Raw genomic sequence first — 270,126 nt, 5'->3', positions numbered from 1 at the left:
AGTGTTTCGGTTACGTGCAGCACCTTGGACAGCGCCTGAGGGCTCAGCTCAGGTGGTGTGGAAGGAAAGCACGACTCCCCCCATCACAACTTCTTCTTCTAAAATATAGCCCGATGCCTTCTAGTTTTTCTTTAATCGCTACAATTAGACCCAATATTTTCCCCCGGACCCTGACAGACGTTGCTTGTAAGTCTCTTTTCTCTCGGAGCGCGCCGCCACTCTCATTACGCACGCTGATTAAAGCGTAGATTAGCCAGCAGTGGCCCTGTGCGCTCCTCACCAGCAGCTCGCTCAATATCAATTAGAGGCTGCGCCAAAAGCAGCATGTCCACCGGTGGCCCTCCATCTCCTGCTTCCAGCCTCCTTCACAGCGCTGGCAATCCGCTGCTGTAAAAGGAAAAAAAAGAAAAAGTAGCCTGATATTTAAAGAAAGAAAGAAAGAAAAATAAAGGTTTGGGATTGAGGGAGTTACAATCATCAACCGTGAGGGAGAAATGAGAAAGGACAGTTAAGGCAGTTTTCGTCAGACGGAGCCCCTGCCACTACAAATAACATGTAGGCGAGTTTTACATGCAGCCGCAGATGTGGGCGATGCATTTGGTGGCGCACTGCAGGCTCAGAGGCTCAAATCAAGAGGCGAAATAAGGGAAAAGTCACTTAGGCATATTAGTCAAGGCAGTGTGTAGCCTACCTCCGCGGAGTTCATTTTGGAAATAATGAATAGTATGAGGAAACGGAATGAAAAGCCTTTCAACCCAGCATCAGCAGGTCGTTCCGGCTTACAGAGAATTAATTCACATTTTCCCCCACTTCTCCTCTCTGACCTGCTCGCCTGGGTAGAAATTAGGCTAATAGCGGCTGATTTCATTTATTGACTACATTAGTGGAGATATTTCTGTCTAATCTTATTGATTCGGTATCTTAAACAGCAGTCTACCTATACGTTTATAGGAGAGAAGATGAGTTGTGTTCGGACGTAATAGGCGCACTCAGCTCAATTAGGCTGAAAGTTTCTTTATTTCTTTGGCACTGGAAACAATTATACAGTTGTCTGTAAGATAGTAAACTGCTGAATTGTATTTGTTGTTTACAGAGTTGATATAATGTCTTTGGGATTATTCACCGATGATGGTTTGAGCCAAACCATTTGCAGGAATAAATGTAAGTTAAGTATGTCTATACTTAAAGGGGCACTATGTAGTTTTGGAGAAGAAACAACACACAGACACAGAATTAAAAAATTTACAGTATCAAGGGGGTAATAATAGAAACTCAGAAATATTATTGAATTCCATAACTGGATAAAAAAGCTGTTCTCAGCGGAAAATATGGTCCCCAGAACACTGGAAAGGTGGCAGGGTCCACCAAAAATAAACAAAGCAAGGAAGTATGAAATCTTGTTGTCCTTTAATGTCAGTTTGTTGAGAGTTTGTTTATTTGGTTTGTTCAGGCATAAAAAAAAGATCTTTCCCTTTCATCAAAGTGTGTCCCCCAAAACTTCACAGTGCACCTTTAAGTCTTTGTCTTTATGTTGCAACTTCATGTTTGTTTAGGTTTAATTTTCTATTTTGTCTCTTGTCACCATGCTGTGCCTATGCTCTGCTTAGCTTTAGGCAAATAAAAAACAAAACGTGTCATTAGTAAAAACAACATTGTTTGGATTAAAATACTTGTATTCTGCGGTTTCAGACGTTAACTAACATAATGCTAACATTACGTTAGCGACACTACACATAATAGTTATTCAGTGCCTGATTCAAATCATCCAAAAAAACCCCCAAAAAAACGATGTTGTTGCATTCTGACAATGAATAGAAGTATTAATATTTCAAACCAGGCTAAAGGCTTTCATTCCTATGATTGCACACTTCTAAATAGTTGAGGGTCACTGTGTGAAACGTTCAAACAGGCTGTAATTGACTGTCATGCAACAGCAGAAGCCCTGATTGGCTTTAGAGAAAACCTCCGCCGTCCCCAACCTATTTATCCACAATAACCATGTGGTAAATACAGTGTTGCCCCCCCCCCCCCCTGCACTGCACAACCTTCGGCTGTCCACTAACAGACAGCCTGTCCAATTAAAAGTGGCCATCGATTATAGATAGCTGCCTGCTGGCATATGAGGGAGACAATGTTGGATGCTATGCCACTGCCAATACAGGCCACAGTTAGCCATGAGCTAACCAGAGCTGACACCAGCATATTAGATCTGGACTGGGTTAATTCACCTGCAGTTGGCCTCTGTGTTAGCTCTATAGCGCAGTGGTTTACCTGCCCAGTCTAAATGCTGATCATTAAGTTGCTTCCAGCAGCCATGATTGGTGCACAGGGGCTCATATCATTGATTAAAAAGGAAAGGCTGATAATGCAGTTATTTCAGCTCCTTCCTCTCCTCCCGTGCAGTGTTCAGGCTGGAGAGGGCAAATGTAAGACACGCTCAAGATCAAATCAGGTTTTAAACAATATTTCACAGTTTATATTCAGTAAAAAATAAGAATGAAGGAGTCAGACCAAGCAACTGTGTCACACTTTACAATAAGGTACACAAAACTGTGGGTAGTTTCTGAGGAGTGTGTGAGGAATGAATCAGGAACCACTTGATAATTAGTAATCCCTAAATAACTCATGTAATTCAAGCACTATATAGTCAATAAGGACGAGTTACTAGAAAACTGACTGTAACTAATAAGTGATAAGTATTTGAGGAGTCTATTAACTCAGTAACTCAGTGCTATGTATTACTACTTGAGGGGACACAAAAATAGTAACTATTATTAAGTAATTAGTAATTATTGAATGTATTTGGTAATGTAGTATTTTTCACTTTATTTGAAGGTGCACAAGAAGAGCAACTTATTAAGTAATTAGTAATTAATGAGTCATCACTAGTTTCATGCTTTTAGAGTTAATCAGGAATGGCTCATGAAGAAAGTGATGTCAAGTCATGAACGAATCATTACCTAATGATTCATTGATATACTATCTGTTCTCTAGTAACTCATCACTAACTACTATATACTATATAACTACTCACATTTCATTAATTATCGAGTCGTTTCTGATTCATTCCTTAGTAACTTGTCACATTTTTGTAAAAGCTTATGTTACTGGCATTTTGTCATTTTGGTAAAAAAAACTAAAAACAATTTCAGACGAGTAATTGTAACCTTTCTGGTAGCATCATAAATAAAAACGATGACTTTTAGTTGATGGCCTGAGGATACAATGACAGCACTAATTTGTATGTCTTCGAGCCTCATAGTTATTCCTTGTTATTGTGTGTGAAAGCCTCTGAACCTAATTCCAATTTTTCCCTCTCCTATTTTCCAGCAAGCTGCTTTTCCATTAACTTTGGGAAAACACGGTGGCAGGTCCATTTAAAAAGCCCGTGCTCCACCCTTCCCATAAGCGCCTCAGCTCGGGAAAATAAGAAATTAAGAGCAGGGCCCATTTCATCATCAGCTCCCCCCTGTCTCCCCTCTCCCTCTCCCCACAAACACAGACACGGCATCCTCCAATGGAGCTCCCGGAGGGCGGGACGGGGGAGCTTTACCTTAGCATATGTTAACTATTACAAGATGTCTTGATGGAACACAACGAAATGACTGGTAATTGACATAAAATATGACAAAGTGTTTGAGTCTTTGTGAGGAAAGCGTCGCGTATTACGGCGTATCAGCTCCGTAATGTGACTGATTAATGAAAGATCGGCCTCGCACTCACTCAGCTGATTCTGTGAAAAATGAGTTTTGTGTTGTCATTCCGACAAGCCGGCAACCGCGGCCGGAAAAGACTATTAGCCGGAATCATTATCAATAGCCATATTTTCAAACTCTATTATGGCAATCAGGCTAGAATTTATTCAATAGATTTAGTTCATTTGGTTGTAATTGATAAATAATCAAAATTTATCAATGTACTTGCACACATTTCACTAACAATCAGGGAAAACTGCCCCATTTACCAGCTGACTTGGTCCAAATTAGAGCTAAATTGATGATCAATTAATCTTGGGAGGGGTAGTGCGCCGTGTTTAGCGGGGAAGCAGCAGAAAATGTGGCGGAGTGGATGGAGAGGAGGAAGGAGAGAGAGAGGGAGAGGGAGGGAGGAGACGAGGAGAGGATGATAAAGAGAATGGATGGATGGGAAGAGAGTGGGATTCGGTGGAGTGAGAGGCGAGCTGAGCTGGTGGGTAACGCACTGAGGACCACGAGCAGAGAAACACAACAAGTGTTTGTGTGCCGTTGTTTTAAAAGGTTTTCACTGCGTCGCCCTCACACTGTACACAATCCGCTCCCTTTTCTCTCTAGAATGTGTGCTTATGTGGGACGTCTTTCTTTCCCCTTTGTGTGTGTGTGTGTGTGTGTGTGTGTGTTTCAAAGTGAGCGAGTCACACACTTGAAGTCTCAGGTAGATCAAGTTCGGCAAGTCAGAGTGAGCAAGGTCAAAGAGACTGATCCCATTTATTCTTTAATTTGCTGAGGCATTAAATTGCATGATGTGGCTTTGCTGCAGTTTGATAATTACCAGCACATGTTTCTAATTTCAAGCCACTCAGAGACACTACTGACCCAAGTCCTCCCCTTTATCTGGTGTTTTAGAGGCACAAGTGTGCGTGTGGGCGCTGTGTGTGCGAGCACATGTGTGTTTTCTACGAGAACAATCACAATCGGCTGTGCTTTACCCAACTGTCTTCGTCCTCACGAAGCATCTCTGGCATGTAAATAAAATCTCTCATATTCTATCAGATCATCTTTCAGCCTCTCGCCATGCCACCATCCGCTCATTCGGAAGGATTTGTTGTTAAAAGGAGTAAAAAGCAGACTTGTTTTCAGGCTGCAGAGCAGAGAAAGGGGGTCTCGTTCAGTGTGTCTATAGGGCTCGCTGGCACCTGTAATGTAAGGCACTCATTACCTTCAATGATGCATTACAGCTTCCTAATGATGGAGCCACAGTAATGGACCTAACTAATGACCAGACTTAAGAAAGAACATATTCTAATAGCTGGAGCAGAACTGGAAGGGAAAGTCAAGGTGTCAGGGAAGGAGAAGGGATTAGATCAGTGGGAGAAATGACTGAGGTCACAATAGATTACAGACTTCACTTAATGCTCCAACCTCAATATTTTGCTTCTGTTTTAAATTGTGATTAAGAAGGGATTAATTAAATAACTGGGAGTATTTATGCATAGAAATTAAATTAACATACACAGAAAAGAAAAAAGAAAAGAAAAGCACATTCAAGCACCGCTGCTTTTTACACTGCGTGAGGAATAATGAAAACATACAGGGCTCATGATCAGGTGGAATCAGGCTTTTATCTGAGCCTCTGTAGGTGCTCTCAGACAATAAGCTGTCAAAACAGATTTCAGAGTAGATTTGTTTTGCTGTTGGCCTTTAACCCCCCCTATCTCTGAAATGTCCAGTTTACAGCAGAGGAGGGAAACCGCTTCGATTTCAAGATATTTCTCATGGATCTTCAGCATTTCAGGTGCAGAAATGTGTCCATGTGGACATTATTTGAATTAAACTACAATTTGGAAATTGGCAGTTTGGGGTTTTCACACAATGGCAGGTCCAGCTCCTTTGAGTTTCAGTCAGTGATATATGATAGCTATAATTTAGCCTTGTGTTGTTGTTGGGACATTCAGTGACTGTGTGTGATGTTTAGGGCTGCTCACCTTTAAGTCAATAAGGTGACTGATCAGACGGAACATTTTAGCTGAACAGTCAATATTTATGGTCTCTTTGTGGCTTTATGAGTCATTATATCATCACATCACAACTATGGTAGTTAACTATGGTGCACTTTTAATAACCCATTCATGTCCAGAGTTTAGCACAGATCCATTGAAATATTTGAGGCAACGGTGCATTTTCAACACAGTTTTGAGTAACCCCCATGTAACTAATGAATATGATGCAGAACATGGCAGCACCTCAAAAAAACTAATAGGAGTTATATTACATGCTTGCTACCGGTGGATCCAGAACAACGCCAATGTTCTGCTCGATCCAGTTTGAATCTATTAAGCATTAAAAATGAGGGTTCAACCTCTTATTGTAATATTTTGTGCCTTTCATTTGCAACCACATGTCTGGACAGCTTCCACTGCAAATGTTGGGGGTTCCCGCCTCCAACTGGAAAAACGTTTTCAATAAGGTGTTACAGCTGATGGTCATGAATGAGTGAAGCTCTGAGTTTTAACAGGGACTTCTGCTTTTACCTGCAGAGGGAGAATAATGCTGAAGACACAATTTGACACGTTCATTGATTATTTACTTCTGTTTGAAATCCTGATCTTAGTCTCCAGGCTGTGTACTTATTGGAGATGTTGAACCATTACACCAGGACAGGATAAAGGTGCTGGACTTCCTGCTGATGGAGCACACGTGCCTTTGACTTTAACCCCAGGTTGTGTCTGGACCGCCCGAGCTGCGGGGTCAGCTATTAACAGCAGAAGTAATGAGACACTTTTAAAGCTGCTGAGCCTCCGAACGCCACTGTGTTAATGACACCTATTGTGACTTTCATTGCTATTTTAATAACCTCCTCCCCACCACCACCACCACTGACGAGCACACGCGCACGCACGCACGCGTCCACCACACCGCCCTCTCCGTGACACACGCCTCTTCCTCCTCATTAAGGAAATCGCTCTTCTTTGCTGATTATTTTATTTGAAGGCCGTGATTACCGCTCTGTGCACCAGATCACGCAGGAACGGAGAGCAGGCGCGGGGCAGCGGGTCTAATTGGGGCATGAGATGCGCGGGGTGGTGCTGCGAGGCTGGGTGGCCGGAGAGGGGAGCCTCTAATGGGTTTGCCCGTCTGAGGCTCTCCGCTCTCGCCTCTCTCCGGCAGCTCCCCGGCTCGGATGCAACGCACTTATTGGTTCTGCTTCTTATTCCTCCGACTGTCATCAAATCACCCGCGCAAAACTACTGTGCGATTTGTTAGCGAGCCGTTCCTGCAGATTGGAAAATCGATTTTCCCTTTAGATTTCTATAACTGCGTGAATGCAGATGCCTACGAGGCGCCGCAATAGGCCCCAGACAGCCGGCTCGCCTACCGGTCTGTGCTGCACTGTGGTGTGTGTGGTGTAAAGGATCTTATCCCCGCACCTGCCGCATGTCACTCGTATTGTTTTAACCTGCTCTGCAAAAGGGACCATATGAGCAATGGATTTAACGCAGTTTCATTGCTAGAAGAAAAAAAAGAAAGAAAGAAAAAGCGCGGAGAGGGTGGACACGGAATTCTTGATCTTTGAAATTGCCTCTACAAAATTGCATTTGTTTTTGGTGCGCTTCCATTAAAAGTGTCTCCTCGCGTGTAAACAGCCGTTCCGCACTCAGATGCGCCGCATTAACCCGGGAGGATTGTATGCGAGTGTGTTTTTACTGGGGGGAAGATTGATGCGGTCCAGTTGGGGAGGCTGAGTGAGACATAGACCCATTTCAAGTGGGTTCCTCTTATTACAGCGATGAGTTACAGCCTGAGGATCGGACAGCTGAGGGGATATCTGCTGTCCGGGGGCTGCTTTCACTGCAACACAGCAAAACATCAATAGTTATCATGTGCTTCAGACACAGAGCGACACAAATACATAGAACCTTTGGAGTTTTATTTTATTTTTTATTTTGAATCAGGCTTTGTCCTTTAAAGGCAACAATGATGACCCAATATATATTTATTACTGTTTGTTTATGTTTTTGTTGTTACTGTTATTGTTGTTTAGTTCATGGCGATATAATTACTTTTCTGTTTTCAAATAGAAAAATAAGATAAAATAAAAGAGAGAAAAAAATACTATTTAGTTACAGTTACAGCAATTATTATTTTATTATCCTACTATTACTAATAATAATAATGATAATAATAATAATAATAATAATAATGATAATAATAATAATAACAACAATATACTAATAATATATATAATAATGTACATATATAATATATAATATATATAATATATATAATAATATATAATACTATAATAATATATAATATACTAATACGTTTTTTAATTTATTTATTGTTAAAACCATAATTTCATCCAATTGGACTCACACAGTAAATCGCATACTGACCTTAAAATAACCCTGAATTAGAATAAAATCACAACAATTTATTAAAAATGATTGCCAATTTGTCTATTGTATTATTGTACATTTTGTGTACCAGCAGCTAAAATTATTACAACATTTTTTTAAAAATAGAATATGATCTCTGACCTTTAATGTGCTGAGTACATTTCAACAGTATAGTATTTATTTATTTATTTACGTCACAGCATGTCTCCATACTTACACTAGTAAATCAAACAGCTTCCAATGCACACAGCGCGTCTCCCCAGGCTCAAGCCACACACACACACACACACACACACGCACACACGCACACACAGGTCTGGCCTTCACACAACTCCCACCAAAGTCCTGTCCTGTCCTCTCTCCTGGTTTACACGTTGAATAAAGCGAGTCGAGGCTCTGCTGCTGCTGCTGCTGCTGCTGATTGCTTCTCCTGAACCTCCGGGAGCTGGTCACAGCTTTCCTCATCTCAGTAGACCATGCACCAGTCCATTTCCTAAAGTTTTCACGCTGTGCCACATATAGGCTACTTCCCTGCGCCCCCGGCAGATTGCGGCCGAGGAGCATAAAAGATGAGCTGCCTATAGCCCGCTACGTGGTGGAGAGGAGTCCTCGCTCGGACGCCTCCTTTGTGCGGCTGCGGAGAAACCTATTTAGTCCCAGGCGGTGGTCTATTCAGCAGGCTCACCCTGACATCTGCCAAAAGCCCTCTCTAACCAGCACTGTCTGGAGGAGTAGGAGTGGAGCGCAGATCAATGGCTGTCCTGTTAATTGTATAATAGACCTACTTATGGACCCCTGCTAAAGGGGAACAATCGTTTAGGGTCCAGCACGTCTGATTCTGTTTCAACCAAACAGGCCTAAATACCTTTAATTGCGCCCGCCTTGATGAAAAGTCGATGGGAGTTAAAGCGGCCGATCACTAACAGAGCTTAAATCCATCTGTACTCGTTTATTTATTTATTTCCCCGATTTGTCTCCACAAATCACCTGCCATGGGGGAATGGGGAGCGATATTCGTTTTGTTTGTGATCCAAGGACGGGGGAGGGAAGTGGGGCTGAAAGGGGAGAGACCCGGCGCTTATGAGGCTCCTCGCCTCTTATATGTTTGTGTTGTGAATTAAATCCACACAGAATCACACTCAATCTGATATCACACTCAGTTACAACAGCAACAAAAAAAGAAAGCAAGAGAAAAAAATCCCCTTCTCTAAATATCCAAAGAGTAATCAGCTTGAAAATTGTTTTAATTTAAAGACTTTTTCGTTAATTTGCGAAATGAATCCTCCCTCTCTGTTTGTAAACGGGCTAATTGACACAGTCCAGTGGTTTGAAAATTGAGATTTTGATACGGCTAATTATTTAATGGCGACGCATTTGCTGCGCGCTTTTCTATCTCCAAATAAATAAATAATAATAATAATAAAATAACAGCCTCTGCAGAAATCAGAGCTCACCTCCGATATTTAAAATATTATTTATCATCTGTTTTACATGTATACCTCCACAAACAAGAGTCCTGTCATGGGCACGGGGCTGCGCGAGATTAAACAAACACATTAAGATGTTTAACGTGGAATAATTTAAGCATGAAAAGCTAATAAATCAGAGGATGGAATGGCAGAGGATTGAATTGAATTGTAGTGTTTTGGTGCGCGTTTGGGTCTGTGCGTGTGTATGTGTGCGTAAAAAAGAAGGAAAAAAATAAAAGAAGGAGAAGGAGAAGGAGAAGAAGAAGAAGAGGGGGGGAGTCACGCCGCTGACATTTCCAAGCTCCCTCTCTGATTGGCTCTTATTTGAGGAAGCTCACGGGTTCTTTCAACTAATAAGCGCCTCCCCGTCGCTCTAAAGGACATTATAATGCAAGGGACCTCCTTTTTTAACCACAAACCGAATTTTCGTTCATTTAGACGATATATACTTTTTAAATTGCCCCAAAGTTGTCGGGTTTTTTTGGAGCGCATTTCGCCCTGGAGCGGTACGCGATGCTTTCTCACGCCGACCTGCTGGATGCTCGGCTCGGTGAGTTGTCATCACTAAACTCCGGCCCTAAACTCCAGTGTAAGATTTTAAACTTCTTGTTCAACGTTGTGAAGTGATAGATAGACTGTGTAGTTAATTGTGTTAACAGCTAAGTGCTTTATTGTTGCCCGACGTAGTTCTTTACAGTAATTTATCAGGATAAAACCTGACAGCTAACAAAAAAAATTAAAAAAAAAAAAATGACGATCCAAGCTTATACTGAGTTTATCTGTGCAGTTCTGTCAATTAATCTTTGTCTTGCTTTTTGTCATTGTGATTCTCATTTAAACATGCTGCGCTTTAAGGGTTTTGCCGTGTGTTCACTGTGTGCTGCTCGTCCTCTCAGGGATGAAGGATGCCGCAGAGCTGCTCGGACACCGAGAGGCTCTGAAGTGCCGGCTGGGCGGCGGCGTGCCAGACCAGGGGCATCCGGGAGACATGGCCCCTGGTTCGGACTCTGTGGAGGGGACCACTCTGCTGCCGGGAGAAGACATCGCCACGGTGGGATCCAACTCTGCCGTCATGCCGGTGAACGGGAAGGAGCAGGAGAAGCAGCAGCAGCAGCAGCAGCAGCAGCCGCAGCAGAGCTCCGGTCAGACCGCCAGCCAGAAACAGAAGCGGCACAGGACGCGCTTCACCCCGGCGCAGCTCAACGAGCTGGAGCGCAGCTTCGCCAAGACCCACTACCCTGACATCTTCATGAGGGAGGAGCTGGCGCTGAGGATCGGCCTCACCGAGTCCAGAGTTCAGGTAAACACTCGTGCAAGTGTGGATGGAAAACAGTGGCATGATGAAGGCGGGGTGTGGCTCCGGCCCGGGTTCTGATCCTGTGTTTGTCCGCATCGTGCAAAGTGTCCAAATATTATCCTTTAAGAATCCAGAGAGCAAAGGCTCAGGTTCACTGCAGGAGAGGGTTCAGACAGGTAGTTTTCTCGCTTCTTATCGTGTTATATCAGGTATTTGTCAACTCTCACCTCCTGAAATGCTGTGGCGAAGCTGCGAATGCTCGGAATATTAGAAGATAACAGGTGTTCTGACGCCAGTAATGTATTTATAATATTGTTATTATATCAAAATAATCACTTGAAAATGTTTTCTTTTTTTGGTTTAGATGCAGCACTATATCCTGCCTTAAAAAAAACAAAAGAGTAGATTAATCGGTTCTGATATTCCAGTAACAGTTAAAAAATAACTCAAAGCTGCTTTCATTTAATTATTCAGTTTTAAAAAATGATCCTGTAATTAAATAATGTTTAGACAGAAGGTGAGCGATATTTAATTCTAAGAAACCTTCTCCAGTCTAACGCACGCAGGGCTCTGTCCAAGGTGCTGAAACATCGTGCACCTGCCGACAGCGAGCAGGACACCGCTGCTCATGAAGTCAGCAGACATTCAGGAGGCTTTAAGGTTTTAAAAAAAATATTACAGGCCTTTGCCACCTGTGGTGACTGTCCCCGGAAATATAGAAATTGGAGGTGTGACAGTGCTGAATGTATTTATTTCACATTTGATTCTGTGCAATTTCAAAAATTTGGACATATGATTTTTATTTATTTATTTATTTTTACCAAAAAAGCCTTTGAGAATTTGAAAATAAGACTCCACATTTTAACACAATTATTGAAATAGAAAAGTTATTTTATTTTACGTTCAAAACTACGTTCACTATTTTTATTCTCCTTTGTATTATATTTAATTTAACACACGAACCATTCTCACACAATTTAAACACTGGCTGAGACTTTTTTTTTTTTTTTTTTTAACGAGCACGCGGGCTCTAATAAACCAAACACATTATCAACCAATTTCAGTCTTATTTATAACAGTGAACGGGTTATTAAGCAGCGATGTGAAATTCATGCAAATGATCCCAGTGAAAGCGATAAAAACCAGTGGAATCATTAGTCACCTTAATAATCAATCCTTTATTCTGTGTGGTGCGGGATCCTATCACCGCGCGGCGCAGGTCGGCTCGCGCTCGCTGCTGTTGGTAAACATTAGTGCGGGGTCGTGCGGGGCCGTGCAGCCTTCTGTGGGCGTGTGTGTGCGTGCGTGTCTGAGCCTCCACGAGCCTCTCTCCTTTTAAAATGCTCTATCAGCGACGTCTTAATAGGACTCAAGAATATATTGTACTTTTTTAATGGAATGAGAAATTGCATTTTCTTTCCCCCCCTCCGAGTGTAATGGGTTTGGGCGACGTTTCACGGCTGGCTGAGCGGAATGAGAGCGAGATTTCACTTTTAATACGGAGGCATCGACTCACGGCCTCTCGCGCGCGCATTAATCACCGCCCGAAGATGATGAAATCTTTATAAAGCCCCGACCAGAGCTGCGCGCCTTCCCGTGTGTGTGTGTGTGTGTGTGTGTCTTCAGGCGCGTGCGTGTGTTTTATTCTCACTGTAGAGTGTGTACAGTAATGCGCGACATTTGTATTTAAGCCCAGACAACAATGAGAGCGATATGCAGCTAATCTGCCTGTAAATAAGATGTTAGAAAAGATAAATAGTTCGGCCCACTGCTGCGGAACACCACTAATAAAACACCCCTTGTGGAAAAAAAAAAAAAAAAAAAAGAAGAAGCCTCTGTGGAGCCTTTTGTGTTTCATTTACAATGGAATTTCTAACCTTGGCTTGAAAAACAAACAACAGTGTGTTGACAGTGTAGCCGAATGATTGGTGAGTGACAGACTATACTAATGCGATTTAGAAGGGTTCGTGAGATGCACCTGCTATCTGACGGTACTCGCTCAAAGTAGAACTGATGATATTCTAATAGGAGTTCCTTTAAGTGCAAAGCAGCGGTTTCTTCACTCGGGCTGTGTCTTGTTAATTCCGTTTGCCCCAGTGGTCAGACAGTACAGGGCCAGATCCAGATCACGGCAGGCCACGTGGCTGGTAGAGAATGTGTTGGTCAGACATTGTGGATCAGTCTTCTTGCAGCAATAATTTCTTAAAACAACATTACATTTTATTTGAGTGTGGCCAGATGTTCGTGAGATTATCGTGCGTAATTGTATTTTTTCTCCCGTGATCCAAGCATCCACCTGTATGTCCCTCGTCACAAGTGCGTTATGCTTCAGACACGTCCTCTCAGTTCATCCTCCTGATGGCTCACGGTGCTGTCTCTCTGCTCGCAGGTTTGGTTCCAGAACAGACGCGCCAAGTGGAAGAAGAGGAAGAAGACCACCAATGTGTTCCGCGCCCCGGGGACGCTGCTGCCAACACCGGGCCTGCCACAGTTCTCTGCCGCGGCCGCCATGGAGAACAGCCTGTGCTCCTTCCACGCCAACGACTCTCGCTGGGCCACGGGGATGCCGGGAGTGTCCCAGCTGCAGCTCCCGCCGGCCCTTGGTCGTCAGCCAGGCATGCAGGGACTGTCACAGTGCAGTCTGGGTCCGGGCCCGCCACCAAACTCCATGGGTCTCTCCAACGGCCTGTCCTCCAACGGCTCCGGTCTGCAGTCCCACCTCTACCAGTCGCCTTTCCCCGGAATGTCGGCCTCTCTCTCCGGCCCCACGAACGTAACGGGCTCCCCTCAGCTGTGTAGCTCCCCGGACAGTGACATGTGGAGAGGGACAAGCATCGCGTCACTGCGGCGCAAAGCGCTGGAGCACACAGTGTCCATGAGTTTCACTTAGTGACTTTTCACCAACATCCCCCTCTCCTCCAAACCCCCCCTCCTCTATCAACCCCAAACTGCGGCTCTACTTTTTTCCCCTTCTGTTTTTATTCCCGCTATTTAGATCAAAACGAGAGAGCGAGCTAATCAGGCCTGAAATGTGAGGAGACTGTGTGTGACTGCATCTATACGTACAAAAAGAAAAAGGACAACTCTGATGGGACACACGGAGGAAAAAAATAACTTGGGTTTGGGGGGGTTATTTATCTTGTTAATTCAAAAAGGATTTTATCGACTATTGATGATAAATACTATTGTAATGATCTCTAGACTATAGGCCCCTAACTACCGGGAGCCAAACAATCGTCGTATTTGCGTTTTCACTGAGTGTGTCTTTACGCACACGTGTTATTGTGTTCAGGTGAAGTTGTGTTATGTCAAACGGTTATTTATGAGATTGGGTATACATTTTTGGTGACAGCCTACCGCACACGCACCACACTTGTAGGTGGGCCTATTGAACCGGGTCTCGGGGCATGCACTGTGCATGTGGATATAAACGCTTTGGATAATTTAAGGAGTAAAACGGTGCCCACTCAGATCCAAAGAGGTACTTCTGTTCGGCGGCCACAGTCTCGTCTGCATGAGACTGAAGAGGAGGAGGAGGAGGAAGAAGAAGAAAAAGAAGAAGAAAAAAATACAATGATCTTTCAGTAGGCCTACTCTGTTTTAGGATGTTTTGTGTAGATGAAACATTCTCGCTATGTACCCGCTGGTCTTTTTTGTGACATGTTTTAACTTATTGTATGTGCTATTACTTGACACATTTCTTAAATGTTTGATCTTACATCGGAAAAATGCACCACATTGACGGGTTTGTACCAATTTAAAAATGAAGAAACAAATAAAAGTAATTTTCAAGAATGTGAAAACAAGCGAGTGAGTCATGTCTCCGTCTGAACCCGGCGAGGTGTCGTCGGGTCGGTCCTGTGCGCATTCTCACAGTCAGCGGCTGCGTGGAGGAAGTCATCTGGGTTGAGTTCAGCAAAAAAAAAAAAAAAAATACTATGATGCTCCTCAGCGCATACGCACACGCACACACACACACACACACACACAATATCGTTTTTTTTTTTTTTTTTTTTTTTTTTTACAGTGCCTGAGGTGAGGGGGTCAGAAGGTTTATGAAGGGTGATTGGTCTCATGGTTGCACGGCGGCAGACAGCAGCGGTAAAGATGTCAGCGCTGTGATGTGACGGTCATTGCTTTTAACCATGACGGTCATCCCACTGAGCGGACTGGATGGACTGTAACTAAACAGGAGGAATCACGTATGTGTGCGCGTGTGCGTGTGTGTGTTGCATACAGCAGCCTCTAGTTTCTACAGTGTGGATTTTAAGGTTAGAGTTTTCTGCCATCAGGAAACAGGAATGACATAATCGATTAGTCGCAGTTAAAGTGAAGTTGCTGTGAGATCCAGCTGTGGTTGCTTTAGAAAAACCGGAAGTGACTTCAATATACAAAATTACTATTGAAACTGGAATTCCACCCATCAGCACCACTATTAACGACCTATCAACCCACATGTGTGCAGCGGTGTCTGCTGGTCTCTCATGCGTACATCGCACCAGGAGAAACATCAACTACTGTAGATGCCAAATGACTGTTTGTACATAAAGCTAGCTGCCATTAAAGTGGTTTAATCATAGAGCTGTCTCCATTTTAAACAGATGGACCAACCTCGAGTCACTGAATAGTCTTCACTTTATTAATCACATCCCATTTGTGTCGCTTTTTGACGTTTCTCTGCTTACATACTCCTGTAGTGAACTCACACAGACGGACTTGTTCATTTTTACTCAATTCAAAAAATGACTTCACCACAGCATTTAACTTGATTGTTAGAATTGATGCACCACTGTCTTAACAGGTTAACTGACCCACTTCAGCCCTCTTACGTAGCGTCGATAGCTGTTTTTAAGGAGGGAGGAGCAAGAAATAAGCAGTATTTAAAGCCGATAAATAAATAATAAAACGTGTTTCTTTGGGCGTTTTAAAGGGTTATTATATGAGGCAAAGCTGGAAAAATAGTAGTAGTTTTTGCATGTTTGCATATGTTATTTCATCATATTCATACTTTAAATATAATACGAATATAGTTAATATGTTTTTTAAAGCACCGGACAAACACACTCCTTAGAGACATTTATAAATGTAAACTGACATGTTCTCATACATTCTGTCTTCTGGTTTTCAAACACACAACACGTATGACAAAAAACAATACAGATGCTCAGTGTTAAACAGTTTAGCCTTTGCGCCTTCTGATCGCCTGACATTTACCTAAAGTTCTCCATCACTCCTGTAATAAGACAAACTCTCACCTTGTTTGCGTCGCTGTATTTTTCAAATTATCCCGATGTGAGGTGTGATGTCTGTGAACGTTCCTTTCGAAAGAAGTAAATAACATTTTTCCATTAAGAAAGTGAGCGGACCTCACTGTCTGTGTCAAAGATTATAAGTGTCAACTTGAGCCTGAAATCACAGCAGCTCAAATTAATCAGCGTGTTAACCTCATCTCGTTGTCAGCGCTGAGGCCAATTTACGGTCACGGGATGGTAATTGATGAGATATGGCATTACCATAAGCAGTCCCACTGCCTGTAAACTTATAATTGGAGTTTCTGTAACAATGCAGGGGGGTTAAACAGAGGATTAATCATAATTAACAAAAGTATATTACTTTTCCCATATTAAACAGTTGGTTCCCACCTTTTCTATTAACATAAATTTGTTTGCAGTAATTTACTGAATTATTGAAAATACCAACCCAAGTCAAGACCCTGAAAATATCATTTATTCCTGTGTGTTTGTGTGTTTGTGTGTGTGTGTGTGTGTGTGTGTGTGTGTGTGTGTGTGTGTGTGTGTGTGTGTGTGAAACCCTGTGTTGCTGTAATACATAATTAGCGTGAGTGAAACAGCCTGAAGTTTTCCAACATACCATGAAAAACAATTTTTGGCTTTATTTTCTGAACTGTTTACAAGTGTGAGCCTCAGCAGCAGCAGGCTCACACAGACTCACACTGAGACGACTGTTACAGGTTCATACAATGAGTCGGACACTTTGTATTATTTAACAGACCGGAAGAAATTAACATAACAATATTCTTGATTAATTCCATTACAAAATGTCACAAAAGAATCGACTATTTTCACATGTGAACTGAAATTTTAACATGTAAAATGAAAACTTTGGCACATTTAATGTGGACATTTTCACAAGCAACACATTTTTTATCTGACATTTTTTGTCATTTGAATGAAAATTTATACGTCTGAAATATACATTTTTTTCCTACATATCTTTGATTAGAATTTACACATGTGGAGACAAAACATGGCCGATGGTATCATGTAAAACATGCTTCTCCACATGTGAATTCAACATTATCACACATTTTCACATCTGATTGGCTATTTGCACAACATTTTAATATGAGAATAAAATTATAGACACATGTGGACATGTTCACAAGCGACATTATTTTCATATATAAAGACAATTTTCCACATGTAAAATGTGCATGTGTCACATGTGAAGTAAAAAAATGTAGGTGGGAAAATAAAAGCCTCGACAACGTGAGGAAGAAAAACCTTCTAATTGGTCTCTTGATTAAATCCCCTTTGCAAAAATGTTACATGCGAACTATATTTTAACATGTGAATTGAAAATAAAGGCACATGTGGACATTTACCCATGTCATTGGCCACTTCACATGTTATCAACATGTTATATTACATGCAATTAAAAAAATTACAAATCTAAATTAGAATTTCCATGTTGACATGTGAATTCCACATTTTCACATGTGAACTAAAAATGTAACATGAAAGAAAAACACGTGCAAAGCAGGGAAGAAACACCTTTGAATTAGTTTCTTGGTTAAATTTGCTTAACATGTAAATAAAGATGTGATCACATGTGATCGCCTATTTACACACGTGAACTAAAATGTGTAGCATTAAATGTGAATGGCATGCATTCAAATGTGATTGGTTCTCTGTCACATGTGGATCAGAATTCCCTGAGGTGGAAACAGTGAAGTCACAGTGGAACAGGAAAGAGAATCATTATGTTGTGTCTGTGTGAACCAGAGTAGATATGTAATGTAAATGGATGTTTCACCCATTTATTTGGTGAAAAAAGTTCAACAAGCCGTCTCAGTCTGACGTTTAAATTAAAAATAAATGGACATCCTCAGAAAACAAAAAGAAAAAAAAACAATTAATGCCATTTTTTCGGACTTTAATGATGGTCACTAACTCAAACTCATCGCTTGATCGTCTTACACTGCATCTACACTCCCCATCCCAGTTCCAGCCTTGCAGTAATCTTCTTTTTTTGAATGCAGGTGGCACACCTACCATGCAGAGGCATGACAGCAGTTGATCAAACATTATAACCACAGCCAAGCTGACTGCTGCTCCACCCATCCAGGCTGGGAGCTGCAGCGGTGTTGTTCTGGTACATCTAGCTCTAGGTGTGGCTCAGCCCACCAGATCCAGCCCTGTGCTGACTACTGTGTCCTGGGCTGCAGTAACAGATGTGAAATCACATTACCCAAACGCTGCAATTAGTCTCACTCGCTCGCGGGTTAATGAGTTTGTGGAAATGTGCGACCCATTCCTCATTAGGTAATTTCTCATGCACTGATGAGAGAGGGAGAGAGATGTGGGTATAGCAACTCAGTGGAAATGGCACGTGGTCTGCTGCAGTGCATACTGTACAGCAGAATGCTGCTGGACAGTTTATGGGAGGACGTTCATCACCTCATCATGGATCAGGGGATGAGACTTTGCATGCATGGTTTTCTTTCTTGTCTGAGAATCCACCATCAGGTCTTCTGCGTTTGCGTCCAAAAGTTCAATAAGAGAAGCTTCCACGGCCTGCTGGGGGGTCGCATCAGTCTGTCTCATTACAGACTGGCTTTGCTTATTTCCCTGCTGTGAGGCCGGGGAGCCCGTGTGTGAATAGACAGCCCAGGGCAAACCTCTGTCAGGACACAATGGGCGACAACAAAAGAACTAATTAGCAATCAATTACCGACGTGTTTCTGTCCTGCACCTTTTATCTGGTTAGAGTGGAGAGCAGGTTACCACTCAACATGTCCCATTCACACACACACACACACACACACACACACTCACACACACGCCACCTGCTGCCTGTGTGTACATGCGTGTGTGTGTGTGTGTGGGTGGATGGGTGGGTGCTGCAAATGCGTGTGCTTTCTTGGTGAATTTGGATTATTGCATCGATGTGCGTGGTAACCCGGCGATGTGTGCACGAAAATGTGCGACACAAAGGTGACAAATGTTCAAACTAATCCAATTAATGCCTTTCCTCAGTTGCTTTCCGCCGTGTCTGCACCCTAAGAGTGTTAAAGATACTCGTTCATTAGCCTCATCAGTCTCTAAATTCTCTTTTAGTTGCGTCTCATTGCTTCCCTCCATTGTTGCCATCCGAGTTTAGGCCGAGGCCGAAATCTTGCGTTACTGAATTCTTCCAATCCACATCTTCATAAGAAAAAACCCCACATAGATGAAGTAGGTTTGATCCTAACCTAATTTGGCCATGTGGCTTGTTCATTTCAGCATCTCCCTCTCTCTCTCCACACACACACACACACACACACACACACACACACACACACACACACACACACACACACACACACAGTGACATCTGGGGGAAAGTGTGCTGTGAGGAGGCTGAGTGTGCCTCTCATGATAACAACTCTGCATCTCAACAACCTGCATCCATCATCATCAACACTAACATCTGCTCTGAGCCTCAGCCTTAAATCTCTTTCTACCCCCCCCCCCCAACCCTTTTACCTCCCTCTACTTTTCACCCTCTCTCCCCCTTTCTTACTCCCCCACCTCTCTCTTTCTGCTTCTGTTCTGTCCATCATTGTCTGACGGCTTTTGGTTCTGCTTTGACTCTCATCCGGGAATATGTGTGGACCGCGTTGTTTCGTTTCAACCATCCTTAAAATCAATATTTAATGATGATGTTATCAGTGCTTTTATGTGTAATTTAGTCGGAGTGTCAGTATGAATGAGACACTGTCAGCTTTATGGCGTCGAGCATTTATTTTCTGTTAATGGGCGCTCCTGGTGGTACACAAACCAAAACCCCAGCGGACGTCCTGATGGATTTGTCTGTTTCATCTCTGTTCACGCATCCATTCACAGCCACGCGTGCATGCATACAATAAATATCTACCTACAAATAAACACACACACAAACGCACACACACACACACACACACACACACACACACACACACACACACACACACACACACTGGTTGATTTCCATAACTGAATTACTTGAAAAAACAATAAATATTAAAACTAATATAAGAACAACAATTTCATACTGGTTTACGTTGTTTATATTTGCAGGACCCTTATAATAGTCACCTTTCTAGATTGAAATAGATTTTTTGGGGACCTCATTCCCTTTAAGCCATCCATAAGGGGAAATATATCACTATTTCTGAGTTTGGATCGTTACCTTATGAATGTGAACTTTCTGCGTTTGAATGTATTTTCCCAAACAACATAGTAGTGCCCCTTAAAGGTGACATCTCTTGCTTTGTCAGGCAGTGAAGTATTGAGTGTGACTGCACTGTCTCCCAGTGGTTTGATCCTAAGAATCGATCGATCAAAACAAACTGTTTGTTTGCATCGCTGATTTTGACATTTTCCAAAATCTTGACAATTACTTCGCCTCTCCAGCTCTGGGAGCCAACATTTCTGAGAGGCAATAATCATGATAGCTTTTTTTTTTTTTTTTTCCTCAGTCATTTTTCTCCCAATAACAAGCCATTTTTAATCCAATTAGGAGTGCTAACGTGAGAGGCATAATACCACGGCCCCTGGGACAGATGAGAGAATATGCAGGACATTTATCCCGACAGTCAATATTGGATTTCTCACGAAGCAGCTGTGCCTGCTCTCCCTGACATTCTCCACCTCTGCACAGTGATCCGTCCTGATTAACCAGGCTTTTCTACTTTATCAACATTCATTACATGACCTGGTCATGCATGGCCACAGACGCCAAGGAGTAGCAAAGTTACACGCTTCACGTTGGGGTTTTTCCTTTCTTTGAATTCGACTGTTACGCGAAAGATGATATATCACACATGGCTCTCTGTGTGGTGTCTGGTATGAGCAGGGAGGTGTGCAGCGGTATTCCCCAAAAACTTTCCTCTCCCAGACTGTTTTACACGTTGAACCTGCTTGCAGGTGGCTAAACTAGTTTTGTGTTACAATACAGTTCTGCGGTGACATTATCCAGCAGTTGTTCTACTCAATTTCCTCATTTGAATCCCATAATTATGATTTTAGAGAGAGAAAAAGTCTGAAATCTACAACACAGAGAATATGATTCAGTGTGCATCACTTCAGGATGAGAAAGCAACAAAGAGCTGTCAGTGGGTTTGATGCCAACAGCAGCTAAACATTGCCACCTTCTGGTCGCTGTGGTGAGGATCACACTGCTGTGCACATTTATTTATTTATTTTTATTCATTCATACAATTATTTATTTATTTTTCTAATAATCTGGACAGATGGTCAATAGATTTTTTGCATCTCATCTCGGTATCACTTAATGAAATATGTCTGTTAACTCCAGAGTCTTACAATTATTGTTCCATCAGAACATGGCTAATAAAACGCAAAAAAAAAAAAAAAAAGCATGAAAAAGAGGGCTGCTGTTTAGGGCTGATTGCAGTCGATACATTTATGCAGTGCACTGAATCATTGTCATTGAGTGCATTGATTATGTGGCCTAATCAATGTTTATTAGGCTGGGAAAGACTGGCCCGACCACAGTGGAGGCTGGATGATGAAGGAACACATTTACAGAGTGTCAGAGGCCCACCCACCTGCCTGAGCAGACATGTTGCAGTTGCAGAGTTCGAGGGGTCTTCAGACTGTATGTTTAAAGAGGCCCTGTGGAGATTCTGTGTTGTGCCCTCAGTGGTGGTTAGTTAATGTTAGCGGACTTCATTTCCAAACTAAGCGGTGAGAGGGGAGGAATGTGCATGAAGTCAAATCCTTTGGACTGATGCAGAAAATCTGATTCCCTAATGAAGAAATTCACAGCCCAGCAGCATTAAACAAATTTAACATATCATCCACAGGCTTTAATAGACAACTGAGAGAGACGAGAAAGGTCTAATTTTAACCTCAAGTTACAATCTGCTCACATATGGCCAATAAAAAAGTGACTGATACGTGTAAATTGCTACAACTTTCTACACAGAGCACATATAAGGGAGAACTTACACTTTTTGAATCAAATTCAGTCAGAGCTGAGTCGGAGACATTTTATGGCAGTCAAGGACATATAGCCAACATATACACAGCTCCTCAACAGAGTTAAGAGTAAAATACTACAACCAGACTTCTGCCACACTCCACATATTCTTAATAAGACAGAGAACATGTGTGATGAACAGTGAAGGGTTTAATTTAAAGGTGCATTATGTAAGAACAGACCACCTGTCCAATCTATAGTCAAAATAGACAAGGGGCAGCGTGTCACCAGGGTAACCGCTAACCGCTGCTAACTGTAGCTGCCGTTAGCTAGTTAGCACAATTAGCCAGGCATCTGCTGGTCTTGACTGAGAGCTCAGAACCCCGGGGGAGTGTTGGTGTTGGTGTAACGCAGACATTTTGGACCAGAACCAAAGCCGTCCCTCTGTGGTTACCATGCTAACTCCAGTAGATAACTCTGCAGCACAGTATATAGATAGTATATTGTCAAAAACTGTTATTTCCTCACATTCTTTTGATAATTTCAGTTGATTTGTAAATGTTTTCAACCACATTTCTTACATATTGCAGCTTTAAATGAAATCAAGCCCTGAAAAATCCATTGCTTTAGTCCTATCCTTGTCGTTTGTGGTGATTCTGACCAGAGTGGTCCAACTAATTAGACCACTGGGCTCTTGACATAGTTCCTCTTTCTTTAGACACACAGTCTTCCTTATGCTAAGAGCTCCGGTGGCCTCCTACCCAGGTCAAGTTGTTCTGGAAACACTGGCCTGGCGAACACGTGCTTCAGGAACTGACGCACACGAGTCTTGATGATGCTCTGCTGCTTTTATGCCGGTAATTGGAGATGGTCGCTGCTGAAACTAAAAGAAAGATTTCCAAGACATGAGGCGAAAGTCGACTGTCTGACAAACCGGAGCCTCCTGAGACATTGTATAAATAGCTGCGCAGCCTTCAGAATAAAACTGTGTTCATAAGGAAAGGAAGCGGTCCAAAATCATGGGATCCATTTGAAAAATCATCTCATGTGTTTTCGACTGCCAAACCGTGCGTGGAAAAAAAAAGCAACAAATGCGTCACTCTGATACGGATTGTTTGTCTAAGAGAACAAGTCGTCTTACACGAGAGGATGTTCGATAGTGTCCCTTCATAATTTCAATTAATTTCACGTTGTCGTGTGTTTCTCCTCCAGGCTAAGCTCACATCTATCAGGCTTTAGGATCATCAGGCTTGAGCGAGTTAGTAATGAGCGAGCTAACAGGACACAAGATGACAGACTGTAGTTGGATCAATTAAACAAAGAGTACAAATAAAAATATTGACTTTGCACCAACTATTTCCAATGAACTTGCTCCCCCCAGCCCTGTAGATGCATTTTGGCTCTCTGCAGTCTGATTGTGTCACTCTGTCTGAGTGTGTTTTCTTTGGGAAAAAGAAGTCCCATGCTGCTCCAGAGCAATTATTCCACAGTGCTCTCTGCAATTATACTAATATGTAGAAATATTCTCATCATCTGCGTGTACCATCGATCACTACTGCACACTTTAACGAGCCAAGGACTGTAAAAGCTTTTCAGATGATGGTCCAGTGGCCCTTTCTGGTACCTCAACATAATAAACATACATTCTGAACAATATCAATACATTCTCGAAGATTAACAGTGGTAAGGTGTTGTCCAGTTACCAAGACAATTGTCATGAAGCTTTGTTTTGTAAGCTAAACCCTGTTATTTGTTACCCTCATAGCATCGCTCTGACTGACCCATAAATTATAATTTGCCCTGACTACAAGATGCATCAGGTAAAAGACTTTAACCAGCAAACACAAAGCAAACAAACAGGCCAGCATCAGATGGGAGTCACTGGGCCTCCCCTGAAGAACTCCGCTGGAAGGTAATTAAAAGAAGAGTGTGTTATCCATCGCTCCTCATTAATGCACTCTGAATTAACCACTTTCAGAAGAGAGGAATGGGGAGGAGGGGACCGGGGAGAAAATCCATGCAGGCTTTGAAGTAATCTCTCTCTGTCAGGTCGGTCCAAACGGGGAGGGTCGGCTCATTATGGTCCCCACAGGAGATGAATGGGTCAGTCAGGCAGGGAGGAGAGCCGGGCTGGACCGCTGTGCTGACAGACAGATCCACACCCAGAAATTGTGTGTGTGTGTGTGTGTGTGCGTGCGAGTATGCGTGCGTGTGTGTGTGAACAACACCGTGAACAACAGTGCCAAATACTTAGCTATATGTGCTTTCTTTGCCAGGGAGCAGGTGCGCAGAAGGAGGTTGCATGCTGGGATGCGAGGCAGGGTTAAGACGCTGATGTCTGGACTCAGCAATCATTGTAACTTAACTTTGACCCCATGGAGGGGGGGGGAGTCATCACATCTGGCCAGCTGAGGCAACCATCACAGACACCGAAAATGTTCTGAAGTGCTTCTGAAAAATTCTGATGAGCTGACTGTGCTGCATTTTTAAGAAGACTGGAGTGAATTATTGTGTGATGTACTTGTGCATAGCCTGCATTGTAACTAGCCTCATGTAAGATGTGCCTACATTTGCCAGCAGATGGTGTTGAAGTCTCGCAGCTGGTGCATCCATTTGCATTTATTTAAATAGTGAGTGCATGAAGCTTTCTTCATTCATTTGAACAACATTTGATTTTCACATTTTTATTTTCACCAACGTCAGAGCAGGGACGTGTGCCACACAATTCCCTGATCCTTACGCCTTATTATTGTATGCATGTGTCTTTGTTTTTATGTCACGTATAAGTAGGCCACTTTCGTATGCTGCCATGTTTCCTTAATGTGATTATTTGTTTGATTTAATCTGGTCCTCATTGCTTTTCTTTTTATCGCAGTGTGCAATGTGGCGAGAAAGTGCAGAGAAAGTTCATCTGTGGGCAGCACATGATGTGGATTCATTCATTCAGGGTTTTTCAGTGAGAGGGTGGGGGTTTGATATGGAAAGAGAGTTTAAACATGATTACATAATATTAGATTAGATGATGAACGCTGTGAACACACTGGCGTAATGTGAATTGATATATCTGTTCATCATGTAGAGCAGCATAATGAGACTGGGGGGGTTACTTGTTCATTAAAATCCATCGATTCATTTAATAAATTGGATTTAAACAATTACAGTATGTGACGCGGCGCCGCATCACACACATGGCAGCGTTTGTGGTAAGAGCACTTGCTGCACTTACACACCTACGCACACACTGTCCAGCATTTTCCTAACATTTTCCCCACTTCCTCTGCCGTCAGTCGAATTAGCAAAACACACTTCAGCGGCAGACCCTGGTTAATGGGATCCGACACCTTCTTAACACAATAACTTTGTCAGACAACTCATTATTATCACTGACCACTGGCTTTGAAATGAAAGTAATACACCTTGAATAGGTCATCAGCATAGTAGGGTAACAGGCTGAGGGGCTGTTGGACCTAATGTTTTTCATTAGGTTCATTATTGTTTTGTTTTTTTTGGTCTGTGGTGCTGTGTGTGGCGTCACGGACCTTCATCACTGTGAGAAAATGTCAGCTATTATTAGCTTGAGATAATTGCGGGCCAGAGTTTCACGCACAGTCCCTGAGCACTGACAGGGTGATCATCATCTCCGACACTCAGCTGTGTGTGAGTTTGACCTTTCCCAATGGCAGCATGGACACTCACAGTTAGTCTAATCTGAGTGAATTTGCTGTGTCACTACAAACCAAATTACACCACAGCGCCCCATCTCTCTGTGCGACTCTGTCTCACTTCCTACATTCAGCGACCTATACTGCCTTTTGGCGCTTTGTGATTTGCAACGTGTCATTCTCCACAGTTTGTCAGTGTTTTGTTAAAAAGTGTTGTCAATCGTGTTGAATACAGTTGTGCATTTTATGCTTTGACTTTTTATTGGGACTCACATGGCAGAAATGCATGCAGGAGGAGCATCACTGGTCAATAGTTACCTGTGAACTGTATAAGAGGCAAGTGAATGCCTCTCCACACAAGCAATAATACAACAACACACTTACTCACCAGAACTTAAAGGTGCACTATGTAGTTTGGAAAATAAATTTAGAAACTAGGTAATAGTTACAATATTGCCAGGAATGGCAGCAATATAAATTCAGAAACATTTATTTTATATATCTCCATAGCTAAGTAGATAATTCTCAGAGGAAAAGCCACGGAACAATGTTTGAATCTTTAAAGGTGGCAGGGTCCGCCACATATAAACAAAGTAAAACAGTATGATGTCCTTTAAGGTCAGTGTTGTTTATTCAGTTTGATCAGTCATGAAATCTAAGAGAATTTGATTATTTAGTTTGTTTAGGCACAAAAAAAAATGAAGATTTTTCTCTTCTGATAAAGTGTATTCCCAAAAACGACATAATGCTTCTTCAAGACTCAAACAACATTGAAAATGTGAATATAACAATAAATACCGTCAATTAAGACAAAGCCACATGACTAAAGAGAGTTTCTCCTCTGATGTCAGGCTCAATTTAGGAAGCTCAAATGATTGATTATATCAAGCTACTGTGCTCCAGGTTGCAATTAACCACTTCCTCATTGACATTATCATTGAATTACATCCAGTGTGTTTCACTTCCACTTTTAACTAAATGTGTCAAAGATGCTTTAATTACTTTGCACCTTTTTTTCTTATTGTATCTTGTAAGGAAGTGGTTTGATGCTAATGTCAGCTGTTGTCTCTGACGAAAGCTATTGTCAAATTATTTGTTTTACCTTGGAAAATTCCCCCCACTGAGCTTGATGTCAGAGGAAAATGGCAGCTGTGGGAATATGGTGTAGCCTATTGAAGGCTTTAAAAACAAAATCTTAAAATTAATCAATTCACAGGTAAGCAGTAAAGGATTGATGGCTGCTTCTCTTTGTACGTATAATCAGCCCATGTGATTATGCACGTGATCTTGAGCTGAAGTCACAGAGTAACTGGTTACAGAATGTTTTGAATAGGCCTATAGAAAGACTGTATGAGGATGCTGACTGAAAATGTTGATTGGCTTTTGCTACCACCAAATCTCTCTGCTCAAAACTCTCAGTTCAGAAAGACGGTTCACAAAAACTTTGCCATGGTTCTACCGTAATGATTGCTGCAGAAGCTTCTTTTAAGTGCCCAATATCCTTTGATGTTTCTCCCGTCTTGCTCACGCTAATAACCAGGACAGTGAATCAGAAGTTGGAAATTTAACTGGTTTGACTTGTTTATGTAAAGGCCATGAGTCACTGACCCAAGAGCAAAGAGAAGGAAGAGAGGAGGAGGCTGGCAGCTCTGTGTGTGTCAGTACAGACAGGTGATAGTCCAGGCGGTCACTGTCTCCTGAAAATAATGTTAGAAAGAAAAATTGGGATTTAACTTGTTTGTTTTTTTTTTTTAACACAGCATCCCAACTAGCACATAACAGAGTCTGAAGACATTAAATCAGGCCGCCAATAAGTCCATGATCCCTCACTCGCTTTACACTCGCAAGCGCTGCAAGTTGTTGTTTTTTTATGCCTGATCGACAAGCGATCATGAAACAGTTTTGCTGGTCGTGTCAGCCTGTGTCTTTATGTGAGTCCCTGTTCCAGCACTTAGTCCCTTACAAAAATAAGCACATCTGAGGTTCATGGTTTATCTGTAAAGGTGAAATATGTAAGAATTGGCCACCGATTTTCACATGCCAAACAGTAAGGGGGTATCATTTCACCAGAGTGACCACTATAACTGCTGCTTACTGTAGCTGCCACTAGCTAGTTAGCTCAGCAGTTGGGACAGGGGACAGAAGTGACCAGGGCTAGCTGTTTAACATGCTAACTTTAGTAGATATCTCTACAGACCTCTTTGTCACGATGACAAAATTCTTATTTCCTGTCAATATTTGGAGAAAAAAAATGTAAACAAAAATATTTGCAGATTGAACCTTCAACTTTAAATTCCCCCCCCCCAAAATACACGTGCCTGTTTGTGACTTTATCATGTGACTATATTATGTGATTTGTGAGGGACAAAACCAGCACTGGTGTAAATGAGTCTATAAGGTTTATCTGCCCAGATGTGCAAAGGCGCTCAATAAATACAAGCTCATGTCTAAAGTTACACTATAAAATATTTGCTCACCTGCCTTGACTCGCATATGAACTTGAGTGACATCCCATTCTTATTCCATAGGGTTTAATAAAACGTCGGTCCACCCTTTGCAGCTATAAAAGTTTCAGCTCTTCTGGGAAGGCGTTCCACAGGGTTTAGGAGTGTGTTTATGGGAATTTTTGACCATTCTTCCAAAAGTGCATTTGTGAGGTCACACACTGATGTTGGATGGGAAGGCCTGGCTCTCAGTCTCTGCTCTAATTCATCCCAAAGGTGTTCTACTGGGTTGAGGTCAGGACTCTGTGCAGGCCAGTGAAGTTCATCCACACCAAACTCTCTCATCCATGTCTTTATGGACCTTGCTATGTGCACTGGTGCACAGTCATGTTGGAACAGGAAGGGGCCAATCCCCCAAATGGTTCCCACAAAGTTGGGAGCATGGAATTGTCCAACATCTCTTGGTATGCTGAAGTATTCAGAGTTCCTTTCACTGGAACTAAGGGGCAAAGCCCAGCTCCTGAAAAACAACCCCACACCATAATCTCCTATCCACCAAACTTTACACTTGCCACAATGCAGTAAGCCAAGTACCGTTCTCCTGGCAACCGCCAAACCCAGACTCATCCATCAGATTGCCAGATGGAGAAGTGCGAATCGTCACTCCAGAGAACCTCTCCACTGCTCTAGAGCCCAGTGGCGGCGTGCTTTACACCACTGCATCTGACGCTTTGCATTGCACTTGCTGATGTATGACTTGGATGCAGCTGCTCGGCCATGGAAACCCATTCCATGAAGCTCTCTACGCACAGTTCTTGAGCGAATCTGAAGGTCACATGAAGTTTGGAGGTCTGTAGCGATTGACTCTGCAGAAAGTTGGCGACCTCTGCGCACTATGCACCTCAGCATCCGCTGACCCCGCTCCGTCATTTGACGTGGCCTACCACTTAATGGCTGAGTTGCTGTACTTCCCAATCGCTTCCACTTTGTTATAATATCACTGACAGTTGACTGTTGAATATTTAGGATCGAGGAAATTTCATGACTGGACTTGTTGCACAGGTGGCATCCTATCACCGTACCATGCTGGAATTCACTGAGCTCCTGAGAGTGACCAATTCTTTCACAAATGTTTGTAGAAACAGTCTGCATGCCTAGGTGGTTGCTTTTATACACCTGTGGCCATGGAAGTGACTGGAACACCTGATTTCAATTATTTGGATGGGTAAGTGAATACCTTTGGCAATATAGTGTGTATATATTAGATGTGACAAGTTGACGTGTGCTTTTTTTTTTTTGTTCTTGATGGCATTCTCCATTTTGTCTTTATTGTTATATTAGCGCCACCATAATGTTAAAACCTCTGCACAATGAGAAATCTTATGGTGGTGTTTTAAGCAGCCAAGCACAAATAAGCGTCCTAATGCTGGTGAGAGTGACAGGTTTTCACATGTGATTAAAATGACTCTCTGCTCAGTGTTTGCCAGTGACCCTCTGATGTAGGCCTGCCTGCCTGTCTGTCTGTCTGCCTGCCTGTCAGCCTGTCTGTCTGCCTGCATGCCCGCCTGTCTGTCCGCGCTGCTATATAAGCTCCCACCTCTCAGACTGAGCCGTAGTTTCCCCCTCTGCTCCAGAAAACACTTTACGCAGACTCTCACGCGTCAGGATGTCGGTGTCTCCGCGCACACAGCTGTTTCTCTTCCTCATCTCCCTCTCGTCCAGGATGGGGCTCAGTCGCTCCATCGAGGTGAGACTTTTGGCTTTGTTGAACAATTTAATCCCACATTTGCCTCATTTTGAAGTCTGGCAAGGTTGAATAATGATGTCGGGGAAAGTTTAGTTCAGAACCTGACGAGTGTTCTTCTGTCACGTTTCCATGCAGGACAACGACGCTTCGGATGGATTATACTCTCTGCTCAGCTTGGACCAGAAAAGAGAATCAGAGGATTTTATTTTCCGCCGACCTCTCAGTGAGTCAAACAATGGCTTTATTCAGCAGCTGATTGTGCTTAACACTGTTTACAGACTTGGCTAACAACAAGCAAAGTCTTTGCATGATTTAAAAAGTAGGTGAAGTGATGGATTTATTGACTGAAACTCTCCAACAGTTTGTCAAATAATCACTTAATCAATGCATACATCTTTATGGCACATCATGCTGTACCTGCAGTTAGTGTTTGTCCTAAAATGTGCACAGCAAAACGTACTATATTAACTCAGTTTCATTGTTTTATGTGAGTCCACTTCCTTCAGAATGTATTAACACTTCTAGATATTTTTGGCACATACTCCCCCAAAACAACACCAGCTCAACTGTGTGAGTGGAAAAAAAGAAACCACCTCTAAGACTTGTTAAGTTTGACCATAAAGCTGATCACACTTTGAGTTCATGAGGAATTTGTTAGATCCCTACAAAAGCCTCCATGTTTGCCTGTTTTGTGAACACCTCCTCTGTCACTATGATTAAAGTAATGTGTGTGTTTTTGCAGGATGCTTGGACATGCTGGCCACTGAAGGCTACTTCACCTTCACGGCGTCTCAGCCACAGCTGGCCTGTGCCGCCTTCATCATCGCCGAGCCCAGTGAGGTCATCAGTCTGGAGCTGTCTGACGTCAGCATCAACTGCGGCGCCGGAGACTTCATCAAGGTTGGCTCCGCACAAACACAAAAAAACACCCACACACATCCCCAACTCCTCCGCGAGTGGAGGACAGGAAGTCCAGGGCTTTGCTGAATCCTGTTTCATCTTTGATTAAACAGGGTTAAGGCAGCATTTAAGGGCGAAGCATCCAAACACTAGATCCTCTCTGCATTGGTCACATTACCCAGAGCAAGTGGTGGGAAGGGAAGGCTTTAGTTCTGAAGCCAAGGCTGCCAGTTATGTTACGGTCTCAGTCCGTGTGGGCCAGAGTGGTAAGAGGCATGGCAGAGAGAAAACTTTGTAATAACATCCGCAGGATGGACCAAAACTGAAAGATGCTCAACGCAACTAAGCAGCGCCCCTCTTTGTTTTTGAGCACAATGATGAGATTTACAGAATATTTATAGAACAAAATTCATGTTGGATTAGGGTTTTAATTAAATATGATTTGTGACACAGCAGTGTGGATGGTGCTGCAAATTGTATTGGACTAATAGTCTCAGAAAAGACGTGTTAATTAATGTCCCCCTAACTTTATCTTAAATTAACCAACACATTTTTTTCTAATCAAAGTCTGTGAAGTGTTTAATCAGGTTTATTAGGGGGACTGGCATATTGATCAACCAGCCTAGTAACCAGAATTAAATGTTGGCATTGTAAGATTCTGTGAAAAAAGGATAGGTAAAATATTCATATTAGACCACAGTTTGCTTTCTTTATTTTAGCCAGGTATTTTTTTATTTCAGGTTTTTGTTAACAAAACCTGGTGTTTTAAGCCGAACATGATTTTTTCCGTAACCAAGTGGGTTTTGTGCCTGAACCTAACCAAACCTGAGGCACAGCATTATCACAACAATATACATACATGTACATATTAATATTGTGCAGAAACGTACAATGCCAACATTTGTTCAATGCAATTGGATTCGATGAACTCATTCATTATACAGTATACAGTAACTGATACTCAACAGGGGTGCACAATATACAATATTATTGTATCTGCCAATAATTACGTTAAAGTCAATATAGAGAGCCGGTAGTACAGTTGTTTGGTTGACTACATAAGCACAGCATTTACACCTTGTAACACAGTCCGATTTGAAGTGGTTGTACAGCCTTTAAGTTGATCAGTCAGCCAATAAACAAAGAGAAGAAGGAAAAGAATAACAACAACACCATCAAGAAGAAGAACAAGAATAACAACAATACCATCAAGAAGAAGAAAAACACCAACACCATCAAGAAGTCAAGCAAAAATAACAAGATCATCAAGAAGAAGAACAACAACAACAAGATCATCAAGAAGAATAATAACCATACAACAACACCGTCAGGTAAGAAGAAGAACAACAAGAACCACATCAAAGAGAGGACCAAGAAGAAGAAGAACAACAACAACAAAAACAACATTAGTAAGAAGACCAACAACAACATTAAGAACAAACTGCTGCACCTGGGTAGACCAGAGAGCCAAACATGCTGTTGCACCTTTTTTCTGCAGTTTTGGAAGAAGAAAACATCATTGTAATTTGCAACACATGTTCCACATATGTTCTGAGAGTTTTAACAAAACAATTCCATGAGCCATGATGGAATATTAGTACGTCAATCTTTGCTTACTGCATCTAAGGCTCTCGACCTTAATATGTCAATTAATTACAGGTTGAGAACTTTAAGATAGAACGTTTGAAACTATCAGCGTTGTGCGTCCAGAATCCTATTAATATTATTTTTTTGTTGCATTTCATGTGAATATCATCAGCCCTCCTAAACAAAGCTTAGCAATTGCTACATGATCCTCTTCTAACTTTTAACATAATGCTTTTTTCAAAGATCACTTCATATTGCACATTTGTATAGACACTCGAATATTTCACATAGATGGATAATTATTTGGCTCATGTGCTCAACACTGTCCTTCAATTGACAGAAATCCCTTAAAATCCATCAAGTGATTTTGATTTATGTTCTTTTTCAATAGAAACCTGGCATAGTTAATATGTTCTCCACACCATGTATATTCCTCCTACAGATGTTTGACGGCTGGGTTCTCAAAGGAGAGAAGTTCCCGAGCAGGCAGGACCACCCGCTCCCTCTCCACCAGCGCTACACAGACTACTGCTCCTCCACAGCACCGGGAGCCGTCAGCCGCTCGTCTCAGAACGTCGCCATGATCTTCTTCCGCATTCACAGCCCTGACAGCGGCTTCACCCTCGCTGTCAAAAAGCTACACAACCCCTTCCGTGAGTCCTGCTGCACATCCTTGAGGGATAAAAGAGTCTAAAAGCAAAGCAAATAGAGACAACATCCACGCAAATAAAAACAAATTGCCAACAATAAAAAATAACTCATGAGAAGGAAAATGTAAACAAGCACCAAGGCCCTGCATCTAAATCAAATTTGCCTTGTTTATTTCTCTCAGTGTTTTTAAAAGAAGGGCTACTTGCCTGTGTGCATGCATGTGTGTTCTTCCTGGACATCTGCGCTTGGTTGAGCATTAATCAAGGCCGAGAGCGACAGGAGCAGATTGAATGAGAGGCATGCACCTGTTTTCCAGCTGCTTGGCAAACACGGTGTTAACACTGTGTCGAGCAACATAACAATCACAGCCTGTGAAGGTTCGCACTGAAATGACGCCTTAGCCTGACGCTTTGACGCTTTCCCTTCGTCTTCATCCACGTCAGTGTAAATCCACAGGACCACTCGATTAAGTTTAACAGTTTACTTCGACAAAAGGAAATGTGTTACAGAAAAAAAAAATTATTATTATATTAAGATATTAATGACTGAAGCAAGAATCGTCTCACAGTTAGAGGTGAGAAAACTGGCTGGCTCACCTCTCCCCTTACAACCAGCAAAACTAAACTATTCTCATGAGACTATCAAAATAAAGCAGCGCAGTTACTAAGAAATGATAATCATAGTTACCTACTAATACACGTTTTTAAATGGATTTATCCACACATTTGAATATTTTTGCATACTGCCAATATTCTTAACACTTGCTTCTTAATCCCTGTAAATTTCTGTTCAGCAAATGAACTAAATTATTAAATGTAAACTACTTAAACACCAGATAGACTGCATTTAGGCTCCTACAGTCGAGAGCACTGACACGAAAAAAGGGATTCTGAGTGAATGGATTTTTTCAAGGAGAAAACAGCATCAATCTCAGAACAGCCTGTGAGGTTTTATTCATATATTGACCATTAACTGCAGCTGTACACAATAAAAAACCCTTTAACTGATCACAAGTCTTTGAGGCTTTACAAGGTCATAAATAGCATACAGATACATGCTATGATGTGGTAAACATTATAAATGACATGTTATGTCCCTTAACAAATACAGTCAAGATGTTTTGTTAAAAGAAAAAGTACAAATTTCTCTGATTTCAAGACATTCCCTTTAGAGGAGTCTTTTTTGAAAATGCTGTATTGCAGCGATGAGGGTCACTAATGTCTTTTAAAGAAAGCCTAGTGTGCTTTTTCATTTTTTCATGTCCTTCAGTGTTTCACATTGGTTCTTGTACATGTAAAAGGTCTTTAAAGTAAAATAGCTAAATTCCACAACAACAGAAGCTCCTCTCTCCCAAAGAAAACGCCGCTCCTGAAACACCTTGCCAGTAGTCCCACCCTTAATTCTGTGACTTTGTGACATCACACTACATCACTATGTCACACGTTTGCATAACTTGTGCCTAGCAGTTAGTTGGGCTGTATAAAATTAACTTAGCACAGCTGCTCTGTTGCTGTTAACAGGCGTGTGTGTACTGACTAATCAGAGCAGGGTGGGCATTTAGGGGGGGCCTTAAACAGACAGGAGCTAAAACAGAGGGATTGTATATATAATCTGTCTGTTTCTTTGTAAATGTGAGTGACAGTTGGAAAATTATACAAATATACGACAGTTGAAAGTCATTAATCGAGGATTTAAATGTTGCACTTGCAGAACAAATAATGCTCGATAATATTAATCCTAACATTCTCCCCTCAGCTTTGATTGGCACGGCTCCTTCACCATAAAATGTCTCTAAATGAACAACATGCCCGCAGGAGTAAAGTGTTCCGACTCCTGTTGGTGCCTGCCTACTCTACCATACTGTTATCAATTCAAATTTCATTATTTTCTTATCTTTGTCATCAGAACTGGAATTGGATTTCCATGCTCAGCCCTAATTGTGTCCCCGCCCTGCAGTCAGCCTTGATTATGTCAAATTTGTGACATGAGGTTTCAGTAATGAGTTTCTCTGGTGATGGGGAACTCAAAACCTCTCCTCCTCTGTGTGTGTGTGTGTGTGTGTGTGTCTGTGTGTGTGTGTGTGTGTGTGTGTGTGTGTTTGTGTGTGTGTAAAGCCTGTAACATAATGTCTCAGAGTCCAGAGGGCAGCTTCACCATGGTGATGCCACACCAGCGCAGGAACTGCAGCTTCTCAATCATCTACCCCGTGGAGATCCGACTGACAGAGCTCAGCTTGGGGCAGGCCAAGAGCAATGAGCTCAGCCCACAGGTGAGATAAACACACACACACACACACACACACACACACACACACACACACACACAAAGACACACACAACACACACCGAAAAGACAGACAAACTTCCCCCTTCCTCTGTGAAACAAGTACTCCTGCTTTACTTAATTTTTTCTTAAAATAAACAAATGTGTTGTGCACACAGACATAATGGTGCAGCAGAAACACAAGGGGAAATATTCGTTCCAGTAACCTAATTCTAGACCTCTGAGAGGCTGCCCACATCTTAGAGAGAAACACTTGATCTGGCAGAGCTTAGTAGGTGTGATTTGAAGTCTGCTGTAGCAAGTGCAGCAACATCTAATCAGAGGTCCATGGTCTGACTAGAAAAAGTGAAAACACCTGTGTGGGAGTCTATGTAGGGGTTTCAATCAGCTAGTGTCATAAGCAAAATGAATCATTAAACGTTAAAACAAATTGTTAATCCTTGATGTTGAATATCCAAAATGTCCAGTTTCTGATGTATAACAAAGTGGCGTCATTTGAAATCGCGGTAAAGAAAAACTTTCTAGTTAGCTAGTTAAAGAGCCCGATATTTCCCTCAGGAGTTAGTAGAGACCAAAACTGAAGTAAAAGAGAGAGAATATTGGACTAAGAGGGCTTGACCGAGCGCAGGGACGAGTGACACACTTGTGCATACTTACCTCTGAGTCACATCCAATCAAGATAGAGGCTAGAAAGTTAGGATTGATTCAGGATGAAGGCAATGGTTATCCTCTCCAGCTCCACCATCTCATCCAAATCAGGTCACTTGTGGTTCCAAATCAAGAAGATAGCAACTGCCATAATGCCAAATGGTAGTCCACAAACCAATGGGTGACATCAAGTCTCCAAACACTGTACAAGAATTCAAAAAGTTGCAGCAACAAGTGCAGTTTAAACCTATTTACAGTCGTGATTACTTCTACTGCTACAGTTTTTGCTACTACCACAACTACAATCACCAGTAAGTCAGTACCAGTTAAAAGCTGAACTTGAAGTGAACCATAAATGTTCACAACATGTGACACACATAAAAGAATAAGAAATCGCAAGTGCTATAATAAATACATTCTTAATGCCTCAAAGCGACAGTTCCAAAAACTTTAGTAATAAACAACACATGAAGTCCAAATCTTTTTAAGCTGGCTGCACAGAAATGGTGTAAATCATACAAAATGTCTCCTGAAGATGTTGGCAGCTTGTCTGACTCCGGCTGCCAGACTGCTGACATTACTATCCCCTGCTAACATCTGGCTTGTGCGTGATGAACTATGCAGTGCTGGGCCAAATACCACAACCTGACATTTCTAGGTTTCCAAAGTCAAGTGTTACAATTTCAAAAGATAATTTGTCAAAAACAGGCAAACACAGCTGCATGTAATCATATTTTTTAATAAAAATCTGAATCTGATGGACAGAGGACTGAAACTTGAGGTTGAGGGTGTAAAACATTTTGAATGCATTTTCTTCCATATTAAACACCTTTTTTTTATATATATTTTGGAACCTGCTTATTAACATTTCTGTTCACTTTGGCTGGCTTTGCAGTGTTACATGTCTTTGGTTCATCAAAGACTTAAGCTTAAAATCCAGGGACATCAGACATTCTCCTTCCCCAGCTGGTCATTTTCTTCTTACTTGTGTTTAATGGCTTGCATGAAACACTAAACTCTTGGACCTGGTCTTCAACATATAACCCAGGGTACCTTTAATATGGTATTTACATATACAGACTTGATAAGTACTCGCCTCAGCTGCACTCCAGTACCACGATATGTTGTTGCTTGTTTTCTACAGAGGCAGGTGTGGTCGGGATGTTCGGGGTCCGGTGACTACGTGGAGCTGCTCGGTGGAAACGGGGTGGACACCTCAAAGATGTTCCCTGTGGCTGACCTGTGTTTCTCCCTGAGTGGGCTCGGTGAGTCTGAGACCCTCCAGCTTACATCCAGAACTTGTGAACTTGTTATATTCATTTTTAGGTACCGTGCACAGTGACAACTTGGACTTCCGACTTCTTGTCCTGGAAAATAAATGTATAATGATCTACTATGCTATATTATTTTATGCTATGCTGTGCCTAAAATTATTTTACTCTACTGCTCAAAACGTTGGGGGTCACCCAAAAAATGTCATGTTCCCATGAATGCTCACACTTTAATTCATTAAAATGAGTTGCCAATTAATACAATATATAGGCAAGACATTGACCAGGTCAGAAATAATGATCTTTAGTTGCTTTTTGCTCTTGTCAAAGAATCCTCTATTTGCAGCATTTACAGCCTTGCAGAATTTTGGCATTTTAGCTGTCAATTTGTTGAGGTAAATTTCACTCCATGTTCCCTGAAGCACCTCCAACAGGTCGGATTAGCTTGAAGGGGCTCTTCTTACTTACCATACGGTCAAGTTGGTGCTACAGCAGCTCAGCAGGGATGAGCTCTGGTGACTTTGCTGGGCACTCCATCAGAAACAGAAAACCAGTTACTGCTTCTTCCCTCAGTGATTCTTAATAGTTTGGAGCTGTGCTTTGAGTCATGATGCTGTTGAAGGATGACGTTGGCTCCAATCAAACGCTGTCTTCAGGCGATGGAATGGTGTTAAAAAATGGAGTGATATCATTCTTTTTTCAAGATGCCTTTAACTGTTTGCAATTCTCATAATTTCCCAACACCAAAGCATGTCCAGGACTCCTCAAGCATCTTGATTTAATTTGTTAATTTGTTCTGCCTCTCACAAATGTTCTTCTATGTGAACATGCCAAACTTTCATCTGTCCATAACACTTTGTTTCCAGGCTTCGTCTGTCCAACGCCTGTGTTCTTTTACCCATTTTAATCCTTTTCTTTTATTGGCCAGTCTCAGATGTGGCTTTTTCTTTGCTACTCTGCCAAGAAGGCCAGCATCCTGGAGTGGCCTGCTCACTGTTGATGTTGAGACTGGTGTTTTGTGGGTACCATTTAATGAAGCTGCCAGTTGAGGATCTTTGAGATGTCCTTTTCTCAAACTAGAGACTCTGTACTCTTGCTCATTTGTACAGCGGATCCTCCCACTTCGCCTGTTCCGGGTAGAGTTAGTTTGCGCTGTTCTTTAAAGGGAGTAGTACACACTGTTCTGTGAGACGTTTCTTTTGGCACCCCAGATTTGGAGTGGTAGTATGCTATTCTATCCCTATAGCCTACAGTGCTGTCTTGTGCCATGCTTTTCTATTTTCATAGAAAATGTCTTCAGTTTTTCAGACAGTTTGACACATTTCACCATCAACGACATATTTTGATCCCAAACTTTAAAACAACAGTGTTACAGCAGCAGGGTCCTCATGAACTCGAAATACTGGCAGATTGTGCTGCTCAAAATAATACTGAGAACACCCCACATAATTAAATCACCAACACATTCCAATACGAATTGTGTTTTATGATTACCATCATTTTGATTTTCACCAGATTGTATAATTACAAAAATAAACACTAACAACTTAATAAAATCTATAAATATCTTTATTTATTCACCTGGGTTGCAATAGAAAAGAGTCCAGGCTTAAAGAACGACTGGCTCGAGAGCAAGAATGCTCTGTTTGTGCTCCAGTGTAAGCGTCTGTTTTTCTCTTTGGCCCTTCAGCCCAGATGAAGATTGGTTGTGATAACTCGGTGGTGAGGCTGGTGTCCAGTGGGAACTATATCAACCGTGTTTCCTTCCAGTACCGACTACTGGAACAACACGAGCTCCCCAAGACCCGAGAGAACAGTCTGGACAACTACTGCAGTGTGGAATGAGATCCAACACACACACACATAGACATAATCACACAATCATCCATCTCTCTGTAAATACACCGGTTTGATGAATGCCAGCAATTAATATTTTGTATTGTTTTTGCCAGATGTTTTATTTAGTGTCCTGATCATGTTAACTTTGATCTTAGTTTATTTATTTGAGGAATTCTTTGGAATTCCTCCCAGATTTATGGATTCGTTTATTAGTTGTTGTCAAGAAAATCTGTGGTAAAGTATGACCTTTTTCTTAGCAAGAGCATTCATTTCAAAACTCTCCGGTTCTTAGTTTATATCAGTTTCAGTATTCATCGGGAGGTTTAACATTGCTGCTGTCTCTTCTGTTTATATTGCCTTGACAATTTGAAAATAAATATGACTTGCATGATAAAGCACATTTTTGACGTTCTGCTTTTATGAGCCTTCTTCCATTTCATGATCGACCTGCGTATTCACTTGATGTTTGTTTTTCTTTACGTTTACCCAGAGCCACATGAATATCATGTTCTTCAGATCTCAAACATGGGGCTGTTCTTTTGTCCAGCACTGAATACAATACATCCTGGGTTTTGAATGTTCTTTCTCAGGCAGAAGATTTAATTTACTACATCACATTTTCAGACCAATGAGTCGAACAACTGTTTGTGATTAAGGCAAGTTGATTAGGGAGCACAGATTTTTGAGGTTGGTCAGGACTATAAACTCTTTGGTCCAGACTGAAATATCTCTGTATTGGGTGGATTCCCATGACATTTTGTACAGAAATTCATGGTCCCCAGATGGTCATTCATAATGACTTTGATGATCCCCTGATGTGTCGTTTAGTGCCACCATGATGTCAACATTTGTTGTTTTAAGTAAAATATCTCAATAACCACAGGACGGACTGACAAAAATGTAGTACTATTACCAACTTGTATTTCTCCAATAGTGACATTTCCATCAGCCTCAACTGCAAATGTTCGCATGCTAATATCTGCATTTAGCTCAAAGCACCACTGTGCCTAATAGAGCTGCTTGCATTTTACTGCCCGTCATCCGTAATGTGAGGTCTTGGCAAATTCTATGTGGTAAGATCACTGATTTTTGTAATGCTGTTTGGACATCAAGTGGATGACCTTGACAGTGATATGAAGAGTTTGTCTCTGCAGCAGATGCTAATATGTTAGCACAGAAATGCCAATAGTCATGCAGTGATAAAACCTAAAACAGCGGAAGAATGAGGTCTAATTTTAGATCAAATGCTTGCAGTGGATTCAGTCATTTACGTAGCCTGCAATGGTCCATGTGTGTATACAGTAAAAGTGTACATGTAATCCAGTGTATTAAAATATGTCCTTGGCAATCGTATTAAGCAATGACGCATTCGTTTCTCTTATTTTCTTTGTGGCCTAATCCAATCTGTTCCAGAGACAAACTCTGAAATAGCTTTCATTGTGGTTAAGCGTTGCTCAACATCATAATTAAAAAGGCTAAATATACGTACATGTTCTGTATTGATACACCGTGATGCTCTAAAACAGAGAGAAAACATGTTTGCCTGTGACCCCTCTCCATCCCTGACTGTTTAGCCCTAATCTTTTACATACTGTACAGTTGTGGGTTCCTCACTCTGACTGAATGTGCAGCTCTTAATGGGATTATCCCACAAGCCTCAGTGCTCTTATTCCCCTCGACATCCTTCTAACTGGCTCGCTTTTGATCTTCTCCTTACGTGGAATTAATCTCAAACCTGCTCAGCCGTGATGATTCAATTAACCAGCGGATGTCTTTTTTTTCGCTCGATGTGTTGCAATTTTCAGTCTTCATTAGAGAATGAAACGCACTTTGGATGCCATCGAACGGGAAAAAAAGTCTGATTATTTGTTTCTGGCGCTGGGCACAGCGGTCTTGAATATTCTCTAATGTATTTATAGTGGCCTTTGATGGTGGACTGGAAATGAGTTTGTCACTTGTCAGGCCAAAGTCTTAGTGGATAAGATGTGACCCTGTACAGAAAGGGACATGCTCTCTTTATTAATAACTTTGACGTAGAATAAATTGGAAATGATGTTTGTTTAAAATATTATTCACACTGGACTGGTTAGTGAATAAACACAGAGAGAGAAAAGCCTGTTACTGTTATTTCATTATGCTTTCTCTCCCCCCCTCCATTTCTCTGTCATTCTGATACTTGATTTTGGACTATCATAAGATAACTTTAGGTTTCACTTTACTAGTATTATGCATGTTTGGTAATTAATGTCATTAATAAGCTTGTCCTCAACATCTCACCACCATTCAGTGACAATGCCGTACGGAACAGGTGGGAGTTTGCACGGACATTTTCCCCGATCAAAGACGGAGAGCTAATTAAGTTCCTGTTCTTCCAGAGCTGGTCTGGACGGAGTCTAATCTCCCTGTTTTGAACACATTATATCTGACTCACTCCCATTTCAGTTGCCAGAAAAATGTGTCGGGGGCAGTTTACGTTTCTACTAACCACAGATTGATTCAATTTGTTTGTGTCATATGAACCATACTGACATTTTTTACAATATGTGAGGATATGCAACACATCCTCTAAACGACTGAATAGGTCGATCTGCGAGTCTCTTAAAACGACATACTGTATATCACTGTGCCCACAACAACGTGGCCGTCAAAGCGTTAATGCGACACACATTCCATACCTTGGTCATATGGTCGCATTTTGGTTACATTTTGACAAGTATAGTACTTGTTCAAGGTTAGGCAACATTTATACGTCGTCCTTGTCAGGTAAGAGAAATATTTAGTTTACAACAAAACACACTACATTACTTCTGTTACTTCTGTTGCAATCGTACCTACGTAACCTAGGTCCCCTACATTATGTCATGTACGTAGTGTTACTTCACTACATTAGTAAATTAAAAGAACTCGCCATTGACTTCTGGTTTCACCCTGAACGCCAGTTGCAGTTTCCTGTGTTCTATTTCCCGTCACTTTGCCCTCTACAGTCGTAACAACCACTGCTGCCATTCGAGGGAGGCCCCCGAAGAATAAAACACCTATGTGGTAATTTCCCTGACGAGGACAGACTAGTCATTTCACATTCATGTTACATGTATATGACCTCACTTTCATGTCAGGAGGTGGAGGGGATGGTGGCGGCATTGCAAACTATGCTGCCAAGCCAGTGACCACTGTTTGAGACAGGGTTTCAACATTTGTAAATCTTTGTGAAACCACTTGATATTTTTTTACGACATTGTTGGGACATCTCCTGCTGTGTTTGTGGCAACAAAACAAAAAGATATTTTTTAACCCAGACCCTAACCACGTAGGTTTTCTGCCTAAACCTAACCAAAACATAACCACAGTGTTATCACATTATAAAATTAAAAATGTAATGTTGAAACATATCCATGGTTTGCAGAAATGTGCCAACATTTTTTCTGCCAAGTGGGCTGTCCCACGAAGCAAAAACTAATGATGATCTCAAAGGTTAATACGTAAGAGCAGCCACATAAATCAAGCATCTGGGTCCTCTAACCTGACAGCTGGATTCATTTCAAAAGTTTGAGGGACCCGCAGCAGGCGTGATGGAAAGAGCATGTGTCAGCCTTACTTCACAGCAAGAGAAATAACGATTGTAAGCATTTACATCCATCAATGAACTTTACATGTCCTTTGCTCACCATATGAACAGTTTATGCAGCTCTGTTGCTCTTTATGTAACATAAAATCAATTGTTTTCACAAGATAACATCAGCAACTGACCCAAGAGCAAAACATATCACAACAAATTACATACAGTACATTGAACACACACTGCTTATTTGTGGTTTACCACAATCATCTGTTATTTACAATCTTTGAAAATGTAGTTGTACTGTAATGCATCTGACCACAGTCATTTGCAGCATAAACACTATAAACAGCAGTAGTGATTTATTTTGGTCCTTAGTAATGTTTTTTTTTTTATTATTTGCAAACATAGACTTTTAATTGCATATTACAAAACATCATTCAATCTAGTTGAAAACAAAAGGAAGGGTAAAAAAGTAACAGAACAACAACAAAACCCTTTTTACACAGCGTATTCTAATCAGCAACTATTTTCACCATTAGATTTAAGTTACTTGAACATAACTAACAAAAATTCAAAATGTTCTATACACAATAATGATCTTAGCTCAGTTATTATTTATTTTCTAATTGCAAAGTGAACAGATTTTTGATTCACTGCCACTGAGGTGGACCTATTTGCTCTAAATTGTTTACTGACGATCACTTCACTAGTAACAATAATTATGAAATATATCTCACATTTATCAATGTGATACTGCTCTGTTCATCAATAACATGACTCATAAAGTCACTCATAGGAATATTATGTGTATATTTATTATGTCTGAAATGAAATTGTACTATTATGAATTAAATAAAGGTTTGTAAAACTTTAAAATGAAATTGATAAAATACATTTCTTTGTCAATTTGTTTTCTCTGCCTGTTATTGATGCCATAAAACAGTATTATTCAGAAACATCAGAGAATGACTGTGACAAATACAGTTTACACACAGGCACAGAGGAGTAGTTGCACCCCAGTTGTTTTGTTTTGCCTTCTATTTTGTCGACCAAGTTACCTCAAGAGTGTCAAAACAAAGGAGTGTTTATATCCAGTCACAATGTGAAAATACACTTTGAATAGAGCTGAGAGCCGATTATCAGCTGGGTGTGGTCTTGATCTGCTCTTTCAGAAGTGCAAACAAGGTGAATTGATCATTTTTGACTTCACTTTAGAAAAAATAATCTAGCTACCACAGTAAATCAAACTGTGACCTGCGGCTGCCACTGGGATGTAGACTTTCACAAATTGATAGCTAGCTTTCAATCTAATCTGCTATTTTATCAATCATAGATGTTATTTTATAAAATAATACACCACCTTGTTAAAACATTGCTTACACAAACATATATACCATTCATGATAATGGAAGATTCTCAAGAGAAAAAAATCTTCAGAATAAGCACTCAGCTTTATCTTTAAATTACATATTTTGCCTGACAAATCGCCAAAAATAAGCAGTTAAAGTAAACCAGTTTTATTATAATGATTTATAATTTGGAGGAGGTTCGTGTTTTATTCATGTCTGGATCTTCTGAAGGGTCGATACATGCCTTACTGATAATCTCACTGCTTTGTAGATTTCGTGTGCCACCTTGTAATTTTTCCTGTACTGCCCTCTACTGTCTGGTCTCTTTAACTACACACTTGATGTATTTTGCCAAACAAGTTGTTGCTTATTCTTAAATATAGTTCACACAAATAAGCTAGAGATAGTTTACCTCTTTGAATGAAGTTATGAATTATTTAAAGTTTTTGTGGGATTTTAGTTTTTTCTTTAATAAGAGAAAAGACTATGAAGGAATAAAAGGTGCAGCAAAATAATTAAGATATGTGCAAAAGTCAGCAAACTTTCAAAAAATGTATATTTATTATCCATATTAAGTGCACGCTATAAATATTGAGATATTCTTATATACATCGTACTGTTAAATGTGTGAGTGAGTACAAAATAAGAGTAGCTCATACTACATACTCATAGTACATATACATACTACAGAATTACTACAGATATACAGTGTAAAAGGCAACACATTTTCAGTAGCAAATCAGGATTTTAGATTAGGCTTCTTTAGAGGGCTCCGAATACATTTCAAACATAATCAGCGCCTCTAAAAGATTACCATTATGACTCCTCCACTTCTGAACACTCGAAGCAGCACACGGTGAATGTAGAGATGAGAATGTTCAGCTTCAAATGAAGAGTGTAGTGATGGCTAAGGGTGCGAGGAGGAGAGGGACGAAGACTCCAGAGTGTTGTGCTCCGTTGCACAGGTCTCCAGAACAGCATCGGAGACCATTAGAGTAAACGTTATCGCACATGTCACTTCTCATGCATTCTTTGGTGATCAAATTTTCAGCAACTGCATCAGAAAAGAAAAGGAAAACTTCCACTTAATATGTTAAAATATGCATTTCAGACTATGTTGTTCATACAGCTGTACTAACTCTTACTGATCAAACAGCAAAGAACATGTCAAGAATACATAATATTAAAGAGAAATTAGGTAATAAAGTCAGCTTACCAATGGTGGTGGAACAGCGGTCGAAATGGGGAGCACAGCTCCACACATCGTTGCAGTGGCCAGGGTTTACACCCCAGCAGGTGAAACACCTTATCCCACACACTACAGACAAAGGAGGAAATGTTCACAAAAATAACCTCATTCTCTGTATTAAATCCGTGTTGATTGTGCTTCTTACCTGCTGGCAACAACACACAGACGAACGCCAAAGACACACACAGCCTCATTTTGACTCCAATCAATTGGAAAAGCCAAGAGAACTAAAGAACTGGTCAGAGCTCTGGTGTCAAATGAACGTCACCCACTTTCTGTGTTTTTTTTATAGCCCTCACCACATTGGCTGAGTACCAACAATAATAATGTTCGGGCAGGTCAGTTTTAGGGCGTGTCGACAAGCTTTTATAATCTGTCGCTCTGATCATGTTGATCGCTCTTCTACAGTCCCACCAATGAATCAATAATCCCGTCATCAAAAGAATGGCAGTGTGAATAAAAGTTTGCTTAACTCGAGTTGAAACTAGATATTTAACCTGTGTTTGTGCAAGACATTTACCCGAAACACTTCAGCCGTCTGTGTGGAGACTGAGACTGAGGCTGCCACACCTGGAGGTGTCAATGTGTAACTAATCAATGTTCATAGCTGTAAGAATCGCCTCTTGTGGGCTTGTTTGTTTGTCCCTGAGGAGCACGGGTCTGTGTACAGTATGATCTAGATATTTGCCATCCCCGCTCAGAAAATCCAATTTTAGCGTAAGTCAAATGATTTCCCAGCCTCCCCCTGAATGTGATAACTGCAGCATTAATTCTATTCTAACACACACACACACACACACACACACACACATTTTCTGAGCTCTTCAGTGAGGCTCTCTAATAGCATTAATTGATCTACGTCATTAATCTGCTGCCAGAAGGGGAAGGACTGACTCAGAAAGACTCTCTGAGCAGCCGGATTTCAAAGAACCATTCTCCCAAATAACCCGAGCACTAATTTCTCAATAGATGGATGCCTTTATTTATAAATGATAATCCCCATCTCTCCTCGTCCAAGCATGTAAAAATAAGATGAAACCGGCTATGATTTGGCGTTAAGCTTCCACCCCTGTTTGGCCTGTCTGCTGTCTGTCAGTAATGAGCTTGGCCGGTTACTCCTGGATTAAAGGCCTTGTGTAGGAGGCAGGTGAGGTCTGAATGCCAGGTTAACCACCAGCTGCTGAGGAGTAACACATCCTTTGAGGCACATTTTTGTTCCAGATGGTAAAAAAATCTGAGCACCAGGAGAATATGTAGCCACTTGCTGCAGTTTTAGTGGCTTACAGGCGTCTTCTGCGAATCATGGCGTAGGACAAGCAGGCGTTCAACACTTACTGAAAGAGTTCCAAAGGTCGTGGCATTATTGTCCAATATAGCTCCATCTTATTAAGTTTGGCAGTCGTCCAGAGCCTGATAACAACATCTATGCCTGAGGTCAAGTCAAGTGTGAGTGTGTCCTGTACTGGTGCGTTCGTTTCTGGTTGACCTACATGCCGCTCTGTTTTATTATCCTGATTTCCACACACTCATAAATAATAGTATGACATTATGATAGCTATAATTCTTTTTAATCTAATCTTTTGTTTCTCTCGTTTCCTTGTGCTTTTAAGGTAAGCGATGTTGACATTGATTTAGGAGCAGGGGTGGGAAAGTGTTCAGATCTTCTATAGGTACCAATACAGATGGACTGCATTAATATTGTGTGTTTCATAGCCTCCACAAAGTGCTCCACAACACACACCGCATTCAGCCAATCACGCTGATGGCACCTGATCAAGATTGGTCTGAGATGGTTAAAGTCACAGTACGCCATTTTTCTCAATCAAAACAACAAAAACAAAAGAGGTAGTGTGAATATGTTATGAAGTAGTGTGGGACCATGGGAGTTATTATTAAACAACCATTACGGCAAATAAAAATATACCTCACATGACGTCTGACGAGTTAAGTTTTGTGTTACGTTAACCAGCTTCCTTCCTCATCCTCTGATGTTTATTGTGAATAGATGACCAAATGAAAAGCGCTGTCATCATGAGAAAACTACAGATTAACCAAAGCTGGAATAATGAAAGTATATGTAATTTTTTGACATTTTTAAGCTGAAAAGGTGAAAAATGATATCTTTAATGCAGCAAGAAAGAAGCAAAAAATATAAACATTTCTATTCAGGTTTCTGACGTTTTCCTTATCTTTTCTTTTTTGTGACATATTGGACAAACAGGAGAATTTTAGAAGAGTAAATGTCACTTTGCTGTATCTGCAAACTCGCAGACATCTGAAACGTGACACTGGCCCCCGACACAGCCATTTAACTAATGTTAAATCTTGATTTTAATAGTTACTTTAGCTGATAGTAGTGGAGTAGGCACTATAATAAAATCTCAAAGTTGTACTTCACTGCTGACACCTGCCAATAATACAACCCAATTCATCAAGAGACTTTTATTGAGCTTAGAATTCATGTACAGGTCATGAATTTAAAGTGCATGTAAGTCAGTACAGCGCTATACATGCCTTGAATATCTTATAAGACCAACGTTTTAGCGACCAGCAGTTGGAGCACCTGCTCTACATCAGGATTCCCAGCAGAGGTGAGCCTCACTTCCTGAACTGAGCGACGGGGGAGGGGATCTTGATGTCCTGCCCCCTCTCCAGCCTCTTCTCACATTCAATCAGGTAGTTTATGCCGTCAATCAATAACTGCACCAGCTCCACCTGTGGATGCAAGGTAACAAGGTCAACAATCACGTGATCATTGGATGTCAGATAGATTCAGCTTACTTAACCCCAGATTTTGTACTTTTTCTGAGGTATCTTTTCACTATAAACTCTTTTACTTTGAAATTTTAATGAGTGGAGAATAAGAGTGACACATAAAGAAGTTGTGGTTCAAACACGGAGAACAGCGTGCAGGTAGTTTTTGGCTTTTTTAAGTATCGAAATTGGAACAATGTCAAACCATTCACCATTGTGCATTCAGGAGAGAAAAAAAAAGTAATTTAATTGTGTTTTACATTGCAACCAGTTGGGAACCAGTAATCTCTGTATGTTTAGAAGTTGTTTTGAGGTTTAAATTCTGACTAACTAGCATAGCTGCATTGACAAGTCAAACTACGACTTAGGGTATTTTTGCTCCCTCAGTTTAGCCTTCCAGGCAGAGCTGTCTCCACTTGGGTGTAATTGGCAGAACCACAATCATAGTCCTGACCTCTACCTTCTATGACCTTTAACACTCTTTGATTGCCTGTTGGAGGCCTTTGTTGCAGCCTATGAGGAAGTGCAGCATGAAAAGCTCATGAAACAGGTCGTCTTTTAACATCGACTGGCACATCCCTGCCTGGATTTCAGATTAAAGAACAGCAGGAGGTTGAGTGATTCGCAGCCCATGCCCATCAAGATGTCTGCTCTCCTCTGTCTTGCTGCTGCTCTCTTCTACTTTTACTTCAGCCGCTCAGTGTTTACCTCCGACTTGCCCAGACGATCGAGATTAGAGATGTCAAAGGTGTCTCCAGTCGCAGCCGTGTCCACACCTCCTGTGCCTCTCTTCTGTAGCCTCAGGTTATCCAGGATCTTTTTGAAGCGAGGGTCCTACATCATGAACATCACACACATTGAATCATTTTTAGACTTGACGACATGACAACGTTTGTGTGCTGTCCAACGTGTTTTCCCGCATTACCCTGCTGAGGATGGGCAGACGAATATGCACACCAGCTCTGAGTCCGGTGCCGAGGTTAGAGGGGCAGGTGAGGATGTAGCCCAGACGCTCATTCCACATGAACTCCCAGCCTCTCTCCTGAATTAGTTGCTCCACCTAGAAATGAAAAGAAAATTATTAGTTGTAGTTTTAATGGATACTTTTATGAAATACTATATCCAATACTTTCCAGTACTTTAAACATCATGTATAAACAATTAAATGGGGAGGAAATTAGATTTGTTTTTTAAAAACTGGCCCACAGTGCAAGAAGACAAAAACATGCACACCTGTTTGAGACCTCTGCAGAACCTCTCAAACACTCTCTTCATGTTGCCTCCCTTCTCCATGGATATGATCCTCGTGTGGTCCTCCTCGTTGATCCAGATCAGGAAGTTCTTCTCGTTGTTGTGCCTGAGACAATCAAGAGTAAATAGATGGTTTTTACGTCCAGCCTTGAGGCATCTGCAGCTGCTACAATTTGCGAATAAGTTATTTTTTTTCAGTCGCAGTTGGCAATGTAGTAAATGCCTCCAGTGTCAGGCCTGTCATGGGCCGTGAAGGCACAGGTGGGGAGGAGGAGGAGGTCTGAGCAGCACTTCTTAATCAAAAAAGGAATGATCCTTAAATCGGAGGTAAAGGAAGAAGAGAGGCGTCAGAAAAACAGTGTAATCTAATTCTCCTGTAAAATCCACTTCACTCCAGTTGTATTTGTCCATCTGTATGGTGGAGGTGGTGGTGCATAATGCTGTGTGATGACAGGCAGTATTCCCAAATCCCTATAAATAACCCTTTGTATCCAACAAACTGTTCTTGCTTTTGTGTTTTCAGTTGTTGTCTGTCTTAACGAGAGCTGAGGGCTTGATGGCCAAAGTTGGCCCAACGTGATGTTGACTTTTGTTTGCCAGATGTTTCTCTTGGGGGAAAAAAAAAACATATAGCCAGCTGTTTAATTTTTTGTGGGAAAAATGCCCTTTAAAAAAGAATCTGAACACAGCAGGTAATGACACTTGCCAGTCAGCTCAGGAAATTTGGGATCCTACCACCATTTTGCATCTTGACAATATAAGAAGCATTTGCTTTTGGCTTGTGGTCAACTATTAAACAGTAACCCTGCCAATTTTACACATTAAGATGTTTACAGCCCTGTACTCTGATAAATTGCCTCCAGCAAAGTCACTCAGTGACAAAGTTGCATTGTGGGTAATGTAGACACCAGGTTTTGAAAATGAAGAATGCATGGAATAATTAATAATAATAAGGGTTCTGTTGTATCAATTGTGATCATTTTTTAAAAACTGTCCATAATGAGCCCAGCAGTGTTATAGGAGTGCAAAGCTCGACCAGTGGACTGCTTTTCAAAACCAGTCGCCAACATTATCCATAATACAACTTAGACACTGAGTGACTGGAGGCAATTACATGCAACCTCCTCTGAAGCCACAAAATGATTTTTAGTACTTTTCTCACACATACCATAGTACTCCCTAAGACCTTAAAGTTAACACACTTTAACATGTAAATTGAGTGGAGTTACTCTTTAAGGATCAGTTTTGCTGCTTTAAACCAGAAATCCAGCTTTCAAAAGCACAAAACAATGAATGACCACAACCTATCAGCAATCCTCTGAGGCATATCGCCTCATAAACCAGGCACACACTACGCAGTGACTGAGCTACGAGAAGCTACTCTCCTTCCAACTACTTCTTCTAGACTGAGTCTTACCAGATCCCACGAGCATCAGGCCAATCTCTGGCCATCCCAGCTGACGTGAGCAGAGGTGACACAGGTTTATCAAACAGGAAGTGCTCCTGATTGGCCAGTAAAGGGAAATAGGGATCAGGGTGAGAGGCATTGGATGGCAAAGATAATCATAAAAAAGAGACCAACCGAGGTGTGTGTGTGTGTGTGTGTGTGTGTGTGTGTGTGTGTGTGTGATTGTGCACTAACATCAATAAGCTGTTGCTGCTCTCTGTCAGACATGTCTCCCAGGCTGTAGTAGCGACCAGCCAGGTCTCCCTTCAGGCCAGACAGAGCGGTCACAACCACACGCTCCACCTCACGGCGCTCAGAACGTGTGCACGCAGGAGGAAGACTCAGTCCACGGATGCTGCGACCTGTGCGCACACGACTTGACAAAACGTAGCGCTCATCAAACATTCCTGAGGTGATCTGAGGAGGAGAAAGAATCAGGTCACTGTCAATAAGAGAAGATACAGCTCGAGGACAGTGTGCTGCAGAGGACTATAGCGTGAAGACTGAAACCTTGGAAGCGTCCAGGTCAGTGGGGTGCTTCATCGTACGAGGGTCATAGCCATTGTGTCTATCCTTGATCACAGGGTCAAAGAGCTCAGCAAACACCTGAGGGGAAAAATCAAACACTCACACAGTTTTCTCCATTTAAGAGCTGAAGACACAACAACTCACTAAACAAAATGACTCTAACCTCATAGCTCTCCTCATCTCCAGCGACCATGCCCACAGTCTTGATGAAAGGGTGTCCGGGGTTGTCCACCCCGGTCTGGATGCACTGATCCACGGTCCAGTTGCTGGGGGTCGTCTGGTCCCTCAGGCGGGCATAAATCTTTGGAGTCAGGGCAGCTGCCATGCAGTTGTTGTGCTTCCTCAGGTCAGGGAAATCAGCACTGTGGAAAGTGATCAGTGTGGTATTCTAGTGCAGTCTTTAACCCTAAATACAGTCATGATATTTTTTTAATAATCAAAGGAGTGTTCAGTAGTTTGCAAATATAAGTTTAAATGTTTTCCAAATATACATACAGTATGTAAGTGCCCACATAAAGTTTTTTTTTTTTTGTCAATTAGTCAGTCATTCTTCCAGATGTTCTAATGAGAATTACTAAAATTCATGAGGGAGACTTGAAAACCTGGCAAGAAATCATGCTGTAACAGCTGCAGACCTCACTCTGGTGAGACAAACAGGTTTATCAAAATTAATCTCTTCTCATTTTTAATAAGAGAGTCGCATGTGTACCATGCAGTGTGTCTCAATACACTCACTGACAACATCAGCATGCATCATTTATTTATGAATTGCAAGTTTGGAAACCTTAGTCTGCAACAATTAAATGTACTGGAATATATTCAAGTTTTGGAAACAATAATGTCTGGCACATTGAATGTACAGGTGATCAGTACCTGGGTGGATAGAGCCTCTTCCTGTCAGCTGCAGCAGTGCTGTCACTGAGGAGGTATCCAGACGCCAGTGTGCTGGCTCCAATGCTGGCCAACACCACGGCAGTGTTACGGCCCGACATCACACGGGTGAAAGAGTTTGCCATGGTTACCACGTCTGGGTGATTACCTGGTGAAAGGTCAGATTTGTATTTGCACTGAATGTATCTGTGTTGTATTCTAGTCTTGAAGTTACAACATTTGTGAGATGGAAGCTGTGTTCTTCGTAGAGTTCTACAAACATCTCAGCTTCACATTTATATTCAAATGTACAAAGAGACGTCTTCACGGGAACATGCTCAGACGAAATGACTAATTGCATTAAGATATCAAATGCTTAAGTAACAGATACTGCAGTAGTCTGTGTGATGAGATTATGCTAGAGGCAGATAGAAGCCTTCCAATTGGTCACCCTGGATGAGCCACTAGCTCAGGTGACCAGGTGATTTGTGATTGGACACTGAGAGTGATATCGTCACATTAACACAATATGTCATCAGCCCTTTGAGCACCAGTAAGGCTGATGATACCAATCATCAAGCACCAAACAAAGAAGGACGGCTCATCTGTTTTGTTTTTTTGTTATGTGAGGTTTAAAGGTGCAAAGTGGAAAAACAGTTCAATCTGATATAAATTCATATTATCAGTATTATAATCACTCCTACAAGCCGCAAACTACCCATGATACAAGCGCAAATTCTTTATCCGCCTTAAACTATAGGTCAAAGTCACCTTCCACACACATACACACAGTATTGATAGTAGCAGTCGCGGAGGTTAAGCTGTTGTTCCAATTTTAAAGTTTGGCATCAGCCCTGAACAACACATGATCCTTTTTGACATCCCGGGATGCTCAGCTGAGATTACACAAGACAAACAGGAGGAAAATAGAGACAGAGCGTGGGCAGGCAGTGAGGAGGAGTCAAATGACTACAGGGAAAGGATGAGTGAGGTAGGAAAGGAAGTGAGGGGGGACTGAGTTTGAGAGGAGCTGTGGAAAACATTTAGGCGAGGCGGGTTTATAAGAACACATGCAAGCGTGAAACCGAGCAGCTCCCACTGAGACAAAAAACCAGGAGGAGAGGGATGGGAGTGTGTAAGAGGATGTGTTCAGGGTTACGATAAGGTCAGAGGGAGGGGTTAAAGAGTAGGAGGATGCTTTAGATAGAAAGATTCCCATCAGCTGATTAATTGAAGATGGAAAGTAATGAGGAGAGACACCTATAACCTTTGACCTTTCTTTAAATGCTGGAAAACATTAACTACTTTAACTAGGGATAAAAGATGTGTGATATGAGTCATTATGATCATTTTCACTGAAAGAAATATTTCGATAAATTATCAACCCTTCTACAAAGCGTGTTTTGTTTTTTTTGAATGTGTTTTGTTGGGATATGTTTCATCAATTGGTGACAAATGTAAGATAAGACAGTCTCAGGCATTGGAGACACTACTGGAGCTTTGATAAAAGGATCATTTAAGTTGACCAGTTGACTATTGGCTGGTCTCTTTGTTAATATCAGGCAGATTAAGAGGCGCTAATGCAGGAGGCTGCTGTGTAGGCGTGTACAGTGTGCTGGTGCAGATATTCAGCAGGTATGAAAAGAAAAAACTCGAGGTTGAGTCCCTCGATGTGTGCACACGTGATGAGAAACAAAGCTCCATTTCTACTGAAGTTGATTTGAAAAGCATTCAAAATGTATTAAATTGCTGTTAGTTCTTTATGTAAACTCTCAGGACAGTATGAATGCATTGTCTTCTTACACAATATCTCCCTTTTTTTTCAGAGGAAAGCCAATGTGAATGTGAATAAAGACAGTCCGAACTACTGCTGACAGACTTCTCCAGGGGGAAGCACGCGAGCATGAAGAGGCAGGAAAGTAAAGACCTGCAAGACAGGGAGCCAGAGTCCGTCACTCACCTGAGGTTTGTCTGAAGAGTGGAGGTGGTGAAGCTTCTGTGTTTTTCCTGCAGCTCAGTCCAGAGAGGCTCGATCTGCAGAGTGAGAGCAGACTGAAGAACAGAGATGGGATCAGAGAGGGAGAGGGAGACGGAGAGGGAGAGGGAGAGGGACACTGGCTCGGGATTAGCTTCTCGCTGGGCAACGGACAAGAAAATCCTCTTTCTACTGTCAGTCAGCATGTCTGCCTGCCTCTTCACACATGCACTCCTGCACATGCATGCTCACATACACACACACACACAGACAGACACACGCACGCACACGCACACGCACGCACACACACACACACACACACACACACACACACACACACACACTTACGTTTTTATCAGTTTATTTCATGTGCTTTTCTTCACACTATGATACCCATGAAATACCTTTAATTATTTAATTATTATTATATCACTCAGGTAAAAGTACAGAAATATGTTTTCTATATTAACATCCCATCATTAACTCATTATTTGGGTCACTATTTTCATCTTGTAATCACATAGAACACTTGATATATGTCATAAATTTTACCGTACCAAATGCTCTTTAAGTGTCAAAAGTAAAAGCACTCATAATGCATAGTGGCAGTGTTACACTATAACATTTGGATCATAACTACTGATGTGTTGATATGTAGACAGTGTTTTAATGCTTTTGTTGGTCAATTTGGAGACAATTTGATCTGCTTCATACACTTTTTGTAGTTTAATCTGTAACAATGGATCACTTTTTGCAAACTGATCATATATTTCGTCAAATTACAGAATTAATTTGAAGAAACTCATAACTAAAAAGGTATATATATATATTTAGATATATATAAATATAGATATTGCTTTCTGAAAAGTAGCCAAAAGTATGTAGATTTATAAAATGTCAGAAAAATAGTACCTCAAGATTTAACTTAAGAATAGTAATGGAGTAAATGTACTTTACCACTGGATCTGGGACATCTTAAAGCAACATTATGAAGAAATTGGTGTTTTGTGCGATTTGGCGCCCCCTACAGTTTCTTAGTGCAACCAAAACTGTTGTAAATACGAATCCCAGGGTTTCCCGCTTCATGACCTGCCTTTTCTATAAGAAGAACTTATAAAAATTCTGAAACGTGATTTTATTAAATATCTTTTCTTTATGGTTGGTGTGACTTGTTCTTCTGCTGAAATACAGCACAACTGATCCCAAATGTCCAGGAACAGAAATCTACATCTCTGTTTAACTGCTCCTTCGTCAGCTGCAAGACAATTATATACAATAAATGGCATAATTAGACTTATCAACATGTGGTTAAGGGTCATCTTATCTGCAGGAAAGTCCACCTCCTGAAAATATTACAGTAATTCAAGTGTGTTTTATTGTAGCTCCGTATCACACAGTATAAAGTCCAGCTTCATTACTGACATGGAGGTTGTGAATGTTTATGCTGCAAAGGGACTCTACATTTTCACCATGACCTGTGTGGTTTGTCTCAGATGCCATCTGTCACAGGGTGCCTGACGACCTCCGAGTATAAACACACACATAAACACCCAGTAACTTTAATTCTGTGGCTCGGGTGTTTGGTTAGTAAAGAACATGAAGCTGGGAAACCTTAATATGGTATTTTTTTTTTTCTGGTGCTCCGTTTTCTAAGTTCTACATTTTTCTTTTTCATGTGTTGAGCTGAGTGAAAAAAAAAACTTTTTTCATGTGTAGAGCCTATTGAAAAAAATATTTTTTTTACAGATTAAACTTTTTTTATGTGTCAAGCCAAGTAAAAAAAAAAAAACCTTTCTCATGGGTTAAGCCGAGTGAAAAAGTGTTTTGTTTTTCATTAGTGAAAACATGTTTCATGTTTCAAGCTGAGGGAAAAATGTCTTTTTTCATGTGTTGAGCCAAGTGAAAGAAATGTTTTCACTCTGTTTCAAACAAATGGTCCTCACCTTTTCAGAATCCTTTCATGGATAAGTTCCTGGGTGAATGTGGTATGGATGAGGGGGAGGTTGGAGAGTTTGGGAAGAAATGGGCTATATTGAGTGGTAAAAAAGTATGTTTTCTGTCTGGAAGAAATGTTCTGATGTTTTGAATTGGTAACCTCTAGATGTTTTATATCAGATGATGGATAAAGCACTGATATAAGCTAATAGTTAGTTAATTGATAGGCAAATTTCCATCCCCTGCAGTAGGAGGGAGTGTCCGCTAATATGAGCTTAAAGGGGCCACAGCCCGGTTAAGATTTACTCCTCATTTTTATTTATTTATTTTTCTTCCATTTGACAGTTTCTAATTTATTCTTTCTTCAGTTTTTCATTTTTTGTTCAGGCAGTTTAGGCCAAGCTTATCACCACTGTAAATATGTTGCACACGTCCACTGCTTAACAGGAAAATAAAAGAAACTGCTGAACACATAAAAAGCCTCATTGCTGCCTCCAACACTCGACCAATCTTACACCATCTCTTTATTTATTTTCCAATACTTCTAGTCCAGTATGATTCATCATGACTGAGCCCATGAGCTGCTGTCTTTGACTGGGTAAGGCCGAGATGTCACACCCACAGTGCTTTGGTAAACTTCAACTGACTGTCATCCATCTGTCCCTCAGAATCAAGAGTCATGACCTGCTATAGAACTCCTACTGAGAGACAAGTGCTAACATCCTACTACTGCCACCCTCATGTCAGTTTATCAGCTCTAAAATCTGACTGCAGATCCAACACTGACAGCTTGGCGCAGCCCTTGGACAACATTGGTAACACTGACTTTGTCACCTTACAAACACTTGCTCAACTTGTGTGGGACTCGCATCTTTCCCTCTCGTCGCTCTGTCTCTGCCTGGTCTGTCTCTCACTCTTTCCCTCACTCCACAAATACCACTGTCAGTCCTCTTGAACTATAGATACTGAAGTTTTTGTTTCATACTTGTACCTCACTTTGAGGATGGATTATAATATGAATCATTCCCCCTATGCATTTAATAAATTTCTCATATTTTAAACACTTTACTGGCACACTTACTTTCCAACAGCCCCTCAGCACATCAGACTATTGTCTTTTTATTTATTTTTTGAATAATCTTTGAAAAGTTATCGATGCAACAGACTGAAGCAGATTGTTTCAGGGTGTTTTTTTGTTTGTCTTTGCTGGTGCAAAAAGAGGTGATGCATTTTATGACCACAGGGTGGCAGGATGGCCACATTATTGAGGTCATGTCACAACACATGACAGTAAGTGTGGATGCCTTTGTTTCATTCAGTGCAGAGTCAAAACCTTTCAGCAGTGCTTTGTGATTCAGTGAAAGACTTGGTTTGTAAGCCTCTGTCAATGTGAAAAATGTTCATTTTCTTGGCTTTGGTAAATGGTTTTTTAATAGTCTGGTTCAAACTCTACAACATCTAATGATTGAGCAGTGCTATATTTGACATGTTGACACTGCTTAATTAAAAAGCCTGTATGGGTCCATACAGTTCGTACGGTGTAATTCAAGTCTCTACAATGTTGAGTGTTCCAACGCTGTTTTGCTGTGAAGCTCCGGAAAAGTTTTGTGGACTATAAAAATTCACCCGACTTTCCATCAGAGTAGAGTATGACTGAATTGTCATATTTAGGTGAAGTCTTTCATTAATAGCTGAACAGTCCTAGATAACGGGAAGAATATTAATTCTTAATTTAGCGGACAAGACCCCTGGATAATTAGATGGTGCTGATACAAAAGTACTTTCTCCCATGAAAACATATGAACACTGTTTTACTTGTTTGTATACTGTAGCCTGATGGTGATGGTTACTTCTGGGGTAATTGACAAAACCTATAAAGGTAATCTTTTGTCCCCCAGAGTTTGCTACGATATTTGTTGATGCACCAGAGTTTGTTGGAGCCCTACAGTATGTTGGAAACATTGGCATATGAGTTAACGTTCAGAGCAGCTGTTGCCAGAAGGAGCAGAAACAACTTTATATCATTGAACTCATCGCACTGTCCAAGGAAAATGTGCAAAAACATAAGGCATGTTGAATTTATTTCCCCTGCACCTACAAGTGAAAAATGCAAACAAATACACACAAATGATATTACAATACAAACACAGCATCCTGTATTCTCAAACCTGTGTGTGAAACAGACAGTCAGAGTTACAGAAGCAGTGCAAAGGACAAGTTATCCCGAAAAACAAAGCCTGGAAACATTCCCTCTGGATCAATCTGGAACAATTGTTTCACGAGGAAAGCTCTGTTTTCACTGAGGCCTGCATGACTTCCAACACTGCTACTTTTGCAGATGACATAGCTTAAAGATTATTTTCGTGATGTTGTGAGGTACACTAAGAGACAAACGTGCCAGATTTGATGGACAAAATATTGTTTCTACGCCTTTAAGCAGAGTCTCCCGACAGCTACAGAGACGATATTAATATAGAGAAGCAGAGGGACGACGTACAGGGAGCGTCTGGTTCAGACATGCACAACATGCAGCTGTTGTGTGTGCATGCAGGACAACTATGTTCATCATATTAGCAATACAGAAAAACAAATTCTCATTATTCAAATGCTACATTTTCTTAACCTTCAAAAGACTTCTTTACTTTTTTTTCGTTTTTTTTTTTTTTAGAATAAATTTCAATAAACAGATTTCTTGCAATACAAGAGCCATGGATGCAAAACTAGAGAGACAAAAAAAAACAAGGAAAAAACAATAGAATCTATATTCACAGCATGACAATTCAAATTCATCAATCATATGATATGTGTGGAGACACTATATACAAAAATAAGATAAATACAGTATCTGATGAAATAAATAGCATGTAAATAACGATCATACTGTCACTCAAGCGAAGCTACATCTCAGAGAGTGCAAAAAACTGTCCCAGCCTACATCCAAGAGTTACACACTGGGACCTGACTACACATGTCAGTATCTGACAATTTGTAAAAGCAGAAGAAATCAAACTGCACACAAATGCCGCAAGAAGCTTTGGGTCAGTAGAGGTTATAACAATGTTTAAACACTAGAGGGAGATATTTGCTTACGATAAGATGCTGCACTGACTTTACTGTGTTTACACTAACATGCTACGGTTCAGTCCAGACGACCTATATTCTGAAAAAAGAAAGAGTGAAACTACAGTCAGATTCAAACAGGAAACCTTAAGATGTATATGTTGGACTTCATATGTGTGGATTGGCAATCATTGGGGAGAGACCTACACTAGTGGAAGGCACTGATAAAGTTTTCAAATTTAGTATCATTCATGTGGACATTAAAAAAAGAAAGAGCTCTTCATTCTCATGGGAAGTCTTTAGGCAGAGACTGACTGAAGACAAATACAGGATCAATTGTTTTATCAATGGAAAAATAAGCCACTTTGTCAAAATATATCAAATTTTCATGTGTTTCATTTTAGAGTCTCTCTATATTATATTTGAAGGCTTCAAGGCATTTTGCCGTTCCCAGCCCACTGAGGATGCATAGTGGCTTAGAGAGTCACTCTGGGAAAGAGTGAAGCATGCTAAGCTGAAGGTCAGGGGGGAGGTTGAAGGCCATTTAGACTGTTACAACTCAAGCCGAAATCATGCAAGTTTAACGCAGTGACCATCGCGACAGAAAGCATTTTTTTGGGGCTCTTGCTCCGGGGACATGGCACAGAAATGCACAGGCAACAGAACACAGACAACAGCACAGAGACACGAGCACAGACATCTCTCTGTCACACTATCTGTATATGCTACATCTCTGTTTTGTCCTTCCACACATGCGCCAACCTTTTTCTGCACTCTCAGGCCAGTCTGAGAAAGTGTGATGTCGTGTGCACCGCACTCTCGACCGGGGAAAGGTGAGCCCACACAGAGACCTCCATGCAATGCAACCAAAACCTTTTCATCTTTTTCTCCGTGAAGACAACCAGTCCTCAGAAATCCTCTCTCATGCTCCCTCGGTCTCTTGTAAACCTTTCACGCTTCCTTCTCTCTCACTCAGTCTTTAGCGCTCTTTATGCCATTTCCATGCTGCGCTTAAAACTTCCCAATTTTTCTCTTGATTGATGAGATTACGTGGGCGTGTTTGCCCTTGGAGGGGGGTTAGGGCCCAGGTTAGGCAGGCTCCCACTGGCCGAGAGCAGCTGTAACTCAGGCAGGAAGCCTGGGCTCGATCTTCAGCGAGAGATCATAGAGTGTGTCTTCATCCATGATCAGAGTCTTATCCAGAAGATACTGGGTCACCTGGACAGAAAAAAATGTCTGTATTTACATCTGCAGGGTTCATTTTCAGATTTTAAATTAAGAAGGCAAGATGTTTGATATCTTTTAGATGATGACACAGATATTTCTGATGGATGAACAGTCCTTGTGTGCTAAAAAAAAAAAAGTAACTAAATTCGAGCTTAAAATAGTGATATTTCATCAAAATCCCAAAATAAATAATAAATCAATTTCTTTCTTACTTTTAAAAAATGATTTATGGCCTTACAACTGTGTTATAAAATACAAAAGAGTTTTTATGAGGGTTAATAGGGAATAAAATTACATTGCAAGTCAGCCAAAAATGGGCTTCATCTAAAGTACCCTCTGACAGTTCTCTGATTTTCTCACATATATCATTTGTAAAGCACTTTGTAACTACACTTTTTATTAATTAAGAAAACAATCAACACGTTGGACAGGAAAGTACCTTGGCTTGATGCTCTATTCTGTACGGAGTCTGCTGGAACTGGCGGATCTCTCTGATGATGTGCGATATCTGCAGAAAATGTGGAATTTAAGATGATGATTAAAGTACAGTGTACATGTTCAGATGATTTATGCATTTGTTCTAAGCATGTGCATGCCTACCATCCTCATTTTGGAGAAGTTAACGAGACCTTCCTCAGTGAAATTGGGCGTCCCCTCCTCAATAAAGGCCAGGTCTGTTAGATACATTCCCAGGTACGGCACACATGGAGGGTTGCAGCTGGAGGAAGATGAAGATGAAGTGTGAAGGAATAATGTGCAAAACAAAGTCTCTCAATTTCAATAAAAGCATGTTTGAATCTTACTTTTTCAGGGTCTCCCTCAGGTTTTTAAACCTTCCCTCAGAGGACACAGTCTTCTGCAGTTTGTCCATCAGGGCTTTAGTCTGGACAAGACACGTTTAAATAAAAATTCAAAAGGAATATTATGATGAACATGGTACAGACAGGACAGTTGCATTAACCCAAGATCCACTTACTCTTAAGAAAAGATCGTCATAATAAAATGACAAAATCGAATTTGCTCCAGTCCTGAGTAGGCAGCAGGGCTCGTTGGAGAGACAGACTGTCTGGTTGTTGGATCAGTATGGCTTCAATTGATTTAGTGCTCATCAGAATTAAGCTAAGTGCAGAAACTGAACATTACGGCTAAATGTCTTTCAGCCTTTTATTTCTCTGAACTCTCAAATAACATCAATTCTAAGAGGAGGACAGACACAAGACATGGACAAGAGAGCTTTCTTCTAACCCTCTTTAGGGTTAACTTTATATACAGTACGCTTGTTTTTGAAGTTTGAAACGTAAGTTTTATAAACAAAGAGGACTGACTATTATTAAAGGAGACATATCATGCTCATTTTCAGGTTTGGGCTACAACCGCAATAGGTTTACATGCTTTAATGCTCATCTGTTTTCTCATACTGTCCAGTGCTGCAGCTCTGTTTTCCCCCTCTGTCTGAAACGCTCTGTTTTAGCTGCTGTCTCTTTAAGGCTGCCCTCAAGAACACCCTGTCACCTCTGATTGGTCAGCTCACACACACCTGACCCAGCATTGCTAACATTTATGCAAATGTATGACATGGTGACGTAGTGACAAAATTAAAGGCAGGAGTACAGATGAGGCGTTTCAGGAGCAGTGTTTTCTGTGGAAGAGAGGAGCTTCTGTTGGCGTGGACTTTGACATTTTAACTTTCAAGATTGTTTACATGGCATACATAACAGTATGTATATGTATATATATATATATATATATATATATATATATACATATACATACATATACATATACATATACACATATACACATATATATATATATATATATATATATATATATATATATATATATATATATTAGGACTGTCAAAGTTAACGCCGTTCATTTTTTTAACGCTCTGTATTTTAAAAAAAAGAAACGCGTATCGTATGATTTACAGCCGTCGATGGCACCTGTAGTCTTGATCCAGAGGGTGGCAGAAGAATAAGAAAGGGAATCAGAGGAAGAAGAAGCAGGGTTGGCGGTTTGGGAAAAACACGGTGGACTGAAAAGTGAAAGCGAAAGGAAATGGAGAAAGGACTTATGAACGGCAAATTAACTTTCACTGCCAGATGGTTCGGTCGATAGGACAAAAGTTATCTGCATGTACTGTCGACATGAAATTAGTTACCATTGAAGTACGTTGAGTCTCGAATATTATTTGCAAGCCAAACACATGGCAGATGCAGAGAGCCCAAATTTATTGTTTGACAGCCTTAATTAATATATATATATATATATATATATATATATATACATATATATATATATATAGATATATATATATATATATAGACATACATATATATATGTATATATATACATATATATATTTATATATATATATATATAATGGTTAATAATTCCACCTGTTTGCTGACTTTAGCCCAGGTCTTCTTCAAACGGTAGATTGCACTGCGATTGAGTGCAGACGTGATCTCCAGCACTCCGTTGTAGTTGTTGAGACAGCGGCAGATGTCAGCCACAGCAACCCACTTCTCTATGGAGCTGGACCTCGAGCCCACATCGGTGTGGGTCATAATCTGTGACGCCACCAGGTTACTCATCTTCAAAAGGTAAAGGAAAGAGAATATTAAGGGACATGTGCTGGACATTTGTATAAGAGTCAGGGGTTGAAAAAGAAGTGCTTCCTTACATCATTGAAGTGTTGACTAGTCTTCATGATGTACGGCGTCCGTTCTGTCTTATCAACCTTCATCCAGCCCTGGCCCAGGAACTCTCTAAGCGAGGGAGGACAGAGGCATGTGATGAGTTTAAAATGAGATCACACACACTAATATATAACATAACACTCTCACAAGACATGACAAAACTGTGACTCAAGGATATCATCACATCCCTGGAACAGGTTTATAATATAAATAATTTCTTGAACTTATTAAACAACATGAGCGAAGAAAAAGGTGTCTCGTCAATGATAGTGAGACGTGAAGAAGTGAACTGGGCATCTATTACATTATTGCTAGATGAAAAATTTCTATAAAGTACAAAGATTTGAGAAACGACAAAACAACTTTGCTTTAAACTTGTATTTCCAATTGGTCTTTAATTTCAAAAACTGAAGAACTGGATAATTTTTTTCTTTCTCTTTTTAAAGGGAGCCCAACACGGTAGTAACAGATGTGATACAGTGAGGCTTTTAACCTGTTTTACTCTGTGATACTGGTATGTAAATTGCATTGTTAAAAAATATTGTAATAGAAAAGGAATAAAAACACATTTACGCCTTAAAAAAACATCATGTGCAGTTGAAGTAATCTTTAAGTGACATCCACCGTATGTAACCCACGGTAGAGAAAAAGAGGGTGCTAATGAGTAAAAAAATCAATTATCAAAGAGTTAAATTACTAAATTTGAAGAGCAAAGAAACTGATATTGGATTACAGATGTTTTAGAAATGTTATATAAAGTGAAAACTCAGAGTTGTAAAGTTGAGATGCCATCAGTTTTGCCTCGCTGTCCTTATAAAAGCAGACTTTCTGATGGAGCTGCTGAGGGAAACTGTGGTGATTAACTGCTCTCATCATAAGCAGCATCCATAACGGTGAATGAGTTGTGTTTTGCCTGATGCGGATCAGAGTGTGACAGTTGTCATGAGAGTACTGACTCGTAAGGAATACTCCTGAAGACGATGTGGTCCAGCAGAGTGATCTGCTCGGCCAGCTCCATCGCCGACAGGGACTCAAAACACTCCGCCTTCGGACAGTCCGCCTTAACACACAGGCGGAGACAAACATGATCAGAAACAAACACATTTTCAAAAATAAGTAGAAGTACATATCTAATAAAAGCTGGCTATGATGAAGATGTTTTATGACAGCTGGCAGTCCCCTGGAGTAGAGGGTGTATTTAGAAGTCTGACTGGAGGATAAATGTTCTGTTCTGACCATTGTGTTCTGGCTTATCGCTTCTTACAACATATGTCTGTCTGTGATTCCCAGTCATCATCAAACCAAAGCAATTAAATACTGAAATTTCATCTCTGGGAACTGGCAAAAGAGGCAAAATATTAGGATAGTATTTGGGGTAGGTGTGTGTTAATGTGTAAGTACTTCAGGGGCACCTTGCTCCATCCCGTCGAGAAACACGCAAATATCCAAAATCAACTTCAAAGTTTTATTGCTCATCCGGTCTGCAATAACGTATAAATCGTAGTAATAGTAATACGAGGAGTCGTTATGCAGCTTCTCTTCTCTGCAGTTTCCCAACTAGAACAAATTAACTCCATTTTGAAATCATGTTGGGAGATTTATTACAGGCATAAAAACATGGACATTATACCTAAATAACCTTTTTTTGCTTTTTGAGCTTTTTTCTTGATGCCACACACAGCGGAAACAATTGAGTGATCAGAATCTAAAGTATCATATTGTAGCTAGTTAAATGTTCAGTTGGTAAAGGAAAAAGATGGGGGTACTCGATAAATAAAAAAAAAAGTGTTTGAATTATATATGATGCATGTGTATGTTATGTTCATTATTATGTTTAACATTGTGAGATTCTGATAAATGTCTCAGGGAATAGTGCATGGATCTTGATAAAAAAATGAAGGTGGATCCAGTTAAAATCCTGATCAAGTGGATTTTAAATGTTTTATTTGATATTGGGTCAGACTTTACTGAATTAAAAGGGGACTTTTGGGCTTTGGCGGAGGTATACTCCCAACCAAGTCAATCTAAAATGATAACTATATGTTGGTTACAATGACTCATTATTGTTTTGTTATACAAGCATTTTGTGTGCTGCGGTTTCCCCACCATCTGTAAGATGTCCTCTATCCTCAGCTGGGCATCGTCCTGCTCGTCTTGAGAAAGGGCACTGGAGTCCATGATGCACAGCATACATAACATAACATACCAAACAGAGTTAAACAGAACAGAGAAGAATAGAATGACATTATTATACTAAGATTACACTCAGATGCTTCATACTGTGTGTGTGTGTGTGTGTGTGTGTGTGTGTGTGCGTGTGCGTGTGTGTGTGCTGTACCTTAGTATGTTGGCAGTAGCTTTTCTCTCCTGAGGCAGCAGGTCCGGGTCTCTGAGCACCTCCTCCAGGAGACAGATCACTGACATCTTGAGCTCCCCGTTCATCTCAAAGTCCTGCACACCAACACAAATGAACTTTGATACTTGATCTGCAAATTCTAAGAAGTTTAACTGGAAAATAAACCATTTCTATTAGGAAAAAGGCTCCTTAATAATATCGTGAGAAATATTATTATCATATTTATAGGGTTTGCTTTCAATTTACTAGGCAGTGAACTACAGGATAAGATTTTGGGGAAGACATTTTAATCAGAAGAGAAAGATCTTCCTTTACCAAGTGTTTAAGGCTAACTAAACAAACAAACTCTCTTAATTTCTGTAACTGAATGAACTGACCTTGAAGGACAACACAATTTCATACTGTTTTCCTTTGTTTATATTTGGCGGACCTGCCACCTTTCTAGCTTCAAACAGTGTTCTGGGGATCTGATCTTCCTCAACAGAACAGAAATACTTCACCTCCACCACTGAGAACAACACCAGCAAACACCACAGTATTGCATGCAGTACTAAACTACTGCTGACTCTATTTTCTCTCCCAATATTAATGACTTTCTCTGCTCACCCCTCCTGACCAATCAGCCAGCTCTCCATTCCTCTAACTGAACCCCCTCATTCCTTCCAATCATGCCTTCTTTCCCTCTTTTTTTTTCTCTGTTCACTCCTGCCTCCAATTTAACTCCTGTTCAAAGGTCAGTCTTAACAAGCTCTTTGTTCTTTGGCCCCTCAAAGAGAAAATGTGTGTGTGTGTGTGTGTGTGTGTGTGTGTGTGTGTGTGTGTGTGTGTGTGTGTGTGTGTGTGCTTGCCTCGGCGTTAATAAGCCGACTAAAGCTGGCCTGTCATCACAGCATTTTGTGTTATTAAAGAAAAATACATAAAGCAGATCGATACAGTCAGGCAATTACCGTGATATTCCGTTCATTAGAGGCAACGACTGGCTGCTTAGCAGAAGAGTGGGTAGGTGGACTGAAGCGGCCTTAGCTGGTTGTCCAATTGACACGGCAACAATATTTGGTGTGTGTGTGTGTGTGTGTATGTGTGCGCGCATATGGCTGTTTACTTGAGAGTTGCAAAGCAGGGAGAGAACGCATTAGACACCTACATTAATGAGACCGCAGACTTGATCAACCCAGAGGACCACACACTCCCACTCACACACACACAGACACAGTGGTGGGTGCAGACAGACCTGTGAGTGTTTGGAGACCCAGTGGCGCAGCACATTGAGGACTCTGTTGGTCGCAGCTCGGCGGATGATGAAATCTTTATCACAAGTTCTTTCAGAGTTTGTAAACACTGGAAGAAAGATTTAAACCAAAAGAGAAACACAGAGACAGAGAGAAGAAGTTATTTTTGTGTGATAATATAAAACTTTTCTTGATGATCTGAGACCTTTGCAGTATTTATCAGCAAAAGCGAGCTCAGTCAGAAATTGAAAAGTAAAAAAATATTATTTAAGGGGCTATGTAGTAATTCTGTGTTGCGCTGGGAGCCAGTTGTTTGTTCACGGTGGGGAACTCAATTTCTTGAATAAAAAAGGCACCGGAATAAAAGTGCATGAATTCACATAATCAGGAATGTCACAGAAAATCAGAGTCCTTCACAAATAAATCCGCTGTCGAGCAGCTATAAACAACTTTAACAAATCGTCTGAAGGCACGTATAGACAACCGAGAGAGACATGGAAGGTCTCAATTCTAATGGTGCATTAAAATCCAGTAAAAAGATTAATACAGAAATACAGAATGTAATGCCTATTATTTTCATATGGGGCAGTTCTTCTATGAAAAGCTTTCCATTCTTTAACCATACTAAGTTCAATTAATCTTTATTGTATTGGGGTAGGAGATGAAATCACACAGATCTCAAATCTGCCCAAATAAAAACATAATTATGAGCTTGGATTGATACAGTCAGGATGAATAAAATTCCCTTTTTTGCATTTTGGGCTGAGATTAAAAAAAATCCTCTGTGTGTGTGTGTGTGTGTGAGTGTGGGTGGGTGTGTGTGAGTGTAGGTGGGTGGGTGTGTGTGTGTGTGTGTGTGTGTGTGTGTGTGTGTTACCTGGTGGTGAACCATGGCCTGCCGCTGCTGTAGCGATAGCAAAGGCTGAAGCAGGAGAGACGGGGCAGCGTGAGTTCTCCCCTGATTGGACTGCAAACACACAAACACATATTTATCATTAATAACAACAATACTGTTGTAATTTTTATTGTCGAGGGGGACGGGGGGGAAACAAGGAAATCAAAATAACTTTTGATTTTATCTAATCCTAATAAAATGTGATTACAATGGTCACAAATGACTTAAGCTACTATATTGATCAAAATTGTTAATATGAATGGCAACCAGCATTCTGGTTATTTTTCTGTGTCAACTCATAACTAAGTAGTTGTTGATTTCATTGCTAACCTTTTGGTGAAATATCCATATGTTATTGTACAAATAATTAAAAGTTTGCCTTATAATACATCATTTAATTGTCCTTAAAACACAAACTCAGAATATTGAAAAAATAATCTGTGAAGTAAAGGCTTAATGTTAGTTAGCACTATATGTCAAATTAAAAAACTGATCAAATAACCAAATTATACCACAATCATTTGCAAGAAAATAATTATAATTATTTTGTTAAGTGTTTGTTTTATGAGAGTTTGGAATATACCTAAAGGTGCATTACGTGGTTTTGGGGAAGACATTTTAATCAGAAGGGAGAAGATCTTTATTGACTGATTTTTCTATGTGTGTTAGAAGCATAAACACACAGCAGAAAGCAGATAATTACTTAGAAATACAGTCCCAAATCACTGACATGTCAAATAGGACTAATATTATCAGATGGCCTTTGTGTTTGCTGAAATATGCGGTAGAAATTGACTTTACAAATTATGATACGGGAGATTCAGACAGCATTAAGTTCACAGGTGACCTCTGCAGTTATTACAGATTACTGGAGGTCCCTTGGTTCTACTTATTCCGTGTGAAATGTAATGTCCTATCATCAACATTGTCATTGTTGTTACAGGCACGATGCAGACCATAAATACACTTCTGATAGTTGGCACAATATTTCAGAACAGCCATGCAGGGATCCTCACTGTGATCATATCAGTAATGAAGATCTCACTTCATGGAAAACAATCCCAAAACTCACTGTCTGCCTCCAGGGGCCGGGATCTTTGCAGAGTTGTCAGTGGGCACAGCTCCACCTCACTGTGAGGGCCCCTGGAAATGGCACTGCTGCCCAGTTATGAGTCATAAACCACACAAATACACACACACACACACATGCAAGCACACACACACACACATTGTTACCTCCAGGCTGTCTGTAGCGGAGATGTCGAGGTGTGGAAGGGGAGCGACACGGAGACATGTCTCCTGCTTCGCTGCTCTGAGGAGACTCCGGGATGATTTTCTCCAGTGACACCGACTCCAGCACAGCTAGACAGGAGGAGAGGAGAAGGACAAGATGATGATGATGGTGATGATGATGGTGATGTTGATGATGATGATGATGATGATGGTTATTACTGTTGCTGCTCTACTGGAGAGGGGGACGTTTATCATACTTAAGTCCACAGCACCGGAGAGATCTCTCATTAACCCCAGTAGATAGCAACAAGACAAGTATTTGTTCCCTGCACATCTTCTCATGTGTGAGTAGCTGTATTCATATCGGCAAAGTCTCAGATTACCTTTGATTTCTCTGGATGGAAACATGTATTTAACCTTTGCATGTGCCACTGGAGGGATGGCACACAGTTATCCCCCATAAAATCCTTTATTTTTGTTTTAGGGGGAGCAAAATCTCCCATAGATGTATGATTCAGTTGGGATGTGGTGACTGTGAAGGCCATAGCATACAATAAAAAATCCTTCAGAGGCTTTGAAAATCACGTTGATTCATTCCAATCACTTTGTATATCACATGAAAACAGAGAGGTTTTAGCCTGATGACTCTTGAACATATGCTCAGAATGTCGCACTTCCATTTTTTTTTGTGACAGGCTGAGAAAAAAGGGTCAAGATCGTCAGACAAACAGCTATGTCTAATATGCAAAATAGCCATATGTACATAGACGCACATAAACACATAGATAGTCTGCCTGATTAAGAGCTAAAGAAGCTGAGACACAGTGTGCAGAGGAGGTGAGAATGGCTCGCTGGTACGAGCGCTAATGGCTTTTTGTCTCTTAGTGAGCTGTTAGCAGCTGTCACACACGCACGTGCTAATGCACACACTTTTGCACACACGCATACTGTATGTGTGTGCGCACATGCTAATGAGGATCTGTGGCTCGCCCTTGCTGTGCTGCTTCAGATGCCCCTACTCTCTACGCAGTCAGAGAGCGCTGTTTAACGCCACAATTAGAAGATCTGTGCTTGTGTGGTGGGAAGTCATCTTCGCTGACTCAAGCACACAAATCGAAGGAGATAATGATGTCCCACCAGGCGCCTGTTCTGCTCTCACAGGGAACACTTCAGACTGTGTCATTTGATAAGCGACCTCCAGCTCTTTATGAGCCAATAAGGCTCTATAAGTCGAAGGTGCACATGGCGATTTGTAAAGCATTGTGTGGAAGCACAGTGCAATAATTTAATCATCTGTCATTGGTTTACTGTTACAGGCCCCACATCATTTCACCCTGTTGCTGCACAATCAAAACATTTGGAAAAGAAGGATAAGTTCACCCAAAGTAGATGGGGACTGCTTTTCGTCCCACGTCATCCAAGTCTTCGAAATCACCCAAGATCCAAAACCGATTTGAAAAGATGTGATTTACACCCATGACATGCAGCTCTGCTTCGGACAGAGTACTCTTAGCAGTTACAGTGAAGACTTCTGCTTCTAAAAGTGTGTAAAATGTTTTTTCAAAGCAACTTGGGATCTTGAGGCTTCTAAAGACTTGGATTACGACAGATGAGCTGTGCAGAGCCATTTTTTGTTTTTTGTTTTTTTCCCATTTATGATTATTTGTGAAAACTAAACTTAAATTACGATCACATAATTCCCGTTTTGAATATCAAATTTTAGCTAATACTTGACTGTATTTTTAAGTTAGGGTTTTTGTATTGCTGCTTGCGTTTAAGCATTTAATAGTAAGTTATCGAAAAGTATTGTTTTGCCACCATACCAGAGCACAGGTTATATATTGCACCAGCACTAAAAAATAGTGACAGATAATTGTTTAAGTGGGCTCATACTTCTACGGATGCTCCGTCTCATTTTGCCACAAAACGGGTCGATCTTGGGCACCTCCTCCCCCTCTGTGGTCGAGCAGGGACTCTGATCCGGGGACGTGGGAGTGGCAGGAGCTTGGTCCTGCAGTGGCTTCGAGTTGTTGGGTGGGGGAGAGGTGGAAGAGGGAGGAAGAGGAGGAGAGGTGGCGGTCGGAGTAGGGGTCTGAGGCGTTGGGGTTTGAGGTGTGTGGGCAGATGTGGGGCTACTAGTGGCGGACTGGGAAGTGTTATGGTTGATGCCGGAGTTTGACAGAGGACTTGTTAGGTCCAGGCCTCCAACCCGGGCGCTGATGGGAGAGTGGAGGGAGAGCTTTCGGGTTCGGACTGGGGAGGAGGTGCGGGACGGGATGGAGAGGGGAGGTGGAGAGGAGAACTTGCGGCAGAGGCGAGGAGATTTGTCGTTCGTGTGCTCGCCACCCCTGTTGTTCTGATTGGTGGCGAAGAACAGCTCCAAGGACCTGAAAAGAGAGTTGAAGAAATGTTAGCAAAATCAGAGGATGTCTGATAAAGAAATCAGAAATAGAGCTGATCTATCTGTCTGCCTCAAGGTGTAAAAGGTTCAGTAGAAAATGTAATTTGTCAAAATAAGATGGCCTACTGTGCATTCAGAATTCATAAACAACAGAAGAAGAGCAGAAAAACTATGTCTCAGAAGGTTTTTTAGATTTTGCAGCATTCAAAGTTACATTTGAGGCATTAGCTAAAGCACTTATCCAGACCGAGTGGGCACACACAGCGCCGTCATAAAGTATTAGAACAGCGACACTATTTCTATCATGTTGTTTCTGTATTGCAGCAAATAGAAATGAAAAATAAAAACTTTCAGCTTTAAAGGTGTTTACATCCACATGAGATGAACAGCAGCAGAGTAGTTTTAGAGCTCTGTGTACAAGGTTCAGGGAATGTACAGAGCTGAAAAGCAACATCCAGACTGGAGTCAAAAAGCCCTTTTTAAGGTTGATATGCCAAATCCTCCCTCATTTCCTCCCATGTTACTCCTATTTCCAAAATAAATGTTATAAGAATTGAAATATTCCATTCCTCCTTTTGCCGGGATGCCTTACAACCCACTCAAGTACCCATGTTGGCCCCCAGAGCTCAGTTTGACAGTTTAACATTCTGCTGCGCTGATCTCAAACTGTGGCTTGATCCATAAAAAACATTCAGACTAGCCTAAAACTGTTCAGCAAATATTTATGTGAACACCCTTAAAAAAAACCCTAAAGCTGAAAGTAAATGCCTATGAATTTAGTAAATGATTTGCCTGAAACGGGAATATAATTTACAACAAAAATGTTCCGTCTAGAAAATGATCCTTTTTTTGTTGCAGATTACATTTGCAACATTTAAACGCCTTATTTACTCGGCAATAACAAGTGCAAAAGCTTTAATCAACAAGCATTTCGGTTACCATTTTTTTCAATATGTACCGAGCTACATCAGGGGAGGAGTAATCATGCATAGATGAACACAGCCATCGTTTACTCGCACAAGCCTGTTATTCAGCAGGAAATAGAAGAACAAATTGCATCCCAGATCGAAAGACGGGAGGGAGAAATTAAAGGAGGCCGGAGGAAGGGAAGATACATGAAAAGCAGCGAGTGGGGGAAACGCTGAAGAAATTCGAGGCAAGCAGCGGAAAAAGAGGAAGCAAGCAGCGGAAGATGCTTAAGAGGAGGATATAAAACAGACTGAAAGAATGAAAACAGGGATCAATATAATAATGGAGAGCCCTGAGGAAGTGATGCTCCAGTGAGAAAACATGCTACGGACCAGCTGCAGAGCGTAGAATACATATAAATTTTTCCCTGCGCCGATGTTTAAAACTGGTAAAATTTCTTCCCCGTGATTTGCCTGCTGTCGGTGAAAAAATCATGCATCAGTAGTGTCAGACCAAGACCAGAGGAGAGAAAGAACAAGGCAGGAAAAGTTGGAAAGAGTCAGAAGGAGGACAGAGAGAGAGAAGAGTTGGTTACTTGGACTGATCCATGGCTATCTTCTTGATCTTCAGACTGTAGTCGGGACAGATGGATGAGATGGACAGACGGTCAAATGAGTGGTACTGCGCCCTGTAGTCGGAGGGGGACATGAAGAGACAGGGAGGGTGGAGGAAAACACAGAGAGATGATTGGACAGGTGTGATGGTCGCAGTGAGACACGGAAATGCAAGTAGGACATGTGAGCGAACACAGAACGTGGTTTGAGGGAAGACGATGAAAGGATGATAAATGTATCTCTTGGTGAGCGACCAGTGCGTTTGAGGGGTAGGGGAGGCAGCGCGTCTGTGAGTAAGAGGAGAGCAGCACACGTTCAGTCCCGGATATTGACACATCATCACAAGGGAGAAAAATCTAGAGCAAAAGAACAGATGCAGAGAGCTGCGTGTATAGGGACTTTGGGGGGCATTTCAGTTACAGGTTCATGGATGCTAGGACCAAAACGTCCCCCCAAAGTTTCAATCCAATCACTTGCAAGAGTGGAAATTGCAGTGCTTAAGTCCAAGATGATATCTGAAAGATATAATACACAAAGCACACAGCAAAATGGCTTTGTGAGGTGTGTTAGCATGGCGATCATTAGCACTACACACTGAAGTACAGTCAAGGCTGTCGGGGAACGTCACTAGTTTTGATGATCGCATCAGATGAAAAGTTAAAGGATCAAGAAAGTCATTAGGGAAAAACAATCAAGGACCTCTGGAAGGCTAGCTGATGTCACGGCGTTAGCTGATCGGGACAGATGTTGAGATATTTAACTCGATAATTAAAGGTCCCATTTTGTAGAACGTTATTTTTTGCACTATAAGGTTGTGATGTCACAACTGTACAGTCACTATCCTCGGCCATGCCCTCTAGCATGGCTGTGGTTGCAAAAACATGCGGGGCTATGGTAGGTGGTGCCTGCTCAGGCCTGTGAGAGCTGACCAATCAAAGCAGACTGGGCTTCTCAGGATTGATTATTCAAACATGAAATATAAACATTTACTAGCAGACACCCACAATAAAAACAATTGAACGTCTGTAAAAATATTAATGGCAGCCCATCCATTAATAATCCATATCCCTGGAGCCCAACAGAACGGCTGAAAACATCACAACAGTAAACCACTGAAATACAATAAATCATGTTCTGCTTATAAAGTTCTTGTACAGGCTCTCTGGTGGAGGAAAAAAGTGCAAATGTTTCACTAGAAGGGTATTCAGACGGCTCAACTGCCCACCTGGAGCGACTTTAAGTGCAAAAAATAAGCATATACTGTTTAAGCAAAGGTTTGAGTAAGGGGACTTTCCCCCACACTATCCGTACTGCACACTATCCGGTCTCTGGATGAGTCTTCTTTGCAACAGGTCATGGTGACTTATGCTTTACATACAGACCTGCCTCTTGCCTGAGGAAAAGACACAGCTTTGCCAGTAAAAAAGCTAAGTCAAGTAAAGCCAAGGGAGGAATGAAAACACACACATTCTTATGCAGCCAGAGACCTAATAAGAGAGAGAGAGCATGAATAAATCAGAGAGAGAGAGAGAGAGAGCATGAATAAAGCAGAGAGAGAGAGAGAGAGAGCATGAATAAAGCAGAGAGAGAGAGAGAGAAAAACTCCTCATCTGACGCACAGTATATTCCCATGGTTTCGCCAAAAACCTTGTCGGAGCATCCGTTCAGCTGGCCTGCATATAAAGGTTAGTATGCAATACAGCCAGTATGCATTCAACCTTGTCTAAAGAGGTGGGAGCTTAAAAAAAGAGGCGAGGGAGGGGGAGTGTGTGTGAGCTGCATCTATGTCAGTGAGAGTTGCTGCATTGTATGACCTGATCGGTATGGAGGAGAAGGGCTTCTTGTAGATGTCGGCCAGTTTGTCCATGACCACCGTTGCCGTGGTGAAGATCCTGTACGTGTGCAGGAAGGTGTTGAGGAAGTCGATGGAGAGGAAGCGCAGGTCGGTCAGCCTCTCCAGCAGCCGCTCCACGCTGGCATAGCGGATCTGGGGGACCTTGCAGGAGTTGAGCGTCTTGCTGAAGCAAATGTCAACATCATCTTTATGGAGACGCACATCGGATCTGATGGATATACACACACACACATACACACAAAACACATAACCAAGCATGGGTGACTGCTGGGTTGCTAAGCAAGAAAAAGGTTGTGAAAGTAACTGAGTGAACAGCCAAGTAAAGGAGGGGAAATTAATCGAAAACAATTCATATCATCCAAGGAAGAAAGCTAAAGAAAGAGTGGCATGAATACATATAAGAAATCATAATACATAACATACAACTTAGCAATTTACCGTACATCAACACAAGTGTAACATTTCCAGCCGGGTAAGCTACGTCATAAACTGTTACAACACCGGCATGAAGACATTCCTCCTCACAAACACAAACGCACTTACTTGATCATATGAGGCACAGTCACTTTAGAGTTCTCCTCAAATACACTGGTCATCAGTCCATTACACCGGATATTATCTATACACTACAGAGACAGAGGCAGAGAAGGAGGATGAGTACAGTACACACCACTACAGAGGGGTCTATTTTCCGTGCTTGTCACAATTAAATCTTAGAACACACATATAGATTTGAGATATACATTTTAGATGAGAGAAAGCAGAAAAAATGCAAGGTAGAAATAATAATGAATCAATAAAAGATAATTTTAACAGAAGAGGGGCGTTTCAGGGAAATACTTTGTTTCCCATGTATCTTAAATTTCCTCAACTTTATTTGAAGCCTCAAAGAAAAAGTGATTCTTTCCCATACAAATTCCACTGTAATTGCCTTTCTAGCCACTACACTCAAATATCATTTAGTTTGAATGTTTGGTGAGACCATACTAGTTCAATTTTGTAAAAAAATAAATAAAAATTAAGCTTTACAGTAAAAGAAAGACTCTACGAGAGGTAAAAGGAACATGGGAAAAATTATTAGAATTTACTTTGAAATAATCCTTTAAATGGCCCTGCCCCTTCTCACCCATGAAAAGCTCCAGAATACTTTTAATGAGTTCACTACACTTCACTATGAAGTCCATTCTCAGTGTCTGTGCACTGGAGGCTTCAAGTTTCCAAATCACACTCATGTACGCTTAATATATTGGACCAGGATTGGCTTCCAAGCTATTGCTGATGTCATGCTCATAGGCTGACATTTTGAAATCAGACTTGTGTCGGAAAATGTTCACACAATGAATGTGAAAACATGGAGTGGGTCTTTTAAATGTGTGTTTAATAGAGAATAAAAAAAAGAAGCCATTTAAAACTTAAAGGAGTCATCCCCTGGAAATCGCAATTTCTCTCGTTAAATCATGCATATTAGTGTTGGAACTCTGTTGAAACTTGCCTGAAAAGCTGGAGTCTGAAAGTGGCTTATTTTTTTCGCTTTGGCTCTTTTTCCGAACAGGAATAGTGCACAGTAGTGCGCGTTCCTAAAGCACGAGATTTTGACTCTGCTCCTGTGTTGACGTTACCACAGGAGGCTACTTGCATATGCATCAGCTCAATGCCGTGTGTGTGCACCATGACAGGGGGCTGTTTATGTTTTGGAGTCTGTGTGTGCATGCAGGCTCGCCCCCCATTCCGGCTCTGTCCTTCCTGCGGCCAATCAACGCGCGCCTCATTACATATTAATACAATGCACATCCGGACCGGTCAAAACCTTGCGCATAATCTCGCGTGAGAAAGTCGCGGTATGAAAAAGTGTCAGAACAAGCTCTATGTTTGATTTTAAAAAAAAAAAAAAAATTCTAATAAGTTTTAAGAATTGATCCAAAGCGATCCAAGAGGGACTGGATATGTAAAAAACCAGGTGATGACTCCTTTAAATCTATAAATTTGCTGTCATATAAGAATTAATCCAGTCTGCCATGCTTGTATGGCACTACTCTGTTTGTGTAGCACTGAGGCAGTGAGCTGAACTCACCTCTGGGGAGCTGCACCCATGTCTGTGTTTACTTATCACTAAGCCTTCTCAATACCCGGTGGAGACATGCGCTCGCTATTTGGAGGTTCTTGTTATTCTGTGTTTGTCTGGGTGTGTGTTTGTGTGTCACCTGGCTAATATCACTGGTCCACGCTGCTTTCTCCTGCCGCGATGGTGCCAGCAACACCACGGTGAATGAGGGCGAGTCTGATGGCTCCACAACAAGCTTAAAGTCCAGCTGACCAAACACCTGACCACCGGCTTTAGCTGCGTGAGAGAGGAAACAGAAAGGGCTTCTTACATTTCAACAGCCCTCTTCTTGGTGATGATGGTAAAAACATACATGCATACACACACACACACACACAGGGTTAATTAAGCTGACCTGTTATCTTCATTCTACACCCCCTGAGGCTTAAGTGTAAAGGTGTGTGTTGAAGCGAAGTGTGATTGCCTCTGGGCGTGTGTTTGTGTGGCTGAACGGGCGTTTCATCTATCTCCCTATTTGCAATATTAATCTTCGGGAAAGAAAAAAAAGAAAAGAATAATGGACCTGTTATGTCAAAAGATCATAACCTGACATTTACAGGGGTGAGCGTCTGGTATTTAAAGGGAAGTAATTTCTGGACACTTATCATCTGACACCTAATTAACCTCCAGGAGTGCCGAAGGGCCTAAATGAGCAGATAAGAGCCGCCAGCCCAACAACCAGCGTGGCAGCAGCGCTTCACTGATGTGGTGAACTTACACTCCTCGTCGCTGGCATCTGGCTCCTCTATGAGGGTGCAGTCGATCAGGGACAAAACTCCACCTTGCTGCAAGAGTTGCACAGAAAAAATATCAACATCTGTTCATTGGCATTCTGGTTGAAAATTACGTTCGATTCTAAACTGAATTCCTTGTCTGAGATTTACTTATGCTACCGAGCTGGAGGAGTCCTCACCTTGAGAAGGTGCAGTTTCCCCCCGGAGCTGCGTGTGCAGACTAGGAAGTGTTTGGTGAAGAGGAAGCACTGCCTTTCCCCTTCCTTCTTTAGAGAGAGGGAGCCCAGACGGACCTTGCTGAGCTTCCCTCGCTCGACCGACGGCAGCTGGATCAGAGAGCCTGAGGAGCAGGACGGGCACAGGATTACATTACATTTCATTAAGCTCACACAGAGCCGAGGGCTGTGTTTACTAAGCGGACTCAAAAGCAACACTGCTTAACATTTCTGCACAAATGTGTTTTGTGTGTGCACCTGGCAGATATGAGGACGTTGAAAAAAGTTTAAAATGGGCAAATTCAGTGTCAAAAGCTATTTCTGCTTGAAGCAATAAAAACAGAGAGGAACCTTTGATCAAAAGAAGACTGCACTGGCAAAACTGGTGTCAGCATTTCATCTCCAGACTTGTGATTCCACTGAGGAAAACTGACTTAATTTATATCTTAGCAAAGTTGACAGTGATTAGAGCCAGTAGTCCTAGAGTTTGCCTGGACTGAGACTTTGGGTCACAGTGGAAGTAACCACAAGCACGGGGGCTCAGCTGTGTATACGATGGGACACAGAGATGGAACACTGAACACGGCCTGCGAGACCAACAGAGGTCAGTTTAAACACGGGGATATAGTAGGAAGGTGAGTTTCAGCTGCTTTGACCAGGACTCAGACTGTGGGGCTGAGAAGCTGGCATTTAACGCTAAATTCCAGCTGAAACTACAGGGGGGACAATCAGACTATCGCCTCTTTTCCAGAACAAAGAGGTATAACAAGACAAGACGGGCCAGGGCTAGCTGGTTAGATTGCTGACATCAGAAGACGTCTCACAACACAATACATACAGTAGATGTCTTTGACAAGACATCAACACCGTTCATCTCATTCTGATGATGATGTTTGTTGAATGAACAAAAACTCTAGCCATATCTTGACCCTGTTAGTAATGCTATTTGTTATCATCCCCTCATGAGTTTTCACTGAGACCACATCAAATTTATAGAACCACATTTTTGCTTGGCAAGCTGACAGAGAGCCAAACCATCCCCAGGGGGAAGTATTACAGTAGCTAATGTCATGATTCAGTGACTGAGCTCCACCAAGATACTGTACCATGTCTGTGTTCTCAGATGACAGGCGACCGGCAGGAGGGTCAGTGTGTCAGGGAAAACCTCCAGAGCTGACAGTGACTTACCCTGCCTGACAAAGGTCTGGCTGGTGTCCAGCAGGATGTCACAGCCCTCCACTATCATCCTCTCAATGGCCAGGTTCTTCCTGATGTTCTCGGTGTCACTCACCTCGTCGTGCATTACTCTGAGCACACACAAGCACAACAGTTAGTTCAGTATTCAACAACAAGACGTATCAGGAAATCATCATTTTGACAAGCATACCTGGACAGTTCCTCTAATTTGGACTTGGCGAATTCAAGACTCTTGCGCTCCACATGCTCATGTGGTGTGTGCGCCAATAACTCATGCAGGGTGATGATGTAGCGGGGAATCTTGTAGGAGAGAAGAGCAATGTGGGGGAAAAAAGGCTGTTAAAATATATGAACAATTCATAAAAGAGATACAAGTTCACAAGTGGCAATAAAAAAAATACTTGGACTGCTCCATGTTACAGTACATTTGTGAAAAGGAGAGTGTTCTGGTGATTTACCTGGAACATGGGGTATGTGAGGAAGGTCTCAAGCATCCTTCCCTCACAGGCGGCATTAGACTCGTATTGTTTCAGCAGCTTGTCAAAGTCTCTGTTCTGCTTACAGTTGGCCAAAACCTGCAGGCTGTACTGATGGTTACGCACAAACTCCTGATAGATGTTCAGCATGGGCAGCAGGATGTCAAACAGGTCGGCTAGGAACAAAAACACACATATATACATATGTATTATGTACAAATCAGGGAACTGAATGATGTAGTGATGTGCCCTCAAAAAGATTAAAGAATCAAAACCATGCAAGAAAATGCAAAAACAGATTTAAAGAGCCTTGATTTGTCATAGATGGGTTTATCTATTTATTTGAACATAGCCTATGTGAGGTTAACAAGTTAAATTCAATGGTAAATATTCAATGACAATAATAAAAAGGAAACAATTTGAACTAAATATACAACAAGATAATCTGACGTAAGGCATGTTGTCGATCAACAATCTACGTTTAGCGTCAGCCTTGGGCCGAGGGTCAGAAAACAGTGACGTCATGCCCTTTTCTTTTTGAATTTGTCACAAGTCATTGCCTTTCGTGTCTTTCAGCTGTCTGTCTCCTTGGTGATGCTTATCTGTCGAGGGTGCGTCTGTTTTAGGAGGTGAATGCGTGGGATGCCTTCTGGTCCGGCTGGTCATTGTCTTGACAGACAATGAGTGTGCCGGTTGCGGACTGAGATAGGGAAATGAGTGTGTATGTGTGTGTGTGTGTGTGTGTGTGTGTGCGCGTGAATAGGCCAGTAAGACGTCAAGTGTGACGTTTGAATTAGACAAAATGAAAACCTGACCTTGATGTATCTGAGCGGCTGCAGAGCGTATGCACACAGTGTGAATGTGTGTGTTCTGTGTGTCGTTAAGTCGCAGCTTACCCAGCACCAGGGTTGGCCAGTTGGCTATCCTCGCCTTCAAGCCTTGATGGAAAATCTCATGTAGAAACATGATGGTCTCGCTGATACATCGCGTGAAAACAGAAACACAAAAAAAAAAATATTGAAATCCTCACTATCAATCTCTTCTTATACATAATTAGCACACTCAGTGATTCAGATAAAAGCAAAAAAACAAAAGAACATGTTGCTTAATCACACACAAACACAGTCACACGAACACACACACCTGTTGAGGAAGATGCTGCTGACATCATCATGGCTGATGGGAGGCTTCTTGGAGCTGGCAGCCATCCTCAGAGGTCTGAGGAAACAGTTTACCAGGATGTAGAGCTGGTGGACGTACCTGTGGTCACACACGGACAAACAGAAAAACACTCTCACATTTCAGCTTATAAAGTCTGGGTTCGCACAAGGGGCGCAATTATCACGTGTCATTTTTTGGTGGGTATATTTTTGTAAAAAACGTCCTTTATGATTAATACATCTCCTTCTTTTATTCTGTTTTTCTTGTTTGTTTTTTTATCTGTTATCTGCTGTAACAAGTGAGGCAACAATTAAGTCTTATCATATCTTATCTACAGTATCTTATCTTAAACAGCTTTTAGACCTATGAGGAATAAAAGATTCCCAGCAATGTCATATAAATTGAGACGTATCCTCAAAACATTGGATTTCAATATTTGACAATCTAAGTCATGCTGATTCAAACAAGCTTGACAGGGTCTCGAGAGTAACAGGCGAGAGAGCCTCAAATCAGGAGGTTTGGCTTGTCTAAATCAGAGTAGGTAGTTTATCTGAAAAGTCACAGAAAGGATGATGTAAAACTCCTATAAATCCAATGTTTTATAGTGATATCTAATGATGTTTAATGATTTACACACTGTAACATAAATGGTTAAAATAAACATTCTCACAGTATTATTCATCATCCTATCGCATATAGCTCACAACATTAACACCACCTTTTCTTAAGCCCTAGATCTACATTAAGGGAGATGTATATCATGTGCTGCAAAGCTTGACAATAGTGAAACCTTTCCAACGTGTGTGTGCGCTGCAGCTCGAGGCATAAAGTATTTACATACTCTGTCTCTGCCTCCACCATGTTGAAGACGATCTGGTTCCTCTTCCTCATGCTCTCAGCGTGAGGAGAGCAGATGTAGTCCTGAACGATGATCTTCCACTTCCTCCGACAGAGCCAACCCCGCATGAAACTCTGCACCTGAGGAGATGCACGCAAGGTTCGACCCGGTCATACAAGCATACTGTGCACTGTAACATGCTCATAAAAAAAGAAAACACACATGAAGCTCTACCTGGAATGACCTTTAAGAAAAAATGTTCATTTACTTTTTTGATCTTTTTGATATCCGGGTCCTCATTTTCGTGGTAGACGTGGTAAGGCCGCATTCGCTCCTTAGTTTTGTTCAGAGCTACAATCTGTGAAGAAATTCAGTTACAGACAATGTGAGCATAATGCGGATGACTAAATGTCTGCATAAAAGCCACATTACATTGCATTAAAGTCATATTAAATGGAAACAATGGTCTTCTGTGGTGTAGCAGAACGAGATGAGATTTAATTAGCGAGGATGTTATATTCCTAAAGGCACTCGCAGTCATTTGGTATTGTGTACGAGATAGTGATGCAGTGTGTGCTCAGTGAACTGTTGCTGTGTTTGCACCAGATAGACATCAGACTTCCTCATCTCTTTGACAATCTGGTGCTTTCATTCAGAAAGAGACAAAGAAGGGGGAGGGCTGCTATCAGCTGGTGACAGTAAGCAAATCAAGCCTCACATGTGCCCGCTCACCTGTAATGGATTGTAGGACACAGCAGGTACTGAAGAAAAAAGGTATGATCCTCTATAGCTGATATGTTCTATATGTTAGCAGAAACTATTCCATGGAAACAATAAATCAAGGCCTACTAAAGACTTGATCTATTATTTATGACTGTTCTTGTATCATTTTGACTGCCACGAAAAAATCTCTTCATAAGGCAGAATAGTTCAGAAGCCCAGAAATCAAGTGATCCATTTTCTTACTCTGATATAATTAGATTTCTTCTCAGATGGAACGAAAAGGTTATTTCTTCACAAAATATGTTTTTCCAAAATCATTTTATAAATGTGTTAAATATCGTCCAATGAGGTATACATTGTAAATATGGTGACTGCGGGTTGACCTTCGAAATTCGTGTAAAATGTTGTCATTATTACCATTTGAATTGTTTAGTAATGGCCAAAAATGTGTTCTGTGAGGTCACAGTGGCTTGACCTCTGACCGCCAAATTCTAATTAGTTCATCCTCGATTTAAAGTGGACATTGGTGAAGAAATGTGAAGAAATCCTGTCGAGGCGTTCTTGAGATGTTGCATTCACAAGAGGGGGACAGATGGACGTACTGAAAACAAATTAAAAAACTGACATGAAGAAAATGTAAGATCATTCTGGCAAAACCTTCAGTTTCACCTGTTCTTCAGTCATAAACACAGGAGAGAAAACAATTTAAGATCAGACCTGGAAAATGAATCAGCCAAATTTACTTTCTCACTTGTCCTCTCAGTGCTTCTGTAGATGTGACATTTACTTGCAGCAGGTAAGAAAAGCCAGCCATCTACCACATAGTTAATGTCATCTTCCAGGTTTGAAAACACAGGACATCATAAAGGGAAAAAAATACAGACTTAAAATGTTATCGAGCTTGCTCTCGTAGCTTCATTTTCTTATCTTCACTATCATCACGCAAATGGCAGCAGAGAGGAGCCAGTCTGCCAACTGTTGACAGTTGCAGTGGCTAGTTGGTTTAATTATTCATAAACACGGAGCAACACACACACACGAAAACAAACAAACAAGAGTATGCTTTAATGAGATGGATCACCAACTGCACACTGGCTCTCAAAGTCTAATCCTTTTTTCATGAGCAGCCCACTTACGCAGGCAGATGTTTCCTAATATAAAATGTCTTTCGGTCGCATTTTTATGATGAGCAGGGCTCAGTGTGTCCTGCCAGTGAGATATAATCATAATGTGTGGCAGAGAGGGGGGTATACACACCACACTTGTTGCTCTGAGGGAGAATAACAACTAAAAGCAGCATGACGGGCTAATCCAATAACATAGTGTTATTTCACAGAGGCGGCGTATAGAAGCTCAATATTTATACATTATTGACACAGATGAGCAGAGAATTGGAAGTGACAGTGGAGCTGTGATTTATGGAGATGTTAGCAGCTGGTCTATCAAGCAAACAGCTTCCCCTGAGGCCAACCACTGCAGAGAGCAGAATTTAATTTCAATCAAGCCCCTGTACAGTAACAAAAACTCTGCAGTGCCTCCTGGTCATCTATGCCGCACAAAAGAGAACATGTACAAAGGAATCACTTCTCATCTCATACAACATTGACATGAGCAAGTCTGGAAAATTACAGCAAGTCTCAGGTCAGTGATTACATTTTTAAAAAGCAACTGTAAAGCTTTATATCTTACAGATGCATAATTCCTTAATAATGCAACGATGCTGTGTGGGTCAGTTGACACACTTTCCACAAATTAATTCCAATTATTTGGCATCATTGGCAGTCTTTTTACAGGTTTGCGAAATAAGTTCATTCTGGGCAATGATACGTAACAATACGATACAATACAATACGATACGATGCGGTAGGATAAGATACGATATGATACGATACGAACACATACGACAGATACGAAAAAATTCAATATTGATATCAATACATAATATGATAGAATACTATATGGCAAATTAATTTTAACATACAAACAATTGAGAATAACTGTATCCCACTGTTTTGTAAAAAAAAAAAAAAACATTTTCTTTTTCAGGCTTTATCTGTAATTCATAGAAATTATTTGGACTAGATTCCAGTCAAACACAATAAAACATAAAACCAGTTTAATATGGAGCCCTAATCTAAATTAACAACATTTTCTCAGCGGTTTGACAGTGATGTTGAGAGCCAAAGTCAGCTGACCTTTTTTTTTTTTTACGTCAGACAAGATTAGAGCTATTGATCTAATTACCATAAATCAATAACAACCCACTGTCATTTGTGTGTAAGAGAGAATTGCAATTAGTTCTGATTAACACCTTGTAGAGGCTAGTTGTGTTTTGCATGTGAGCGTCTGATTTATCGTGCAGTGACGGCACATCACAAACGGGCTGCGTTCGATAAGCGTGATGGTTTGGCAGCTGTTTGTGAGGACGTTGAGGGGCTGTCTTTATTGAGCGGTGGGCTTCTCCTCCTACACTCAGAAGTAAATGAGGACAGTTCACACCCACTCCTCCTCTGACAGACAACGCTGAGAGAAGGCACACACATACACACGGACACTGCATAACCATAGAGATATGGGCATATGTATCACACAGTGCAGAGACATATACATATGAGTGAGTGCATGACGCCAACTTCATGTATGCATGCTGTATTTCAATGCCTTTAAACAGGCATCAAAAATGACAATGGAGAGTTTGACCACCTGTGCAATGGATGAATGTTTTTGCTTGTGAATGATAAAATACATTTAATTTTTTCGATCAACATTTTGCCAAAATGATGCCTAAAGAAATGCAGTGAAGCAAAAAAATAAAAACAAGAAAGAAGAGGACTGCAAACGAGTAAATGTGGATGTAAACAATGCATGTACAAAGACATTTAACAAATAAGCTTTGCAATAAAAAAAGGAAATTCGTGTAACAATGAGGGTTAACATCAGCTCATCTGTTCAAGGCCCAGTGTGTAGGACTTAGCTGAATGGCTGCAGTTTGCAACTAACTAAACAGGCATGTGCAGCTCCCAACAGAGATGAGAAGGAAATGGCCTGACAGTTCCATTCAAAATTATACTTGTATCGACCTCTGGGGGAAGTAAATGCATTTTAAGTGGCTACAAATCCAGCAGAGGAAGAACAACTCATTATCTAAAGCAGAAGTACATGATTATTTAAAAGAAGGATAGCTTAAGAAGCAAGTCATTAACAACTACACTTCCTCTTCCCATGCTCTGCGCTGGCTCTTCTATATTACATGAAATTCACACATGCACTGGCTTCTGTCTCTGAACCGTGTATCGTATAAGCTTTAAATTGTTTCCTGTGGCTACGCAATTTAAATAACACTCGATGGAGGCAATTACTGAATGCAAAAACATTAAATGGCTATTGCTGAGGAAGTGCTGGCCATTAACGCAGTGAAAGCGTGGTTTGATTTGAAAGTTATCTTGAGGACTATACTGTAGCTTTTGTGTGTGTACACGTGCATGCTGTACCTCTGCTTTGAGCCTCTCGATTTCTGTGTCCTGATCCTCTAGCTGGGTGCGCAGCTGATTGGCAGCCACCTTCTCCGTCTCCACTATCTGTACAAGGTGGATGTATTTCTGCATCAGCACCTCTCGTTCAATGATGATGTCAGAGTAACTGAAAATCAAGAGAAGCCCACAGTTATATACAGAAGTATCAGTTAAATGACAGTAGGAAGATGACATTATATCATAAATATGACCTATTTTCTCAAAGAGCTTCATTCTTTGTGTAATGATGTCCTTAATGAACACAACATCTTTTGGTTAGATTTTGTCTATTCCACAAGATTTTCTGTATTTTTGTCTTCACTTTTCTCACGGCCTTAAGTTGGATGGAGTTGCAGTGAGCTGGGAAGTCATCAAACTACACGTGTCAATGGGAATAACAAGATCGGCAAGCAAAGGGGTCCAAGCCCCTCCGGGCAAGGAAAACATGAGTCTAACCTGCAGAACTACAGGTGTGACGTAACTTGCAGGCCAAGAGCAGATTTTCACAATCCTCAGTGCGAGCTATGGAACCTCAACCTACTGCTGCATCATCTACAATTTCGAACTTTGGGGGGGAAGTACACATAAAAAGAGATGTTTAAATTGCATGTTTTGGTTTAAAGTTTGGCCATTTAATAAACATGCACAGCATTCAGCAGCTAGGGATATAGGACAGTTTCTCTGTTGTCACTGTTAACAAAGACTCCTGCCTGCAGCGCAAGTTCATAGCCTTCACTCATTAGCAAGAACTAACTGCTGTTCTGACTCAAATTATATTAACTGTTTCAAGACATTTTCTCTGTCAAGTGCAAAAACAGGTTTATGGTAACAAAGTGTCACATATCATTATCTTAGATAAGTATAGATGTAGCCAGTTATAGAAATGGGATTAGTATGACCAGAAGAACTGGGGGGAGGGGGGTTTACGACCTGTCAAGCTGAGGAGACTCAGCTGCAGAATGCACAGAGAGGGAAGTCAGACATTCTTTAAAATGTCCCTGAAGAGACTCAAGGAAGAGAGGAGAAACATTTGCATAAATACAAGCACCCACGGTCTCTACATGCCCACACAGTCCAAAGATTAGGTTTAATCAGGCACAATAAGTCATAATAACACCTGTGTAGGTCTTCCACTGGTGTGCCAGGCCTTTTAAATGTACGGGTCTCAGTCTAATGTGGATTTAGAACTATTAGCAGCTGATGAAGCTGAGATTTTATGGCATACCCTATAAAATACAAGCATCAAATGCACTTCATCTTCATCAGGCTGTCTGTTTGAATTCCCACGAGGAATGCAGTTCTTTTCAGGAGACAGCTCAAACTTCAGACCTCAGACGTCTGAGCCTCTTTGTTTATACCAATGAGCAACCGGATCTTGGGGCTTGGATTATGCTGAAAAGAGCTGTATGAATTTTTTTAATTATTTTTTTAAATTTCCCCATTCCCAGTCCCCACCTACTTCAGTTGTTGTGGAGAATGCTGCAACTTTGTTTCACTGCAAAGCCCCAGAAATATTTTGCAGACTATGGAATTTTACTCGTCTTCCCATCGGGCACACTTTACACAATGCTATGTGTGTACCTTGCCTGCTGGATGGCCTCCACCCATTCGTCGCACTCACTCTCTTCCTCGGTCCGCAGCTCCAGAGGCTTCTGTCCATCGTGACCAAACACAATCAGGAAGTAGTGCTGAAAAATAAAGAGAGAAAAGCTGTTTATGTCTGTGACCCTGAGCCCCTTAACACACTTACAACACCGTGCCGAACTTGTCACATTATAGCACGGGATGTTTCGGTTGCTCCTGTGTTATGCTGGCCGCCGCTAATCGGACATATGGCCCAGACATATGGAAACATTGCTCTCAGCTGCATTTGCTTTTTTAACGCTCTTTTCTTGCCCGGATTCGTCCTGTACAACATTTCACAGACCTAACATGAAGCCAGCAGAGCGCACACAGGCAGAGAGAGTGAGATAGGACGGGGGAGGACGGCTGGCCCCCGACACACACGACAGTTATTTGCTCGCTGAAATAAAAACATGGAGTTTTGTCTGTGCCTTCCTTCTCCACCAGCCTATTATCATCACCATCAATTAGCCCGCTCCCCGTCGCTCCCTCTCTCTCTCTTTCTCTCTCATTTCCTGTCTGTCTCTCCTATTATTCTGATAAAAATTTCCTTGTGTATCTGACTTTCAAAACACTTCCCAGCTCTTACACACAGTCACATGCCAACAATTGCAAGCCCAGATACACACACCTACAGTAGAGCACACACACACACACATACACCAGGCATTACGTGAAGTGATAGAGGCTTTTATTCAAATGGTCATGTCCTGGGGCACTGGGTTAGCAGAAGAGCTGCTATTCTTAGTCAGGGAAAACAGAGAAGACTGAGCTCTTGCATGGACTTTCTCTCTTCTCTACTCTTCATGTCATCCAACCACCACTTCCCTCCTCCTCCTCCTCCTCCTCCTCTCTCTCTCTCTCTCTTTGCACTTCACCTATCATCCAACTCCGCCTCCTCTGCCCCACTCAACCAGTATCCTCACTTCTCTTGTTCTCGAGACCCACTCCTCCTCCTCCTCCTCCTCCTCCTCCTCCACCTCCTCCTCCATCCCTTCATACTTTCTACTCTTTGTATCTCCCTCAGTAAGGATTCAATGAACCAAACCGAGTCCAGAGGAGAGACGTTTACCCCGCGGGAGGGTGGACAGGCTTCTTCGTAGCCCCTGCCGTGGGGATGAGCTGGGGAAAGAGTCACCAAGGTTATTGGAACACATACACACACATACAGACCCTCCTCCATCTCCATCTCCATCATCCTTTCCTGGCTTTTTATGTATCTGTCATTCCAATTCACTGGCTGGCTGGATTTTATTACATCAACAATAATCTGCGCTCTAACAGCCTTTGACAGGGAGAAAGAGAGACAGAGAGGGCTCCAGAGAGAGAGAGCAGTTACATAATATTTCTTAACCGAGTACATATCTCTAAATTGTGTCACCACCTAACAAGATAACATTACCATGGTAACGCAGTATCTGACGTGTTTTTGCACTTCCATTTTACACTTTTCAGCACTGCCTCTATTCATTTTATGCTATTACTGATCCATCCTGCAATTTCAGACATGAGAGGGATCGCGCGTCGAGTAGAAAATGAAAATTTAGTTAATGCAGGTTTTAGAGATCTAGAAGGATAATCTGATCCTGTGCTGTCTGCATATATTAAAAGGAACATATAGTGACGGGGCTAACAGTTATGGATTCTTTCAGTGCAGATGTCAGCGCTCACATGTACTACAGCATATCTGCCTTTTATAGCCTCAATCAGGTGAACACACACAAGCATTTTCACACCATGTTGCTGTGTGATTCAGTTGCTTTGATCACACAGAGGTCACTGTCATTATGATCACAAATACTCATTATGCAGGCAGAATGTTCCTTATTATCCTTATTATCTTATTTCAGTCGCCAAAGGGGTTCTCCATCAAAGCAGAACAAAAGATGTCTGCGGGGTGTCGAGAGCCAGGCTGAACCGCGACTCCGCTGCTTAGAGTTGGCTACAGAGTCTGAGTTAGAGTCAGAATAAACACCCGGAGTCACTTTGGACTCCGCTCGGATTAGGAACTGTTTACCGCCAGGAGGAAAGCTCAGACAATACTTTTAAACATTTGGGATCAAAAAGTGTATTTATCTTCACTCCTGTTAATGAACCTGACTGCAGCAGCAATCCACTGAAAGAAGAGAGTCGCTGTGGAGTAAGCAACTGAATTCGCAGAGTTGTCCTGAACTGAACCACATACGCCCTGGGTGTGTCTCTACAGACCTACTCAGGCAGGCCAGTCAGCTATGTACTCTATGATTTTTTCTCATTGGCTCAAGCATCACCCACCACAATCAGAGCCATTACATTTCCATAAGATCAGGCCCTGAAAAAACTGGATAAAGAGCCTGTCTGGTGCCATCACTGTCTGATACTAAGAAGGTACAGTCTACTTAATTATACAAATGTATCAATCATCTAGTCCCAGAGCCTATTTCCAGATATATCTAAAGACAAAACAGTAATAGAGTCACAAGGAGCATGATGAGTGGCAACTGTAAAATATCGCATTGTAGATCTAAATTTGGAAAAATCAGCTTTCTCCATAAAAGACTGTCAACTCTGGAAGACGATACCATCTGAAATCAAAGTAATCACAATAGAGGTTAAGTTCCGGCTAAAAGAAAACCGAGCCGTGCCAAAAATAGCAATCTCTTTGCAACAGTAATAGCGATAAGCTCTCTATTCACACCCGTTATAGTCTTTGTATTGGAACTATGTCAAACTGCATCGTCCCCATTAAATGCAATTCAAAAATACAAATATAATAAAAGGTAGCTGGCTGTTCGGGGCAGATAAACACTGCACGAGTGATGCAAATGAACACGAATTATCCTGCCGTCAACCTTGCTTCACTGTTGACGTATACACCATTAAACAGCCGCAACTACATATGAAAATCTATCTGATGAGACATACTGTTACTCTGTCTACAAATGTTCACGAATGAGGTAATGTTTTAAAGTTTAGGTCACCTTAAATTAGTCTTTTTTGCTGACTTCTCTGTCCCTGTAGCAACCAAAGTGAACTTTGTAGCAACCTTGAGTAAACTGCTCTCTGATATCTCTGGGTTTGAAACATTAGAGATGATATAAGGGCACAACTCAACAAATTATATAACACAGGTCTAGTCATTATAGAGACATTTTAAGGCAGAATAAATACATATACAGTTGAATCTATAATAACACGTCATAATTTGTCAGGTCTTAATCTGTAAAACAGATGTATGTGGACTTACCCTGTGAGGGTAATGTGCAAAAGAGCATCGCAGCATGCCCACAAAGGCAGTGAAGAAGAAGGGCAAGCCAGCAAACATGGATTTAAACACTGCACAATTTAAAATATTCAACAGACATACGTAAACATAAACTCTACAAACCATCCATAAGTAAAGTGCTGAGGTAATGACCAGGAGACCCTCACCAGGATACTTTTCATAATGTACATCTTTTCACAAGTCTTACCATTAATACCTTCTACTTATTCAAAGTTGTCGGTTTAAATACCAGATATATTCTGATGCTACTTTTATGTTTATATTCCATTTTACCCCCACTGGGTACTCCCTCTATGTGATGCAACAATGACCTACTTGCACCCAGGCAATCATTAAAGTTTAATGGCACCGCATCCTTTGCAAAAGATTTTGCATCACACTGGACCACACTGCGTTGAAAACATCCACAGTGCTTTACAATAAAAAACACGCTGTCACTGTACTGTGTCCTCATTAGCTGAAAACGAAGCTTCCAGACTCTACAGTACCATTCAGGACTACCGGCTCGCTCTCCCTTTCATATCGCCTCAAATGTGCCCCTCCTTCCCTCAGGGCCTTCACTGTACTGTAAGAAATTTCATTTAAACAAATAAGGACAGAGAGGAACAGCAAAAGAAACCAAAAGGCCGGGAGTCTTTTCTACTCGCTCACTCTTTGTGTCACCAACGACCGTTTCACCACTCACCTGAAACTTTTTTTCTTTTTCGCCTGACACGAGGAACAGCTATTACAGAAAATGAGTCTGTGAAACTGACAACATGACACAAGAGTGTGTTTTACCACCACTGAGCGAGACTCAGGGACAATGAAGGGCAGCAAATTTTATTATTCAGAAGCAATTTCAGGTCAGTCATTTAAAACTGCCTGCTGTGAAAGCAGAGGTGAAGTGTGACAGGCTCTTGAAACAAAAAGAAACAATGTTTCTGCTGTTCAACAAAGACTGAAAATCAGGAAACACAAGCATTTACGTCATCGGGTTCATGGTAGCACTGATGGAATATTCTCTGCGTTATTACAGATTAAGGAGTCGAAGACTAAACTGGACTTGGGGGTAATAGATTCATTAGGCAAACGATGGCACAGGGATCCAGAAATACTCGTGTGTTATAAATATTTAAAAGCAGAGATGACTGAATCACTGTTGGGATCCACTGATGAGTAGGGCCTGGAATAGCCACTAATGATGCAACACTGCTGTCTGCTTTGGCATCTGCACTGATGAGAGGCCAAGTTGTGTTGTACCCGACTACAGATGGACCCGATTTTTCATAATTTTTTTTTTATTTTTTCCTCGATTCTCACTCGCAGCCTTTTCCCAGCGACTGGCATTTAACTGCTCTGATGATATCAGCGGGTAGAAAGACACACGGACACTGAAAGAGTTAAAGGTTTGTTCCCCACTGCAGGGCTGGTGGAATAAAAAGAAACTGCACAGTCACAACGAGCGCATTTAGTGTGTGTAGCAACGGAAGAGAACAGATTGGAGGTGCTTCTTTTCTGACGTTTACGTTCCTCCTCAAGATGTACATACATTTGCCTCACCGACCTGTGAGCTTAAAATGTTTGCCAATTTTTTCTTAAATGCACGCTATACAGTTATGGATCTTTTGATGTATGTTTCTCTCTCTCTCTCTGGGTAGTCATTTGTCTCCATTTATTTCCCACACAGCATGAAAACCAGTGGGAAATCTCTTAAAGACCCTGTAGCCTAAACCTTGCAGAGGTTTTTTCAGTTACTCTGGCTAATTAGCCCCTTAAATCAAATGGTATCTTGGAGCCCATCGATTTAGCCTCTGGGAGCAGCAGACATTGTTTGGGGGCCTTTGGGTGCGTTCAGCGGACTTCCGCATAACAGATATTTGGGCCGAGACTTCCCTTTCTCTGCGTCCGTCACTGTTCACATGGATCAGGCAACACACAGTACATAAAAACTTGCTTGAGCTGTTTAATATATGCTGTTGTTAATGTGAGGTTCCACTATTGTGTCAGTGAAACCAGCGTGTGTGTGTTTCACAAGAACATCAAGGCGATGTCATAAATGTTGGCCTCACTATGTGTGTATTTGATTTGCATACCAAATCAGCTGGATGATAATTTGAACTTCTTCTTAGCAGAAACAGTTTTGTCTCTGCGATCCCACATGTGCTGATTACAAGGTAAAAAAAACTAAAATCACTAACAAGCAGCTTTAACACAATGGGCTCCACTGGAGGCTGGTGTATAACACGGCTCCACCTTTGTGCTGCCGTGTTGAACCAGGGACTGCTCAGCGATCATGAGTCCCCGAGGGTGATGATTACCATCACAGGGAAACACAACAGAGAGCAGACCATGTTCGTGTGTGTGTGTGTGTGTGTGTATGTGTGCATGTGTGTGTGAGAATGACACTACAGTGGGAACATATATAATTTATGAAACTCCCGTAGGTGTATGTGGGAGTATATACACCAAATGTGTTTCCTTTAGAAGAACAGAAGACAACAGAAGAAAGGATACTACTAAAGAACCACATGTAGTAATCGTGAGCTCATTTCAAACCACCTGTTGTTGGCAGCTCTCAGGTGGGAACACAATGTCTGAAACATATCAGCTGGAGATTATCGCTGTGGTAATAAACAGAACCTTTTTGGCTTTCATGGGAGGCTGAAACTTCCTTGATCATATGCATACAGCTGGTTCGGAATTTCCATGTAGAGCTTTAATACATATCATAGCCCATTTTAAGGATGAAACCAGCTACTAAAACAATAAAAGTCATTTGTGAGAAGAAGCTTTAGAGGGATAAATAACAGAGAGGGGTATGGGTTCACTTTCTCCACCCACCAGTCTTCTGGATCAGACTCACAATCTGCTCCCCTCCTCTTTATATTCCACTCATTTCTCAGCTCCTGTCGTGCTCCCACAGGGGCACTAATGTCCTTTTTTCTGCCGAATGTAGCTTCATAAAATTCTCCAAGGACAAGAATAAAGAAACGAGCGTCCATTGACATGAAAGGCTTGTGCAATCAATATTTAACCCTTTAGCATAATTTACTGTGCTGTAGACTCTTACCTGCACACCTGTGCATCTACACACTGTATGATAACACCAAAAATGCTTAATACATTTTGTAAAATGTGTTTTTTCTTTGCTTTTTTGCCCACACGTATATGGGATCAATACACATGTTTGTTTTATGAGACTTTCCTGGAAGCAACTTTTATCCCCAGGGTGGTTGGAGGGGGCGGATGCTTAAGGCAGGGATTCGTGGAGTAGCCTTCCATTCCAGCCTTCAGGTGTTTATGTGCTGTAACGCCAGAGAGGAAATGTATGTCATAAATGTAATGTTACAGGGAAGAGAGGGGGGAAAGAGAGAGAGAACCGAAGTCTCTGGTGAGTGCTGAGTTTAGTGAGAGGTTGACCCGAATTTAAACACACACACACACACACACACACACATACATACACCCTTGGTGCGTGCTGTTGCCTGCTAGATTACTACTGCTGCACAGTAATCAGGCTGTTATGGGCAAATTAACACTCGCACAAGTAACGCACATAAACACCAACGATCTTGTGGTCAAACTCGCGTGAGTATCACAGGGGGAGAATTCCTTTCATTAGTGGTGAATGCCATTTAACAACCACCATTGCTGAGAGTGACTCACAAACATTCACGGACGAGGTAATGTTTGAATGTTTTATTACTGTTACATTTAGTAAAGCTGTGGATTTATCTGGGTTTGAACATGGTTAGAGGTACAATATTAGGTATAATGTAAGTATAGAATTCAACAGAATATATAAAATCTACAAATCATATCTTGAAAGGAATGGTTCAACATTTAGGTAAACAATGTTTTTGCTTTCTCATCTGTCATGTCTTTATGGTAAATATTAAGCTGGGGCCAGCTGCCAGTTAGCTCATCTTATCATAGATCTGGTTGCCTGCCAACTTCACGACGACAACAACAGCCAGGATCATTTTCTTTTCCTTTTTTTTTTATTTACTTAGCAGCTGGATTTGACAGTCATTTTTCCAGGTTCCAGTTATGCACTTGGGGCCAAACCACGATAGTTTGGACCAATCAGCATCCTGTGAGGAACTACAGGCAGGTAGAGGCGTGACTTTAGTGTTAGTGTGACAACTGCAAGATAACCGACTCTGATTACATGACCTAACATGACAAAAAGAAAGTACATGACAGGTGATGGTAAATGTGGCAGTTTTGACATGGTTCATCCTCTCACTTCAGTTTGAATTGCCCTCTTTGTATATGTCTTGTCTCCTTGAGGCCCATTCTGTAATTTCAAAAGTCAAAAAAGCGTTTCCTCACTTTCGACCACAAAAACAGATTTCTAATTTCCTGGAGACTTGTCATTGTGAAGAGACATAAAAACATTAATCCGACTGCAGCAGCAGCAGCATTTTATGTAACCACTGAATTCAACTAATGATGTACCAGCTAATGTGACAATCACTGAATCAACATCCCACATCCTGCTGTTTCTTCATTGCCCTCCATGCTGTTCACTTCCTCCCATGAAGTTCTTATTACAAAGTATTTCTCCCTCTCTCTCTCACACACACGCGAAACACTCACACATCTCACACACGTACACACTGTATTAAAGTATACTAATAACTGTTGTAGCTCCCTCAGAACGCTCTGATCTGGGATTACCTGTCGGTTTATCAGGAGATTAAACAGTCTGTTCCCCTCCTCCACTTTCACTGCTGTCCTCTGACTCAAAATAAAAATAAAACGTATACACACATATTATAGCCTATCTGGCAATTATGGCAATTATCAAGCTTTTTCTCCCATCTTGCACATTTGTTGCTCCGTCACTGCAATTGTTGGGGAACATCCTGCCGCCTTAATGCAATAGATGGTGGATTGGAGAGTTTGTTCGACGACTCCCACAGTGCGACGGCAGAGGAGTCTAAACACAACGTAAATCAGTTTTATTATGTGCTTGAGAATTGCCAGCGTGCCAGCAGCAAAAAGGCACATGAAACCACTTGACAATCCAATTACCTGACGCCACAGGTTATTTCATACACTCCTCATGGGACGTGTGTGTGTGTGTGTGTGTGTGTGTGTGTGTGTGTGTGTGTGTGTGTGTGTGTGTGTGTGTGCGTGTGTGTGTGTGTGTGTGTGTGCGTGTGCCTCACTGTACCACCACTCATCATCAGCCCCTGTAGCCCCTCGCCTCGGGGGCAACACCACAACATGTCAGCTCCACTGACATATCACTTCATAAAGTTGTTGATGTGGTTAACAAGGGAGCAAACAGTACTGTTGCCCCATCAAGCGGACATTAAAATGATTAACAAACATGCTCCAGTAGTATGTTCAACAGATAGTTTCTCACTTTGTCTGTCTGATGTTTGGTGCTGCGCAGGTAGTGTACATTGGATTCACACAACTTTTTTTTTCTTTTAAGTAGCTGAAGAGAACTTTAGAGAGCCGGTTATGATTCTCTTTGGGTCGCTACAAGCAAGCCCCTTCATCATTTGTTCTATTCTAATATGAAATAATTCATTAGTGCAGCGATAAAGCAATAGTTTAATATTAGGGGAATACTGTTATCCACTTTGTTGAGAGTTCATTTTGAAGATTGATACCATGCCAGCACATTAGGGACAGAGCTACCACTTGGAGGTAAGTAGCCTTGCATAAAGACAAGAAGTGGAGAAACATAGTCAGACTTACACAATGTAGACTGTATGTATAAGCAGCATAGCCGGCTGCTTGTTACCATTCCTCTCCACTTAAGAACTTCATGCTGAAAATGGCAAGTTACCTTTATCCTAACCTGGGGGCCATCAATAATGGAACAGTGATTGGTTGGGGTTTGGCACAAGGTATCTTTCACCATCACCAATTGGTAGTCACCACCCGCAAGGGGAGATGGGATAACAATGGCAGTGTCAACAACACGAGCAGTACATGCTGCTGCATGCGACTTGCCTGAAGACCCCCCGCTGCGTAAAGCCCCTTTTGGCGGTTGGAGATACAAACATTACTTTGAATTTGTTGAACGTAAGGAAAATAACTTGACTGTAAGGTGCACACTTGCCCGTGTTGGAAACTTCTCTCCACCGCTGCTAACACTACCTCAAACTTAACGAAGCACCTACAGAGACAGCACGCACACACAAAGCTTGTTGCTAAGGAACCGTGGAGCAACATGAATGAGACGCCAAGCAAGCAGCCAAATATATAGATATTTTATATATGTTTTATGTACTACTTGCTCTATGTTCTATAGAGCAGATAGAAAGCATGTAACGAGTAATATAACTAGTAATGTAACTAATTACTTTCTTCAAGGAGTAATCATGTAATGTAAGGCATTACTATTTTTGAGATTAATGTGTAATATATTTTTTGACTTTTTTGAGTAACCAGCCCCAACACTTGTCCTGGACAGCTGGCCTGTCTGCTCTGCCTAACAAACCCAGAGACACTGCAGCTGCTACTGCCAAAGAGTGTGTTTACAGAGGAAACTACAGATACCAACTCACTGTATCAGCTCCACTGCTGGTTCTTTTAAAATCCAAGTGCAAAGACACAGACACATTAACACCACACAACCACTGGACATACAGATAGGAAATAGCTCTAGCTAGCCAATTCTTACTTTACTTGTGGTCTGATCTGTGGCCCACTGAACTCCCTCTCTTCCTCCGGCTGTCCAGCGGACTCCAAGGCACCAGGCGGTGTTTGAACACAGGAGGAAAGCCGAGCACAGACACCTGGCCTTGGCACAGGCCCAACTGATCTCCTTCCCTGTTGTTGTCAGTGGACTGCCAGGGCCACGAAAACCGCTCCTTGTTTTTTCTCAACTTCTACCGTAGCAAACCTTAATGGATCATACAGCACGGTGTACCAGGACCATGGTTTATGAAATGACAGATATAAGCCAATCAGAGGTAGAGTTCAAAGAAATGCTGTGGGATCCATAATATTGCATTGCTCATTGTACTTTTCTTTCCTTTTGCAGGATTCAGCCATTTAATGCCACGGTTCACCTCCCCATCTGCAAGGGTTTCACCAAGACAGGTTCCCCCTAATGCTGTTTTACAGGGGCGTTTCTACATCTTAAGCTTTGCACCACAAAGACGATTGTGACTGGTTTAAAGGGAGAAGAAAAAGTAAATTCAAGGTCTAGCTATGTAAGACCTGAGGAAACTTGGCTGGTTCCCCTCAAATTACAAAACGTTTCCATCCAGTCCTAAGGTGCAATAGTTTATCCATTGGCCTAACTCTTCTTTGCAGCATCTTGCCCCCACGGTGACACGGATCTGATACTGAGAACAGTATTGGTCTTCTCTAACTGTCTAGAGTAAAGCAAGTAAGCATCTATCCCCCAATGTTGTACTTCCTCCTTTAAAGAAGCCTTTTTTCTATACCAGGAGTACAAGTAAAAATATAAAATCCACCCTGCTCGCTATCCATTCTTTGATTAGTGCTGTATTTCAAACACAGGCGACAGATTTAAAGGCAGACGCCAGTTTTGAATTCTTATCTGACACTAATGAGGTCCATTATGGTTCTAACACTTGGCAGAAAAGCTTAGAGGAAAACGAAAAGCAGTCTGCACAGAAAAGCAGCATCAGACTCTGGGAATACAAGGAGACTTGGTTCCTTGATGAAGATAATTAGCGCGAGCAACAGAAAAAAATGTCTCTGTGAGGGGCATTTAGAGCTGGAGGAGCTTTCTAATGAGAAATAGTAATAATGAGAAGTACATACACACAAACACACACAAACACACACACAAACACACACACACACACAAAAACGTAACAGGAAGTCAGCACTGACACTTCAACTCTAAAGTGTCACCCCACCTTTTTTATGCATCAACTTCAATGAGGAAGGACACTGATGAAAAGAACCACAATGTGCCTTTAGCTCAAGGAAAAAACTTTATTAAAGCCACCGCTGCCAGATCAGACAGTACGGAAAGAATCTCTCCCATGTTGAAGCTCCTAATGAAAGCTCCTGTTGCACTGTTCTACCGCCTTGTGCATTAGACACGGATGGAGGGAAGGTCACAGGTATTATCCCCAGAGAGGCCAATTTGTCCATCCCTCTTAGAAGCATCTTTAATTATGATACTTAGTATTAAACTCTACAAAGAAGAAAGCTGAACATCCATGTCTTAGAGTAAAGATATTTCTGACTTTTTAATTTACTCTCATTCTCACACTGGAGCATCTGTTAAGTTATGTATCGTGGTCCCGAGGTGCAAAAAAGGCATCTAAAAATAACTCAGCAAAAATGAAAATATATCAGGAACACCAGAACGAAAACATATTATATGTTTCCTCCTTAATAAATCATTAAGACTGGTTTTAATTACACATGAAATGCCATCATACATAAATCAGATGGTTAGCAGTGAATCAAACTTTTTCGTTGAAGTATACAAAATGATCTGGTTGCATTTAGTTTCGGACAAAAACAGTAAAAATATCAAAATGACATGCTGTTTAAATTCTTTTCTTTTTTTTTTTTACAGTACATGTTTCAGTTTGCGTGCGCAAGGTGGACAGACAAAATAATGTCGCTATTTCCCAACTTGTACGTGAGTAACATCATTGGCATCCAATGAGAATAAAAAATGAGCAAAATAGAAAAATCCATACCTTTCAGAAATATAGTGTTTCACGCACCCCAAGGCCGCTACACTGAGCCTCTTACTAAGACTGAACTTTTGTTTCAGTACCAGTTGATCATGTAGTCTTGTGTATTTTCACCGTTTTCACACTTAGATAGATGTTTTTGCAGCAGGAGCAGCCCGCTTTGAATTTATGTTGATCCAAGTAAGATATGGATTTACAATTTGCTTACTCACCCTTTTTCTCAGCAACAAACACACACACACACACACACTTACACATAGTGGCAAGCTACCATGATGTGGGGAGGTTCAGTCAGATCAACATAATCATGTGGGCAGGAGGAGCCGAGTCATTCCATATAAACTGTTCAGTTTCGGTCCCCAAGTCTAACAATATCGTTATCAACTGCTGAAGACACTCTATATTCAAGTGTTTTTATTAGCATGAAAAGGGAAAATGTCATAAATTTATTATTTTCAGCTGTTTTCTGTTAAAGTTCTCATGTCTGTTCTCACCATTCCTGGCACTCATGTGAGGTAACACTTAATAAATATTGCATAAATCAACAAACACCTGCAGATGAATGGCAAGCTGCCATTTATTCCTTATTTGCATTTGTATGTATTAATATTCTGATTGTGAAATCGACATTTAAAATCCAAAATATGAAGATGGTCTGCTTTGAAAACAAGGCATTATTATTTATTATTTTTAGGGAAAATTGAAATGATGTAACAAATTAAAGCCGATATCTAGGAATTATCAGCCTACTATGTGACTGAAAGGAAGGGATGATTAGTGTTTCTTGCTGACAGATTCTCCCTCTGTCTTAAGTTAGATCCATAATAGATAATCAATCAGGGAAATAACAGGTGTTTGACTGAACCATGAAATCAGAAACAAACTAAATGTGAAACTTGGAAGTGGTTGGGTTCACTTCAGTTTAATCTGTTCTCTGTCTTCACCCCGGCATGAAACTCAAAACAAATCTTGTGATGTATCAGATCAGTCCAATCAGCTGCAGCCTCCAATCAATAACTGAAATTCAATAATGGGGCGTGTCAGACAATTAAAATACTTCTATGTGGGCTGTTGTCAAGTACCCTCACTAATCACTCCTCAGGGCAGAAGTAAGAGCTGTGGGACTACCTGCAAGAGCGCGGACTTCCCTTTCAAGCAAGGACTGGGGAGCGAGGAAACATCAAATAAGAGACATGAGATGGACCAGAATCCAGTTGCTGTTGGGTTTTGATCTTCTTTCAGAACATATTTTGGTTCATCTTTTTTCTCTGTCAAGCATAACATATCTACTCTGTCATGCGAAAACAAGGGAAAAAAACTGTTTTTAGTTAAATTTTCAAAACGAAAGCCTACATTCTTGTTGTTTTTAATTCTGCTGCATCCAACATATTGTTTTCCTCCCCCCTGCCACTTTATTCATTTAAAACTTTAACTAGGAAATGGAGGGAAAACAGTGATGAGGCCCCCTTTCCTTACAAGAGGGTACACAGAACTGTTTCCTACAAAAAACTAAACAAACCCTGCCTTTAATGACGCCCCTTCTGATTTGAGCTGTAATATTTTCGTTGGCAAATTTAAACAAGCCTCTGTAGCTGCATTGATTTGCGGATCCGGGCTCTGGCACATGATATAATAATGTGCCCAACCTCTGGACCTACAAAGTCCTACAAAGGCGGTAATTGGCTCGTTTATTTCTACAGCCGCCTTTCAAGAAAGCAACACCGGGGCCCCTGAATCGCTCAGCAGAATTGGACATATGTGTAGTGATCTGGAAACAAGATGCACTGTATGGTATAGTCATCTCCCCTGGTTCATGGCCTCTCATGAACTGTGCCTCTCTCTGTGATCAATAACCCACCAGACGCCTGACGATGGGGGGGAGGGACGGTTTGGCAATTATATGCAGCTTAATCTACGGGCCTTTCACACACACGTCCGCATCAGCAATACAGGCCCGCAGTCGCTGTGGAAACCATTCAGACCTGTGTGAATGCTCTCCAAATTATTTGAAGGGTTTGTGTCTATCTGAGAGTACAACAGGGAAAGTGAGGAACAGTAGCTGTGTGTTAGTCGTGTAGCTGCATTGTGGCTCATTGTGGGGGTGTGATACTGCAGGTTGCTGGCAGACTCACTCGACTGCACAGAAAAAGCAGTGAAGAGCGAGATGGAAAGACGGAAGGCCTTCTCGCTCTTCATCCTACCAAACCCCTCGCTTCAAGGAATAAAACCAATGCACGATCGGACCGAGCACAGACAATTTTGATCATGTAAAATGTCTTCATCATTTGTTTTTTTTCCCCTCCTGTGTGCATGGCTATGCAGCTAAACAGTGGCATGGCAGTGCACGAGGTTTCAGCTGAGGGCAGATTGAAAATAACCCTAATTAAACATCACAGCTGTAGAGTGAGAGTGAGACAGATGGGGAGAGAGGGAGCGAGACAGTCAGTGTGAGTGTGTTGTAAAAAAAAAGAGGAGAGAATAAAACATAATTGCCAAGCTCAGGAGCAGCCGAACAGACAGGTTTTGCACATCAGCGGCAACATGACACGTTATTTTGCCCTGAAAAAGAGAGCTTTGCCCTCCTTTCCTCATCGTTAAAACGACTCCATCACAGAAATAAAGACATGAACTTCATGCTTTATATAAGACTTGATTAAAACCATGCTGTCCATCTGGAATGAATTGTCTTTACACATACTGTACAGTTAAAGAGAAAGTGGATGGGAGCCTGTGGAGACAAATATCTTCTGAGTGATGATGATTGGAGGCTATTTTTTCAATATTTCCATATTCTCATATGATAAATTGTGCAACTGTCTCCTTAATATTTGCACAAACTGTAAAAAGTCAATGCTCTCCACTGTATCCCCCCCCCCTGCATTTTGATGGGCATGATGCCTGTGCACACACATGCACACAGTCCCTGAAGCCAGCAGAAAACTGGGATCAGAAACAGAAATCATTCTGTTTTCTCTCTGATTACTTCCATGGAGAGAAGTTTCTTTGTAATATCACAAAGATTTGATTTGATTTTCCTGATACAACACTCGGATTGATGACACACTTGTGACCAATGCACGAGCAGTTTCTTCTTTTCTCAATGAAATGCATGTGCGGATGGTAATTCAAATGTTTCCTAGCAACAGGATCGACCGAACTGTTGGAGCAACAGTGCTGAGGCAACTTCAAGGATCTCAGTCACCAACATATTCAACCACAGTGTTTCCCTGCATGCCCCTGCTTCAAAGTCATGAAGCGCTCCCCTTTTTCGGCCCAGCAGGATTCAGCAGTGGGTCGATTTTTACGGATAAAAGTTGAACAAACATGCATTACTTAAACTCGCAGAGCTTCCAGTTCAAATGTCAAGGATCTTAGACACACTGCAGTGTCTGTGTGTGAGCTATAACCACGCAGCATCATTTAGATGTAAAGACAGTAGTTTTATTGAAACGATGGATCAAGAAAAGAACAACAACCTGTCGCTGCACTGCTGTAGTTGTTTCCCACATCAATCAAAATGAGTTTGACTTTGGGCTGTGAGGAAAATTCGACCTTGTTTTATTAATCCACGTGAGGTGATGTGCAGAAGGATTTGATTTATGATGAAAATGTGACACACACTCTACAGGTTGAAAATCAAGTGCACTCAGTGGCTGCATGCAGCAAATTTCACGACCTTGGAGAGAAAAAGAAAAGCTGCTCCAAAGCAAAGTAAAAGAGAGAAATAAATGCAGAAACCTGTTTTTTTTTTAAATCTTATTTTAATTGGAGAAGGGACATGCTGTGGGGAAGCTCTGTCTCTCTCCGACCAGCAGGCTCTCATTTGCACATCTGAACCTTTGGGGGATCGTCACCCGCTCAGGGGGGAGATGCACTAGGAGCTCTGTGCTGTGCAGGGCTTGGTGAAGCTGCAGAGAGCGGAGAGGCTGAGCTGTTGCAGACACTTCAGTGTGATGCTGCATGAGCCACTTGCTCTTCTTACATGGGCGTCTGTTTGAGCGTGATGAGGCCATTTGATCTCGTACCTTTTATTATCATGTATAGTAAAGAAAGTTATGTGAAAGGGTGATGAACAACATAAATCTCTGTGGAGACCAGAGTTTCTTAAAGAGACAACATATTAGCTCACAGAAATGTGTCTCTGTGGTGTCTTTTATTATGTCATAACAGTGAGTGGCTGCACCAGAATGATGTCATTTGGGGAAGTTGTATCATCAGATAAAAAAAACAATGTGGGAGCTTTGGCTCGCGGCAGACCTCAGCTCAGCTCGTGTCAGACCTCTCACCTGTTTCTCCAGCGCTTCCTTCCCAGTGGTGGACATCTTTGGCGCCGGCGCGCGCTCGCAGGTGCATCCCTCCAACAGGTAAATCCCGGCCGGCCGCGCGCTCTGCTCGTTCTCGAAGTAGAACAGGACATTCTGGTACAGGGCGAAGAACTTCTCGTGCCAACGGCTGTTCTCCGCCGTCTTCTTGCTCAGGTATCCGCGCTTAGTCCCCTCTTTACGCGCGACCAACGACAGAAACAGCGCGTGCCCTTCGTTGTAGCGGACGCTCTTCTGCATTTTTTTTTTTTTTTTTTTTTTATATCTCGTACGGTTTTGGAAGAGAGAAGAAGGGAATGGAACAGTCGGAGTTTTCACCGCGAGCCCATGGTCTTCGGGGTTGCTTGTAAACTTTCCCACCGGGAGACGCGCGGCTCAGCGGCGCCGTGGCGCACGGAAAAGTTGCCCCGCTGACGGGAGCGCTTCTGCAGAGGAACTCATAGTGAAGATGCCCGAGTCCCACAAGCACTACAATCAATCCATGCTGCTCGCCAAAGAAGCGCGCTTCTATAGATAAACAACAACTCACAAGCAGGAGAAAGCGAGAGGCGTGTCGCGCACAAGGGGGAGAACCCTCAAGTGGACAGACAATGACAGCATCACACACCCGATAAACTATAATCGGCTTTGGCAGTGGTTAACTCTCTCTCTCTCGCACACAAACACTCACGCCCACTAGGTCTCTCTATCTTTCTCCCTCTCTCTCAGTGGTGCGCGCTGATCTTGGAGTTGGCGGAATTAAAGGCGGAGCGTGAGTTGGTTGTGTGTGTGCGAGTGCGAGTGTGTGTATATGAGAGAGAGAGAGAGTGAGAGACAGAAATGTAATGCAGATTTTTCTCAGTGGAAAATGTGATTTGTTTCCCTTTCATTAATGGATGAATGGATGGATGAGGGGGAAAAAAAGGTTTAAAACAAACAAACAAACAAAAAAACAATATTCAACCTTAGAAACTGAAACAAGTCCAGCTGTCTACAATACAGCTCTTAGAATTAGCATGACCTGGACGACTGAGAACCGACTGAGAGCAACACCTGGTATAAGTCAACAATTGATGACCTTTTCATGTCAAAGTCAGCTGCCTTCATGGTTTCTGCACCACAAGCAGAAATGATGCAGCATTAATTTAAAGGCACTACTTAGAGCTCTCATTTCCTGTTGATTCTGGTGACCCCTGTGGACAAACGTGGAATCATCATTCAGTATAAATTGAGGAAGATCAATAACCAATTAAGAGTTCATTGTGGTGCATTTAATAAAGGTGAACTAAAATTTAACAAATCACTGTCTCTTTACAGACAAAATATAAGAAAAGAAGAGTTTGGAAAAAGTAGAGCTTAAGCCCAATACTGTTTTGTGGGGCCAGTGCTAATATCAACATTAGGGGGTGGAAAATTCTGATGTTGATATATCAGCCGATACAAAAAAAAGTTTGTGTATCATCCCTCAAATGTGGTCAGACTGGTGACAATTGTTGTTGTACACATGATCCGACATTAATACACAAGATATCTGTCATATGTGCTTTTAATTTTTGTCCTCAAAACGGCAAATCAAATGTTAATCATAAAAAACACGATGATAAGTAATGGAGGAAGGATATTGTTTTGACGAAAGTAACATAAGTGCACTGAAACAAATAACATCATAGAGAATTCAATAGTTTCGAATTACCCCGACCATCTGTCTCTGAATTATAATTGTCAGCAATGACTTAACATGCGAATATCAGAGAACATACGATACTGGTCGATACCGATAGTGTCAGGGCAATATTGGTCAACCAATATATCCATTTGACTCAAGTTACCAGAGGGAGTTGAGTGAAGTCTGATAAAATGCCTCAAGTAATGTCACTTTAGTCAACGTCTGTTGGGACTGAAAACTACAACTTTAAAATGAAAAACATCTGGTGTTGTGGAGTTACAGAGAAGTGAGCTGACCAGAGCTTTGTAGCCTGCTCCTCAGGCCCTCGACTGAGGCTGCGTTAGCTGCAGAACATACATGAGTTGACAATCAACCTATCAGAGGTCGAGCTGCAGGTGATGTGGAAAGAAGACAGAATCTCTCATTATGGTGCATCAGTTACGATCTTTTTATTAAACTGTCCATTGTGACTTTGACAAAGTTAAATGAGTGTAATACTAAATCTGTGGAGTTCTTTTTTTTAAGTTCAAAGAGCAGAAATGTTTTAAATTTAATCACCAAACACACTGATGGTGGGTAAAATCGCAGTCAGTTGTTATTTAATGTTGCAACAAATACAGTACATGATGACGGTGATAACAGAACCTGAGATGGTTAAAATTCTCCTCACACATATCGACAAGGAGAGCAACAACAACCATTCTGCTCTAATCATTGTGGAGTCCTTTCTGAAACAAGTTTCTTCTTTTTCTTTGAGAGTGCTCGTTCACTGTTCGCTGTTCGCTCAGTTCTCTCTTCTTCTTCTTCTTCTTCTTGTGCATGTTCTGACAGTCAAGAGTTTGCCTGCAGCCACTCCATGAGGGTCGATCTGTCCGAGATCCTCCAAAGATCTGAGAGAAGCTTCTTACTCCTCCTGGAGAGACCAAAACAAAGACAATGCAAATGTTGACGGGACGTAATATCGCATACGAAACTATTGTACTTCCTCACATAACCCCACACGTGCTGAGCCTAAATACATTGTACCCTCACACACAACTGTGTGCGCGTGAACAATAAAATCCCTGTTCTCAATCTCCGACCAGCAGCTCGACTCCTCTGTGTACCATTATTGTGTGCTCAGCGCAGCTTCGCTCCAACAAAGGACAAACATTTCATATAAGGGGGATTACATTGATAGAGAGGTATGGCTCTGTGTGTGCGTGTGTGCTGACAGATATTTCATATGGTCAGGATTACATAGGAAGAGGCTAAGCAGCACTCATCCCCCCAGCAGGATGTCTGTTATAGAACGAGGAGACGCCGTGTACAAATTTACAGAGATATAAGACTCGGATTTGGAGAAAGTTCAACATGTTGACACTTTGACAGCAAAAGACAAAGGATTCGCGAAATTTCTGCTTCCTAACTCAATTGGAAGTGGAACATCTCTGCCTCACAGTGTGCAGGTCATCCTATTAGTAAGAAATCAGCATTAAAACACATTTTCTTTTCCTTCCCTGTTAGTGTGTGCTCATGAGAAGATAAATCAGCCCAGGTAAAGTAAGCTTTGGAACCCATGGGAGGAAACATGCCATGAAAACAACAGACAAAAGCTGTTACAGCAATTTGGTTTGAATCGACAATTCCAGCACATGCAGCATATATCGATTACATATTTCAGTTTGTAATCCGATTAGGAACGTTCATTTTCAGAAATTTCATTAAAGGATTTATAAAACTGTATCCTGCACCACAACTTCTGATTTGCTAGGTTTTTTTTTTTATGTTTGATGCTGAACTGAAGTTCAAAGGTCGCGATGGCTGCATCCATTTGAGACATCACAAAGTTTCTAAATACATCTAAAATGAAGTTGAAACAAAACCTTTTTTTTTTAAGACAAACCGACTCAGCTAAAACTGGTTTTACACGTCTCAGCATCAAACATGACAAACTGTTTACAGCAGAAACCTTCCTGTCATAAACGTGCTTGCAGGTCGCTCTTTCTTCCTCTGTAAAACTCCTTGATGTCATCAAAGTCTGAGCTGCAGAGCTAACCTGTGCCCAGCTGTGCCCACCAATGAAATCACTTGATTTAGTGTCAGTGGAGCTGCTTTGAGTTTTATTTCTTCATAATATAGGACTCTTGACTTTGTTTGCACCTTAACATTGTTTAAGCAATTCTCAAATTGCAAAGAAACAACATATTTTAAGATCTGCAAGAGGGTTTAAAGGGACATTCCAGCAGTATTTAGGATGTAACTTTTGAAAAGTTGGAGGACTTGTGAAGAGAATGATAAAAAGGTAAAAATCCAAAAAGCAGAGAGCAAGATATTCTCACTTGTATTCCTTAATATGGATCAGGCTCCAATAAAAACGTGCTCCTTTATTACCCGTGATGCAACCTGATAGTGTTTATGAGTTAGGCTGTGCTCTGAAACCTAAAAATCACTTAAATGAGGCCAGACTGCGGAAAGCAACATTAACGCTGGATTTTTACTCCTAAAGATAAGATCACCGCCTTAGTGATGACTCACTTACAACAGTTGTAAAATCACGTGTCAGACTGTTACAAATGCTTGAACAGTGTTTTGGCATCTGATGAGCCTTTAAATTGACAAATCAATAATTCAAACTGAACTTCCTGGATTTCACTCCCCTACTAACACAGATTGCACAGTACCGCTGCAACGAAGACTGCCCAGCGTTGCTTTTTGATCTTAATGTGTAGAACTTGTGACATTCCCCTTCAGGAAATTGTCAGGATGTAACTGTGTGTTCGTTGTACCTCCTGGTGTTGACCAGGTTCTCCAGCTCTCTGGCTTTGCGCGCAGCTGTATGTAGTATGGAGTCTGGGATGTCAGCCAATCGGGCGACATTCAGGCCGTAGCTCCGCCCTGCAGCGCCTTCAGTTAACTGGTAGAGGAAAGTGATGAACTCTGGCTGAACATCTGCATCTGTCAACATATCACAGATGTTCAAAACTCAAGTGATTATGATCATTAACAAAACTTCCATGAGTCAAACCAACCAGAAGCACAGAAATGCACACAAACGTACCATCAGCGTCATCAGTGACATCAGGTTCATTGAGAAGGAAAGCCATGTGGTAGTTTGACACATGTTCAGGATACGCCCGCTCCAACTCACACAGAGGAGGGTAATGGGTCACAAACAGTGTGAGGGCTTTCACCTGAGGACAGGAAGGAGAGAATGAAGTGTGAACATCCAGGAAAACAGCAAACGGTCTGTGGCAGCTCTCCAGCATTTTACACCTGGCATCAAAATCCTACAGGGGGATTCTGCGATCTTTACACCTGAGCTCAATGTTCACATGTTGTGTTGTGTAAATGACCAGTAAGTACAAAAAAAAACAGTGGAGAACAAGACATTTTTCACATCTAACACCGGGAATTAAGAGATTATTTTGACCAAACCAGAGATGGTGAGTTGGTGAAGCAGTACAAAGATGGACCAAGATGGTTTCGGTATGTTTTATTTTGTTTCTATTGCGTGCGTTTACAATGACAATATCACTGTTTCTGTAAATGGAGTCTGGTGTATTTGGTGAGAGCGATGTAGCGTCTGTTTCTTGTTACACAAAAAGGATTTAACTCTAGCCATAAAGCACCATCTCTGCAGGAATCCTCTCTATAATGTTGTCAGATAGCTAGAACAGCAAAGTGTCTCAGTTGCAAAATCACACACTTTCTATGTTGGTTTGTTCACAACAACTGAGGCGATCCACTTGACCAATACCAAAGTAAGCACGAAAATATAGCTGTAGGCAGCCGGCAATAGAAGCTCATCACGTCTGTTGTTGGTGACAGTCCTGGGAGACGTTTGTCTGGTCGGTTAAAGTAAGAAAACACAGTACAGGCCGTGCAGTAATATGACTTGTGGAGACCCTCCACCTGCCATATTTGGGTCTACTGACAATATAACTACCACCTTCCCACCTACTCACCAGCTTTGCATGCTGCCTCTGACAAACGAGAGCCGATCAGTGTGCACGGAATGCAGACAAGAAACTCGAATAAAGGAAATGCAAAGACGTTGCAGTTATATCTATCATCACCTGTAAACATGTCACGATGCAAACCCCATCTGATGACCAGGTGTGTGAGAGGTCGTGTCGATAAAATAATGACCACATATGAAAATCAATGAACCAAAGTCAAACGAAACACGATGTCGAAACAAAGACATTATCATCAACAGGAAGAAGCCAAATCACAAAGTAAACACCAGCATGCTGACGCTCTCTCGATGACAGAAAATATTAACATGCGAAAAGTGAGCAAATGTAATGTTTACCAGTTTATGTTGGCGTGCTTAGTTTTGCTTGTTAGCACTGAACATAACGTACAGCTGAGACTGACAGGAACATCATTAGTTTCGGCATGACGACTGCTCCAGGTGAGAGGTTAAGGCATTAGTGGGACGTGAGGTTCTCTATTAAATTTCACAGTAATTCATAAAGTAGTTGTTTGTCGGGACATTTCACTCCAAACTCCAGATATCAACCCCTGAGTGCTGCTATAAAAGATGCAAGTCAGGGGATCACACACACACACACACACACACACACACACACACACACACACACACACACACACACACACACACACACACACACACACACACACACACACACACACACACACACGTCAGTGGAGAACCTGAACAATTGTTGCAGTCCACATATAGAGTACCGCAGGAATGAGTCCCAGAACTTGGAATTAAGTTTGCAGTTTTACACGTCTGGTTCCCTTTTCTCAAAGTTAATGGATTTTAGTTAGATGCCTGAGATAACATCTGTGGTTAACACAAGCTACAGAGATTTTCACATTTTTTTATCTGCATGCTGGTCCTGGTTAAAAGGCATTACACCGAACACCGAGACTCATCTACTAACTAGTCAGTCTTTACAGGCAGACTTCAGTTGCAAACTAATCTTACACCAACTCTACAACTTGTAGATTAATCAATAATTCTAGTGAAGTGTATACTAAAGTGTAGTAAGATGCTTAGCAATGGTGACACTGAAGTCATGACACTGCATCCTGTTTGTTTACCGCCGAGTTTTATAGCTTTTTAACCCCGAAGTGGTGTTCGTCTGTGAGGATTATCTTGCCGAATACAATGTGTAAGTATCATAAACTTGTGTTTGCCACAGATCTTATTTTTGTGCAATAATCCGTAACCAGGTGAAAAATCCCACAGGCTTCCTGTCGAGGGAACCCAGGCAACGCTAACTTCCAGGTAAATACATCATCGCCGCCGCTCTCTGTTAGATAAGTGGGTTCAAGATCCCCACAAGCGGTCGTGAGATTAATCTTAGTGGTCACCGGATAGAAGTCAGGAGATAATGAAAAACACAATTCTGCTGCACTGGATGAAGATAACATGTCTTGATGGGCATGCGGCCGGTGATGAGGGATCACAAGCAGATGTGGATTTGTAGTAAGGTTGGCAACAATTGTGGTAGATGTTGAGATATTTCAGTGAGTAAGTGGATATTTTGACCTGCTGGAGGCAGTGAAGGAAAAGTCAAAGTCACCAGGATGTCTCCTCAGGAGGCCATGAATGACTGTGCAAACTTTCAAGTATCTTCACCTCGATGACAACTACATGGTTAATATCTGATAAATATTTGGCTCCTGATTCTTTTGTACCAAATGTTTTTCTTTGTCCTTTTCCCTCTGTGAATATTAATCAAAGTTTGTTTTGGTTTTCACTATTTTTACGAAAAAGAGGAAAAAAAAGAAGAGAAAGACAAAGAGGAGAGATAAAGTAATACATATAACAAATGCTGCATTATGCAACACCATCTGTGTTACCACAACTCAGCAGAAGTTGAGGAACAAAGAGCAGAGCAGCTACTGTACTTTGTCCCAGTGTTACTTAACTGCCTCTGCACCCTGCAGTGTGCAGAGATAATCCACAGAGACACACTTTGGGAATATGACAGAACATATATACATACACATTTTATTATTTGATCCTCCCACAGTTAATTCATGGGTTTTGTTCTTCCTGTCACTCAAACATTTCTGTATCCTTTCACTCCGTCACTCCATTTTTCTGAATTCCACTGTAAACACCACACCCGGCTTTTCTGGCTCTGCGGGGAGATTGCGCAAAGTGAAGGCACTTCACCTGATCCCCGCTATTCTTTAATCTCTGTCAGGCCCGGGAGCCACCCAAAGGCCACATGATTGAACTCTGGCATTAAGTTTAAGACATGAAAATCCCAAAAAAAAAAAAAGTGTGTGGCGCATGCACTCACTCACTCAGCCTCTCTCTGAAATGCATGCACAAACATTTTACCTCTTAGTGCTGCACTCTCAGGACAGCTGCTGAGAGCTCTTCACTAAAACAAATGCATTTCCTTTTCCTGCTACTCATATGTAAATGTATGTGTGTGTGTGTGTGTGTGTGTGTGTATGTGTGAGGGGGGGACACATAAACACAAACACTGTGAAAATATCCTCCACATAGTAGAAAACAGCCTTGAAAATGTGACACACTTGTGAAACACGATAACTTCTGCTGAATTTTATCTTCCAAAAATTTATCATTAATAATCATTAAGTCACACGATGACAATCATGATACAATAATTATGTCCGAGCCCTCATGATGAAGCGGGCCCGGCTCTTACATCATCGCTGCAGACAGGCGGCTGCGGGACTCGGCCGGCTCCAGGATCAGCCCGCTTATCGCTCGGTCTAAGAAAGGTCACACGTCACTAGTAATAGTTCCCTCTGAAAGAGATGTGCAGGGTGACGCCCCCATGCTTCAAACAAAGACACACAGACCTGCACCTGCTGAAACACATGTACGACACGCTCACGCACACACACACGCACACACAGACAAGCTACCTCAGTCCCTCCTGTCCACCTACACTGAAAGGTAAAACAGAGCGTTGCAGATGGAGGCTGCAGCCTGGATAATGGTCTGATTAGGTGCTAATGGCAGCTCATTACCAGACCACCCGAGGGTGCGCTGACAGCCAGCCAAGCCAGCCTCTGGAGAGCTGGACGATCTGATGAAATCAGTGCTGAAACAATTAGTCAATTACTCGATTAGTCGATAATCAGGAAATAAAGCACAGGCTGTTTTGATCATCGCTGAAGTCATTATAAAGTAGAAATTCAAGCAATTGGCGGCACAGTTGGTTTGATTTCGCAGTTTTTAGGTTTCTTAACATTTCCTGTTCAAACATGAATCAAACATGAAATTTACTTTTTGGGCTGAAAGTTGAAAACATAGTAATGACTGATAATCGTCTATTAAAAGCTGATGTGGTGAACATGTTAGCATATTGTGGCTTATTTTTATGCTGTAGGCTTAAACTATATAATTTTTTCTTTTTTCTTTTTTTAAAAGAGAGGAGATGCGGGGAACACTCTCTCAGCCTCTCAGAGTAACATCCATAAATATCCACCCTTAACGAAAGCTTCAATCTGTGGTATGTTTACAAACAAACGGAGGAATGCTCGAAGCGGTCAGGCATTAAAGAGGCCGGCTCCAGATGGGAAAGGCTGTTCAGCTCACTCGATATGACGGTTCCAATAAAGCCGCACCAGCACGCCGCGGATAACACTTTCCCTGCCTCCTGTCACCTTGTCCACCCTCTTCTTCTCCCGTTATATTCCTCTGATAGGTGTTGAGCTCCACATTGGTGTCTGTTTCACACTACACCTGAGGAGCATCGCCGCTCTTCTCGGCTGATACGTTGTCAACATATCACAGGTGGGTGGCTGCATCCAGGTGTGCTTCCACTCACTGATCCTGTGGGAAAGGCTGGAGCTGTCTTTATGTGTTTTGACTCTCGTCTCTCCAATAAGAAACAAATCCAATTCTGACTTAACACCCTTTGTTTTCTCACCTCACAACTAACAAGACTCTGGCTGAGGTGAAGTGTGTGTGTGTGTGTGTGTGTGTGTGTGTGTGTGTGTGTGTGTGTGTGTGTGTTTGAAATAGAGAGAGACCGCCAGAGAGGATTTGGTGTAAATGCACGACGCATGTGTGTCACTGACCTCTGACTTTGGCTGCAAGTCAATCCTGTTTTCTAATTGGCTTAAAATTATTCGAGTCGGATCAGTGACAGGTGATTAGGTGATGACCTTTCCTTCAGGTCATGTTTGTCTTTTGTGTAAGAGGAGATACCTGGTATGTCAATGCCTCTGTGCTGAGATGTGCCAGTGTTTTAAGGCACCCAGCAAAGGAGCAGTAAGTGATGCAGAAACTGTTTGAATTCACATTTAATATATATCAATGATTTGTTTCATTCCCTTTGTTGCAACTATGAGCTATTATTGGTCTGTCAATATTTGCCTTTACAAGGTCTTGATCAGTGCAGTTTTGAGAAGAATGTGCAATACTTGTCATATCTGAAATTTATATGGGCACATATGGCAAATCAAGTGGGAACAGGGCGTTCTTAAACTAGTTGGCTGCTGGCATATAGATCCTGAAAAGGACAGATTTTGACCGTCTGATTCAGTGAACTCCAAACACAACATAGAATGATTAGCCAATCAACAGAAAATTAATCAAACTCAACAATTCTAATAATCAAAATAATTGTTAAAACTAGAATGGCACTCAGTAGCAGGCCCAACAGTCCCCTTTCATTCAATCAAGCCTAATGCAATATCACATAAAACTGATTTAAATCCGCTAAATCTGGATCTATATTTGGATCCCCATGAAACTGTACCGACTCATAAACACCAGCCACATAAATAGTCCCTGCGATATTAACGAAAATGTTGAAAAAAAAATGCCCTTTCCACGCAACAAAAAGTTAATGGGATATATTCTGAGCCGAGACACATCCTTCATCCAAGTTTTGTGTAGATCTGTTGAGTAGTTTTTAGTGTAATCCTGCTGACAAACCAACAACAAAGAACATAAGCTTTTTGGCTTATGTCAATTTGCTCCTTCAATTGTTTGATACGGTCATTAATGTAATATCTCTCTCTGTATATATCTGACAAAACAAGAAATTTCAAGTCATCATGTTGGAATCTGGAAAATGTATGATCCTATTTTTCACTATCCAACATTGTTTTAGAAAAAACGATTATTATTATTATTACTAGTGAATATTATAGTTGTAGCCTTTTTGGAAATCTTTCTGAAGTGGGTTTCACTGTTCCCCAAAGTCGAGCTTTATCAGTAATCCAAGTCAGTGGTATCCAATCTTCTTTTTTACCACCAAGAATTAACTGTAAATGTCAAAAGGTAAAAACACCAATATTTTTTGGGCTGTTTATACTCAAGTTCCTTCCATTAACTTGCAACCTTTCTGTTCCCCAAGACCCCTTTTTTTCTGGGCACCACACGTTAGGAACAACTACTCCAAACAATATGAGCTGAGAGGAAAAACAGACTTGCATCATGTGTCTGTGCTGTATAAGAGTGCAGTGCTGGCACAGAGCAGTGCAGGGTGCAGCGGAGCACATGTGGGTCTTCGTAGGAGCTTTGTGCATCAGCGCGAGCACATCAGGCTATTTACGCCCACGTCGAGCGATACATTCTACTGAAAATCTACCCATTAGTGTGCAGCCAAAAAGTCAGCTTTAGTGAGATCTACTTTTTTCTGTGAGTCTGTGTGTAAAGCTCGGCCTGATATTACAGCGCAGTATTAAAAATGCCAGCGCAGTCACATGCAGGTCTGAGTCACGCTACGAGTGGCCAGCGATGTGTAGCGCTGAGCATGGTGTGAAGCTAATGGCAGGACCTGCTGTCAGCGGGTGTTTCCAAGCGAGTCTGAGAGTGAGTAACGGCCACAGGACAGGATGTTATGAGGTACAGTTCACATCGCAGCTAACAGGGATTACATGTAGGGCAAACTTGTACCGACCAACAATGTGCTAATCGTGATTTCACCATAAAACCCAGCAACACTTCATTTTAGTGATCCTCTCCTCCGCTTTTCTTTCTCTCTTTCCCGCGTCAAGGCTGTCTCTCTTATTGAGTGATGTTATGAAACCCATCTACATTCTTAACTACCTCTCAGGTGAGTACCGGGGACAGGGAGAGGTGTGTTACTATAACAACTGAGTCAAAGGAGGAGTCGACTGACTTTTGATGTGAACAGTGAAGCCTGGTTAGGAGGAGGAGGAGGAGGATTGGGCAGAGGAGGAGGAGGACGAGTAGGAGGAAGAGGAGTGAACATAAAAGACTGTTGGTCTGCCTGCACTGAGGAGGCCTTTCGCTGTAAAGCATAACTTCTTTTGTGCTCTTTTGTTTGTCTTTCCTTTAATAGCAAGGCTTTTCAAACTAATCAATGCTGTTATACAACAGGTAGTTAGAGAGCTCCCTCCTCCTGCCAGCAGCAGCTCCCTGCTGCATTAGCTGCTACTTACACATTTTTACTTGACGTTTTCCAGCAGGATTACATAACCCCAAGATTCTGTCCAAAGATTAATGTGGAACCGGTAAAACATGAAAACTGGAAGGGGTTTGTCAAAGATAAATGTTTATTCATCTATATTTGAACAGTGGTAACTCGGGGCAAATTGGAGCCTTTGACTAAAGACTTGGAGAGTGGAAAATAAACAAATACCAGCTCTCATGGATTGGATAAAGTTCATAAGCTTTGATTAACCAGAAGGCAGCAGTACAGTAAGTGTGCTGTAATGGTAAAACTCCACAAGCCTCCGGTGGTATCAGTCACAGTGGACTCAAGTGGGAGCTGCACCCTGGGGCTCATCTTTGCCGTCTAAATCCAGAATCAGTGGTTTGTGTTATTCATGGACTGTCAGCCAAACAGCTGGCGGTGCGCTTATCGTCAAAACAACGTTCGTCAAGTGCGAGATTAACTACGCGCTCCCTTAGGTCACCGCGGACCATCTAAGTTGACAAATCCTTTCTTTCCAGAGAAGCTCCAGTCTGGAGGGCACTAATTCCCCCGTGAAAAACACACAACGGATAAAAACACAAGACCTGTACCACTCCAGTGTGTGTGTGTGTGTGTGTGTGTGTGTGTGTGTTGAACATCTAATTGGCCGGATGATATTCTAAAGCGTTCAACAAGCTGAATGAACCTCATCTTATCCAGGGTTGGACTGGTTCAATCCAATATCAGCATCACGTGCCATTTAGGGTTTCGGCCATCAATGCCATCGGCTATCGCCAATGACCAAAAATCATCGACTTCTGAGCCATCTACCATCGTAAGATTTAAAAAGGCGCATGTATCGGCGCGTGTATCCTTTCAGAGTTGTCGTAAGGAAAGACCTGGTGGCATTTGTGACATGTGAAAATTAAAGTTTGTTGCTGCTCAATGCACTGCAACATTCCGTTTCTGTATCCGGATTTTCTTTTTCTCTTCTCCACGGGACGCTGTTGGTCTATTTCCTTCAATTGTGCCGCTGTTGTTTAAGTTGTTATTTGTTTTTGTGATTTTATAGCTTAACTTCCCTCTTCATCACTAGATGGTTAACTTTGTTTCAAGGTAATGAGGCTGAAAACAGCTACGTTACGGAAGTGTGGTGACGAGATGAAGGCCCTTTTCAACCCGGCACAGGGTGCATGTGGGTATTGATGGCAAATCATTTTCTCAGTTTGGTGTGAGCAGTGGGTCAGAGCTACATAGGGAAACAGCATACACTACAATATAGAGTTGTAGAGTAACTGCTGCCTTATGGCAACTCTAAGGGGACACACTACCTCTAATCAGACACACTTAGTAGGGATGAGTTAAGACTCATTTTGGGTTGTGTTGTCCAATTTTAATCTCATCTTACAGCTCCGTCTTCACGAACAATATCTGGCTCTTTCACAAACGCTTTAAAGGCTTCTCTCTATTCACCAGTGAGTTGTTAACTTAAGTCTGTGTGTGGTTTAGTGTTCGGCACTGCATACTCAGGGTATCAAAGCATTTTGCTGCAAACAGATGTCTGTTGACGCTAGAAATGACGTTGATGGGAGGCCACATAAACAAAACTAGGGTCCAAATTAGACTAACAGGCGTCATAGCTGAGGCAGAACCTCAGAGTCAAATTCAGGTTCATCACTCCGAGCCATATCTTTTCCATTGTTACACAAACAATGATGAGTGGTGCTGCTTAACTACAATGCTTGATACAACAGGATTTAATTTTAAGTGTAGATTAATTGTTGTCATTTTATGTCTACTGTTAATGTAATCTTTGACAGCAAAGTTAATTATTCAACTTCACAATGCAAATGTAAATGTCACTTTTGATGAGCTTCAGGTTTCAAAAACAAGTCAGCTAAACTAATTAATCATTTTGGCTGTATCAGAAAGAATGAATAAATACATTTGAAATCACGCTATTTTTATGTATTTGATAGGGATGTCCCAATCAGGTTCTTTTTACCCCGATCCCGATCTGAGTCCTTTAATATTTAGTAAATGCTGATACTAAGTCCCAATCCAATACTTAGCCTTAGCTAATGTTTTCCTGAATAATACAGCTTCGTTAAGAAAAAAAGTGCCTGCATCCAAGCTGTTCCTTAAAAGTTTTTTTTATTTTGTTGAAACAAATATACTTTCATATGGCTCTTTCTCATTCTGCATATGCTATTACAACATTGGCCACCACCTTCCTTGCGTTAGCAGGTGAGTCTGTGACGCTGCACTGTGACAGCAGACCCTCGTGTACAGCCAGCTGAAGTGTGCGCGCGACGCAGCCCACGCTTGGTACCTACATATCATCCATTGCTTTTTTCATATTCCTTAGGTTGTCACGTAAAATGATGTGGACGCGTTGCTTGTCTATTTCACAAGCGTTCAGCATCTCCTCGATTGCCTGTTTTACATGCTCTGCTGTCTGAAACCCGCAAAACTAGTGCGCATACCGGCACGCTGTAACTCGAAAGTGGAGTCAACGTAATGTTAATGCCATTAACTTGATGGTACAGCATAACGAGGATTCAAAAACTCCAGGTGACGAAGAAAACCCTGATCCTCTACCATGGAGATGAGCTGGTTATCCAGAGCGATTCATTTATTACCTTCTCTGTAATATTGTATCGTACCAAATGAGTAGTATTAATGCAGCTCTTTTGTTACCCCCTCGTGAAACAGTAGTGGGAGTGGGAGTCTGCGTTCTGCCAAAAACTGTGCTCGTAATGGACATAATAAAAAAAAATATATATCAGACTTGGGTCCAAGTTCAAAATTGCCGATCCCCGATCAGTGGAAAAATGCCCATATCGGCCCCGATCCCGAACCTGCAGATCGGATCAGGACATCCCTAGTATTTGACATGCAATCCCACCACAGAGGTCTCATTTAACAGGCTAATTAGTAAACATCTAAAGAGAACAAGCAATTTGATATCAAATGGCGGAAAATACATTGAGTGAAAAGAGCGGAGTAAGTGAACAGCTGTTTATCCTAATTGATGCCACAACCTGCGCTGGATGATGCACACGTCAAAGTGCAACAATGAGCTTTCTGTGCACACGGTATCGATCTGATTGCTTAACACTAATTGGCACAAACGAGGTACACTTTGTACACCTCTCCGTAAGGAAACAACGGTTAACTTGCTATCGGTGACGGTATTGATAACTCGTCCTCTCAGGGCACTGCTCATCTGTCCCGTCAAAACGGAGATACGCAATATTGTGCAACACCCAAAGGGCTCCTGATAGTGCAAGTTCATGTAATCCCAGCAGAACACACACAAACACACACATACATACACACACACACACGTGGTCTGTCTCGCAGGAATAATGATTGCTTGGAGCTGAAAAACCACACATATCACCACCTTTGTCTCTTCTTCAGGGCATATGTACCAGTTCTTCTCCTCCGTCTGATTTGCTGGCTAAGATTGGACCTTCCTGCCTTCCGTACGCATTTAACGAAAGCTGACAAGAAGAAGCGGGAAACACATCGGTAATAACACATGATCCCTTGGCTGCTAAGGTGGACATTGAACAACATGTCAACAGCCTTGATATTGTGAGTGTTTAATGAGGATCAAATGAGGCCTGCCGCAGTCTAACATACATCCCTTGAACAATTAGGTATCTGGGGATCCATCTTTTTCTTTCCTTTGACTTTGCAGCCTGCTCTCTAACAGCATATCAACATCATAGATCAAGGCAGCTGCGTTCAGGAGCTGCTCTGCTGCTGCTGCGGCCTCTCCCGAGCCTCGTTTCTCTCTGCAAAACAAACCACTGCAGAGCGCAAAAGCACAAGCAGTCAAACACTTGCACGCACACACACACCTCTTTGAGAAGGCCATTAACTTGATGGTAAATGGGGCTGGCTTTGAGATCCAACAATTAAGGCGGATTTAGTGACAAGAATATGTGTGTGGTTGAATATAGCATAGATTTCAGCGACCACGCAAATCAAAAAGTCCCACCAGTGCCTTCCCTCTTATTGCTCATCTCCTTTTCTTTCCCTCTTTAAATATTTAGTCATCAGTTCAGAGTTTCCATTCACACACACACACACACTTACGTCTCTGATGAAGTACTCCAGGGTGGCATAAGCAATAGCGATCCCGTCATGGGTGCTTGTGCCCCGTCCAAGCTCATCAAGGATGACCAGCGAGCGTTCGGTGGCACAAGAGATGATCTCCGAGGCTTCAGTCAGCTCCTCCATGAACGTGCTGCGCCCTTTGTAGATGTTGTCTGAAGCCCCCATCCTGACAATGAATCAGACAGAGAAAAAAAAGGGGAGGTCAGGGGTCAAAAGTCGGGCAAGATCAGGTTTCACAATATGTTTGTGAGCTGTGTCAGATTAGGCAATCATGGTGTCATAAAGCGGTACAGCGATAAACAAAGAGGCACCGCAGACTGCAAGTCCAGCCCAACGGAATGCAAGGCAGTCCCTGTGTATCTGCTGCTTGGTCAACTGAGTCCCATTTGTCCAATGTCTTGGGCCGAAATATTAACATGTAGCCTTAAATCCAAGCTGTTGTAGCTTGGCTCTGATTCTGACTCTTTTCCTCTCCTCCCTGGGGGGTCCGGCCAGTCAGGTTGGATGGTCAAAAGTTGCCGTGGGCGTTGATGGTCTCAGTGTACACTGGTCTTCATCCAAAACCAGCTCTTCCTGTCCAATGCTAATGAATATATTTCCGTCATAGGTAATGCTTGTTTGAGCTATAACACCACAAAAAATAAGGAGTTTGACCCTTGCGCCCTTCTCAAAGTTACTACCCTCTGGACACCCTTGTGGCAAAAATGTACACGCAAAAAAAAAAAAACCTGCTTCAACTTCAAACACGCTCAAAACTACCAAACATTCAATATGTTTCAGGATTTCAGGACTTTAACCCTTTAAATGCAGGTTTAATTATTTAAATCATTAATTATTTAATCACAAAAAATGAATTATTTTCCATATAATAAGTAGTCGGTGGATGGGGCTTTGGTTGTGATTAGAGTCTTGGACCTGTCAAAGATTAGGAACAAAATTGATTTGATTGCATTAGTATTTTTTATGTAGTGTCAGATACTCCCTCTGGACACCTTCATGGACATTATTAATAATAATAATAATAATAATAATAATAATAATAATAATAATAATAACAATAATAATAATAATAATTAAAGCTGCAAGCAGCGTTGAACGGGCCCTCGCAGTCCACGCGCGTCGGAGCCTGCTGCCGTCGATGCATGCTGCCGCCGGGGCTTGCTGCCGTCGGGGCTTGCTCAAGCAACACCTTCCGCTGAGGAAGTCGTTGCTTTATAATTCGGTGGCCTGCTATTGTCGGTGTGAATAATGTACGCTGAAGTCAGAAAAATTGTGTGAACTGCTGCATAATTCCCCGGACAAAGACTGAGTCGATGGTCTGAAATTTTTTTTCCTCCGGTGAGGGAGGAGGGAGGAGCGAGACAACCGCATAAGTGATGATGATTGGCTCCCTAACATTGAGTGAGAGTTCTTAAGCCAATCAGTGGCAATGTTCGGTTTACACACAAGCCACACACGCACACAGCAGCCTCACACACTCAAACTAGCAGAGGGGAACTGCGGCTATGGCGAGTCCGGAGGGAAAGTTGATGTTTTCAAAATGGAAGTACAGACACTGTTTTAATCTCATTTGTCCACGTCCATTGTAAGCAACTCTGATCTAATGAAGCATCTCTAAAAGGCACACGCTTCTACAAAACTAACACTGGACAAAACTCTGTTGCTGACGCTGTTGATGATGATAGCAGGCCAGGTGTGGCTAACGTGTGCTTTAAAAACTGAATACATGCCCAATAGTTTGAGGTCTTCTGACTCTTTAAAAGTTAGAATGGTGTGTCTAGCTCAAAGTATGAGGGATAAGGAGAGGTTGAAGGTCGATGAGTTTTGAAGAGGACTTGAAGATTTCCCCATTTACTTTCCATTCAAAATGATTAGACTGCGACCAGAGCGCCATCTAAGGGCCGATTTGCACCAAATTTTACACAGACCATCAATAGGCGATACCACACAATTATGAACATTTATGTGATAATCGGATACTATTTTGTAAAAATATGCAAGATTGACTGTTTTCAACACAATATGCAGGAATTTGTCATTTTATATTTCAGGCATTTTAAGGCCTATCAAAATTCTTTTGATAACTTTTTGTCAGGAGGGTCCACAGATGCTTCACGCAAAGTTTGGTGCAAATCACTCAAATTACCTAGGAGGAGTTCGAAAAAGTAGGTTTTTCATTTGTCGCGATTTTGCAAATGGAAAGTTAGCGCGAAAGTGGGCGTGGCCTACACCAAACAATTCAGCTGAATGCAGGGAACTCATAGGGATGAGGTTTAATAATATGCAACATATTAAGTGGGAGTTATGAGCCAAAAACGCTTTTGCATCGAAAATAGCGCCACCTGGTGGTCATTTTCGGTGAGTGAGTCACAGGGGCCATTCTATAGCACCTTTATGAATTTCATTTCCATAAGTGTTATGGTGTGGGCACAGGGCCAATTATACAATTAAAGTGACGCCAGAGCGCCACCTAGTGGCGGATCGGTAAACCCTTTGTCAGATGTCCTCAGGAGGGCACTGACAATAAATGTACCAAGTTTCGTCTTATTCCGATGCACCGTTGTGGAGATATAAAATACATCAATTTAAAGAGCGCCACCTTGTGGTCATCGCCTAAAATTTTGCACAGGGCCTCAGGGGCTCATGGGGAAGTAGTATCCTGAGTTTCATGTCATTTGATCTGACTACTGTGGAAATATCCAACACTTCCTGTTTTGAGCCAAATCTGCAGGAATTTGTTATTTAATAACTTCAAAATTATTTATTTTAATTAGAATCCTTTAATAACTTTTTGTCAGGAGGGTCCAGAGATGCTGTGCGCCAAGTTTCGTGCAAATCGGTGAAATCGCCTGGGAGGAGTTCGAAAAAGTAGGTTTTCGACATTTTGCGACGTAGCGAAAAAAAACGGTAGGCGCAAATGGGCGTGGCCTATACCACCAGATTCAGCACAATCCAGTGAACGCGTGGATGTAAGGTTTTTGAACGTGCGATAAAGTATATGGGAGTTATTAGCCAAAACGCGCTTTCCTTAATAACAGCGCCACCTAGTGGTGGAAATTCAGGACGACAATAGATTATAAAATTTTTCGCCAGGTGTGACTTATATTCCAAGTTTGGTGAGTTTTGGGGTATGTTCAGGCAGTGAAAAATGCGATCATTTTGGACAAAGGAAAAAAAAAAGAATAAGAAAAATCAGAATAATCATTACAATTACAATAGGGACCTCGCAGGTTCCCTGCTCGGGCCCTAATAATGCATTTCATTTAAAGGCGCCTTTCAAAGCACTCAAGGCACAAAAATGCCTCATTGACTTCCATTACAGTACAAAACCATGCATTCTGTATTGTCAGCACTTCATTTTGAAGAAAAGTAGTGATATTTGACACAGAAAGAGCGCCATTTTCAAGATAAGCTATGCATTGAACCACATGTTGAGGAAAAGAAAATGATAAATATTACAATCTGTAAATAAATCCCCTAATAATTCTTGATCGTGGAATCATTTGTCAGGGGAGGATTTCTAGTCCTCAAATGACTTTGCCTAAAAGTTGAAGCCACTGAGATAGTTTACAAAGTGTTGTTGTTCTTCCAGAGAGTACAAAAACCACCCACAGACAGACACATAACGTGTTCCTCCTCTTCCTCCACGAGAACTATTTAAACACTAAGAAGAGACAAAGAGAGTGAAGTGGGAAAGGAGGGGTGTGAAGGAAGTGCGAGAGAGTTACTATAACACCCTGAAGTTCTTTTTTTAACTCAACAGAAGAAGAAAAAAATTGGGGCGGTGGGTGAAGGTGAAGTTGTGGAGGGGTTACAGTGGACCAGGTTTAATTTTAACCCCTCCGTATGTTTTGTACATATCAGTCTGAACACAAGGCCGCAACGTTACCCAGAGGCTGTGTTCAGTTCCCAACATCGTTCTGGTTTCTTTCCTCTTCTGATGCTGTCTCAGGTTAACTGACATTAATATTCAGCCATTTTCAAAATCCAACCAGGTTTTACTCTCCAATTATTCATGATTTATCCTCATTCCGCCTAAAGCATCTCAGCTTGAAAAACCAGCACATTAAAAATGTTTTACACATCTGCAGCACTCGTAGTGTTGTGCAACACAATGCACCATCAATTATTCATTAACCAAGCATCTACTTCCAAGTAATGACCATAAGTTCTCACAGACACAAAGGACATGCATCCTTCCCAATGCTGTTTGTATATGAACCTCATCAATAATAATACTTTTGAAAGCAAGACTTCGATGTGTGTCCAGCTGAGAGGCTGCTAAAACTATATGACCAAAAGTCCTGAATGTGAACAACTCCAAACAGCCAAATGTTGTTGAACATTCCGGTAACCTGCTGCTATCACAGCCTTCACTCATCTGTAAACCTGTAAATCGCTCAGACAAACAGACACGAGGTTTTCAACACAAAGAAAGAAAGAACCTAATGCATAACATATGCGGAATTTACAAGGGGGCGCAAATCATTTACAATTTGTCATAAACAGCATTTCACAAAGTTTCTAAAGTCTCTCCTAACTCATCAACCTATAAAACAGAGCTTTTCTAAAGGGATTTTGGGTAATTTCTCTCCCCCTGCATCTCCTTGCTGTTGGTGTTCAAGTTTGCCGTCTACTGCTGTGCAAACATTCTCCAATTGTTGTCCACTTTGTTTGTAACCATTAGATATGAGTTATGCTGGCCATTCAAACACATTTTCAGATTGAATTACAGCTGATCCATGTCAAAGTGGATAGATATTTACTGATTACAGACACAGTAAGACAACATGTTGAATTCTTCGCAAGCCTCAAAGCCAGTTTCAGAGCTCCTGTGATGTGCCAATCGACAACACTGACTCGTCTGATAAAACTCCAGCTGGGCCACAGATGCAACACCTCTCCGCTCGTCCGTGTTTCTCACCTCTAAATCTGTCTTTTCCTGTCCTGTCTGACCTTCAACATACTACCTATCAATGAACTGCGGACAACAGCCTCCAGCTCATGAGTTACTATGGTTACACCACACGCTATATGGTAGAGAGGTGTGTCAGACATGCTGCTGCATCACATTAGCCAATTTAATGTGTGTGTGTGTGCATGCCTTTAACTCTGGGGAAATTATACGATCCGATCTATAGTGCACGGCAGAAAGGACGGACGGAATCAGCTGAGAATGAAACATGTTGATCACACACTCCGGCTGTCCCCTGATGAGGGGATCGGCAGCAGACACACAGCAACACTCCGCCAGCTGGGTGTCCTGCTGCTCTCAATGAGTCTCTCCTTCCCGCCAAACAAACGGATTCTGAAAATAGAGTCAATCTTTTGTCACCTCGCAGTTCTCCAGAAAACACATTTCAAGCATTTCTCTGACACTCGTGGTTCCCTTGTTGCTCTCAGATTGTCCACTTGTCTTATTTTCTTTCATTTGCGTGACTATAACAAACGCAAACTCTGTCCGTTTGTCCCACTCACGATATCTCAAGAACACTTTGAGGGAATTTCTTCAAATTCGGCACAAACTTGCGTTGATTAGGTTTTTGTTTTCTTAGATTATGTTGGTCTCAATTCTAGTTTGTTCTTATTATCTTACACGGATACCAGATGACTGGAAACAACTTTGTTTAAGCTACAAGAAACTGAAGCCCAAATAGCAGCATGAAGCTACACAGGAGCCGGTCTTCTTGTCAAGGATTTGCACAGACAGAAGGTAAAGTGAGCGCTTAGTACAAAGCTTTTGTCAATCCGTAGTTTTCCCCTTAGATGTGTCCTACTGTACCATTTTGCATCATTTATTTTCCTGCAGAGTTACCTCCACACGTCGTGATGTAAACCTGCAGCTCCCATAGAACACCAAAGGCCCAACCAGCCTTGTGTGCCGCCTACAAGATGGCACAGATGCACCGCGGCACTATAAAAACTCAGAGGAACAAGTGAGTCGATTTAGGATACAATATTTTCCCAAATGCTCACATCGCTGCACAACACCCACCTACTGTAGGTGAGGATGTTACACAGGGACCAGTTGGCACACAAACAGGCAGCAACCTTTGTATGGTTTTCTGGATATAAGCCACACACACACACACACACACACACACACACACACACAAAAGTAAAAATCTCACTGCATTTTCTGATGGAAGGGGAGCTTGTGAAATACTTAAATAAAACAAGGCATAATCACTCTTTGGAGTCCATGGTCGATTAAAGGTCTCTTTCAAAACACAGATTTACATCCTGCTTCCTCTGCTGTTTCCATAACAACCATGAAGGGATGGAAGAATGTGCTCTATAACCTTCAGGACTCAATACTGATGATAAACACACACACGCACACACGCACACACGCACGCAAACACGCGCACACACACACACACACACACACACACACAGCAGCTGCATACGTGCACTTATACATCTGCCAGCTGCCTGGTAACGCGCGCGCGCGCACACACACACACACACACACACACACACGCGCGCGCACACACACACACACACACACGCACACACGCACACACACACACACACACAGGCTGCTGGCTTGCTCTGCTAAAGTCTGGGAAAGAACACACACATGCACGCACACACAAACACACACATACACACACAGAATTAGGCTCAAACCACTGTATGACATATTTGTTCAAATGCTGTAGCACAGCGATGTGAGCAGGAAAATAAAAGCAAGGTTCTGTGAGGCGACACGCTGCTTTAAACGAATCTTATTCACTCTGTCCTCATTGATAATCAATCATCGGGATCATTTCAGACAGGATATCCCATTAGACGCCTACGCACCATCTCATTACCCGCAACCCACAAAGCCTGCTTATTGCATTCTAGTAAAACTCACAGGCTCTCGCTCCATGTCTCCCTCTTGCTCATAAACAACGTTTCACACACACACGCACATGATAAATCAATTCCTACCACTGTGGCGATCAGCTTGACACAGCAGAGGGCATTGATTGAGCGTTTATTATCAAAACAAATTCTCCTCAGGATCCGACAGTCAGCGATAGAGAAAGGCCGAGCAGTCCAATTAGAAAAGGGATAGGACGACGGAGGTAACGAAGGAGGTGAGGAGAGGACAGCGGATACTGTGTGTGTGTGATTTCTCTGTGGACATCAACTAGCGCTCATTTTCTCAGAGAGAGAGAATATTAACCTCGGACCATGATCACAGACCTGATTAAACAACAGAGGGACTCACATATGCAATCACATGTGTGATTCTGTCGTGCTATACCTGCACCAGTTGCAACAGATCAGCTTAAACCGACTTTGACTCAGATTATATGTCCTCGTGCTCCTAAAAGTTGATTCCTCCTGGAGGAAGGAGATCAATTAGCTAAAAAAAAAAAAACTTTATAATGAGCGCAAATTGTTGATGACGGTTTGAAAATAATTGAGATACAGAAGACAGACATAGGAAGTTCTGATTATCTCAAAGTATCCTTTAGAATTAGCAAAACCTTTTTATTTTTACAAGACTATTTCTTTGTACCAGAGAAGCAAAAATTGTATTCTGCTTACAGGTCAGTTGAAGCATATTACAGATTCCTTCTGTCTTTACCTTTCACATTAAGAGTCCCATATATACCAGCTTAGATTGCATAAAGGTTTGTATGAGGGAGCTTAAACTTTACTAGATATGTATGTATGTATTAGTCTGTGTTTTATAACCAACATAAACTTGGATTTTCCATTAATAAATGTTGGTGTATGCTTTTATTTTTAGTTCTAGTTTTAAAAAAAAAAATCTAAATTGGCCATTTGATGCAGACCCAAATAAAAATCTGGATCGAGCAGATTTAAATATGTTTTATTTTATATTGGATTAGGTTTGATTGCATTAAACTGGACTGTAAGGCCTTGGCAGAGGTATGCAAAAAAAAGTAAAAACCTAAAGCAGACCTTTAAACACGCAGACACACACACACACACACACACACACACACACACACACACACACACACACACACACACACACACACACACACACCACACACACACACACACAGACATGGTATGCTGACAAGTCTCTGGCTCCTACTGGGTTAATACATAGGAACATGCTTAAATCCACAAAAAAAGACAATTACACACATCTGCAAGCCATTAGGTCTAATCACAGACTGCAGCAGAGGCAGGATAACAGAGACCATATACTGGCCTGTGTTCCACACTAATATGTAGTCATGACGGGAAACTAGATGCAGAGCATATTGCTACTCTCATCATAATGAGAATAATCATGAGCGAGGGGGAAAAAAAAAAAAGATCTTCTCCAACAAAGCCGTATTGTCTCTGAGTTCCTACGACGCCGTATCGTACTGAACCATGACAGAACAATACAGCCAGCCTTGTCAAACGACTCTTGTTCATCTCTTCCTCCTCCTGTGTGGTGGTGAGCAACACAATGGGATTAGAAGGGATTGGTCTGTCTGAGTGCCAGTCCTAGAAATACACTTCAGCATGTTGCAGATGAAAGAGGTGGCATAAGGTGAATGAATGAAATATTTCTGTTGGTGGGTTTAATTGCAGTAATAAGAAAGAATGTGCGGAGGTGACAGGTGATAGTTGTGCTCCGTCTGTGGTCATGGTCACTGTTCTCATCTGCCTGTTGATTGCGACGAGGCTAGAAAAAAAATCTGTCAATCAATAGAAAGAGAAAACTTTTACATAATGGACTAGGTATATCTAAAGCGATGGGCGCAGATTGAGCCCATCGATTATATCAATATGTATACATCTAAATATTTACAATCTTTATAATACAAAACTTAAATATGAATCCATTGCAATGATCATTTTTGGGCTCAGTGTGCAGGCACCTTTTATTTTCTTGAGATTGCTTTTGTGTTTTTGCACCTGAAGTGGTGTTGGGAACTGCCTACACCACACGCCTCAAGTCACTGATAAAAATGTGAAAATATGGTGATTGTTTCATTCCAGAAAGTCATCAAACCATGTCTGTTGCCATCTCTGATTGCAAGGGTGGATTCTCAATGTGCTTGTGTTCATACCTGGTGTAAATGCCATCCAGAATGCCCAGACGGGCCTCAGAGGCCGGGATGTAGGAGCCCATCTGAGCCATCACACAGATAAGGGCCACCTGGCGGATGTAAGAACTCTTACCCCCCATATTAGGACCAGTGATTATCATAGTTCTCCTGCCATCACCCTGAGGAGGAGGAAGAGGAGGGTTGGGGAGAGGAGAGGAGAGGAGAGGAGAGGAGAGGAGAGGAGTAAAATAACAGTGACAGAGACAGAAGGCGAACGAGGAGAGACAGAATAAGATATTTTCATGCTGTCCTGCACAGCTGAGGAGGTGGGTGGATTGAATGCTTGGCTTCTCTTCCTATTGGCTCGTGCTTCTGTTGCGAATATTAACCCACACCCACGCCAGCACTGAGCAAGGAAGTGTGTGTTGGTGTCATGCATGTCTGTATGTGTGTGCATCATGTGTGTATTTATGTGTGTCTTCACTGTTGCAATTTTGTTTCACAACTGTCTCAATGAGTTAGTGAGCAAGCAAACCGTATGTGTGTTTTGGCTCAGATATGTTCAAAGCACTGTGAATGAGCCTGTGTGTAGGTGCGTGTGTGTGTGTGCGCGCATGTGTGTGTGTTTATGTACCTGCAGTTCAGTGAGGTTGGGCACAAACTGGTTGTGCTCTCCCATCAGCAAGTCGATAGCAGGATGTCTGCCGTCAGTGATAAGAATCCGACGCTGGCTTTCACACACCTCTGGCCTGAACACAGAGAACACACTCAGTACATTAGGCGCACACACACACACACACACACACACACACACACACACACACACACACGCACGCACGCACACACGCACACACACACACCTAAACAAAAAAACATTCAGGTACACTCACATGTGCAGACATGGCATATCCTTAGCACTTACACCATGTCCCTTAACGTGACCGTAATCTTGTTTAACGGCGCATTTTGATGCCAATGTCAGTATTTGAAAATAGGAAAATCAACTGATTTCTTATTTTTTTATCTCAAAAAGTCTTTGTCTAAGTCAAAGTATCTACTTCATTTGAACACCTCACTGTCAGTCATGACAGTAACAGCAGATATAACACTTCTGGACATTTACCATGACTGAAATTAAAATATTTTTAAATAAATATACAAGAAATACATACAAAAAATAAAAGCTAAAAATAAATAAATATGCAGCCTATCAAAATGTATAATTTAAATTGACTGTGATTCCACTTTGCATATCTGCCAGAAAGCACACCATCCCACCCAGACACAAAACGCAGCGCTTCAGGCGCTCATTTGTGCCCACTGCCATCAGACTGCACAACAGCCGCGCCAACCACTTACCTAATAATATAATATATATGATTCTGCTGTCCGCTGTAATAATTTGCTTTGCTGCTAATAATCATATGACTGGAGACAGAACATGTACAACACTGGTTGTGTGTACTACTGTACAGTACAGTCCTGCTAAACACACAACTTTCCCTTAAGAAATAGTTTGACATCTTGTGAAATATACTGGTTCTCTCTCCTGTTGAGAGTTAGTCAAACCAACGTTCAAGAACTAGAAGCAAGGAAAGCAGACTGCTGCATTGCCTGACATCGCCTGTAGGTAGCAAAAGAGCTGCACGTCACCACACTATAAAGACTAAAGCTGCTTGCCATAATTTTGATACCACTCACACGAATATAGTCACTTCTAATCAAGTATATGTCTGATGAATGGTTGCAAGTGATACTGGTGAAGAGGCAAAACATAAGGAGAAACCGTGCTAAATGGGTGGAAACATGGATATAACAGCTTTACCTTTATTTTTCTGTTTTTCTTATAGAGCACCGATTGATTTAGCTGAACAATCAGACTGATTTTCTCTGCTGTTGATTCCTTTGCTCAGTCAGCCAAAAGTGCTTCCAACAAGGGACGGCTAGTGCAAACAGTGTAGGACACACCTCAAAAACCAGCGCCACGGATGCTAACTTACAGCTCCAACATTGGCCTGATTTGTCACGGCCCTTATGAGACCACAGCAGTAACTCCTAGCCAGGAAACAGCCTGGCACATAACAGCTATAGCCTCATGTTTACTATGCAGACATGTTTGGGATTGATCTGCACACATAAATGACTGAATTTCCCAAAAAGGTTGGGAACACTATTCCTTAAAAACACACATGCACATGTACCAAAGAGAAAACAATGAGTGCATTAAAGAGAGAAATGGCAAAAAAGAACACAATATTTAAATAGAAACCGTGTGTAGGATTCAAATCAATGTCTAAATACAGCAAAAAAGAGAAACTGCAGTAAGAAGACATGGACGGATGTGAAGCTGAAGTACAAAAACGGGCAGAAAAAGACAATATAAAGGTGTGTATGTGTGTGTGTGTATACAGTGTGTATACGGTGTGTGTAGTGTGTACGGTGTGTGTAGTGTGTGCGAGTGAGTGAATGAGTGAGTGAGTGGGAGAGATGTTGGCGTTTTGGCTGAGCACACTGCTGTACCCGGCGCACACTCCCACACACAGCCTGTCTGAGACTATAGGACACGACACAGGACACCCACACACACGCACAATATCCCACGCACAAATACACACTCACATAGAGGGGCGCACACACGTACACACACACACACCAATATTTACAGTCATCATGAGAGGACATCACCTGCAATAGTCCCCTTGTTTAGCCACCTCAGCCAATGAAAAGAGACAGTCCATGGTTGCTAGGTGACTAATAGCCCTTTTCATGGTGTGATAGTGCTCCCCAAACTGACTACGGAGAGAGAGAGAGAGGGAGAGAGAGAGAGGAAAAAGATTTTCAAGTGTAAATTAAGGTAAGTGCCGACTGTGTTCTGAGCAGACTGATGCTGTACTTGAGTAAAACAGACTAATTCCAGCAGGCTGAGAGCTCTGCAGACATGTTTATAGCAGTTCTTCATTTGACTTGATGATCAGCTGTGGATATGTGTGTGTGTGTGTGTGTGTGTGTGTGTGTGTGTGTGTGTGTGTGTGTGTGTATGTATGTGTGTGTATGTATATGTGTGTGTGTGTGTGAGTGAAAGTGTCTTTCAGTCATACTCCAGAAAATTGGTCCACTCCCTCTGGCAGTCGAGCAGCAGCTGCTCTCGGAGCTGCAGCAGCTTCTTGTAGCGCTCCACCAGGAAAGGAGAGTGATACCTGCTGACTGCCTTGGTGCTGCAGAGGAGAAACGACAGGAAGTGAGGGGGAAGAGGCAGAGAGCTGCTCCACCTCTGAAACTGCTGTTTTTTTGTAAATGTTTATAGGGGGCCAATCTAGTTAAAGAACTGGTTATGCAGTTATGCGGTTATGTTATGCTGCATGCAACCTGATAAATTGTCTCCATTGACGTCACTCAGTGGCTTTTTACACATTGCATTGTGGGTAATGTAGGCACCAGGTTTAGAGGAACAGTCCAGAGGTCTAGCAATGCACTCCTATAACACTGCACTGATTAAAGCTGATACAGCAGAACCAGAGATATCATCTTTTTATAGCCCATGCATTTCTCTTCAGTTTCAAAAGCTTTTGCCTACATTACCCACAATGCAACTTTGCCACTGGGTGACATCACTGAAGGCAATTTATCTGATTGCATACAGCTTCCTCTGGAGCCACAAAAGGCTGTTTACTACTTTCTCATATGCGTGGTGTAGGGAAACGTAGCCCCCTGCCCATTTAAAAAAGTCATAAAAGTGTCGGTGACGGAGATTGTGTGTGTGTGTTTCCCCTCTGATTTATGTGTCTGTGTGCTGCAACTGTGAGCTCACCTGCTGATTTTGACCCAGTCGGCTGGAACAGTGGAGGACAGAGAGTTCTTCACCTCAATCAGAAACTGAGGGTGGGGGAGGAAGAGGAGGAGGAAGACTTTGATGAATAAGACGAGAGCCGACGGACAGAACAAACGCGTCACTCTTGACAAAAACTAACACACGGATACAAAAACACACACACAGAGGCATCAGATCATCGATGTGACTCAGTCTTCCACACGAAACAGGCCATCAATCTCCTCCCACCTGTCTCTCACTCTGGGCCCTCAAACACACGAACACACATGCGCGCACACACACACACACACACACACACACACACACACACACACACACTACCTCCAGCCCAGAGACGGAGGTGTAGTCGAGTGCTGGGGCCTTCAGCGTCAGTCGGATTTCTTTGCGGTGGTTCATAATCTCATTCAAGACAGACTGGATCTGCTCTCTCCTTTCCTGCAGCACCGGAAAGCCAGACAGATCTGAGAACAGCTCTGTCTTGTTTCCCGACCTCCACAGAACACAAAAAAGCTGAGTTAAAATGTATCAGATGCTTGGAACATATTAGAGTTTACAGCAAAGCACTCAACTGTTGAGCTGTTGACATTATGTGGAGTAACAGCAGACACCACGGCACTGTACGTTACATTTTTGTGCCGCTTTGGAAGAAACAGCAACTGAATGTAATGAAATTCACTTTAAGAGAGATTTATACCTCAAATATGAATTATCTCGCACACCTGATTCAAGTGAACAGGTCATTATCAGGCTTCAGCAGAGCTTGATGATGAGCCGATCATTAGAATCACGTGTGTTGGAGCAGGACAACATCTAAAACATGCAGGCCAGGGTGCCCCCAGGAACAGGACTGATGAAGACAATTGAAGAACACGGATCAGACAAATTAAGGTATTTAAAAGTGCATATTCAAATTGGGGCTCCGGTAGTTCTTGGATTTATGTTTATCAAGTAAAAATATATACAAGTTAAGTCTTAACAAAATGCTGCTTCAAGTTCTCCTTTTCTTAATTTTTGAGATATTATAACAAATAGTGTCTCAGGGAAAATAATTAGCAAGAAAATACTCCCAAAAACTGTATTATATAAAAACTTAATCAACAACTATTTTGAATATCATCACTTAAAGTCACTTATCAAGCAAAGATGGTGTCAGCTCTTAACAAGAACTACTGCTCCTAAGCTACCTCACAATATGTAAGGTTCCAGTGACCTTTGAACTCCAAAATCTGCGCAGAGTTTGAAGAAGGAAACCCTCAAAGGAAGGACAACACAAAAAAACATAATGCCTCCTCGTTGCAAAGTGAAGGAAGAAAATCTTTAGATTTCGTTCTGTTGGCTGACAGGTACCTCAGGGTATGACAAAGCTGTGGTGAGCATTTTTTAATAATTTCCTGGTATTTCATAAACAAAACAATTCATCAGTTCATTTAAAATGTCAATAGTTGCAGCCCAGCACTCCATATGCAGCCAGACTGCAGTGGGTGAATACAACAAAGCAATCTAGATGAAAAATACAGACTCCATCTACCTTGCTCTTTTGTCTTCAGTGACCAACCAGACCAAATCTCACTATTACGACAAACTGTAAACGGTAAAAAATGTAAGGGTAGTAGCGCTTCCTGGACTCAAATTAACCTTCGAGGTGAAATAAAACTCACAGGAAAAGCTCCAAGGCACCCGCTTTAAACTGTTAAAATGCCTTTGTTGTCACGGCATGGTTATGTTTGTTATATTCCAGCACTAAGCTTTAGACAGGAAGTCAAACCAGGGACTTTATTTCAACACTCAAAATACCTCCTCTTTTGCTAGATACTCACTTGGCAGCCTTCTCATTGAGCACCTTGAGGAAGCTGTGGGCCGGAGCCAGCAGGTCCGGAGTGTCCAACAAGAGGCCTCGGAGCAGCGCAGAGCTGATCTGTGACTGGATAGCTGGGAGCAAGGCCTGCAGTTCCAGCCCGAGGCGAGACAGACTGCCACTGATGAGGTAAAACTCCTGCGTGGAGGACTGGAACGCACAAAGACACGTAGAATACTTAATGAATGGTTAATTCTGAAACAAAATGCAAATCATGTTCTGTGTGTTCTAAAATCTGATAAATATGGCTCAGTTTTGAGCATAGCTCTTTTGTATTTTCTGTCTATGTCAGCTCTTGTCGTGATTGCTAAAAATCCACAAGAGAACAGTCTATAATCTTGTAGTTTCTGTTTTATGTTTCCTCACGATCAATAGGTTGGCTTCAAAATTGATTAAATCAATGATTTGAAGAGAGGCTGTTTTGTTGATCATATTGACTCCATATTGCCATTAGTGATGTTACAGTATGGTACTAAGTCATGAAAGGTTAATGAGAGTCACACCGACGATGGTTTATGGTATCAATCACATGCTGCAGCCCCCGCAATGCTCTTTTATGAACAGTGACTGGAGACCATAAGCATGCCCTCCCTCCCACTATTGTCAATGGCACGGCCATAGAGACACAGGCCATTACACACAGGCCCATTTGTCTGCAGATGGGAAAAATGACAATTAAGGCACCTGTGTGTGTGGTGTGTGTGTGTGTGTGTGTGTGTGTGTGTGTGTGTGTGTGTGTGTGTGTTTTCAGTGACATTTGATCATTTTCTTTTAACAGTATATGAAGGAGTCGGGCTGTTGAACATCAAGCTCAGACCACAGCGCCTCTCTCATCTTTGCACAACACACACACACACACACACACACACACACACGGGGGATGAAGCCTTCTGACATTTCAAAAAATGGGTCCGACGGGAAATGAGATGGTGTCAGACAATCAGGAAAGTGCCACTGAGGCAACTGCTGGTAATCAAGAAGAAAGCCATAAAAAGGCACGGGGACACTGTCTTTTTTGGGGGGGTTTTTTTCATGCAAACAGCAAGACATAGAGGACAGTTTCTTTTAACCAGTTGTGTGAGATTGTTGTAGTTTGTTTCAGTCTGCCCACAGATCTCAGCTTAAGATGGTAAGTGAGGCGTTATCATAACTGACAGGGATGATTACCAGCTCTACAAAAATGATATCAACCTACTGGCAAGAGGTATGTGTCCCATTTTACTACTTTATTTTTTTTTTTTACCTTTTTGTGGTATATGCTGCAGACGCCTCTCTCCAGGTCGGGCAAATGCGACAGCAGAGATCTGACGGAATTTAAAGTGAGAGAGTGCGACTGCAGGAGCTCCTGCACGGCATCCTGCCTCTCAGAGATATACCTGCATGTTCATGGAAGAGAAGGAAAAAGGAAGACAGGCATGAAGGAGGGAAACAACTTAAAGAAATAAAAACATTAAATTCCAGTCATCAACATAAGCAACTCGTCACTCAAAGAGCTGAATTGCCTTTGATTGCAACGCAGTTTTTTTTTTTTTTTTTTAAAAGCCACTCATAGCTTCAAACAGATAACTGACAATATACAGCTGATTAGCCTCTTCTTTGATGTGCTGAGGTTTGCGTTCACCCAAATCTGAAGAGTCGGTCGTTATCTACTTACCCACATGCAGATGTATAGTCAGGTGAAACAGCGATGCAGCATTCTCGCGGCTTCAGAGTACTTGGATTATAGTAAACTAGCTGCATGGAGCCATTATAGCCGTCTATTTCAGTTTCCTTAGGAGAATGCTTCAACAGAGTTGTGCTGTAAAGCTCAAGAAAAGTTTTGTGGACAATAAAACTTCACCTGACTTTCCATCAGGATGGCATTTCATTTTTAGGCGAACTTATTTTTTAAAGTCAACCATCTATGAAGGAAGCAACTATAGTTTTATCAACAGTTTGTGATTTTCTTGTGTCATTTTCTGACTGCTGGCCTGCAACATAAATAGCACAAATCTATTCTGTGAGCGTCCTGAAAAAAAAAAAAGAGAGAAAATGGACTGAAAACAGCAGATAAGAGTGGAGCTCAGTTATGTAATGAAACGGACATGAAACTCACACTCATGCATGTGTGTTTGCATCATGTGCTGCTGCGCTGTGTGTCCTGGAATTAACGTGGCCGGTTGTAATCTGGGTTTTATTGATGCTGAAATTCTGTCGAGGAGCTATCTGTATAATCTGAGCGCAGTGCCCAATCCAGAGCTATAATCCCTGCACTGTGGGAGGGAGAGGGACACACACACACACACACACAGAAAATACTCACACAATCAATATATGGATAAAACCACACTGCAGAGAGGAGAACTAGAACAGCACCACATTATGAAGAGCGAAGGGGTTGTGTGTAACAGAAGTGCTGTGAGTCAGTTTCAGCGCTTTTATTTAAAGAGGCGCCTCCAGAACACTTTTTATGTGTTTTCACCCTGCAGTGTTTCACCGCTCTGCTGGCTGAAAAGTAAGTAAGCGTTCACATCATGGGCCCCATCTCGCATCCTCTCTAACAACACTGACCTATTTTTTTTATATTACACGGGAGAATTTCATTCAAAAGATTAATTCAAACGCACGGAGAGAGAAAAACGGGCGGCAAAGAAGACTTTAAGAACAATCATGTGACTCTATTCTTCAAAACTGCAGTAAATATAGTCTTTACAGGCCAGTTAATTATGTGTCTACTAACATAATAATGCCTGCTGCTACTTGTTTCTATATTTCATTGGCCTGACGTGGTGTTTAATCATTCAGATTAAATAATTCCATTGCAGTTGTTGTGCAGCTGTCCCACTGAGATGCTGAAGTGAATATAACAATAATGTAATAATGATAAAAGCACACGTCCATAACGAACATCGCTAATCTAAATCTTGACAAAAGCCTTTTTCAGGATGGTCTTATATCAGTCAAAGCCTGTTGTTCGTCAAACCCAAATTTAATTACTATAATATTATATTGTCAACGCACAGTATTTTTAATCTTCACATAACCATCTTGAGGTATCAGATGAACACTTTTCCCATCTCTCCCTGTCAAACTAAGGGACAAGAGCAGAGAGAAAAGCTGAATCATTGCAGTTCAGCACCGACAGTCGTGCTTCATCAACAGAGTCCTGTACTCACTGCGGGTCTGTGAGGGGCTGGCTCACCCACTTCCTCATCAGTCTCCTCCCAAACGGAGTCCGAGTGTGGTCCAACACCCACAGCAGACTGCCCTTCACACCACCATCTGTCTGTCATTGAGAGAACACACCAACACATCTCACGCACATACACCGTTTGAATGTGCCAAGAAGAAAAACGTCAGGATGTGATAAATATCAGAGGTGAGCAGGTGCTGGAAGCTACGAGCAGTCAGGTGAGGAGGCCTCGAGCTGGGCTTGATCTCCATGCGAGACGCACATGTCACAGCGGCTGAGTCGTGCCAAACTTTTGAGTCGACGCCCACGCAAGCCACACTAGTCACTGAACATTTTCTCTTGATCCGAGTAACGGCAAATTTAATTTACCCATTACATTTTTACTGGCTCGGAACAACTTAATTTAAAAAAAGCTGAATTTTGCAAATGTGTCCTCACCATTATGTTTAAACAGTGGCTAAAACTGCCAGCTTCTTGTACCTGATTGTTGAGGATCTCCAGGTTCCTGAGGGTGGCGGCACTGAGGGTCATACCCTCGGACGCACAGGAGAGACGCCGGAATGAGCTGCGTGAAGCACAAAGTCAAAATATAGCTGCGTAATCAAAAGATTGGATGTATCGATTGGAAGGAAGATTAAACAAGGGATGGGTAGAATGATGAAAATTAAAGCAATTCCATCAGAAAGCTGCTCTCAGTTCCTGGCTTGTAAATGTTGTACATGGGGAAAAGACAGGGCCAAAAAGCTGCAACACGACTGTGAACAAGTTGTTTAATATATTGTGGTATACTCTTATTTTTCTCTCCATCGACTACTCAAGCAATTGACAAATCATTTCAGCTCTACCCTGGATTAGGCTTGCGGCCTGTGTTGCGGAGCGTGTGTGTCGGGTATCCATTTGTTTGCGCGTACCTCTCACTCCTCAGAACTCTCTCCAAGTTGAACTCTTGGAGGTACTGGATGAGCGGCCCCAGACAGCAGATCACTGGGCTCTCCAAGGATACTACAGTTGACAGAGAGCGAGAGCCTGGAGGACACAGACACACAAACATGACACATTTTCTACAGATAAAAACACAGCCATGAGTCACAGGCCCGACTCCTCGGAAGCATCGAGCGCTTTACAGCTGACTGTGTGTCTTGTGCTCAGTGAGAGTAGATGAGGAATCTGCAGGGAAGTTGGAGTATAAAAGATTGATGGACGAACACACCTTTCTCCTGGGTATGGCAGTAGAACTCGGTGACTGTGTTCATCGCAGAGGTGAACTCAAACTGAGCGCTGTCCCTCTTCTCAACTCTCACTCGGTCATCAGCCTGAGCACTGTGGAGGGAACGACATGACAGCACTGATTCAAGAGGTGCAGACAGGAAGAAACACAGCATCCCATGTCTGACCATCTTTCTGTCTGTGAGGGTAAGCGAGACGCAGCAGCACTGCGTGTTCCAGACGTCCTTTTGTTCACTGTGTGATACACGCACGATTTCCCTGCAGCTCCCCGTTGCGCCATCGCGCCTCCCTATCGCTCCATTCACTCTCTCGCCGCTGCTGCTTTCAAGGACTCGGTTGCTTTGTCCGCTCTGTTGTTGCCCGGGCAACCAAGGTAAACACGTGGCTGTGGACGCAGTGCTGGAGCCTTTTTATTTTCTTACGTTTCCTGCAGAGATGTTTATACACACACAAACACACACACATCGACACGCAGGAGAATCATCATCTTTCACTTCGGTCTCTGGTCGAACGGCGAGCTGCGATTGTACAAAATTGATCAATAGACCGCACATTGTTCCAGCAGTGAAGCTATGACCATTAATCATTTAACCAGTCAATTCAACCATATTATGAGGTTTACAAGAACAGGGACAATTGCTGGTATTGATCCGGACACTGAGGGGTGCAGCTGAGCATTTCTGCAAGCATTGTGGAGCCAAGTTTAGGACGTCTTGGGAGGGACACGAAGCGGAACAATCAGGTTTATGCAAGCAAATGACCAAAGGTTTGAGTTTAGCTCATGAATGTGGTCAAAATTAAAAAGTTGGTTAACCTTTATGACATGGGGATTCTCAACTCTTGTGCGATCTAGTATGTTTTGGTTTCAACTGATTTCTACCCCGATAGAGAAAATGTGTACAGCATTCAATGGCGAGAGGCGACTACAAATTCGATCACGTTGGAATGGCGCCACGAAACGCACATACGGCATTTGTGAATTTAAAAGATAGTTCTGATAGTCAAGATTGTAAAATGTTGTTTGGTTTCGTGTGAAACTGCTCAGTGAACTACACCGTCTCGCACAATATACATCACCAAAACCAACGTAGCCGTCACCTCGGCACAGAAAATCACTATCAATAAATCGGGCCATGTCGGCCGCTGCAGTTGTGTGAAAGGAGAGTTGGTCGGTTGTGTGAACTAGCCAATATGAAGGACCGGCTCTACCAGGTTTCAGTTATGGGTTTTGGTGAGCATTAAACGATTCACTTACACAACCGTTGTGTGTGTGTGTAGTCTTTTGAATATCGTATTTTCACAGTCTATACATAATTATTTTTATGTAAAAATTAAAAACTACCTTTAAAATTGACAAAAAGGGTAGTTGTCTCTCACCATCAACTAGCATACATATTTTTTTCTGAAATAAGGTCCCACGGTGGGCGACCGGAAGGGGCGTGACTCTCCATACACTGAAGGTGACTCTATTTTTCTTTGCTAAAGGGCACCTCAGTGGCAGTAATGATGGAGGGGTAAGCACTGCCTTTTGCTTTCCCCCACCCGGATTTGAACCAGCGACCTTCCAGTCACAAGCAGTGTGCAGATGTTAAGAGGCGGGTACTTCGCATAACGTGGTGACACCCCAGTGCCTCTTTGGCAAGAGTTTTTTTTTTCCTTTTCAAAAGCTCAGAGCAGTGTGACGGTGATAATCAATCAAAAGCAGGGATGGCTGCGGGTTGAGTCAGAGATGTTGCACCCTAGAGATCAGAGGTTAATACACAACAGATTAAAGCACTCGAGTAGAAGCCATTGCTGCAGGGTGAATACAGACGCAGACACATACACTCATAAAATGCACAAATTATGTCTGTGTGTGTGTGTGTGTGTGTGTGTGTGTGTGTGTGTGTGCGCGCGCTCGTGTGAATAAATCCTGAGTGTGCTGTCCTACCATGGACTGTGGAAGTGGTATCAACTCTTGAAAGTGTCACTCATTGACTTAAAGTCTTAGGAAAAGTGTTAAAGCGAGAAACACTTGTGTTGACAGCACCAGCCAGTGAGCATGCCGCTTTCTCTAATCCCCTTCGCGGCTCTGATCCTGACTCATGACTCCAGGCTGTGGATGAGTAAAGCAACTAATACTGCACCTAGCTACTACCAACCTCCCAGGGACTCATTACCTGCTGCTCCATGGACACATAAATCTGGTTGCCAGGGGGCCCGTCGTCGTCAGCCCACCCCAGAGACGAGGAGGCTGACGAGCCAACGTCAGCGACCACAAAAAAAACCCTGTTTTAAATGCTCACCTAGGAGGGTATTAAACCATGTGGACTGGCATTACTGTAATGTCAATGTTGATAATCACAAAAACATCCTTTTCAGAGTCACTTATGAATTTCAAGAGTCTCAGTCTGATGATTGAGAAAAAAAAAAAATCACCTCGAAATATATCTTGGGAGGTCGCCAATAGATGCAAGCCCGGTATAGCAGAGTATTGTGTGTGTGATACATATTCTGTCTGAGCATAGCAGACACAATACAGGCGGCAGATTGAGAAAAAGTCTTGTGTCTGCTGAGCACAACGCTAGAGAGCAGTGCTGTTCAAACACAATAATTGGACTGGCCTTTACAGGTCCATCTCCGCAATAATCACTCAACACGGACGGCAGATAAAAAAAGAGGAAGGGGTGAGAGGAACAGAGAGACGACTGAATACAAATGAATCACATTACCAGAGTCAAATTTAAAACTGGGGGGGGGGTTGAAAAATGAGAGGAAAGAGCCAATGGTATATAAGAAAGGGTGAAAAAAAGATAAAAGAAGCAGCAAGTAGCAGAAAAGCCCTCCCTTTCATCTCCAACCATCCCCGTCTAATCAAATCCACTCCTCTCCCTCATTTCATTTCCACAGCATAATGTAATCACACGCGGCCTCCAGAGGATCCCGGCTCCACTGGTGTGAACATGCTGAGTGCAGACTGTCAGGAAAGACGAGGCGATCGGTGGCGCAATGGGAGGCAACAGGTTTCTGGAACACATCAGTTTTGACGTCACAGTTAGTCAGTCGCTGAACAAAGGACAAACTGCTTCTCTCTTCTTGATCTTGTTGTGAACGCGCTGAATGGAAGTCTGCTTTTGCATCAAGGACTCAGTGAAGTGCGTTAGTCCCACATAATAGCTGACGACTCCCCGCTGTGTGCTTTGCATGCTTCTGAGGAGCTAATCACCTGAATGATTTCACTGCTGCCAATCGTCTATCACCGACCCTGACTGTGAATACTCTGCAATGCGCTCTAAGGACAGGTTCACAATGAAGTCAAATACCCATATGCACATTAAAAAGCTATTCTTCCAGCTCTTTCTGGCCATTTAAAGATTTAAAGTTATTCACAGAACTCATTCCGTGTAAAAAACCCTCACAGTCAATATGTAGGAGTTGGCCACCTGTCGAGTTCATACTCGAAAACGAATAGTGGGCAGCACATCATTAGAGTGACCCCGAACCGCTGCTAACTGTAGCTGCCCTTAGGCTAGTTAGCTCAGGTAGTGGTGCAGCAGGTGGTCCAGACATGGAGCTTGGAGTACAGTGCAAGTGTTGATTTTTATATCATCAGCCCAGGAGCTTTGAATCAAACGGGCCGGGGCTAGCTTGTTGTCATGCTAACACCTGTAGATATCTCTGCAACATAACTCGCACTCAAAACTGTTAGTTCATCACATTCAGTTGATCATTTAGTTACATTTTCAATTGTTTTCGACAAAAATCTTATGTATTACACCTCTAAACTACACTGTCTACGACAAATTCTTAACTATTTGTTAATTCTGCAAATGTGTTACGTTAAAGTCTTTCTTTCTTTGTGCAAAAAGCATCATGTCCCTTTGTCTCAGTGACGTACGTGTTCATTTACATATCAAGCGGGGAAGTGAGATGCAATCATAAGTGGTCACTCGGGATGCTTGTAAAGAGGCATGATGCAGGTGTGAACTGCAAGCTGTCCCTTTGAAATTGGATCGCCAGAGACACTTGTTAATGCCCGGGATAAACAGCCTTATAGTTCATTATTGATTAATGGTTTTTATAAGAACTCATTTCAGGGGGTGCAGCAGCTCCCTCAGCACCCCCCAGTTCCCACGTCCGTGTTCACAAAGAAAGTAGTGACAAAAGAGGGTTTTTTTGTTTAAGAAGGCTGTAACTCGAGAAGATAAGCACTTGACTTGACTGCTGAAGCCTCGTATTAGCTTCAGAAAACCTGACTGAATACATTTTCGCGCAGAACAAGGGCTGTGGATTATGTTTTCCCATCACTTACATTGAACTCACCTTTCAAAAAAGGCAAGTATGAGCAGGAGGAATGATCGCAGCAAGTAAAACCTGTTTTGATGCCCAAACATGCACCTGGCTGTTATTCAAGACACTATATGTAACTTTTAAAGTAATTCTGAAGAAAGACAGTTGATAGTTTAGTCTCATCCAGATCAGTGAGGATACCAACGCTTTGGGTTAATTGTTCGGTTCTGACGCCAAAGACCCATATCTGACAGTCGGGGCATGAGGGTGCTTTAACCAGCCACTCGCCCAGTGTTAGCTTGGGTCGAGTGCAGCCCCTCGTTTTTCTTATTTTCTTTCTTTCACAGTCTAGACCTTTTTTTTAATGATAAGCCCTGGTTGGACCCAGTTTATCCATGTGGCAGACCCGAGGGTGCGGAGGGCCATTATCACAAAACAACTGTTGACCTGGAGGGTAAAATTCAAACACAGCCCCTCAGAAAGACCTCACAAACGCACACTTTCCATCAGCACAGTTCAACACTTCATGATGTAAATGGTCACAGACCGCCCCCTAGTGCCCTGACAGACTACCTGACATTGGTGATGCTCTGCAGGAGTCTGTGTGTTTGTTCTGAAAGGTCCGAGGGGACCAGGATCTCCACAGGGTTGATCTTCAGGACACGACCCTCCACCTCGGAGCGAGACGGACCATCAGGGAAGCAGTCCAGTAACACGTCTCCTGTGCTGGGCTGAACCGCCTACACGTACGCACACACGCACACACACACACATGCACACACACAAGATGAAGGCATCTCATCAACTACAGCATGAGAGTAGTGAGCTAACATTCAAATAAACTGATAATTAACAACCATTTACTCAAAAGTAGATACAAAATCAACACAAAATCTCAAAGAGCATCTGACTAACCTGATGATCAAGTTTCCTTAATGCATCATTAGTTTTTATTAATTAGTACTCGTCAGACTCACCACAAGTCCTACAGTGAGCTGCTTCTTCAGTTTATCCCAGTTCTCACTGATACACAGCAGGAAGCTTTCAGGAGGGTCCGACACCACGTCGCCACAGGCCCCGTCCTCCACATCCCCCATCCTGCAGACCGGGTTCACATCTTAGACAACTGTCAAGGACAACGCTTCAGAAATACGGTGACTTACACATATATTAGACACAGATATTCTGGGTTGACAAGGATACCCTCTCCCACCAGAGTGGACTTGGTGTACAGAGCGCTGAGCTGACGAGTGAACAGAGCATTCTTATTGGTTCCTGACGCCTTGATCGCAGACGTCTCTGTCTGCTTAACCACGCCAACCTAGAAATGAAAGGTAATAATGTAGGGATTTAGAAAACAGTGCGAGTCTAAACTGCTTCTAAATACAAATACGTATGATAAAATTTGCACCTTGTGTCCGTGAGATACCAAGCGTCTGACGTGAACAAACAAGCGGTGTGTGGGGATGCTGCACGTCATGAAGTTATGATCCAGATGACAGAAGATATTCAGCTCCTTCGCAGCAATCTGTTCACACACACAAAGGGGAAGTCTGCGCTGCATTGAAGGGTAACTGACACAAATCACAATATGGCGCGGTGCGATAACCAAAATGAAGAAGCTTATCTCTTTGATAAAAAATAAAACTTGTGACAAGACAGCATTTTCATAAAGTAATGTTGAAGACATGGCCTCGCCTACAGATCTAATCTCGATTATGTTCCCTTCCTGCCCCATTAGCATATGTTCTTTACACTCCTCACCTCGGCATCCTCTCCAAAGAACCTGTACTTGTAACCACACTCCACAGCCAACAACGCATCCTTATGCTGCTGTTTCAGCTGGATGACCTGCTGTTCCAGGGGAGTGTACACACTCTTTGAGCGTCTGGAGGCGGCGTTAGAGTCTGACGGAGGACTCAGCTCTGCAAACCTTGCTCCAGCTCCTCCTCCTGACTTTGCAAACTGAGACAAATGAACCCCCTGTGAAAACAATGAAAAAAAAGAGAAAAACACTCAGTAGGAATCATTTCCCTCTCAAAGCTTCCCTTTGCTATTTCCCCATTTGAGTTCAGTCACTTCATCTTTTATGTGCTGCTGTCCACAGCCCAAAAATAGTCTGGAGTTCATGGTTGATACCAATGTTGATATTACATCCTTAGCCCAGCCTGCTGCCCAAACCGAACTCTGCTGACAGTGATGTGATGGAGTCAACTTTATTACTAGGCACCTGTTTTGTAGCAGCCGGCCCTGAACCCTCCTCTTCATCTTCATCATGCTCCTCCTCCATCTGCTGAGGTCTGTTGTTATTGCTGTGTTGATCCGTGACGTCCCGAGGAGGCCGCATGCTGCTTCCTTGGTCGCAGATTTTACTGCTAGCACCGTCTGTCTTCTCGTCTTCCTTCCGAGTGTCATGGCGCCCAGCGATGGGCTCAGATGAACAAGTGAAGCCTTTCAGCCGCTCCAAGGTGGAGGAGCAGAGACCACCTGCTGCCCGGTTTGATGTTGTCTCTGAAGACAGAAGAAATATAGTCGAAGAAAGGGGAAAAGTAACTAAGTACATTTAAGCACTGTACTTAAGTTCTATTTATGCTGCTGTTTACTTCTACTTCCCACATTTCATAAGGATTCTTCATCCTTTCTGCTCTGCTACATTTATTTGACATCTTAAATTACTGGTTTGCAGTGTTGATGGTTTTAATAGTTTTAAAATGGGTTTAATAGTTGTTTTAATAGTTTAATCGATACACCGATACTGCACCTCTCACGCGCTCTTCTCTTCGACAGCGAGTAGACATACACGCTATGCTTAAGGGCCTGTTAAAGCAGTGACATTCAATGTTTATTAGTGTCTTTCTGCTGTTCTCTGCTCGTAACCAAGAAAAGAAAAGTCATATCACGTCATGTTATAGCCTTGTTATAATCTAAAATTGTACGCCCTCGATGTTAATTTTTCCCCATGGGATCAAAAATGGCACTGAATATTGAAGTACTGTATTGAAGTAAGAAATTCCAGCATTGTGACAACACAAAAAGTTTTCATATTAAGATTTTACACGAAACGCACCCTATTTTGTGAGAATGATATGTTGCTAATGAAATCTAAAACCATGTTACAACAAAATTAGTGTGTTGTTGTGTCTCCTTGGCTGTGAGCTAAAGAGACATTTCACATGTTTACCAACCCAAAAACTGAAAGCATTTGCGTGGCAAGATGTATTTTTTTCCCTCTTTCCATCCTCCTTAATCATCTCACGACCCCTCAGATTTATCTTGTGACCCTTAAAACAGGCCCGACCCTGAGGTTGGGCACCAGTGGGCTAAACTAGCTGACTGTAAACAAGGTAGCTCAAACAGTCAGTCAAAATAACAGAATAAAATAATTAATGCATCAATATCAGCAATGTTATATTAATAGTAACACAGAGGACATTATTAGTGTGTTTATTTTTGGTACACTCAAATAAATTTGAATGATAATACCTCTGTAAGACTTTGAAAACAGAACTCTAACTTGAAATTCAGACTCTTGTATTGGCTTTTGATTAAGTGAATGATTTAAACTGCTCTTCCACCTGCATTACTGGGTATATAAACCCATAAAGGTTAATCCCAAATGTAATATTCCACTTTTTCCGTACATTATCTCCACATGGATGTTGAGTCCATCCAGATACAGGTCGTGTTCTTCTCGCCCTTCTGTTTCAATGTACAGTTGCCAGACTAACATCATGAAACATCAGTCAAAGCTCCAGCAAACCAAATGCATCGTGGGCAGTTCCATCTCACACCTCTCACTTAATTCAACAGTAGGGATTAAGTAGAACAACGCATGTTGTTTGGAGAGATGTGATGCTTTAGGAAGCTGGGGTCGTGTGAGGCGAGGCTGACCTACGTGGAGGTGGAGAAGAAAATTATGTTTTTTTCTGTTTGAAGCGCACACACTCACTCTTTGTGCTCTGACGGAAAGCAGGCTCACAGTCCACATCCTCCACCTGCTGCTCTTGTGGTGACAGTTTGGCTCGTTTTGGTGGCAATCCAAGATCATTATGATCAGAGGAGAGCTTCTGCTGCAGGACGGAAGCAGGTGAGGTTCAGTTATAATCATTTTCATTGAGCTGAAAATGATCTGTGTGTGTGTGTGTGTGTGTGTGTGTGTGTGTGTGTGTGTGTGTGTGTGTGTGTGTGTGTATTCAATGAACACTCCTCACCTTGTTTCTTGAAATCTGGTGCTCAGCAGGTTTTGGTTTAATCCCACACTGAGTGTTCGAGGCACTGCTGCTGCTGCTGCTGCTCCGTCCACCAAAGTACCTGCTGATGGAGGTCTGGGTGGTGCAGGACTTCTTCACGGACTTCGGCATGTTTTAATTTTCCCTCATGTTACTTTCATTGTGCAAAAATATGTAGGAAATGTGCGCATGCGGAGCCAGACAGCTGCTGCCCCGGCTTTCCAAAACACAGCGGCGCATGTGCTGAGATCACACGGGCGCGTAAATGACGCAGCGAGCGTCAAGCCAATCAGAACATTAGAGGGTTTCCGGTTACAGTTTCCAAAATTAAACCGATGTGGGCGGAAACTTTTTTCTTGTTTTTGCACAGCTAGTCCGATTCCAGGTAATAAAATGTTGTTGTTCTCTTGCACTGGAGGAACTTTTTTTTTTGCCTGATGTGAAATGTTCCTATCGTTTAGTTTAACTACCAAATACTGGTACTCAGTTCAGCTGCAGGGCGGTGGTGGAATCACTAAGTGAATTTACTGGTGTACTTTTACTATATATTTTTACTCTGCAACATTTCCAAGAGAAATATTGTACTTTTTTAACTTCACTAGATTTATTTGACAGCTTTAGTTTGTAGTTACTTTTTGCAGATTCAGATTTAAACAAAGTGTTACTAATATTTGACAACAGTCAGCTAATAAAATATGATTTGATGTTCCCTTGCATTCTTTTATACATAAATGTATGTGTTTAGGTCACTAGAGGTCAATATAATGACAACAGAGTTGTAGATAGATTGATAAATTATGCCTTTTCTTTGGTCAGGTAATTCTTTGTCTGCTTTTATTTTGAAACGCAACCTATTGGTAGCTCTGGTAGGCCATTAGATCCTCAAGTAAACATACACTACTTATTATCATGGATTATAATGACTGACAGGAATGGCAACAGAAGAGTTGCTTTTATTGTTATTTTTTGGTTGAACAAACACTTTATGATACATTTTATTACAATTTCGCAAAACATTATATCCTGACCGACATAATGAAATAGGTATATTGTTTTAATGTCGCTAAGAAATGATTATGATACAATCATGATGTAATCAGATGGTATCTATATATCATTGACACACATGCCTGAGTGGTTTACAAACAAATCGTCTCTTTCCCATGAGAACTACGATGTTGATGGTTGGCTTGTCTGTTTAGGACAATTGTTCACAAACGTGTGTCTGGGATTATTATTGATGATTAATCAAATTAATCAAGATGCTGCTTTTGACCTGATTGAACCTCTTTTTTTTCTGTTGTTTGTTTCAGTGTGCCAGACTGATGACACAGTGTAGCAGACTCGCTTGACTAATGGTTCAAAAAATGAGGTCATTTTTTTGTCAAAGTTTTCCATTTGACTCAGACTTCTGTATTTCAGATGGCTGATGAAGGATCAGGTGCATTTCTTGCTGATTTACAGAATGTATTTGAGAACCACCCAGGGGGGAGTGAAAGTGTATTCTCTGTATTCATCAAGATACCAAGTGAAGTGAAGAGGTGAAAAAAATACAAGTCTGGGTACAAAGGCAAATTCATAACACAAAAATATTCACTCATTCATTCAATCTCACAGGGTATCTAACTGCATTAATTTCTTGTCGTCACGTCCAAAGTACATGGCTGTCTGAGGGATTACGAGGTCCCTTTAGGGCCAACATTATTCAGGTCAGTTGGAAGAAAGCTTTGTGAGGAAATGCAAATGTTCAACCCTGAAAAAAGAGTGAGGAGGAGTTGGGCAGAAAGAGGAGGCTTCTCTCCAGCTCTCCTCTCACTGAAACAATTTGTTTTCCTCCCAATTCACGATGCAGCTTTATGGAGCTCTGGTGCTGTTCATGACTCTGTCGACAGGTAAGAACAGATTTCCAGTCAGGACTTTGTTCTTTAACTGAACGTTGAGGTTTATATGTTGATATGAAACAGTGGGGTCTGAAAGTTAAAGAAATAGTTCAACATTTGGGGAACTCAGTTTTTTTTTGCTGGATGAGCAGACTGACACCCCTCTAGTCTTCATGTAAAGTGTAACTTGTTTGTTTAATTCGAGGTATAAAATTGACATTTTGTGGTTTCGATGGGGTGATGTGTCGGACAGTTTGTTGCTCTCAGTGACTTCCTGCAGTCTTCAATAGTTAAACTCATGCCGGTGAAAAGATCACAAAGCATATCTCATAAAGAGCGCTTCATGGTTAGCAGGTCAACACAGAGGTCTTTTTTCTCAAGAGCCAGTTTTCGATGCCATTGCCCAACTTTCTCCCTCAGTTCCCGTCACCTCTGCCTAGAAACGACAGCCGAAGAAAAATCAATAATGTCAAATGATTCAGGTGAACTCAGTACTGGGATAGAGCTTAGTCCTTTCTCTTTTTATTGAATAAATAACGTTTATTTTTTTAAAGTATATTTTTGGCCTTTGTGGCTTCATTGATAGAACAGCTTGAAGACAAAACAGGAAATAGGGTGATAGAGAGAGGGGGAGTGAAACACAGCAAAGGGCCCTAAGCCGGGACTCGCACTCGGGTTTGCTGCAGCGAGGACTAAGTCTCTATACACGGGACACCTGCTCTACTGAGCTAAACGGCACCCCATAAATAAATGTTTATTGAAAAGAAATAAAACTCCATTTGCAGGCACACACTCTGATGTTTACTCTCATTTGCTACTTGCTCAGATGGTTTCTGCCTCACACTGTCTGCATGTTCTCATTTCCTCTGAATCTCTTCACACTCTCTGGCTGGAAACAGGAAGTAGCAATCAGCATCTTCCCTCAAAACACCTCCAACATTGAACTAACTGATGATGTCATACATGGCCTTTCTTGAACTAACTGGTGTTCTGTGTCTCTGTATAGCATGTGCATTAAGATGCTACACATGCACAGCCACCGACCCTAAATCCTGTACAGACACCAAATCCTGTCCCGTCATCTTCAACCGTTGCTTCTCCCTCAGAATAGATGGTAAGTATTTTTCTGGCTTATATTGAGAACTGATCAGTCTCCAAATGTTGAGGTTCTGAAAGCCGGGTGGCTATAATACACACCTCTTATGTTCGCTGCAGTGCTTCCTGAAAGTTTTCCCATTGTGTTTTTCAGGTTATGACTTGGTTACCAAGGGCTGCCAAACCAGTATAGCATGTATTGGTGCCATAGCTTGCTGCGAAGGGAACCTGTGTAACCGTGCCGTACCCGCTGGTTCCAGTGCCATCCTCCTGCTGGTGTCCTCAGCCATCATCGCACTCGTTCTCTCAGGATGACGAATTCAGTTGTTTCTATGATGTACTTTATTCTGACCCAATTTGTACAACTAAAGAAGAATAAACAACATTTCATCCAGTCATTCTTTAAATCTTGAAAAAATCATTGATGGTGACAAGACAAATGAAAAACAGAAGATTTGCAAAAATTTGATAACAAACAGAAACAGCAAACATGATCACAGAGCGAATAAACTGAATGGGTACATAAAAATGATATGAGATCAGAAACAATATGACAGAATACCAATAGAACAGAAAGCGCTTGAAAATGATAAGAAACTGCAAGCAAGAGACAAAACACAAATAAAACTGAGCTGCTTAAAAGATAAATAGCAAACCATACATTAGCTTTAAATATTAAAAGTTACTTAATAGTACCTGCTGCAACTTGGACTGATGACACATATTTGTTTATAATTGGCCGTCAAACATGTATTCTTTATGCTGTTTAAAACAAATGATAGAATATTATGAAGCTCTGATTAGCAGTGTTGTAGACCACCTGAACTGAGACAAGATCGAGTCAAGACCAAAACCAAGACCAGTGCAAGTCCTACGCTCACATGACACGCTCACAACCTGCCAAATTGTAGGAATTAATCTAAAAGTTCCATATCCTTAATAAAACACCAACAGAACACAAAGGAAAATGTATCTTCATTCACCTCCATTATTGCCATGTATTTTATATTTGTGTATGTTTAAGTGTACCATGAGTACGGAAGCCCTGAGAGCAAGGAAGAATTTTTATTTTTTCCAATTTCTAACAATTTGTTTTTTTCATGTGTGAAACAATCATGTGTCGTGCCGAATAAAACAATATTTTTTTCATGAGAGGATTTTTTTTTTTTTTTTTTTACTGTAATCCAGCCGAGTGAAAAAAACGTTTTCACAAGTGAATTTTTGTTTTCTGTGTCTGTGAAGCCCAGTAAAAAAAAAAAATATTTTTCCACAAAGTCAGGCTCAAGTGTTTTTTTCTGTAATACTCATTTTGACCACAAGAGGGAGACTTGACCACTACTCATGTCCTCAATAAGATGAAAAGCATCCATGTTCGTTCAGGGGACTCTTCATTTCTCGCTGGACTCCAAACACAACATGCATAATATGTTAACAACTTATGTAACACGACTGACATGTTTCTCTGGCAAGGAATATGTCAAACATGGCGCTAAGTTGCCCTTAGTGTCACAGATGGAATACTGGGTATATCAATGGGTGTCTACAGTGAACAGTGAATCACGGCCACAGCCGAGAGGAAGATGAGGATAGTGCACAGTTCTGGCAAGACATTACAGAATAACGAGTTTTATGTGTCTAAGATGGAGGCTGGAAACATTCTTAAACAATTCTGCAATTCACATTGTACTTTAGCTGCGCGAGGACAGTGAAAATCCATGCATCCATAGGGCATTACGCACGAGTGTCAGCGCAGTATTTTTTTGTTGAACAGCGATCAAACTGACTGATTCACGTGCCCCCAATTTATGTGCGGACAGTGAGCGGTATCCCTCAGCCTGGGATAGCGTTTGCAAATGGAAGTCTGATAGTTGAACACTATCATTGAAGTGGAGTGACGCGGTGTGCGTCGTGTCCACTGCAGCGATTTCAATGGGGAAATATTGATTCAAGATTTGTGCTGGCTGATTTTTACAACCAAAAGGTGTTTATGGATTAATTATTACACTTCACTATAAGCGCAAATACGGAAGTGCAAGTACACTGCTGGTTTGAATGTTTATGAAAACGTGGATCTATATCTAACGTTTAACATGAAGTGAAATTAGATGTGAAAAGCATCATTATGTGTAAAATAATGTTTTAAATAATGTTTCTCGAGTTTAATTTCTGCATTAACTGACCACTTCCGTATCGCCAGTTTCCCCAGTCTCCACAACGCAGCCTGGTCAAAATCAGTTTTACAAAACAAACTGTTGGGAAAACAGTAAAAATGTTTTGTTTTGTTTTTATTTCCCCTGAGGGGGAAATGAGATTTCTTTTTTCCTAAATAAAAAAAAGTCTTACCTAATTCAGTTGTTATTATGAGTGGATCATGTGAAGTAGAAAAACTATAATTGGCTGGTTGGAAGTGTAAAGAAAAGGCATTTATCATTTTCAATCAATTAGAGATGCAAAACAAGGAATAGTAACAGCACTTGATGTGATTGCTCCAAATGTAGTCCTCGAATTGTGGCCTGTAAAGCAATAGATGGGCAACAGATATTTGGATGGAACAGAGCTCGACTGTCCTCAGCATACTGTGAACATATACACATATACATATATACTTTCAATGATCAATACTTTGCTGGAGAAAACAGTACAGATGTTCCAGTTTTCGAATTCCATTATTTCTTTTTTTTTTTTCATTTTATCTATTCATGCTATTGACTTTAAATACCAGCCCTTTGTCTTTCTTTAAATTTTCCTGTTTACAGTTGTGCACTAAAACACAACTTGTGAAAAACTACTTGGCAGTTAATGTGGTTCTGATTAGGATGCTTGTGTCCAAGTTACATGCCTGGTCAATATACTGTACAAACACAACTAGTATAGCTGTAGGTGGTGTTTATCAGAAAAACTGCAAGTAATGTTCCACTCTAGATACCATCTCATGTGCAATCCTTTGAGCTTGAAGACATTCTACTCACACATGAACATCTGTTCCATAACCAGAGACAGCTGATAGTGTTACAGTCCTCAAGCCGAGGGGTACCTGAGCCAGTAGATATCATGCTGCACAGTCAAATCGAGTGCCATGTTTATTCTGCCTATGGGATTGGCGTGAGTTGTCTGTGCTCTTACAGGGACACCTACTGTCACAAGAAAATAACAACATTTCCGCAAAATGTATATCAAAGAGGGACTTATTTATAAAGCAGTTGTTTATATGTAAAATACATGAAAAAAAACAAGGACAGTTTTTTCTTTCACTTTTAAGAAAGGCAACTTTTCCACCCTCTACACCAATGAGCCAAAGAGAACAGTTTTTTTTTGTCTAGGGGAAATAGTTTTTCATTTGTGCAACAGTTACAGTGTAACACTCTGTTACACAAATTAAAAAAACAAACATGTTTCACCAAATACGGTAGTTTGTGTGTGAAATCGCAGCAGTGGACACGCTGGCAGGCGCACAACGCACACTGGAGTAGGGCTGCAGCTGTCGAATATTTTTAGAAACGAGTATTCTACCGATTATCCCATCGATTAATCGAGTAATCTAATGAAAAAAATATTTTGCATTATTAAAGAACAATACCAACTAATGGATAACCAACCTAAGCAGGCCACATAACCCGGGTGATAGGAATTAAACGAAGCCTCGAGGCAGAGATTTTGCTTCGACCACTTTTTTGTAGTCAAATTATTCGAGTTACTTGAGTAATGGTTGCAGCTATACACTGGAGACAGTCCAGTCTCCACACACACACTCTACCTTCCTCTAGTCAGCTCATCTGGATCATCCTCACCACCTGCGAATATGGATATGGTTCATGAAAGCCTTTTAATAAAGTCAGTGACAGCGCTCAAATTTTCACACTCCATTTCCTCATTGTGAGTCCCAATCGTGATGCAGGCTTAGTTCACCGTAACTACACCTCAATGAATAGTATATAGTTTTCACTTATCAAAATTCCATTTTCAATAGATAGTAACCTCTTTTTTCTTGAAGTAACAACAAACTGTACAATATATCAATTTGTTTGTGATTGCTTAAGTTTCATGATATTGTTTTCATCATTCATTCTCGCAAGGGCCTAAGAACAAAGCTATCATTAGTTAATAGTGAAGTGAAATGCAGAACATTCAAAGAATGTTAGAAAAAAGCTCAATAATTGGTAGTCATTCGCTGTTGTTAGGGCTACATATAGACAATTTTAGAAACTGAATCAGAAAATAGGGTAAACAAAGAAAAAACAAAATATTCCTCCTCTGAGGTGAAAGAGGTGAATGCAGAACGTAGAGAATTAAAAAACACAAAGGTCAATCATACTGTAATTTTATTGAGCAATTCTGGATCTGTTTTCAACCACAACTGTTTTCCTGAGTTATACAGATTGACAAAGAAAAAAGTTGAATATTCTCCAGAATTTCAGAGAAAGACTGAGGTGATGGCTGAGGACACCAGAAGGAGGAGGACGCTGGAACCAGTGGGTATGGCGCCGTTACACAAGTCACCTTCACAGCATTTTATGAGGCCTATACACCCAGCACTGTCAATGCAGTCCTTAGTGACGAGACCTCCTCAATACAATGAAAAAAACATATAGTTAGTTTCAACAATATCAAAACTACAGAAATATATCAGCTTTGACTCAGAAAGACATCTATCTATTGAAATGTTAGAATACCGCTACAAATTCTTCTGGTGTGGAAGAACGACTTACCCATCACTTCAAAGGATGAACAACGGTTCTGTGTGGAACAAGTTGCAATCTTTGTGCAGGATTTAGAGTCGGCGTTCACACAGCTGTAGCATTTTAATCCACATGCTACACAGAGAAACAGAATACAGTCAAACATGGTTTAAGATGCTCACTTATTTAATACTTTAAATTTGGGATGTCATTACCTTTTTTAGATATAATAAAAACTTTCACACAATAATAATTTTCATTTGTGTTACAATGAATTGTAAGCTGTACTTACCGGCAGACAGAGTCGCCAACAGGACCAGAACTCCGTACAACTTCATCCTGAGTGAAAAGAAAAACAGACTTTAATCAACTCAGTGAGAGAAAAATCAGAGAACAGATGTGAGCTCTTCCAAAACCTGCCTTTTATACTCCAACTTCTCCATCTTCCTCATTTCCTTACAAAGCTCCTCCCAACTTTGCTGAACTTTCTTAACCAAAGTAAACATCTGTTTTACGTGCCAATAGAGGCTATTTGACATGAATAGAAGCACTATCAGTATTTTCTACACTTGCAGAAACATTGTATTTGTATATTGACATTTTATTTGTACCGCGACCCGCATGGATAAAGCGGAAGAAAACGAAAACGAAACGAAACATTTTATTTGTGTTGTGGTCATTTGTGTTTTCATTCATGTATCCATCTGACTGTTCTGTACCTTTATTTGTTCATCTTTGTTGGCTTTGTTCTTAGCTGTAATTCTATTCCTGTGTAAGTACAATAATAATTATTTGTATGTGTATTTGTACTTGGCTCAATGAAATTGATTCTTACTCAGATGAGATGGGTGACAAGAAGGCACGTGTTTTACCACAGTGTCACAGCAGATAGCTGCACTGACGCACGTACTGTGGTGGCTGCAGCTTCTAACAGCTTCTTTGTGGTTTGGCATTTCCTATGTTCCTATTTGTACTTTATACTTGTATATGAGCCTTGGTATATTGTGTAGTCATTACTTTTAGCCATATCACAGCCTTTGTTAAGTAACTGCTAAAGCAAACTGAATCTCTCTCTCTGTATGTATGTATGTATGTACGTACGTATGTATATACTGAAAACAATGTGTTGAAGTTTAGAAATCTACGGAAGCTGAGAACGGCCATAGATTTGTTCTCCTTTTTATGCACTGTTATCTCATGATAACGACTTATTATCTGGTTATCTCGATATAATAAAGGTTGTTTTCTAGTGATAACAAATTAATTTGTTTCATTATCTCCATATAACAAAGATTGTTTTCTCGTGATAACAAATTAATCAATAATGTGTTCGTCTTGATTTCAACCTACAATACATATATATGTAAGGGATAATGTCCGACGAGGTGTCCATAAACAGAAGTTAATGGACGACGCGGAGGCCTAAGAACCGTCCGACGCGCAGCAGAGGACGGTTGCCTCCGCGAAGTCCATTAACTTCTGTTTACGGACACCTCGAAGGGCATTATACCGCTTATACCATGGTCACTTGCCAAAGAAAAGAAATTCGGACTATTAATTTACATTTTCATGCGGTTTACAATCAAAATATAAAGTTTTTCACAAGCCATAACTTAGTTTCCCTGGTAACGCCTGAGGGTTTGACTAATACCTGGAACAGTCATTAATCTCCCGTAAGATTCTTATGCAACGGAAACGTTGTTCACTCCTCCAGTAAATAGGACGGATCATAGATACGACTTGGCAACGGGAGATATTCTAGTCCGCTCAGCCATGAGCCAGAAATCCAACGCTATGCTAGCAAGATTCAAAGTCAATAACATTGCATACGGTTGACAAACAGTAAATATAATTTGACAGTATGCTAGCTAACACGATTAGCTAACTAACCAGTCATGTCATAGTCCCCAAATCAATAGCAAGATTTTCACGAACAAATGACCGGCCGTGTGTAACGTTACTGTGGCCGCAGCCTGAGGCAGAGAGTTGAACAGCGAACGGGATGTGAGATTATTCACGTATCAGTAAGTTTAGAGGGGAAGTGAACTTTCTGCAGCTTGTGTGTTACAGTCGACACCCTGTGGTGTTCAGAGGGTAAGACACTGAAGGACTGACAGACTGCACTCAGTGCTGGAAATATAATATTCAGATTTGATACGCCAGCTAGCGCATTGATTTACAGCGGTGAACAGTCAATTTGACTGGAACTACTTAGTAGGTGTCCATATATCAGGGGTTAATGGACACCCTGCAGCCAATCAGAATCGAGTATTCCCCAAGACCATGGTATAAATATTGTTATATACCGAGATCCGACATACTGTATATGTATATATGTGTGTGTGTGAGAGAGAGAGAGAGAGAAAGAACTTGCAGTCAATCCAGACAGTGCTCAAATTGATCTGTCTGGTCTTGAAATTTTGGATGACTGCTCTGCGGCTCTAGCTTGCATGACGCCCTGGACGAACCTCAGCTTCTGCCCAGTCACCCACTCTCCACACGGCAACATGATATAATTGCCCCTGCTAGCCGCTATGATTCCTGACAGGAGATTCCATGTTGCACAGAGGCAGGTTGTTGGCTGTTGTAGGTAGTTGGATGTGATTTCCCTCCTTCTAGGGATCCTTCAGGATCAAGACTGTCTGGCCTTCAGTTCACCATTCTGGGTGGGTCCAATCTGTTAGCAGCTGGTTCAGTAGTATTGCCATTGGCATTTGCCATATTCTTCAGTATTGTTCAGTCTCCAGCCTAGATGGGTCTGTTCCCACTTTGGATTGTTGATCCTGGCCTCTACTTCTCTGGTGTATCTCTTCATGCGGGTAGCCCAGGCTGTGAGTTCTTGTCTGGTGGTCTCCAGTGCCTCAGGTATGGACAGCTTGTTGTACATTTTACGTAGCCTCCCTCTCTGTGCTGCTTTGATTTTTGCCTCCAGCCTCCCTTACCACGGAGGGTCCTAGTGGCTACTGTTGTCCATTTTGTAGCCAACCTCAAGACTGACTGTTGCTGTGGTGTATATCAGCCCGTTGGTTCTGATTATGGACTAATGGTGTTTAGTTGTGCATTCACAACCTCTAGCAGACTTTCAGAGGGTACTTAATAACTTAGCCATGGAAGTCTCAATCTCTTCAATTTCAGGTCAGCTGCCCTCATGTTAAGCACATCTGTGTTGGATTGGGGCCTGATACCCAATCTCAGAGTGTGAAGATGCTGATATATCCCCCCAGACCTGGCTCCCCTGTTCTGTAAGCATACCTCATCAGTGTTTAGTGGTGATAGCAGTTTCTGTTTGACAATGTTGGAATACTGAGCTAGAAGTTGTTCCTTTTTGTGAAATAGCCATCCAGTAGTTCCATATGATCTGTTCTTGTCAAAGAATGTCTTTAAGAAGATTTAGTTCCTGTTCCAGCAGCCCATTTCTTATCATGTTGCCTGGTTCCCCATCACAATTCAAAACACTATTGTCATGGATAACAAAAGATATGTATGCACTGTGGGTTAGAACCATTTGTTGTTCTTGTATTATTTATTAGTTTGAGTTTTTATTTGAGTCTTTGGTTCTCATTTACATATCTTAAATCCATGAATTTTATATGTAGAGATATAAAAAAGAAAGTGGAGATGCTTCCTTCTTAACTGTGGAATATATTAAATACAAATAGAAAGTAGAAAAAATCATATAGCATATGGGCACATCAGACATTTAGGTGTACAGCATATGTCAGCCCTGCGAATTTTAAAAACATTAGTGATGTAGGAATACTTGTACTTAAATCTATAGCCAGCAAAGTCAAGGAGAGCTACCTTATATTAAGAAATAAGCAACTCTACCCTGATTTTTATGTGATTTGGGGAAGTTTAAACTCATGCAGATTCAGCCACACTTATTGGTTAATTCGAATCCTCTAATACTAGGCAACATCTAGATAGACTATGATGGACAAATTACATTCTAGAGATTCCCATATATATCAATTGATGGGATATGATATGGGTGAAAGTAATCACCTACACAATATAATAAGGCTCATATTTTAAATACAAATAGGAACACAGGAGTTCAAAAACCACAGAGAAGTCATGTCTAGCTGCAGCCTACAACAGTCCGTGGTTTGGTGCAGCTATCTGCTGTGACACTATGGTAAAACACGTCTTCCTGTCACTCATCTCTTCAGAGTAGAAATCCGTTTCATTGGCCAAGTACAAGTACACATACAAATAATTAGAAAGATAAACAAATGAAGGTACAGAACAGATAGATGTGTACATGAATGAAAACACCAATGACCTTTACTGTAATGCAGCTTTTGAAACAAGAAAAGACAACACTTATGCCATATCACGGTACAAAGATAATCTCATATCAAGATAAAGATAAATACTGTATATATTGTCCGGCCATGTGGTTAATTTGAGATTAACCTGTAAACATGATAATGTAATCTGTTTGTCAACAAATTGTGGAGCTTTTTTGTGGTGCTATTCTTCAGGAAAAAATAGGTTGAATCAACCAGTCAGTGGATCAGTTTCAAATACTATAAGGAGAAATAGTTGAACAGCAACAGCCATAGTTAGCTGAGGGTGGCTTGTAGGCTGCACTGTTTTAACACCAGCAACTGCTTGTGGTTGGAAAAACTCACTCTGTGTAGGTTAACCAGCACTAAATGGAACAAAAACCTCATGAGGTTAAACCACAGGGGTGGTCTCATATGATCCATTTCTTTTGCTCTACCAGAGTGACTTAAAAGGTGCCTACTGAATATGGATGTTATATTTTGATGACCATATTGATTTTTAACACTATTGTCTGCTATACCTCATCCAAGATTGGCTAAGTCTGCTGACTGCTTGTACTACTGCTTGTACTAATTTCGATCAGAGTTCCGTTCCGTTTTTCAATGTTACCACTTTTTCGCCCTTTTTTGTTTTCAAGGGGGTTGCGGGGTCACTGGGGCCAGTAGTTACTTGATGGGCGAAGACCAGAGTACACCATGGAAGAGTCGCTAGCTCATTGCAGGACCCTTACTGATGGCAGAGGTCGCCACACAGGGTGCCAACTGCACATCAGGAGCAACTTTGGGGTTCAGTGTCTTGCTCAAGTATACTTCGACATTGTCAAAATAGTTGAGATCCATTTACTCCTGTCTAATATAAATACCAGTATGTACACACACACAGAGACAGTGTCAGAAAAGTTGAGAGTCATACACTCCTGTCAGACACAAATACAAGAAGGGGACATTATACTTAGTCCTGAAATGATTCTGCAATATATCAAAACTTTGCTTGCTGCATTGTGTTTGCCATAAATTCATTGGAAAGTGTTAAACCATTCCATTAAAGGTGTGTTGAAATAGGAAGTGAAGAGGAAAGGGCAACACGGGGTGTCTGTGAAAAAGAGGAAGTGTTACACTCAAGGCTCTGTCTGTCATTCTGTCTCTGATGATCATTTTTGACTTAGTATTAACTTTGCAAAGTTAGAGGAGGTGTAATGGGTAACCATGATGTATTGAAGTTTAGAGATCTAATGAAAATCAGTAAAGAAACAGTGTTGAGCTGAGGTCATGAGAAAGTGTTAAAGAACTGGTCAGGTCAATGTGAGGCCAAAAGGATGTGTCGAAATCTGATCACGCTTTGGGCACGGGCACAGACCGTGACCAAGGCGTGTTGGATCATTATGATATCGTCAGCCGTCATCAAGGGACTATTAGTCATTGAACGGAGAGATGGTGGGAAAATGTCCTAATAAGGACATAAAACCATGCCACCGTCCAAAGCAAGAGAGAAGCGTTATGAAATCTTAATCAAGGGGTTATCAACCAGTGAATGGAGAGATGCTGAAAACATGTCCTAATAAGGACACAGAACCAAGCTAGTGTCCGAAGCAAGAGTGTATATAACCTGAGGAGCACGGACTAAAGTTCATTCTTCCACTCGCTCAAGCCTTGAAGAAACACCTGAGACGGAGAATGTGAGCAGCCTAAACATCGCAGAAAGGACTTCAAGAAATCTTCAGCAGAAACAGATGAAGGAATTAAGAGCACAACGGATTAACCATTTTTGCCAACATGCTGTGGATTACAATTTGGATATTGGAGTACTTTTGTTCACGCTGCTGGCGTGAAGTTTGGACTTTGAGGAAGTTACGAGACCTTGGCCGGGGTGGTGATTTGCCTCAAGGACTTGGACTTTCAGCAGGAAGGGAAAGGCAAGCCATGGAAAGACCTGACCCTCTCCATCTCACCTAAATTTATTGTTATTTCTAACCAGGCATCAGCTCTTTTAGGTTAATTGGTTATTTAAGGTATTGTGATTTATCAATAAGTATTTTTGACAATGATTGACAGTAATTGAAATAAGTATTACGTTGTATGCTTTGCCCTTGCTAAAATCTATGCAATAAAACCTACATAATATAGTTAAGGTTAAAGTTGTGGACATTGATTTTATGTCTCTTTGATTGGAAGTAAAAGTCAGGTGTTAAGTGTGCATAATATCTTAAAGGTTTTTAAAGGTTACTCTAGCCTACCAAATTGAAACAGTCCCTTAGGGTTTACCAAAAGCCCTTAAAATCAAACCTAGCACCATACCAAGAGCCCAGATCATTTAGAGGAGAGCTGCCATTAACGGGCGTGGCTGGTGGCTGTATCTGACTCAAGGGCTATTCATGTCAGGTGCCAAACCAGAGGAAGCAGGGAAGGCGTTCGGATTCAGGCAGTTAGAAGCTAGGCGAGTCTCCTCACCACCAGCTTAAGCAATCCCTATTTAAATTGCCAGTTTTTAAACAACCTCTTGCAGGTTTAGGGATCTAACCCTTTAAACGGAGAGCTGGTCGAGTACCTCCTGGACAGGGGTAAAACTCGGGATCTAACAACATGTAGCTCAGTTCCGCCCCAGGGAGCCGGGATTCGAACCAGTGACCTTCCAATCACTGGTCCACCAGCTCTACCCAATAAAAGATGCCTAAGATCAGAGTATTTTTTTCAAAAAACTACATATTTTCAAACTCCAGATTTAGCATTGTACTTAGACATTACAACTTTGTGAAAATGTTTTAAAATCAGACTTTAAAGTGTGATTTTAATGAGAGATCTGAACATCTGGGGAATCCTCCCGACTAAAGCTGCCAAACCAAAAACAACTAACCTATTAGGAGAAAAACAAAGATACGAAAACAGGACTACCAGGAACTCAAACCCAAATTAAAACAACAAAGCCCTGGAGCTCTAACAGGCTGGGGAACTGAACCGAAAACTCGGATCAGAAATCCATCCAGGAAAAACATTCTGCTCATCGCTCCAAGTCATGTATATGTGTATTCTAGACGAGCGCTACAGAGCACAAATCGTCCAAAAGTGCATGTTGTCGGTCTCATATCTTTGTCGTGAATCTATGTACTCTCAAACAACTCATGTGTGGAACAGTAGTAAGCATGTGTTCACGACGAGCGGCTCGAGAGCGGCGTGGAGACCCCCGTTAGCTCTTATGTTAGCTGCTGGCTGCTCGCTGTAGCGCTGAGAGCGCAGCGTCCAGGTTAACTGATGACACATGTTACCATCGAGAGTGAGATACATGTCTGGGCTTTCCTATGAACCATTGTTGCTACTGGTGTTTGTATCACAGGTTGATCTGGACGTCTCACGATTTGCCACAGCTGATTGACCTCACACTGAGCTCGGGCTGGATGTCAACGCACTCTGCAGACTGTTTGACGAGCAGGCTGTATGACAGTGTAGTTTTCACACTGACTTAGCTTCAGCTTAATAACAATGTATGCGGCACGGAACAATGGCTTTAAGTAACCATTTGAACGCAGTGCGGAATGAAAAATACACGATGGTAACAGGTGTCACAAGGTAAACTGGACGCTGTGGTACAGTGAGCAGCTAACAGCTAACAGAGCTAACAGGGTTCTCCACGCCGCTCTCGAGCCGACTTGCAAACCACTGCTAGACGAGCGCTACAGAGCACACATCTTCCAAAAGTGCATGTTGTCGGTCTCATATCTTTGTCGTGAATGTCTGTACTCTCAAATAACTCATGGGTGGAACAAGCTGAGGCATTTGTTCACACCGAGCGGCGTGGAGGCCCCCGAAGTGAGGTCAGTGTGAAAACTGTACACTGTCATACAGCCTGCTCGTCAAACAGCCTGCAGAGTACGTTGACATCCAGCCCGAGCTGATCAGCTGCAGGAAATCGTGAGACATCCAGATCAACCTGTGTTACAAACACCAGTAGCGACAATGGTTCATAGGAAAGCCCAGACATGTATCTCACTCTCGATGGTAACATGTGTCAACAGTTAACCTGGACGCTACGCTCTCAGCGCTCCAGCGAGCAGCCAACAGATAAAAGCTAACAGCTAACTGCTAAGGGGTCTCCACGCCGCTCTCGAGCCGCTCGGCGTGAACAAATGCTTAATACTGTTGCACCCATGAGTTGTTTGAGAGTACAGAGATTCACGACAAAGATATGAGACTGACAACATGCACTTTTGGACGATTTGTGCTCTGTAGCGCTCGTCTAACAGTGGTTTGCAAGTCGCATCTCCGTGTGGATACAAGTGTCCAAGCCACGTCAAAACGAATACACATATACATGACTTGGAGCGATGAGCAGAATGTTTTTCCTGGTTAGCGGACATGGCTGAGGACCCCTCTCTCTCAAGACAGGATTCTCAAACCACACCACCAGCACATCTGGGACCCTCGCCAGTTAAAATGAACGCCAGCTAACCTGTCACACCAGTCGAGGCCATTAAGCTAACTAGAGCTGGTTTACAACGTTATAGAGAGCAAGGCTTGGGATCAGGAATCATTTGCTTTTGTCTGGCTCTCCGATTTGACCAATCATGCTCTTGACTGAGGTTAGGACCTCCTACCTCCTCATTTACATATGGACACAGAAATACAGAAATAAATAAATGTAGGTGAACAGAAATACAAAAATAAATAAAAGTAGGTGAACAGAAATGTAGAAATAAATAAAAAGCATTTATTCTTTTATTTATACTTTTATTTATTTATTTATTTATACATTTATTTCAGCATTTATTTATTTATTCACTTATTTATTTATGCATTTATTTATTTATACATTTATTTATGTATTTATGTATTTATTTATGCATTTATTTATTTATTTATTTATTTATTTATTAATTTATACTTATGTCAGGTTTAGTCCTCCATAACCTGCACCTGGCCTCACGAAGTCAGAGCAGGGTGGAGACAGAGGACACACACACACACACACACACACACACACAGGGCACTGACCTGGCCAAACGTAACATAACTCATACATTTTCTCGAGCAAAGACAACAAAGATGAAGAATTAAAGGTACAGAACAGTTAGATGGATACATGAATGAAAACACAGATGACCACAACACAAATAAAATGTCGATATACAAATACAATGTTTCTGCAAGTGTAGAAAATACTGATAGTGCTTCTATTCATTTCAAAGAGGCTCTATTGGCACTGAAAGCAGATATTTACTTTGGTTGAGAAAGTTCAGCAAAGTTGGGAGGAGCTTTGTAAGGAAATAAGGAAGACAGAGAAGTTGGAGTATAAAAGGCAGGTTGTGGAAGATTTCACATCTGTTCTCTGATTCTTCTCTTACAGAGTTGATTAAAGTCTGTTTTTCTTTTCACTCAGGTTGAAGTTGTATGGAGTTCTGGTCCTGTTGATGACTCTGTCTGCCGGTAAGATCAGTTTAGGATTCATGTGTTGTTTGTTTTCAAATTAATCCTTTGATACTTGGTTAGATATTTATTTACTTAGATATTATTCATTTTATATATAACAATAGTATAATGGAAGTAGTTTTAATGAAATCAAATTTCCAAAAAATCCTATCTGTAGTGTAATAGACTAACTGTAATGTGTATTACAATTATATTTGTAGTGTCTTAAACCATGTGTGACAGTATTTTATATATATGTACAGCCTATGGATTGCAATGCTACGTATGTGCAGGCGACAAATCAAATGCCTGCACACAGAAAGAAAATTGCTCTCCTGGCTTTGACCGTTGTAGCAGTATTGAGCGTGAAGGTAAGTCGTTTTCAACATCAGAGGGATTTACAGATGATATTGAACATTTTAAGTAGATAAAGGGTTCTGAGCTGATACACAGTCTGGCTGCACTGGATGCCTACAAGTTTTTGTTGTTGTTGAAACAAATGTTTTTCCATCATATCCTGCAGGTCTTGTTGCCAAGAGCTGCGCTACTGCTGCTAAATGCAGAGAACCCTTCAAGTGCTGTGACACAGACTTGTGTAATGGTGCCATACCCACTGGTTCCAGTATCCTCCTCCTGCTGGTGTCCTCAGCCATCACCTCCGTCTTTCTCTGAGGCTCTGTAGAACATCTGATGTTATTCTTACCCGATCTATACAACTCAAAATGTAAAAGTTGTGAATGATTCCAGAATTGTTCAATAAAGACCCAATAATGGACCTTTGAGTTGTTTAATTTTTCAGGTTCTGCATTTACATCACTATTTACAGCTAAAAAAAGCTTTGTTATGAATCCATAATCAGAAAGGTTACGGACATAAAATTCTACAACCATGATCAAATCTACATATTTAATAGTTAGTTGATGATTCTGAGAAAAAATGAAGTAGACCAGCCGACTCTTTGATGATCCATTTTCACGACTTCAGACATACACAGAAAACATGTGAGGTGCTTAGTATAAGAGAAGAAGCTGAATGAATTCGTCAAATGACTTACGTCTTTAAGTATTTAGACCTGCTAAAGATATTCTTTAATCTTCTGTAAGAGAAAGTGTGAGGACTCGCTTTCCTTTTAGATTTGAAAAAAGAAGAAATGAGTCAATGAGGCTTATAAAGATTTCAGGCTTCCTGCTCTGATGCCTTTGATTTCAGACACAAAGTACAAAACATGTGATTTAATGTGCTCTGCATCCAGAGGATCTTTATTCCTTTGTGCACGTGGAACAAAATCATTTGTGTCTTTTTTAAAACAGAAAAAAATGATTTCTTATATATTAGGCAGGGTTAGAATTATTTCAGTTGAATTTAAGTTTCAGCAAATATACACACACTGAATAATGCCTGATGCAGCATATTCCTGTTATCATGTGACAATCTCATGTTTCCTAATGTTGGAGATTATCCTGTCACAAATTACACAAAAGGACCAAAACTCAAGAGTAGGGATGTCCCGATCAGGTTTTTTTTACCCCGATCCCGATCCGAGTCCTTTAATATTTAGTATCTGCCGATACCGAGTCCCGATCCGATACTTAGCCTTAACTAATATTTTCCTAGATAATACAGCTGCATTAAGAAAAAAAGTACCTGCATCTAAGCTGTTCCTTAATAGGTTTTTATTATTTTGTTGAAACAAAGTATATACTTTAATATAGCTCTTTCTTATTCTGCATATGCTATTACAACATTGGCCTCCACCTTCCTTGTGTTAGCAGGTGAGTGTGTGATGCTGCACTGTGACAGCAGACCCTCGTGTACAGCAGCTGAAGTGTGTGTGAGACGCAGCTCACGCTTGGTACCTCAGTATCATCCTTTGCTTATTTCATGTACTTTACGTTGTCACATAAAATGACGTGGACACGTTGCTTGTCTATTAACGCGTTCAGCATCTCCTGGATTGCCTGCTTTACATGCTCTGCTGTATGAGACCCACGAAACTAGTGCGCATATACCGGCATGTTGTAACTCAAAAGTGGAATAAATGTAATGCAGAGATGGTAGGGCATACCGGGAATTCAAAAACTCCAGGTGACGAAGAAAACCCTTATCCTCTACCACGGAGATGACCTGGTTTTCCAGAGCGATTAATTTGATGACCCTCTCTGTAATATTTGTCGACATGTCGCTGAGGATATTTCTCATAAATGAAAGTATCCGCGACTGTTTGCTGCGTGCGTCTCCTTGCCTGTACTCTCGAGTGAACACGTTGTATTCTTTGAGTTTTTGTTTTGTATATGCTGTATCAAATGAGTAGTAAAATGCAGCTCCGCGAAACGGCCATATAGCAGATGTTACATGTCGCCGTTGGACTGCTTTCGCTTTCTAATTGACGTTATTTCCACACTGCAGACACTTTATTCACAGATTTGCCAGAGTAACGCCACGCGCGCGTCTGCGTTCTGCCACAAATTGTGCTCTGACGTTAAAAATAAATAAATAAATAAATCGGGCTTGGGTCCACGTTCAAAATTGCCTATTCCGATCAGCGGAAAAATGCCCAGATCGGCTCCGATCCCGATCCTACAGATCGGATCGGGACATCCCTACTCAAGAGGCAGCCAGGTTGAAGACTTGTTATGAGCTTAAGTGCAAGACCCCCCAAAATTAAAGTATGAGCCAGCCAAAGGTAAATACTAAAGTAATACAAGTACTGAGGACAAACTTAATAACCAAAGGGAACAAGAAACACATAAGGGCAAAGAAATGGGCAACAGCCACAGGAGACATGAGGAAATAACAAGTGACACTTCATGTTTTCTACTCATTTTAAAGTGAAACTCTCGCCAAAAAGCAACCGTGGCTTTATTTGGGATTGAATATGAGTCAAACCTTCGTGTGAAAGCATAATTACTACGAAAGAGGCACTTTTAAGATTTACCATAGTTTCGGTTTTGGGCACGTTAATTTTGAACGGGAGTGCATGGGGCAGGACATGCCAGCATCAAAATCGCTATTTTTAGAACACTAAGAAGGCTCGACACAACATTCAACTTTGCTCGAAGCATCACTAGGGTCTACTCATGAACACGTGCATTGAGAACATTGTTTGTGTACACAGAGTTTATGAAAAAGAAGGTTTTTGAACTACTCACGTTAGCTGATTCAGCTCCTGCGGGTTGCCGTCATGGCAGGCAAAAAGTGTCGATCCCCGAGTGCGACCTGACAGGCACGCTTGAGGAGCGGTTCACCATTACTCTCCTTCCTGTCAGGTCGCACTCGGGGATCGACACTTTTTGCCTGCCTGACGGCGATGCGCAGGAGTTGCAGCAGCCAACGTGAGTAGTTCAAAAACCTTCTTTTTCATAAACTCTGTGTACACAAACAATGTTATCAATGCTCTAGTTCATGAGTAGAGACCCTAGTGATGCTACGAGCAAAGTTTCATGTTGTGTCGAGCCTTCTTAGTGTTCTAAAAATAGCGATTTTGATGCTAGCATGTCCTGCCCCATGCACTCCCGTTCAAAATTAACGTGCCCAAAACCGAAACTACGGTAAATCTTAAAAGTGCCTCTTTCGTTCTAATTATGCTTTCACACGAAGGTTTGACTCATATTCAATCCCAAATAAAGCCTCGGTTGCTTTTTGGCGAGAGTTTCGCTTTAAGGAGTTTTTTTTTTTTCATTTTTTCATTTATTTGTTTGTAAGGTAACAATGAAATTCTGACCTCTGGAGCATTTGCGCTATCCCAACATTTACATGATGAAATAATTCTGAATCATTTTATACCTAAATTGTTCAAGCACACACTTTTCAACAAAAAGACAAACCTTTCTGTATGCAGAGACCTCTGTAATCACACTGATCATCATTTACTTTCACACTTACAGCATTTTAAATTAACTGACACTAAATGTTCACAAGATGGCACCAAAGTAAAGGTTTTTCCAGTGTTTTGCATCAAGACTTTGACTGCAGTGGATCAGAGATGCAGCATTTCTGTATTACAAAAAGATAATAAAAGCATTTTTAGGAACAGAAACACTGAGATGTCTCTCTGGCAGACAAACTAGATAAATGTGAGCTAAAATAGAAATATTCATCTACCCTATAAAAGAAAGTACTTGAGTGAATGTCCTTAGCTACGTCACTGATGCATCTATCACCACCTGTCTCGAGGATGTTCAGATCACTTTATCTTACCACAGAGGAGGCTCTGAAGAAATACAACTGTCAAGTTTTGAAAGAAGATTTCGAGTATAAAAGGCAATTAATGAGTTTAATGACCTTAAATAGTCTGATTTTAAGATACACCATTCGTTTGATCTGGTGGAAACATTGGGCGTCTTAAACCATGTTTGACAGTATTCTGTATTTCTGTACAGCCTTTGGATTAATATGCTACATATGTCCATACAACACATTTAGACCTTGCCATGACCAGTACTTGCCCTGCTGGCTTAGACTGTTGTGCCAAAATTGAGGTGAATGGTAAGTTGTTTTCCCTCATCAACTATTGAATGAAATGAATGAATGAATTATCTATCAAACAGGGTCTGAGCTGATGTATTGCTGCACTTGATGCCTTGTACTTTTCATTGTTGTTGAAACTGAGGCTTTACAATCATGTCTTGCAGGTTTATCACTAAAGAATGCATGAAAAGCTCTGTAACACAAACTTCTGTAGGACAATAAGTAACAGTCAGAGCCTTGTGAAATGAGAACACAAGGCTCAGGTGTGGTGGTGTAGTTTCGCTCAAATGCTCATGTTTTCACTGGGTCCACTAAGTCCACTACTATTTCTGAAAATTAGGCCTGATATTAGAGGAAGCGAATCAACCAATGAGTGTGACCGCACACGCTGGTGTTTAAACTTCCCCAAACCACATAAATCACATTATTTATTTATTTATTTATCTTATCTTATTTCTTAATATAAGGTAGCTCTCCTTGACTTTGCTGGCTATAGACTCAGTGCATATGTTCATACATCTCTAATGTGTTTTAAAATTAGCAGGGCCTGCACATGTGTGAAATGTCTGACGCAGCCATATAACTCAATGGTACGATTTTTTTTAGATTTACCATAAAATTCATCTATACCACGAAGCAGGTTTACCAGCTGAGGACAAAAGGAACAAAGATAAACAATTAAAGGTACAGAATAGACAGATGGATACATGAATGAAAACACCAATTACCACAACACAAATAAAATGTCAGTAGCCTGTACAAATACAATGTTTTTGTAAGTGTCGAAAACTAATAATGCTTAAATTCATTTCAAAGAGGCTCTATTGGCATGGAAAACAGATGTTTACTTTGTTTAAGACAGTTCAGCAAAGCTGGGAGGAGCTTTGTATGGAAATGTTGGAGTATAAAAGGCAGTTTTTGGAAGATTTCACATCTGTTCTCTGATTCTTCTCTCACAGAGTTGATTAAAGTCTGTTTTTCTTTTCACTCAGAATGAAGTTGTAAGGAGTTCTGGTCCTGTTGGTGACTCTGTCTGCAGGTGAGATCAGTTTAGGATTTGTGTGTGTGTTTGTTTTCAAATTAATCATTTCATACCTAATTAGATATTTATTTATTTTATTTATAACAATAGCAGAATGGAAGTATTTTTTAATGAAATACAATTTGTAGTGTATTAGACTAATCATTATTATTATTATTATTATATTATTATTTTCTGAATTATCTTGTTCGACAGCTTGTTCGCTTTTCATCAAAAGGTTTTGGTGATTTTTGTGAACATAACAATTATATGTGGAGTGTCTCAAACCCTGTGTGACAGTATTTTATATTTATATACAGCATATGGGTTGCAATGCTACATATGTGCAGGCGTCAAATCAAGTGCCTGCACACAGAAACAAACTTGCCCTACTGGCGTTGACCGTTGCGCCACTGTTGAGCAGGCAGGTAAGTCGTTTTTCCTCATCAGAAGGATTTACAGCTGATATTGAGCATTTCAAGTAGATAAGGGATTCTGAGCTGATAAACAGTCTGGCTGCACTGGATGCCCACTAGTTTTTGCTGTTGTTTAAACTAATGTTTTTTCATCATATCCTGCAGGTCTTGTTGTCAGGAACTGCGCTATTGCCACAACATGCACAGAACCCACCAGTCACTTCCAGTGTCCCTGATGTTGTTGCTAGCAGCACCATACCCACTATTTCCAGTGTCCTCCTCCTGCTGGTGTCCTCAGCCATCACCTCAGTCTTTCTCTGAGGTTCTTGAGAACATTTAACTTTATTCTTTCTCAAGCTCTACAGCTCTGGAAAAACGAACAAATAAGCACATTTTCAGTCTGTAAATGTTGTGGATGACTCCAGATCCAGAATTGCTCAATAAAACCATTAATATGATCGACCTTTGTGTGGCTTAGTTATTCAAGTTCTGCATTCACATCACTTTATACGGAAAAAATCGCTTTGTTGTGAAGCGATAATTAGAAAAATGAGCAACAAAGTGACAGAAAATCGAGCAGAAGATTTGTATTGTGCTCCACAGACAAGGGGACCTTTATTTCTTTGTGCACATGGACCTGACGAAAAAACAAATCTTCTGTCAGAGAGGAAATATGGCAGATATGTGGCCCACTGAGAATAAAGTGAGTCAGCTGAATTTGATAATTACTATAGTTTGACTGTATGGGTTAAAGCAATGATATACTCATATGATTTAACATATCAACCCGTTTCACTGCACACATTCTGACCTGTCAAAGCAGGAAAAAAATTAAACAAGTGTAACCAATAATGTTACAGATGGCTCCGTTCAATTACGTTTCCCAGTCAGTCATGTCAGTGAGTGGCCCTGCACAACACCAGAGCCCTGAAACCAGCTCACCTAAATAGAATGAGGCCGTCATTATTGATATCCATAAGATGGATACATGAATGAAAACACCAATGACCACAATACAAATAAAATGTCAATATACAAATACAATGTTTCTACAAGTGTAGAAAATACTAATAGTGCTTCTATTCATTTCAAAGAAAGTTCAGCAAAGTTGGGTGGAGCTTTGTAAGGAAATGAGGAAGACGGATTTGGAGTATAAAAGACAGGTTATGGAAGATTCACATAATGTTCTCTGATTCTTCTCTCACAGAGTTGATTAAAGTCTGGTTTTCTTTTCACTCAAAATGAAGTTGTATGGAGTTCTGGTCCTGTTGGCAACTCTGTCTGCAGGTAAGATCAGCTTATGATTCATGTGTTGTTTGTTTTCAAATTAATTATTTGATACTTACTTAGATATTTATTACTTAGATATCATTCAATTTATATACAACAATAGCATAATGGAAGTTGTGAAATGAATGAAATAAAATTTCCAACACATCCTATTTGTAGTTTAATTGACTAATTTATTATTTTCTGAATAATCTTGTTCGACAGCTTGTTTCGCTATTTCTCGAAAGGTTTTGGTGATTTTTGTGAAAACAACAATTATATTTGAAGTGTCTTAAACCCCTGTGTGACAGTATTTTATATTTATGTACAGCATATGGATTGCAATGCTACGTATGTGCAGGCATCAGATTAAGTGCCTGCACACAGAAACAAACTTGCCCTACTGGCTTTGAACATTGCACCACTGTTGAGCAGGCAGGTAAGTCGTCTTTCCACTTCAGAAGGATTTACAGCTGATATTGAACATTTCAAGTAGATAAGGGATTCTGAGCTGATAAACAGTCTGGCTGCACTGGATGGCCACTAGTTTTTGCTGTTGTTGAAAATAATGTTTTTCATCATATCCTGCAGGTCTTGTTGTCAGGAACTGCGCTAGGGCTGCTGCATGCAGAGAACCAGTCAAATGCTGTGACATAGACTTGTGTAACAGGGACGTTAATGATGCCATTGACAGTGTCACTACCAGTGTCCCTGATGTTGTTGCTAGCAGTACCATACCCACTACAGCTCTGGAAAAATGAACAAATAAGCAAATGTTCAGTCTGTAAACATTGTGAATGACTCCAGATCCAGAATTGCTCAATAAAACCACCAATATGAGTGACCTTTGCGTGGCTCAAGTATTTAGGTTCTACATTCCCATCATAATGTACAGAAAAAAATGCCTTGTTGTGAAGTGATAATTAGAAAGATGAGCAACAAAAAGGGCAGAAAATTGAACAGAAGAGTTGTTTTGTGCTCCACGGACAAGAGGACCTTCATTTCTTTGTGCACATGGACCTGACAAAAAAATAGAAATCTTCTTTAAGATAGGAAATATGGCAGATATGTGGCCCACTGAGAATAAAGTGAGTCAGCTGAATTTGATCATTACTATAGTTTGACTGTAGGAGTTAAAGCAATGATACACTCATGTGATTCAACATATCGACCCTTTTCACTGCACACATTCTGACTTGTCAAAGCAGGATAAAAATAAGTACTGTGAGAGAAATTAACTCACCAATGATATAAGTATATACTGTTATCATATTATAGGAACTTTAACTGCTGGGTGGGCCTACATGTTCCAATATGAAGGAGTACAGCATGATCATTACCAACTAACAAAGCTGGAAGTTTGGGGAAAATGGGTAATGAAGTCTGTAGTATTTCATAAATCAGCATTTTTCATCAGAATCAGTGCATGTTTGTTTTTTTGATTACCAATAAAATGAAGTCATTCAAAATGTGCCTACTTTAAGTCTAACGCAAAATGCAGTTGACTCATTAACTTGAATCTAAAGTTCTCAAATAAATGTTGTGGAATAAAAAGACTGTGCCTCCAAATTGTTGTGCAGTGGAAGTGTAAAGTAGCAGAAAATAGAAATACTTCTCTACCCTATAAAAAACCTTTAGCACAGTACTTGACTGAATGTCCTTAGTTACATTCTATCACCGGCGGTTTCGGGGTTGTTCACATCTCTTACCTTACCACAGAGGAGGCTCTGAAGAAACACAACTGTCAAGTTTCGAAAGAAGAGTTGGAGTATAAGAGGCAGGCCCTTAAAGAGTTCACATCTTCCCACCAGGGCCCGTATTCACAAAGAATCTTAAGGCTAAAAGTAGCTCCTAACAGGCTAATTTAGGAGCAACTCCTATAAATAATGGGCGTGTTAGTCGTAACTTTAGGACTCCTAATTTTTGAAAATAAGAGTTATTCACAAAACATTTTAAACCTAAAAGTTGCACCTAAGTCTGGGAGACCTTAGAAGTAGTCCAGAGGACTCCTAACCTGGTCCTGGTCACAGCCGAATGTTTTGGAGACGCTAAATGACAGGGAATTATTAAAATGATGTTGGATGGACCACGAAGGGATTGAAGTTGTGGTTGAGTTGGTGAGGGACGCAATAACGTCCCCAACCAACCGAAACAATCCAATAACGCCAGAGTAAAAATGTTTGGCAACACACCGGTATTTGTCTAGGGGGAAAATGCAGCTCTGTGCACGGGACTAGTATTACCTGGGGACCTCAAGTGATTAAGAAATGATCCCACCACGTCAGTGTTTCGTGCGGCGCATTCGCACATGATAAGCGAAGTCTGTGTTTTAACTCGAATTTACTGACATATTCCCCGCGATCGATAGCACCGGAGCCCTTACTGGAGCAGCACAACTGTTAGATATCGATATTTTTAATATAATAACTGGTGAGCCTGTTGAAAGATAGAAAAATGTTCCTTACCGCATGCTGCCATGCATGTATCACATCTAATCATCTTTCGAAATTTCGCTTTTCTGATGAGCCTCCTGAATTTGCACCCAAAATGCTGTCAAAACTTTCATTTATAATTCCCAACGCAGCCTCCATAATTCTCGACCGGGAAAAAGGCAGAAAAAGGTGGAAAACACAAAAAACCTTAAGAAAAACAAAAAACGACCCCAAATCACAGAGATGCCAATTTGCACAGGACAAATGACCTCTGTGTTTGGTAAAATATACTAGGTAATTTGCGGTGGAATTTTTACATTACAAATTAAGGACATGGCAGATTCGCACGGGATTAAGATCACAGACGACCTCCGCAATTATTACAGATTACTGGAGGTCCCCAGGTTATACTAGTCCCGTTCGAATAGGGCTTTTGTCAGTCGGAAAAAGTTGCATTCCATCAACACGCAAATAGTTTTTTCAATAGCTGTTCGAGCAAATGCCGCTTTTATTGACAATTCACGCTTTTCATCGCAATCTTCTAATTTGTAATATTTGTCCTAAGTGTTTTTTTTGTTTTTTTTGGGGGGGGGGGGGGGGGCACTGAATTCTCCTCTTAAATACATTTCTTTATCCAATATCTTTTCATGGCTTTGTCATGGGCTTGTAGGCAACTTCCTTATTTTCACTTCATGCATTGCGTAGCCTAAATGACTTTTCAATGGGCTGCCCTGTCACTCAACAACCAATCACCGTCGTCACCGCCTCTAAGTGCGTCCTTATAAAATGACATCAGCCATAGCAACAGAGAGTTACTTCTAGTTTAGGAGTTCACTGTTTTCATAACTAAAAGTAGGTCTCAGCGGCTTTGTGAATTACTTTTAAGAAACGACTCCTACATAAAAACTTTTAGTCCGATTTAGGAGTACTCCTAACGTTAAGATAAAAGTCTTTGTGAATACGGGCCCAGTTCTCTTCTAACAGAATTGATTAAAAGTCTGTTTTTCTTGTCTCTCAGGATGAAGTTGTATGGAGTTCTGGTCCTGTTGGTGACTCTGTCTGCAGGTAAGATCTGCTTATGATTCATTGTAGCACAAATGAAAGTTATTACTGAGTTTAAGCGTCTGTTGAACCTGAAAGGGTAGCGACATCCCAAAGTCAAAGTAACCTTCATCATAGGGCTCATTGTTATTATATCATCTGTTTGCATTAGATTAATGAAAGGATGAATTGAAAGATTTCTATCTTGAATATCAATGAAAGGATGGAATTTTAAACAATAGTCAGATTTTGAAATATATCATAAGAAACATGGAATATTTGTTTAAACTGGTGGAAACATCGGGCTTCTTAAACCATGTTGACAGTATTTGTATTTCTGTATAGCAAGTGGATTGAGATGCTACATATGTGCATCCGTCAGCTCTGGATCCTGCAGACATGCCGTGTCTTGCCCTTCTGGTTTTGACCGTTGTGCCAAAGTACAATTCAATGGTAAGTCGTTTTCCACAAACATTTCAAATATTATCTATCAAACAGAGTCTGACCTGATATATTTCTGCACTTGATTCCTCGTACTTTCTGATGCTGTTGAAAAAAACTGAGACTTCACAATCATGTCTTGCAGGTATCACCTCCAAGACCTGCATGAACAGTGCTGCATGTGGAGGCCACATAACATGCTGTAGCACAGACTTGTGTAACGGGAACATTTAGTATGACATTGACAGTGTCACTGTTTTGTTGCTTGTAGCGCCATACCCACTATTTCCAGTGTCCTCCTTCTGCTGGTGTCAAGCTCTACAACTCAGGACAAATGAACAAATATGCAAATTTTCAGTCTGCAAATATTGTGGATGAATCCAGATCCAGAATCACTCAATAAAACGACCAATATGATCAACCTTTGTGTGGCTCAATTATTTAGGTTCTGCATTCACATCACTATGTACAGAAAAAAATAGCTTTGTTGCAAAGCAATAATCAGAAAGATGAGCAACAAAAAAAAAGGACAGAAAATTGAACAGAAGAGTTGTATTGTGCTCCACAGACAAGAGGGCCTTTATTCTTTGTGCACATGGACCTGACAAAAAATAGAAATCTTCTTTAAGATAGGAAATATGGCAGATATGTTGCCCACTGAGAATAAAGTGAGTCAGCTGAATTTGATCATTACTATAGTTTGACTGTAGGAGTTAAAGCAATGATACACTCATGTGATACAACATATCGACCCTTTTCACTGCACACATTCTGACCTGTCAAAGCAGGAAAAAAAGAGTAAGAGTAAATTTACCACTGATTATAACAAATACAGTATATATTATTATCATATTGTAAGAACTTTAACTGCTGGGTGGGCCTACATGTTCCAATATGAAGGAGTACAGCATGATCATTACCAAGTAACAAAGTTGGAAGTTTGGGGAAGATGGGTTATGAAGTCTATAGTATTTCATAAATCTGCATTTTTCATCAGAATAAGTGCATGTTTGTTTTTTTGATTACCAATAAAATGAAGTCATTTAAAATGTACCTACTTTAAGTCTAACGCAAAATGCAATTTACTCATTAACTGGAATCTAAAGTTCTCAAATAATTGCTGTGGAATAAAAAGACTGTGCCTCCAAATTGTTGTGCAGTGGAAATATAAAGTAGCAGAAAACAGAAATACTTCTCTACCCTATAAAAAACCTTTATCACAGTACTTGACTGAATGTCCTTAGTTACATTCTATCACCGGCGGTTTCGGGGATGTTCACATCTCTTACCTTACCACAGAGGAGGCTCTGAAGAAATGCAACTGTCAAATTTCAAAAGAAGAGTTGGAGTATAACAGGCAGGCCCTTAAAGAGTTCATATCATCCCTCCAGTTCACTTCTCACAGAAGTGATTAAAAGTCTGTTTTTCTTGTCTCTCAGGATGAAGTTGTATGGCATTCTGGTCCTGTTGGTGACTGTGTCTGCAGGTAAGATCTGCTTATGATTCATTGTAGCACAAATGAAAGTTATTACTGAGTTCAAGCGTCTGTTGAACATTAAAGGGTAGCAATGTCCCCAAGTTAAAGTAACCTTCATCATAGGACTCATTGTTATTATATTATCTGTTTGCATTAGATTAATGAAAGGATGAATTAAAAGATTTCCGTGACGTAACATGGAGGACAGTTAAGGTGAACCGCTCCTAAAGCTTAGTTCCATATAAATGCACAGATAATTTGTTGTTTTGTCGTTAGTGAAAAACAATATTGACCTTGAAGTTGAAAAAGGAACCTCATATAAGAAACAATACTAAAATCAAAAGCCGGAAAAGTCACGTGAGACATCACGTGGATAGTTGTTGCCGGAAGACAGTAGCGTTCCACCTTAACTGTCCTCCAAGTTACGTCACACTCGGAGATCGATACTTCTCGGCTGCCGTGACAGCGGCTTGCGGAACAAGCTACTGCTAAGGTGAGTTGTTCAAAAACTTTATTTTTAGTAAACTCTGTGTACACAAACAATGTTCTCAATGCTCGTGTTCATGTGTAGAGACCCTGGTGATACTACGAGCAAAGTTTCATGTTGTGTCAAGTCTTCTAAAATTTTGATGCCTATTTAAAATGAGTTTGACCCAAAAAGGGAAATACGGTAAATCTTAAAAGTGCCTCTTTCGTCGTAATTATGCTTTTACACAAAGGTTTGACTCTTAAACATTCACAAAATATGTTGCATTTTGGCAAGAGTTTCACTTTAACTTCTTTAAATTCTTTCTCAAGCTTTACAAGCAGGACAAATGAACAAACAAGCAAATTTTCAATCTGTAGCGCTGTGGATGACTCCAGATCCACAACTGCTCAATAAGCAGTTTGTGTGGCTCAATTATTTAGGTTCTGAATTCACATCACTATGTACAGAAAAAAAATGCTTTGTTGCAAAGCAATAATTAGAAAGATGAGCAACAAAAAGGACAGAAAATGTAACAGAGAAGTTTTGACTCTGATCATCATTCACTTTCACATGCCAACTTCAGCGTTTTAATCTCACTACCATTAGATGTTCACAAGATGGTGCCAGAGTGAGGGATTTTCACATCCTTGGCCTGCTGTCTTTCATTAATACATCAGACAAAGCAACTCAAAATAAACAAGCATCTGACACTACAGTACTTGAGTAAATGTACTGAGTTACATTCTATCACTGGCTGTCTCAGGGATGTTCAGATCACTTTATCTTACCACAGAGGAGGCTCTGAAGAAATACAACTGTCAAGTCTTGAAAGACGAGGTTAAGTATAAGAGGCATGCTTTAGAAGAGTTGATATCTTCCCTCCAGCTCTCATTTTCAAGGTTGCTTAAAAGTGTCTCTCCGATCACAATGAGGACAATTCACGTGTAACACCACGCAGCAACACAAACACAAACAACAATGGCGGGAGGAGAGAGATGCACGTTTTCTTATCTGGAAATACAGTCATTATTTTGAGTTTGTGTCAACTAAAGATGAGTATATTAAGGTTCGTTGTACACTCTGTGCTGGCGACAAAGTACTATCAAGCTTCAAAAACATAACGTCAAATTTGAAGAAGCATTTGGATTCACAGCACAACACAGTTAAGTGTACAGAGCAAGTCCCACCAGGTGGTGTTAAGCAGAGAGCTGCAAGCAAAGCACTTCCAATAAAGTGAGTATTGGCAAAACCGGTTGTCATTTTTATGAGGTGGCGGGGGTGTTGTCGGCAGCTGCTGAAAGTAACTAATAGAGTAACTGGTAATCTAACTTAGTTACTTTTAAAAACAAGTTATCAGTAACGTAGCTAAGTTACTTTTTAAAGGACTAATCCGTAATCAGATTACTTTTTCAAGGTAACTGTGGCAACAGTGTTTGAGAACGCATATTTTTTCGTTTGCAATGGATAATAAACCCACCATCATCTTCAGGATTGTCATTCAGTAGAATTCAGCAGAATGTAGGCTACAGTCTCTCACTGTCCTGAACAGTCACTGAACTTTGTCATAAATTTGGGAAACCCAGGTAGCAGCTGTGCCTGGACGGACGCTGGCAAAGAGATTTGTTTTCAATAAAGATTGCTCTAACATTCCACCAGCCTTGCCTCCGCAGAATTATTTATCAACATACTACACACCGACACCTTTGATGAAGAAAGCCCAGAAACTACACTACATGACAAAATTAACTGGTGGTCATTTTGATTGCATTTATGTCAGGATGCAAAGGCATGGACGACATATGCCGGTGAAATAAAAAAAAAAAGTATCTATCTTTTAAGCAGCTCAGGTTTTTTTGTGTTTTGTCTCTGGTTCGCAGTTCCTTATCATTTTCAAGCGCTTTCTGTTCCATTGGTATTCTGTCATATTGTTTCTGATCTCTTATCATTTTTATGTACCCATTCAGTTTATTCGCTCTGTGATCATGTTTGCTGTTTCTGTTTGTTATAGAAAATGTTGTCACCCTCAATGATTTTTCAAGATTTTAAGAATGAATGAATGAAATGTTGTTTATTTTTCTTTAGATGTACAAATTGGGTCAGAATAAAGTACATCATAGAAACAACTGAATTCATCATCCTCAGAGAACAAGTGCGATGATGGCTGAGGACACCAGCAGGAGGATGGCACTGGAACCAGCGGGTACGGCACGGTTACACAAGCTGCCTTCGCAGCAAGCTATGGCACCAACACATGCTATGCTGGTTTGGCAGCCTTTGGTAACCACGTCTGAAAAACACAATGGGAAAACTTTCAGGAATCACTGCACAGAACATGATGAGGTGTGTATTATAGCCACCCGGCTTTCAGTACAGCAACATATTGCACTGACTGTTTGGAGACTGATCAGTTCTCAATATAAGCCAGAAAAAACTTACTGCCTACTCTGAGGGAGAAGCAACGGTTGAAGATGACGGAACAGGATTTGGTGTCAATACAGGATATAGGGTTGGTGGCTGTGCATGTGAAGCATCTTAATGCACATGCTATACAGAGACACAGAACACCAGTTAGTTCAAGAAAGGCCATGTATGACATCATCAGTTAGTTCAATGTTGGAGGTGTTTTGAAGGAAGATGCTGATTGCTACTTCCTGTTTCCAGCCAGAGAGTGTGAAGAGATTCAGAGGAAATAAAAACATGCAGACAGTCTGAGGCAGAAACCATCTGAGCAAGTAGCAAATGAGAGTAAACATCAGAGTGTGTGCCTGCAAATGGAGTTTTATTTATTTTCAATAAACATTCATTTATTCAATAAAAAGAGAAAGGATTTAGCTCTATCCCAGTACTGAGTTCACCAGAATCATTTGACATTATTGTTTTTTCTTCGGCTGTCGTTTCTGAGCAGAGGTGTCGGGAACTGAGGGAGAAAGTTGGGCAATGGCATCAAAAAATGGCTCTTGAGAAGAAAGACCTCCCTGTTGACCGGCTAACTATTAAGTGCTCTTCATGAGAAGTATGCTTCGTGATCTTTTCACCGGCATGAGTTTAACTAGTGAAGACTGCAGGAAGTCACTGAGAGCAACAAACTGTCTGACACATCACCCCATCGAAACCACAAAATGTCAATTTTATACCTCGAATTAAACAAACAAGTTACACTTTACAGGAACGCTAGAGGGGTGTCAGTCTGCTCATCCAGCAAAAAAACAGAGTTCCCCAAATGTTGAACAATTTCTTTAACTTTCAGACCCCACTGTTTCATATCAACATATAAACCTCAACATATTTCTTTAAATTTTGTTCAGTAACTTTAAGCTCAACGTTCAGTTAAAGCACATAGTCCTGACTGGAAATCTGTTCTTACCTGTCGACAGAGTCATGAACAGCACCAGAGCTCCATAAAGCTTCATCGTGAATTGGGAGGAAACAAATTGTTTCAGTGAGAGGAGAGCTGGAGAAAGCTGCCTTTATCTTCTTGCCCAACTCCTCCTCACTCTTTTTTCAGAGTTGAACATTAGCATTTCCGACCATCATCATCGTAGTTTTCATGTGAAAGAGGCGATGTGTTTGTAAACCACTCAGACATGTGTGTCAATGATCTTTTGATATCATCTGATTATATCATGATTGTATGATAATCATTTCTTAGCGACTTTAAAACAATAGAGCTATTTCATTTTGTCGGTCAGGACATAACGTTTTGTGAAATTTTAATAAAATGTATCATAAAGTGTTTGTTCAACCAAAAAATAACAATAAAAAACAACCCCTCTGTTGTCATTACTGTCAGAGTCATTGTAATCCATGATAATAAGTAGTGTAAAATGTTTACTTGAGGATCTAATGGCCTACCAGAGCTCGGTTCCACTGGTCGTGGGATCGGAATAGGTTGCGTTTTAAAATAAAAGCAGACAAAGAATTACCTGATTAAAGAAAAGGCAAAATTCATCAATCTATAAGGGACAACTCTGTTGTCATTATATTGACCTCTAGTGACCTAAACACATACATTTATGTATAGAAGTTTGTTTGTTTAAATCTGAATCTGTAAAAAGTAACAACAATCTAGTGAAGTGAAAAAAAAATACAATATTTCTCTTGGAAATGTTGCAGAGTAAAAGTATGTAGTAAAGGCACACCAGTTAATTCACTTAGTGATTCCACCACCGCCCTGCAACTGAACTGAGTACCAATATTTGGTAGTTTGGTAGCAGGTCTGTAGACTCCACAACAGTACCAAGCCCTGATCAACCACCCTCAACCAGCAGTTTAAAGACAGATACACAGCAGATGTAACCGGGTCAACCTGCATGCTCCCCCAGAAGAAAATTTTGAATATTTCATATTTAAAAGCATCAATCTGATGCATTTTGAGAGAAAAATCAAGCAGAATTAAAAGACAGTATGAATGTATCAGAAAGTATCTATCTATACATGATCACATTGTGCTGCACCTTCCACTTGTGCACTTCTGTTTGACATTGTGCCTGCAGTGCATGGCCCTTGCATATTTAATGTCTTTCTGACAGAAAGAGAACATGCAAATCCCTGCTTACTGATATACATAATATAACAAGGCTCATATGCAAGTATAAAGTACAAATAGGAACATAGGAAACTCCAAACCACAAAGAAGCTGTTAGAAGCTGCAGCCACCACAGTACGTATACAAATACACATACAAATAATTATTATTGTACTTACACAGGAATAGAATTACAGCTAAGAACAAAGCCAACAAAGATGAATAAATAAAGGTACAGAACAGATAGATGGATACATGAAGGAAAACACCAATGACTGTGAATCACTAATATTCCTGAACACATCTGCTAGATGGAATGATAGCTCTCATCCTTTTACTGTGACTTTGCCTTTTACCATGAGCCAAGACCAGTTCCAGCTGCACTTGATCCCTGCATCCAGTTGTTTGACAACCACAGCATCTTTCTCTCCTAACACACTCATTTTGGGAAAACAATGTTAATGTTGGGTTAACTTCTACTTTAGACCAACGTTAAAGTTAGCTAGCTAATCAGTCTTGAAAAGCTAGCTGGCACGAAAAGCTAACGTCGTTAGCTTGTTCCAACTTTACCTTCAGCCTCCAGTCAGTCCCCTAGAGTTAAGAATCTCTGCCCGAGCCCGAGCCCGACCCAGCCGGGTCGGATCGATATTTCCTGCCACTATCCTCGGGCCTGGCCGGGCCAGGCTGCGCCCTTGATCAAGCATTTGTGTATTTCTTTTTTTACTCAAAATAATGACTGTATTTCCAGCTAGAAAACATGGATCTCTCACCCCTCCATTGTTGTTTGTGTTTGTGACGCTGCATGGTGTTAGTTGTCCTCATGATGAAAATGTGACTTGTCGCGTACGTGACATCACTCCCCGAGACGCAAGAAGAAAGCAAAAGTATATATTTTTACAAAGGAAAATGACAAAAATATTGCAGTTCACTGATAATCTATGGTATACCTCCATGTTCCTTCCATACCCCCCCCCCCCCCCAACTCACCATACATATATATATATATATATATATATATTATATGAAAAGGGGAGAGTAATGGTGAACCGCTCCTCAAGCGTGCCTGTCAGGTCGCACTCAGGGATCGACACTTTTTGCCTGCCATGACGGCAACGTACAGGAGGTGCAGCAGCTAACGTGAGTAGTTCAAAAACCTTCTTTTTCATAAACTCTGTGTCCACAAATAATGTTCTCAATGCTCTTGTTCATGAGTAGAGACCCTAGTGATGCTACGAGCAAAGTTTCATGTTGTGTCGCGCCTTCTTAGTGTTCTAAAAATAGCGATTTTGATGCTAGCATGTCTTGCCCCATGCACTCCCGTTCAAAATGAACGTGCCCAAAACCGAAACTACAGTAAATCTTAAAAGTGCCTCTTTCGTCGTAATTATGCTTTCACACGAAGGTTTGACTCATATTCAATCCCAAATAAAGCCTCGGTTGCTTTTTGGCGAGAGTTTCGCTTTAACACTAGGTGTGTCTCCTTTAGCTGTTGTCCACTACACATGATCCACGCCACAGCAAGATGAACTGTTAATCATTTTACTAATTTTTGCATAGATCTTATAATGCAAATTGTGTCAGGTATGCACAGATAAACATCAGCTCAAGAGATTTTGTCTAAACAGAGTCAGAAGTAAACATGGAGAAGCAGCTTTCAGTTACTATGCGCCACATATTTGGAACAAACTCCCTGAAAATTGCAGGTCTGCTCCAACACTCACATCATTTAAATTAAGACTTAAAACATTTCTTTTTGCCACTGCTTTTAACTGAAGCAATTCAAGTCTTTGAACTGCATTATTACTGAGTTTTTTTTTTTTTTTATAATGCAATTTTTAATGTCTTTTAAATGAAATGTTTATGTCTTTTAATGTAATTTGTGTGTGCCTGTAAAGCACTTTGAGTTGCCTTGTGTCTGAATTGTGCTATACAAATAAACTTGCCTTGCCTTGCCTTGCCTAAACATGGAATGAAATGAAAGGTGTTGGCCGATTTCACAGTTGGAGGTTTGTGGTGAAATCTGTCTGGACATTTCCACAGTGACATGACAGTTTGTAAGTGTTGACGGAAGGTGTTTCTCTTACATAAATGATTGGAAATATTAACCGTCTTTTTTAAATTGCTGTTGATGAATACTTCCTGCACTATAAAGGTGGACTGACGAAAAGAAGAGCTGGTTGTTTTGCATTTAGGTATACATTCTGTATATGAGGTTTGACTTCCAGTGAATATTGACGGAGGTTACAATGGTTACACTACAGGTTGCCAAAGGTTGTTTTTTGGCTTTAATGATAGAACAGCTGAAGATATGACAGGAAACAAGGAGAGAGAGAGGGAGTGACACGCAGCAAAGGGACCCAGGCCGGGAGTCAAACCGGGGTCCTGCAGAGCCTTGGCACATGGGACACACGCGCTACCAACTGAGCTAAACGGCGCCCCAGGTTGCCAAAGGTTGTTGTCGCCCTTATTTAACAATGCAATCCTTACAGTGAGTTCAAGAAGTTTTCACATGGCAACTATATACTCCATTTTACATGTATTTTTATTAAGTGACTGAATGCATCTTTTATTCAGGCTCTTGTGACCAAACTAAACAGCCTTGATAATAACGGCTTCTCTCATGTTAATCACTAGCCTTTCTGATTTATTCACCTATAAAGACATTAGCCTCAGTGTGTAATATATATATATGTGTGTGTCTTTTACAGAAGATTAAAGATTATCTTTAGCAGGTCCAGGTAAATAAAGAAATAAGATATTTGATGGATTCACCCAATTTCAATGCTTTGTACTTTGAGGAGATATGTGTGAAAGATAGAAGGGCATCAAAGTGTCAGCCAGTCTAGTTCATTTTTTCTAAGAATCCTCATCTTACCATGAAATAAGTATTATGGATTCACATCAAAGCTTTTTTGCTGTAAATAGTTATGTAAATGCAGAACCTGAAGAATGAAATAACTCAAAGATCCATCATATTGTGGTTTTATTGAACAATTCCAGAATCATTCACAACTTTTACATTTTGAGAATGTGTTAATTTTTGGTGAAAATGGATCATCAAAGAGTCGGCTGGTCTACTAATTTTTTTCTGAGAATCAACAACTAACTATTAAACATGTAGATTTGATCATGGTTGTAGAATTTTATGTCAGTAACCTTTCTGATTATTGTTTCACAACAACGGTATTTTTTGCTGTAAATAGTGGTGTAAATGCAGAACCTGAAGAATTAAACAACTCAAAGGTCCATCATATTGTGGTTTTATTGAACAATTCTGGAATCATTCACAACTTTTGTATTTTGAGTAGTACAGATCGGGTAAGAACAATATCAGATGTTCTACAGAGCCTCAGAGAAAGACAGAGGTGATGGCTGAGGAAACCAGCAGGAGGAGGATACTGGAACCAGTGGGTATGGCACCGTTACACAAGTCTTTGTCACAGCACTTGAGGGGTTCTCTGCATGTAGCAGCAGTGGCGCAGGTCCTGGTGACAAGACCTGCAAGATATGATGGAAAAATATTTGTTTCAACAACAACAAAAACTGGTGGGCATCAGGTGCAGCCAGACTGTGTATCAGCTAAGAAGCCTTTATCTACTAGTAAAGTTCATTATCAGCTGCAAATCCTTCGGATGTTGAAAAACGACTTACCTTGACTCTCAAGACTGGTACAACGGTCAAAGCCAGTGGGGCAATTTAATTTAGTTGTGCAGGCACTTGGTTTGACCCCGGAACATATGTAGCATTGCAATCCATATGCTGTATATAAATATAAAATATCATCACACAGGGTTTAAGACACTACAAATATAATTGTTTTACACATTTTCACAAAAATCACCAGAATCTTTTGAGATAAAGCAAAAAACAAACAAATACATGATTCATAAGCTGATCTTACCGGCAGACAGAGTCGCCAACAGGACCAGAACTCCATACAACTTCATCCTGAGTGAAAAGAAAAACAAACCCTGTGAGAAGAGAATTAGAGACAAGGTGTGAACTCTTCCAGAGCCTGCCTTTTATAATCCAACTTCTCAGTCTTTCCTCACAAAGTCTCCTCCCAACTGATCTGAAGACAACTCATTAATCATGAGACTGACATGTAGACTACATACATTCAGATGAATAGATACAAGAAATAAAAGCGTCATTAAGATCATCTTGAGTAGCAGATCAAATCTGTTCATTGAGTCCTACGGCAACATCTGACATTTCACTTTCACAAACTGTGGACAAAGTCTAAAACAGAAGTGATGTAAAATATCGCTGGTAAGTTAAATTTCTAACGGTGGTTCATCTAGTTTGACAAAATCTGCCAGGAAAAAATAATATCTACATGCTTCTACTCCTGATGCTTTTGATTTTTAAAAGGTTTTTTTGTGCACAGGTATGAAATTTCCATGACTTTAGCACTAGTGAATGACGCGTACGGTGTTTTCCATGTCCTTCTACCTTCACACCTAAGACAAGAGGAACTACTGAGAAAATAGAACAGTAGTTTCACAATATGTTTTATAATTTTTACATAGATCTCACAGTGCAAAGTGTCTCAGGTATGCACAGATAAACATCAGTTCAAGGGATTTTGTCTAAACATAAAAAAAAGAAATGTATTGGCCAATATTTTCACCGTTGGAGGTTTGTGGTGAAATCTGTTCAGACATTTCCACTGTGACCTAACAGAGTTTGGAAATGTTGAAGGTATGTGTTTTTTGAAGGTAGACTGATGAGGAAAACAAGATATGGTTGTTGTGCATTTTCTGTTAGTTCAAACTTAACAGAAAATGCACAACAGCCATTTTTTGTTTTGGTGAATACAGACAGAGGTAAATAAGGTTACGCTACAGGCTGCCAAAGGCTGATGGTACTCAAATATACAGTACTGTGTTCAAACTCCTAACACAGTAGTTGTGTTACTTTAACACAACTACTGTGTTAAGAGTTTTAACACAAGATTTGTGTTGGCTTTTCAAACACAGTAATTGTGTTAAATATAACACTAAATGTGTAGTCCTTATATAGACACATTAATGTGTTGAGAATTGACACAACTTGTGTTAATATTAACACATCTGTTTTAAGAGTGTAAGTAATCCTTACAATGAGTTGAAGAAGTTCTCACATGGCAAAAATAATATGCTCCATTTTATAGTCATCATTATTCAGTGACTGTTCTTTTATTCAAGCTCTTGTGAACAAGCTTAATAAACTTGATGATATCATATAAGATCATTTACTTCTCTGTTGTTAATCATTAGCCTTTGCAGTTTCTTCCATCAGATGCGTTAAAGGACAGATAAATTATGCTCATTATCAGGTTTAATGTTTTTATCTTGTCTGTCTGCCAAAAGTGCTTTAATGTTCAGTACTTCTCTCATCTCTCTATAAAAGCAAGGAATCTCTGTCTGTCTGTCTGTGTGTGTGTGTGTCTGTGAGTCAAATATCTCTGCGGATCAGGATCACACTGACCTGAGACTTACCATATGGCTGCTGCGTGGTTCAGTGGTGTGCATCTAAGCATTTGCTTGGACTGCAATGATACCATGAATAAATTATTTCATAAATGCTTTACAAATTCCGCAAGCATTGTCCACCGGAGCCACCACAGTCACGTGCGCACCAGAGCCAATCACTGCAGAGCTCAAGCCCACGACATACCTGAAGAAACAAGTGGATTTATACCTGCAGCGGCGCGAGCTGGACCGGGATTTTGCCGGCGGTCCGGTCCCGTTCTGTTTTGTTCTGTGCATCTAAACTGACTGCTGTGGATTAATGAGATTAAACGAGTCCGGACCGAGTCTGTTCGGGTCTGAGGAGATCCGGAGACGCGCTGACAACAAAGTGGAATGGGAATCTGTGGATGTTCGTGTGTAGCCGTGTAGCCGTGTAGCTAGCGGCTAGCTGCTAGCTAGCCGCTAGCTACACGGCCCACCTACACGAGGCAATGGACCGGATGCATCGGCACGTCCAAAACCGGACTTAGGGTAAATAATGTCCGCCACGCTTTTTCGCGAACATTGCCATCGGGTTTGCTTTGTGTCTGGTGCAGGAAGAAACAGTAAAAACGGGCTTTTGTCATGAAAGTGTCCAAGCAGCAAGTTTGGTTGTTGAGGAACAGGAAGTTGTGGGAGGGACGGAGGCGGATGATTGACAGGCAACGACGGTCGGCGTATAGACAGCGATATTGAGAGTTGAGAGATTTGTGACATTTAGCGTGTTAGGAGTGTATAGTTAGTGTGTTATGTAGTGTTTGGTGAAGTGTGTTTAGTGTGTAGTGGAGTCGGTTTTTTTGTTTAATGAGTCAGAACTAGTGTTGTGACGTTCACGAACGATTCTATTGAACGGCTCGTTAACATGAACGATGGGATCCGAGTCGCAGCTGGGAACCGTTCTTTTTTTGTTTTTTGGGGGGGTTTTTTTACATGGGGAGGAGCGCAGCCCAGCTGCACGGTGCTTATTAGATATGCAAATGTAGCATGATACCACCTCAAAGAGCCATAAATCCCATCTCTAGTCAGAACAATAAGGAGAAGCTGAATGTGGAGCAGGCAGTCCAGCTCTTAATTCAGCTGGAAGGAGCTCAGACAGACCTGAGCATTGCCTGCATTTAAATGTAAATAGTTACATATAACTTCGTAAATGTTTAAAATGTATGCACAAATTTAGCAAACAACAATTTATATTTGCATTATAAGTAAAAAAAAAAAATGGTTTGTTAAACATATTTGTGGTTTTCACAGTAAAAAAATCTAACTTTTTCTACTCGGATTTTATGTTTTTTTGTGATTTTAGGTCCATTGTGTTAATACAGTATGTCAAAATAAAAACTTAACTGTACAGTCACACATGTGAGGTTGTGCTGAAAATAATGACACCAAGTAAATAGTTTTTAAGGTGAAATATAATGGCAAAATCAAAAATAGTCAAAAACGGCCAATTATACCGGATATATCAGATTTCACAACAAACCTAAATATCCCTGACGTCCCACCTTCAAACACAGCCTCATTTTGCCATCCATGAAAAAGCTGCTTAACCTCCCACTTTTTTTATAGGAATACACTTTTCTTACAGGCACTGCACTAGTACTTTTAATTTGCAGCTTTGCATTACTCACATATGTATAAGTAGAATCAAGTTATTTGTTGCTATGCATAAACAAAATCTCTAACAAAACTCTGATTGCATTTTTTATATTTTATCTACCTTGAGCTTTGAATTCATTCATGAATATAAGGAGCAAGTTTATAACAAATAAATCACATGTTGTTGTCAGTTCCAAGCAAATCAATGAATGTTTGCTGAAACATACTATAGGTGGTGGGATCATAAGGATTTTTTCCCCAACTGAACAAAGTGAGTTATATAGCAGCAATACGTGTAACAGACTGTCATTCATAGGTATATATAGTATATTTATTGCTGGTGCCCAACACATATTTACTGGAAACATAACAGCAGGCTCCATCAACATCTTCCTGACTAACACAGGTGGCACACACCACTATTTCTGCTCACGGCGCCGACATACAGGAAACACAGAACTTGATGACGTCACATCTGAACGTGCCATAACTTAATTTAAATACAAAACAATTACAGGGCTTTTGTCGTAGTACAATAAGTAAGGGTGTGTAGCGCCGCATTATGTAATAACGCCGCATTATGTAATAATGTAATACATTTTCTCTTCATTATGGAATAATGCCGCATTTCGTAATAATCTGCCACATTTTGTAATAAAATTCTTGAACGCAATATGTAATAAACTTTGCCATATTATGTAATAAGTTATTACATATTGGGTCAGTTATTACAAAATGCAGGTGTTGCACTTTTTTTTACCAAGAAAATGTAATAAGTTGGTGCATTATGTAATAAAACACCAAATTGGATGTCTTAATTACAAAAAAACATTATACCATCAGAACGACATTGACATTAAGCATACCAACATGAATCATAAATATGAATTAATTTTAAAAACTAGAAGGATGTTTCGTTTTTCAAATCTAAATCAAATATAACAGAATTCACAGAGAATGTGTTTGAAAGCTCATAGAGACAAAAACTGCACTAAATGAGTGTTACTGGCAAGAACATATCGGTTCACTGAAATGACATACATACATGCAATCTGGATTATGATATGCAAGTATTATACGTGATAGAAAGCAGACAAAACACGAAAACAAATATCGAACAGAAAAAAACTTTATTCCAGCTCCATTGCTCTCTATCGAGAGAGAGAGAGCGAGAGAGAGCGACAGAGAGAGAGACAGAGAGAGAGACAGAGACAGAGAGAGAGAGAGAGGGCGTGTGAGCTTTGGTCCATAATGAAGTGAAAATGTTGATGCGAAAGATTATTTACACTGTTTTTAGTTGGTTTAATTTTGATGGTCATTTATTTTTATCCACTATAAGAAAGGACATCAATGTTGCATGGAGTAATTGCAATGGAGCTGGAATAAAGTTTTTTTCTGTTCGATATTTGTTTTCGTGTTTTGTCTGCTTTCTATCACGTATAATATTTGCATATCATAATCCAGATTGCATGTGTGTATGTCATTTCAATGAACCGATATGTTCTTGCCAGTAACACTCATTTAGTGCAGTTTTTGTCTCTATGAGCTTTAAACACATTCTCTGTAGTGTTGTGTCGGTCGCGTACATGTCGTTCGAACGAACAAATCTTTTGAGTGAACGAAGTGAACAGAATCACTTCATGAACTGATTCGTTCCTTTCTCAGTTCAGTTGAGCTCAGCCGCGAGCATGCCGGCCGGGAGTGGGACTGCCGCGACTCACACAGAGAACTGTGAGGATGTGATTCACGTTTGCGCTGTGATTCGTTCATGATTCGTGAACTCACTCACTCACTCAGGGCAGAGGAGTTGATTCACGTTCAGTAACCGTACTGCTAAAATTAGCGCTGTGTTGCTAAAATCTGTGTAGCATCATGTTAAGTGATTTTACTGCACAGTAAAAGTCACTCACGTTCGCGAACGTGATTCTTAGCAGGTCGTTAATTGCACACTGATTCAGTGACAGCGCGAGCGTGATTCAAGTCCTCAGCAGGTCGTTCGCGAACGAGGGACAATCACGTTCGCTCTTTTACTCACTCATGATTCGCGTTGCTGAGGACGGTATTCACGTTCACGTACTGTGCTGAAAGTGATGCTGTGTCACTCACTCACTCAGGGCAGAGGAGTTGATTCACGTTCAGTAACCGTACTGCTAAAATTAGCGCTGTTTTGCTAACATCCGTGTAGCATCATGTTTTGTGATTGTGTACTATAGTCCGTGAACGCACCGTCCCTCTGTAAGTGAACGTGAATCATGACTTGATGTTCATGTTTGACTGTTTAGCAGTTTAGGGAGTTGCAGAGTTGAACTATTCGGTGAACAAATCTTTTGAACGGATTCTAGAGATTCAGTTCAGTGAAAAGAACTGCCGTTCCCATCACTAATTCTCTGTACAGTAAAAAGAACTGCCGTTCCCATCACTAATTCTCTGTACAGTAAAAAGAACTGCCATTCCCATCACTAATTCTCTGTACAGTAAAAAGAACTGCCATTCCCATCACTAATTCTCTGTGAATTCAGGGCCTGCATTTTTATATGGTAAATGGTCTGCAGTTTTATAGCGCTTTTCCAGTCTAATGACAGCTCAAAGCGCTGTACAAAACATTCACCCATTCACACACACATTCATACACTGATGACGGAGGCTGCCATGCAAGGCGGCAACTGCTCATCAGGAGCAATTTGGGGTTCAGTATCTTGCTCAAGGACACTTCGACACGACGGTGGGCCGGGATTCGAACTGGTGACCTTCCGATCACTAGAAGACCCGCTCTACCCACTGAGCCACAGCCGCTCAAATTCAGTTATATTTGATTTAGATTTGACAAACGAAACATCCTACTAGTTTTTAAAATTAATTCATATTTATGATTCATGCTGGTATGCTTAATGTCAATGTCGTTCTGATGGTATAACGTTTTTTGTAATTAAGAAATCCAATTTGGTGTTTTATTACATAATGCACCAACTTATTACATTTTCTTGGTGAAAAAAGTGCAACACCTGCATTTTGTAATAACTGACCCAATATGAAATAACTTATTACATAATGTGGCAAAGTTTATTACATATTGCGTTCAAGAATTTTATTACAAAATGTGGCAGATTACTACGAAATGCGGCGTTATTACATAATGAAGTGAAAATGTATTACATTATTACATAATGCGGCGTTATCACATAATGCGGTGCTAGGGTGTCAACAAAGAATTATAACATTTAAGAGTCTTGTATTTGCAAGTATTCACAATATCTGTATGTTCTTTCTCATCCACTGCTCTCAGAAACATACATCTGGGACTCCTTTCTATATTTTCTTCACTTGTCACTGGTGGATCAGGGATGTTTTTTTCATGCGTTCATTGGATGGGGCTTTTTGAGGAACTCAAGAAGATTGAGACAGGCAAGCTTTGGAAGATTTCACATATTTGCTCTAATTTTCTCCTCAAAGGGTTGATTAAAAACGTCTGTTATTATATTTTGTATAAGTTGCATTCAGGATGAAGGTTTTTGGCGTTCTGGTCCTTCTGATGACTCTGTCTGCAGGTAAGAACATTAATGATTCATGTGCTTCACTACATTGTAACACAAACAGATCAAAGTTACTGATGTATGAAATGTTTGGTTAAACCTAGTAAAGTAATGGCGTCCTAAAATAAAGCGTAATCATTCATTTTCATTGTATTTATTGTTATCCATTTTTTTATCAAATGGATAAATACATTTAAAGAATGATGTTAACATTATGGAAGTATGTTTCAATGGTGGCACTGGTCAGATTTAAACCATTTAACCTTTGTTGAGATATTTGCGTCACATCCTCTCTACAGTATAAAGTTTCATTTACACATTTTTTTAAAGAGAGAGTTAAGATTCATGTTTGAAAGCTCATTTGTTTTGTTTTTTTGTTTAAATATAAAACCTGTAATTCTGTAAAACAACTACATTTGGAGTGTCTTAACTCATGTGTGTGACAGTATTCTGTATTTCTTTGTAGCATATGGATTGAGATGCTACAGTTGCTTTAACACCAAACCAAACTCCTGTACAGAAGTCATGACATGCACTGCTGGCTGGGACCGCTGTGCCAATATTGTCACGGGCGGTAAGTTGTTCTTGCAACTGCTGTTCAACCGACTTGTGTAACGACACCATTACCACTGGCTCCAGTGTGCTCCTCCTGCTGGTGTCCTCAGCCATCACCTCAGTCTTTCTCTGACGCTCTGGAGAGCATTTGACTTCTTTGTCTCTCCCAATCTTTACAGCTCAGGAAAAATAAAAGGCTCATATTTTAAAATCAATGCACAAATTAAAAAAAGTTTTGGCTAATTTTATGAACACTGTATTTTCTTGTGGTTGTTCAGCTAGTTTCTGTTTATATGAGTAACATTAATCCAAATTCTGTATTTATTTCTTCAGAATTTGCTTTCACATTTACAAGATAAAGCCGCTGCAGGTGAGGTTTGAGTATTTCTAACTTTGGCACCACCTGGTGGTTGAGTTATCTATGTTTTCTATATTGGTAGTGTTTATGATAATTGTTTTTCTGGATTTTATGATTTAAAAATCATAAAAGTGGGAGCCTCGTGATGATGATGATGATGTCTGATCAATCAAAACACTGTTCAATTAAAGTTGTTTAGAGCGAAGAGTGCTGTTTGCTGATCTTTTTTCTGGTCCCTGCCTTTAGTTTGCCCTTTGTCCATATTACAAGGTATGGCCAGATGTTCCTCCAGATTTTCACTAGCCATACATTTTTCTATTGCAGATAAATAAGGAAATGGTTAAATGATCAAAAAAATTCAGATTAATTTTTTTTTTTATACTATTTGCAACTTGGTACATAAGACAGCATGCAGTGGCGTGCACAGGTAGACACTAGGTGGTGCTAAAGCACCTGCCCTTTGCCCTCTGTACCAAGCAAGTGCCCTTTTTTGTGGCCCATGCTGACATGATCATCTATAAGTGCTCGTCGATTAAAAGCGTGTGATAATAATGCCCCAATTAATATTCCCTCCACCCCCCACCCCACCCGCACACACCTCTGTCAACGTGAACGCGCAGAGCGGACACAAACGGAGGCGCGTTGTAGCAGCAGACAGTGCACAGCTGCAGCCCAAACACACCTCCTTCCCTGCCCACCAGCCAGGTAACACATATATGAATCGAGTCGAGTGTGTTGTTTGCCCCCTAAGCCTCAGTTGCCAAGCTATAATTTGCATTTATTTGTCTCTGTTGTGAAGTAGCCTGTCTCAACGCCAAACAGCTGAGCATAAATTAGCCACCTGCTTAACAAGCTAGACGCTACCCTTAGCAAAAAGTAGTTTATTCAAGTGTACTACAAGTATGCTTATTTTATACTAAAACTGAGGCAGTATACTTGAAGTGTACTTTTTATATACTACATTTTATATACTTAAGAAAAGTATAGTGAAGTATACTTGGCTTATACTGAAAAGTATAAAGAATAGTCTAAGACTAAGTACATTAATACTTAGACTTATACTTTAATACTAAAGCTTATACTTGTACTTTAGTATACTGTGGACTGTGGCGCAAAGACTCTTGGGTATTCTGTTGTTGTTAGTGTAATTATGGTTCCTGAATGTGTTTGTGAATAAGATGATGTGTAAGACGGTTGCGGGTTAATTCACATCCTTGTTCTGTGGTTAAATTGTGTCGAATTAACAAAGATGATAAAAATGTTGGCACCGTGAGTGAAGGGGTGTTTTCCGGGAGATACTTCCCGTCCGTTAAGCAGTGGCCATGTATGTTAATAAATGGTGAATCTTTTGCTGTAGAGATACATTACAAGTGCTGGTACTTACAATATCCTGATGTAAGTACAGAAAAAGGTTGAGTCATTGGGTTGTGCTTACATTTAATTTAGCAGAATAAAAATGTTTTTCACTACACACATTTGCTTTGAGGTATTACCCCTGTTATAAACTTACATGTTAATAAACTAAAATGTGGACTAGAAGTATATACTTAGTACACTAGTATTATATAGATGAGTGTACTTGATGTATACTTGAAAGTGTACTTCTGTAAACTAAAAATGTCCTCATAAAGTATACTTAAAGTATACTTTTATAAATTTGAAATGTTCCAATTTAGTCCGAAGCAGTATTAGATTAGTATACTTTCTAGTATGCTACAAGTACATGGTCCATAGTATACTAGCTATACTTATACTTATACTCAAGCATACTTAATAAAATGAACTTCAAGTATACTACTTTTTGCTAAGGGTACCCAAAATCAATAATAGATATGACGCAATGATGACCACCGGTAGAGTTTGTCATTGGTATCCTACAGCATGTGAATCTATCAGTATACTTACTTAAGATGAATATTTAGTAATTCAAGCAATTCCCAATTGCCTGCAGAAAAAGTAGCCCTGTGCCTTGTTGAAATATAACCAAACTGTCTTATTTATATTGTCTCTTTTTATTTACCAATTGCAGCATAATGCCTCGAAAGGAGAGGATAAGAAAGGAAAAAGAAAGGGAGCAACAGCAGGCAGCCCATGGGGAGCAGCTCTCTGCTCTCCTGGATAAAAGCATCCACCAGCAGCAAGGAGGAAGAGGAAGATGAAGATGAAAGGTCAGAGTCAAGTGTCATGTTCACTGTTTAGGGCATTTTAAAGCTCAGATTTTAAAGTTGAACTGTTCCTTTAATTTTACTGCAATATCTTAAAAGCAGTCCACATTTTATTTTAACTACACAAAGTGGTTTGGCTGTACTAAATTAGGCATTAAGCTATTTTAGCTTAATTATATTATTTTGTACCAACAAGTTATTTCTATGTTACAAGACTTGCAGTAATCTTGTATTTACCTTAATAGGCTATATTCAACCTTAAAAATTACTAAAACTGTTATTATTATTATTATTATTATTATTATCAACATGTGCCTGTAATGTTTATTTATTTTTTTAATCTCACACTGCTATAATAAGGCAGCCATCAGTTCTACATGCCGCATAAAGTGCCCTTATTTTTCGCTGAGCACCTGCCCCCCAAAATGTCTGTGCACGCCACTGACAGCATGAGACAAAGCAACATCCAAGTTTTCATTAGGAAAACTACAGCCATGTGAATATGGTCTGTGGTGGACATGTTGACCAAGTCAAGTGTTTCTCACCAGCAGACAGAGTCACCGACAGGACCAGAACTCCATAAAACTTAAATGTGAATGCAAGGAAAGATCATTGAAATCATCCTTAGTAGCATTTAAATCTGTTCATTGAGTCCGACAGCAACATCTAATGTTTCACTTTTGCAAACTGTGGACACATTCTAAGGAGGAATTTACCAATATTGTTGGTCTGTTTATCACAGTAGTTAATCTACAGTACAGTAGTTAAACAAAGTCTGCCAGAAACACATATGTGTTTCTATTATGCATTGTTTTTTTAGTTCTTTTAAATGTATTATGTCTGTATGTTTATCTTTATACATTTATTTATTTATTTGTTAATGTGTTCATTTATACAAAAGAATCTATCTGCTTTATGCACATGATGTGAAAATCTGTCTTCTTGGCGCCATCTCGTGTTCATCGAGTGGGAGTGATATTGAAATGCGACAGTGCAAATGTTGAATGAATACATTTTTCTCTTCTTTTTGCTCTTTCCAAACATGTATTGTCTTCTATTTCTGTACCCATTTAAACTTATGTAATAAAAAACAAGGAAATCTCTGGCCATTATCTTTAGTGTGCGTTTGAGGAGATAAGGGAATCTGATGGTTATGACTGTTGAAATATGCTGGATAAAAATATTGTTTACTGTCAATAATACTTAGTAGGAAAGCACACATAAAAACTCAACATAACTCATCATACACAAGTCATACAAATAGGCTCTGTTATAGTCTTGCTATTGTTAATGCTAATGCACTGATTCTCCCATAATTTAACAGATGCAATAAAGGTCCCATATATTGTGGTTATTTTCAGGTTCATGATTTTATCTTGTCTGTCTGCTAGAAAATGTTTTATAGTTCTGTATTTCTCTCATACTTTTAATTTGCAGCTTTGCATTGGTCACATATGTATAAGTAAAATCAAGTTATTTGTTGCTATGCATAACAAAGTCTCTAACAAATTATTATTATCATTTATCTACCTTGAGCTTTGAATTCAACTTTGGCACTGAAGTGTCACTTTGGCACTCCGAGTCATGAAATGCTGACATGAAGATATTTATCTATCTATGATGACAATAACCCCGAATTTAAAGCAAAAATCCCCTGAATTTACTGCATGTACTATTAAACATTATCCACAAATATGAAGAAAACAGTTCATAAATATAGGTGTATAACAAATAAATCACATGTTGTTGTCAGTGTCATGCAAATCTATGAATGTTAGCTGAAACATACTGTAGGTGGTGGGATCATAAGGATTTTTTCCACAATAGTAACAAAGTGACTTATATAGCAGCAATATGTATAACAAGAGTCAAATATACATTTCTTATACGATAATATAAATCTTTTCTGCTACTATTACTCCAGAAACAAGGGGCTCAGTGTTTGACAAATTCACCAGGGGATTTTATTATTCAGCTGTTATGTTTGAATAAACACAGACAAAGATATCTTGGTTTGGTCACACAGCACACAAAAGCTGGACACTACCACTTAGACAATAATTTACACGAGGCGAGGAATGCCCTTTAAGTAGAAGAGCAACTGTCAATCTTAGTTATACATTTTTATATATATTTATTGCTTGTGCCCAACCCTATCAAGCCCCAATAAAGTGTAAGATGTGGTGGTTACTAAATTAGCATTCTTTGTAATTAGATAGAGTGGGATATAAAAGTACTGCTGCATGGCAAGGTACTTTATGTCCCTCTCTTGTCCCTTTCTTGTCTCTCTGGCTTTTTTTATGAACTCTGTATTTTCTGTGGTTGCTCAGCTAGTTTCTGTATGCATGAGTAACATTAATCCAAATTCTCTGTTATTTCTTCAGAATTTGCTTTCAAATGTACAAGATAAAGCAGCTCCAGGTGAGGTCTGAGTATTTCTAACTTTGGTACCACCTGGTAGTTGAGTTATCTATGCTTTCTATGCGGTAGTTTTTATGATATTTGTTTTTTTCTGGAAGTTTCTTTATGATTTATAATAATAATTAGATATTGTATAACAATATCAGCCTCTGTTTTTCAGCTTTGTTGTGGTTATATAATCATGCCTGATGATGATGATGATGATGATGATGATAATGATGATGATGATGATGTCTGTTAGAACAAAACACTGCTCAATTAAAGTTGCTGAGAGCTGTGAGTGCCATTTGCTGATCTTTTATCTGATCCCTGCCTTTAGTTCGACTTTTGATCAACATTTACAGACATGCTTTGGTTGTGTGTACCCTTAACAGTGTTTGTCTGAAGGGTACAAATTACAAAAGTATTCATGTTGTCATATAGGTGTGGCATGACCCCTGAGCAGGAGTGCCTCTATCCACATCATAGTGTCTGTAAGCCCTGTAAAGACACGATAAACACACAGATAGACAGGTTGGCTTACCAAACAAAGTGCTTTACAATTTGCCTCTCGTTCAACCCTTTACAAACAGACTCACACATATGGCACTCAACTGCCCTACCTATCAGAGCACCGATGGGGGATTGCCATTGATACTGATTGAAAATGCTGTTGCACTTCTGTTTTTCCTCACACATCACCCTCATGCACAAGCATCACTGTCATCAAATGTAGCTGATTCTAACATCAACAAGTAAACAACATCATTCATTTTCTCACATATATACCAAACCAAACATTCACATGGCGGCCATTTTCCTCTGATGTCTGGCTCAGGGTGGAAAGTTCTAATGATTGGATGATGTCATACTGCGATGTTCAAGGTGGAAGGTCGTATAAACGTAAGTAATGCAAAATCGCCATTTCACTGCTGCCTGATTGATCAGTGACTGAGGCAGTGAAGATCTAATGGGACTTGGTATCCATTTCCAACTTGGTAAACAACAGCATAACACATGGAAACATTCAAGCTTTCCACCCTGATGATTCCTTGGGGAAAACAGCCACATTGTGAATATGGTCTGTGGTGGACATGTTGACCAATTCCTCAAGAAGATGCTTTGAAGCCAACTCTCTTAGTGGCAAAAAGACATCTGTAAACACCAAACACATTTTTCAGTATTTCAGCCCTTACAAAATATATTATATTTACATGTCATAATTTGAATCATCCAGGCAATTCTAAAGCCAGGAAGTCGAGCCATATTGTGCAGTGGTCACCAAGTGCAAATCATCCGAAAACTCGATTGCAAGTCTGCAACACAAAGACCACCAATATACAGCAAAAACTTTTCATTTTTTAACAAACAAAATAACCATCAGAAGAATTTTAAATATGTTATAATCCCAGGTCACCCTCAATCAGGAGTCAATCTTATAGGCTGCCTCGTCGTTATTGGTGATCCACCAGAGGGGCCTTATGATTGGATCCCCTGTATCGAGAACCTCCCCTGCTAGTTCGATAACCCTTAGAAATTTGGACTCATCAGACCAAAGCACAGATTTCCACTGGTCTAATGTCCATTCCTTGTGTTTCTTGGCCCAAACAAATCTCTTCTGCTTGTTTCTTTTCCTTAGTAGTGGCTTTTTAGCAGCTATTTGACCATAAAGGCCTGATTTGCACAGTTTCCTCTGAACAGTTGATGTGGAGATGTGTCTGCTACTAGAACTCTGTGTGGCATTCATCTGGGCTCTAATCTGAGGTGCTGTTAACCTGTGATTTCTGAGGCTGGTGACTCAGGTGAACTTATCCTCAGTAGCAGAGGTGACTCTTGGTCTTCCTTTCCTGGGGCCTCATGTGAGCCAGTTTCGTCGTAGTGCTTGATGGTTTTGCCGACTGCACTTGGGGACACATGAAGGGTTTTGGAGTCCTGGTCCTCCTGGCGACTCTGTCTGCAGGTAAGAACACGTGTGAGGCTACACCTTCCGACTCTCTCCACCCCCCATGCGTCCCACTCTCTCCACTTCTGCTGTTCTCAGCAGCAGCAGGTGTTTCGAAGTACAGAGGAATCATCCTCTAAAAACGGGACATGTAATACAGTAATCCTCTTCTGGACTATGCCAAGTGACGCTGTACTTCAGGAAAAGAGGGAACCTAATCTTCAACAATTCAAAAGTAGCTCAATTCTGCGGAAAAACCGCGGACTTGGCAACTCTGCTCACTGTATCGATTTCTTAACAGAATGGTCCGTCAGTTCTGAAGGGAGGGGGCTCACATGCACTAACTTACACGTGCAGCCAGACCAACTATCCAAAACAAAAAACCGAGAAACACAGATTTCCATCTTTCCACTGAGTGTGGTACGATGACTTCATACCTTGTTTGCCTGGAGGCCTTTTGAATCCGATTTGAATGAGAGAGAGAGGGAGCGGTCAGAAGTCAGTGACGCCAGAAGCCTAAAAAAAAGCTGTGATTTTTGTGCACACAATGCAAATTAAGCTGCTATGGTTTATGCTCAACCTCCAGGCATTTTGTATGTCGCCTGAGAGGCAAAATACATTTTTCAAATGATTCACATTAGCATTGTTTCCTTATTGACAACTCAGAGCTTTTTCCAAATGTTGGCAGTTGGATATTCAGTAGACCCAGTCTAGTCACAGTTTACAAAATCTATATTTTCTTTCTCATCCACTGCTGTCAGAAACATAGATCTGGGATTCCTTCTTATTTTTCCTTCACCTGTCTCTGGTGGATCAGTGATTTTTTTCCATGCGTTCACTGGGAGGAGCTTTGAGAGAAGCTCAAGAAGTGTAGGAGGTTGGACTATAAAAGCCAAGCTTGGTAGGATTTCACATATTCGCTCTGATTCTCTTCTCATAGGATTTATTAAAAAGTCTTATTATTTTTTTAATAATTTGGGTTCACGATGAAGGTTTTTGGAGTTCTGGTCCTCCTGGCGACTCTGTCTGCAGGTAACAACATCACACAAACAGATCAAAGTTACGGATGTGTCAAAGGTATGGTTAAACCTAATAAAGTAATGGCGTCCTAAATTAAAGTGGGATCATTAATTTTCATTGCATTTATGTATTAATATTGATTTTTTTTTTTTTTTAAATGGATGAACACATTAAAAGAATGGTGTTGAAATGATGGAAGCGTGTTTCAATGGTGGCACTGGTCAGATTTGAACCATTTAACCTTTGTTGAGAAATTTGCGTAACATCCTCTCTGTAGTGTAAGGTTTCATTTTCCAATTGCTTTTAAGAGAGTTAATATTCATGTTTGAAAGCCCATTTGTTTTGTTTTTTTGTTTAAATGTGAAAATGTGTAATTGTGTAAAACAATTATATTTGGAGTGTCTTAGTCCATGTGTGTGATAGTATTCTCTATTTCTGTGTAGTGTATGGGTTGAGATGCTACGTATGCGCTTTGGCCAACCCAAACTCCTGCACAGAAGTCATGACATGCCCTACCGGCTTGGACCGTTGTGCCAATGTTGTCACAGGTGGTAAGTTGTTCTTCCACATCAGAAGGATTTATAGCTCATATTGAACATGACAAAGATAAGTGACCTGAGTTGACACATTGCTGCACTGAAAGCCTGCTCGTTTTTGTTGTTGTTGTTGTTGATGAAATGGAGACTTTTCCATCATATCTCGCAGATCTCGTCACACGGAGCTGCTATACCAGTGCTGCATGTGTAAGCGCCGCCAATTGCTGCTCAACCGACTTGTGTAACGACGCCATTACCACTGGCTCCAGTGTGCTCCTCCTGCTGCTGTCCTCAGCCATCACCTCAGTCTTTCTCTGAAGCTCCGAAGAGCATTTGTCTTTTTTGTCTCTCTGCAGCTTTTTTAATGAACACTGTATTTTCTGTGGTTGCTCAGTTAGTTTCTGTATGCATGAGCAACATTAATACAAATTCTGCATTTATTTCTTCAGAATTTGCTTTCAAATTTACAAGATAAAGCCGCTCCAGGTGAGGTCTGAGTATTTCCAACTTTGGCACCACCTGGTGGTTGAGTTATATATGCTTTCTAAGTTGTAGTTTTTATGATAATTGTTTTTTTCTGGAAGTTTCTTTATGATTTATAGTAATGATTGGATATTGTATAGTTTAATATCAACCTCTGTTATTCAGCTTTGATATGCTAATTATGATGATGATGATGTCTGTTAGATTAAAACACTGCTCAATTAAAATTGCTGTGAGAGCTATGCGTGCCGTTTGCTGATCTTTTATCTGATCCCTGCCTTTAGTTTGCCTTTTGACCAACACTTCTAAACATGCCTTGGTTGTGTGTACCCTTAACAGTTTTTGTCTGAAGGGTACAAATTACAAAAGTATTCATGTTGTCCTATAGGTGTGGCATGACCCCTGAGCAGGAGTGCCGCTGTCCACATCATAGTGTCTGTAAGCCCTGCCTTAGAGGGTACCTAACCTTCAACATTTCAAAAGCAGCCCAATTCTGCGGCAAAAACCGCGGACTTGGCAACCCTGCTTGCTGTTTTTAAATGGGACGGTCCAACAGTTCTGAAGGGAGGGGGCTCACAAGCACGTGCAGCCAGACCAACTATCCATAACCAAAAACCGAGAGGTTCCATAACAACACACAGAGAGGGAGTGTGACATCACTCTCTGATCAGGACGTCTTTACTCCATTATGTCTTTACATAGCTTTACATCTTTCCACTGAAAGATAGTGTGGTATAGTGACTTCGTACCGTTTTTGCCTGGAGGCCCTTTGAATCCGATTTGAATGAGAGAGAGGGAGCGGACAGAGGTCAGTGACGCAGAAGACTAAAAAAAGCTGTGAGTTTTGTGCACACAATGCGAATTAAGCTGGTTTATGGTTTACGTTCAACCTCCACGCAGTTTATGTCGCCTGAGAGGCAAAATACAGTTTTCAAATAATTTACATTAGCATCGTAATTAGCATTATCAGCATTCCTCCTAATTAGCATCATTAGCATTCCTCGGACCCAATTTGTAAGATTTCACATGTTCGCTCTGATTTTCTCCTCACAGGATTGATTAAAAACGTCTGTTATTGTTTGCATACTTTGCGTTCACGATGAAGGGTTTTGGAGTCCTGGTCCTCCTGGCGACTCTGTCTGCAGGTAAGAACACGTGTGAAAGGTATGGTTAAACCTAATTAAGTAATGGCTTCCTGAGTTAAAAGTGTGATCATTCATTTTCACTGCATTTTATGTATATACATGTTTTTTTTATTAAATGGATAAATACATTTAAAGAATGGTGTTTGAAATTATGGAAGTATGTTTCAATGGTGGCACTGGTCAGATTTAAACCAATTAACCTTTGTTGAGAAATGTGCATCACATCCTCTCTGTAGTGTAAAGTTTCATTTTCCAGTTGCTTTTAAGAGAGTTAATATTCATGTTTGAAAGCTCATTTGTTTCTTTGTTTAAATGTGTAATTGTTTAAAACAATTACATGGGGAGTGTCTTAACTCATGTGGGTGACAGTATTTTGTATTTCTGTGTAGCATATGGATTGAGATGCTACCTTTGTGCTTTCGCCAACCCAAACTCCTGCACAAAAGTCATGACATGCCCTGCTGACTTTGACTGTTGTGCCAGTATTGTCACGGGCGGTAAGTTGTTATTCCAAAACAAAAGGAGTTATATCTAACATTGAACATGACAAAGATAAATGACCTGAGCTGACACATTGCTGCACTGAAAGCCTGCTCGTTTTTGTTGTTATTGATGATGAAACTGAGGCTTTTCCATCGTCTCGCAGATGTTGTCACACGGAGCTGCTTTAGCAGTGCTGTATGTGAAAGCTCCTCCGTTTGCTGTTCAACCGACTTGTGTAACGGCGCCATTACCACTGGCTCCAGCGTGCTCCTCCTGCTGGTGTCCTCAACCATCACCTCAGTCTTACTCTGAAGCTCTGGAGAGCATTTGACTTGTTTGTCTCTCCCAGTCTTTACAGCTCAGGAAAAATAAAAGGCTTGTATTCCAAGATCAATGCACAAATTCCAAAAATTCATGAACACAGTATTTTCTGTGGTTGGTCAGTTAGTTTCTGTGTACATGAGTAACATTAATCCAAATTCTACATTTGTTTCTTCAGAATTTGCTTTCTAATTTACAAGATAAAGCTGCTGCTTGTGAGGTTTGAGTATTTCTAACTTTGGCACCACCTGGAAGTTGAGTTTCTATGTTTTTTTATGTAGCAGTTTTTATGATACTTTTTTTTTTTTTTTACTTTTTTCTGGAAGTTTCTTTATGACTTTTAATAATCATTAGATATTATATAATACCAACCTCTGTTATTCAGTTGATGATGATGTATGTTAGATCTAAACACTGTTCAATTAAAGTTGCTGAGAGCTATGAGTGCCGTCTGCTGTTCTTTTATCTGATCCCTCCCTTTAGTTTGCCTTTTGATCCACATTTACAGACATGCCTTGGTTGTGTGTACCCTCAACAGTATTTGTCTGAAGGGTACAAATTACAAAAGTATTCATGTTGTCCTATAGGTGCAACATGACCCCTGAGCAGGAGTGCAGCTGTCCACATCATAGTGTCTGTAAGCCCTGTAAACCCACGATAAACACACATATAGACAGGTTGAATGAGTTAAAGGAAAAACCAACACACTTTTCTAGCTGACCAAACAAAGTGCTTTACAATTTGCCTCTCGTTCAACGATTTACAAACACACTCACACAAATGGCACTCGACTGCCCTACCTGTCAGAAGCACCGATGGGGCATTGCCATTGATATTGACTGAAAATGCTGTTGCACTTCTGTTTTTCCTCACACATCACTCTAATGCACATGCATCACTGTCATCAAATGTAGCTGATTCTAATATTAACAAGTAAACAAAATCATGTTCAATTTCTCACATATATACCAAACTAAACATACACACGGCGGCCATTTTCCTCAGACGTTTGGCTCAGGGTGGAAAGTTCTAATGATGGGATGGTGTCATACTGCGATGTTCAAGGTTGCAGGTCATTGTAAGTAATAAAAAATAGTTGTCATTTCACCGCTGCCTGATTGATCAGTGACTGAGGCAGTGAAGATCTAATGGGACTTGGTATCCATTTACAACTTTGTAAACAGCAGTATAACACACGGAAACATTCAAGCTTTCCATCCTGATGATGATTCCTTGGGGAAAACAGCCACAATGTGAATATGGTCTGTGGTGGACATGTTGACCAAGTCCTCAGGAAGATCAAACACATTTTTGAGCATCTCAAAATATTTTATTTAACTTTTATAATTTGAGCTGTCCGGGCAATTTTAATGCCGGGAAGCCATGCCATATTGTGCGGTGGCCAACAGGTACAAATTACAACAGTTAGAAAACACAACGGCAATTCCGCAACACAAAGACCACTAATATACAGCAAGAGCGTTTCATTTATTAACAAACCAAAAACCATCAGGAGAATTTTAAACATGTTCTAAACAGATTTTATTTGCAGTTGCTTACACATTTCAAACACAGTCCCGACGCTGTCTTATATAGTTTAGTTATTTTTCAAGCAAGGCATTTGGATGACTTAACAAAGAGTGTATTACTGTGCTTTTGTCCCATGCCAGAATATACACAGACATATATTCAGCTGGCACGTGTCTCATTTTTACAATAACACTCTTCGACAGCGCCCCAATGTGAAGGTGCAAAGCATTGATCATATCAGTGTGACACAGAGGTGTCCTATCACTCTTCTCTGTACTTAGGTTGGCATAGCTTAATTAAGCTGATAAGGCAAATAAAGTCATGAGGACATGGACAGCAATTATTTATGGCAACTTTGAGAACATTTTTACAAGGCAAACCAGTTGTATAGGTATAATAAATCTATTTCTTGCTTTGGATCAGCAAAATGAAGTCTAACACAAAAAGGTTTTAACTTTTAAATCTACCCTGAGCTGTGACTTTAACTTGCAGATTAAAACAGCATCAAGCAGTAGATTTTGGCACTGAAATGACAGAATGGCACAATAGATCGAGGAATGCTGACAAAAACCTAAGTCATGATTAGAACCACAAATTAAACCCAGAATCGCATTAATCTATATACATTCAAAAATCATCCACAAATCTAAAGAAAGGAGTTCATACATAGTTTATAGCAAGGGAATAGAAATGATTTGCATTTTGCACTCAGTGCAAATTAATGCATGTTAGCTTAAACATAGGTAGTAAGGAGAGTAGACATTTTCTACAATACAGTAGTCGCAATGTTGACATAAGGTGAGGCATGCCCTTTTGAACAGAAGCCCATCTGTCCAAATCAAAGTTTGTTTTTATTGCCAGTGCCAAACCCTGTCAAGCCACAATGAAGACACATCTGTATCAATCTACCTTATTGCCCATTTAATGTAGAACCTGATAAAGAAAATTCAGGCAGAAAGACATAAAGTGAACTTTCACCATAAAACCAAACCATTCAAGCTCTGGGACAAAAAAATCTGAATGTCCATTAGGTGGAAGACGATTGCGGTGACGATACAATCTGAGATCGGTTTTACTATCGGCTGTGGAAGGCACGAGGATGAGGATCAGCTTAAGGATGGAACAAGAGAATACAAGTTTCATTGAAGGTCTTTGGATGGCTATAATCTGCAGGCAGATGTCCAGATAAAGAGCAGTTTGACATGAGGTTAACCGTCACCAAAATCACGTTCTGCTGAGGCAGCAGGTCCCTAGTGGTCATTTCCCTTTGAAAAACAAACATCCTCTGCTACTTCTTGGCATGTGTGCTCACGAGAAGGTACATGTGCAAATAGTGTGTGTGTGTGTGTGTGTGTGTGTGTGTGTGTGTTTGTGTGTGTGTGTCTGCGCGTCTTTAATTCTGTAGCTTCTTCAGTGAACCCATGTAAAGAAAGCTATCTCGTCCAGGTCCACAGGGTAGTCAGTGAGGTACATGGGGCCTTTATCAAAATGTTCCCCCTTGTAGCTTCTCCATCGTCCCGCAGGCAGGTAAATGTCCCTCTCTTGCTTTCCCGGCTCTAATACCGGAGCCACCATCAGGTCATCACCAATCAGGAACTGGGAGTCAATCTTATAGGCTGCCTCGTCATCATTGGCGATCCACCAGAGGGGCCTGATGATTGGATCCCCTGTATCGAGAACTTCCCCTGCTAGTTCGAGAACCCTTGGAGCCACCAGATTCTCATGGAGCTCTGTGAACTTCTGCGCTATCTGTACCACCTGCAGAAAGATAAGGTATTAGCATCATAGTGGAGCACAATGGCTGGTTTCAATAAGTTGCTGGGTCTCCGTAAATAGTAGGGTCTAGACTTGCTCCGAATGAAAACTGTCATTAGATGACTTTTGTTGGATTTGTCCCTATGTGAATACAAAATGTTCAGCTCAAGCATGTTAGAGACCACATGTGCCATCCTTACTGAGCACGAGGCAATAATTGTTTGTTTTTATGAAGTATTTCCACTGAAATGTAGTGTGGTATAATGACCTTGTACATTGTTTGCCTGATGTAAATGCATTTAGAATCCTATTTGAATAAGAGAGAGGGAGCGGTCATGAGTCAGTGACGCCAGAAGCGTAAAAAAAGCTGAGTTTTGTGCACACAAGCGAACTAAACTAGCATATGGTTTATGCAAAACCTCTATGCATGTATGATAGCTCCAGTATGTCGCCTGAGAGGCAAAATACAGTCTACAAATAATTCACATTAGCATTGTAACATTTTGACAACTCAGATCTCATAGAAGTTGGCAGTTTGATATTCAGATTTAGTGTTTAATAGTCATTTAGTGAATAAATTAAACTGAAACAATAAAAGTAAGAAGGACAAAAAAGGTGTTCAATGTCACAGATCTTTGTGCATTTTTCAGTCTCATCCTGTGGACACAAACCTCTCACAGACACACCTTACATTCCTGTGGGAAGTAGCAAAACTATGCAAACAATTTATGGACTATTTTGGCAAGATATAAGCCACAGATCATACTTTGGTCTCAATGTGGTATGAAAGTTATCTTGAAAAAATAAGTATTTCATACACTCAAACAACTACTGTGTGTGGAACTGGAAAGTTCAAACAATGGTGCCCTCCAGTGGCAGCATGACAAAAGAAACTGAAAATAAATTGTATACACTCCAACAATGTCACTTCCAACCAGTTTGAAGATCAAATTACGATTCCTTATTGTTTTATGTCACACTCAGTTCTGTTCAGTACTTCAGTACGACTCAACATTTGATAAAGTTAGAAAAAACTGAAAGCAAGCAGGTGTGCAGGTTTCACACTCTGACTGTTTGTTTATTTCCTGTGCTCTAATTTAGTAATAAGAGGACAGGAAATAACAAACAGAAAAAAAACTGATGCATTTATACTCATATTTTCATTTAAATCTTTTAGTATATTACACACCATGTGAGTAATACAATCATGGGTGTAATTATCCTTTGAGCCCTTGTTGATATCTGTGTATGAAAGGTGAATGAATGTAAATTATTGTTATTTCTATTATTCTTGTTTGATTATTATCTATCACTTCATCCCTTTTTCCTTCTGCTAATGACGCTGCTGTAACAAGTGAATTTCCCAAGTGAGGAATCAAAAAAGTCTCACATTTTCTAATTAATACAACCCTTCTACTGCTCACCTCATTGTCGTAGGCCCACGGTGGTATAGAGAACTGCATAGCTGGCATGAAAGCAGACAGCTCCAACCATCGGATGTACAGCTCTCGGTCCGGCAGACCATTTTTTCCGTCTACACCACCTTAATTACGACACACACATGTCAGACTTACTTTCAGCTCCAGAACTAACTATAGCCACATAATTTAGAGTACCATACCTGCGGTGCGGTTGGGATATGCATTCCCTCCGATCATATCAGGTAAGACAAACTGGTAGCCCAAAATGCTGATGGTCAGAACAGTCGGGATGATGGACTTGAGGCCGAGCTCATAACCCCACACAGAGTCTCTGTCGATGATCCTGAAGAAGCAGGAGATGTTCTGGCTCTGGTAGCCCACCCTCAGCTCTGCACGCTCGCTGAATGGTATGGCCATCTCTGTGTAGCGGCGGGTGAAGGTGGAGGGGTCAGACAGTGGGACCAGAGTGCTGAACTGGCCTGGGAGATAGCTAGTCTCTCCTGCGTCGAACTTGAAGGACGTCACATCATAGCGCAGTTTGAGCGTACGCAGGTGTGAGGAATACCACTCACGGGCTTCTGGGTTGGTAAAGTCCAATATTCCTCCAATGCCGTTCCACCAGCGCACAAGAGCTGGCAGCTCACCGCTCGGCTCTCGGACAAACAGTCCTTTCTCCACGGCAACACCAAAGTTAATGGAGTCGTAGTTGATAAAAGGGTGTGTCCAGAGCGATACCAGAAACCCGTCCTCTCTGAGTTTGTCGAACATACCACTAGCATTGGGGAACTTCTGCGGGTCAAAGTCAAACTCTCCATAGTCTGCAGTGTAGCGGTCATCCAGCTCAAGATGGGAGCATGTGAAACCATGCTTGGTGATGTCAGAGGCATAGCGCAGCAGCTTCTCCTGAGTTACAGCCGTCTTATGGAGAGCCCATGTGGACCACAATGGTTGTTTGAACACTTCAGGTGACGGGACCTTGATAGGCTTTGGGAAATATCGCCGCACCTGAGCAGAACAAATGCATACAGAACAGAGACTTACTACAGGGGTTACTACGTTTTTGTTTTTTTCATTCAAGAATGCACAATGAAATATTTTACTATAAGGCACATTTAGTTCCCAAGAAAGTTAACATTTTGAAAAATTCACCATGAGTTGGATGAGATGACTGAAAATGTTTTCCTTTGTGTCTAGCCTAGTATGGTTTATGAAAACAGAAGGAAACAGCCAGTCTGGCTCTGTAGGAAGTTGCGGTTCCCAGGAAATAGTCATCCCTGGTAAAACCACAACTTTTCAGAATGTCACAAATAAAACTAAAGAGGATTAATAGTGCTGGTAGGCAGATTTTGTTGACCTTTGGACAGAGCCAGTTGAGCTAGCTGTTACCTCATGCTTCAGGTCTTAATGCTAAGCTAAATTAACTGGCCATTTACCGCAAAGATATGAGAGTGGCATCAATCTTGGCAAGAAAATGGTGTAAGAAAAAAAACTAATCCGATTCAAAACCTTGCTACTCATCAACTAAGAACTGGTTTTATTATTGATCAATCTATTATCTTGTTATTCTATTTTTAATTAACAATCATTTAGTCTGTAAAATGTAAATGGAGATGAGTTTCCCAGTCCCATATCTTCAAATGGCTTGCTCATCAACAGTCAAAAACCCAAAGATAGTCTTTATAATGATATATAATAGAGAAACATGAATACTCACAATTGAGCTGTAGGCCTGTATGATGGTTTTGATATATAAATGATCCAATCCGACCAAGACCGGCTTCAGTCATATTCACTCCATTTTTGCTACTTGTTAATTTAGCTATGCTATGTTATACTTTCCAATCAGATAGGCTGGTTCATTATGTAAGTAAGTCCTTGGAAGAGAACCAACACAAGCTTTTCAAGTGTTCTTGGTGCACTAATTTTGTGCATATCCAAATATACAGTTAATGCAATAATTCCCTCTGGATCCAAAAAAGCTCAAGTGCCAAATGCTCAAGACTTTGAATTTACTACTTTTATGATACTTAATATGGAAGCCCATTTCCACAAGTTAACGAAAAAGATTTCTAAAAAAAAAAACATTATTTCAATTTTGTCTCATATTCAGGGTTCGTGAATTTTTCATTTTTCAAGGTCAAATTCAAGCACTTTTCAAGCACTTTTAAGGGTCATTTTTAAGATTTTCCAGCACCTTACTGCTGGGGTAAAATACGTATCTAAAGGAATATATATACTTGTGATTTTTTTCTTCACTTTTTATCACAATTATGTACATTGTATTATGCTGTAAACATCTAAAATTATATTCTATAATAGCAAAAACTTTAGAAATTAGTTATCCAGTCCGATCGCAATTTTGTAAAAGACACAGAGTTATAATGTCAAGCACTTTCAAGCACTTAAACTAAAATCCAAGCACTTTTCAGACCTTGAAAACACAACATTGAAATTCAAGCACTTTCAAGGATTTCAAGCACCCGTACGAACCCTGCATATTTCTAACTGTTCGTCTCAAATTTCAGACTTTTTATCTCATAATTATGACTTGGCATGGGATTTGGCTAATAAGATGGATGATTTTGCTCTGACCATAGAAACAAACCACACAGCGCGTCTATACTCACCATGTATTTGTGAATAGAGGTAACATCAGACCCTACACACACTCTGTAGCTGAGTTCAGGTAAGGCCTGATGACCCACTAGTGGTCTGTAGGGTGAATCCTGGTATCGGGCCTGGAACCTTAGCGTCCTGTCCTTCTCTGACCAGCCCAAATGAAATGGTACCGAGTCATTAATCTTGATGGCAGTCGCATTGGACGACAGCCAATAGCGTTCTAAAATTCCCCCGAAAGCGTTCCTATTCGAGTAGATATCACTGGTGATGAAGGGCTGTGGTTCCTCCTCTCCTTGGATCCTGACAGGCCAGTATTGTGTTGCTGTCTCCGCCCCTCCATACCAGTGAGAGTCATTATAGGCCATGGCATGCTCCACTGACTGCTTATTTTGCAGCTCCTCCCAGCGAACACGGTAACACATCACAGTGTCCTTAGGTCGAACTGTCTGGATAAAGAAGTTGAGTTTTCCAGAATCTGAATGGGTGCAGCTCAGGAGATTTCCCTCCTTTGAGCAAGAGTCCAGATCCAGAGTGCCCGACCTAGGATGAAGCATTGAACGAGGAAAAGATTATATCAGTGAACTTGTTAAGCACACAGTACTAATTGAGCCAGTTTTATTTGCAGAAATGTCATATTTCAAGCTCGACTAACTAAGAATGAAATACAATCACAATGCAGAAGATATAGCGTGTCATTATACATATATTACATAACTCTATTTTGTGTTATATCACTCTATTTCTCTTCAACTACAGGGATTGCACTGTGGCTAATTCTGTCAATGTGAGCTCTGTGGATAAAGGACATGACTAAATCAGTCTTCCCTGAGGGGGTAATCATGTGTCTGTCTCATCTGACTTTCCATTATCCATCCACACAGTAGTGCTTTTTAGCACACAGAGAGGAACCACTGGTTGAGCAAATAGGAAAAGAGATTTACTGGATGTCAGTTTCACAAGCAAACCATTTATTACAGACAATTAACACATCGAATTGCATTACAGTGTACCAGTGTTCCTATTTTTCTGGTCACGTTCTAGTTTGATTCCTCTGTAACAGCCATGACATCAGCATGATAATCTTTACCACGTAATCATGTATCACTTAATTATTTGAGTCACTACACACAATCATAAGCAGATTTATCATTAAAAAAAATACTCCTGAGAGTGAACCCACCTGAAGGCCATACTGAAGATGACAGCCCCAACTTGGTTCCGAATGATAAAACCATCCTTGTTGAGGTCCAACAGCTCAGCCTTCAGCAGCTCAGCTTTGCGTAGGGATGCAGAGTAGTAGCACCAGGCGACCACAGCAGCCAGCACTAACACACAGCCCAACATGCCGGCCATCACCAGAGGCCGACCTTCATGAGCGAGTTTCTTCTTCAGTGGAGAACCACCTGCTCCCCCGACCATCTGCTGCTCCCCAGGAGCTGCCGGGACAATCTGATACATGCTGGAGACTTAAGCAGTGAGGTGTGTAGAAAAGCAGGCTTGTTGCGGCAGTGGACAGCTGTAGTTAACTTGCTGTTAGTGTTTGGTAAAATGTCTGGTATATAACTTCTTCACAATGGCAGCAATGGATGTGAAGGACAGCCAAGTGTTTATCTGCCGATATGCAGCAAAGTCTCCATATCTGAATTATGGTTCATTTGTTTAAACCTGCAAAACAGACAGACAGAGGCAGTCAGAAATGAACAGTCAGTTGAAGTTAGGGTTGCTACACAAAAAGAATGCCCCTCAAAAGAGCGTATACCACCGCCAAGGCATAACAGTCCCCTTTCATTCCATGAAGCCTAATTCATTATCAAATCCATAGCCTGTATTAGTCTAAGTTTTAAACCACCCATAACTGCTTAATCATAATTTTTAAGCTCACCATATCTAGTATCCACACCAAACTGCATTTAAAGATACCAGCCTCCTAAATAATTAATAGAAATTCTAGCTAAATTCCAAATTAGCAGTATGGGATATACAAATCAAGTGTTATTCTGTTGTAACCCAGATTGCACAGGCTATTTGCTTGACAGTCCACCTTATCTTGGAACCAATTATCACCTCTGACAGTCTCCATGAACTAGATTTAAAAATACCTTGAAAGCTCTCCACACTGCATGCTGGCATGGTTAAAGTCATTTATCACCCCTCTGTTTACTTATATTATCTTAGAAAAAAACACCTGCATTGTACAATGATTCTGTGAAACACAACAAACTGACACAGGCAGATGTCTGTGAACCATGCTGAACATGGCTGCAACTGTTACACCAGGGTATTCTATGTGTTATACTCTCCAATAAAGCTAATAGTTACTGTATTGTGTGCACTTACTGTACTGCAGCATAGTTGAGCAGCAGCAGTTCCCAACAGAGAGAGAAAAGGCACAGCAGCTTTACTCTGGTAAATGGCAGGAAGCCAGGCTCTGTGGCAACACATAAACTGGTGGTAACAGAACCAATGACACCATACAAACAGGCTATAATGAGAGAAAGTACAGACACCGTGTCAGCATGGTTCAAATACATTTATCTCTCAGGTTAGAGCACCTTGGACCTGAGTAAATAATATTTAAGAGCAGCAGCCCTCAAACGATTGTGCTGCAGCAACCCTACAGTTTCCAGACAGAGCCCGGGCCAGTCATCTATAGCAGAACCATATTTAACATCCCAACAGGTATCATTATGTTCCAGCTCAACATTCTTATTCATATTCTGATGGAGTTTGGTGGCAATGCAGCAGGGAGGGAAGGAAAGCTTGCAAATGCATGCCCTGCAAAAACTGGGCTCCTGTCCTTAGACAAGCCCTTTACAGACAGACTGCTAACATGTCTTCCTCTTTACGCCAGTAAACACAAGCCTTTGCTTGTACAATCACAGACAGACTTACCCCATCTTGTTATTAATAGTATTATTAGTTTGAATTTGAATTATTAAAGCCAACATTGAGGTTATTTTTTTTAACTAATGTCCGATTGTTTGTTGGTTGGTTGGCTGGTTTGCCAGCAAAATAACAAAATCTACGGAAGAGATTTCAGCGAAACGTGGATGGAGGACAGGTGTTGGAACCAGCATAGAACTTTTTGGTGCAATTTTTTCTCACTTACTTAAAGGAAATGAGATGGGGCGTTTCTCTACATAGGGAGCTGGTATCTATGAATGCATGTATGTATGTATGTATGTATGAGTGAGTACAAATTGGGACTGGTGGGCCTTGGCAGAGGAATGCACTCGACTAGTCCACATATCTATAACCTCATGCTATTAATAATGCTTTGTTCTAGCTTTAGATGTACAGTCCTGTTTGGCATGAGCAACACACCTCCCTCCTCCCTTGCTTGGTTTTACTTTCTTAAAAATGTAATTGCCTTAAAAAGTAATTCCATGAGCCAATGTTTTGAGAGCTCCAAATGTTAGCACACTTAAATCTCCTTTTACAAACTATTCTTCTATGTTGATCCTGGGGGTAGTTTAGGACATGATACTGAATTCATGCTTCAAAATGAGATTTAATGTAGGCTTCCACACTGTGACCATAAGTCAGTTTTATTTTGATGGTTTTGAGGAGCAACTAGATTCAAAAAGCAAAGTACTAAGTGTTTGGGTTCAAGGCAGCATAACACCATTCCGATCAGTGCATTACAGCAGGGTGTACTCTGTACCTTCAGGCTGGATTTCTTGCCGAGCAGCGAGCTCATAAACGAAGGCACACGTTTCCTGCATAGTGACTGCTAATTCTTCTGTGTTCACATTAGTTAGAGTTTAACAGCTAAAACAATAGACACTGACACCACTGCCGTTGCTAAAACGAGCACAGTGGACACGAACAGGACATTTCAAGGTGACATGTAAGTCAGTAACAAAACATTTCAGCCAGTATCTGATCGATAACACACGTCGACATGGCTGTTGACGCTGTATTCGGGACATTACAGTGACAGCAACCGGCTGTACCAGTTGTCACGAGCTGGGTTTCAAAACGGCAGTGCTCACTGTTAAAAGCCTTGCTAGCTATGTCACTAACTATACTTGTAATTATTAAGTTACACAACACATTCGCTGTCATTTGTCGCGCTGTGGTCATACAAAAACAGAGTTGTCTTACCTCTACACCTGACTCTCTGGGGTCATTGTGTACAGCTGTGGGCGCAGCACAGCCCACTGCGTAGCTGCAGAGCGGTTTGAAGTTTCATGGTCCCGCCCAATGTCGAACGAGCTCGAAGCGGATTCGCCCACGCACCTGTCACTCATGCACAATACCATCTCGTGGGCTTCTGGGAAATGTAGTGTGAGAACAGGAGAGTCGTGAGAGATCGCTAACATACATTTACAAGTGCTTTAAAAAGCTTGTTGGATAAACTGTTTAAACTAATACTGACGTTTATTAATCTACATCTTAAAATAAGTCGCTGTTTTTGTTTTGTTTTTTTGTTTGTTTCTTTTTTTTTAATTTCATTTAACGTGCGACAGGTTGCCTGTGGAAACAGTCCAGATTGTTACCAATGTGTGGTGTTTAAAATGTTTTTCGGTTCGTACTACCTACATTACGATGGATATCGCCTTATGTGCTCAGCTTGAGTTTTTTTGTCATCAGTTTCTCTCTGATGACTTTGAGGGGTAAACAGACAATTTTGATGCGGTTTGTAAATTAATATTTGGGACATCTGACACCTGCCTGGACCCCGTGTGCAAGGTAAGCTAGCGCCCGAGATTCCACAACTACCCAGAACAAGCCACAGGGGTGAAATCATCCAAAGCTAATAATAACGTTGCTGTGAATGTGACATGCTTTCTACCACTGGGTGACAGCAACAAGCTATAAACACAGAAACTGAATGACACAGAGGTGAAGGAGTGTGGTGGTGAAAGCGTTTGGTTCTTGTGTTATTGTCGTCCCGTTTAATACAAGTTGGCTAGTAGTGTCAACGGTACTAGCAGCAGTAGAGAAATATCAGGTAATTTAACAAGCAAAAGCAATACCATTTTATGTTTTCTTTTTTTTTATTAGAGAAACGAGTAGTTGTGGCACCCATAGACATATATACGTATAGACATATATACGTATATGTCTATGGTGGCACCTACAGCTAAAATCAAACTTGCTAACTAAAGTTAAAGTATTAGCAGCATTAGCTTTAGCTGGGGACAGGATGCTAGTAGCTCTTGTAGCAGTGCATTTATAGCAACAGAGATTGACTCAGTTAAACGCCGCAAACAGAAGTATTTGTCTGTAAGAAGCAGAAGTAAGAGAAGTAGCAGAGGCAGTGAAGCTGGGGTTTTTTTTAACTGAGAAAAGTCCAGACCGTCAGGGGCCACAAAAGTCCCTTGTGTCCCTGGGTTTTGGTAATCAAATTATTACATTATTATCTGATCCTTTTGACTTGTTAGGTTATTTTTGTTTATATTACTCATTGGAGTTAGAACAGTGAGTAGGCTAATCTATTAGTTGATCAACAGAATTATAGTCATCTGTCTTTAATTAGTTAATTCATGTCTGAGCAAAGATGCCAAGCATTCACTATTTCCGGTCTCTCAGTTGTGTTATGTTAAAGTAAACTGAGAATCTTTAGAGTTTTCAGTGGACTCTGATGACATCACCTTGGGCTTGGGAAATTGTGTTGCCATTTGTTACTACTCAAAAGAATAAATAAAATGGAAGATTCAATATTAATAATAATAATAATAATAATACTTCATTTAATTTGTGTAGCGCTTTTCAAGGACCCAAAGTCACTTACAGAGATATAGCAGACACTTGTAATACACAGACACACATGTAGTAGACACAGATAATACACCAAGTAGCAAACAAGGATAACAAAAGACAAAGCATGAGAGGGAGACAAAAGCAATGGTGGGCACGGAATAGATAATGCTGATACAGACAAACAGACAGAAACAGGTACAACAATAGTTAAGAGGTGGGGGGATGGATTTGAAGAGCAGTGGGGGGGCTGATGAGTGAGGAGAGTGGAAGGAGGGGGGGATCGGGGGGAGAGGTCAGGAATGAATGTAGTTATTGGTAGGGGAGATCGTAGGCTTGTGAGAAGAGGTAGGTTTTTAGGCGGGATTTAAATGTGGTAAGTGATGGAGAGTCACGGATGGGCTGGGGGAGAGAGTTCCAGAGTCGGGGTGCAGTTCTGGAGAAGGCTCTGTGTCCGAAGGTTTTGAGTTTGATAATAATGAGTAAGAAAGTAAAAGTAATTGTTAGTTTAAGCAGTTAAATAACTGCAACCAAATTAACAGTATACAATATACTGTCTACTGCACTGTAGCACTGCCCCAAAAAACATGAACCCATCTAGGTACCATTTGCTGTAAGTCTAGCTGTAGGAGCGGAGAGAATGTTTGGTCTGTACTCTTTTTCAGAACCTGCAGTGACGGAAAAAGCCCAGCAGCCAACGTGACTCATCCCGATGCGCAGGAAGTTCATGGTGCAGAGGGGAGATGCTGCTGATGCTGGTGTCCTTGCTGTGCTGTGTCCCTGCAGCCAAGGCCTGTCTGCAGTGTGACCGCAAAATCAGGCTCCTGCATGAGGACTTCATCCTGTCTGCTTCCACCGTGGACAACCAGATTGAACTGAAAAAAATCTGCGACCACGCGTACGTGACCTACAAAGAGACCAGCCAGGAACGAAAGGGAGTCATTGGTGAGATTAAGACCTGGTGTAGCTCAGTATGACATGGCATTAATGTGGAGTTTATTGATAAATCTGTTAACACTTCATAGTATATGTTCACATATTAACCATTAACTACTTGCTTAATAGAATGCATATTAGTAGAATATTGGCACTCATTATAAATCATTTATTATTGCCTTATTCTGCAAGACCATATTCTACAATTATTAGGCCATTAACTAAATGTTATCCCTCAATGATTTTGAGCAAGAATTGTGCATATTATGTTCTTAAAATGCACCATACTTAATAACGCAAAACTACGTGTTAATAGTGTCCAGATAACTATAAATTAAGTCTTTCAACTCAGAATGTGCTCCATAATCTTTAGTGAGGTCTAGCTCATTCGTAAGTCTTAATGACTAATGAATTGCCAGTGTGCTACTAATATGTATTCCAACGACTAACTAGTTAAAGTTAATATATACCCTAATATAAGTCTTGCCATAATTCTCTCTGAAATGAGGCCATTGAGGTTTTTTATGATCTGGGAATTTAAGCTTTAAATTCTATGGCATTCATCTCGTTCAACAACAAAAAAATTAAATGTTTCTGCTCAGATCCCACCACTCTGTACAGAGCCAGCACTTTATACCAGAGTGAATTTAACAGCTTCTTGAAAACCCCACATCCTGGTGAGAAAAATTAAAAAATTCCCTTGTAAAATCATTGTTTTTTTTCCCCTGTGATAATCATGACAAACTAAATGTCCAGCAGAATTTGATACAAACCCTGCTCTGTTTTTTTTCCTTTTAGGATCTGTCACATTTGAAGCCATCCAGATCATGGAGAAGGGCAGGAAGATCTTAGAGAAACACTTAGACACATTCATCCGTGATGGTAATTGGCGTAAATAACGGGGCAGGTTCTGCACAGTGTGAGACGGGGCATTTCTGCATCGAGATGAATTACTTTCAGATCATTTGTTTGTCTCTCCCTCAGGATTGTGCCCTAACAAGTGTGGTAAGTTTGTTCTTTCCAATTATCCCCTCTGTGTCTGTGTAAATCCTTGGAGAAGCACAATGTGTATGTACAACATATTCGGTACAAGGACACGTGTGTTTGCGTGTGGTGTGTCTTTCAGGGATTTTGAAACGAAGAGTCATGGATTGCTTCTCTTGCCGCTACAGGATATACATCTGTCCCTCCCCCTCTGGCCAGCAGGATTGCAGTGGTATATTTTTAAACATTTCGCTCTGTGTGTATGTGTATGCATGTTGTTGGTGCGTGGGTTAATGCTAGTCATACCTATGTACTGGGATGCAGTGTTCTTTAGAATACATGGACACATGCTGTCACGGGTGTGTAAATGTGTCCCTGAGCGTTGCTCTGCTGCTGCTGCCTGTCCATGTGCAGGGCTAATGAAAAAGATTATTCGAGTAATCCTGATGCAAATGAATGAAGCATCGCTCTATTTGTCTCCACTCCCTCTTTCCCCAGAGTACCCAGTACTGGCTGAGGAGGGAGGCCAGGCCTTGTTGAACTGTTTTCTCCCATGGCATCGTCTTCTGTTGGGAAAAACAGAGTACCACTACTCCTGGGCCCCTGGTGAGCCAGGAGCTAAAAAGGTCTCCCTGACATTGCTTGTTCTTTATCAAACGATAACTTAAATAGATGCTTACATTTTAGCCTGAGCAGAAACTTGCTAATGCTTCCGGATCCCCACTTATTACTTTCTTTTCCTAATAAACTGTACAGTATCATCATAAACATGCATATTTATAGCCTGCCAGCCTTAACACCCACTTTCCTACTATCGCTTCCTGATTTGTGTGTGCAGCTCAATGAGAGTGACTTCAGCGCCTTGGTTGTGACAGATGACTCATCTGTGGTCTTAAATCAGCTGCACGTGGATGAACAAGGAACATATCGCTGCTCTCTGCAGAACCGAAATGGAATCGTCTTCTACAGAGCCACTTTCCTGCTCACTGGTAGAGTACAGCTCTTCAATACTTCATCACAATGGAGTTTGAAAGGGGCAAAAATGCGACGACCTGTCTGTGGAAAGTTAACACTTTTGAACAGTTTCCACAGAAGAAAACAAACACTCCAATCAACATTTGTCAACTCAAAAGACACAAATAAAACACTGTAAGATGAGACAAATGTCCCAGTTTTAGGTGCTCTTAAGTCTTAGCGTTCAGGCCCATTGAGATATCTAAAGTTATCCCGGAGGCCCCAAGCAAATTAGTTTTCAAAGAGATGAGTTCACTGCATGTAAAAAAAGTAAACTGCAAACACTTCAGTTTCGTAAGGCTTATAATTCGTTACTGTGTATGTGTGTGTCTGGGATTGTGGTTGGTGTCTGTGGGGTGGAAGCAGGGTGTGTCGATCTCTTTATGTTGGTGGATGGTTTCTCTCTCCTCTTATGTCTCTGTATGGGCTGTCTTGCGTTTTATTGGGGCCCAAGCTCCAACCAGTGCGAGAACCCTCTGCGAGGAATTAATTCTTTCTTTCTTTCTTTCCTTCTTTCTTTCTTTCTTTCTTCCTTTCTTTCTTTCTTTTTTCTTTCTTTTTTCTTTCTTTCTTTCTTTCTTTCAATGCCAAAGTGATCAGCTTTTTAGAGGGGCTCAACATACTTGAAAGTCATGAAACTCTGTATAAAATCAAAAGTGGTGGAAATGTACATATTTTATGGCTCGCTTCAAATGTGCTGTAGTATACTATAAATATATAGGGTAAAGAAAATTGCCTTACAAAATGGTCCCAACCAGAGGACTCATAAAAACGACTTTGAAAAAGTAGTTTCATTACCGTCGCCAGTGCGAAATAACCAGCGAAATGAACAAAATAAATCTTAAAAACGAGCATCTCTAAGAGAAAACATTTTGTAAGGGTAGTCAGTGGCTTACTGTGTGTCTGTTAAGAGGTGGGTGTCTGGCAAAATCATGTGAAAGCCCCCCTGCTCATACTCCATCTAGGGCAAAAAACTGAAGGGTGTAATGTCCTGTCTCGTATTTTCCTCTGTACAAATATTACTCTATGCCTCTATTAAAGCATCGCTCGGTTATTTTCATGCTCCACCTCCGCAGTTGCCCCTGTGCCTGACCAAACTCACCGACCTGTCATCACTCTGCCTCCCCTGCCTCATGGAGACGACCAATCGCCTTTTCAACCCACTGAGGCCCTGTTGGTGCCAGTCATAGCCATGGTTACAGCTCTGAGCCTGGCAGCGAGCGTGGGCATCACAGCTGTCCTGGGGTGAGAGACCGTACGTGGGTGGGGGAGGAGGGGACAAAAAGAAAAGGACGAGAGGTTAGCAGGAAGGGTGGAGGTGAGAGAGGTAAAACGGAACAGTCTGAGAGCACGACAAAATGAATGATGATAGATGGAGGAAGTGGTCGCGTAGTTGCGTAGTTTGAGGATCTATTAATGTTTTATGAGGCTTTGGTTTATGTTATATGAAGCTACAGTTTACTTTTAAATAGGTTCATTGTTTACAATTGAACCAATGACGCCATTGAGCTATTTTTCTCTGAAAAGGATCGTCACTTCTTCCAGGAAGTGACGTCATTTACTTCAGAACAAAAACTGAACAGGTGTTAACTCAACATAAAAGACACACAATGGGCAGGTTTTTCTGTTTTATTTGCAGTGATGTGTTTACGTTTAGTTTGAATTACTGTGTTTGTGTTCTCTATAGACTGGTGATAAGTCAGATGAGAGCCGCAGGGGAGCTGCACAGAAGAGGGAAGGAGGGAAAAGCCAAACAAAACACGGTGTGATGAAGATAAATACACACTTTAACAGGGAGGTTGTCCCCAGTTCAGGGTGGACATTTCTCTCAGTGGCTTAATAAATTTCCCAGCACAAACTGCCAAGTCATGTCTCGAGAAAGTGAGAAGAACATGTCAGCTACATACAGGTTGTGTATTTTTTTCATAAATATATATCTTAAACATTGAAATAAAACTCAGGCATTTACAGTGTGAATCATAGTGAATCAAACACTAAAATCTCGCTCATAAAACAGAAAGTTTTTGGTAAAATAAAACCACACACACCCTCTTAAACACACACAGAAAAATCCCCCAGAAACCACTCAACTTTCCGTAACATTAAGCACCAGTTCGCCAGTTCACATCAGTGATCTGATCCCAGCAGGGGCACGTTCCCCCTGAATGGAGCGATGCCGTTGCCACGTGGGCGTTTAAGGGAGGAATCAAGGATGAGGTAAATCTCCCAGATTACAGTGTTTTTCAGAGATTAATGACCCCAGCCATCCAATTAATCCGGGATAATCCCCTGTGTGGAGGAGGAGGGGAGGTGTGGAGGAGTATAAGCTAGCAGCAGATGTTTTCATCAGGGCTTCTTCTAATGTTTATTTACCCATATATTCATTCAGAGAGACTGAGTAAGGGCAAACTTTTCCAATACCGTGAGTGTTTTTTTTTTCATTCTGAAGTGACCTTTTTCTTGCAAGACCATCACCAGACTGTCTGTCTACCCACGGTCTGCCAGACTATGCTTCTGATTCGAAAATAGTCACCTCTTTCATGATCTCCACCACCTCCTCGTCAACAACTCGCGTCATGTTTCTGCTCACTATTTCGTCTTTTCAACTTTGATGCTCTATGCGTCACACAGAGCTCACTGTTGATGTAGAAGCCTAATTTCCGGCGATAGGATGGTAAAATTCGTCATCAGAATCATCAGCAACAACAATCATTTCACGCTCGTCTCTCAGCATCGTGTCAGGGCAGATGTAAGCTTGGCTGAATATTTGCCAACCATGACGCCGATTAGCTTACACAGGAAAGATAATGAAACATCTTAAGAGAATGAAAATGAAACCAGGTGATTGATTATTTATGAGTCACCACATACAGGAAGTAAGTAACTAATTCACCTCAGAAGTAGTTAATCATTGCTCAGGTTTTTCAGGGTAATTCCTGACAAACTTTTTTTGAATCACGGGCAGTGAGTTCGGGTTACGAGCTCAGACGCGTGTAGCAAATGTTGTAATGATACAGTAAGAGAGCGTGGGGGCCTGCAAGGATGGTGACAGGATGTATGTGCGGTGACGTTTCCTGTCGGGCTGCTGAGATGGGGGCGAATGTTGAACAAACAAAAAAAAAACATTGTTTTAAGGCCCCCGCCACAGACACGTCATGATCCTCCAACTCAACAGACCTCATCGCTTCACTCACTGTGGGTTTATATGTGTGTGTGTGTGTTCAATCCCAAAGTGCAGGTTGAGGCTACAGTAAATGCATGCTCAGCGGCTCCACTGACAGCCATGATGAACTGCGTGCCAAAAAAAAGTGTATGGTTGTGTTTGTGTGCGTGCATGTGTGTGTGTGTGTGTGTGTGTGTATACTGCTGTGGATTGAAATTGCAGCCTCAGCAGGGAGAGAGTACGACAGAATGAGAGTGCTGCTGCGGGACCAGGGAGGGGGAGAGGGGAAGTGGGAACATGAAGAAAGTGGATTCAGAGGTTTGAGTGGGAGGCGTGTGTGGGAGAGCCGAGTGATTTGAATGTGGGTTATGAGGAAATGAAGACGTCAGATTACACCTTGTGATATAAACAATCCCACACTGCACAGAAAGTATGTTTTTCTAACAGGGCGATGAGTGTCCCTTCACCAGGGGTGGAAGGACATCTACAATATCCTATTCAATAATAATTACTGGTGTTTAACATTACTCGTGTGGAGTTGAGACAACTTGTAATGAAAGCTAACTATAAAAAAACACAGAACATTACTCATGTAATGTCCCGAAAGCCCCTAAAACTTGTTACATCTTAGTTGTTCCTCTATAACTAAATATTCACAACTGAATCAGCACCAGTGAAAGTGAAATTTCAGTGAAAACATCCTTATTTATTGTAACCATCAGGACTGTGTGACTAAAGTTTGACCACATTTGTCATTACATCATTTTGATATGAAAATTGCGAAATCCTGACTGGAGCTTGGTAGTACGTAACATCCCATTTTTCCCAGTTTAACCCTGCCTTACTTTAACAAAAAGTTCACGAAAGGAAATAGGTTTTCCGGGTCCTTCAAAGCGGGTCTATTTCACAATTTATAGCAATTCTTTATAGGCCATGTGTGAGCCATGAAATGAAACCTTCCCTGTCTCTCTCCGTTGCCCGTACAACCCTGTGGACGATTTGTTTAAGTTGTTTAATCTGCTGGACGGTGGATTTTTTTTCGGTGGGGGGGACTTCAGTTGGATTTTCTGCAGTTTATGCAGTTCTCAGATGTTTCGTCTCAGTGACCCTGACCAGCAGTAGCTAACATTCGTTTAGAAATTGAGTCCGCCAACACAACACAGAGGTTAGACCTTTAAGGTCACCAAGAAAACACTATATTAAGAGGGAAAATAATGGTCTTCAGAGTTTATTGGAAAGCATTTTACCTTGAACTAAAATGGAATTTCATTCTAAACTGAATTTCTGGCCTCAGATCAGTAATCTGTTTAAAGAGACTATAAATCTTATAGTCACATTCCCACAAAATTCCCAAAACTACCAATAAATAGATCCCACTGACAAGTATTCTGTGTGTGTAGCTTTTACCCACTCTGTGCCAATAACCACAGTGTGATGAACAAAGGCACTGCAGTTTATTTTGAGTCCATCCCACGTAGCCACTGCTGCACTAAACCCACAGATGAGGAAATCACTTAGCCTTAAAAACAACATTCATTTATGGCCTGTTTTGAAATATTGAGGTGAGAGGAGAACATGAGGCTTGTTTACAATAAAATGTGTCATACATAACTGAAACAGGCCTGAGTCTTGAGGAAACATGAGCGGAAACAGTAGCTGTGACAGTGCATCATCCAGCTGTGTGTTCTTGACAGTGTGAGAGGAAAGATACAGATGTTCTTGTTTTCTCAGCAGAGCAGACCGAACGCAATTAAAGCTTGTTCCGGCATTTTTATCACTGCAGACTCTTGTTTGTGATTTGCATGGGGCAGGAAAACAGTGGCAGTGATGCAGCGGCCCAGAGAGGGCTCAGGTTTAATCCAACCCAAATAATCAGCGTCAGACCTCCCCACTTTCCTCTGAATGCTGCCGTTTCAGGGCGTAGGAGGGAGGGAGGGCCGGGTTTTAACTCTCGGCATCACGTCATTCAACACAAAAACACGGGATAACCCCAAACGACCACGTGCGCGGTAGGAAAATCAGGTTTGACGTCAGTGTCCATATGAGGAGTGCCGGGCAGGCCAAATATGGTCGTTCCGCCTCTGACGCCGTTCTTTCTGTGGAACACAGGGCGGGGTCAGCGGGACCCCGCCCCTCTCCCAGCTGTTATCAATGAACAAGTGAAACTGTGAATCTGATTTTAACAGACCTGACGGACTATTCAACAAGTTCTCCTCTAGTGCTCTCAGATACACTCACAGTAGATTTAAAACCATCTCCAGAGGTACTTTATTGACCTTTGGGTTTAAAATTATCACACACAAAAAAAAACACTAAAAGCGAATTTATTTTTGTATTATTTGAAATTTTTTTCGTTGTTTGGCGGAAAATTATTTATTACTTTCAAATCACTTTAGACACACTTTTCTCAGCCATGACTTCCAGCGTTGAGCCCTTGGAAATAACTGGCAATGAGCTGGTTCACATCCTCAGGACGCCCCGGGACCAGTACACCTCCGCCGGCTGCGTGGTGCTGGACTGCAGGCCTTTCCTCGACTTTTCGTTCGCGCACATCTGCGAGTCCCGAAACGTCTACTGGAACTCGATGCTGCGTCGCAGATCCAAGAGCTCGGTGGTGGCTCTGGAGTGGCTCATCCCGGACAAGTCGCTCCTGGCCCGGCTGCGGCGCGGGGAGTTCTCCCCGGTGGTGGTGGTGGACGAGAGCAGCCGCTCCTTGACCGAGCTGAAGGCGGAGAGCGTGGCCCAGATGCTGATCAGCGCGCTGCACAACGAGGTCCAGACGCAGATCTGCTTCCTACAAGGTAACACGACTCTCTAAATCTATTTCCACGCAACAAAACGTCTTATTTCAGGCCTTTTTTAAAAGTTGAGTTGAGTGAAGTGTTTTTGCTTTGTAAGGGGGGAAAAAAGCAATAAATGTATACATCGAGTTTACTAATATATTTTTGATTATTGCTGGTGAGTGTATAAATGTCCATAATCAAACCTAAAGGATAAATCAGTCAAACTTGTTGCTTGATTTTAAAAACTACATACAGGCTTCTTTTTCATGTTTACCACATCATTATTATTGTGTCACATACAACACATTTTTTGAGGAGGACTTTGGTGAAAGCTTGTGGTTTAGCTAATGCTGTGTGACCTCCATTTAGGTGGATTTGAGGGATTTTCAGAGGCCTATCCAGATCTCTGCTACAGCTCTGCCAGCAATCACCTCCCCACAGTGGAACCAGAGCCAACAGTGACGGGTCGGACGACACCGGCGTACGATCAGGTGAGATAAAATTCAGTTTTTATAAGGGCTAGTAGACGAGTATGTAGCATAAAAACACACTGCATAGTGATTGTTCTTGATGTTAAACGTGGACTCTCGATCATGTGAATTGCAGGATGGTCCGGTGGAGCTGCTGCCCTTCCTGTTCTTGGGCAGTGCCATCCACTCCTCCCGCAGAGAGACCCTCGCAGCAGCGGGCATCACAGCTGTGCTCAACGTTTCCTCCACATGCCCCAACTTCTATGAGGGCGAGTTTGAGTACCTGCGGCTCACTGTGGAGGACAGTCTAGCGGCTGACATCAGAGCCTGCTTCTCCACTGCCATCAACTTCATCGGTGAGTTTCTCGTCCAAACATCCAGAAGTCTCAAGTCTGTGTTTACTTCTTTTATCCTCAGTGTTGTAATGAACTTAGTGTACCCGCCAAACACAGTGAATGTGTAGTTTCCTTTACACTCTCGGTGAAACGTTTAAATATCCCAACAATTTCTCTAAGCAGCTCGTACACCATAATCCATTTTGTAGCCCAGACTTATGGATCAACAGTGTGATTGACTGATTACAAAACAGCTGGATCATGCTGCACAAGCTGCAGAAGAGAAATGTAATAACTTTCTCTTTCTTTCCGCTTGTTTTTGACCCCTTTTTAACTTGTAAAAGAACTAACTTTGGTTGAATTGCCATTAGCATGCCGAACAATGGCACATTTATTCTTCCTTCGCTCTGCCAGTTTAAAGCTCTCTCTCTGTAATTTGTTCTCGTAAAACACTCACTGATGACAATGAAACTGATGTGAAATGGAGCGCGATAACCTGAACTCTCTTCCTCTTTCTGTCTTGTCTTTTCCGCTCCGCCTACAGACTCAGTGAAGCAGAGGGGAGGTCGGGTGCTGGTGCATTGCCAGGCAGGTATCTCCCGCTCCGCCACCATCTGTCTGGCCTACCTCATGCACACGCAGCGCGTCAAGCTAGATGAGGCCTTCGACTTTGTGAAACAGCGCCGTCGCGTCATCTCCCCCAACCTGGCCTTCATGGGGCAGCTGCTGCAGTTTGAGACCGACGTTCTGTGTCAGGGATGAGGAGCCAGGCGCAGTCAGACTGGGCTTGTTTGATTGATTCTCTTGCCCCCGGCCGGCATTGTGGTGGACTCAGAGCATTTATCAGGACTCATGTACTCTTTGTCAGGGTGAAACTGGTACAATTCAGAAGTGTTTACTTTGCGCTTGTGCTGCTGGCATGACATATCTGGTGGATGAGTTATTTTCAGGAGAAATTGACAAATGGCATCCCGCTACAATATAAACTCCACTGTGCTCACCACATCATAAACAACTATGATTCTGAGCCAGCAAGTCAGAGCAGCTATGAGGTAATTCCCCTGACGTTTTCAACTGGAGGGGAATCCTGCCAGCTTGTCTGGTTTCTGTGTGTGTTTGTGTTTTAACTTGCGTGCCTGATCTTTTATAAGGGCTGTCTTATTTTCAGACTGAATGACATTCCTTCCCTGTGACATGACAACACTGTGTTAACTACTTAAGGCAATACTGTGTGAATCTAAATTTGTATTGTCTAATTTATAAGAATGCACTGACAGCAATTGGTGTCTAAATATTCTGTATCCTGAGACGTGTTACACTTTGTACAGTCGAACTGGAAGAAGCTGTTTTTATCATGTAAATAGAGTTTTTATTTTTATTTATTATTTCAACTTCTGTTAAGACAGTGTTCACGTTATTACTGTCTGTTACTGCACTTTATACTTACAGGGTTTGGTTGATTCCTGCTGTGTTCCGCTAGAATAAAAACCTGCTGGATAGCACACTGACCCTGTTTGCTCTTTATAATGTCCTTATTTCCCACACGGTGGCTCGCATTTCACCTCTTATATCCTATAAGATGCTCTCCACTGACTCTCAAGACCGAGACACTAATCTCAGAGCAGTCACCTCTGAGGGTGCTGCAGTCTTTTCACAGGACACATTACAAATGCATAAGTTCGTGCACTGACCTTGCCGCACTTGTTTCCCTCTTGCTTAACCAGAGGGTATTAAAACCTGCATTGCTGAGCATTTTGGAGGATTATCCGCAGAGAATGGGCTTTACAGTATGAAGTCCTTTTGACTTCATTAACAGCTGACATAAATTTCACATCCGTTTACTCAGCCTGCAAAAACAAGTTTGGACATCTGTCACAAGGGATTAATTTTTAAAGCGTGACTTGCAGGTTATGTTTCTCCTAAATCCTCATACTAAACCTCGTCTGAAAATGGCCAGTTCAAAAGTTAATGCAGCCTTTCATATCTTTAATGAGACGTAAGGGCACAAATTAAGAGGGAGTGAAGCAGTTTTGACTTCCTGTTTCATTGTTAAGACCCAGGAGTGAAATTATCTAAAAAAAAAAATGATTTAAGAGGACACTGTAGTTTGGATATAATATTTATACATATTTTTTTTTCAAATCAAATTTCTACCTATTTTTCTACACATTGATTTGGGTTCTCCAACCTTCAAGTTGCGCTTTATCAATGAAATGTACATTTGCAAGAGAGCAGATGAACCATAGGTCACAAGAATATCAAAGACAGTTAATTTACCAAATTCTATCAAGAGTAAAGGTCTCAAAAATGTACAGTGAGTCACTGTAATTTGATCTGTTATAATAATGTCCGGTATTCATAAGCAAATTGCAGCTAACTCTGAACCTCGGGCCAAGTAGGCAGAAATGACAGATCTTCCACTGATTGCATTAAAGACCAGCTGCCACCCCATGATGACAATTATGCCACCCACACACTGCGTCGGCCATACCTAAAATAATCCACTTCCTCTCACTTGCGAGTATCCATTGCTCAACAGGCATGAAAGCGTCACTGCTACGCTTGACTTCTTCCTTCCATTAGCGGCAGTTTTCCAGAGGGGAGAGAAATGCACTTTGGACTTTTTCAGGTTTTGGTTAATTGAGACTGCAAGTTCAACTGAAACTCTGAAAAATAACAGTAGTTCTGGTTTGTATTCATTTAGACATAACCAGTCACTTTCAGTTCATATTATCTGAAGTACATGCATAAATCTAATACATTTAATGGATAGTTCCGTCACATCATTTCCCAGGGCAGGTTGTAGCCCTTCATCTGTTAAGGTCAAAGGTTTTTTGCTCAGTGAAGTAAAGGCTTGATCCACACTGTCATTCATTGATTCATGTGAGCCATATTATGCAAAGATGTTCCTCTTTATTCACCCCTGTACATTAAATAAATCATTCAGACAGACAGACAGACCCAGTATGTCCATTGATCCCTTCAGAATTTATTTGGGGCCCGTTGTCATATTTCACACATCTTTGAGTTGTCAGCAGTTCCATCAAAGATACATCTCCCCTTAGATAGTGACATTTAAATAGATGTTTGAGGCCAGAAGATGTCAAAATGTTCAACATTCCACAAGATAGAACAAATTAAAGAGACATTAAAAAGATTAAAACAAATGTACATAGCCAGATTTACTTTTGGAGGGACTCACTGGACTAAACTACTTTAATGTATAGTTAGGAAATCTTACTGTTGTACGGCTAGTGGTTACAACATTAAAATGTAACTCATAAATTATAAATATATATATATATATATATATATATATATATATATATATATATATATATATATATATATATATATATATATATATATATATACATATATATATATATATATATGTATATATATATATATATACATATATATATACGTATATATGTATATATGTACATACTCCTGTTTAACCAGGGAGTCACATTGTGATCCAGGTCTTATTTACAAGTCAGGCTTGAGTAGAGGATAAAAACATAATCAAACAGAATAAGAATGGAAGTCTTAATGACAAAGAACTGTAACAATCAAATAAGAGATCACATTTTTTTAAAATCCTGGTACTGCAAATAGTTTTTAAAAGTCAGTCAAGTCACCAGGACATGACTTAGTTAGGCCTAGAACTCAGTTTGTGGGGAGACAGTGCTCTCTAGTGACAACGTCTGATAATGACCAGACATGAAGAAGGTTTAGAAGTTTCCAGCAGATGACGCCAGCAGACTGTTTACTGACACTGGCAGCTTTTTTATCACAGCAATAACACACTGAAGACACATGCACATACATACACACATACATACATACACACGTTCTATCTGTACTCTTCCCTTATACCTGATTGTTCATTAAGAAACATTTAAATGACTTTTGGTGTCGTTTCACTTGATCATGTATTTATCTTTGTGAGCAGACTGTTCCGCCTCCCTTCCATTTGAAAGTCTCTCTCATCTCCCCTGCTGAATGCAGGGCCCTCTCAGTCAGTCAGGCTCCTTAATCAAAGCAGACTCAGGCTGTTAGTCATGCTCTGTGTCCAGATTAAACTAGTGCCATGATCAATCATTATGCATTACGGTGTGGCAATGTTGTGTGTGAGTGTGAGTGTGTGAGAGCATGTTGCCTGTACTGTATGTATTTAAAGGAGTGCATGGGAGATGAGGGATTCACACGTTGATCACACCTCTTCTCCGTGTGTTGATTCACTATGTTTTCTGTAAGCAGCTGAAGACTGAGGCACTCCAGCAAGAAAATCCCAGGCGGAAGGGAAACTGCTAATAGACCAAATGAGCAATATGTGTGATATTGAATTACAGTGTGATAATGTAGCACACACACACTGGCCTGCAGGCACACACAGAAGCAGTTGTCATCATTACAAATGCAGATGGGGAAATTACTGTATGACCATCTGGGAGAGCTCCCTGTGATTGATCGCAGGTTACACACACACACACACACACACTTGTAAATCTATATTGTACTTCTGAGGATCTTGATTGATGCGGTGCATACGTCTGGTGGAAGGAGTTGCAAGAATATGAACAGATGGGAAATAAGATCAAAACATTATCCGCTATATATTTTTGTCTTTTGTGTAACACTGGGAGAAAAAAAAAAAAAAAACACTTGAAAACCAGCTAGAGAAGACAAAACCCCAATTTTGTTGAACTTCTTGCAACTCAGCCGTGCAACCTGTTGCAAGGAGCCATTCACTGTTTGTATTTGCATCCAGTCTGCTCTGGTTGGTCAGCTCAGACATACCTGAGCCAGCCCCGCTAACAACAGAGAAGCTGCGCTAAATCGATTCTTATGTGCCAAACTAGCCTGTCTAGTCTGACATGTGGGCAAAGTGTGATGTGTGATGTCACAAAGTCACAAAATCAAAGGCGGGACTTCTGACAAGGTGTTTCGGGAGCAGTGTTTACGAACATAAAGATCCTCTAATGTGTAGCCAACATGTTTTTTGCAGGAAAACAAAATGTAAAATTACCACAATAAAAGAGGCATCCATTCCTCCTCCTCATAAAGAATGTTTGAGTATAAAAATATTTTATCTGCTGGACACAAGATGTCTAGTACTTCACATTCTCAGTAAACGTACACTGGAGGTTTCAAGTTGCTTCATCACACTGGTGTCTGCTGAGTATTGGATCGGGTTTACTTCCGTACAGTTTGTGATGTCACAAATCATGCTCCCAGGCCCGCCTCTTAGAATCTGATTTTCAGTGAGCAGCCATCCGTTGTCAAACTCTGCCCGTACATTATTATGCACCGCAAAGCTCAAACATTCAACTGTAGGATGAAGAAGAAAACACACATTCACGCCAAATGGAGACTTTAGTAAACGCCACAAGTCAATGACAAACTTGATACCAAAACCTTAATCTAAAATCCGATTGTACACACACACACACACACACACACACACAAACTGGAGGCCAATAACTCAAAAAAGGTCTAAATTGAAAGCATCCACAGGGCAGCCACTGAGCTCAAATTGATTTGGACTTGATCCATAAGGGGGACAGACTCTCTCCCATCACTACACAATGCTGACCTGCACTTATCTGGTGCTCATTTGGGGAAACCCGCCTTTAAAGTCAAGTTTTCTTCACTTCCTCTTCGCTGTCTTAAGTCTTCTCTGACAGGGGGAGACTTCAGGAATTGTTTTGAATTAAAGGAGGCCCTAACACTTTTTCTTTACAGACTAGGTGCAAACTTTTCCCGCCTTGGATGTCAAGGCAAAGAATTACCGTGACCCCATGGCAAGAGAACTTCCCCCAAGCCAGTGTATTACTGTGCGTAGGTGTTCCACGTTTTGCATACCGCACGCTCTTATGCAACTGGTGCTTCAGAAGTGGTGCACCTGAGCGCTGAACGCTGTTTTGCATCTGGCTCTCCATAACCTTGGCATCGGTGACACACCCCTCTCCCCCAGAAATGCGCTTCCTGCGCGTTACTAAGCACGGTTCGCCCATGGAAACAGAGACACTTGATTGGAGTGCTCTCTCCCACTAAAAGCTTTATTCTCCTTTCCCTTTATATTCAGAATATGTAGCGTGGAGAGAGAGAAAAAAAAAATGTACAACCATTATTGGCTGCTGGCGTCGGGTCACACTATCACGCAGCGAGCCTTTTCCAATTGTAATTCCAGGGGCGACTAACTGGGCTCGTCTCTCATTAAAGCAGCAACGTGTGTGTGTGTGTGTGTGTGTGTGTGGTGGGGGGGATGCACTACAAAAACACAAGTAAACAGGACCTCCACACCCCCACACACCATTCATAAGATTGTGTGCGTGCAATGTGTAGGCTGGTGGATATGTTTGCGTGCCTGCCTGAGTTTATATCACAGGGGCCACCCACTTGAATCCAAACACCACACAGGGGTAAACTCAGTAAAAACAGCCAGCGTGACGTAGGTTTCGCTTGATAATTGAACAATCGGGGCACTTGATCTCAGGCAGTGCGTAACAAATGATGGGGCACGCCAGCGCTTCTTGAGGGAGGGAGCGTTGCAGGGCGCGTAATGCGCGGGGGGGGGGGGGCTTTGACTCCTGCTCCCTCAACTCACTCAACAACTCACTCTTTCCTGCAGCATTTATGCGCTGGCTGTAATCGCCCGTTTCTGTGCAGAACAGGGTTTTTCATATGCAAAATCCGAAGCCTCGTAAAATAAATGATTCATTGTTTGAGATGAAGAGCACGTGTAATTTAATGCATCAATAATTCATCCCTCGTGAGATGATCTTTTCATGTAAATGGGGGTTTTCACTTCAGAAGAACATCCCAAAATGTGGTCCTTTGTTTTTTTTTTGGGGGGGGGGGGTTATTGGTATACAGGATGAGTTGGCGTATTTCTCACGCATGTTCTAATAAATTGTATTGAGGGCAAACCTCAACCTTGCCTCAGAAATGTAGGTGTATTTCAACCGTGACAGCCTCCAACGCTGGTCTTGTAACCACGTAGGAGTGTCAGTGTCCTTGAGTAGATTACTCCACCTGGCTGCTGCAACAGTGGCTGGGGAAAAAAACAAAGTCCAAAGATGAAGATATCGCAGGAGGTTTTTGTAAATTGAAGAGCATTGATCAGCCATATGTGCTCTGTCACATATTGCAGGAAGTGATCATCACCATCATCATCACCATGACTGAGTGGCTCTGAAAAGTGCACATATCCCTGAAATGAAGCTCATGTTTTCTGTAAGCAGATGGCACCGGCTCTTCCTCTCTCCTGCTCTCAGCTGGACACCTCAGCGTCAATTGACCGAAGCGGTGCCACCCAACAACCCCTTTCTAATAGAACTGCGTTGGCTGGTAGATTTAATGCGAGAGAGAGAGAGACAGGAGAGGAGGGAGGGAGGGAGGGGGTTACAGGGATAGAGAAAGTAAGGATCCCATTACGCCCACAGCTCCACAGTGACATCACCGGGTCTAAAAAGAAGCGCAAGAGGGAGATGGGAGGCACCCCACTTAATAGAATTCGTCGGAAGGTCCTGTTCACAAGTGGAGCTGCTGCTGCGCCTCTGTGAGGCAACGTGTGATGTGCGCCGGCGGAGCGGCTGAATCATGGCATCCCGGTGAACTTCCGAGGAGACAGAACCTCAAAGGACAGAGAAACAACTCCTGAGACGCAAAAAGGCTGAAGCTGCTCTGCGGGGACCATTTCACTCCTGGAGGAACGGCGCGCTTTCACTACATGTCGTGCTTCATGCGCATCTGGAGAGCTTGAGGTTAATTCATAGTTTTCTTTTTTTTGTTGTTGTTTTGACTGGACACGCTGTCATTAATCAGGCACGGAAACATTTGTAATATTTCGTTCGTAAATATGAACTTTATTTTACTTTATCTGAACCGTTCTGTGTCGGATATTCGTGTTAGACTGCGAACGTCTCCAAACGAGGACGCACGGAGAGCGCACCAGTGTCGAGGTTATTCACTCTAACCCGATCTTTTCTATTCGATGCCGCCTCGCTGTAGACGACCATAGATTAGATTATTTTAAATTAAATCTTCCCCTCTTTGAGACAGTAATTAAACCTCTGAGAAAAATAGGGGGATCAAACTCTGTGCGCTGTGAGTTCTTCAGTCTGTTTTGTTGGTCTGCGAAGGTTGATGCACAGCAGCCACTCAAATCCACTTTTTTCCTTTTCTTTTGTTTTGGGTGGGAAAATCTTTTCTGTTCCGTTCATTTTTTAAATTGAAAAGCACTGATCCGTGTCTTGACGCGATGTCCAGGACTCCTTTGTGTGCCTAAAATGGACTTGGCAGAGTTGCCGTGGAGGATGCAAGGGAGCTAACATTTGGAAACAGCGCAGAGACGAAACGAGAACAAGTGAGGTAAATATTATTCAAATCATAATTCATTATCTCATTATGTTTTCAACAGCATTTTATCACGCCTAATGTTGCGACTCTTATTAAAACCGTGAAACTAATTCGATAAGCAGATTTTATTCAGTGATCACTCTCATTTTCAATCTATTAAGACTCCTGGAAAAGTAATCCCAGCATGGCCTCGGCCCCGGACAGCGGCTGCTCCATGGAGCTAAACGGCTGGAACAGCAGTGTGAGCGGCGCCGGAGCCTCCGTCCCCTGCAACCAGAGCATCCTCAAGCTCGCCCCGTACTCCCCCGAAGCCACGGCGGCCTTCGCCACCGCCATCACCCTGATGGTCGTCTTCACCATCGTGGGGAACATCATGGTCATCATCGCCGTCCTGACCAGCCGGTCACTACGAGGTCCGCAGAATCTCTTCTTGGTGTCACTGGCAGCTGCAGACATTTTAGTGGCCACGCTCATCATCCCCTTCTCTCTGGCCAATGAGCTGCTCGGCTACTGGTACTTTAAGTCTCTGTGGTGTGAGATCTACCTGGCGCTGGATGTGCTCTTCTGCACCTCCTCCATCGTGCACCTGTGCGCCATCTCTCTGGACCGCTACCTGTCGATTTCCAGGGTGACCTATGGGCGTCAGCGGACCCCCCAACGCATCAAAGCAGCTATTGTGGTGGTGTGGCTCATCTCTGCCATCATCTCCTTCCCCCCCCTGCTCTCACTGAACAAGAGCGAGGCGGGGGACCAGGCTAATGAGAGAGGACCTCAGTGCCAGCTGAATGATGAGCGCTGGTACATCCTTTACTCCACCATCGGCTCTTTCTTTGCTCCATGCCTCATCATGTTCCTGGTTTACATTAGAATCTACCAAATTGCCAAGCAGAGGACTCGGTGCCCGCCAGGAGAGCCCAGGAAGGATGGGGTCGGCTGTGCTACACCCAGTCAGCCGGGCAGACATGCACAAGCCAACGGGAAGGATGATGAAGACAGCACACCCCCCTCATCGAATAAAACCTCAAAAGCCAGACCCCCGACCCTCGCCATTACCCCCTCTCCATCCCTAGGACAGTCCCAAAACTCCCAGAATCCCACCTCCAATAATCTCCTGCAACCTCCATCCTCCTCTCCAGCCGTGACCCCTGTCACAGCCTCCCTCGAGACCTCTCCCCACGGCCCCTCAACCCCCTCCTCTGTGCCTCCCCCTGCCCCTGCCAAGACTAAAGAGGAGAAGAAGAAGAAGGGCAAGTTCCTGCGAGGGAAAAAAGCTGACAATAACAATGGTGACAGCTCAAGCACAGAGAGCGATATGGAGCACAGCCACGGAGGCCGAGGCAGCACCAGCATGCCAGGTTCCCCTGCAGGAGGTGGGGTCCACTCCCCAGCCTCGGTCAAGCGCTACCGAGACATGATCGCTTCCTCAAAGGGTTCCCGGCTGGTGCCAGGGAGGAAGTCGAAAACAGATAAAGACCCCGGAGCGGCGAGGCGCAAAGCGATGGTCAACAGAGAGAAACGTTTCACTTTCGTCCTGGCCGTGGTCATCGGTGTCTTCATGGTGTGCTGGTTCCCTTTCTTCTTCTCCTACTCACTGCAGGCTGTGTGCCCAGAAACATGTGCCATCCCCGATCCACTCTTTACCTTTTTCTTCTGGATCGGTTACTGCAACTCCTCACTCAACCCGGTCATATACACCATATTCAACAAAGACTTCAGAAAGGCCTTCAAAAAGATTCTGTGCAGAGGCACCAAGGGCACTTTCTTTTAGCATACAGACCCAATCAATAGGACATGGACACAAAAGATGGCTATTTCTGAGGCAAAGAGAAAAAGAATCATTTCCATTTATCAGAACACTCAAAGGGCTGTTTTGAATACGCGTTAAACTGTGTAAATTCCCAGCATATAAAAAAAAAAACAGAACTGAGAGACGCTCTTTTTACAGCCACAGTGTGCGCCGACAGGCAACTTGGGACTGTGAAACCCTAGTTTGCAGCTGATACAGAAATTCTTACAGGGTGCGGCGTGAAAACAGCACATGGAATAGAGGCAGACGCTAAGCGGCTTAGCACTGATAAGATTTTAGGTTGAACATTTATTATCTTCAGATCCCATCGAATAATGGATGATGCTGAGACAGTGTGGCGGCAGAATCAGAGAAGAAATGTACGCGCACACACACACACGCACAGCCCTTAAAACTGACGGAAGGTCTTGACTAAAGCAGGAAAACTGAACACTGAACAGAGAAAGAAAATCTATAATGTATAATATATAATGTTTAGTAGTTATTAAAGACTCCAGGACAAATGGGGGAAATAAACAGGTAGGGAGAAGGAGAAGTGGCCTTAGATTGCTGTGAGCCTGGGGCCATTCATTTATCAATACAGAGCACAAGGAGCACACACGGTTAGAGGTGGTTTCTTACGTCTGCAGTCTTAATTTGCCTAGCTGCGGGGCAAACATGTGTTCCTTGATTTTTATCTGAAAGTCCAACAACAAGAGAAGGATTCTGACAATCTGTAATGTGATAGCAACAGACAAGGGCGCCCTTTCAAAGCCGAACTCGTGGACTTTTATGTGGAAAGCCCTCATGTCAGACACCTTGCTCTCGGCTCAGTGTGGGTCACGACGGACACTCAGGTTGTTTGTTACGACACTCTCTGCTTTCACCTTTCATGAAATACAGAACAAGCTCAAGTATGGTGGATTTTTGGATCACGTGTGTGTTATTGAGATGTAAAAAAAAAAAAAAAAAGACAGTGTGAGCCTCATCCTCCTCTTTCTCTGCTTTTTCACACCAATGGACTGCACTGGGCTACACCCCCCCCAATGAACTGCCTCACTGTTGAGCAACAATCAGAACAGTTTTTAACCTCTGGAAAAGTGCTTCAGAGGGTATCTCATGGGAGGTGTACGTGTTGAACACAGATAAAAACTAGATTCTTAACTTTCATCATGTGAACATCACTTTGCAGAAACCCTGCGGCAGCCGTATGTACACGAACAATGAACAATGCAGTGTTAACCCTGACGACCACCTCTTCACCAACGCCTCTGGCCCGTCGTCATTTGCGGCGGACCCCTACGTGGCACTTTGCTTTGTCACTAAGTGGCCGAGGCTCCGTCAGTCTCCTCAACGACAACATAAAAAAAAAAGAAGAAAAATGTGTCTGTTACTGTGAACAGCACACAGGCTTATTGACTCCATGGGACAAGGGCTGTCAGCAGCAACACTTCAATTTTCTAATTGTCTAATTCTGCTGACCAGTGTGAGAGTATGTGTGTGTGTGTGTGTGTGTGTGTGTGTGTGTGTGCGTGTGTGTGTGTGTGTGTGTGTGTGTGTGTGTGTGTGTGTGTGTGTATGTGAGTGTTGACCTCTATTTTTTCTGTAGGAAGTGTCAGTGCCTGCTCTGGCTGCTATGTGCTACAGATCTACTGTAATATTGATATGAACAGAGACCAGACTTCCTGGTGCAGGCATCACTCCGCTGTTTGTCATGTGAATGTTTCTACTTGATGGAAAGTAATGGTAATATATATATATATATATATATATATATATATATATATATATATATATATACATACATACATATATATAATTTGCTATGTTGAGAAAGTCTTATTGAACTGAAAGTCTAGTGTTTTTCAGCAATGTTTGAGTACATGGCTTTTTAGTGAGCACCCTCAAGGGACCAAAGAGCCTTATAGGACACCAGCCCGACTCAGTGATATCTGGCTCTGTGTCGCTTTAATGAAGACTGATGATTGAGAACACTGTATTATTTATTTCAAACTATTTTGTGTATGCCGTCTGTTACCTATTTATTGTTCAGTTACTGTGCTTTTATCCTGAAAGTCAAGCAAAGCGGGACTGATCAAAGAGCAAGAACACTGTACAGATTTTTAATATCTTGAATAAGAGCAACATGGAGCTATATTTAAGCTTGGGGGGGTGTATTTGTGTTGGAGGACCATGAACTTTGAGTTATGTGCATAATGCAGAACCTACAATGCAACATTTGTCATCACTGTTTCATGTAGTAATGGTATGGTAAAAATGTCCAGTCAGAGATACAAGCACATTGATGGATGCAGAATTCATCGAGTACACTGCAGCAGGAAAAGCTCTCTTCTCTTCAGCAGTCAAACTTTTTCCTGAAAAAGCAATCGATCATGAAAATGTCAATAGCACCCAAAGGCAGTTTCAGATGGATGACTTGCAGGCTTGGTGCGGGACGTTAAAGGCTACGATCCATACCACATGCAGCTACTTGGCGAATTAAATAATACAACAAAAAAATTTAATGGCTGGGAGTAAGAGCTCCGTGCACTCCTACAACTGCTCCCAATCCTCATCTGATTTTTTTTTTTTTCTCCAGAAAAAAAAACAGTGAGAGCAATGTAATTATAACAGAAATAGCCACAGAGGATGTGGAGTCATGTCTGTTTCCAATAAATATGAGTTGCACTGTTGCTCAAATCCCCCAACCATGGCTTTATGTGGTGAGACTGCTGCTTTGTTTTGATTTCAAAAAAGTATGAATCGTGGCTTAAAGGTGACGGATGCAAACTCTGCCTCTCGATCACCATCTTTCCCCCTGAAACCGCCTGTATTGTTTCTTCTCCTGCCGCGTTTGGACCAGACTGCATGGTCTGAGCTTTAAAATCTTCTATCCCGCCCCCCCCCCAACCCATCTGTCATCATCCCTCTCCAGTTTCGGAAATAAAGCTACTTGAAAAAAACATTTCCAGGTTTGATTTATTTCATATATTACCACATGAAACAACATGAGGGGTACTGGAGAAAAAGGCCATTTCCGAGGGAGAGAACGGACAACATTTTACAAGAGTGAGAGTTTTTCAACAGAATGATGCTTCATTCATTTTTGGAACATGAGTGCAATCTGATGCAATTTCCAGCCAATATTAAACAGCTCTGAATGGCAGCGCAAACTTCAGGAAATAGTCCATAACATTGTGGGCTGATGCCTGTTTCGGAAATACGGCCGTTCACGGCGGTACAAGAGAAGTAGGCCGCAGCAGAGGCAGCATAATGTCACCTACTGCCAACAAACACAGGAGCAGTCTATAAGGAATTAGAGCACGGCGCCAAATATCACATATGCGCACGCACACACACATCCTGCACCAAGTGTCACATACTATATTCCAGTCATGAAACATGCTCAGGGCACACACATACTCACACAGTTGTTGTGACAGCTTGTTATATTTGAGGTCAGCGGGCCCACAGTGAATTGTAATTGATTTATGCTGATGGGCAGTTTGGGGATTTCTGAGCGCCGAATCAAGCCTCTCTGTCCTGTTTTTTCCCCTTCACACATACAGACACACACATTCTAACTCAGAGGAGATGCACCGGCGAAGTGATGCCACACGTTTACGTCCCCGCTGTTTAATTTCCATATTCATGGCTAAGATGTGATTTGAGGTGCACGAGGAGGTGAAGAGATAACTTATCATAGCCAGGCGTGGGGAGCCTTGAGGTGTTAGTTTACGGTGTTGTATATTCATACAGACACAGTGTCCCTAAGCTCCTTACTCTCTCGCCTCAGCTGGAATATAAAGCAGGGCAGCAGTGGACCCTGCAGAGAGAGGATGGAGAACGTCCGACCAACATGAAACACAACACACTCATTAGCTCCTTATTCACACAAGATAGTAGCCTTGGGAAACACACACACACACACACACACACACACACACAGACAACATGAGCTCCCATGCAAGGAGGGGTGTGACCAGAGACACACACACACACACAAACAAAGGCAGACACACATTAACTTTCATTTTCAAATTTATGATGGATGTAGCTTTTCCAGCGTATGAATATGTATGTGTTCGGAGGGCGTCCCAGCGCTGAGCATTTTCCATTTCCAATCTCCCTCACGTTATAACGGCAGATAGATTTCTTCACTCTGTAATTTGGCTGTTGAAAACACCCAAGAGGCAAGATGAAAAACGAGGGACGGCGCACACACAGGCTCTCTCTCTGTCGAAGGTGGAGGCATTGGAATGCTCTTTGTGCAGTCTGTGATAAAAACGACATTTTTAGAGGGCACAGGCAATTATGATTAGAATCACTTTAGGAGTCTGTTTAACAGAGTGGTACTCAATACTAGAGAGTGTGTGTGTGTGTGTGTGTGTGTGTGTGTGTGTGTGTGTGTGTGTATGTGCGCACACATGCTCTTGCACTTCTATCTTTAGGAGGACCAAATTGAGAGGTTTAGACCTTGGCAATGGGAGCATTTGCGGGAAAATGAGGACATTTTCTTCACAGACTTGATTAAAGGGGTTAGCTTCTGGCTTAGAGATGTTTTGTAGTTGTTTATTGTTTATTCGGAGCCTCATTAGCTGTTTCCTCGGCAACATCTTCTTTTACCGAGGGCAAAAAAGTACACAAAGTAAGACAAGTTTATAGTTTTCAGAGGAGTTTAATGTAGCATACTTATATTAGCATACGATTTTGAATCATTTCTTTTACCAGTGATGGAGTGTAATAAGTACATTCACTCAAGTACAGTACTGTACTTTAGTACCGTTTTGAGGCACACTATTTACATTTTCTGCGGCTCACTCCACTTGATGTTGGAAGCAGATATTGTACTTTTATTCCACTACATTAATTTGAAAACTTCAGTCACTAGTTACTTTGCAGATTGTATTCTATATCAGAGTCCAATAATCACACGTTTAACTTGATTTATTTAATGAGCAATCAGATGAAAAAAAAAACTGATTCCAATAATCAGAAAAATGCTTAATATTTAATCAAATAATCGGTCACCCTGTAGAATACAGTACATACATACAAAAATACACGTAATCTACTTTAACTTAAGTATGTTTGATATCTTACTTCAGCGCTATGCATATTGCTGGTATTTCCCAAAGTAACATTTACAACATTTAGCAGATTTTTGACCAGCACATCAGGAGCAGTTTGGGGTTCAGTATCTTTCCCAAGGACATTTCAACATGCAGACCAGGGGAATCGAACCAGCGACCTTCTGATAACAAAATGCTGGCTCTACCCCTAAGCCACATTTTCCCTTAAATGTTCCTTTTGAGGAAGTAGTGTGACTTCTGAGTACTATTTTTACATGACTTGCCATTAGCTGTTACCTTGGTAACAACTAGTCCTACTGAGGTCGAAAAAGGTTACACAAAAAGGACCCAATTGCAGAACACACACAGAGGCAGGCAGGTAAAGGAACAAAAGGTGAAGAAACCAAGAAAACAGAAGAGAAAATCACAGGGAGACAAACCCAGAAGACAGGAGGCACAGCAGACACAGGACTGACATGAGATCAACCAATGAACCAACAGAAGACGAGAGAACAACACAGGCTTAAATAACTAAACTAAGGAGGGGATGAGGTGCGGGCTGGAGAGACAAGACATGAGAGGATACAACTACAAAATAAAACAAACATACCAAAACACCCAAACCAGCCCTGGTATCCGACCACAGCCACGCTGTCACATGACTCAGGATAATTGCTGAAGCCACAGGACGTATTAGCAAGTTCTGTTGAATGTCATTGTGTTTTGTGATATGCTGTCGTGTTTTATGAATTGTTGTTGTATTCTGACCTTTCATTGCCACCATACTTCATTACCAATCCACACGTAGTTCTCAACCTTTAAGCCTTTGATTGTTTTACCTTAGTGATCAACAGTGTTTTCTTACTCTTCTTCTATTTATTGTGTTTCTGACGACAAGCTCCTCCTGGTTTCTAACTGAAAATGCCTGACTTGTTGGCACACGCGATGTGCCCTCCTGTGGTACAGCATAATCACAGGGAAATTCACTCAAGGAAATGTCATTTTCTCTGGAAAAAGTTACAATATCAAAGTTTCCTGACATATGAAGAATTCACATCAAATAGCTAAATTGATCTGCCAAGATACTGTATGTAACAGCGTATCTGTTTTACACTAGGTTCTTGAGTTGTTAAGTATTTCAGTGAGACGTGGCTCGATGCATTACTGATTTTGTTGCAGGCTTTGCTTGAGCTAATTTAAAGCGTTGGAGGAAGTTAGAGGAAGCACAATGTCCTCAAAAGCATAGAAGTACCGACGTGTGTGGTCGTGTGAGTGTGAGAGCCTGAATAAACCAGTTTCAACAGGACAATAAAAGTTCCCTAATTGACGCACGAAGGATGCGTCAAAATAAAAGCCTCGCCGTTTCCGAGCTAGGGAGAAAAATGTTTTTGTGGGGCCTCATCATTGAGTTAGGAATAAGCCTCATTTCTGCTTTCCCTGTGGACACAATTACTTTCATGTTTCTCATTGATATAAAGCCTGACGCATTATTGTGCCTTCTGGTGTTGGTAAAGAAAAAAATCGAGAGGCAAAATTGTGACACTATTATCATGAGCAGCATCAGACTGTGCCTTAATAACTCTATTAGGGCTGTGTTTCTTAGAAAAGTCGAAGCCTAGCAGGAACGCTAATGTGAAGCTGCAGCAGAGCTGAATGAGCTGATTGAATAGTTCATGTGCAGGCTGTGAAACGTACGGCGGTGGTCAACACAAAATAAATGAGATGAACTGTGCAGTTGTGCGTGACCCACAAGCAAGGTTGCCAAATATGAAGAGGAAGGAACGACCACTGTGTCTTTATTTAGCCGGGCCATCATGGAAAGGGCACGAAGTTCATTCTGACACACAGACATGCACGTCCGTACTCTTACACTTAAGCAAACACAAACACACACAAGTCAGAGTCGAACTCAGAGCACACACAAAGAGAAACAAACTCAGGCCTAAAATAGCGACACAGATGACTAACACTAGACAACACAAACAGATACACTCTAATGAATATCGGCACACACACATGAATGCTCTCACATGGGCGCACACACACACACACACCATCGTAGACAGCATCTAAACAAAAACAATAGACGAAAGTTTTCCTGATCCTCACTGATTTTTCGTCTAAGCCTGTCATTTTTGGCTCAAGCATCAGTTAAGATAATAAGAGTGTTACAGGAAGTATGTTTGTTGACATACATACAGTATTAGCGCGTGTGTGTGTGTGTGTGTGTGTGTGTGTGTGTGTGTGTGAGTGTGTGTGTGTGAGTGTGTTTGTGTGACTTTTGGCACAGGAAGTGGGACAGGATGTGCTGTTTGGATGTGAAAGTGTTGTGTCCTCTCTGAGATATACAGTGGAGCTGCAGGCTAAGTAACGGACAGAACACATTCCAATACAAATGTATCTCCTGTAAATAATCACAAGTCAAATTAAAGTTTGATACAGCTCGCACATCTTTCACACCACGTCCAAGCTTCATTTTATGAAAAGTTTTTGCTGATATCTACACTCTGAGACTCTGTCCAGGTGCACGGTGTACCTCTTTGGTTCAATAAAATGCTGAATGGGATATCCGAGTCACATTTCAATCACCTTCCATGGGAAACACAAAGAACTTCGGGGTATGAACTTGAAGTGAACTTTGTGTGGACATACAGAATGGAGATTACTTTGACGTCGATTTAGACAAGGTTAAGACAATACACCGAAGTACATGTTGCTCATTTTATAAGCATTTCATTGAACCAAAATGGTACATCACGCACCTGAAAAGAGACCTATCGTGTGTCAACGAGCAAAAACATGCACTTTGCACGATTGATGTCATCTTATTTTGAAAGGTTAAATTGACCAGGTTTTGAACATTAAAATAGCAGCAAACAACTTTATATAGTTATATAGATATAGTTGAGCAATGGACGCCATTGCTCAACTATGTCTTTACGTGATATGTGTTTAAAACTTGTATCTTTCGTTTGACCAGAGAATGACTTCACACCCCCACTGTGTGTTTGGTGTGTGTGTGTGTGTGTGTTATAATCTTAGCTCCTCTGATCTTTGTTTTGGTAGACAGGCCAGCCGCGCCTGCATGAATGTGAGTCCCTTTGTGTCCCGCTTTATCATGGCAGCCTGGTAAGGCTTTCTCATAATACAGCTAAACAATGGCTTAGAATGTGTGTCTAAAATAACTTATAATAAGAAAAAGGCCAGGCAGTAAAGCAACATCACGTAGAAATTGGCAAATCCTAGATCTGTAACAATTTGTCAGATGTAATGAAATTGCTATACAAACAAAACTCATTACATTATGACAATGTGTTGTGTTCATTTCTTGTATATTGAAGTACACATGTATGCCCTACCCTCTCACTGAAGTTACAGTGTGTAGAAACAAGTGATAGGGGGGCGGAGTGGCTCAGACAGAGACACCCTTCACCCTATTACAAGACACTGTACCATCTATCTGATTCTGAAATTGTTATTTTATGTTTTTAAAAAGTGACATAATGTTGCTCAGACTCAGGTCCTTTAACGTATGCAACTAGATGCTCCAGATGTTTTATCAGTCTGTAGTTGTGAGCACCATCTTCTTCGCTGCGGCGTCTTGGGGTGCAGGGCATCAAAGCGATGGACACCAACAGACTGAATAAACTCATCAAGAAGGCAGAGTGTGTTGTTGGCTCTAAGCTAGTCACCCTGGAGGAGGTGGCGGAGGATCAGGATGCTGGTAAAACTGCTGGCAATCATGGACAAAGCGTCTCATCCACTCCACAAAACTCTAGACAAGATTAAGAGCAGCTTCAGCAACGGACTCATATTCAACCCTGCTGCCCAAAGGAACACCACAGGAAATCCTTCCGTCCGGATGCCATCAGACTCTGTGACGCACAGCCCAAAACACTCAAATAATGCACTTTGAATTATTATTACTGTAAACACTGCACCTTATCCTCTTGCACCTTATGTTCCTCTTACCTGTTCTCTTCTACCTCAGTATTGTCAGGCTTGGGGGGTTAAAGGGGGGACTATGGAAAGGGGAAGGTGGACCCAAATGCAGTTACAAACGAGAGGCAAGGATATGGGGAACAAAAGGCGAGCTTTATTAACAAAAGCTGAATTTCAAAAAAACCAAGGGAGTCAAAAGTCAAAGTAACAAAAGAAAGCAAGGCAAAGTAGCAACAAAAACAGCAAGACAAAGTACAAATCAAAGGCAAAGTTCAAATCAAGAATGCAAATGGCAAAATCCAAAATCCGAAAACACATACCAGAGACGGGGGAACAAGGGACAGACAGGAGCAGGAGCAGGAACATGGACGGGAGCATGGACAAGACAGACGCTGACAAGAACAATGACCAGACAGGGAGTGAAGGGAAACACACAGACTAAGTACACAGACACTGATGACGAGACGAGGAACAGGTGAGGTGGACCAACAGGTGAGGTAACGAAGGGGAGGAGCACATGAGGACATGAGGGGAACAAAACAATAGACAGAGGGAGCCAGAGGGAACATAGGAAAAGACACAGGAGAACTTAAAGGACACATGAGGGCATGGAAAAACAAGACACAAGACACGATACAAAGACATGGAAATCAAATACAAGAAAACACAAGACAAAACCAGACAAGAACACAACAAACAGATTTACAGTCATGACAGTACCCCCCCCTCAAGGGACAGCTTCAAGATGTCCCTCAAAACATAAGTCCAAGTGAGCCTGGGAGGGTGGAGGGGGTCTGGAGGAGGGCCAAGGTCCAAACAAACAGGAGGATGGAGGCAAGGACTGGAACCCACTGGAGGCCGGGGACATGGACTGGGACCCTCTAGAGGCCGGGGACGTGGACTGGGGCCCCCTAGAGGCCGGGGACGTGGACTGGGGCCCCCTAGAGGCCGGCGACGAAGGCGTAGGCGTTCTGGAGGCCGGCGACGAAGTCGAAGGCGAAGGCGCTCTGGAGGCCGGCGACGAAGTCGAAGGCGAAGGCGCTCTGGAGGCCGGCGACGAAGTCGAAGGCGAAGGCGCTCTGGAGGCCGGCGACGAAGTCGAAGGCGAAGGCGCTCTGGAGGCCGGCGACGAAGTCGAAGGCGAAGGCGCTCTGGAGGCCGGCGACGAAGTCGAAGGTGCTCTGGAGGCCGGCGACGAAGACGAAGGCGTTCTGGAGGCCGGCGGCGAAGGCGAAGGCGTGGGCTGGCACCCACTGGAGGCCGGCGGCGAAGGCGTGGGCTGGCACCCACTGGAGGCCGGCGGCGAAGGCGAAGGCGTGGGCTGGCACCCACTGGAGGCCGGCGGCGAAGGCGAAGGCGTGGGCTGGCACCCACTGGAGGCCGGCGGCGAAGGCGAAGGCGTGGGCTGGCACCCACTGGAGGCCGGCGGCGAAGGCGAAGGCGTGGGCTGGGACCCACTGGAGGCCGGCGGCGAAGGCGAAGGCGTGGGCTGGGACCCACTGGAGGCCGGTGGCGAAGACGTGGGCTGGGACCCACTGGAGGCCAGCGGCGAAGACGTGGGCTGGGACCCACTGGAGGCCGGCGGCGGAGGCGAAGGCTGAAGCCCTCTTGAGGCCGGATCGCTGACTGGGAAACCCTCCTGGGCTTTGGCCGGACCACCAACAGAGGTTCGCAGGGAGCTGGTGGCCTGTGAGCCAATAAAGGGTCGCTGGCGGCAGACGACCTCGGCCTGGCCTCCGACCAAGGAGCTGGCACTGGACTTGGCACGGGACTTGGTACTGGCCTCGGCCGGGCCTCCGACCGAGGAGCAGGCGCTGGACTTGGCGTGGGACTCGGCCGGGCCTCCGACCGAGGTGCAGGAACGGGCCTCGGCCGGGCCTCCGACCGAGGTGCAGGGTCTGAACTTGGCATGGGCCTCGGCCGGTCCTCCGACCGAGGTGCAGGAACGGGCCTCGGCCGGACCTCCGACCGAGGTGCAGGAACGGGCCTCGGCCGGACCTCCGACCGAGGTGCAGGAACGGGCCTCGGCCGGACCTCCGACCGAGGTGCAGGAACGGGCCTCGGCCGGACCTCCGACCGAGGTGCAGGAACGGGCCTCGGCCGGACCTCCGACCGAGGTGCAGGAACGGGCCTCGGCCGGACCTCCGACCGAGGTGCAGGAACGGGCCTCGGCCGGACCTCCGACCGAGGTGCAGGAACGGGCCTCGGCCGGACCTCCGACCGAGGTGCAGGAACGGGCCTCGGCCGGACCTCCGACCGAGGTGCAGGAACGGGCCTCGGCCGGACCTCCGACCGAGGTGCAGGAACGGGCCTCGGCCGGTCCTCCGACCGAGGAGCAGGGACAGGGCTTGACATGGGCCTCGGCCGGTCCTCCGACCGAGGAGCAGGGACAGGACTTGACATGGGCCTCGGCCGGTCCTCCGACCGAGGAGCAGGGACAGGACTTGACATGGGCCTCGGCCGGTCCTCCGACCGAGGAGCAGGGACGGGCCTCGGCCGGGCCTCCGACCGAGGTGCAGGGACAGGCCTCGGCCGGGCCTCCGACCGAGGAGCAGGGACAGGCGCCATCGGGTCCGCCGACTGAAGGCCACTGGCAGGAACAGGCACCATCGGGTCCGCCGACTGAAGGCCACTGGCAGGTGTCGACCGGGCCGCCGACTGAAGGCCACTGGCAGGTGTCGACCGGGCCGCCGACTGAAGGCCACTGGCAGGTGTCGACCGGGCCGCCGACTGAAGGCCACTGGCAGGTGTCGACCGGGCCGCCGACTGAAGGCCACTGGCAGGTGTCGACCGGGCCGCCGACTGAAGGTCACTGGCAGGTGTCGACCGGGCCGCCGACTGAAGGCCACTGGCAGGTGTCGACCGGGCCGCCGACTGAAGGCCAGCTGGCATCGGCTGGGCAGCCAACATAGGAGCTGGGAATCGAGCCGAGGCATGGGCTGGTAGCTGTGCTGTGGCTGAGGCGTGGTCTGTGGCCGGAGCTGAGGCATGGTCTGTGGCCGGAGCCCCAGAACCTGACTTCAGGGAGCCAGGCCGCTGCCGAGAACGTCGCCTTTTAGGTCGGGGAGCCTTGTAGGCCAGGCGGGTTCCCCAGAACGGAGACACTTCAGCTGATGCTGGAGTTGAGACATGGGCTGAGGCATGGACTGAGGCTGGTAGCTTGGCTGTGGTGTGAAAAAAAAGGTTGCTAGCAGCAATCTGACGAGCCCTGCTAGCTGGATTAGTCATAAAGTCTTGGTACCATCGAATTATGGCTAAGCCATCAACTGCTGGGTCTATTTTTGGTCTGGTCATTCTGTCAGGCAGGGGGTTAAAGGGGGGACTATGGAAAGGGGAAGGTGGACCCAAATGCAGTTACAAACGAGAGGCAAGGATATGGGGAACAAAAGGCGAGCTTTATTAACAAAAGCTGAATTTCAAAAAAACCAAGGGAGTCAAAAGTCAAAGTAACAAAAGAAAGCAAGGCAAAGTAGCAACAAAAACAGCAAGACAAAGTACAAATCAAAGGCAAAGTTCAAATCAAGAATGCAAATGGCAAAATCCAAAATCCGAAAACACATACCAGAGACGGGGGAACAAGGGACAGACAGGAGCAGGAGCAGGAACATGGACGGGAGCATGGACAAGACAGACGCTGACAAGAACAATGACCAGACAGGGAGTGAAGGGAAACACACAGACTAAGTACACAGACACTGATGACGAGACGAGGAACAGGTGAGGTGGACCAACAGGTGAGGTAACGAAGGGGAGGAGCACATGAGGACATGAGGGGAACAAAACAATAGACAGAGGGAGCCAGAGGGAACATAGGAAAAGACACAGGAGAACTTAAAGGACACATGAGGGCATGGAAAAACAAGACACAAGACACGATACAAAGACATGGAAATCAAATACAAGAAAACACAAGACAAAACCAGACAAGAACACAACAAACAGATTTACAGTCATGACAAGTATTTTGTTTTATAGTTACTTACCTTTACTTATCTTCAATCAGCACTACCTATTTTTTTGTTGTTGACGGTTTTCATGAGCAGTGTGTGTTCAGATGCAGATGTTTTTCCAACCAAATTGAGTCAACGATGAGCACATTTGTTTGGTCTACGATGCTGGTCCCTTTAGTGTGATGTATCCAGTGGCAGTGAATGTCACAAATCTTAACCTTTAGTGGCAAAATTGAACTACGGAAATGCACTTATTCACTTTGCTGCTGAGAGTTGGATAAGAAGGTCAATGCTCTCACATCTGTCTGTTACATATGAAGCTACAGCTAGTTAGCTTAGCTCAACATAACGACTGGAAATAACGGGAATAATATACCTACAAGCTTATGGTATATCTTGTTTGTTTATTCAGCAAAAAATCAACAAGTAGAAATCCCATGTCATGGTTTTACAGGTGGTTGTTGTCCGAAACTCCCTAAGGTTCTGTTGTCACCCCATTAAACAAAAGACATATAATGTATGAAATAGTAAGTTTTAGAGTCCTGTTTGCCAGATTCTTTTAACTTTGGACAGAGCTAGGTTAGCTGTTTCCCCCTGTTTCCTGTCTTTGTGCTAAGCTGAGCTAATTTCTCCTGGCCCCAGCTTCAGGCTGAGCGAGGAGACATGAGAGCAGCATCGATTTTTCAACTAGCACTCTGCAAGAACACGATTAAGCATCTTTTCCAAAAAGTCCTACTATTAAACAAAATTTAAAAAGTTTTAGTTATGAATTTGCAAAAATTGTACTTTTGCAGAAGGCCAGAATGAACTAGGCCAACATTAATCCAACCTTGTCTGATTTTTTGTTTTTCACAATACAGCAACAGCTCTTAAAACAAGATTTTATAAATACGTTCGCCGCCTGATTGTGGGTTTCTCCTCACTTCATTACATAAGAAATTTAACCATAACTCCATTTGATAAATGAGGCCGCTGACCTTAGTTTCATGGCATCATCTCGCAGTTTCTCCCCTCCGCTTTGAAGCGCTAACCGGGACGGATTTCAGTGGTTGGCCTCTCATTATTAAGCGTGGATGAAGAGCTCCATGTGACTAACAGGAGGACAGCATTCAGCATTGCAAAGAGAAAGAGCCATTTATTTCTTATCACAGTCTCAACACTCAATCTTTGTTTGGGGTTTTGTATCAAGAATCTCTCTTAGGGTTTCAAAGCTTTTCACAGTATTTTTTTTACATCATTATTTTTTGGTTCACTTTGAAAAACAAGATGAGGCTAACGGACAAAGATAGCAAAGACAGTGGACTAACACAGCATAGGTTTCTCTTTTGCTACATTTTCGAGGAAAATGGGTCTCAGATGTGGTCTTTTCTACTCAACCAACACATACATTGATCTATTTTTTATGTGGCTACTTTTATGCTTACACCACTGAATATTATGTTATCACATTATCCCACAATGCCTAAGAAGGGTTTTGACATGGAAGCGAGATGAACTAGCTCCTTTCTGCAGGAATTTATAGCAGCGTTCTGTGTGGATGCCTGAATGTTTCTGAAATCTGTCATCTATTGTCCCTCACAGTCCAACTACAAAAACAGCAAACCCTCGTTTTTCTATCTATCCATCATGTGCTGGCAGATTTTCTGAGACAGTTCATGTGAGATGTTTAAGATGACTATTTCCTGTAAGCCTCCCTGTGTCAAGTAGATAACACTCTGAAAACCATATTCCAGAAAAGGGTAACGCTTATTCCTGGATGTTGAAGTGCACATCCAATGTTCCCATGCCAGTCATTTGGTAATGTTGAATGTCAAATGTCAAAGCCATTTTACGAGACGTGATTTTTCCTGAAGTACTGCAGAGTAGAGACATAAAATCCCCTCTCAGCTTAAAGACACGATTTGTGTAGTTTAGAGTGGATTATACCACCAGCAATACATATTTTTAAGAAAGTGTGACATCACACAAGGGAGAACCAATGATATTCATCTGATACTTCCCTTGAGGGTCTATGTGACATTTGTAAACTACCGGACACAGTCTTGCTTCTAAATATAGTGTTTTCATTTATGGGATCGGTTGACAAGGCCATCAACACCATAAGCCATTTCTTTCTCTCTTTTTTTTTCTTCTTTTTTACTCTTCTTGGCATTTATTTAACCAGAACATCCCTTGAGATTGAAATCTCTTTTCCAAGAGAGATGTGGCCAATACAGCTTAATGGTTTCAGTTTAAAAAAGAGACAAAACTCATCAGACAAGGAATGTAATCATTAAACACAAGGAGGAGACTAAATGAAGATAAAACCATTAATTTCAAATTACATGAACACTTAGGTATGCTCTTAGTAGGTGAATAATCTTAAATATCCTGTGTGTTAATGGCTGGTCCCCTGATAGAATAAAGTCATGGGGTACTCTTGAGGACTTGCACATAGTAAAAATACAAAAGAAAGAAAAAAATAATTTACACATACATTTAAAAAGGTAGATAAATACATTACCCTGTGAGGAGAAATGCCTTTGCCTTCCTTTTCAGTGAGAGCAGCTGATAGATGGAACAGTCTGCCCTCACTGAAACACATCGCATATTTAAAGTCAATTTAAAATCATGGCTAAGAGACAATCCAATAGTACTTTTTAACTGTGTGTTATCTGTGCTTTTATACAACATTGCTGATTTGTTTGAATTAATCTTATGTGTCTGTTGTAGCTGTCATGACGACCGCCGGGGATTGCAGTTGAACATTTTCCAGGATGGCTAAGGCGGTTCATTTACAGAAATGGTATCAAAGTGCAATGTCCCTGTCACTCGAAACTGTATGAATAAAAAATAAATAAATGATAAAAACACACAACTATATTCCTGAGTGAAATGGCACAATTTATTTGAGTGACAGACTTTTCTATGTACACTTCTCTGTCACCTTAGGACACCAACACCAGACTACAAATATAAATACACAGCATGGCACTTACATCCCTGTCTCAGACATACAGCAGTTTTAGTGTGTGCTCATGTTTTATGTATGCTCTTCTCAAAGGCGAACTCCACACGTTTTACACATTAATGTGTGGTTACAGGTCTTGGGAAGTACCACTGCATATGTGGGAAAAAAGCAGTGTAAAATAGTTTGTGGCTCCAGAGGAAGCTGCATGCAATCTGATAACTCGCTCCTGTGATGTCACTCAAATTGTAAGGCCGGAGACACTGTACATGCTTTTGAACCACATATTTGCATAGACAACCTGCTGCGTCGTGAACATAGCTGTTCACATACTTGCTTGTATATAAGTCCTGTTATAATGGAGGATACCACTAGATGGCATACTGCCAGACTGCTGCTTACCTGCTTACTGACTCCTGACCCTGTCACACCCCCAGACTGAGCCTACACTGCTCCTGCCACTCATATTACATAGGACAAGCAGCATTAATTGCAAAGGACATGCACGACGGATGCAAGCAAGTCATAATGCATACCCGAATGCATCAAAAAGCAATTTTATCTTTGGCTCAAGGCACATTGTATAACAGTGCTGGACTTATCATGAACAGTTTGTTTTTTTTAGTGATCCAAATCAATTCCACAGAACCAGAGATATCAACTTTTTTATCCCATGTATTCTTCTTTCTTTTGATGCCTACATTACCCACAACGCATCTTAGCCATCATGAGACATTACTAACTGAAGGGGAGTTGCAGGCTTTAAACTCTGTGTGGGAGTGTCCTTTAAGGACATGTTTGAGCTCTGAGCTTCAGAGTTGTTGGAGCCACTTGTGGGTCGTTGATTTAACCAGCCTCAATGTGGGTTGCTAAGGCAAGGTGAGCCCAGGTGTGAATAGTTGTTAAGTGTATGGGGAGGGAACTCAGCACTGCATTGTAGGCGGGTGATGATGTAATTAGGCTTTAAAGACATTTCACTTATTCCAGTATAATACATACAGGAATATTAGGTTTAGTTTATGATAGTTCAGGGCAGATCTTCCCCACCTGTGGTCATTTTTGCGTATCAGACAATAGATATCTGATCAGAGACAAGAGTGGGGCCATGAGAGCAGAGGGTAATTTGTTCGTGATGGGTGTTACTGATGGACAGCAGAGAAAGTTTCCAGATTACTTATCGAGCACTGTGGCCAGTGAGTGATGGAATGAACAACAATGAAACACAAGACAGAGCCAAAACAAGTTGTCATCTATTGGTGCTCATAGCAAGGAGAATGTGGGAATCTCTGTCTCACACTCATGCTGGGACACACAGAGAACAACAGTCACATTAGAAGTGGCACTTCTCTTTAGCTGCAAAAGTATCCGTGTTGAGCTCTCATCCAGCTGCAGCCGCAGACCAACAGACCAGTGAGCCTACTGATGCATACCGAGTCTGAAATCAGCTGAGCCCCGGTGAATACAAAGCACGCAATTGAAGAGTCATCCTCTAACGCCTGACGTAGCTGGAGACAAGCCTTCCACATTAATGGTGTCACCAGATTTAATCACACTGGTGCATTGCGCCTCCTGAATCCAGTAACTTGAAGGTAATTTTGTCTTGTGGCATGTTTGTGCCAAAGTATATTTTGTTTCAGGCAATTATCACACTAGATACATCCTGATATGTCTCTAAAGGCTCATCCTGTACCAGTCTAGTTATGTGTACTTGTGTGCCCTCTGTATGATTCATATGTGTGTGGATACCTAATTATCTCAGTATTCTGCCTGGTTGAAAGTACACTAAATACTTTATTGACATCATGCATAGGGTGCAGATGAACACCCACAGGAGATGGATACTAATTAAAGATGTTCCAAGCATATATGGTGGAGTCTGATTTGGTTTGTGATGTGTCTTCAGTAATCAGGAAGTTGAGAGACACGCCATTTGGCTTTAAAATATTGTGACATTTCCACGCCCACTATAAAGATGTTATTAGAAAGAACATCATTACCCATGAGAACATGGGTCTTGCTATATTTCTGTGATGAGATGTGACTGTAAATCATCAATCCCAGTTGGATGGGCAGTTGTGTGTGGATGGAGGGATAAGCGTTTGCTTCCACTTCACCACACGAATTAAAGAAAAAATGTGTGGTGAAGTGGAAAAGAGGTGGAGCCGAGCTGAAGATGAGGCCATGTGGATATGTATGTTTACCACATTATAATCAAAAGAGTAATTCTGTCGTTGCTGATTTCACCTCACAGCCAATCAAAGAAGCGGGCATGCGTGCTGGGGGAACTAAATGTCAAGTTAATTTTTCATCCAAAATGCCAGCCTTGCCATACCGTATCTACTTCACGATGATCAACATGAAATGGTAACATCGAATAGTTCTATTAACTTAACAAATTTTTTTCTCGCACAAACCCTTTACCTTGGCCTTTATAGTGAGTTACTTAAAGCTGCAATTATGCACATGTGAAAGTGGTTCTTCATAATGGCGAACCCAGAGTGTCACCGTAGTGAGTCGACCTGTCAAATTCCAGTTATTTGCCTGATTCTCGTATAGCAGTTTTTCAGCACCAATTAGCAGGCAGTTAAAGTAAGCAACAAGCTGGTGAACACAGTTGAGTATTCAGCAGCTGAGGGGGCAGATGTTTTTCTCAGGGCTTGGCAGAAACAGAGCTAAAAGTAGAGTGAATATTGGACTTGGATTTGTCAACCTGACTCCAAACAAATGGTAATTGTTGGACCACATCTGTTTGATGTGTAAATGGATATATGATGGGTAACAATTTCAAAATAACTACTTTATAAGGTGATATTATGTCAGTGTTGTATTTCTATCATTCCCCTTATACCCTGATAATGACATTCTGTCAGTGTTTTGTTATGTTTTATAGCAGCATCATTTAGTCAATTTAAACTAAAAAAGCTTCCTCTACAGGAAACAACTGTGTCTCATCCAAAGGACACTTCAGACGCTGCCTCGGTTTTGATGTCACGGAGGAAAAATTGAATGAATTCTTGACTTTTAGGGCTCATCCCAGGTGATTGCACAGATTAACATGTATTCATCATTAATCAGTAAAATTTCCTTGGATGAATATCAAATCAATGCCTGTTCAATACTTAAATGTACCTGCAACGGAGAAGATTCTGCAGGTGTCTTGGGAACAACTATCTTCTCATTAAATGGGGCAAAGAGAGATTTGAGATGCGCCGAATGCTTGATGTTGTGTGCAGTCGGCTGTGTGCAGCTTGGCATTCCCCATCTGTTTAAACTGGCTCAGTAATACACTACAGCATTACAGACAGGATTTATACTCACAGAGAATCTCGAGGCTTACCATTCAGTCAAGTTAGATTCATTCTCTTATTATTCTATTGGCAGCTAAAGGTCCCATACTTTAGTTGTTTATTGTCTCGGCTTTACAGCTTCTGTGCTTCTGTATTTGAGATGAGTCAACTGTCTGGGATTCTCTTATCTGTCTGGCCCTATTCTCCTCGACTCTCCTTTAGACAAGCAGTTTATCTGCCTTGGCTTGGTGACCTACCCAGTTTAAAGCCGCTGGGTCACAGATAGGGTTGTTATTAGTAGAACTCAAACAACAAAGTGACCTAACTCCACTTAGGCTCAAGATCTTCACACCTGGCTCCAGTCTAACATTTGGTCCTCATGGGGTAAAAGTCACGCTGGGACGTGAGTAAGACCACTTAAAAAAGACACCAAGAAAATCACTTCAAACCACTGGATCTATGTTGTGCAGTACTTATAAGATAAGAATATCCTTTAATATCCATTTTTGTAGCAGCAAAAGGGATAGCAAAATAGTAAAATAAAATAAAATGGGAAAATAGATGGATAGCCATGAACAAGAGAAAACAATTAAAGCAGAATAATATTAACAATATAAATAAGAAACAAAATCAAAAGTTCAAAAATCTTTACGCCTTTGCACATTGGGATGCTGAGTTTGAACTTTTGAATATTTGGATTTAGTCCTTATTGGTTATACTGAACTTTCATTTCAAATTATGGGAAATCTGAATGGTTGGTCCTCGGTGTATAACAGTTTGTTGCTCTGAAAATGTGTTTTTGATAAGCAAATTATAAAAAAAAAAAAATAATCCCAACTCAAGGTCAACAAAAAGATTCAAAGTTCTGGAAGTCGGAGCAGTGTCATCTCTGGGAAGATTATTAATGTGGTACTCCATTTGGCTTTATGTTTGGCGAATGTTGAATTTCTTTAAGGTAATACCACATTAAACACATAAATATGATATTATTATGTACAACAGAAGCGTACATTAACACCAATGTATCCAGTAGAAATGTGTATTATTATCAAATGACATTTTGTACCTGAGTTAATGTTAGATGATATATCACTTCCGGCCGCCATTTTGGATTCAGAGATTCAACTTGGGAAGGGATCAAATAAATAAGTAAATGGTTAAAAACGGTTCCTATATGTAACTGCAGTACACAGAGTAGTTTACCCTGACGGAAAAGGGATCTCTTAAACATCCCCAAAACTCTGGTAAATGTTGCTTAACGACCCTCTGCGTGTTTCAGAGTTTGCTCGTTCACTGAAACAGTTAAGGTTACTGTAACGTGGGTTGCGGGTGCCACGTAAGAAGCCAGGAGCGCGCCATGAGACAGGTGGACAGACGTTTACATATTGGACTGTTGCTGTTCGGACATAAGCTAATTTAGTTGGTAAGTACAGCTGCTTTTTTTCTGTAACTGTCAGCGTAAAATGCTCATAGGCTGTTGTGTTTGTAGCTAATTAACCGGGGAAAAACATGCTAAAGCGTTAGCTGTCAGTTAGCTACAAAACCAAACCAACTTAAGTATGAGCTCTCTGCTTTTGGTTATTAGAAATACTGTCACTATGGTCTTTTGCTATAGCTCTTTCTTTGTTCCTCAACGTTGTTTATTTGTCAGGTATATTAATGACTAACTTGGCTCTTGTGCCTGGACAAACTATGATGGGTATTGGTAACGTTAACTGCTAGCTTTACTGTAGCTAGCACATCCCTCTCCTGGTTCAAGTTGGGTTAACGTTAGCACAGAACCTAGGGCTGTATCACACTTTGATTGAAATCTGTTATGGTTTTGTGACTGGCTGCTATGTGCCAATGTTTTGGCCATGTAAATTTAGATAAGGTGCTTGGTGGTCATAAAAAAAAAACAAACAAAAAAAAAAAAATCTTGGTGCCTTTTCTCTTCCAGACTTTCAGCTTTGCAGCAACTTATTTAAAGTCATTGGTTAAGCAAGGAAAAGCAGTGATGCACATGCCAATGGTGGTTAATATTTTAACTATAATTGTTAGCTTTTCACCCTCCATTTAGAGCAGAGGTCCATTTCTGCGTAGGCAGCAAATAGACAGTTAAAATAGGCTACTGTGTGAGAATTCAACCCAGTTTTGTTCTTAATGACAAGGCAAAAAAAAAGTCAGCTCTGTATTTTATGGTGCAGATATTAGTGTATGTATTGCATACCAAAGGTGTGAATTGTGTCAGATATGCAGGCAGTTATTTTTATTTTGTTTAGTGATACACTGATTGTAACTTTCTGGCCAATTCAAGGTTCATATTTTATTTCTTTAAAATGTATTTTCTGCTGATGTTAACTTAGGCATTCATTAGTACAGGCTATGTATTATGCCTTGTCTGCAATACCCTGTGGGAAATTCTGGTTACAATAAAGATAAATATTGTCAAATTTTTATTGAAAAAGCCATGACTTGTATATACACTATTTAGACTGTCTAGTTAATGCTATGAAGTCGCCTGCATTAGGCGTTAAGTCCAGATGTTCAAAATGAATGTTTTTTTTCTGGCTCTCCTGTCTAATCATCTGGACTGAGGCTTGATTTGCAATGCAGTCAGGAGAAAGTATTAGCGCAGTAATGTTTTAATCTTGGTTTCAGCTCTGTATAACAGCATAATGAATTTGAAAAGAGACAATGTCTTTTACAGTACATTACAGTGTTTAGGCCTTTCAAAACAGTGTGGTTTTAGGGTGTCTTCACTTGTCTTATTTGCCTCAAACTATCTGGGGAAAAAAAGGTTAGATTATTGCTAAGGAGCCGCTATCATGGGAGATTCCCATGATAACGACCGCATGTGAGAACAGAAACACGTTTTTAATGAATTACTTATCAAGGTTTTAATTATTAAAGAGAATGACTGGGAATGAAAGAACTTAATATGGAATAATCATGTTTTAAACTGTCTTGGCTTGTGAACATTGTAGTCTTGTGTAGGCCACTGGTGGAGGAGCATGTACTGTAGGTGACTGAGGCCTGGCCTCACAGAGCTCATCTTAGAGATCTTACGGTCCAATTCCTCCAGAGTTGTCTTGCTGTCACACGTCAACATTTTATCACTACTCCTTGACCAGTGTGTTTTTGCCTTTTTCCTGTGGAGTCGTCCCCGCCACTCCTCCTCTTATACTCCAACTGAGTTTAGCCAGGCTTTAAAATTGCACGCTATTGGAATTTTGTGTCACGTAAAACTGCATTCTACTGAGAGGAATGGTTGAAAGAAACACTGATACTGTGACAGAATTGTGTCAAAGTATCAGACTATTGTGTGTAGACTGAACAACTTTCTAATATCGCCATATGTCTGAACTTGATCTCTTTTGTGCAGCAGTTTCAGCTTGACTGAAATTGCATTATAAGAAAAAAGTGTAGAACCTTGACTCAAAACTTGACATAAGACAGAGAAGTTCTTGGGCATTTATTCTTTCATCAGGGTGTGTTTAATTGTTTAATAAAATTAAGCTTCCTTTTTATATTTCCAGAATGTGCTGTAACCCATGCTCACTAGAGGTGATCATTTTCTAAAACACATTAAGTTTCCTCTCTTTTAAGGTTACCACTGCTTTCTATTCATGCAGAATAGAATACGAATTGACTTGCATTCCTAACTTGGGTGTCATTTATATCTGTAGTGATAGAAATACAAAACATTTATGGAAATTAAGGAAATAGGTGATGTGGACATGCATAACAAATGTGCTTTAGTGATTAAATAATTCAATGATTTAGCAGAACTGATATCTAAATTAAAAACTCAGAAGTCACATTTGGTGAAAGTGACTTCAGAGATTAGGGCATCAACACTGACATCAGTGTTTCTCCTACATAGGGCCATCTGTGTCAGTTTTATCCTGGCTGCCACAAAATCATAAATAGTGAAAGTTTCAATATGACACCTTAAATCAAGTCATAAATCTAAACCAAATGGCACAATTGAAGAAAAAAAACACTTCTGTCAGGGATCTTGTGAGGATGAATATTCAAAAACATAAAAGAAGATATTTAAAAGTGCTTTAATATCACTGTCAGTCATTTTCAGACAGCAGTATTTAAGGAGGAAGAAGAATTTAGTTGAGTAGAATCAGACTCCTACCACTTATCAGTCTGGGCGGTGTTTGAGCCAATGCCAGTACATAGCAGGCATTTTGTATTAGACAACACCTTCCCCATCGCACAACACAAAAAATAGATATCTGAAGACAGCCCACAACCTAGATAAAAAGTTTACTGATGATTGAAATTCAACTGGTGCTATTAGACCCGACAGAAGTAACATTGCACGCAGAGCAGATGAACTTCAATACCAGGAATGTACAAGTACTCAGAGATCATGCTGAAAGCATTTGGTTTCTCTTTGTATTGGACCTCATTATCGGGGTACTGACAAGATGATTTTAACAGCAAATATTTAATTGGACTGTCATTAATATTGGGTAGGGAGAAAAAAATTACAAAATGTGTGCTCCAAATGGCTTTAAATTTGAATTCATGCAGTACTTAAATCCACATAATTACTATAAAAAAAACTATTTAAATATTGGAGCCAGTTAGTTAAATGTCCTCTTCCTACGTGCATTAAATTCAGCTGCATTCTGCTTATTAGGAGGGCTGTCACAACCTCTGCTGTGAACAGTCAAACAATTGGTCTTTTCTAGTAAGCGCCCTAGTCAAGTAACTGGGAAGGATAGATGCCTTTGAGACTCAACTGATGTTTGTCAGCCAAGGTAACTGAACACAGCACACCTACAGATATGTGGGTGTACAGAGCTTTGACAAGGCTACAAACTTACCACTGCAAACACAATTTAGCAAGAGTTACTACAGAGTAACATACTGATGATCATCACTGTTATTATACTCTTTTTTCAGGTTTTGAGGTTAAAGAAAATTAGGTAATTCTTGACTGGATTCAGTGAGATGAAGGTGGATTTCATATGAGTAAGATGCTCTGAAGGGATCCCTTTCTGCCACATGTATGCTGTAATGCAGCGGTACTAGAATTTTAATTCCCTTCTCTCCCTATAAATCTGTAGATATATACATTTACTTCCTGTGTGCAGAACAACTGGGAGTATAAATCCTTGAGATATGCTTCCTCTCTGATGGGTTGTGCTGCTACTTCATGGAGATATTTTCCAAAACATTGACATAAGACAGCATGTAGTGTAAACATACTATATTAATATTTTGAGTAGGATCAGACCAGATATATTAGTTGCCTCAGAGAAAGAAAATTAATACAGGAAGGGTTTCTCAACCATACATCTCCTGTTTCTGTACACATTAAACACAAACATAACATGGTAAATAGAGTTGGAATCTATAGTCGTCAGGAATGTGTAATTAGCTTGTCAGTAGCAACTGACTCATCTTAGGTCCTGGCTGACTTTGGTGTTACTGCAGAGCCAAGGGGAGTGAAATGTCAATCACTCTCGTGCATACCCTGCTGGCAGCCCCCCTCCCTCGTGCAGCATGTACTGAGCAGTGCCCCTCCCCCGTGCAGGTGCAGTGCCTGCTCTTACCTGGTCAGATACTTTCAAGCCCAAACTAAACAGTGGCGGAGAACAGATGACAACAACAGAGCTGAAGAATGCCCCACCATTGCCCATGTCAAAGAAAAGAAATAAGAAGACTGACGAAGAAAAGCAGTGTGAAAAGAAAGAATTGGACCGAGCCAGAGAGAAAACAATGATAAATATCGGAGCGTCATTTCAGAGGTGGAGGGAGCTGCGGGATTTATAAGGACTCAAGAGCGAAGCAGAGTTAGCGGCTTTTCTACTGGACACATAAGGACCCCTGCTCGATCTATGTTTCATTCTATGTTTTAACCACAAGGCTGTGGTGGCGGTGGTTACAGTAAGACTCGCAGTAGCGCATATGGCTGTACGATGTTGCGGTCGAGCTACGTAGCTTGTTGCTAAATCTAGCTTGTTAGCTTGTATGCTAACTTCAGTGTCTAGCTCTGTCTTTATGGCTACTGGTTAGCAAAAGTGTCTTTCAAGTGGGCGTGCAGGTGGTCGAGTGGTTAGAGCGCATGCCACTAGGGCTGCAGCTATCGATTCTTTTTGTAATCGATTAATCTAGCACTTTATTGATCGATTGATCGATTAATCGAGTAATCTGATTTTTTTTTTTTTGTGTGTGTTTTTAAACAACCAAAACAAATAATGCATAACGAAAATGATGTGGCTGTAAAATGATCAAGCATTTCTCAAAAAAACAGAGGTATTCATTCCAACTCCAACATTTGGCTCTAAAACTAAGCCCATTTATTAAGTGCAAGTGCCAATAATTAAACAATACAGATAAATTAACTTACTGTAAAACATGTATAACATGTAAAACTGTGAATACAAACTTAAATAGTAAAGGCCATTTGGCCTTGGTTTTGTTTTCTTCATACAACATTACAAAAAAAGGATTGCACCTTCTGCAAATTACCCACCTGAGAACAAAGAATGATGAATATAAAATATCAAGCCAAACAGGTACACAACGTGTACAATTTATAAAAAATAAATGTAAATAAAACAATTATAAATAAATAAAATAAATAAATTATAAATAAGACTTTTTCAGTCTTAAGTCCCCAAATCCATGGTAACCACACTAATACGGCAATCACAAGGAGGCAAATACACTGTGTGGGAAGACTAGGGTCCTACTACTCCAGAGTTTATTACAGAGTTTATTAGAGTGAGTTTATAATCACAAAACAGCCAATGTAGCACGTAATTCATGATCATGTCTGTATAAAGTGATGTTTATTTTTGCTCTTCTTCGGCGGCTGTTTCAGTGAGTTTTGGGAGCAGAGTGATGAGACGTATACCGTTGAAATTTGTAGAGTCCCAGCTTTCATATGACATGCTGTATGTAGCATTAGCATGAAGTAGTGTAATCGCTAACGCCGATTTTTCGGACATGCGCCATTAGCTTGTTTTTTCTACGTGCTTACGTCCTTTAGTTGCTTGGTGTCGGAATTGAGTCTCGATTAGGTGAAAATGATTATCATTAGCGTTTAGCTGAGCTTCTTCCCGTTAAGTTGGTGTGCTGCATTTATATGTTGCTACATGGTTAGCATGCTCTTATAGGGTGTATAATGCAACATGCGCAGCTCGGGTTGAAGAGGTTAAAAACATCAAAGCTAAACATCATATCTAGTCAAACCGCATCACGACATCACTACAAACACAGAGCTAAATTGTGCCAGCCAGCTAAATTCAAAATGTGTGACGCGCTGGTGTGCTTCCTGAACAACGGTCCGTGTGGAACAATCAGATCCCTGCGCGTATAGTGCGCGTCATAGGAATTTAACGAGGCTTCGAGGCAGAGTTTTGGCCTCGAGGAATTTTTAGAATCGAGTTAATCGAGTAACTCGATGAATCGTTTCAGCCCTACATGCCACATACGCAGCCAACCCGGGTTCGATTCTGGCCTGAGGTCCTGTGCTGCATGTCACATCCCCCTCTCTCTCCAATATTTCATATCTGTCTACTGCTTAATAAAGGTGTCTATGCCGGAAAAAATCTTTAAATGGAAAAGTGTCTTTCAAGTGACCGGCCAGTTATAACATTAGTTTGTGTTCAGTACGCTCTGAAGTGGTTGAATTGGTTTAGAGAAATAACGTTACTCATGCTTCATAAAGGCTGCATGGTGTTGCACCGGGTAATGATTAGCTGGTTACTGAGTCTACAGTAGGGCTGTCAAAATTGCTCCAAAATGACATTCAAATATTCCCTCTAAAAATACACATAGGTTCTAACCATTCGAAAATCTATATTTGCGCATTATGTCAATAACAGCAGGACAAACTAATACAACGAGACATTGTGTAGGTATTTTTTTTTTTCAGTTTTAACATGTCTTTGGAAACATACCTACACATTTCAAAATAGGTAAATGAACTAATGGCCTATACCTTAAAACTTTTAAGACCGTAGACCTCTCGCTCGCCCGCCCCCCTCTTTCTCTATGCGCATACTGATTTAAATAAACAGTTTGATACCATGCGGGCTGTGAAAAATATGAGTCGAGATTAGGGATGTCACGATTACTCGATTTCACAGTTAATTGCGGTATTAAGCGCTACGATTAATTGATCGTAACGTTTCCTGAATACCGTCAGAAAATATTATGCTGGAACCATAGTTAAGGGCAACTCAAACGGAACAAAAACGAAGTTACGCAACACCCACGTGTTGCCGCCGGTTGCCGCTCCCACGTGTGTTGCTTTGTTTTGGTCCCTGCAAGTTGCAGAAGAGAGGCGTGCCTGTGGGGAACATGGCAGAAGAGTTATTCCCCCCGACCAAACATGTTGAATCAGCCGTGTGAGAATATTTTGGATACAGGAAGAACGACCAGGGTGTCGTTTTAGAGGACGGCTTGCCAGCATGTAAATCATGTTATAAAAAAAACTGCACGGAGGGAAGCAAATCTGGGTGGCACGACAAGTCGCCACCGCCCCCCTCCCCACAGACTGAGCTTGCCCGTCAAAACAATAAGCATGGCAAAGCAGCTGCCCGAGGCTCCGTTTTCGTCTGAGAAAAAAATGGGAAACTCCAATACAATCGATTCACAATCAAATCTCCGCTGTTTTAAAAATATTCAAATATATATTTGAATTTAGGATATTCGTTGACAGCCCTAGTCTACCGCGATGTGAGGAATATTGTTTGTTACCCAGGATATTTACAGTAATCTGCATGAAGCACTCGTCATTGTAATTTAGTTGTATTGGTCAGAGAGAGAACAATCGGGGCTTATGTTGTTGTTGTTGTTATTATTTTGAATGCGCTGTCTTGGTTATCTGACGTCCTCTATTACCGTGGTTACAAGCCTGCTTGTGCATGGCAGGCTCCTTTGTGGGGAGGGGCTTTGAAGGCAGGGCTGCAGCACAGCAGAGAGGAAGAAGGAGGGACCTGGGAACTATGGTAATTCAAATTTTCTGACTTAGTCTACATTTTTCTCAAAATCCAGACTGCAGCTTCAAAGTGTGGGAAATAGGACATGTATGTTCCTTACATGCTGCCTCTGGATATGTTTACTCAAAGATAAAATCCACTACAAGCTTAGTTTAGTAAATATACAATAGATATTTTATAATCAGAAATTGAGCAATTTATTATATTAACTTACCTCAGGACTCAGAACAAACAGAGAAAAAAATTGTGTCTGTTTATATTGGTTTGCATCAGCGTTTCCCCCAGTATTACTGTGGGGGGGGGGGGGCGTAGCGTCATCATACTGTAATATTTATACTTAGGTCATAGGCTACATAGGGAATTCCTTTTTTTTCTCTGGTTATAATGCTCTCACACAGCCATCATGAACTCTTAAATTGTAAAGAAATGCTATTTTTATTATTTGTTTCAAGAGAGGAGTTATCTAAGTCAGAGTCCTGCACGGGTGAAAAATAATGTACTGTGTCGGACACAGATGCAGGACATGCGGACGCCTGGAGAGGTGGGTCGGGTTTTACGATTGCCATTTTCAAGGCGTCACTTATCATCAGTCATTATTAGCGACACAAATGATAAGCATTTATATTTTATATGAGCTCATTCATGCATGCTTGCGCCCTCCCAGAACTCATTCCCTCTACGCTGTCCTACTTTCACTTTCGCGTCCGTCCAATTTTCCTTCGGGCATCAGTATCAGTTTATACCGGGTCGTAGGGCTGGGCGATATGGCCTAAAAATTGAATCTCCGATCTTTTCACACCAAACTTGATTTACGATTTTAATCGTTTTTTTTTTTTCTCGAGAACAAACTTTTGGAAACGGTGCCGCTTCAAACTCAAAATATATAAAAGTGCATCCTTTTGAAAAGACTGTGTCCCTTTTTTATAAAATGCTTTTGTAAACATAAATTTAACACGTCAGATTGCTTGCTACTAGAAAAACAGTTCAGTTTCCATATTGGTATTGATAAAGTGTTAACATAACTTTCATTAAATACTTTATTTTGCAAAAGGTGCCTTTATTTACAAAAACGTATTGTGTATCCCTGAAGATGTGTAAACTAAATTAAACATCTGCATGCATTGCATAATAAACATCAGATGTTGGTAGATGTACAGGACATCAGGTGTGTGCTTGCTGTCTGTTTTACACATTTTTGGCCAGGAAGACGAGCGTGTCTGCTTCCTCTGGCTTGAGACATCTTGCCCCGTTGTGGCTTCGTAACACAAACCTGGGGTCTAACATTTTCAGCATGTGGATGAACCTCTGGCTTTTCCACTGTGTATACGAGCAGCATGTCTTTAACGATATGCAACGTCACTGCATCTGTAACAGCTGTCCACCGGGACCCTTTCTTCTGATACGGGACACAATGATTAAATAATTCCGCTAATGTTGGCTGCTTTTTAGCATCTGTTTTAGTATCTGTGGGCTGCCGCGGTCTCTACATCTCGTAGTGAACAACAAGTGTCCCACTGTGATCCAGGCGTCTGTTTGAGATGCTGAAATAAATGGTTCGGTCGGCTGCCTTTAGTTACATCAGCCTTTGAACAAACTTTGCAGCGGACGGTGGTTTGTTCGAGGTCCGACGCTACAAAACCAAGCTACTGACAAGACAGTGCCTTTTTAGGAACAAACTCTTTGCTGGCTGCATGTTGTGTTTGTTTTTTCTGTGGAAAGTCACTGCCGGGGAGGGCGGAGCCTTCTATGAACTATGGGAGCCCATGAGGAGCGGCGGCGGAGCAAGTTAAATAAAAAATCGATTTTAATTTTTTTAAATCGTCCTAAACCAAAAACTCGAATTAATCGATTTTGCCGATTTATCGCCCAGCCCTACCGGGTCGGCTCGGGTGCGGAATGTAAGTTGTGTCGGAAAACTGGTTGGATGCGGACCCGTGCAGGACTCCGCTCTAAGTGACCATTTTAATCCTCTAATTATCAAGCGAAATATCCAACATGCTAGTTAACGTCAAAGACTGCGGTGGAAGACGACGATAAACTATTTCCTTTCTCTAACACTGGATTTATTTATGCCTGAATTTTGAAGGTGTGGTGGCTTTTATTTTGTCATGGCGGTGCGCCACAGTCAATTACATGTAGGGGAAACCCTGTTGCATGTATCACGTGCGTCTGTTTATTGATTAATCAAAGCAGTCAAAAGGCAGCATGACTTGTGCTGATGAATATTAATATGTTCATTGGATTTCCCCAAAAGTGACTTCACAGCAGTTTCCAGGGTTCTCCCCAGAAATTTTTAGTGTAGCGGCGCACCGTCTGTCTGGGGAGGGGGGGAGAGAGACACGGACAGGCGGTCATCAACTCTGTCAGCTGGGGGACGGCCGGACGCTCATCGCCGTCAGCTGGGAGCTCCTAGCCGTCAACCGCTAGCGGTATAGCGGCGTCTGGGGAGAACCCTGCTTAGGCGGGAGGCAAAAATGCTTGGGTGCCACGCCTAAGCCGTATAATGGCAGGGAAACCCTGGTTTCTTATAGTAACAAGCAGAGACAGCTGAGTGATAACAGATGCTGTGACAGAGGATCCCTTGGTCATATTTTCAAATTCTCCAACATGGATCAGAGCGATGGCGATGCTCAAACGATATATCGTGCAGCCCTACTGTACAGTATATCCAGTTCAATATGTAAAAGACATGTTTATGCAGGAAAATTCCCTTTGATTACCACAGCAGACTTACAGCATTTTCATACATTTCTTAAATACATTTTACATAATTTCGGGATCCATGATCTGCCTGATATTGAGGTATTCATATGATTGGGTATTTGTCGGTAATGGTGAAATTTTAGCTAATCAAAAGAGCTGGTAATATGAAGCCAAATTGCTTTCATCTACTTAACAAGCACAACATTTTGCAAACTCCAATACAGTCGGTGGCTGTTTGCACCTTAAAAGTTTGTTTTTAATCCATCAATAATCACAGAAGCAGAAAAAGGACAAGTAAAAGAATATGAAATATCAAATGATCTGTCTTTGCTTACTTCTTTTTTTGCTTTTCTTACCATTAGCTGTCTATAAACTACACCTTGGAAACTTAAACAAATAAATATAAGAAATACGAAAAATAGATATTATGATGATAGATGTTATCATTCATTTTAGCGGTATCAGCTGTGAGAAGCAGGTTATGCGTCCTAACCTGAATATATAAATTGGTTAAGCGTGCTATGATTGATTGGCCACTGGTCTTAATTGGACGATATCTGTTCTAAATATTTTTGTTAGTGATCTCTATGAAGGCTAATGAGAAGAGCCAATCAGAAAAACATAAGACCAATGGTGTCCTGCTGTGTGATTGGCAAAATTACAGACACTTAAGATTATTTTACCTTACTACTGTCAGATAAAAGTAACCAAATACAAGCAGTGACAAATGGATTTACTTGTAACTTTTCAGTATTTCTGGCAATTTAGCAAAATAATTCTAATTAAATATTTACTCAACATTTAATGGTGGTTTTATTATAATAACAACCAATCATATATTATAATAAAGTATAGAAAAATGCTTTTGATCGGTTATTGGTATCTGCTCATGTAGTTTCCAGTGATCAGTGATTGGTGATCAGCTCCAAAAATCCCTTGACCCTTAAACTCAACAGTGCCAACGATCATCGGTAATCTCCTCATTATTTGTCGATGATTGAGTGTCAAGTGGCACCAGCCTGCTGCAGTATCCACTATATTTATAACAGCATCACAACATTAGCTGTGTTTTTAAAAAGAGCATCATAGTGTAATGTTACTTACTCCTGCAGCAATGACCTAGTCAAGGCTGGGAGGTTAATTGGAAGTGAAATTCTCATATATCTCCACTTCAGTGACCAAATGTTTCATTGCTGCTTTACTTAGTTTCAGACAAATTAAAAATAATGAGCAACAGCCTATATTCTCCTTCCAAGAATATTCAACAAACCGTCCTGGTGTGTGGGTTGAGGTTAGTAAAAAATTATGAAACTGTGAAAGTGAGGTAAATTGAAAGCACAGCTGAGGCCTAATATAATGTTCCTAAGCTTTGACAGGATAGGAGATGTCATGTCATTTCACCCTCTGATGGAGAGGAGAAGAGAAAAAGCCTGTATCTGTGTCATGTTGGTAAATGAGCTGATCCACATATCAAGAGCTTGCATGTGTCGAGGTGTGCAGCAACATTTGGCTGTAAATAGATTTAAGTAAGTCAAAGTAAATGTCCATCTGCACTGGTTTGCTGAGAGAGTGCCATGTAGTGAATCAATGAGTGCGCATGTGTACGTCATAGATAGAAAGGAGTTTGTTCACTGCAATCAAATGAGCTCTGAGTCAGAGGTTTTCTCTCCCTCCCCTCACATCTCATCCCTCTCCTCTCTCATTTGTCTTTTCTCTCTGCATTGATGTCTTCCCTATTACCTCTGATTTGGCTTGTCTGGTAGTGAATACCTAATCATGCTGAAGATGCCACACTTTCATTCCTTGAAGGCTTTATTTATTATCCCTCTCCTTTCCTCTTATCTCGCGTGACACTTACTCCTTGCTGGGAGGTGGGGAGATGTGCCACGTACAGTTCATACAAGCATGAAAAAAGGACCACCCACATACAGATACACATCTGTGGTGCACATTTTGTGTAAAATTAAATATGAAGGACTTTTTATGCCCATAGGAGAAAAAATTAAAGTATCCAAAGACCCTTATTTAATTTTTGATTTTTTTTGGGATATCCTCTGCTTTGACTCAGATTGGCTTGTCTGGATTTATTCAGAGACTTCAGACTTTGACAGATTTTTTTCAGGCTTTGATTTAGTTCACTAAGATGATCCTCAGCCTCAGCCTCCTAAAATGTCTTTTGTTTCTTTTAAGACCGCACTGATAGTCTAGACACCATCGTCCTCTTCAGACAAGCCTTGCTGCTGCTTCAGAATAAGGTAGGACAAACATCCCTCTTCCTGTCCCAACAGTAAACAACACAATGCAAAATGAGCCCATTATGTCTTTGCGTGTGTGTGGATGCGTTTGTGTGTGAGCCTTTTCCCTTTAATCCACACCAGTGGATGCACTAGGGGCTTTGCTGCCCCTCTGGTTGTTCTCAAGGCCTTGGTTGCGGGTCCACAGCT

General features: G+C 41.4%; 16 protein-coding genes and 6 long non-coding RNA genes across 40 annotated transcripts in view; 15 read left to right on the top strand and 7 right to left on the bottom strand.

Annotated features, from left to right (window-relative positions):
- The first annotated feature begins 9,850 nt into the window (after positions 1-9,850).
- Positions 9,851-14,667, top strand: LOC115581060 (homeobox protein orthopedia B-like). Of its 2 annotated transcripts, none has more exons than XM_030415892.1 (3): positions 9,851-10,114; positions 10,461-10,864; positions 13,251-14,667. In XM_030415892.1, exons 1-3 carry the CDS (start codon positions 10,078-10,080, stop codon positions 13,749-13,751), a joined length of 942 nt encoding a protein of 313 aa, XP_030271752.1. In that variant the 5' UTR covers positions 9,851-10,077; the 3' UTR covers positions 13,752-14,667. The 2 variants fall into 2 exon arrangements, with proteins under 2 accessions (XP_030271752.1, XP_030271751.1); XM_030415891.1 differs by having other exon boundaries at positions 9,854-10,153.
- A 15,080-nt stretch (positions 14,668-29,747) lies between these two features.
- LOC115581117 (corticotropin-releasing factor-binding protein-like) lies at positions 29,748-39,501 on the top strand. The gene is made up of 7 exons (XM_030415983.1): positions 29,748-29,922; positions 30,058-30,145; positions 30,665-30,822; positions 32,852-33,062; positions 35,175-35,329; positions 37,136-37,256; positions 38,953-39,501. The coding sequence occupies exons 1-7, from the start codon at positions 29,842-29,844 to the stop codon at positions 39,105-39,107; spliced, it is 969 nt and encodes a 322-aa protein (XP_030271843.1). The 5' UTR covers positions 29,748-29,841; the 3' UTR covers positions 39,108-39,501.
- Positions 39,502-44,548: 5,047 nt separating this feature from the next.
- On the bottom strand, positions 44,549-45,555 carry LOC115581281 (CD59 glycoprotein-like). The gene is made up of 3 exons (XM_030416232.1): positions 45,404-45,555; positions 45,226-45,327; positions 44,549-45,063 (listed from the first exon to the last, which is right to left on the bottom strand). Exons 1-3 carry the CDS (start codon positions 45,450-45,452, stop codon positions 44,894-44,896), a joined length of 321 nt encoding a protein of 106 aa, XP_030272092.1. The 5' UTR covers positions 45,453-45,555; the 3' UTR covers positions 44,549-44,893.
- Positions 45,556-47,685: 2,130 nt separating this feature from the next.
- Positions 47,686-54,226, bottom strand: LOC115581106 (creatine kinase U-type, mitochondrial-like). Its single transcript, XM_030415970.1, has 10 exons — positions 54,069-54,226; positions 52,112-52,277; positions 51,402-51,600; positions 51,221-51,316; positions 50,906-51,127; positions 50,681-50,766; positions 49,246-49,369; positions 48,938-49,072; positions 48,721-48,846; positions 47,686-47,973 (listed from the first exon to the last, which is right to left on the bottom strand). The coding sequence occupies exons 2-10, from the start codon at positions 52,252-52,254 to the stop codon at positions 47,857-47,859; spliced, it is 1,248 nt and encodes a 415-aa protein (XP_030271830.1). The 5' UTR covers positions 52,255-52,277; positions 54,069-54,226; the 3' UTR covers positions 47,686-47,856.
- A 3,856-nt stretch (positions 54,227-58,082) lies between these two features.
- Positions 58,083-104,068, bottom strand: rasgrf2b (Ras protein-specific guanine nucleotide-releasing factor 2b). 4 transcript variants are annotated; one of them, XM_030417737.1, is made up of 29 exons: positions 103,276-104,068; positions 87,041-87,147; positions 85,439-85,586; positions 81,493-81,582; positions 81,228-81,364; positions 80,369-80,485; positions 80,122-80,201; positions 79,208-79,401; positions 78,940-79,049; positions 78,741-78,859; positions 77,517-77,677; positions 77,322-77,388; positions 76,704-76,840; positions 75,046-75,128; positions 74,462-74,710; positions 72,629-72,721; positions 70,617-71,110; positions 68,727-68,852; positions 67,473-67,562; positions 66,598-66,704; positions 65,349-65,461; positions 65,117-65,198; positions 63,967-64,070; positions 62,995-63,079; positions 62,708-62,905; positions 61,109-61,188; positions 60,906-61,023; positions 60,745-60,813; positions 58,083-60,296 (listed from the first exon to the last, which is right to left on the bottom strand). In XM_030417737.1, the coding sequence occupies exons 1-29, from the start codon at positions 103,549-103,551 to the stop codon at positions 60,204-60,206; spliced, it is 3,927 nt and encodes a 1,308-aa protein (XP_030273597.1). In that variant the 5' UTR covers positions 103,552-104,068; the 3' UTR covers positions 58,083-60,203. The 4 variants fall into 4 exon arrangements, with proteins under 4 accessions (XP_030273597.1, XP_030273598.1, XP_030273599.1 ...); XM_030417738.1 differs by having other exon boundaries at positions 65,117-65,177; XM_030417739.1 differs by lacking the exon at positions 72,629-72,721.
- Positions 104,069-105,380: 1,312 nt separating this feature from the next.
- msh3 (mutS homolog 3 (E. coli)) lies at positions 105,381-147,272 on the bottom strand. Its single transcript, XM_030417638.1, has 24 exons — positions 147,011-147,272; positions 146,749-146,869; positions 145,030-145,310; positions 144,564-144,782; positions 144,211-144,327; positions 144,003-144,120; positions 143,777-143,916; positions 143,373-143,539; positions 138,514-138,623; positions 138,215-138,329; positions 137,784-137,868; positions 137,287-137,396; positions 135,375-135,507; positions 134,094-134,281; positions 132,598-132,766; positions 132,256-132,320; positions 131,546-131,662; positions 131,133-131,240; positions 129,082-129,196; positions 128,469-128,626; positions 119,410-119,596; positions 107,997-108,129; positions 107,725-107,893; positions 105,381-105,869 (listed from the first exon to the last, which is right to left on the bottom strand). Exons 1-24 carry the CDS (start codon positions 147,158-147,160, stop codon positions 105,788-105,790), a joined length of 3,357 nt encoding a protein of 1,118 aa, XP_030273498.1. The 5' UTR covers positions 147,161-147,272; the 3' UTR covers positions 105,381-105,787.
- A 1,401-nt stretch (positions 147,273-148,673) lies between these two features.
- LOC115582004 (secreted Ly-6/uPAR domain-containing protein 2-like) lies at positions 148,674-150,403 on the top strand. The gene is made up of 3 exons (XM_030417639.1): positions 148,674-148,920; positions 149,915-150,022; positions 150,158-150,403. The coding sequence occupies exons 1-3, from the start codon at positions 148,875-148,877 to the stop codon at positions 150,316-150,318; spliced, it is 315 nt and encodes a 104-aa protein (XP_030273499.1). The 5' UTR covers positions 148,674-148,874; the 3' UTR covers positions 150,319-150,403.
- Positions 150,404-154,305: 3,902 nt separating this feature from the next.
- On the bottom strand, positions 154,306-162,653 carry LOC115581269 (lymphocyte antigen 6B-like). Its single transcript, XM_030416213.1, has 5 exons — positions 162,641-162,653; positions 156,226-156,230; positions 154,972-155,063; positions 154,710-154,814; positions 154,306-154,563 (listed from the first exon to the last, which is right to left on the bottom strand). Exons 3-5 carry the CDS (start codon positions 155,015-155,017, stop codon positions 154,415-154,417), a joined length of 300 nt encoding a protein of 99 aa, XP_030272073.1. The 5' UTR covers positions 155,018-155,063; positions 156,226-156,230; positions 162,641-162,653; the 3' UTR covers positions 154,306-154,414.
- A 1,272-nt stretch (positions 162,654-163,925) lies between these two features.
- LOC115581270 (uncharacterized) lies at positions 163,926-165,064 on the top strand. The gene is made up of 3 exons (XR_003984017.1): positions 163,926-164,386; positions 164,632-164,739; positions 164,892-165,064. It is a non-coding gene; the product is annotated as an uncharacterized LOC115581270 (long non-coding RNA).
- A 4,719-nt stretch (positions 165,065-169,783) lies between these two features.
- LOC115581232 (uncharacterized) lies at positions 169,784-170,730 on the top strand. Its single transcript, XR_003984010.1, has 3 exons — positions 169,784-169,874; positions 170,177-170,284; positions 170,438-170,730. It is a non-coding gene; the product is annotated as an uncharacterized LOC115581232 (long non-coding RNA).
- Positions 170,731-171,452: 722 nt separating this feature from the next.
- On the top strand, positions 171,453-172,385 carry LOC115581233 (uncharacterized). The gene is made up of 3 exons (XR_003984011.1): positions 171,453-171,559; positions 171,873-171,980; positions 172,133-172,385. It is a non-coding gene; the product is annotated as an uncharacterized LOC115581233 (long non-coding RNA).
- Positions 172,386-174,775: 2,390 nt separating this feature from the next.
- On the top strand, positions 174,776-175,876 carry LOC115581231 (uncharacterized). Its single transcript, XR_003984009.1, has 3 exons — positions 174,776-175,038; positions 175,360-175,467; positions 175,601-175,876. It is a non-coding gene; the product is annotated as an uncharacterized LOC115581231 (long non-coding RNA).
- Positions 175,877-179,564: 3,688 nt separating this feature from the next.
- On the top strand, positions 179,565-181,476 carry LOC115581136 (uncharacterized). The gene is made up of 2 exons (XR_003983995.1): positions 179,565-179,741; positions 180,307-181,476. It is a non-coding gene; the product is annotated as an uncharacterized LOC115581136 (long non-coding RNA).
- Positions 181,477-185,170: 3,694 nt separating this feature from the next.
- On the bottom strand, positions 185,171-185,939 carry LOC115581133 (lymphocyte antigen 6C2-like). Its single transcript, XM_030416002.1, has 3 exons — positions 185,828-185,939; positions 185,578-185,685; positions 185,171-185,424 (listed from the first exon to the last, which is right to left on the bottom strand). Exons 1-3 carry the CDS (start codon positions 185,871-185,873, stop codon positions 185,276-185,278), a joined length of 303 nt encoding a protein of 100 aa, XP_030271862.1. The 5' UTR covers positions 185,874-185,939; the 3' UTR covers positions 185,171-185,275.
- A 6,551-nt stretch (positions 185,940-192,490) lies between these two features.
- LOC115581135 (uncharacterized) lies at positions 192,491-196,727 on the top strand. Its single transcript, XR_003983994.1, has 3 exons — positions 192,491-192,559; positions 193,011-193,118; positions 195,487-196,727. It is a non-coding gene; the product is annotated as an uncharacterized LOC115581135 (long non-coding RNA).
- A 4,151-nt stretch (positions 196,728-200,878) lies between these two features.
- LOC115581134 (three-finger toxin MALT0070C-like) lies at positions 200,879-202,245 on the top strand. Its single transcript, XM_030416003.1, has 3 exons — positions 200,879-200,996; positions 201,428-201,535; positions 201,690-202,245. Exons 1-3 carry the CDS (start codon positions 200,951-200,953, stop codon positions 201,836-201,838), a joined length of 303 nt encoding a protein of 100 aa, XP_030271863.1. The 5' UTR covers positions 200,879-200,950; the 3' UTR covers positions 201,839-202,245.
- Positions 202,246-202,466: 221 nt separating this feature from the next.
- On the top strand, positions 202,467-204,396 carry LOC115581132 (three-finger toxin MALT0070C-like). 2 transcript variants are annotated; one of them, XR_003983993.1, is made up of 4 exons: positions 202,467-202,811; positions 203,057-203,148; positions 203,538-203,645; positions 203,795-204,396. XR_003983993.1 is itself a non-coding variant. In XM_030416001.1 (4 exons), the coding sequence occupies exons 1-4, from the start codon at positions 202,788-202,790 to the stop codon at positions 203,941-203,943; spliced, it is 321 nt and encodes a 106-aa protein (XP_030271861.1). In that variant the 5' UTR covers positions 202,471-202,787; the 3' UTR covers positions 203,944-204,396. The 2 variants fall into 2 exon arrangements, 1 of the variants encoding a protein (XP_030271861.1); XM_030416001.1 differs by having other exon boundaries at positions 202,471-202,811; positions 203,109-203,148.
- An 864-nt stretch (positions 204,397-205,260) lies between these two features.
- LOC115581891 (myogenesis-regulating glycosidase-like) lies at positions 205,261-215,536 on the bottom strand. Of its 3 annotated transcripts, none has more exons than XM_030417400.1 (7): positions 215,385-215,536; positions 213,615-213,705; positions 212,458-212,942; positions 211,286-211,817; positions 208,859-209,663; positions 208,662-208,780; positions 205,261-207,240 (listed from the first exon to the last, which is right to left on the bottom strand). In XM_030417400.1, exons 3-7 carry the CDS (start codon positions 212,733-212,735, stop codon positions 206,893-206,895), a joined length of 2,082 nt encoding a protein of 693 aa, XP_030273260.1. In that variant the 5' UTR covers positions 212,736-212,942; positions 213,615-213,705; positions 215,385-215,536; the 3' UTR covers positions 205,261-206,892. The 3 variants fall into 3 exon arrangements, with proteins under 3 accessions (XP_030273260.1, XP_030273262.1, XP_030273261.1); XM_030417402.1 differs by having other exon boundaries at positions 213,615-213,759; positions 215,385-215,461; XM_030417401.1 differs by lacking the exon at positions 213,615-213,705 and having other exon boundaries at positions 215,385-215,499.
- Positions 215,537-215,571: 35 nt separating this feature from the next.
- On the top strand, positions 215,572-221,890 carry izumo1 (izumo sperm-oocyte fusion 1). 5 transcript variants are annotated; one of them, XM_030417404.1, is made up of 10 exons: positions 215,577-215,972; positions 217,649-217,928; positions 218,522-218,596; positions 218,718-218,801; positions 218,904-218,924; positions 219,046-219,135; positions 219,402-219,529; positions 219,742-219,892; positions 220,994-221,162; positions 221,605-221,885. In XM_030417404.1, the coding sequence occupies exons 2-10, from the start codon at positions 217,727-217,729 to the stop codon at positions 221,684-221,686; spliced, it is 1,002 nt and encodes a 333-aa protein (XP_030273264.1). In that variant the 5' UTR covers positions 215,577-215,972; positions 217,649-217,726; the 3' UTR covers positions 221,687-221,885. The 5 variants fall into 5 exon arrangements, with proteins under 5 accessions (XP_030273268.1, XP_030273267.1, XP_030273266.1 ...); XM_030417408.1 differs by lacking the exon at positions 220,994-221,162 and having other exon boundaries at positions 215,572-215,972; positions 221,605-221,890; XM_030417406.1 differs by lacking the exon at positions 218,522-218,596 and having other exon boundaries at positions 215,575-215,972.
- A 3,370-nt stretch (positions 221,891-225,260) lies between these two features.
- dusp2 (dual specificity phosphatase 2) lies at positions 225,261-228,177 on the top strand. The gene is made up of 4 exons (XM_030417409.1): positions 225,261-225,881; positions 226,233-226,354; positions 226,470-226,689; positions 227,213-228,177. Exons 1-4 carry the CDS (start codon positions 225,494-225,496, stop codon positions 227,428-227,430), a joined length of 948 nt encoding a protein of 315 aa, XP_030273269.1. The 5' UTR covers positions 225,261-225,493; the 3' UTR covers positions 227,431-228,177.
- Positions 228,178-234,098: 5,921 nt separating this feature from the next.
- On the top strand, positions 234,099-239,789 carry adra2b (adrenoceptor alpha 2B). Of its 2 annotated transcripts, XM_030418264.1 has the most exons (3): positions 234,099-234,443; positions 234,949-235,050; positions 235,200-239,789. In XM_030418264.1, the coding sequence occupies exon 3, from the start codon at positions 235,223-235,225 to the stop codon at positions 236,804-236,806; it is 1,584 nt and encodes a 527-aa protein (XP_030274124.1). In that variant the 5' UTR covers positions 234,099-234,443; positions 234,949-235,050; positions 235,200-235,222; the 3' UTR covers positions 236,807-239,789. The 2 variants fall into 2 exon arrangements, with proteins under 2 accessions (XP_030274124.1, XP_030274123.1); XM_030418263.1 differs by having other exon boundaries at positions 234,099-235,050.
- Positions 239,790-257,132: 17,343 nt separating this feature from the next.
- The window catches only part of gpat2 (glycerol-3-phosphate acyltransferase 2, mitochondrial), a 160,806-nt gene continuing 147,812 nt past the window's right edge, over positions 257,133-270,126 (top strand). For 6 of the 7 annotated variants that reach the window (XM_030417340.1, XM_030417339.1, XM_030417338.1 and 3 more), the window contains exons 1-2: positions 257,133-257,445; positions 269,873-269,937. The gene's annotated coding sequence lies outside the window, so the exon portion shown is untranslated. The remainder of the gene's footprint in view (positions 257,446-269,872; positions 269,938-270,126) is intronic. The other variant, XM_030417334.1, reaches the window with a different exon arrangement.

This window comes from Sparus aurata, chromosome 5 (genome assembly GCF_900880675.1).
Source record: "Sparus aurata chromosome 5, fSpaAur1.1, whole genome shotgun sequence".
NCBI lineage: Eukaryota > Metazoa > Chordata > Actinopteri > Spariformes > Sparidae > Sparus > Sparus aurata.
The sequence above is the reverse complement of the archived record's forward strand: the minus strand, read 5'-3'. Positions and strand labels throughout refer to the sequence as shown.

What these genes read in the sequence shown, in the direction of transcription:
- LOC115581060 (XM_030415891.1), top strand. Translation starts at nt 10,078, where the DNA reads ATGCTTTCTCACGCCGACCTGCTGGATGCTCGGCTCGGTGAGTTGTCA. An exon ending in CTCCGGCCCTAAACTCCAGT is followed by an intron (nt 10,154 to 10,460) that starts GTAAGATTTTAA and finishes TCGTCCTCTCAG; the next exon opens with GGATGAAGGATGCCGCAGAG. An exon ending in TCACCGAGTCCAGAGTTCAG is followed by an intron (nt 10,865 to 13,250) that starts GTAAACACTCGT and finishes CTCTGCTCGCAG; the next exon opens with GTTTGGTTCCAGAACAGACG.
- LOC115581117 (XM_030415983.1), top strand. Translation starts at nt 29,842, where the DNA reads ATGTCGGTGTCTCCGCGCACACAGCTGTTTCTCTTCCTCATCTCCCTC. An exon ending in GGCTCAGTCGCTCCATCGAG is followed by an intron (nt 29,923 to 30,057) that starts GTGAGACTTTTG and finishes GTTTCCATGCAG; the next exon opens with GACAACGACGCTTCGGATGG. An exon ending in TTTCTCCCTGAGTGGGCTCG is followed by an intron (nt 37,257 to 38,952) that starts GTGAGTCTGAGA and finishes TTGGCCCTTCAG; the next exon opens with CCCAGATGAAGATTGGTTGT.
- LOC115581281 (XM_030416232.1), bottom strand. Translation starts at nt 45,452, where the DNA reads ATGAGGCTGTGTGTGTCTTTGGCGTTCGTCTGTGTGTTGTTGCCAGCA. An exon ending in CTGTGTGTTGTTGCCAGCAG is followed by an intron (nt 45,328 to 45,403) that starts GTAAGAAGCACA and finishes CTTTGTCTGTAG; the next exon opens with TGTGTGGGATAAGGTGTTTC. An exon ending in CCGCTGTTCCACCACCATTG is followed by an intron (nt 45,064 to 45,225) that starts GTAAGCTGACTT and finishes TTTCTGATGCAG; the next exon opens with TTGCTGAAAATTTGATCACC.
- LOC115581106 (XM_030415970.1), bottom strand. Translation starts at nt 52,254, where the DNA reads ATGGCAAACTCTTTCACCCGTGTGATGTCGGGCCGTAACACTGCCGTG. An exon ending in CTGACCTGGACGCTTCCAAG is followed by an intron (nt 51,128 to 51,220) that starts GTTTCAGTCTTC and finishes TCTCCTCCTCAG; the next exon opens with ATCACCTCAGGAATGTTTGA. An exon ending in TCTGCAGAGGTCTCAAACAG is followed by an intron (nt 49,073 to 49,245) that starts GTGTGCATGTTT and finishes TTTCATTTCTAG; the next exon opens with GTGGAGCAACTAATTCAGGA.
- rasgrf2b (XM_030417737.1), bottom strand. Translation starts at nt 103,551, where the DNA reads ATGCAGAAGAGCGTCCGCTACAACGAAGGGCACGCGCTGTTTCTGTCG. An exon ending in AAATTAGAGGAACTGTCCAG is followed by an intron (nt 78,860 to 78,939) that starts GTATGCTTGTCA and finishes GTGTGTGCTCAG; the next exon opens with AGTAATGCACGACGAGGTGA. An exon ending in AGATGCCAGCGACGAGGAGT is followed by an intron (nt 76,841 to 77,321) that starts GTAAGTTCACCA and finishes TCTCTCACGCAG; the next exon opens with CTAAAGCCGGTGGTCAGGTG.
- msh3 (XM_030417638.1), bottom strand. Translation starts at nt 147,160, where the DNA reads ATGCCGAAGTCCGTGAAGAAGTCCTGCACCACCCAGACCTCCATCAGC. An exon ending in CTCAATGAGAAGGCTGCCAA is followed by an intron (nt 132,767 to 134,093) that starts GTGAGTATCTAG and finishes TGTTCTGTGGAG; the next exon opens with GTCGGGAAACAAGACAGAGC. An exon ending in CCTCCGTCTCTGGGCTGGAG is followed by an intron (nt 132,321 to 132,597) that starts GTAGTGTGTGTG and finishes CCCCACCCTCAG; the next exon opens with TTTCTGATTGAGGTGAAGAA.
- LOC115582004 (XM_030417639.1), top strand. Translation starts at nt 148,875, where the DNA reads ATGCAGCTTTATGGAGCTCTGGTGCTGTTCATGACTCTGTCGACAG. An exon ending in GTTCATGACTCTGTCGACAG is followed by an intron (nt 148,921 to 149,914) that starts GTAAGAACAGAT and finishes GTCTCTGTATAG; the next exon opens with CATGTGCATTAAGATGCTAC. An exon ending in CTTCTCCCTCAGAATAGATG is followed by an intron (nt 150,023 to 150,157) that starts GTAAGTATTTTT and finishes TGTGTTTTTCAG; the next exon opens with GTTATGACTTGGTTACCAAG.
- LOC115581269 (XM_030416213.1), bottom strand. Translation starts at nt 155,017, where the DNA reads ATGAAGTTGTACGGAGTTCTGGTCCTGTTGGCGACTCTGTCTGCCG. An exon ending in GTTGGCGACTCTGTCTGCCG is followed by an intron (nt 154,815 to 154,971) that starts GTAAGTACAGCT and finishes TTCTCTGTGTAG; the next exon opens with CATGTGGATTAAAATGCTAC. An exon ending in TTCATCCTTTGAAGTGATGG is followed by an intron (nt 154,564 to 154,709) that starts GTAAGTCGTTCT and finishes TGTATTGAGGAG; the next exon opens with GTCTCGTCACTAAGGACTGC.
- LOC115581133 (XM_030416002.1), bottom strand. Translation starts at nt 185,873, where the DNA reads ATGAAGTTGTATGGAGTTCTGGTCCTGTTGGCGACTCTGTCTGCCG. An exon ending in GTTGGCGACTCTGTCTGCCG is followed by an intron (nt 185,686 to 185,827) that starts GTAAGATCAGCT and finishes ATTTATATACAG; the next exon opens with CATATGGATTGCAATGCTAC. An exon ending in TACCAGTCTTGAGAGTCAAG is followed by an intron (nt 185,425 to 185,577) that starts GTAAGTCGTTTT and finishes CATATCTTGCAG; the next exon opens with GTCTTGTCACCAGGACCTGC.
- LOC115581134 (XM_030416003.1), top strand. Translation starts at nt 200,951, where the DNA reads ATGAAGGTTTTTGGAGTTCTGGTCCTCCTGGCGACTCTGTCTGCAG. An exon ending in CCTGGCGACTCTGTCTGCAG is followed by an intron (nt 200,997 to 201,427) that starts GTAACAACATCA and finishes ATTTCTGTGTAG; the next exon opens with TGTATGGGTTGAGATGCTAC. An exon ending in TGCCAATGTTGTCACAGGTG is followed by an intron (nt 201,536 to 201,689) that starts GTAAGTTGTTCT and finishes CATATCTCGCAG; the next exon opens with ATCTCGTCACACGGAGCTGC.
- LOC115581132 (XM_030416001.1), top strand. Translation starts at nt 202,788, where the DNA reads ATGAGAGAGAGGGAGCGGACAGAG. An exon ending in GAGAGAGGGAGCGGACAGAG is followed by an intron (nt 202,812 to 203,108) that starts GTCAGTGACGCA and finishes TTCACGATGAAG; the next exon opens with GGTTTTGGAGTCCTGGTCCT. An exon ending in TGCCAGTATTGTCACGGGCG is followed by an intron (nt 203,646 to 203,794) that starts GTAAGTTGTTAT and finishes ATCGTCTCGCAG; the next exon opens with ATGTTGTCACACGGAGCTGC.
- LOC115581891 (XM_030417400.1), bottom strand. Translation starts at nt 212,735, where the DNA reads ATGTATCAGATTGTCCCGGCAGCTCCTGGGGAGCAGCAGATGGTCGGG. An exon ending in CCTCTATTCACAAATACATG is followed by an intron (nt 209,664 to 211,285) that starts GTGAGTATAGAC and finishes TGTTCTGCTCAG; the next exon opens with GTGCGGCGATATTTCCCAAA. An exon ending in CGTGGGCCTACGACAATGAG is followed by an intron (nt 207,241 to 208,661) that starts GTGAGCAGTAGA and finishes ATCTTTCTGCAG; the next exon opens with GTGGTACAGATAGCGCAGAA.
- izumo1 (XM_030417404.1), top strand. Translation starts at nt 217,727, where the DNA reads ATGCTGCTGATGCTGGTGTCCTTGCTGTGCTGTGTCCCTGCAGCCAAG. An exon ending in GGAACGAAAGGGAGTCATTG is followed by an intron (nt 217,929 to 218,521) that starts GTGAGATTAAGA and finishes GTTTCTGCTCAG; the next exon opens with ATCCCACCACTCTGTACAGA. An exon ending in TGGCCAGCAGGATTGCAGTG is followed by an intron (nt 219,136 to 219,401) that starts GTATATTTTTAA and finishes CTCTTTCCCCAG; the next exon opens with AGTACCCAGTACTGGCTGAG.
- dusp2 (XM_030417409.1), top strand. Translation starts at nt 225,494, where the DNA reads ATGACTTCCAGCGTTGAGCCCTTGGAAATAACTGGCAATGAGCTGGTT. An exon ending in CGACACCGGCGTACGATCAG is followed by an intron (nt 226,355 to 226,469) that starts GTGAGATAAAAT and finishes TGTGAATTGCAG; the next exon opens with GATGGTCCGGTGGAGCTGCT. An exon ending in CACTGCCATCAACTTCATCG is followed by an intron (nt 226,690 to 227,212) that starts GTGAGTTTCTCG and finishes CTCCGCCTACAG; the next exon opens with ACTCAGTGAAGCAGAGGGGA.
- adra2b (XM_030418264.1), top strand. Translation starts at nt 235,223, where the DNA reads ATGGCCTCGGCCCCGGACAGCGGCTGCTCCATGGAGCTAAACGGCTGG.